Source organism: Podarcis raffonei, chromosome Z, assembly GCF_027172205.1.
Source record: "Podarcis raffonei isolate rPodRaf1 chromosome Z, rPodRaf1.pri, whole genome shotgun sequence".
Lineage (NCBI taxonomy): Eukaryota > Metazoa > Chordata > Lepidosauria > Squamata > Lacertidae > Podarcis > Podarcis raffonei.
Genome location: NC_070621.1, coordinates 34,004,739 through 34,293,096, shown reverse-complemented (window position 1 = coordinate 34,293,096; position 288,358 = coordinate 34,004,739). Strand labels below are relative to the sequence as shown.

At 44.5% G+C, this 288,358-nt stretch overlaps 2 protein-coding genes across 5 annotated transcripts in view; both read right to left on the bottom strand.

Moving 5' to 3' along the window:
• Window positions 1–104,056: 104,056 nt before the first annotated feature.
• PCDH19 (protocadherin 19) lies at window positions 104,057–241,680 on the bottom strand. 2 transcript variants are annotated; one of them, XM_053375019.1, is made up of 6 exons: window positions 241,603–241,680; window positions 238,420–240,633; window positions 233,889–234,216; window positions 168,017–168,075; window positions 161,320–161,492; window positions 104,057–106,601 (listed from the first exon to the last, which is right to left on the bottom strand). In XM_053375019.1, the coding sequence occupies exons 2-6, from the start codon at window positions 240,564–240,566 to the stop codon at window positions 106,009–106,011; spliced, it is 3,300 nt and encodes a 1,099-aa protein (XP_053230994.1). In that variant the 5' UTR covers window positions 240,567–240,633; window positions 241,603–241,680; the 3' UTR covers window positions 104,057–106,008. The 2 variants fall into 2 exon arrangements, with proteins under 2 accessions (XP_053230994.1, XP_053230995.1); XM_053375020.1 differs by lacking the exon at window positions 241,603–241,680 and having other exon boundaries at window positions 161,320–161,489; window positions 238,420–241,588.
• Window positions 241,681–287,033: 45,353 nt separating this feature from the next.
• Window positions 287,034–288,358, bottom strand: part of RAB9B (RAB9B, member RAS oncogene family) — a 5,506-nt gene continuing 4,181 nt past the window's right edge. For all 3 annotated transcript variants that reach the window (XM_053374106.1, XM_053374104.1, XM_053374103.1), the window contains one exon: window positions 287,034–288,358. This exon is cut by the window's right edge and continues 952 nt beyond it. The gene's annotated coding sequence lies outside the window, so the exon portion shown is untranslated.

Below are 288,358 nucleotides of genomic sequence, written 5' to 3'. Positions count from 1 at the left end.
CTCCCCATCCCTCCCTATGGGCAGTTCGCACCACCCCAGGTGCTGGGGAGGCTTCCTTGGAGACTGCTACCACTTCCTAAGGAGTCCTGAGCTTCACTCTAAGAAAGGACCCAAGGAGGCTTTGCCCACAGTGAGACATCATGGGAGAGGCAGCCTATGCTGCAGCAGCTCAAAGAGCTGTTCAAATGTACAATGGTACCTCGGGTTAAGAACTTAATTCATTCTGGAGGTCCGTTCTTAACCTGAAACTGTTCTTAACCTGAGGTACCACTTTAGCTAATGGGGCCTCCCGTTGAAGCAAAGTTCTTAACCCAAGGCACTATTTCTGGGTTAGCAGAGTCTGTAACCTGAAGCGTCTGTAGCCCAAGGTACCACTGTAGAAGGGAATTGAAGCTACAAGTATTTTTCCATTTAAGTTGTCTTTTTAGTTGCCATGGCAAAACTAAGGCAGTGGCACAGGCACTTTCTGGGCCACCTTCCCCAGCCTACCTCACTATAGCAATGTACCTCACTTTCCTTTTCTTGGAGCAAGGCTCAGCCAGGGAGAAGAAGGAGATGGGGCAGCAGCATGCTAACAGTGGCAATTAAAAAAATTTTTTAAAAAAGCATAAGGAGGAATGCGTTGGAATCTTGAAAGTCAAGACCCACGTTTGGGGCAAGTACTCTTTGGTGGGAGAACCCTAGCAGAGATTTAACATCACAAAACAAGCAGAAAAGTAAAGTACTGGAAAAATAGGCTGTGATACCTTTAAAATGTGCCTTTTTAGTGATCCCCAAAATGTCCTCTTTTACTTACAAACTATCCCACATCGCTAGCACAGAGATAGACCACATACTTGGTAAGTCATAAAATTGTTTACTTACAAAACTTTTCAAAGGTCAGATTCATGTGTGATTCCATATAGCAGTCAGAAAAGATGCCCAGGCAGTCAAAATGTTGCAAAGCGGTAAAAGTTCTGAAACCATTGGTATTAGGGAAAATGCTAGTTTCAGGCTCCATTATTGCTGGCTGGCCTGTTTTGCAGATTTTTCTTGATTTTCTTGTTTTATGTTTTTGTAAACCACTTTGAGAGGGGTTTGGTTTTTTTTACAATCAAATTGTATATAAATTTTATGAAATAAATGAATGTATGAAATAATAAATATGCTATTAAGGTGCAACTCTTCTTTCTTACTACTCTGTTAGGTGGCCCTGGGAACATAAATTTGTGTTGTGTACATAAGTATGTGGTGCAAATTAACTGAGTAATGCATTAATTGACACTAAGTCTATTTCTTTATCTTCATTTACTCAAATTCATTCCTTCTTACCATTACAATAATTCACATATATATAGTAGAGTACATGCTCCATTTATTCAGGTTGCAGAATCTGCCTTTTCTGAATGCAAGATTTGGATAACGCTTGGTAGAGAATGGGAAAGTGGTTAGCTGCTAGTCATCTGCTGCTAGTGGCTTGCAACAGATTACGGTATACATTTGCAATCCAGAGCAACCTTTTATTCATTCATCTATCCATCTAGGCAGCTGTTTTCCCAACTGGGAACAGACAACTTGCCCAGCTGTTAAGCTGGACTCTTCCAGCTGTACTGTAAAACAACCAGCCAGCAATAGCCACACCATATTTCTGAGCTCTCTAGTGTGTGGTGGAAGGATCTGGGATCTACAATATTTAGGCACATAAAGGATTCTTGAGAAGAGAGTATGCATTTGGAGATCAGGGTGGCTGATCCAGCTTCCCCGAACAGTGAGTAGTGGCTGTAGTTCAGTGGTAGAGCATCTGCTTTACATACAGAGGGTCCCAGGTTCAATCCCCCAGCATCTCCAGGAAGGCCTGGAAGAGATGACTGTGCCTCAAATCCTGAAGGATTGCTGCTAGTCAGTGTAGACAATACTGAGCTAGATGGAGCAAAATACTGTCTGACTTGGTATAAGGTAGGTTCCTATGTTCTCATCTATTGCTAGGGCATTAAGATTTCTTAGTAGTTTTTAGCAACTCATAGTACCAATATTTTAATAAGTCATCCCCAAGTGGTAAAAATATGGGGCCTGTGGTTAAAACTACTATTTTGTTGTTTAGTCGTTTAGTCGTGTCCAACTCTTCGTGACCCCACGGACCAGAGCATGCCAGGCACTCCTGTCTTCCACTGCCTCCCGCAGTTTGGTCAAACTCATGTTCGTAGCTTTGAGAACACTGTCCAACCATCTCGTCCTCTGTCGTCCCCTTCTCCTTGTGCCTTCCATCTTTCCCAACATCAGGGTCTTTTCCAGGGAGTCTTCTCTTCTCATGAGGTGGCCAAAGTATTGGAGCCTCAGCTTTGGACGCCTTCCGACCTGAGGGGCTCATCTTCCAGCGTCATAACTTTTATATGCCTGTTGTCTTTGTCCATGGAGTTTTCTTGGCAGGGATACTGGAGTGGCTTGCCAGTTCCTCCTCCAGGTGGATCACATTTGGTCAAAACTCTCCACTATGACCTGTTCATCTTGGGTGCCCTGCTTGGCATAGTTCATAGCTTCTCTGAGTTATTCAAGCCCCTTCGCCACGGCAAGACAGTGATCCGTGAAGGCGTAAACTACTCACTCTCTCTCTCTCTCTCTATATATATATATATATATATAGATACCCTTTATTTGTATTAAAGATCATACATTTTGATTTACATGTTTCAATTGTAGTTGCACTGCATTTTGAGTTTTGTAGTTTTAACCACAGGCCCCATATTTTTACCACTTGGGGATGACTTATTAAAATATTTGTACTGTGAGTTGCTAAAAACTACTAAGAAATTGTGTGTGTGTGTATACACATTCATTACCTTACTTCAGGTTTGGTACAAATTTAAATTACTGGGGTGGTATCTAATGTAAGTCATAACCCATATGGCTGTAGCTGATGCAAATCCTACTCAAAATAGACCCACTGAAATTTATGGCTATGACTCTCTTAGGTCCTCTGAGTATGACTTTGTTGGGTATCATCAGGCTATGCAGGAGTAGGGGATTTAAAAGCATAATTGAATTCAAGCTTTCCATATAGGCCTCCCCCTGCCCCATTTAAAGCTCATTACAAAACTGACTCTGTTCCATTTCTAATGCCAACATTTCCTCTAACACCTTAGGCTTATTAGAAAGCTGTTTTGATACCAACAGTAAATGTAATTTGTATACAAAATTGGAAGTAAACCTAAACATAAGAATTCAGTGTGTTGTTTTTAAGAAGGAGAAAAAAAGAGGGAGAAGGAGTGAAGGAAAAGGTCTGCTACAGAAGAACTGAACAAAGTGATGTTATCGTTCTGAACAGATTCTTGTGGGTGTGAACATGCCAAGACTTATGCAAATAAAAAAAAATTGTTCTTGTCTTGTCATACTAACTGAGATTCTTGCAAAGCTTATGACTGTCAGTTTTAAACACAATGGAACTCAATGCTCTTCTGTCAACAGATTGGGCCTGATGGTCCTCTCCCAGGATAATAAGACCATGTGACATGAGCACATAAATAAACAACATGTTCCCAGAACTTCGATTCTCCAGAAGTAGCCAGCCTCACTTATGACTTGCCATCATATTTTCCCCCAACACACACAAGTACATTAACCAGATAAGGCAGGGGCGGGGAACCTTTTTTGAGTCTGAAAGCCACATTGCCTTCTGGGCAACCTTCTGAGAGCCATGTGCCAGTGGTGGATGGAGCCAGAGACAAAGTGGTTGCAGGAATGAATGAACCTTTCACACAGCAGGGTAATTTCTATATCCATGCACACAACCCTTTCCATCCTTCATCCAGGCTACTAAAAGCCATTATCAGATTTCAAAGACATATTCTCAAGGACAACACAGAGAGGTTTTGAGGACTGCATTTGGCTCACAGGCCTGTGACTACCAATCGCTGAGGTAAGAGAAGAAGAACCAAATGCGAAACCCATTTGCTCAAGTGTGGAACCTAGAAGAATTGGGTCAGAAGCCAGCCTGGATAGAACAGAACCAGCAATCATGTCTTTCTATATTTTGCACATTCCAATATGTAATAAATTGTGGCCACTTCTGCAGAGCAATCATTTATCCATTACTGTCAACTTGTCCATTGGGGCAATTCCAAGTATCTTTAACAAACTGCTCCATCACTGTAAATTTCTGTCATCAAGTCACTAACTACAATGTTTGCTGCACTCAGGAGATTCACAAACAGCACTGGAACACAGAAAATAAGAAGTTGCCTTATAACGAGTCAGACCATTGGTCAATCTAGCTCAGTATTGGCCACACTGACTTGCAGTGGCTCTCTAGGGTTTTAAGCAGGTGTCCTTCCCAACGCTACTTACTTCTGCAGGCCAAGCAGCTGCTCTACCACTGACACATGTCTCTTTTCAGTTACCTTCTGATTTGAAACAAAGTGTTAACACTTCCAATCTCCAATAGAGCTTAACGAGGAAGACTTAACGAGGTAGGCTGAAGTCCTGACAACATGGGCATATTTCAAGGATTAGATGTTATCATACTGTATACTCCTTGTATACTAGGATATATCTGCAAAGGCTTCATGCTCCACTAAGTAGATAGAACTGGACTTCCCTTATTTGTTGTTGCTTTCATCTTATCTACACCCCTGTTGCCTTCTCAGTGTCAGATTTTAGTTTGTGTGCTCCTCCAGGCAGATGTCTTTTTGTTGCTACTCTGAAAGAAAAACACCATCACTCTTGCTTTGCATTGCAGTAGTCACATCTCTCTGTCTCAAACCACTGTACTATGCCAAAGAAATCACAGCCTTTGTAGAGAAACCTCTCATGCCTTTCCATAATTTTTTGCACAGTCTCTCCTGGGGTATTTCAGACCACTTGGCATAGCTGCTGAATTCTTAAGATAGAGAGGAGGATGAAGCAGCACCATATCCAAAGGATTACGTCACAATCCTAGTGATCAATGATTGAAAAGATAAAAGGATTCATGTTATAGTTCCTAAAGGCATAGTTCTTAGCAGCCTCTAAGATACTTTAAGAAAGTAGGTCTGTATTAAGTTATCCTCATTTTCAAGAGTGGGAAGATAGCCTTTGGATAGTATTATAGCCAATTCCGTGGCCATCTGGATTTTGTCTCGAATCATCTATAATGATTTGGAGGCATTTTAAAATTGCTTAAGTGACTAGAGCAGATTTAAATTTTGATTCAGTGTCAGCTTTGGAGAACTCCAGGAGCTTATGTAGCGTGGCTGAAAAGACTGTCATGCAAAAGCAGCTGAAGAAACCACCAGCCCAATCAGAACCAACAGCTCAGAAGTGGAGCAGACTTGATGTAACTAGCTATTGACAGTTCCCTCACGGAGCTTGTTTCATTCATTTTGCTTGCAACCATTAACGTCTCCGATGCTTTTTTTATAGCCCAAGTTCTTTGAACGTTAAATTTTTCCCAGATAGCAACACCGAAGACAGCTCCATTTATGCCCGTGGTGGGAACTTATTAAATGAACTGCTGTAGCTCACCTGCAGATTTATGAGTGCCTGAGACACTTTAGCTTATCCATCTGCACCAATTAAGACCAGGAACTTGGTATGCACACCTGGGATTGGGGTCTTTCAAAGAACTACTGATTGGAGACAGAGCTGAAGCCATTCTTTGTTTGGCAATGTTTAACAGTTTAGTTCACTTTCCTCTATGATCATGTTGTCTCCTAAACTTCTTATGCTAAAAACTAGAAGTGATAAGCTGAAGCCTGACCTGTATTTCAGCTTTGTTGCATTAGATTAGGGGTGGAAACCTTTGTTTAGCCTTAGAGCCACATTTGCTCCTGGCCAACTTTCCAAGGTCCAAATACTCTGGTGGGTGGGACTAGAGGCAGAAGTTTGTGGAGGCAACAAATGTAAATTTTGCCTTTAGAAAGTAAACTGGTTTCTTCACACACCCCTCTTTGCACCTTCATCCAGACAAGAAAGAAGCATTGTCAGAGTTCAAGAACACGGTTCAGCCAAGCAAAATTATTTGGGATGTGAAACAGTGCTGATGTGGGGTGTGGTCTGGGGAGAGTTATGCGAACCAGACAGAGAAGCCTGAAAGCTGCATCTGACCACAAGGCCTTAGAATTCCTAGCAATGCATTAGACAGTTAGAGCTAAGGTGACATATCTCAATGGTGGAGCGCATACCAAGGAGGCAGGTGGTGTCTGAAACCCTCTGTCTGAAACCCTGGAAGGGCACTGCCAGTCAGAGTACACAAAACTGAGTTAGATTGGCCAATGATCTGACCTGGTATATAAGGCAGCTTCCACATCACTAGCCTGTGCCATTTGAAATTGCTAGTGTAGGGGGTTGGATGGGTGTAAATGCTTGAATGCTACAATAATGCTGTAAATGGACAGTGTAGATGGATGGGATCTAAGTGAAGTAGCACACATTGTCATCCAACAAGCCCCCTTCCTATAAGGCCATTAAATCCAGTGTCTAAAATGACCTGACTGCCTGCCAGCACCCCTCTGCTCAAAAGCTGTCCACGAACCTAGCAAATAGATAAAATACCATTATTTAAAATAAAAAGAATAAAAAATAAACAAAAGCTCAAGGCAGATAACAGAATATTAACAGAATTTGACACGTAATCTTCTTCTCTTGCATTTTGCAGCACCTGTTTTGCAGGTGCTGATATATCAACCCCCTTCCTCGAGCACCAGAGGCATTTTTTTTCTCTACATTTGATTATGTGGATGATCAAACACATCAATAACCCTTGTAACAGCCACAGCTCTGCAATTATTAAACCAGAGTTACAATCCTGGGGGCTTTGTCAGAAATAACTGCACTTTACTTTATAAGCTAAGAGACAATTATTGAGTGAGGAGACAAGTCTGAAAACCAGCTGGCCATGTGTTTGTTTCAGTGAAACCATCAGAACAGGACTTTTGGGCAAAAGTCCAGAGCTCCATTCAAAAGAGTAATCAGGAGGACCCTCTAATGCAACAAAGAGTAGCTTATCCACAATTTTGAAGCAAGTGAATACATACTATCATCTAAAGAGGGGACTCCCATAAAGCCATTACAGGTTGGGAAGCTCCAGTCAGTTGGCTAAATTTGACCTAGTGGACTCCCCCATTTAGCCTGTGAGGTCATTTTCTCTAATGCATGCCCATCTGCCCCATACCCGACATCATACATGGCATCAGGTGTGGCACAGGTAGAGATATGGCTGTTTCCCCTGCAACAACCAGGACTGAATTCATGTTGCATGCATTCTGGGGTGCATTACCAGTTTTCACATGGAGAGACCCAACCGGTGCACAATTTAAGATGCTCCCCCAAATCCTCTTCAGAATGCGGTGGTTCCTAGGGAGAATGTTGGGATATGGGAAGCTGTCTGGTACCAAGTTAGAGCATTGGTGCACCTTACTCAGTATTAACTGTCTTGAACAGCAGCTCTGCGGGGTTTCAGACAAGAGACATTCCCAGCCCAATTTGGAGGTGCCAAGGATTGAACATGCAGCCCTTTGCATGCAAAGCATGAGCTCTACCCATGCACTTTTGAAAACCACTTTGAAAGCTGAAGACCAGTTTTGTAAAGAAGCCCGTGGGTCTAAATACACTACGTATGTAAGCCACATGTGCAAATCCTGTTGCTTTAAAAAAAAAAAAAGGTAGGGATTTGATTGACCTTTGTTGATTACATTGCTGAAATTATTAGACATAAAATGGAGGCCTTTTCCTTAATGGCATCTTGGTGACAAAATTCCCTCTGTTTGTATTTTAGGTAGCAGGTTAAGATGATAGTATTATTGTCATCATCATCATCTTCATCTTCATCCTCACCATCACCATCATCATTATCATTATCACCTCAGGCTTTTTAAATGAATAAGGTTTTTTTAAAAAAAATCTGATGGGAAAGGAATAAATATTTAAAATACTACAGAGCAATCCAACTTTGTTGTTTTTTGGTTTTTTAGTTTTGATGTTGGGGTGAATTTGGAAAGTGTTTTTTTTCTAATTGTGTGTATGTATTCTAATTATGTAATTGGTTTTATTGTGATGTGTTTTGCATACAGGGTGGAATGCAAATTCCTTTCATAAATAAATTAATAAAAATATTTTTTTAATATTATTACCACCTATGTGGGTGCAGATTTTATCCTGATAATATCTAGGAATGGGTCTTAGATGTTTGCTACAATTCATCACACAAAAGAAATCTCTTGACCTTCCTTGCACTCCCCCCCCCAATCTAAAAGTGTCTCATATAGTTGCCATTCCCATGGTGTTTGATACCAAATAATGTCTTGCATATTCAAATATACATTTCTTTATTACCTCTCCCAAAAAGCAATTTTTCACATTTAAGTGCAAAAAACTGGCCTGGTTTTACAACCAGTGCACATCTCATTTCCCAACTACTAAAATGTTCAAAATTGCCCATTACCTTGACCCGAAGGGCTTGACATGAAACAGGTGGGCCATTTTTCCCCTCTGTCAAATATTGAGAGGTAGGTATTAGGTCCAAAAGACTTCAATGTCAATACCTCCTACCTATTTTACATTTTAATTAGAGCAGTGAGATTGCTGCTGCCACAATTGTTATTGTCACCATGCCACAAATGTTCACATCATATGATTACATGGAAGGGCAAATTGTGAGTTGTGAGGCATACCAACACAGTGAGTTATCACCGACTGCAGAATGGGGTGTCATTTCTAAAAACAGGTGAGTTCAGTAGGAATTACTCCCAGGTAAGTGAGTATATGAATGCAGCCACTGATGGGATACAATTAAGGTGCACAAAAATATAGATTTATGTGGCAAATAGAAAGAAATGGTTTTCCCTCTCCAAACAACAGCATTCAGGATCATTCAGTGAAAAGTATAAGGGAAGGAATAATTTATTCAGATATTGTATAAGGGGATTTTTTTTCATTTTCTTTCTCTTCATCTTTCTTCTAATGAGCTCAGGATGGTCCACAATGCTCTCTATCTGTCCCATGTCAGCATCCTTATAAGACCAGTTAGGCCAAGAGATCATTACTGGTCCAAGATGTGCTGTGGTTGAGTGGGATAGGATCCGTAGTCTCCCCAGCCCTACTCCCATTATTCTAACCCTTGGACTACATTGGCATTGAGATATTGAGCTGATATAGATGGCTTAAACTTAGCATATTCTTGGAGGATCAACAACCATAGTCACTAGAGAAATCTCTCAGTTGAGCGTTATGATATACCAGTTGTCAGAAATGAACAATGGACTTTTCTAACTTCTTCGGTGTCTTCTCTGTCAGCTACCATAGCCATCCTATTGGACAGTGACCTGGGCTAGGTTGTAGGAAGCAAGCTGAAATGACTCAGAAGTCATGGGAGAAAGTTAGTAGACAGGACTGAAGAGTAAATCAGAACTATAAGATGAATCAAGAGGTAGAGTTGAGAGGCAAGCCAGAAATCAGGACTTCAGAACAACCAAAGTATCAGGAACAGCCAAAACTCAGGAGGACTTTATTGCCCAAAAAGACACAACCGGAGCAGGAAGCCCTCTTTTTCTGCTTCCAGTCCAGAAAGATCCCATGGCTATTCTGGGTGGCCAGAGTCAGTCTAGGGCCTGAGGATATTTAGCTGAGAAGCTTCCCCCTTGCAGTTTGGTGGTTTACTACATGGGGCAGCTGGCCACAGCTTCCAGCAGCTACAGAAATATGATCTTCCTATATGATATTTGATACTATACCTTTGCTAAAGCAATTCTGAGCCACAGGCCTTACATGCTGGTGATGTGAGAAAAGTGTTCCCCAGGCTCTAATCCTGTGTACACTTATTAAAGAATAAGCTTAGACATTTCTCCAAAGTGGAAAAGTGGGATATGCCTTCTTTTTTCCATCAGTGTTCTTAATCACTGCAGAGTGAGGTTGTAGCTGTAAATGGAGAGATAGATATATTTGCACTCTCTCGCACGCTCTCTCTCTTATGCTCACACATTTCAATGACTTTTAACTGCCATACACAGTCAAATGCCATATTATGTATTCTTGTAGTGACAAAGTGGTGGGTTGGTTTCTTTTGTTTTTGGTAATGCACAGCACAGCTTTTGTTTATATTTCCATGTGATATATTTCTCCTTTAAGAGAAATTTGGGGCTTTTTGCCATTCAGAAATAAATAACTCAAGGACTCTAGTGACTGACAGCATGAGCTGTGTTGTGCTTTGAATCAGAAAATGTTATTGCAAATCTTTTAAGAATGAGTACTGAATACCCTTTGGATACATCTAGCAGCTGAATCCTTTTGTTTGCTGTGCAGGGCAGAAAGGTGGGTTGTACACAGTGCAAGGGCTTCAAATAGAAGTTGCACCACTGTACTCATACAACTCCCACAATGCTAGGAATAATCAAATCAACCCAAGCCTATCCCATTTGTGTTTCACTGGCATTAAAATCATAGGTCCACCCTATCCTGCTTTTGTTTAAAGGAAGCATGAAAAGTTAACATTTAAATTTAATTTATGTGTTAGAGTATGCATTTTCTCTATAATACATTTTAATGTATTCCCCCTCAAAATATGAATTTAATATGTTTGCTGGCAGAGGAAACAGTTTATAGCATCTGTAAGGCAAATGACCCACATTCCCGCTTATTGTGCTCATTTCCAGTAGCCACAGACTGCGCTGCGTACTGATACTACAGTGGTACCTCGGATTAAGTACTTAATTCATTCCGGAGGTCCGTTCTTAACCTGAAACTGTTCTTAACCTGAAGCACCACTTTAGCTAATGGGGCTTCCCACTGCCGCCGCGCTAGCAGAGCGCGATTTCTGTTCTCATCCTGAAGCAAAGTTCTTAACCCGAGGTACTATTTCTGGGTTAGTGGAGTCTGTAACCTGAAGTGTATGTAACCTGAAGCGTATGTAACCCGAGGTACCACTGTATTGCAGAGTGGCCCAGCCAGTGCAATGAAGATCAATGAAGATCTTTCTGCTGGGCTGGAGAGGAAGCTGCAATCAGCACCATGGACAGTGATTCTGACAACCTGGAAAGCAGCAAGGGTGAAAAGTTCTTGGGTGTGAACTCTGCCAAGATCTGGCTATATATGTGATTAATTCCCATTCATACAGTCTGTCCACTGCAAAAGGGGAGGGGAGCTATATATCTAGATCATGTGGATGTGGCCTGTTTTCATACACATGGAGACCTGTAGACCTCAAGTCAGACTAAAAATTCTACACATTTTTAGGGACCAATGACCTAAAATCTCACTCCCATGTGCCACCACAAGTAGGACATACACACTGTGCCAGGCCCAAAGCATCTACAGGCAATGTATACTATCCCAAAGCAAACAAGAAGATTGGAGAACCCACTTTCATTGGTGGAATAGTGCACATGCAGCCACGAGTTTCAGCTCAAAATACAAAGCACCAAGGTACTTGCAAAAGCAGGCATATGAACACATGCATGCATGCACACATGAGCATAAGAATAACCTGCTGGATCAGGCCAGTGGTCCATCTAGTACAGCATTCTGTTCTCACTGTGGCCAACCAGATACCTGTGGCAATTCCATAAGCAGGACCCACGTGCAACAGCACTCTGTTGTTTAGTCGTTTAGTCGTGTCCGACTCTTCGTGACCCCATGGACCAGAGCATGCCAGGCACCTCTGTCCTCCACTACCTCCCGCAGTTTGGTCAAACTCATGCTGGTAACTCGAAAACACTATCCAACCATCTCGTCCTCTGTCGCCCCCTTCTCCTTGTGCCCTCCATCTTTCCCAGCATCAGTGTCTTCTCCAGGGAGTCTTCTCTTCTCATGAGGTGGCCAAAGTACTGGAGCCTCAGCTTCACGATCTGTCCTTCCAGTGAGCACTCAGGGCTGATTTCCTTAAGAATGGATGCGTTTGATCTTCTTGCAGTCCATGGGACTCTCAAGAGTCTTCTCCAGCACCAGCACTCACACCAGCAACAGCACTCTACCCTCCTGTGATTCCAGCAGCTGGCATTCAAGAGCATACTGTCTTAGACAGTGGAAGTAGAGCATAGCCATCAGATTTGGTAGCCACTGATAGTCTTATCCTCCATAAATTTGTATAATCCTCTTTTAAAGCATTTGATTCTTAAGGGTTTGGTTCTGTATGCAGGAAGGTAGTAGGCAAGCAAGGGAGTTTTAGAATCTTCAGACTATAACCAGAGAGCTAAAAGAGAACTGAAGCAAGGCAAAATAGGGGGGCAAAATTCTTCTGACAGATATCGAATGAATCTAGAAAACAGAGGAATATATAGTAAAATTTGTGTAGATTGGAAACCAAAATAACAAAAATGAAATGCGTATAGACCACCAAATTGTAAAATAGCACAATGAGAATAGTTGGAAGTCAAACACTTAGGGGTATTGACATTGGGTATGTATGTAGGTGATGTAGGTAATGTATGTATTGTATTGTATGTAATGTATTGGATTGTCTAATTTTAAGTTTAATAAAATTAAATTTTTAAAAAATAGGGGGGCAAACTTAGAATTTGGGTGTTGGTTTAAAATGTGTGTAGCCAATATGGTGCCCCACAGATGTTAGGAACTACAATTCCCATTATCTCTGACTATTGGCTATGGGGGCTGAAGTTGTTGGGAGCTCTTGTCAAAAACATCATCAGAGCGCCTCATTGGCAAGCACTGGTTTCAATTAACTAGGAAGAACTTTCAACACAGATATACTGAAAATTCTGATTTATTTTCATCAATGCAGGGTGAAGTAGACTCTCAAATCATTCACCCTATTATAAATAATTATAATACATGATCTATCAACATTGCAGGAAATGCTAAGCACTTATTCTCACATTTTCTTTATTACAGCATGATCCAATTTCATTTCACACTGGTGACACCAGAACTTTATTGAATAGCACAGGATCCTCTCAGTTAGAGAGAACTTCACAGCATCCAACACAAATTATTTTTTGCATCCCAAAACTATAGCATTCCATCTCAGCATATGACGACTTAGGCATAGTCTGCTTTCTGCCGGCAGATGGTACTCCATATGGGCAGAACTGAAAATGACACACACTAGTACTGCATCACCAGTGGCAATTGAGTCTCCTCCTCATCCCTATGTTCTTTCTGAAGATTGCACATGGCACTGGGAATTGCAACCCTCCAAGTTCTCTTAATGTTTTCTTTTTGAACATTATGTAGACATCAAAATACGGCACAGGCTGCCCAGACTCACTTGGTTGGACAGGTGTTGGGGAGGCTTCAGTTGTATTTTCCTACAGCCATTAACACATGTTGCTGTTGTAGAAGCTGAGGAGGAGACATGCTCTAATCACTTGTGCTGACAGAGGTATGTGGTCAGTGTTCTTAGAGGGTGACCTCAGCAAGAAGGGGAACACAGCATTTCAAACAGCACTGACCGACCTGCAAGAATAATGTAAGTTTCTCTGCTGGATCAGAACAAAGGCGCATCCAGTCTAGCATCCAATTTCTCACAGTGGTGAAGCAGATTATTATTATTATTATTAAGAATAATTCATTCATCTCACTTATGAATTACTTCTTATGAAGCATCTCAAAGCAATTCCACAATGCAATAAAAACATATAGAAAACAATTGCATATAGAAAAATAGTTTCAATACAGATGCTGAATTGGGTTTGAAACATCCACTTCAAAGGCTCACTGAAGGAAGAAAGTCTTCAAAAGATGCTCAAAAGACAATGCAGATGGCACTTGTCTGATATGCAATGGGAGGGAGTAACTGCCACTACACTAAATGTCTGATTCCAAGATTGGGTGAAACACACCTCCTGATAATATGGAATCTGCAGAATGCCTATTCCTACAGAACACAGTGATTGGTTGCAGTGGTGGACCTTGGTGTCTCAAATTTCAGTGGTGCCCTGTGCGATGCCAAAATCTGGCAAACCCCACCAGCACCACTTCTTGCCTTCCAATGGGTGTAATAGTGATGGCACCTGCTGTGTTGCACCAGCCACACTTCCCAAGAGCTGCCTCTATTGAAAGGATATATACAGGATGAGACAATCTTTTAGGTAAGTAAAGGTAAAGGGACCCCTGACCATTAGGTCCAGTCGTGACCGACTCTGGGGTTGCGGCGCTCATCTCGCTTTATTGGCCAAGGGAGCTGGCATACAGCTTCCAGGTCATGTGGCCAGCATGACTAAGCCAGAGCAGCATGGCGAACCAGAAACGCCGTTTACCTTCCCGCCAGAGCGGTACCTATTTATCTACTTGCACTTTGACGTGCTTTCAAACTGCTAGGTTGGCAGGAGCAGGGACCGAGCAACAGGAGCTCACCCTGTTGTGGGGATTCGAACCGCCGACCTTCTGATCGGCAAGTCCTAGGCTCTGTGATTTAACCCACAGCGCCACCCGCGTCCCAATCTTTTAGGTATGCACCCACAAATAGTTGTGAGCAGAGCCGTAAGAGAGAGAGAAAATAGGCAACCAGTGTAGTAACCTAACAGCCAGTTTTCTCCCACAAGAGGCAGTGATAACCACCAACTCGAATGGCTTAAAAAAGAAATGGACAGTTCCACAGAGGATAAAGTCTTCAGTCACTACCAACCATGATGACTATGTACTGCCTCCAGCATCAGAGGTGGGTGCGCCTCTGAATACCAGCTACTGGGGAAGACAATTGGGAAGAGTACTATTGCCCCCAGGTCCTGCTTGTGGGATTCCCATAGACATCTGGCTTGTCACTGTAGGATAGGGATGCTATATTAGATGGGGCTTTGACCAGGTCTAGCATGTTCCATTCATGACAAAGTATTGCTTGCAACGACTCTTGCAAAAAGCAACAAGGGTAATAATTTCAAAAAGAGAGAAAGGTGCTGACTTATTTCAACCACCCTTCCTCAGTGAACAGCACAACACCTTCTGAATGGGGAAGTCTCACCAAATTCAGTCAGGCTTACTCCCAGGTAAGTGGCTGTAGGATTGTAGCCAAAATGAGCCAATTTCCCCAACAACAGCAAGAAGAAAGGCAGACTGAGAATCTGACAGAATCAAAGAGTCTGCATAGTGCATAATTGCAAACTCCTGCCAAAAGAGAAAGAAAATGTTCCTTTCTTTCTTTCTTGATACGGCAAAAAGCAACACTATTTTCTTTCTGTTTTTCTGGAGAGGGAGCGAGGGAGAGAGGGAGAAGCCTGCCTGCTCTATTTCCCCCCTAACCATTAAAATAGTGCTTTTTAATGTCTCTTTATGACAACTCCATCGGCAGACACAACATAATTATTGCAAATTGCTTTGTCTTTTAATTGTTACTGCAAGGCAGTGAAACAATTGTTATGTTGACTATTCAAGAGTGGATTGTTAATGGCTCTAATCATTTGATAATCTGGTGATAACAATCAATAAAAATAGTGTGCCTTGGCTGAAGAAGGTTCCTGGAGAAGCAGGTGAGATTTGCTTGCTTCACCCTAACATTGTTTTAGCATTCTTTATTAGCCTGGTTTTATCAGCTATGGAAGAAATTGTTTATTTAAACTAAAGGATTATTAATTATTATTATTATTATTATTATTATTATTATTATTATTATTATTTATACCCCGCCCATCTGGCTGGGCTTCCCCAGCCACTCTGGGCAGCTTCCAACAAAACATTAAAATACAGTAATTCTCTAGTCTATTGACTTGGCCAGTCCATTGAGAGTGTTTTGGTTGTCATTCCACAGATGCTCAACCTGTATCTTTGTGAACAAACTCAAATTATTATAACATGCCAAAAAGCTCCCAGGGAGTTCCTTCCAAAAGGAACCTAACTAGGGGGTAGCACTGCCCATTGAACCTGGCCACTACTCAGAGAAGCAGGGGTGCATATAGCAATGTTAACAACCCAAATATTACAATAAATACTCATCATTTGGTGCTACCCTGTTGAGGTCAGGGCAGGATCCTCAGAGGTGGCTTTTCCAAAAGGAATAGAAATTCACCAGATATATGATTTAGCAGGCCTTTTCAGCTGGATTTACTATCCACAAATAGGTGAAGGGGGGGTGGAATGTCACTGCCAAGCAGACAATAGCTAGAGTCGGGGAAGATACAAGAAATAGTTACTTGGCTGAATGGGAAAAAAGAATAGGAGGCGGGTGCTTAATGCAATTATAGGTAATGAGACCACTGAAGGAAGAGGCAATACCCGAATCAAGATAAACGGAATATATTCATATCTGTGGAGCTCAATGAAATTCACCCCAGAGGCTTCAGAGAGAGAAGCAGAGGTGGTGAAAAGAAGCATTTGCAATCACTTTTGAGAGTTTGTAGAGGAGAGAGATGAGCAGGAAAGGGTAAATATCCTATTTTCCAGAAGATTAAAGGGGGGGGGAGTCCTAGAGAATTACACTACAGCTGAAGTTTCCCTTTAGCATCTGATCAAATGAAAAGCTTTGAAGGCACCCTGAGAGTGTGCTGGGGAGATGGGAGGAGAAGAGGAAGATGTATTGAAGGGAATGGTGGAGCAACTTTCATTGAAATCTTCCTGCTGGAGGGGGAGATACAGCAGGGACTATTCAAGCAAGAGGAGTCAAGACTAAGCTTCCAAAAATTGAAACATCCCAGCTAAGTGAAAGCAGCAACCCAAGCTGCATCCTAAGCCACAGGGGAAAACACACAGAAAAATCAAATGCAGATAACAAAAACAATCAGTTTTTGGTGCCATAGGTAGAAATTCAATTGGCCTGGCCTGCACGTTAAAGTCAGCTTAGGGAGAGAAACAGGGGGAGTGTGCCCCTGTTAATTCTCCTTGGTCTTTTAGTGACTTTCAGTACCATTGACCATGGTATGTCTGAGTTGGGAGCAGGTGGCACTCCTTTGCAGTGGTTCCAGTCCTACTGGGATGGGTCAATTTCAGAGGGTGGTGTTGTTCAGCCCCATGGAGCCTTCAGAGTGGGCTTCCATGGGGGTTCAATTTTATCTCCTATGCTGTTTAACATCTACACAGAACCGCTGAGTGGGGTCACCTGGAGTCTTGGCATACGTTGTCAGCAACATGGTGATAACACAGAGCTCTGCTTCTTTCCGTCTGCAGGTATGGCAGTGAATGTGTTGGACCATTGTCTTGCCTCGGTGATAGGCTGGATAAGAGCCAACAAACTGAAGCTCAATCCTGATAAGACTGGGTAGTTCTCTAGACCTGATACTTGGGAGGTTGCCTGCTCTTGACGAAGTTACACTCCCTCTGAAGGGACATAGCTTGTGGGGACTTCTGGAGCCATCAGTGTTGCTTGAAATTCATATGGCCTCAGGAGCACAGAAGACTTTCCATCTGCTTTAGCTGGTGACCCAGCAATACCACCATCTGGACAGGGATAGTCTAACTTACGTTGCTTATGCTCCAGTAACCTCTCGATTAGATTACTGCAATATGTTATACACAGGGCTGCCTTTGAAGATGGTTCAGAAAATGTAGCTCATACAGAATTCAGTGGCCAGATTGCTCATTGGACCAAGATGGTCTGAGCACATAATACCAATCATGGCCCGACTGCACTGTCCAACTCCCCCCCACAAGAAAGCTAAGTGTCCAGGTCTCCTGCTTTGGGAGGTGCAAGGATGAGTGTGAAGATAAACTACCAATTGTTCAAAGTTTCACACACAAACCAACTTAATTCACCTTTAGTTCACCCTGCAATTATGGGAACTACTTTCAGGTATAGCTCTGTCCAGTCTTAAAAGAAGCAAGCTGCATTGCAATGCACTGGTTAATTAATGGAAGAGACATGCTATCTTGTGAAGTGCCCCCAAGTGCAATGGTGCACTTCCACACCAATGCAATGGTTTTTCCACACCAAAAAGATTCATTAAATATATGACTGACTCAGTGTAAGGGAACTATCATTGTTTGCTGGACCTCAGCGAGGACCACCAAGAGAACATATGGCATCCAATAATCCCATTCACTAGCTGAAGGATGTTGGGGCAAGAGACAGAGAGCTCATTTCTCAAATCTGTAGGCTATGTGATGGGAGAGTGACAACCAGTAGCTCTGGCTTGCCCCCGCTTTTGAGGGGGCCGACATCTGATGTGCCACATCACACAACACACTGCCATGGCATGCCACGTCAACCGGTCAAGATTGAGGGGTCCTGGCATCCTCCTTAAGAACTTCAGGGGACCTTGCCCCCCCCAAGCTGGTGTGCCTAGTGATAACAATTTGTGCCAAATAAGGATAAACTAATTTATGACCTTCATGAATTTGAGCAATGGCTTGAGATCAATAAAATGAGAATCTGTAGGACAGAGGAAGGCGTCTACATGGTTTAATCTTCTTTTCCAGAAGATTGAAGGGAAGATTTGGGAATAGGCATGCCCCCCACCCCCCAAAAAAATTCCAAAGCTAGGGATGCTCTTGTATATAACATCTCTGAAGTCTCTTAGCTGCCTGCTGTAAATTCCAAAATGCCAATTGTTTACTCAAAAAAAATAATGCACGAGAATATTGTAATTGAAGGTTTAATCTCGCCATGCATCTGGTTATATGGAACAGCTGCAACTTCCAAAGACATTCAGCAATACTTATTTTCAAGATAGTTGATTAGGGCTAGGTGAGAGGTAGAGAAGCAGCGGGTGGGCATTTTTGGAAAGGCAGAGTTGAGAAGTGGTGTGGATTCTGAGCAAGCGGTAATCCTACAGGAACAGAGCCAATTCAGTAATGTGATGCTGTTGTCAATGGCATGATAATTGTTTCTCTCCACGCAGTAGGAGTTGGGTCCCCATTTGATTTCTTGTGTTTGGATTGAGCATCTTATCTTAATGAAGATAGACAAGCTGGAGAGAGTTCAAAGAACATGCAAAGCAAGGCAGGCAGACTCACAAGAGGAAACAAAAATGCAAAAACCTTTGCAGTTAAGGTGAAAAGAGGAACTAAGCAGTGGATTTTTCTTCTCTCCTGCTGCAGCTTAAGATAGTCTGGAGGCACCACAACTGGCAGAGGCTCACACAGAGAGACTAGGAGCCATCTGGAGGCTTCAGCCAGGGCAAAAAACCCAGCTAGTCCCCAGCTATGGCTCTGCAGGGAGTAGAATTGAATTGGAAGGGGCTCCAAGGGCCAACTAGACCAACTCTCTGCAATGTAGGAATCCTACCCACAGCCATCCTTGGGTGGGCTTGAACAACCAACCTTTTGGTTAACAGCCAGTGACCCTTTGTGCCACAGGAGGGTCTTTCCTAGCTTTTTCTAGAGATTCAAGGAATTCAACCTGAGGCCTTTTGCATGCAGAACAGATACTGGAATTATTTTTAGGTGTTTTAATTGTTCTATTGTGACTTCTCTCTCTCTCTCTCTCTCTCTCTCTCTGTGTGTGTGTGTGTGTGTGTGTGTGTGTAATTGAAAGAAAGATACTGAATGTTGGATATAAATTTAAGAAACTAAGCCTGAAAAACCACTAGGTTCTACCGCAGTAATATGACAAGCATCCCCTCCCTTGCAAAGTGCTTAACAATTAGCAAACCCTTTTTTAGCAAACCCGAGTGTTCCATGATGATGTATGCAGGATAGGCCCAGATGACCGACCCCAGGTCCCTTCAGATCTGAACAATTCTGCCAAGGCTCACTAAGTGAAACAAGAGCAAGAAAGCCTAAGGAAAATGCTGGCTGGCTGGCTGGCTGGCTAACAGCCAGGATGTAGCTCTGTGTGCTAGAGCTAGAGACGAGGGTCAGAGACTCTGCAGAGTTTCACAGCCTCCTGCCCAAAGCCCAAGCGGAACCATCTGCCAAATTAATATTCCCCGCTATTTTTAATATCTTGTTTCAGAAAAGATCGGAGGTGGAGGGGCAGGGGGTGGGGAAGCTGGCAAGGGGAGAGGAATCAGAAGGCCTGCGATTTTGAAGTCCTTTCAAGAGCCTCATTGGCTGGTTCTTTATTTCAGATTAGTGATCAGTTCTCAATTTCCCCACACTTTTTCAATGAGATCCAAAACACAGCTAGCCTTTGAAATTCGCATGTCTCTGAATTTTGCAATGTACTTCGCTGACCAATGTTTACAAATATGCATATATTATTGGGAGGAGGTGTTATGAAAAAGGCTATATTAATGAAAATCACATACAAAAATACAGTATATTAGAGGTAATTGCTTGCAAACAAACGTCTGTTACTCAAAAACTGCATTAAAATGTGTTTATTAGGAGATTGCACCTAAATACTGGTGCATTTTCATTAAGGTTTGTTTGTTTGTTTGTTTGTTTGTTTGTTTGCTGCAGAAATATGGAGAACTTAATTTAAGACTGGAAACATGAGAAATGGAGCACTGGAATTGACCGATCATGCCATCCATAAAAGCAGGCACACAAAGCAGATCAGGTCACAATCAAATCATACATTTAAAGCACTCTTGCAGCACTTTAGCAGTCATGAACAATCCTGGGAAATGTAGTTTCTTAAGAGTACTGGGAATTGTAGGTCTGTGAGGGTCAGCATCTTTAACAAACTACAGCTGTAAGGATTCTTTGTGGGAAGCCATGGCTGCTAAAGTAGTATGGAAGTGATTTAAATGTATGGTGTGGATGTGACCCCAGTCCGCTAGGCTAAGAGCTTCAAAGAACAGCACTGAGCCCACTGCAATACCATGGACCTATCATTTTGCAAAACAAGTCTGAAGATTCCTTGAATATACTCATTCCATATTACTATTTTGGATGAATGAGAAGATGTATGTGCATTTGAAAGAAAGGTGACCACTGCAGGGAATGTTATCATCACTGACAGTGATCTTAAATAAACAGGACTTAAAATATCAGAGTAAGTAAGAAAACATTCCTTGGAAGAAATGTCACATTCTAGGACAGTTGTGCCCATTTGCTTAGAGGCACTCTGATAAGACCCAAGGATGATGACAGGCTGTACAACCCAGGGAGTGTGTGTGACTGACATGTCAGGTTTACTCACCACATCGTCCTTGCAGTCCCAAAGGAACATCTCCAATCAATCTAAAAGACTGTGCAGGGAGTATAAGAACTTTAGAGACATAGCCAATTGGGGCAAGCACTTCTGCAAGATCTCAAGGAGCAATGTGAAGCTCCACATCACCTTGTTCCTCCCTTTGTGCTACTAAACTGGCCAACTAGTTAGACAGAATAACTTCCTCCCTCCAGAGCTCATGTGAATGGGTCTCACAACTGAGAGCTCTTGAGCAGAGGAAATTAATGAATCATTTCTAAAAACTTAGTTAAGAAACTTCGAAAGCATAGTAAGAATCTATGATTGGAGATGGGGAAGAAAGGTAGAAATGGACTGGACCACATGGCAATGAAGAACTGGTTTAGAATGGGGGGTGGCAACATTGGAAGCTGCCTTTTACAGAGTCAGACCACTGGCCCATCCAGCTCATCACTTTGTAGACTGACTGGTAGCAGTTCTCTGCAGCTGCAGGGAGGGATCTCACTCAGTGGAGATGGCAGGGGGTGTTAGAACTGTGACCTTCAGATTGTAAAATAGATGTTGTTCCAGTGCACCGCAGTCCTTCTCAGCATTAATTCCCTGGACCTTCTCCTCCCAACATTTCACAATGAATGGCTGGTGCTCCCTCCCATTGGGAAAACTAGAGACGGTTGCATATGGTAGAGGGGTCTTATTTCATCAGTCTGTCTACTCCAGTGTTACTTACTCTGATGGGAGAGACAGAAACGGGAGAAGCTGTCAACACAGGAACTCCTCCTTCCAAAAGGTGAAGAATTGTGAAGGAGCGGATTAAAAATAATATGCCAAAAACCAGCTGGTGAATACCTTGTTCAAGGGTACACAGAGAACATGCACCACATAATTAAAGCATAATACAGGCTCCATATAATATACATAGAGGTTCTGTCCAATGCTGGTTCTATTCAGGGCTCATCCACACTCCTACTTGCCCTGCTGCTTTCACTTGAGAAAACCCACTGTTTACCGCTGAATCAGAACAAAGTCAAACATTTCCCTCCTCAGACTGACGTTTGCTCCAATTCAGCAGTATAATCAGTGGGTTTCTCTGGGGAAAGCAGTTGGACAAACAAAAAACTATTTGGGGCCATATTTAGACAGCATGGGACAAACAGGAAACCCCTTGGATCCATGCACTTAGGGAAGTGTGGATGGGCCCTTAGAGTAGGCCCATTGAAATAAATGGACATAACAAACAAAGGTCCATTAATTTCAATGGATCTCCTCTGCAGGGAATTAACATTGGGATTAACATTAACAAGCTGTCAGTTAGCCAAGTTTCTTACAGCACTATCACATCATAACCCTTTATAGACACGTAGAAGGGCCCATCCCTGATTTTGTGGGCCCAGCCTGCAATATTCCATGAGTTATTTTTAAATAACTCCTCCTATCATTAGCAGTTGGACTTCATGTCAACGTTCTCCTTGAGAATAAGATTGACACTATTACACTGGGCTGTAGCAAAATTCCTCTCGGAGGGAGGCAGTAAAAATCAGAAATCAGTATGTACAGGCTAAAGTCCCTCTGTTGGCTAGCAAGGATGATCTTACACCTTAATAACTGTTGATATATACTATTGTTGTATTGTGTATTTTGGGCCTATGGACCTCAATGAAATTTTGTTTGTGCGAATTAACATTGGACACAACCCATGTGAATACGCACACAAGCAAAAGTCCAAATATCTGGAGGGCACCAGGTTAAAGAAGGCTGCTCACTTAGAAAACCTGAGCTTCAACTAGTCATAACACAAGCCAACTTCAATCACATCCAATATACTTGTTTTTCATTACAGAGCTAAAATTTCTCATTACAAAACCACCAATGTTATAATTAGAAATCCCTTCATACACACAAATCCCTAAAAGAAATTATAGTTGATAGCAAATAAAAATCTATTGACCCCCTTGGCACAGGAAAAGAAATGAACAAGAATTAGAAAGATGAGAGAATTAAAGATTGTTTTACTACAAACCTCTTTTAATGAACATAAAACAACGACTCACAGGAACACACACACACAAGTCTTCTATGCTTACCAAGAATTCGTTTTTTCATAATAAAAACAACATCACTCAACGGTGCCTATTCTTATCTAAGGCTTTACATCAGGGGTTGTCAATGCAGCACCCACCTTCCCTCCACAGAAATTAGGCTTCAAAGAACCATTTTATTGTAGCTGATTTAATAAGTCACCGTCTGCGCTTGATAGTGAGAGGGGAGTCCACAACAGGTTTGCAGTTTTGCAAATATGCCCACCACCTCAAAAAGGTACACCACCCCTGCTTCATATATGTATTCAAATACAACTCATCTGTAAACCAAAGGCTCACTGGGCTAAAAGGAATACCTTAATTAAAGTGAAAGCAAACCTATTATATTAACCCTTGAAATACTGAACTTCAACCATGACATTATCAGAATCCAAGGACACAAGCCAGCGAGGCAAAAACACTCAAGGAAAGTGTGAGGGATGTGATCTGGAGACAGTCCCCCAGGCCAGACAGGGGAGACAACTGCATTTGGCGCCTAGGCCTGAGGTGCCCCACAGCTTGCATACACTTGCAGGCAGCAGCTCTCAAGCAGGGGCCTTTCCAGCCCTACCTAGAGACTCCAGGGATTATTCCTTGTGCCTTGCACGTTCTGCAGGCAAAACATGCGCTGAGATAGGGTTCTTCCCCTTTCCCAAAAGTTCTTCCAGTATTCAACATCTCCATTCTGCTCTTCATAAATGGCAGAGAACGAAGTAGCAGAATGGGTTATACAACTTCAGCATGACCAGGGATGATGGGAGTTGTAGTGACCAACAACATCTGGAGGCTGCCATGCTGGCTGCTCCTGCTGTAAGCCCAATAGATACTGTGGACCTTAGCTCCTTTTGGCGCATCCAGGTGGCCAAGAGTCAGGTATGGTGAGAGTTGTAGTTCACGGTATCTGGAAGGCACCATGTTGGCTACTCCTGCGTTACCCCAGCAGCTCCTTCGGGGCAGCAGTCGAGAATAAAGGATGTCCGCTGATCTAATTCACACATAATGATTTCACTGCTAACAAGATACAAATTGCACGTTCTGTCCTGAAGCACTTCCTTGCTTAAAGTTGCATTAACACAAAACAGCCTTCTTCTTTTTGGTCTCATTTTTTTTTTGCTGGCTGGCTGATCCCTGGCTCAGTTCCCTCCAGAGGGCAGTTTGTCACCTCTGTAGCTCTCTTACCATCACATATTCAACCCCAGAAGGGAAATAAATTTCTCTGCCTTCAGCATGCTTCACAGCAAAAGGCCCAGAATCATGACACAGCCAACAACATATCAAGGGACAGCCACCTGAGAAGATGTCAAACAAGCTGAGTTAGGGCTGGTGCAAGCAAACATCAGCCCATCCCAGTGAATTGTGACATGGGAGTGCCAATATTCAAACAGTCAGGACTGGCTATAGACATTTTGATGTCTGCAGTGAAAAATCTAAACAGAGCTCATTCCTACAGCAAACATCTCTATCCATGCAATATATTAAATGTGTCCCTGCTGCAGCCATGGTGTATAGCATCAGTCATCACAGCATTTGGAGGCACTTGATATGATGGGCTCATGAAGTGCTTTTTTTGAGGGGGTACTCAGGGGTATGCAGTACCAGCACCCCAAATGTTAAAAGTATGACACTTACTGTACCAACTTCATAGTAAGTACTGACACCTCCCCCCCGAAAAAAAGCACTTAGCTCATGTACCAGTACATGAACTTATGGGAAACAGCCATCAGCTTATGGGAAACTTACAGGAATTTTCCATACCAGTTGAAGGAAGGCAAACAAGACAGACAATGAACACACTGACAGCCACAGTAAGCATAAGTCAGCATACAAAAGCCATTTCTAAAAGTCATAGAACCAAGTGCTGCCTCTGCCATTGGCAGCATATCCATGCATTGTCAATGCCAGGCTGTTTTGCACCCTAGGCAAGGCAAACTACCTGCACACACCATCACAACACACAAATGTTTAACTTCAATTTTCAAAACATATGACTTGTAGAAAAAATGAAAATCAGAAAACTTGAAACTGCTGAATTTATTTTAAATTGCAAGAATAAATGATAAAGCAATCTTTGATTATATTTCTTACATTAAAAAGAAAATGTTTTAGCACACAAACCTTTTGGAATAATCTGTTAGAATTTAACTTTCAACTTCAGACATATCAAAATCTCACTTTGCATGCCTTTTTCTTTGCAAATGTTGTCATCATTTCCTTCGGGTCAAGTGCCAATGCTTGGGCATGCTCAACTGATATAGTTGCCAAGCCAACTAGTCTCTTTTGCAACATTGTTGAGCATATGTGTGTTTTCATAAGTTTTCGCTTTGAGAAACTGTGCTCACCACTTGCCACTGACACTGAAAGTGTGAGAAGGATCCTTAGAGCAACAGAAACATTAGGCACATTATCCAGGAGTTTTTTGTTGTAGTATGAAGAGAAGTACTCCTTGAAGAAGCATAGACTTTGGAAGTCTTCAAGCTATTGCTGTAAGTTCACAGAACAGATCTTCAGTATCAATTATGTTTGTTGCCATTGTGCATCAACTGTTTTGCCAAATTCTTGCAAGCCTTAAGTACATCTTCAGTAGATTTCTTGTTGATATTGTATATATCATACAGGAAGCCAAATGGGGAATTATATTGCTGTAGCTGTTAGAATCTCTCCTCAACAGATTATTTGGCCGTGTCTAAGACAGCATAGTAGAAACCTATTTGAAATTTCTGCTTTGGCTCTTGGAGCACCCCTTCTTGGGCCTCAAACTGCTATTCCTTTCTCCTTTTTCTAACTTGTTGTGTCTCAAAGTTTGGTAGTATTTCTGGCTCCTTTGCAATCTCAGTTGTATCCATCAAAACTTGTTGACAAACCTCATCTCACCTGCAACTCACAAAGTAATTCTTGGTCACTTACAATTGGCTTGTAGCTGAATGTAAATCACCTCCCTTATTTTGTAGTAGCTTGCTTGCAAGATTGACTTCAAAAAGGTTGTGTACCATGTAAGGAGGGATACCACAAACTTGAACTTACAAATTGCATAAACAAGGGCCTTAGCTTCAATTTGGGAAGTATTTCCAAATAAACCTTTTAGGTTTGTGTTATCAAATATCTCTTATTAATGCATCATAAACTACCAAGATGATATCTCAGTGGTTTTGCTCTATGTCTTAACAGTTACGCCCAAGTCTGCTACATGGCTAGTTAGAATTTGCCAACACTGTCAATGCAGATAAATTATTATAGATCTGTTGAACCAAAATGAACCAAAATTATCACTGCAATAGTTAGCCACTTAGCTGGGTCACTGTAATTCAAGTCAGGATGAATGCAATCTTCTTTTGCAGACATTGCAGTACTCTCACCTTTTTTTTCCTTGTTCCTCTGTGTGTTTTCCAAAAATATCTTCAATTTGTGAAACTTCTGTCTAGAGTTTATATCATATGTGGTAGGAGCACCACATTCAGCTCCCTCAGTGCTAGTTTCAACAAGAGTATAGTCATATTCTTGTTCTTCAGTTGCTTTCTGTGTACAAAGTATTTCAGGAACAGCATCACTTGCTTTGCTTGTTCCTTAGATTTTTATGCCTTTCGTTTGCAATACTGAACTCCATATGGTCATATTTTAATCAGCCATAGCTCCCTGGGAAAAAAATGAATACATTTCCTAAATAAGATTAAGGTGTGACTGTAAGATTTAAAATCAATTGCATTTTCACTTTATTTCATATAATTTATACACCATTTGATTGTTTAAAAAAAATCCTCAAAGCAGTTTGCAAACACACACACACACACACAAAACATCCTATCAACTCTACAGTCTATTTCATATATATATATATATATATTCTAATCTGTGAATTACTTCAAAAATGATATAAAAAAATTCAAAATATACAATAAAAGCTAAATATCAGGAAATTTATAAGATAACAAAAGCTTATCTGTACAAAACTGCACCCTTTTGAAATCTAGGTGGCTGCCTAGTTGTCCTAGTGATAGCACAGCCCTGGACCCACGGCCCTCAAAGAAGCATGCACCTTCAAGCACACCTACTCATAGGGGGAATTCCATCAGCCTTTAAAAGCTGAAGAGAGAGGCATAACCATTTGCTGAGACATCTCCAGAGCTTCATCCAGTCTTGGACACCTCACTATTGCTCGAGTGGCGGTTAGGCATTGGTAAGGGTATTGTTATGCAGATGAATGGGGGGGAGGAAGCGCCATCACCTTCCCCCATATCGAAGGGTAGTCCGGTAAAGGATTCCGGGGGGCGTTGCCCTGTCCGAAGCCTAAGGCACGCCCCCGAGCGGTGACCCTGGGGGAGCTCCTAGTTGACGTGCCTCGGCAGGACTCCCCCTACTGGTGGTTAACCCATGCCAGTCTTCAAGCAATTGGGATGAAGCCGGTTAGTCGACAGGACCAATGCCTAAGCCAATACCGCTCAAATTCCTGTAATCAATAAAGTTGTGGCCTATTTTCGCCCATTAACCTAAAATACCGATGTCCTGTGTCTTTATTTCCGAGGGGGAGGCGGGAACTTGCCATGCAATCTGTCATAGTGCTTGGGACACAAGCCTGGACAGAACCTCTAGATTATCCAGCCCTTCCCATTTTACATGTAAGGCTATTGGCCAAGCCACACTCACCTGTCTTATACCTGATATCATATAAAACATCAGGTGTGGGGTAAGTAAAGATGTGGCTGGGCTTATAAAGAGTTAGCAGGCACCAACAACCAGATGATTGGCAGCAGCTGTGATGGGCGCTGGACTTTGCAAGTGTTGACAATCAGCTGGTCACTGGGGTAAGCAAAGCCCTGCTATTTTGCCCGCATGGTTTGATTTCAATGGGCAAAATGGGTCACATGATATCGTTGTGACAACAGGTAGCTTACTGGAGAACAGCCGTGCCTACCTGTCAAATATGGCCTCCATGGCATGGGGGACATAAAGATATGGCCCACCTACCAGATCCAGTTCCCCACCCTGGACCTCACTATTTTCCAACATGTGGATTTCAGAACTGCGCAACTGGAAAGATCATGTGCAGAAGGTCTTACATGTATACAACATGCATAGGTTCTCTGCTGATCTTCGGATCAACATGCCGCAATCTTAAGCACTGCCTTGGCTCCCACTCATGAACACAGTTCTCAGACACTTGGCACAATTATTTCCAAAAACTTCATTCCAGAATTCACTTCAGTACCCAAACATAGATCAAGTTGCAAGATACACAGCTCATAAAACAGAGTTCATTGCATAAGTTAAAATGTCATCCCCACACTTGTGAAGACCAAGAAGGGAACACCCTGAGTCAATGGACAAGCGAGTGAGCCCTTCTACAAATAGGCCGGGTTTACTCAAGCTGTTGCAACTGAAATTACCTCCTTGGAGAAGGAGGTAGGGTTAACAATGTCTGTTCCCTATTCAGCCTAGGCTCTGGTACGTCCTGAGGACCAGGGACCAGGAAGTGCTTTCTGGCAAGAGGCATCACCAAGGCCAAGTTGAGCAGCTCTCCCTTGATGCTTTCTCCTAGCAACCCCCTCAGCCCCTCTATAGTCCTGATCAACACTTTCCAATCCACTGGGCCCCTCCCCAGTTTCAGCCTGCACCCTGTTATCCCACTCCTTCTCCCTCTCCTCCCAGCTCTGCCAAGTGTCTCCACAGGGTTTGGCATTCAATGTGGCTTACTTCCAGCCAGCTAAATGGGATTAGGATTGCAGGCTAAATTACTTGTGCCTAGTCCCATTAAGGTCTGTGTGGGAAATTAGTCATGATGTTAGCTGAGTCCCATTGATTTCACTGGGAACGAAGTCTTGATTCCAACCACTGAGTTTTGTAGTGGGTTCAGAAGGCAGAATCCTGCTTCATGTAGTGATTCTATGTGAGATGGTTGTGTGAAATAAAAGCAAAATAAATATTTTGTGATGCCTTCACTGGAGTGCATTTTCTAAATCTTAGATTGGTATTAGAGACATGGGAGCTTGCAAGTGTCACCAATTGCTTCATCAGGCAGAAAACATTTTGGGGCTTCATTTGGAACCCCCAGACTTTCCATACTCCATTGCCTTATCTAGATGGGCCAAATGGAAAGATATAAAGGGTTGTTGTTTTTTGCTACTCTTGATGTGCAGACTTGATGAAGGTGACAGGCAGTGAAGACAGAGAAATCAAGAGGCTTAGTCTTAAGAGAATCCAAACCAGCATTAAATGAATCCTGACGAGATCCAGGCACTCATCTTCCCTGGATTAGCTCCACTTGCTGAAGCCATTTACAGCAGTGGTAAGAAGCAATTGGGTCTGCAGAGTTCTTACCGCTGGTTGTAATAACCTGCAAGGATTGCTATTTTGCCACCGCAACAGCTTTCAACTGTCACAGCTGGAAATAAAACACTTAGGAGTGGTAGGTAGTCTCCAGTGAAACTTTTCTTTTGGATAGGCTGCAGAGAACTCTAGAGCTGCTCTTGCAAAGGGCTCCCACTGCTTTTCATTGTCCATTTTAATGGTCTTCTTGTTCTGGGGATGATCCTTTGCAAACTGATTCTTAGGATGCCCATTGTCTTAAAAACAGTTCTCCTATCCAAGCGGATTTTATAGTGGTTTTCAGCTGAAGTCCATCTAGCTTATTTTTCCTAGAAGCAGCTCAGGGCTTATGGGAGCTGTATCTCAGCAACATCTGGTCAGTCTGAACACCTAAGTTGGGTTTCGTTTCCTAGGAATGAAGGTCAGCAGAGGCTTGTAGTGTCTGTGAAAAATGGCTTTCTTTACACATATAAACCAGCAAAACCTAAGATGGAAGGGCTCACAGTATTAACACTCCAAAAGTGTTTGCTCCCTCCATTACATTTCTAGGAGGGAAACAAATCCAAAGCTTTGGATTCTCACAGAGATCAAATTTAGCCTTACATTCATATCTACCCATTCCTTCAGAGAGCTCAATGTGGCATTCATGGTTCTCCCCTGCCCCCATTTTATCCCATGGACAATGGCCTTCATTGATGAGTGGGGATTTGAACCCTGGCCTCCCAGACCCTGGTCCAACATTATAATCACTACACCACAGTTGCCCCCTCTCTTAAGCCTTAAGAAAGGAATGGCTGACTATTCAACTTCCACACTACCACCCAGCTAGGAGAAGCGAAGGAGGTCAATCTCTGATTCCCAAATGGTTCTCTTTTCAGAAACATCTCCTTAACAAAGATAGGATCACTAACAACCCTATCAGAGCCATCACGATAATCTCCAGAAATCTTGTTTCCTTTCATTAACACTCTCCTGATCAAGCCTCAATTTTATAACTAATTACCCCAAGCTCCGAAGGATCCCTTAGATGTCATCTTCAATATCCCAAAACGCACACACATGCGCACACACACACAATTTACATTGCCTTGTTACTTGGAAGGCTGTGACACTTCCATTTCCTAAACTACGTATTGATCCCAATGATATACCATATTGTCTGACTGCAATGACAAAGCAGAATGTTTAAGAAGCCACAGCATCAACATTATGTGACAGAGAGTTCCTGTTCAGGCCAGACTTTGAGAGGGGGGGTGAACATTGTGCAGAGGGTGGGGTTGTAATAAACATTCCGCTTTAAACCACTACATCTCGTAGATAAACTGGACTCTGGACATCCAGATCTTTTGGATGATAAGGCCTACCAGTGAGAAGATGTGAAAGAATTTCCCTGCTTTGTGCCGGATCCTTCAAATAACACACACACTATTTTAATTAATCACACTACGTAGTGAACACCTGCATTCATCAGAAGATCACTAGAGGAGGAGGGCCTAGGAGAAATCTCAGCAATAATTACCCCCCCCCCCAAAAAAAAAACTACCTAAGGATTCTACAGTGGTACCTCTGGTTACAAACGCTTTTGGCTACAAACACTTCAGGTTACAAGCTCTGCTAACCCGGAAGTAGCTGCTCCTGGTTATGAACTTTGCCCCAGGATGTAAACAAAAATCACACGTCAGAGGTGCTAATGGGAGACCCCATTAGTGAAAGTGCGCGTCAGGATAAGAATGGTTTCAGCTTAAGAACGGACCCCCGGAATGAATTACCGTATTTTTCGCTCTATAAGACACACTTTTTCCCTCCTAAAAAGTAAGGCGAAACGTGTGTGCGTCTTATGGAGCGAATGCAGGCTGCACAGCAGAATTTTTTTTTCTTGTTTTCCTCCTCTGAAAACTAGGTGCGTCTTATGGTCTGATGCGTCTTACAGAGGGAAAAATATGGTACGTTCGTAACCAGAGGTACCACTGTACTTGCTGATGCCAGGCCGATTGCTAACTCAGTGCTTAATTACCCAGTAGGCAGACCAAGTATGCGCTTAGGGAACTAGCAATGCAGAAGAACCAAAAAGAAAAAAAAGTTTTTTAAAAGAATTTGACATTTGATATATATGTTTTTATGCCATCAAAGTAGTCATCATGGGAAAAATCAGAACTTTGTTAGACTTCCTTAAGTTCCACTACACACTCTTCCCTCCCTTTGTTCTCTTTTTATTACTTATCCGCACCTTAGCCAGGAGGCATCCTACTAACATAGATCAAAATAATGTGACGAAATCAGATTCTGTCATGTGTTGCAATAAATCTTTGTTTCGTTTCGCTTATAAGATTTTATTTTACGGTTTAGTGTTGCTTTATTTTGAATTGCATTTGGGAGGCACCATATCCCCCCCCCCAGTGCTTAGGGCCTCTAAAAGTCTTCATCCAACCCTGCACTTGCCTTCTCCCCCTCCCTAAACTTCCCCTACAGCATCCTTCTTGACCCCACAGACCTTTTCCGTTCTCTTTCCCCCTCCTGTCTGTCATCCCCTCTATTGCTCCTGACTCTCCTTCACTTGGAATGTATTGCAGATGGCTCTGAATGCCAAGAGATAGCCCCTCTTGTTTCCTCTGATGTGGTAATGGCAGGGGTGGATTTAGGGCTATGCGAGTGGTGCACAAGCCCTGGGCACTGAACCAAAGGGGCACCATCTCAAAGCCTAGTATTCGAGGAACTGGGCTTTGGGAAGGAGGCATGAGGCTCTGATAGGGTCCCACAGTCCTCTTGCTAACCTCCCAAAGCCTAGTTAGCACTTTCTCAGCAGTGGGAAGTGGGTGGGAGGGACCCTGGCAGAGCCTCATGTCTCCTTCCCAAAGTCTGGCACCTCGCTTAGCTGGCTTCCCAAAGCTGGGTGCCTCTTTACCCACCTTTGGGAATGCAGTGCAGGGACTGGATTGGCACCAAATTTTGGCCTAGCACAGGGCACCATAGTACCCACGTCCACCATCGACAATGGCCTCTTGCTTCCTCACAACCATTTTTAGAGAGTAGCATTTCTGTCCTCTTGATGTTATGCTCTAAAGCAGAGGTGTAGAAGCTGCAGTGCTGGAGCCCACCAAAATCTGGAAAGCCATAGCTTCGCTACACCTTGCTGTAAAATACCATGTGCATTGATAGTGCTGCATAAATATGTAATAACCATTTCTTAGGAGGGAGGGTGGCTTTTTCTTGTCTTGAACATTTGCACAGGAGTCGGAAGTTTAACAACAGAAGCCTTTTCCTTCATTGAACATTCCGGCTGGTTGAATGTCTAAACACACCGGTTGAATGTCTGGTCACAATGAAGCTGCTCAGACAAAAGGTGTCCCGCCCTAGATTCCAGAGTTCTGAGTTGCCCTTTGACACCAACATTGAGCAAATGAAGGGGGATGCGTTTAATGCTGCTGGAAAAGGGAGGCCTCAAAAAGAAATGACAGTGGGCACCCATTTCATCCTGCAAGCAATACAATGAAAGACAGAAAGCAAAGAAAGGATTCCGTCTCACGCGTTTCCAAGCTGCCAGAAATCCAAAGGCTTGCGCAGAAAGATCCGAGAGGGGAAAGATATATGTTTGAAAGAACTCATGACTCGCTCCTCCCTTAAGCAGGCTTTGATTACTAAGGACATTTGCCTGAATGGTGTGCGACTCCCCCCTCCTTTACACAGTGACCTTTAAAACTACCGGCTAAGCTATTTGCACTGCTTAGCCTAGAAGCTTCACAAGGCGGCAGAGAAAGATGGAGCATTAAAGTTAATGGCTAAATCACCGCATGTCACTCTGGAGAGCCACCTCCCCCCACATAGATGGAAAGCAGCAGTCGTCAAAAAATAGAATAAAAAGTCTTCCAGTGAGAGCCTACATCTGAGACAGAGTTCAGCACCGAAAACCCAGTTTTCTCTGTCGTTTCTTCGACATCTGCTGGAATAAGGAGGTAGTGATTGCTTAACCACATAAGAATAAGCACCTTTTGTTCCTAACAAGGCTTCTTTGCCTATTATCACACCATCATAATGACCACCATCACCATTTTGTTGATGTAACTTAACAGCAAAATGACTTTTGTCATCTATGGGCTCATCCACCCTTGCCTTTTGCCCCACGCTTTTTAGGCATAGGTCCCACAACTGCAGTCCACAGCAGCCATTCCACTAGGGCATAGGAGGAGGACAGAGATGGGACTAAACTAAGAATCTCTCCATCTGCTCCATGGGAAGAGTAGCTACCTTTTGACTCATTCTCTCCTTGAAAAAATTCTGTTCCAGCTGGTCTTTATGAAAACTAAGAAATAGCTACTGGGTCTTTTTCTTCTCCTCCCTCCCTCTCTCCCAGTCCATTCCCCCTTTTTGTCAGGCCTGAGGGCAGGGACTAGGTTTGGAAGAATCTGTCACTTTCAGTTACCCTCCTTTCTCATTTGATCAAACTTAATTCAGTTCTCCAGATTTATGTGATTTAAAACACACACACACACACACACCAAAATTCATCAGCAGTATAGTGCAAATTTCTCCAAATAAACACATCATCATCATCATCACTTTTCATTTTTGTATGCTACTTCCACTAACAACACTGATTTTTATGCACACCTCACCCCAATATATGCACTGTTGTAATCATTATTTGATTGGAGAACTGTGTCACGGAATTCAGATGAGTGCAAATTTCAAAGGCTGGCTATGTTTGCGTCCTCACATTGTTTTGGAAATGCAGATTTGATAGAGTTGCTGGATCAAATTTCCCACCCCACCCCTAGCTAGGAATGACTTTTTTTCTAAAGTGATATGCAGACTGCTGGCAGTAGGTGGGGGTGGGTCTTTTATTTCTCTTTTTGAGTGGGCTCAAAATGCTTTTCATAAATACATGAATATTCTACCTGCCGAACTGCAACCAGCCTTGCCAAGAACACCACCGCCTTTGTATGTTCCATCCATGCTACTTACTGTGTGATGTAGCCACATGTGTGGACAACTGATAATACAAAGAAGCATGGAATTTTTTTGAATATTTTTTCTCATTTATGCTAAAATGCCTTTTCATTTAAGCACCATTGCATGAATATTTAATTTGCCTTTTAATGCATTTTAGCACAAGATTAAAAGCAGATTCTTTAAAACAAATAATAATAATAATAATAATAATAATAATAATAATCCTAAAGTAGTATTGACCACTGCCTAGTACAAGAAAAGTGCTAAAGAAAGGAGACCTGGTAGTAAAGCAGCTTAGCAGACTTAGGGGGAAATAGGTATTTTTGGCAATGCTTTAGGAACATTATAAAACTAGTTAACGGTCATGTCCAACTTTATGCTGCTTCCAACCTGCTGTAAAATTCCAAGTGTTTTTGTATGCTGTTTATCTTTGATTTATTTTGTGTATTAATCAATAAATTTGAGTGGGGTGCACTTGAATTTATATCTCACCTTTCCTCCAAGAAGCTCAAGGTAACGTACATAGTTCTCCTCCTCATTTTATTCTCACAACAACCATGTGAGAAAGGTTAACCTGAGAGTCAGTGACTGGCTCAAGGTTACCAAATGAGTTTAATGGCTAGGCAGGGATTTGAACTTAGGATTCCCAGGTCCTAGCCTGATACGCTAGCCACTACACCACCCTGGCACTGGACATATCAAGATAACAAAAGCAGACTATTTGCCTTGTATGTTTATAATTAGTGATGAGGTATATAATGCATAACCTACATTATGGCATTTTCATGGAATGCATCTTAGTATAGCATTCTTCAACATGGTAGCTTCCATATGTTTTTAACTCCAGCTCACATCATCCCTACCCATTGGTCTTGCCAGATGTGTCCGATGGCTGTTACCAACCAGAAAGCACTAAGTTCGTTATCCTGGCCTACATCGCAATTGGCTTCTCTACTCTCAAGTTTGCTTCAAAACATAAACTCTAAAGTGTTTGGTAGCGAACCACTACCTAGACCTTGTTCTGAGCCTCATCAAAAGCCTTGCTAGAATTCAAAGTTTCAGGTCTATTTGCCCTTCTTTTCACTTTTCAGTATACACAGAAACGCACACACACACTCCCCCCAGCAAACAGTTTCTTTACAGCGGAAATCAGTGCAGCCTCCAACTATCTATTATTCATGTCAGAAAACAAATTCTCTTCCCTCCCAGATCCCCAAATACAAAGTCTTAGTCTCCATTGTGCAGCTTAAGACAAATGGAGGACTCCTTCACTCTCCCCTAATAAGACTCTAATAAAACAGCTCTATAAAAAAGGGCACACATTTTAGTATCTCCAGAGAATGACCCTTATTCCAGGAGTCAGCAATAATTCTCCCACAACCTGAAACATCAGCGGCCTTCTTACAGAATGCTGTGAACTGAGAGAAAGAAGGGTCTTGAGGTAATTTGTTGGGCCTCTTTGGCCTACAGTTGAAAACCCATTGTATGCCTCCCCGCCAAAACAAAAAACCGGGGTAAGGGAATGAATGCAAAGGGCAGGGAGGAGAAATGAGGTCATGTTGATTATTTTCCTCACTTCTACAGAATCTTCCGGCACTTTTACAAATTCTCTTTGAGGTTGGATAGGATGACAGACAGCAGTTTGCCTGAGGCCACAAAGCAGCACCTCATCCTTCAACGGACAACATTCTCACTAGTTCCTGTAGCTATTTATTTATTTAAAATATTATTGCATTGCCTTTCAACCCCAGGGTCCGGAGGGTGGATTAAAACTCATCGTTTAAAAGAACAATACTGTACAACAACCACAAACAATCCCAAAAGAAAAGGAAATAAAAGCATCCACCCTCAAAGAAAAACCAGGCTGTGTACGCACCACACATTAAAAGCACATGTGTTCCCCCAAAGAATCATGGGAACTGTAGTTTGCTAAGGGTTCTGGGAATTGTGGCTCTGTAAACTACAGTTTGCATGATTCTTTGGGGGCGGGAAGTCATGTGCTTTCAACATATGGTGTGTATGCAGCTGCAGCACAGCCAAAATCTGTTGTTGTTCTTTTTTAAAACGAGCACTCACACACTCACACAAACAAACTCAGAATCCAGGGGCGTGCAGCATGTTCAGTTGATCAAGGGTCACTAAGGAAGTGTTTAGACAAACCCATACATAATGTGGGTGCAGCTGACTCCACAAGTGCTGGGCAATGAATGAGAGCGGTCACAAGACCACACAGTTACTCACACATCTGGTCAGTAACTGGAAGTGTGCATGTACAGCTCTTACATACTGAGAGCCAGGGTGGTGTAGTGGTTAACAGCGGTAGACTCGTAATCTGGGGAACCGGGTTCGCGTCTCCACTCCTCCACTTGCAGCTGCTGGGTGACCTTGGGCTAGTCACACTTCTCTGAAATCTCTCAGCCCCACTCACCTCACAGAGTGTTTGTTGTGGGGGAGGAGGGGAAAGGAGAATGTTAGCCGCTTTGAGACTCCTTCGGGTAGTGATAAAGTGGGATATCAAATCCAAACTCTTCTTCTTCTTTCACATGCCACCCAAACACTCCAAACAGGTTAAAAACCAGCCAGTTAAAAACAGGCAAGGAGGGTGCAATGCACGTCCAGTGAGGAATGTGGCTTTCAGAGAAGGGTGTGGCTGGGAAGAGTCCTGAGGGCCAGATAGAGAGGGCTGTTGAGCGCCATTAGGCCATGGGGTCTGAGATTCTCTGTAATGACAAAAAAGTGCAGGAATTGCTATTGAATGAGTTTCCATTTAATTCCATGCACAAACCGTGGCCGCTGAAGTGAAACTGGAGGGTCGGTCTTTTGTCTGAACCGATTTTGACCTGACTCCTTTGCTCTCACCACCATTCAGTCTAATTCTTGTGCCAGAATGGGAATTACCATTCTCGCAGGAAGCAGTAATATGTTCCCCAAATGCACCTCTAACACACAACTCTCTGTCTCTCTCTTTTCCCTGTTGGGTCTCCCTGTTCTGATCAAAAGTAATAAGCCATCAGGGTTGTCTTAGACTCGGGGAGGCCCACCTGCTGCCTTCAGAGAGGCCAGACGTCTGTTCTCTGTCTGCAGCACACTTGAAGGGGAAGAGAAGACTCTTTGCAAAATAAGACATGGACCTCAATTAAGTACAAAAAGAATCAAATGCAGGGGGAGGGGGAGCACTGCCAGTATTTGATACAGAAACAAAGGAGGATTACCTCTCTAAAGGAAGTTTATTTATTTGCATGTATTAAATTTCTATACTGCCCTTCATCTGAGGATTACAAGGTAGTTTACAATATAAAAACACAAAAATGTATAGCAATTTTAAAAAGCAATTCCACCCCCCCTCCATCCCGATTTACAAGGCCACCAATTGCTTTGTCAGTCAAAGACCTGGGAGAAGAGGAATGTCTTTACCTGGCAATTAAGATATGCAATGAAGACATGTCAGACAAGCCTCCCTGGAGAGCAGTTCCCCGCCTCTGCAAAGTGGAGAAATTCCTGAGAGCCTTAATCTCAACAGGAAGTGATCTGACCATGACAAGGGCTGATATCAATATCAATAGCAGCCTGGACCCTGCGATCATCATCTGAGGCCCTTTCTCATGTGTCTCCTCCCAGAGAGGTCAGAAAGGCAGCAACACAAGAACAGGCCTTTTTGGTGGTGGCTCCCCATGTGTGGAATGCTCTTCCCCAGAGAGGATCGCCTGGCACCATCATTACATATCTTTAAAAGGTAAAGGGACCCCTGACCCTTGGCCGACTCTTGGTCATGGCCGACTCTGGGGTTGCAGCGCTCATCTCGCTTTATTGGCCGAGGTAGCCAGCTTACAGCTTCCGGGTCATGTGGCCAGCATGACTAAGCCGCTTCTGGCGAACCAGAGCAGCGCACGGAAACGCCGTTTACCTTCCCGCTGGAGTGGTACCTATTTATCTACTTGCACTTTGACATGCTTTCGAACTGCTAGGTTGGCAGGAGCAGGGACCGAGCAACGGGAGCTCACCCTGTCGCGGAGATTCAAACCACTAACCTTCTGATCGGCAGGTCCTAGGCTCTGTGGTTTAACCCACAGCGCCACCCGCGTCCCTACATATCTTTAGGCACCTGACAAAAAGCATTCCTCTTTACCTAGGCCTTTGGCCATTAAATAATCTATGGCCTGTTACAGCTGGTGTGGGAGGGGCTGTTATTATGATTATTTTATTATTTTGCTGTCTATTATCATGCTTCTTATTACCCAGAGTCATACTGGCATTCAGCAACAGCAGCCCCAGCCCCAAGGTCTGGCTGATAGGACAACCACAATTCCTCAGGTGGGAGGAGGGGTTGGCAGGCAGCACAGTTACTTACCCACCCCCTTATCCACCCCACCCCACCTCCCACACCATACCTCCCCCTCACCCTGAACCACTGTGATTGCCCCCCAGATTGCTCTCCCCTCCTCTCCTCTCAGACACATCTCCCCATGCAAATCAAAAAGAGTTAAGACAAAATAATTTAAAACAGATAAAATACAAAGAGCTAAAAACATATTTTAAAAAATCATCAAAAGGCCATTAAACGCCAACAGAATTGAAACAATATAAAAAACAAGTCTATTAAAGCACTGATAACAAGAATAAGAATAACATTGTTAAAACATTTTCCTTTAAAATCAGTCAGTTCTCCAAATAAAAGAGTCTTCACCTGCAGGCAGAAGGACAAAAAGGAGGGAGCCAGTCTAGTACAACATGAAAGGGAGTTCCAAAGTCCGGGAGCAGCAACTGAGAAGGCCCTTTCTGGTGTCCCCACCAAGTGTGCCTGTGAGAACAGAAGGACTATGAGAAGGGCCTCCCAAGACCATTGAAGCTACAATGTAATTCTGCAATTCAATTTTTGGATTATGAAGATCTCATAATTCAGGAAATGAATTTCAGAATCAGAACTCCATCTTGGAACTCTTTTGATTGACTAAATTAATAGAGCTAGGATAGAATTTGTTCAATTCTGCTGCTGTGTCAGCTGTCATGTTCTGATTGCTGACGTATGCCAGCTGCCAGTTGCTGTCAAACAATGATAGCAGCTGTCAGATACTGTCACATTTTCACCACTATGTGTCAGAGACTCTCAAATACTGACTGGTACTGCATGTCAGTGAACAAACATTGTCAAAACCTCATAACTACTCATACTGACTGCCAGACACTCTCCAAATGCAAGACTCACAGGGCAAAAAGGGCAGGTGTCAAATGCCATTGTTAAAGATAAAATACTCACTGAATGTGTGCAAACATAGACATATTTGACAACTGTTTGCCATTAAAATTAATAATCCACAAAGGACATTTGGGGGTAGTTGCTTTGATTCAGCTCAAGAGGTAGGTGACAAAGATGGTAATTTGCATGGATATCAGTTGCCATGAAGAAACATTGCAGCAGTTGGGAATGTTTAGCCTGGAGAAGATGAAGAGGTGATCTGATGACTCCTATGTTCAAATATTTTGAGGGCCATCCCATCAAATAGGGGTAGATACCCTTCTTTTCCTCAGCTCATTAGTCACATTGCCTCATGGGCATACTTTCAGCAAGTGCACTCCAGAGATGCGCAAAGATTTTATTATTATTATTATTTTAAGTGGGTAGTTCAATGGAAGTAGCTCTTCACTTTGTACAATAGGTTACATTCCAGCCATGCAGAAGTAAGAAGTTCCTGCACACCATTTTCTCCATCCAAACAAGCAAAATGTGGTGTGTGTCATCCCCCACCCCCCACCCTGGTGATGGTGTTCAGATTTAATGCCCACCCTTCACAAGAAGGTCCCAGGGCAGGTTACAGCAATATAAAATACAGCATTAGGTAAAGGGTTAGGGTTACTTTAAGTAGAAGGTGGATTGCCAACCTTTTAGGGATCCTGGATTTCCAGCATCAGAAGAGTTTTGCACTTGGTGACAAAATTAAAAAGCCCCAAATCCAGGACATTTGCTTTAAAATGTAAAGTCCTTCCCCTGAATGGGCATGTAAGACCTACCCCCCAAAAGAGGACATGTCCAGAAATCCCCAGGTGTATGGCAACCCTACTATGTATCTATGGTTCTAGATTGCTCAGTGCTTCCTAAATAAGCCACTGCTGTTCATTGTTGTTTCTGTAAAAACTTTACCCTGTTATTGTTGTTGTTGTTCCCCTTCTTCATCTTTTCCTTGATGTAAAGCATCGTCTGAGCAAGTTCACCATCAGGTGGATGCATTTCTGCCTAGAAAGGAAACAGAAATGGGACTTGTTTTCCCAGAGTCAGAGGAAAGATGCAAAGAACGCTTAGGCAGCCAGCATTATTAATAGGCAGAAATGCAACAGAAATATCCCTCTCATCGTCCCAAGTCTCCTAACATGCTCTCTTTGTCCCACTTAATAAATCCTTGCAGTGTTCACTTGCCGGGTGGGTCAAGATCATTTTCCTATCAGAGCAATCAGGGAGAAGGCTGGACAATGGAGACCAGTTTCCATTGTATATTGACAGTCCAACTGCATTAATCTCATACTGACAGATGAGCCTAAGGGACCATTCTCTCCTCCACCCGCCCTCGCCTACATGTAGTTTAAATGCGGATCCCTCCAGCTCCTGTGTCAAGGCATTTTTTCCTTGAGATCCAGACTCTGAGGCAATGCCGTTGGTCTGCATTTACATTACACATTGGTCTGAAATTCCATTCCAGACTCTTTTTTTTTTAAGGATTTTTGTAAGAAAGGTTTGCATGGAAAAGGAAACTCAAGTTTCTCCTCTTCTTCAAAGCCAGAGGTCAACTTGGTTGGAAATTCAGAATGCCAAGTTAGTAACTTGCTAAGAGCCTCCAGGCTGCCCTTCATTTGCATCTAAAGTTACATACATTTTTAATCCAAAACTCTCCAATCTGCTGGCACGGCACCTTCTTTAATAAATAGAAGCTACTCATTCGAATTTGTTAGATATGTATGTACACACACACACACAGAGAGACGTTTATCAGGTCTGCCCCAGCCAGGCAATTACTGGCAACAGGTGGCCGGTGGCAGCATTTTATTTCTCTGGGGGAGGCAGCCTGGGTCCCTCTGTTTAATAAAGTACATTAAGATTGAGAAGCCTGGAGGATTCCGGGGGAAAAAAACAGTATGCCAGAGGCAAAACACGCAGCCACTCTTGCTCAAAGCAGCGTTGACAAGGGGAAGGGAAGGACCATTTTGAGCCTCTCTCTTGAAATCCATTAGGACCTTTTAATTAACTGCTATTACTTTAATGAGATAAAAACAACGGAGGCAGGAGAAAAACACAGAATTGACTGCATAGAATCCAATTCACCGGCAGACTGACTGCCTGTGTACTGATGGCCATTTCAGCCCTAGACTTTCTCTCCGGGTTTAATGTGCACCAAAGACCTTCTGCCATTTGGCACGTTACTGCGGTTAATCTTTTTAATATTATTATTATTACTGAAGCACAAGGCAGAAGGGTATCCCAAAAGGACATCTAATTCAACCCATTCTAGAGAATCGGTGTTTGCAGTGGTGTAATAGTGGCACTGTGGGCCTAGGGCTTGCCGATAAGACTGGACCGAATAGTCAGGGGTCGCTTTACCTTTAATGGTAAAGTCTGGAAGTGGGGAGCTCATCACAGCTGCCTCCATTATCACGCTTCCAAGGAGAGTCCCAAAAATGCATGCAGCTGTGTTGGTCCATGAGAGATAGGCAGACCTGGTGGTACATGGAGGTATTAGTAGTGGCTTTCCCTGTGGTGATCTTCTTTCACAACAGCCATGAAGGTCACTCGCTGACTTGGGCCAACCACTGTCTAAGCCAAGGCTGGGGTACCTTAGGCCCCTCAGCCATGCTTCCTCTCCCCAAGCCATACTCTCTTCTCAGCCACGCCTAATCCTCCTCCCTAGGCCACGTCCCTTCCTCAGCCATGCTTCTTCTCCCCAGGCCATTCCACTCACTGACCCTGCTTTTTACCCACAATGAGTGTTTTTGCCTGGCTAGAATTCAAACCCTCAAACTCTGATACTGCTTCTTGCTTGTCTGGATGGAGACTAGAGAGTTGTGTGTATAAACTAGCCAACTGTACAAAGATAAAATCCATAGTTGTTGTTCTAACCACTTTTGCCTCTGGCTCTGCCCACCTCTCTGAAGGTGGCCCAGAAGGGAATATAACCCCAAACTGAAAAGCGTTCCTGCACCCTAGCCTACTTAAGCAAAGAGTCCATGTGTGAAGCCACTCCAGCAAAGCTTACAACACCACTCCAACACATGTCATCTCTCCTGCTGTGAGAAAAGGGGAGGGGAGCAATTCTTCCTTCCCTCCCTCGATTATGCCACTGACCATTTTTCACATCAGCCCCCACACTCTGAAGCACCCATGGCACAAACCAACAACAGTTCCCATGCCCCCTAACATGCTTTGGCATCTTTTGTGAAAGTGCCCTTGGCCTGGAACTTCAACACAGTGCAAGAATTGTCTACAGCCTTGTCAGTGTCACAGTGCTGGAAGGTGCTTTTTAAGAGGTGACATATAGCTGCAGCTTCCTTCTTTCTTTCTTTCCCTAAGTGGGAGGGTTGTAATTTGAAATAAGCATTTGCAAGCAGGATTTCCCAGTGTAGCACATGAGTATGTGATAATGGGATTCGGTGCAGTAAGATAGCTCTCTCACTCTAAAGGTAATGATTCTTGGGGGACACCTGCACAGGTGCTAGAGAAATTCTGTTCTTTCATGTTCTGGGAAATTTCACAATTTTTTTTTTAAGTCAAGAGCTGGAGCTGAATGCCACATTAAGCGGAGGAAGACATTATTGCCTTTGTGATGCAGTCTCAAGCTGCTGTTCATCAGTCCTGGATGCTTGGCTGGAAGTTTTTTTTATATATTAAAAAATGCTTAAGCCAACACATGATACAATAGGGAAGTGGGAGCAGGGAGAAGGAGATATTTCTCCTATGCCCCACACTGTTGCTGATATTACTTGTGCTCTCATGCAGAAGTGAAACTAATCCTTTTAATGTGATCCCCGCAAGAGGAACTGCCGAGCCTGTTCTTATCCCGCCTCGTGTCTAATCCTTTATTGGATCTTGCTAAGCCATTTGCTTCAATAATATCTTGTGGCAGCAGGTTCCACAGCTTAATTACAGGGTGCAAAGGAACACCTTGCCTCCCTTTTGGGTTAAAAATAGCACTTGCTTGAATAAGGCTGATCTCTTGTTCCAGTGATGGTGAGAAGGGCGGGGTGGTCTCAGACAGGCAACCGTCATTATAAACCTAGCTATTTTACTGTTCCAGTTGGTTCATATGCATGGACGACAATGCAGGCAACCTGAATTCTAATCCTCAAAAATCATAGGGTTGGAAGGCACCTTGGAGTGTGTGTGGGAGGGGTATCTAGTCAGATTCCCAATGCTGGTTCTGCAATACAAGATGCAACAACAGGATCCCTTCAAGATGACCATACACCCTTCAGTGAAGGAGAGCCAATTATCTCCTAAGACAGTATACTGTTAAGCATTGCTTAACTGACATCTGCTTCCCTACAGCTTTTGACTTTTGGTTCTAGACCTGAAATGACAGAGAAGTCTGCACCATCTCCATGATGGTTGCCAGTTTTCTCCTATTGCAGAAGGTGCAAAGGTTTGCAGCGGTACAATGCATACTCTGCATGCATGAAATTCCAGTGCAGGATCTCAGGTACCAGGTCAGGAAAATACCTCAACTTGAGACCCTTTGGCAGCTTCACCTGCAAGGATCTCTGGTGTAGAAAGCCTGAGACCTTAGGAAGTCGGTGGCATTGAAAATACTGGAGATAAGTAGACTGATGTCCTGGCTAGTCCATGGTAGCTCCTTATTCTGTTATTCTTCTCCTTTCGTTGCTGGTCTATGAAAACGTTGCAGTGGCACAACAAGTGGCAACCCTAGGAGCACAGAACTGGTCAGGGTCATAGGAAGCTGTCTTAGGTGTCCAAAGAGCCCGGTATTCTCTCCCATGACTGGCAGAGCTCTCAGATGGGTGTTTTTCTCATCACCTGCTACCTGATCTTTTAAACTGGAGATGTCAGGGATTGAGCCTGGAACCTTCTTCATGCAAAAGTATGTACTCTACATCTGAGCTATGGCCAATACATAAAAATGCATGTTCTTCTATGGTTCAGGCAGTCTCAGCACAGATTTAAACACATGCATGGAGCAAATGGCTTTCCCAGCTGCAACCTTATAATTCAAGTTATCTGACTCTGCAATAATATCCAGTTTGCCTATGCAGCACAACTACCTAAAGTTCCACATTAAACAATAGGGACTTCTACTTACTGACATGCAACAGAAATGGCACTCTAAAAGGTAAAGGTAAGGTAAAGGACCCATGGTCCAATCAAAGGTGACTATGGAGTTGTGGTGCTCATCTCGCTTTTAGGCCGAGGGAGCCAGCATATGTCCACAGGCAGCTTTCCAAGTCATGTGGCCAGCATGACTAAACCACTTCTGGTACATAGGAACATAGTGATGGAAGCCAGAGCACACAGAAATGCCGTTTACCTTCCTGCCACAGTGGTACCTATTTATCTACTTGCACTGGCATGCTTTCAAACTGCTAGGTTGGCAGAAGCTGGGAGAAAGCAACAGGAGCTCACCCTGTCACAGGGATTCAAACCGCCGACCTTCTGATCAGCAAGCCCAAGAGGCTCAGTGGTTTAGACCACAGTGCCACTCTCTCCCTATAGATGGCACTCTAGATATTGTTCAACTCTCCCATCAGCCTCAGCCAGAATGGCCAGTAGAGGAATGATGGGAGCTGTTGTCCAACAGCATTTGGCAGGGCACCTGTTCCCCGTTTCTCCTTTGTAATGAAACTGTACATTCAGACAGGTCTTAAGCTAGGTATGATTGAATCTCTGGCCTGCAGGAATCCTATCCTTTTTTGCCTCTGGCCCTCTAATTTGGGCAAGGCCAATTCCCAAGATGTTGCTGAACCATAACTCACGTAATCCCTGACACACAGCCCATGCTTGTTGGGGCTGATGGGAATTGTAGTTCTGTAGCATTGGGGGGGCGGCAAAGGTTCCCCATGCCTGCTGTAGTTGAAGGAATGTTTGGCTTAACAAAAAGCAGTCTGAAGATCATTTCAACCTGAGAGAGTGCACAGGAATGACTAAGCTGACAACAGACTTCAATGTGGGCCCTGAAAAACAGCTTTTGTGAGTTTTATAGCAAAGAAAATATATGCCTTCATAAAAAGCCCTAACAGCAGGAAGGCACAAGGCCAGGGGAAACAGGCAGACCAGTAATGGTCTTTTGAAAGCATTTCTTTTCAAGCATAAAACCAAGTCTTGATGAAGAAGGTGATGCAACAGAGAGGCCTGGTAGGATATTAGCATAAATGCTTGGTGTAGCAGCAGCGGCTTTAGGAACCAGCTTGCACTTGGGAGAATAACAGTTGGGCTGTGGATGGCATGCAAAGTGCTGGTCACTCAAGGAAGGGTAGTTGCTGATTTTTTTAAAAAAACAGTTTGGGAGTGATTGGAAGCTAAGAGCAGCTCCACATGTAGAAGCAAAAAAAACTCTTGATAAGGCACCTTCATGTTTCATCTGCCTCCCAGGGAGCCAGTGAAGCAAAAATTGGTGGAAGGAAACACCAAGGCAAATGCATCAACACAGCATCTGCTGTACTTCTTAAAAAATGAGGAAGCATTCTTTTCTTTGACAGTTGTAAATGTAAGCTTCCAAGCGAGGGGGTAGAACTTCAGGATCTGATCTGGTTTGAGTCAACTAGCATCTTGACTGACAGATATGAATGTAAAAGGGTAGCCATTATAGGTTCACAGGAGCAGCTGGCTGTTGACCACCAATAACAGCCACGGGGGAATTCCAGCCCACCAGGTTCTTCCATTTGGCATGCAAAGCCATTTTGGTCAAGCTGCACCCACCTGCCCTACACCAGATGCCATATATGATGTCAGGTGTGGAGCAGGTAAAGACACAGTTGGGCCAAAAAGGAGGTTGCAGAGACTGCCAATCAGCTATGCCACTCAAAGCCCTATGCAAGCACTGCCAATCAGCAGAAGTCCCCTACTTCTGATCTGTAAGCAACAGTACTAGAGCAGAAGACAGAGCTGTGAAATGCAACCCTCTCATAAGTCCCTGCTCTGCCATGAATCCCACTGGGTGATCTTGGACCAGTCATTATCTTTTAGCTTAATCTGTCCCTCAGGGTTACTTTGAAGGTGAAATAGGGAGAAACGATGTATACCACCCTAAGGTCTTTGGAAGAAGGGTGGGCTATGAATGCAATTGATAATTATAGTGCAATTGGAAAACTCCCATTCATTCCTGTGAGATGTGCACAGAAAAAACTCTCAAATGACTGTGCCCCACATTTATTGATCAGAAATGGGGCTTTAAAGGTGATATCCAGCACTTTGAAATGGGCTTGGAAACAAAAGCCAATGGTGATCAAATAATACTCAATTCTGCAGAAGCAGAGCCTGTGGGAGCATCAAGAGAAGGCAGGTTTATCAAGTGATCTGGGACAGTGAGACAGGAGCAGCAGAAAATATACAGGCAGGCACCCCCCAAAATAAAAGCTGTTGAAGGCAAGCCTTCCAGGACCCTGGACAGAGAACAGGAACTTAGTGTTGGCATGGAACCAAGGGAACGGGGGCAATTGGCAGGCCCCCAGCTGGCTCCAGCCCACCAGCCGGTGTGCCGGGCGATCTCCAGTCCTTGGTGCAGCACCAGTGACCCTAGCTTCAGAAGCTAGAGCATGCTACTCAGCAGAGTAAACGCTACACAACAGAAGTGGCAGGAGAAGGCTGTGTGAGCATATTTACAAGCAGTTTATTCAGCATACATCAGGACAAAAGGAAAACATGTCCGATCTTCTCTGTGTCCAAGCAAGACAGCTAAAGCAAAAGCTATACACAAAACAGAAGTTCCCAGCAAGCTGTGCTGGAGTGTAAACAGACACGTGACATACAACAATTCCACACATCTCTTCTTAAGGTGGAACGGAGTATCCCAACACTTAGGTGCCTTCTTCAGGAAGAAGCCCATTCTCAAAGTATCCTTTTATACTCTTCAGGTTTCCTACTCATCTCAGTTTTCTATTCTCTTGCTTGGCTCAGAATCTTAGAGAGGGCACTGCTGGCTTGGAATCTAGCCTTATATTGTCTACCCATGATTTTCCACTGGATTCACCGCCTGCACTGGTGCATCAGATCAGTTGCCTATGCAGCTGTTGAGAAAGAGGATGCTGTCATCCAATTGAGATTAGAGCTGCTATCTCTAGGGTTTTCGGACATTGCTTGTTGGGCTTGTGAACTCAGCCCAGAACTTCTCAGTCTGCACCACTGACCTCTTGCCCTCAGACTCTATGTCACTACTGGATTTGCGATAAAACAAGTCCCAGTCAACAGTCTGGCAGCGGCAATCTCCACTAGTGGAATGAGGCAGCCCCTTGTGGGGGGCATTGCAGTGGATGCAACTAACCTGGATGCAACTAAAGCATGTGTGAAGTATTACCTATCTATTTTAGTTAGTGCTGAGACATAGATTTTGGCTCACTTAAATAGGATGCCGGTGGCACTGTGGTCTAAACCACTGAGCCTCTCACCGATCAGAAGGTTGGCGGTTCGAATCCACACAGCAGGGTGAGCTCCTGTTGCTCTGTCCCAGCTCTGGTGAGTTCATGACAGAGGAAATTGTTGATGTTGGGGTATGGGTTTGCTATCCTGACTTTCAGCTCAGCCACCATGCTACAATGGCACCAAAATGTCTTAGACCAGCCCACATGAGACTGGTCCACTTTTCATTTACAGTTTACAGTAGTACTTCGGGTTAAGAACTTAATTCGTTCTGGAAGTCCGTTCTTAACCTGAAACTGTTCTTAACCTGATGCACCACTTTAGCTAATGGGGCCTCCTGCTGCCGCCGCACCGCCAGAGCATGATTTCTGTTCTCATCCTGAAGCAAAGTTCATAACCTGGGGTACTATTTCTTGGTTAGCGGAGTCTGTAACCTGAAGCATCTGTAACCTGAAGCATCTGTAACCTGAGGTACCACTGTATAGCTATCCAAAGTGTGTACACACACACACACACACACACACACACACACACACACATCTACTCTTAATTAGTCCTCTCTCCTGCAGCAAAATGTTAAAGTAATTCTTACTCCCCCTTCTTCCGCAGCCCCGATATACAGTCCCCAGGGAAGCATTCATTAAATCATTAACATACACAGCAATACTTTTATTGTCCCCAATAGGTGACACCACCATGAGCTGGCATAGGAGACACTTGCTCATACAAATGGCTCATGAGTGCAAATCTCCAAGCAACACACCCAGTGTGGGAAGGCACTTGGGGGGGTGGGGGGAGAGAGACTCAACATTAATGGGGCCATTAGTTAGAAATACCAACTTCTGACAGATGAATTTGTAAAAAATTAAATGCCCTCCTAGAAAACTAATATTCCAGTTCACTGCCGTCTCCAACGAGAAAGATGCTATTTGCTTGCACATAGTCTATTATGCTCTGCTACATGAAAGGTCAGGTTTAAATGTGATTTCTTTTTAAACGAAACCCCCCCATTTTTGCTTTAGTCTAAAAGTCACCCACGTGAATGACACACTCTTAAGGCTGAGTGGTATTTGTTTTAAAGAACTCAAGATTACCTAGGAAGCATTTTCTTGTTGTTTTGGGAAGGGATGGTGCAAAAGAAATATTCACTCCTGGTGCTTGACTTTTGCATAAGGGCAACTCAGCACTACAAGCATTTTTCGGTTTTCATAGATGTTTTCTTGTCATTTCCTGTCATGTTTTCTCTCTCTCTCTCTCTCTCTCACACACACACACACACACACACACACAGCCTCGGGAAATGTTGAGTGGTGGGAAATCTTTCACCTACCTCACAAGTTATTGAGATATTTATGTTGGTTTAAATTTGGTGAAAGGAAAAAAAAGGTATATAAAAAGGAGGATTCCCTGGATGCCTGGATCCAGGTTTGGGGCAAGTACTCGTACTCTTTGGTGAGAGAGCCCCAGCAGAGATTTAAAACCACAAAGTGAAGTGTGAAAGAGACCACATCCTTGGTAAGTTATAAATGGTTTACTTACAATTTCTTTAAAGGTCAGATTCATATGCTTTTCCATATAGCAGTAAGAACACACAGGCAGTAAAACTGAGGTTCCAAAGTGGTGAATGTTTATAAATTATTTGTATAGACATCCTTACTAGCAGGAGTTCACGTGGTGGAATGGGAAGGCCAAAGACTTGATAACCCTTCTTCCTGAGGTGAAGGGAAGTGACCTAGTTAAGCCTGGCTGGACAGCTTAAGCCTGTCATGCATTAATTGGACCTAAGCATGTTGGTTATAGGAGGCTGGCTATCCCACAATTTTTGGTTCCCTTTATGTCTCACAATTACCCCACTCCAAATGGAGACTACAAGAAGAACAGAGAAGGTGGGGCAGAATTTAGGCAAGGTGACAGGACCATGGATGGCTCAATGTAGAGAAGAAACAGGTTTAATCTGTAGAATCATAGAGTTAGAAGGTACCCTGAGGATCATCCAGTCCAACCCCCTGCAATGCAGGAATATGCAGCTGTCCCTTACAGGAACCTGCAACCTTGGCATTATCAGCACCATGTTCTAGCCAACTACGTTTCTAGCTGAGTGTACATGGGCACAAAGGTAAATCAGAGAATGATGCTGTGCCAGCAAAGATATGTAGTCAACTGAATGCTTAAATAGACTATTGTTAGCTCAGGATATCTAGGTCCCACCCCAGGAAACTAAAAAGGTAAAAGGTAAAGGACCCCTGGATGGTTAAGTCCAGTCAAAGGCAACGATGGGGTTGTGATGCTCATCTCACTTCCATGCCAAGAGAGCCAGCGTTTGTCCTCAGACACCTTTCTGGGTCATGTAGCCAGTATGACTAAACCACTTCTGGTGCAAAGGAACATCGTGATGAAAGCCAGAGTGCATGGGAACGTTGTTTACCTTCCTGCTGCAGCGGTACCTATTTATCTACTTGCATTGGTGTGCTTTCAAACTTCTAGGTTGGCAGGAGCTGGGACAGAACAACAGGAGCTTACCCTGTTGCAGGGATTCGAACCACCGACCTTCTGATCAGCAGGCCCAAGAGGCTCAGTGGTTTAGACCACAGTGCCTAGGCCTAAAGCAGCCATGTTTGATTCCTCATGATTCTTTGGCATTGGCTCCATTGGTGCTAGCTGTGTCTGTGGTGAGAGGAGGATCTGTTTACCTGAGGGCTCAGTCTTAAGAGTCAAAGCCAAAGCAACTTTCTCAGACTATGGAAGTGGTAGCAGTGCTTAAGTCATAAGAACATTAGAATATCCCTGTTGTATCACACCAAAGGCCCATCTACTCCAGCATCCTGGTCTCACAGTGGCCAATAAAATGCCTATGGGAGACCTGTAAGTAGGATCTGAGTGCAATAGCACTTCCCTCATTTGTGATTCCCAGAAACTGTTACTGGAGGTGGAACATATCCTTCATGTTTTTGTCTAATTCCCATCTAAAGCCACCCAAGTGGGTGGTGATCGCTGCATATTGAAAAAGCAGATTCCATAGTTTAACTCTGCACTGTAGCTTCAGTCTTCCCTGCATCTCCTGTTCCCTGGTCTTATGGAAGTGTCTGCTTCCGGGTGCCTTCCAGGATGCATTTTTGGCCATTCTTGCACTCAGTCTTCCGGTGATCCTTCTTTTGTGCCAGGCCGCTGGGACATTACAGCTATAGTTTCACAAGGTGACTAATAATAGGGAGGAAATTATGCTCAAATCAGCATAAGAGTTTCTTTAGGTTGTGGTGACAGATGAAAACTCTGATGTAAAAACAGTTGTCTTTTTCTTTCCTTTTATGTAACCACTTCCACTCCAATTGCCGCTCCTTAAAGTTTCCACAGTGGTCATAGGGAATTAGCCCCCTCACTAACCTGGGATGAGAGCACCTAAGCAGAAAGAGGCATTTGATCTTGCAAGAAGATCAAAAGAAAATAGAAGATGTATCTGCAGAGAGACAGTCTTGCATTTCTTGCAAATATGCAAAGCATTTAGCATCTGCGAACATGCAATTTCTGGGATGCAATTGCATTTGGAAGTTAGAGGCTTGGAATAGCAGTGTGGCAAGGCATGCAGCTCAGGTGCACATTTACCTTTTTTGCATTTTCTGCTGAGATCACCGAGTTCTTTTTGCCTCTTGCAGAGTCAGGACAGATAAAAGTTCTTGGATGACTTACATTTTCTTTTTGTTCTTGGCAGACTTTGCAAAAGAAAGGTCTATTAGGAAAATGGAGCGTGAGCTTTAAAAGGAGTTACTAAGAATTAAATATATGCCTCTTTTTCCATGGAAAAAAGTCTGCTACGGTAGTCTTCCCTACTTTGAGGTTCACAGAAGCATCCGGTTGTTCGCTGTTGGAAAGAAGACAGTAGATTAGCTGGTCTGGTCCAACAGAGCTCTTCTTCTGTTCTTACTGTGTGCAATTATAAAAATAAAAGGAAAGGGGGGTATACAGTATTTATAAAGGCACTCTGCATTCAAACGGCACCACTGTGGAATAAATTTCCTTTTTAATACATGGAGCTATTGCGGGGGGCATCAAAAATCAACCTAGCATTGGCTTAACCCCCCACCCCCCGAGGCTGTATGCATTATAGATGGATACATCTTGATCTGAATAAATCTGCAGTGCTTTTTAGGCACCAGTCCGGTTAGGATCCATTACTCCTGCCAGGCAATGGTAAGATCTTTTGCACAATGCATAATTAACATATGGCATTCACTGCCATGTCAGTGACCCCTAGCTTAGATAGCTTCTATATGCAGCTAGACAAATTCACAGTGGTTAGATCTGTCACTGGGTATTTAACTATGGTAGCTAAATGGAACCTCTGTATTCAGAGAAAGTATACTCCAGAGTACCAGATGTTCAGGACATACATTGGAGAGGGCTGTGCTTTCATTACCTTGCTTTTAGGGATCTCATAAATAAGTTCTGATGTGTTCTAAGTTATAAGTTCTGATATGCAACCCACAGATTCAGAGACAGTATAAGTTGCTAGGAAGGGGTTTGGAATGGGCTAATGTCTTCCTATCATGACTGTGGGTATCTGATTTGCCACAGTGGGAAATGCTGGAGCAGGCAGACCTTTGTTCTGATCAAGCAAGGCTCTTCTTGTTTTCCTATGAAAATGGTAAGACAAAGATGTCTTTGACATGCACATTTCTTTAACCAGAGACTGCAAATGGGGCAAAACAGGGATTGTAGGCTTTTGAAACATGACAGAAACCTCAAAACCTCCTTTACCCAAGACAATAGTGGGATGAGTGCAGACATCAAGGGCAATGATGCTTCTTCAATAATACCTTTAAAATTTGCAGGCAGGCAAGAAGGGACGCGGGTGGCGCTGTGGGTAAAACCTCAGTGCCTAGGACTTGCTGATTGTAAGGTCGGTGGTTCGAATCCCTGCGGCGGGGTGAGCTCCCGTCGTTCGGTCTCAGCTCCTGCCCACCTAGCAGTTCGAAAGCACCCCTAAGTGCAAGTAGATAAATAGGTACCGCTTTATAGCGGGAAGGTAAACGGCATTTCCGTGTGCGGCACTGGTGCTGCCTCACCAGAGCAGCTTCGTCACACTGGCCACGTGACCCGGAAGTGTCTTCGGACGGCGCCAGCTCCCTGCCTCTTGAGTGAGATGAGCGCACAACCCTAGAGTCGGTCATGACTGGCCCGTACAGGCAGGGGTACCTTTACCTTTACCTTTAAGAGGGGACCTACCATCTTTCTCCAGCAAGGGAATTGTCACTATCCCATGGGGGGGGAATCATATGACCTTGAGGGGAGGACATTAGAGTGCCACAAAATAAAGGCATACTTTTCTAAAGCTGCATAGCTGCTGCTGCTGCTGCTGCTTCTTTTTAAAGCACAGACACGTTTAAACAATGAACAGGGCTAAAGGGTTAAAGAGCCTCATTCATCTTCCCTTTTACAACTCTGCTGACTCGGAACCTCGTTAAGCCAGTTTAATTCTTCTTTCTTTCTGTGAGAACACACACACACATATAGAATGGAAAGAAGCTGATCTGAATAGGGAGAAGAGAACACATCTACTTAAAGCAACTTGAAAAGGCAATTATATAAATTATCCCTCCTGACTCCCATATAACAGTAATTCCTAAATTAACAGCAATGCTGTATGAATTGTGCATGCATGCATGCATGCACACAAAAGTTCATACCTATAACAAACTTAGTTGGTCTCTAAGGTGCTACTGGAAGAAGATACACACACACACACACACATACACACACACACACACACACACACACACTGAGAGGGGGCAGAGAGGGAGGGAGAAAGAGTTTGGCAGCCATGCTGCTGTTCCTACAGTTGCCAATTCATTATCCTTTTATGGCTTTGGCTTCTACTTTTGCAAATAACACCAGGCAAGTTGCATATAGAGGCATCAGGTCTCCAGCATCCCCAAGATGCAAGACCTGTGAGACAGATCATAACAATCATGGGTTGGGGGCTAGAGATGCTTGAGGAATATGAACCGATCCAATCTCCAGCTTCTGGACTTTGCATCCAGAACAGAATGCTACCCTTCAGATTTTGCGCTTCTCCAAATGTTTCCCCAAAATGTGCATTTTAGGGTTAAACACATTTAGAAATCCATGATTTAAGTGAAAATAAGACATATTGCCCATGTAGTCCAGCATCCTGTTCTCAAAGTGGCCAACCAGTAGGACGTGAACAAAAGACCACTCTCTTCTCCTGCAGGTTCCAGCAACTGGTATTCAGAAGCTCTACAGCCTTCAATTGTGGAGGCAGAGTGTAGTAATCATGGCTAATAGCCATGATTCCTCCATGAAGTTGCCTAATCCTCTTTTGAAGCCATCCAGTTTGGTGGGCATTGCTGCCTCCTGCAGGAGTAGGTGCCTTAGTCAGAACACACTCGGAATACTGTGTCCAATTCTGGGCACCACAATTTAAGAAGGACGTTGACAAGCTGGAACGTGTGCAGAGGAGGGCAACCAAGATGATCAAGGGTCTGGAAACTAAGCCTTATGAGGAGCGCTTGAAGGAACTGGGTATGTTTAGCCTGGAAAAAAGGAGACTGAGAGGAGATATGAAAACCATCTTCAAATATCTGAAGGGCTGTCACATGGGAGATGGAGCAAGCTTGTTTTCTTCTGCTCTGGGTGATAGGACTTGAACCAATGGCTTCAAGTTTCAAGAAAAGAGATCCTGACTAAACATTCGGAAAAACTTTCTGACAGTAAGAGCTGTCCAGCAGTGGAACAGATTCCCATGAAACGTGGTAGACTCTCCTTCCTTGGAGGTTTTTAAGCGGAGGTTGGATGGCCATCTGTCATGGATGCTTTAGCAGGGGGCTGGACTAGATGACACTTCAGGTCCCTTCCAACTCTAAGATTCTATCATTCTATGATGTTTATGAGTTCTAGGGTTATCAGAGACTGAGAAAAAGTTTTCTCTATCCATTTCCTCCATGCTGTGCAGATTTTTATAAACTTCTGTTATGTTGCCACTTACTCACCTCCTCTCTAAACTAAAAAGACCTGATAAGTGACCAGAACTATACACCGTATTTCTAATGCAGTCATTATGATACTGCCAGTTTTACTTTTGATTCCTTACCCAGTGATGCTAGGCATGGAATTTGCCTTTTTCACTGATGCAACACACTATGTTTGGAAATTCATATTCTGTGAGAAAAGACATATTTAAATACTATATGAATTTCCATACTGGTTTTTGTTTTTTAAGCAGATTGATGTGGAAATGGGAGAGAGCAGGCTTCTGATAAATGATCATATGTGAAACTGGCACTGACCGGAAACAGAATGATCAATGCATCCCCAAATGTACCCACATGGATTTATAGAATGGGGTATGAGGATGTCATTGAGTGTGGACCTGTGGTGCCAGTCTCTTTTAAGGTCCACCCATTTTTTTCTGGAGTTTTTAATGGATGGTGTAAATTGGGTTTTGTTTGTAGTTCGCTTGGTTAGCCTGCCTGTTGTTCTCATGCTGCATTTTTGAAGAGTATTATGAGCTGAGATGCTCATAATAGGAATGCGGGTGGTGCTGTGGGTTAAACCACAGAGCCTAGGACTTGCAGATCAGAAGGTTCGAATCCCCGCGACAGGGTGAGCTCCCGTTGCTCGGCCCCTGCTCCTGCCAACCTAGCAGTTTGAAAGCATGTCAAAGTGCAAGTAGATAAATAGGTACCGCTCCGGCGGGAAGGTAAGCGTATCCATGCACTGCTCTGGTTTCGCCAGAAGCGGCTTAGTCATGCTGGCCACATGACCCAGAAGCTGTACGCCAGCTCCCTCAGCCAATAAAGCGAGATGAGTGCCGCAACCCCAGAGACATCCGTGAGTGGACCTAATGGTCAGGGGTACCTTTACCTTTATGAGCTTAGAACTGCTGTACAGTATTGGCTCATGGTATATTTGTTCATAATCAGTATTTGTATGCTGTGAACCTTAACAGGCACCCATTGATACCAGTCTCTGAAACCTGCCTGGAGATGAATACTGTACTATTGTGGGTTAATTGCTACTGGTCAAACTGCTAATAGAGCAGAGAGGGGAAACGCATGGCCCCCAATGCTCACTTTATGTGTCCTTTAATGTCACTTGAAGTTGCCCCATTCTTCCATCACAGAGTTCCTCCCTCCCTGCAATTTCTTCCTTATTTTTCAAGGCTTTTTGAATTTCTCCCCCCTTCTTTCTAGGTCGTTTCAAAACAATTGGAAAGGCCAGTATTTTAGCTGAAAACCCTCAATTTATTTTAAACTTTTTTTTTCCTGGTTAGAGAGAGAGAGGGAACAAATTGGTCTGTTTCTGCTCTCACTTTCTCTTACCACACTAAAGTCAGCCCAGTATACCTGAAGGAGTGTTTCCACCCCCCATCATTCAGCCTAGACACTAAGGTCCAGCTCTGAGGGCCTTCTGGCGGTTCCCTCGCTGCGAGAAGTGAGGTTACAAGGAACTAGGCAGAGGGCCTTCTCAGTAGTGGCGCCTGCCCTGTGGAACGCCCTCCCACCAGATGTCAAGGGAATAAACAAGTACCTGACTTTTAGAAGACATCTGAAGGCAGAAGTTTTAATGCTTGATCTTTTAGTGTGTGTTTGTGTGTGTGTGTGTGTGTGTGTGTGTGTGTGTGTTTCCTGTTGGAAGCTGCCCAGAGTGGCTGGGGAGGCGCAGCCAGATGGGCGGGGAATAAGTAATAAATAGATCAGTCACTTATATTGGGCCTATTGTGCTAAAAAGCAATTCCATGGAGCCTGGAGAGATGGGGTGGCAGAGAAAGAGTGAGGGAGATCTATACAATCCTGACAGTTCCTCTATTTTGGCTCCAGCTCCTCATACCATCAAATTCAGCCCAATCTTTGGTGGGTCATGTTGCAAATAAAAAATATGCCCTTTTCCCTTATGGGGTATCCAAGAGCCCATATAGAGTCCTTACATAGGTTCCCTATTGGTAGGAGAAAATAACAGAGGCCAACCAGAGAATATTGAGAAGCAAAGCAGCTAGTAAGCCTGATCTTTATTGATCTGTTGCAACAGGGTGCTCCCCTCAAATGCAGGAAAGGAGGAGGACCCAGAACCAAGGTGTGCAAGACCTTATAAAGACTCTTGAAATTCCCATTCTCTAGATCAAGACCACCCCCAGAAATATTACACATACATCACAGAAGGGGTGTAACCTAAGACCACCCCTCAGATACATCCCACCTACATCACAGAAATTTAAATGTTGTTTTTCTCCTGTCACAGTTTATCTCCTGTCTGGCAAGTTACTTGATTGGATTGCCTGGGGAGCCTGGCCATTCTTTTGTAGTGGTAAAATACTTATTTCCTGGGCCAGGTCACAGGCTCACACCTTATTCAAACAGACATAGCCTTGAGATAGGATTTGTGAGGAAAGAGACAATGGGGAGGCTTTTCCAGTTTAACCTTGCAGAGAAAGGATTTGGTCAGTTTAGGAATCAAAATGGTTCCAGGTTGGTCTTCCTGTGTTGATCTATGTATGTGCAGTTATGAACATTACCATATATCTAAGACCATAAAATTCCTATCACAGTCAACAACCTTTCACTGGAAAAAAGTTTTCCCATCCCTTTCGTAAAGATTACAGAGATCATTTATGTACGAAGGACTTTGAGAACACATGAACATTCTGCAAATGCACTAAGTATCACCTGTACTTCCTTCCATCTCTGGTTTTAAAAAGCACAGACACAAAACCATAGGGAAGCCGGCCTCAAATCGTACGCCGAAGGTTTTACAGCTGTGCGTAACAACACCTTTTCCCTCTCCATCCTGGAGAACATCAATGAACATGCGTGACTGTAGCCTTCTAATCTGCTAACAGGCCTATTAGCCGGTGAAAAAGTCCTTTAAGCGAAAGCAGTTGAAGCTTCATCAGTCACTGTGAAGGTACTAAAAGCGGGAAAAAAAATAAATCCCACACTGTATGAAATAATCCTCCGTACTGGCAGGCAGATGAGCAAATAGCCCTTTTTTCCACCTCTAATTTCGGAAATCCCCAGTAATGCTGAGATGGATATGTCCTGATTTATAAGGCTGTAGCTAGCAATTATTTCCAGAATCCCTTCATCTCGGTTGTAAAAAATTCACTCCGGGCTGATAATTAAAGAGCAATTCCTTCACCTTGGCATCGGTTTTGTAAAAACAGAAGAAGAAGCAATTCTCCCAGTATTAAACTCCGCAAATATGAAATGAGAGTTTGATTCCCTAAGTGAAGATAATTATTCAGGTCTAGGTTTTTTAAAAATAATAATAATAAAAAAATCTGCACTACAAATTTTCAGTGTAACTTTCTAGACCAAAATAGAAACAAAGATATCTGGTGCTGTTTTGGCCATATCCACCTCGCTTTCACAACTAAATGTTAAAATATCTATGCTACTGTTGTTAACTCCATGATGCACTATTGTTCTATTATGTTTAGATTCACACCTGAAATCCATAAATGGCCACACAAACATGTTGCTGCTCTGGCAACAGCGATCAAAACAAATCCTAGCAACTTGGGTGTTGAAATGAATTTTATATTCAGAGAGCTGATTCCAAAACCGATAGCAGTAATGGCAAACTCTCTCTCTCTATATATATATATGTGTGTGTGTGTGTGTGTGTGTGCGCGCGCGCGCGTGTGTGTGTGTGTAATCTAAACTTAATTTGGGCATTCAGAACAAACAATTAACAACTGAGCCAAGAAAACTGAACTGAGCTCACTTGTTTTGCACCCCACAACCTGACCCTTCTTGATACCACCCATGCATTTGAGAAGGCTTCCTGAAGCTCAGCAACCTTCCAAGCATGAAGGCTGTCACCATGAGATGCCACCCTCAAGGTTCCAGCTCAAAGACACGGTTTACTCTCATCCAGCAGGCTGCTCCACTGCAGACCTCTTCCCAAACATAGGGACAGTGTTGGGGAGCAGATAGCATGGAGTACAGGCATAGGCACAGACTGTGCTTATTTTTTCCCCAGTGGGTACTCAAGGGTACACAGTACTGGCAGCTCTTTTTCATTGTTGTTAGAAAGTGTAACACTTACTATAACAACTCCATGGGGAGTACCAGCACCGATTTTTCTAGGGGGGGAGCACTGGGCACAGTACAAACACATGCTGTCCCCCATCCGAAGGCAACATCCTTCTTTGGCTTTTGTTGCACCTTCCTTGAATGTTTTTGCCCGGCTAGAATGTCTCCTTGAACTACTGATAATGCTTCTTGATTGTCTGGCTGGGGATACAGAGGAATGTGCAAGTTAGCCTACTGTACAATGGGAAAATTTGTATTCGTTGCTCCACCCACTTTTACCTCTGGCTCTGCTAACCACTGGCATGTGGCTCTCAGAAGGTAGCTCAGAAGTCAATGTGGCCCTTGGTCTAAACAAAGGTTATCGGTCACTGCCCTAAGGTGTTAATGTATTAATTAAGCATTGATGTATGAACTGGCCGTTATTCTCATAGTCCATATATAATTTCCTTTCTGTAGGTCAATTGGCCCAGGGATGGCTTGTCAGCATCAAATTACCAGCACAAAATTTACAAAATGATTTTTGCACATATGCCTTTGTAACTGTCGACACGCTGTGCCAGTTCAGACAGTCAGGATGGTGAGGCGTGGACTTCCAATCACAAGGTTTTGATGCATTTTATCACCACAGGAAGGCATAAACAGAGACCTAACACTCCCTTTGCTCAACAGGAGCATTCCAGGAAATGGAGACAGAGTTGAGGGTGGAAAATACTTGCAGATGGCTATTCAAAAGCAACAGGTATGGAAAAACCCCAGGAATGAATGTCCCAGGTGCAGATACCAGGCAATGTTTAAAAATCCAATGAAGAAAGACAGGCAGCTTTAACTTCAGTGTGGCTTGATTCCAAGCACATATTCTTAACACTGCAGCAATTAAGATTGCCAGTGAAGCACTGTAGCTAAGAGGCAGAGCTGTGAATCAGAAAGTCCCTGGTTCAAATCTTTCCTTTGCCATGAATATACTAAGTAAAGGTAAAGGACCCCTGGACGGTTAAGTCCATTCAAAGGCGACTATGGGGTTGCGTTGCTCATCTCGCTTTCAGGCCGAGAGAACCGGCGTTTGTCCACAGACACCTTTCCAAGTCATGTAGCCGGCATGACTAAACCGCTTCTGGTGCAACGGAACACCGTGATGGAAACCAGAGTGCACGGAAACGCCATTTACCTTCCTGCCACAGTGGTACCTATTTATCTACTTGCAGTGGTGTGCTTTCAAACTTCTAGGTTGGCAGGAGCTCTCTTCATCTTCAGCATGAAGAATAAAAATACTACTGACTCTTCCTACAGTATTGTAAGGATTACAACTAGATACCACATGCAAAGGACCTTGACCACTTAGAAATGCTACACAAATGTTAAACAACATTGTGTAAACATCTCTCAAAAACCCCACCCTTGTGTCCCAAGTTCCTCACCCCAATGGAAACGGAACTAAGAAAACCAGGAGCGCTATTTACTATTTGTAGTCATTCCAATGGCATCCCTTAGTGTGTTGCAAGCAAAGCCATTGATGATCTCTGATGCAGGGGATCTGTCAGCTGCCAATCAGAGTAGATCAGAGTGGGGAACCTTAACCCCAGTGGCCAATTGTAGCCATTCCAAAGCTCCTCCACCTGGCTCTTGAAACTCCCAGACTGGTGCTTTTCTGCAAGTGTATTCTGCAACAAATCAGAATAGTGGTGGGTTTATACTGGACCCATCATTCTGCTTTATTAGTTGTTCTGTGAAGCAAGTTATTGCATTATTATTTTCTGGAGGGGCACCCATGAACTATGGTGCAACGAAAAATAAACTAGGACATTTGTGGCATGAAAAGTTACAGGATTTCAGCAGGATGTTATGGGACATGCACTAGCTAGAAACACAGCAGTGTGTCCACCCCTAAACTTTTGCAGGCGCTAACAGTATTGGAAACAGGAAAGACATGTAAATGCCCACATACCATTAGGAACACAAATAATCATGAATGCACAATGAAAAGGAGGGCAGAAGGGGGGCCATAGTAGTTAGCTGAATGAATGTTATCTGAACAACAGCAGGAGAGCTGGGCTGTATTTTATTTTTATTCTTATTATTTTATTTTCCCTTCAACCCAGCCAGAGATCAAAACCATAGCTTAGGAAACTGGAGTGAAGGTGAAAATGCCAAAGAATCACGTGAGCCAAAGTCAGGCAGTCACTTTTGAAAGCAGGAGGGAGGGCAAGGTTATCCTGATTTCACTGATTTTTTCCAGGATAAAAACGACAAAGCTTTTTAACTTGGTGCAGAAGGCTTCTTCATATACGTATAAGCACACTTTGTACACATAGCATCCATGTGCGATGCATGAGACATTATCACAGCTCAAGGAAACATTCCTTTGTATGCAAAAGCACTTGAGGAAGTGGCTGAGTGGAGCTTGGTCTGGGAAGAGTCCCAAGGGACAGATAGGCAGGCCTGGATTGGGGCACGTTCAGTCTCTGGGCCTGAGGTGGCCCACTGTTTGAGCAGAGGTTGTGATGTGCTGCACAGAACCCAAAGGCTCCCAGTTCAAGTCCTGGCAGCTCCTCATGGTTATCCTGTGTTTGACCCAGATTGCAGAGCTGCATAGATAAAGATCACATAAAATATAATAACAGTTCTTAACATCATCATATCTGGCCATGTCTCCAATGGGGAGCAATGGACATGTTTTTAAAGATGGTAAAAGAAAAGTCAGGCCACTTGCTCAGAATAAGCTGTTACAAATTAAGAGTCCAAGGCTGGGGTGACCTGAGCAAGTGAACACATCCAGGGTGCAGTAAGAAGGCATAGGGGGATGGAATCCAAAGCCTGCACACCTCCTGGGTGACCAAGAAATGTTTTAATACATCAAGCCACCAAGAGGGTGTACCCTGTTATGTGCTGATTGGTTACAAAGTGTTGGTGTATATCTTGCCTTGGGATCAAGGTATTTGCACACTATTCAACTTTTTCTACTTGTTCTTCATTTCTGTGGTGTATTACTTCCTTACCTTCACCTTTGTTATAGGAGGGGGTGTTCTCCTTGCTGTTCCTCAACAGTACGTTCCAAAGGGAGGGGTAGCGATTGCAAAAAGCAGAGCAAACAATACACAACACACTCGCCTCAGGGTGGTGGCTGCTGTTGGCCTAAAATGGTGTTTGGCTGGTTCTGATCCTCTACAAAGCACTATGGCACAAATATAGCTTTGGACTGGTCCTGCACCTGCAGCCAAACACAACATTGGCTACAACCTACATTGGCTCCCAGTACGTTTCCGAGCACAATTCAAAGTGTTGGTGCTGACCTTTAAAGCCCTAAACGGCCTCGGTCCTGTATACCTGAAGGAGCGTCTCCACCCCCATCATTCTGCCCGGACGCTGAGGTCCAGCGCCGAGGGCCTTCTGGCGGTTCCCTCATTGCGAGAAGCAAAGCTACAGGGAACCAGGCAGAGGGCCTTCTCGGTAGTGGCGCCCGCCCTGTGGAACGCCCTCCCGTCAGATGTCAAAGCGATAAACAACTACCTGACATTCAGAAGACATCTTAAGGCAGCCCTGTTCAGGGAAGTTTTTAACGTGTGATATTTTACTGTATTTTTGGTTTTTATGGAAGCCGCCCAGAGTGGCTGGGAAGGCCCAGCCAGATGGGCGGGGTATAAATAATAAATTATTATTATTATTATAACAGAGCACATTAAGCCACTGAGGACCATAGCAGGGGTGCGCAAATATCAAAGACAATCAACGCTGGGCAGCAGCGATCCATTTATTCTGCACAATGGCATCTACTTAGTAAGAGCAGATAGTCATGACAACAAGGAATTGCATCAGCTTTAATAGTCTCTACACCAGAGTCCCATGGACTGCAAGAAGATCAAACCTCTCCATTCTTAAGGAAATCAGCCCTGAGTGCTCACTGGAAGGACAGATCCTGAAGCTGAGACGCCAATACTTTGGCCACTTCATGAGAAGAGAAGACTCCCTGGAAAAGACCCTGATGTTGGGAAAGATGGAGGGCACAAGGAGAAGGGGACGACAGAGGACGAGATGGTTGGATAGAGTTCTCGAAGCTACCAGCATGAATTTGACCAAACTGCGGGAGGCAGTGGAAGACAGGAGTGCCTGGCGTGCTCCGGTCCATGGGGTCACGAAGAGTCGGACACAACTAAACGACTAAACAACAACAACACCAGTGGTGGGGAACCTTTTTCAGTCTGAGAGCTGCACTCCCTTCAGGGAGACTCTCCAAGGGCCCCATGACAGTGTAGGGTAGGGCCTGTGGCAAATTTTACCAGGCAAGTGAGAGGCCTTATGAGGACACCTTCGAGCTAAGCAAAACACATTCAGGGTAGAAAGCAGGGCCATTAATGCATGTGGCCCAGGGACAGTTCTGAGGGCCAGACAGGCAGGGCCACATTTGGCCCCTGGCCTGAGATTCCTCACCACTGGTCCTCACCTATTCTGAACTCACCCAGATGCTGGTTCCAGGATGGGGCAATGGAATTCATACTAGGCTGTCCCAAGCACAGAAATGACTGCTTAAAACACCTACCTGCCATTCTGGAAACAATCGTTTTGGACTTCTATCAGTGGTCGCTGTGTGCACCCCATGCCTGGGGGGAGGGGGAACCTTCAAAGATGCAGGTATTCTTTTATGAAAGAAGAGAGATGGTAGTAGCAAAGGTAGATTTGGGGAGAGGAGGGCGGGCCAGGAAAGCCTTTTGATGTCTTGTTTCAGAGAACAAAGAAGCAGAAAGGTGGAACTTCTGCAAGATGAATTCTTTGGAGGAGAAAAAGAACTTGCCACTCACACTCATAAATTCTTGCTTAACAATTTGAGAAAGAGAGAGAGAGAGAGAGAGATTCTTTCATAAATGAAATACATCTTACAACTTGCTTGGGGAGCAGCAATACCCAGAGCAAAAAGCAACATGAGAAGCAACACTTAGGAGCCAGCAGTACTTCAAGTGCTAAATGGCGAGAGAGAGAGAATTATAGAATTATGGAGCTGGAAGGGACTTTAATCAGCTGACTTCTGGTGCCACAGCTTCAAGAGGAGGGATGGTGGTTAGGGGAGGGATGGTGGTTCAGCAGCAGAAGACTTATTTTGTATAGGCCCCAATCTGCACTATACATTTAAAACCTCATCATACCACTTTAAACATTAGCCATGGCTTCCCCCAAAGAATCCTGGGAAGGGTATGTTAAGGCTGCTGACAGCTGCTAGGAGACCTCTACTCCTCTCGCAGAGCCACAATTCCCAGAGCAGATACTGTGGGAACTGGAACTCAGTGAGGGGATTAGGAGTCTTCTATCAATTCTCAGTACCCTTAACAAACTACAGCTCCCAGGATGCACTGGGGGGGCAACCATGATTTTTAAAGTGGCATGATGATGCTTTAGATGTATCGTGAAGATGGGATACAAAGAGCGCTAGTTTCAGGACCAGAGAGATCCCTGCTGCCAATCAGTGTAGATAGTTCCAAGTTGGATGGACCAGTGATAGAAGGCAGGTTTCTGTTCAGAGGAATATTATAGAATTACCTCAGTGGGGCAATGAAGGATAGAGGAGAAATCCAACTCAGTTCACATTTAAAGATGAACCCACCTAGTTTGCACTTTTGGGAACACTATGGAAACCAAAGCACAGCTGTCTTTCAAAATCCGCACCTCTCTGAATTTTGCAGTGCAATTCTCCATCCAAGTGCTGCTTATAAAAAGGCATGTACTTGGGTAAAATGTACACTAAAATGCAGGGCCAGGCCATTGATGAGACAAGGTGAGGCAGTGGCCTCAGGGCAGCAGGCTTATGACAGGTGTGAGGGGCAGCAGATCGTGCCTCCAAGGAGTGCACCGCTTGCCACCTCCTGCATCTGTTGGCTGCTGCCACCTCTGCTACACACCCACCACCCACCTGCCACAGCATGCAAGCCCACTGCCTCCTCTGCTGTGTGCCCATGTGCTGCTGCCAGCTGGCATGTGGTTGGGTGCACAACAGAGGAGGAGGCAGCAAAGTGGGACACCACATTTGCTGTTTTGCCTCTGGTGGCAAAATGTCCTGTGCCAGCCCTGTTAAAATGCACACATGAATGAAAATAGCATTTAAAAATGCATTATATAAGGAAAAATTGCTTTGCCAAAATGTGTTCATTAGGCAAAATCATGTACAAAAATGTGTATATTAATTTGCACTGGAATCCTGGTGCATTTTCACAAGGCCTTTTTTAAGAAGAAAGAATGCATCTCAAGCTAATGTTGAAATGTGGAGAGCTGAACTCAGGAGCTCAGGAAAACGAGAAATGGAGAGAAACAAAACCTGACGGATCCATCCATCCCTAGCTACAATACATGTTTTCATGCAGGAGGTCTCAGGTCCATTTTCTGGGATTTCCACACAGGACTAGGAAATACTTCCTGTCTTAAGCCCTGGACAGCCAATTAAACTAGATGCACCAACATCCTGACTTGGAGTAAGGCTTCTTCTATACGGCTATGTGCCTCTCTCTGATCAGATGCTGAAAACAAGGGACTTAGATATGAGAGCATGGTTGGTGATGCAGGTATATAATCCTTGCTACAGTCACATGGGCATCAGAAAACCCTGCAGCATACAAGGGGAAAGTAATGCAGTTGTCACAGAGCTAGAAGCAGCGGGAAGGTGGTGAGACAGCATGTCTCCTTGTCAAGGCTCAGAGCAAAATTTGTAGTCACTGTGAGTGACAAGGTGCAGCTACAGAAATCTCTGACCTAGATTCCATGGGGTTTCTTGTTCACGGTGACTTGGTTAGCAACAAGCGCATGGCGGTGGGTGACTCCAGTTGCCCACTGCTCGCTCCTCATGGAGTCCTTGCTACATTACTATGTAAATGCTGGGCTGTTGAGTGCCAGGCACAATTTCGCCATTTCACAGAAAACTCATGTGCTTATTGGGAGGCATAATTCCATTTCCTGAAGGTCTCAGCTGCTGCTTCTTCTTTTTTTAAAGCAACTTCATTCCTAGCCCTTATGCACATCAGAAGCTATCTTATACTGAGCAAGATCATGGGTGCTTTAGTTGAGATTCCTGCACTGCAGGGGGTTGGACTAATTAACCCCATGGGTCCCCTTTCAACTCTACAGTTCTGTGATTCTATGATGCTTTTATCTGTAGGTTTGCCACCAAACGTCAGGAAAATTCCTGACATGTCCTGGGTTTTGGGTGTAAAAATGGTGTCAGGGAGCTCCACAATTTTGGTGGTTTCCTTAAAAAATATCTCAACTCCTGCCCCTCTGCAGGGAGTCCATCTAAGGGTAAACCACCAATAGGGGACCCTATGACTTACATCAAATAGGGGCACCCCGAGGGGTCCCCACTGGGGTCATGGCATGGCTGAAGCCCACGTCTAGGCATCAGGCAGAATCCACACCCCTTTAACAGGATACCCTTAATGAGGAGGAGCAGATGAAGGCTACAACCTCCCCTACATCCAAACAAAGGCTTACCCTATGCGTAACTTCTGGCAAAGGGTGAGAGAGGAGGGCCCTCCAGCTGCACCAGGGTTTAAATTCCCCTCCATGCTCCCTACCAGCGCTGATTGGACAGTGGGGCCACCCCTGGGCGAGGCCCTGCCCAGCGCTGCTGACGCAGTCTCTGCTGGACCACTGCAGGGGCCCGGATGCCTGGCCACAACACTGCCCACCAGAAAAGGTGAGTGGACTTCTTAGTCAGTCACTACAGTGTGAACTATTTGCCATCACCATACAGTAATCACAGCAGTTGAGAAAAGCCCAAGAGCGTTTGACAGGAAACTCCCCTCTCTCTCCCTCCCCCCACCCTCGGTGAACAACTGTAGAGCAGAGCTAAGCAATGGCAGCCATGTGAATCTGCTTCCCAAGTAGTTAAGGCATGTAAAGAGCAGAGCAAAATTGGAGATCACTGAAGTGAAGCCATGGGCTTTTTCAGTCCAGTGAGTTGGAACATAGTTAGCATGAATATATTTTCTATTTTTAAAAAGTAGCATGAAAGCAATCTTCATTTGCTAGTAGTACTCTAATTGCAATCAATTCTGGGAGGAAAAAAATTGCACCAAAGAATGGGGGTGAAAAACATGTACACAGATATTCTGCATCAAGGCTTCCAAAAGCTTACAAAGTACAAAGAGCAATAGTGAATGAGGTGCACCACTCACCTGGCATTGGTCAGTTGTGCTGCTGCTTACCTAGAGTAGAGTGCCAGGGGAAAACGAGGTCAGTGTGCTGCAAATGCATCAGTGGTGCCAGTCCAGTGCTCCTGCCAGTGTGTTTGCACTGTGCTGGCCTCACCGCCACCGCATCCCTCCCTATCTCCCAATATATGGCAGAGACACAACCAACCAGAGCTATGGTGACCAGTGCCGCCCTACCATGCCATCTGCTACTGAGCATATGCTTTTAAGCAAACTACAGTTTCTCATGGTGTCAGAACTCAGAACAGTGGTGTGTTTGAACTCTGATCAGTGAAAGGCATCAAGATCCAATTTCCAGATCCTCACTTGTTCTGAAACTGGAGTTAAAACAAAGCATATTTACTCCAGTCTTCCAGATTTATCTCAGATTTTGTTTATCTCAATAGTCAGTAGCACCAAAACAGCTCTGGGAACATTTGCTAATTTTATCTACATATGCAACAGAGTAGGGTAGGAAAATGCTTGGTCCCATTTCGGATAGCAGGTGGGAGATGTCTTTTCAGAAAACTCCCATCAGGTAAAACCAAAATGATCAAGAGGATGACGTGACCCCCACATGAGTAAAGTTAACAGCATTTGAAGCATTTTAGTTTAAATAAAGGTTCAGTAAGAGGGGACACAATGGAGTTGTATAAAACACTGCATGGCGTGGGGGAAATTGCGTAGAGAAGTTTCTCTCTCTCCCCCACCCCACCCCACCCCATAATACTAGAACTCAGGGACATTAAATGAAGCTCTCGGCTCAGTCATTAGAGCATGATTCTTTTTAATCTCAGGGTCATGGGTTTGAGCCCCACGTTAGGCAAAAGATTCCTGCATTGTAGGCAGTTGAACTAGATGACTCTTGTGGTCCCTTCCAACTCTACGATTCTAAGATTCAAGACAGACAAAGGGAAGTGCCATTTTGCACAGTGCACAGTACAGTGGAATTTGCTCCCCAAAGATGTAGTGATGACCACCAACTTGGATGGCTTTAAAGGGGGATTAGATAAATTTATGGAGAATGTGGCTGCCAGTCATAATGGCTATGTTCTACTTTCACTGTTGGAGGCAGTATGCCTCTTGAGTACCAGTCGCTGGGAACTGCAGGAGGGGAGAGTACTGTTGCTTCCCATGGGCATGTGTTTGGTCACTGTAAGAAGAGAAGGCTGGGATACATGGGTCTTGCTTCGTTGGTTGAGGATGGGAGTGGGTCTGTGTATATCTCAGGCTTTTGCATGGTAATAACGTCTCTTACTTTGGCCTGGCCCACCAATGGCTCACCACTCTCAGAAGGTTCTCCACAAGGGAATGTGCCTTTCGGGTGGAAATAAAGGTTCCCTGTCCCTGATTTTACTGGGAAGACCTGGCTCAAGACCCCATATATATCACCCCATATATGCTCCCCTGAGCTCCTTAGAGGAAGGGTGGGATGGCAATAGGGTGGGTTTTTTTAACCTTCAGATCCTTTCACCCCGTTTGGATAGCATCCTCAGGCTTAATCACCACAACACCATCCTGCCTCACAAGGCCTGCTGACAGAGCCACGGTACACCAAACAAATGTTAGCCCTACAGTTCAAAGCCATTCCTGCTGAGGTGTCAGATCGATGCTCGAACGATGCTGTGGAGCACAGAAGCCGGAGGCAGGGAGGAAGAGGTCAAGGAGAACATGCTAACATTCAGCTCACAGAGCAGGAACCACTAAATCAAAGACTAATATTCCTGTATGATAGAGAAGCAAGGAATTTGTCCCTGGTCTGCCACAATATCCATTCCCTATTCATTTCTGACAGGCATAAGGGCCAAACTGTGCAGCAGAAAAATGAAGCCTGCAGTGACCCATTATATTTTGCTAGCAGAAACTCTATCAGAAACTCCTCACTTTCGCTTGCATTCTTATCTAAGTGGCAAGAGCACTTAGGCTTGGATTAAAGAGGGACTAGTTGCCTTCAGCAAAGGATTTTGGGGCAGATGTTTGGAGGCCCACTCAGTGGAATGAGCAGGAGGGCTGCCAAGCACAACAAGACTAGCTGACCCTATGTTAAAGAAACACTCATTGCCATTTAAAGATCATGCATGATCATGTAAATGCCATTAAGTCCAGAGTCTAGAATTACCTGATGTATTATTGAGTAGGGATGCTTTAGAAATGGTTAGAATTCCTCCCTAGTTTGGATTAATAAACTCTGGGTTCCAAAGCAGAATCAATGGATTAAGTATCTTCAGTGTTTTCCCCCTTTCATTTCCAAATTTTGTATAGAGGTTGCCAGAGTTTTCTGTTCTTTCTAATCTCTTGCATTATTCTGCTCGTCTGTATTACCAGTACACACATAAGCATTGGTAAAACTTCAAAAAAAGAAAAGAAAATATGTGATTGCATGTATAGTTGTATCACAATCCTTTTTGGTGTGCTGTTTTATTAGTGCTCAGGGGCATACGTTTGTGCATCACTCAAACAACATACAAAAATAATCTTGATACAGTGGTATGTAGAATCATGTCAAAAGCTCTTTTTTCGTGGTGTTTTACAGTGCACTCTTGCACATCAGTATTGCTGAAGGGGAAAAGATACAAATAAACTGAAGCAATCTATGCACACTCCAATTCCAGAAGCAGTTTTTGAAATTATTCTAGTTATGCCAGAATCTAGGAATGCAAAACAGAGGGAATCTATGGAATTACAGAGTTGGAATGTTTCTTGGGGGTCATTTAATCCAACCCCAGGGCAATAAGGAATCGTGAAATTACATCATCTCTTACAAATGGCCATGCAGCCTCTGCTTAAATATCTCCAGTAAAGGAGAGCCCACCAATTTCCTAGGAAGCCAGCTCCACTATGTAATAGCTCTTACAGTTAGAAAGTTTCTCCTAATTATTAGCTACAATACGCTTCCCTGCAATTTCCACCCATTAACTTTAGTCCAAGTCTGTTCTGTCTTCTGCATGGTAGCACTTATGATATTTGAAGACTACTATTACCTGTCCCCTTAATCTTCTTTTTTCTGGATAAGCAGCTTTTTTCAATCATTCATGATAGGACTTGTGCCCCATCTGCACTATGCAGAGGAGTCTTTTAAATACATCCCTCTACCCAGGGAACTCTGGGAATTGTAGCTCTGTAGGGGGAATAGGGGTATCCTAACAACTCTTAGCACTCTTAACAAACTGTAGCTCCCAGGATTCTTTGGGCGAAGCCACAACTGTTTAAAGTGGTGTGATATTGCTTTAAATATATAGTGCAGATGCAGCATTAGTTTCTGGGTCCCTCATTATCCTGGTCACCTTCTTCTGGAATGATAAAGGAACCAAAAGGGGGAAATCCATTCACCTCTAGAGTTAAGTGACTTGCAAAATTCCCAAGAAAATTTCTATCTCACAGTTGTTTTCTTGGCTCAGAACAATAGATGACAGTTTGTGCACTAATGGCCAAGAGCACGTGCTATGAGAGACCCTAAACAAAGGATTACTATAAATCTAACTGTGCTATGAATTCACTCAATGCCTTTATGCAAGCCACTACCTCCCAGCTTCATTCCTTCTTCTGTGAAATGGTGATAACAATATTGGGCAACTTTATATGGATGTCATTGAGCTAATACATGAAAAGTCCTTTGGATGCCTTGGAAACTCAAAAGATTGAAAGAACAAGAAACTGAGAGCAATGGCGTAGCATCATTTCCCAACACCTGGGGTAGGCATGTGTGTGCCAGGCAGGGGGGGCATGTGCCAGGTGTATGCACCAGCCCAACCCTCACCATCACCAACACCAGAGCAAACCCACATGCACCAAAGCAGGGCCACACTGAACCATCTGCCCACCCACCCATACAGGGGGGAGCCCAGCTAACCACTGCAGCCCTTGGAGAAGGGATGGGGAACTCCAGGCCGTGCTGCACTGGGGTCTCCTGTGTGGGGGCACCTGGTTTGCACCCCCTCAAAAACTGTGTGCCCGGGGCCACGACACCCCTGGCACCCCCCACGCTACGTACCTGACTGAGAGAAACCAACATTGGCTGATTTGCCTGTCTCTATCTGCCACCTGAGATGGTTGCCTCACTCTGCCCAATGAAAGGGGACGCCTTAAAAAATGCATGTATCAATATTACTTGTGTGTGTGTGTGTTTAAAGAGTCAGAGGGCTCATCCATGCTTGCCTTTTGCCCTGTGCTTTCTGGGCACTTAAAAGCTTCATGTCTGAGCACTTCCCTTCTTCCCCACCAGCTCTTTCCCCAGGAAAACCCACCCACTCATTAACACTGAATCAGAACAAACCATTTGGGTTTTCAGCGAGTTGCCATTTGCTCCAATTCAGTGGCAAAGAGCAGGTTTTCACAGACCTGTGCCTAGAAACACAGCACAAAAAAAGAAGTCTGGCTGAGCCTGGAATCTTATCTCCCATGAGAGCACGCCTTCCCTGGCCCATACTGAATGCAGTTGACCAGAAAGAGCATCTATGATTTGCAAATTAATCACTCTTCCCCATGGGTAAGGAACAGCACAACTATATGCCAGCCCAGCATGGTGCAGGCAACAGGCTTGATCACCTATAAAATACATTTCAAAGATATTTAACAAGCCGAACATCAAAACATACACAAAGGGCATCTGTCTCCCTCTCCCTCTCTCTGACAGAAAGAAAGGTTCAGAGATGTTGGAGATAACAAAATAATATTAATTTTTCTTCCTGGACACGCTCAACTTTTAAGCGGGGTGCTCTCCTTTTGGAGTTGCTGAATCCCCTAAAAATTCACTTCCTCCCTGGACAATAGCAGCATTATCCAGCAGGTCATGTTGTTCGGATGCCTGATTATCCTCTTCCAAAGGTACTACTCTATTCCAAACTTAAAAATGGAAAGCATAATGCTGGTGGTCAACAAAAGAGGTTTAAAGACTCTCTCAAGGCAAATTTTAAAAAAATGAAGTATAAACACCAACAACTGGGAAACACTGGCCTGCAAGCACTCCAACTGGAGAACAGTCTTTACCAAAAGTGTAATGGGCTTTGAAGACACTCAAACTCAGGACGAAAAGGAGAAACGTGCTAAGAGGAAGGCACACTTGGTAAACCCTCACCATGATCTGGAAACCTATGTCCCCACTGTGGAAGGATGTGTGGATCCAGAACTGGCCTCCAGTCACTGACGGACTCACTGTTAAAACTGTATTTATGGAAGACAATCTTACTCCGCTACGAGTGATCACCAAAGAAGAAGACAAATATCCAGCAGGAAATAGAGAGACTGAGAATAGGAGAAAAGTTATCCATGTTCTATTTACAGACCACAAAAAGGACCCAAAGGGAGAGATCAAAATTGAGCATTTGCTTTTGATCTCTCCCTCCCCCCTCCACCATCCACTCTCTCAAATTAATTTAATATGTTAATTAATAAAGTTCCTTTGCACTTCTGAAGTGCCTTTAATCCAAAGGTCTCAAGGCACTCCTGAAAACATTTCCTTCCTATAACACACATAAACAGGCAGAGTGTTCCCCCCACCTCCCAAAAAGCATGTCAAGTGAGGTCACCACCACCCATAGCTAGAATACTTACGCAAGACCACAAAAGGAGTGAGGTTGAGGCAAAATGTGTCCCTAACCAAAGGATTAGTATAAGGTTGAACTCCCCACTTCCCTCCCAGGAATAGCACCATTGTAAGGAAAAGGTCATCCCTGTCTAGTTTTTGAGCAGAAAAATTCTAGGTAGAGGTGGCATGGATTGAACCAGGGATCTCTGTCCAAAACAGATGCTTTACCACCAAGCTGAAGTGCTTCCCCCATAATGACAAGTGAGAAGAATGCTGTTGCACACAGATTCTGCTTGTGAGTTTCCACTAGGCATCTGGTTGTGTCATGAATGAGCCAGTCCCCAAGGGAAGTTTGCAGCCAGCTCCCAGTGAAGAAAGGAGCCAGGAAGAAGAAGAGGAGGAGGAGCAGGAGGAGGAGGAGGAGTTTGGATTTGATATCCCACTTTATCACTGCCCTAAGGAGTCTCAAAGCGGCTAACAAGAAGAGAGAGGGTTAACTGCAAGACAGGAGGATTATAGCCGAGAGCCAACTCCCCCACCCTTAGGAATGCCAAGTGATAACAGAGTTTCGGGAGTCAGCCAGCAGCTTGCCAGCCTGCTAGTGAAGGGCAAAATGCAGAGGCTAGAAACAAAAGCAGCTCAGAGAGCGGGAAAGACCACGGAAGTACACTCTCAGAGAATGAGGAAAGGGTGGGAGCTGACCCCCTTAGCCCAAGGTCTAGGTGTATGGGGGAATCTTCAAGACAGAATACGTCACAAGAGGAAGTTCGGCTGTTTCTGGTCTCGCTGGAAACACCCTCCTTGGAAGGGACATCTTTGATTTATGGACGGATGGTTGTGATCGCCGCTCCGGTAAACTCTATTTTTTGCAAAAAAATCTTCCCTTTAATTAACTACACTTGTTTGTTATCAAGACTCCCTGACTGGTTGGCTACTGGTTGGAAATAAGTCGCTGTACAGCTTAGCTAGAGCGGATCTAAAGAGAGGTATCCGTGTAGCAAAGGAGGCGTATAAACAGCGGCTGGAGAATCATCTACAAAGTAACAACACCAGGCAGGTGTGGCAAGGTGTACAAGAATTAACAGGGTATAAATCCAAGGATTCCCTGGCAGACGAGGGAGGGGCATCCCTCGCAGAGGATTTGAATGCCTTTTTTGCCCGTTTTGAAGTAACATCTGCAGCAACACCTGCTGAGGCTTTACCACCACCACCACCACTCCCTGGGAAGGCTTTGCCATCATCACTACCATCACCACCATCAGTACAAAGGAATGTAGCAGTCTCTGTGGAAAAAGAAGAGATGAGGAAGGTGTTGAAGGCAATCAACCCAAGGAAGGCCACAGGGCCAGATGGGGTAGCTGGAAGGGTATTGAGAGACTGTGCAGATCAACTAGCAGGAGTTTTCACTGGGATTTTAAATCGATCCCTAGCCCAGGCTATTGTTCCATCCTGCCTAAAGTCCTCTATTATCGTTCCAATAGTAAAAAAACCTAACCCGGAAGATCTGAATGACTTTCGTCCAGTAGCACTCACACCTATAATCATGAAGTGCTTTGAAAAGCTGGTACGAAATCATGTCATTGCCTGCCTACCAGAGAGACTGGACACATTCCAATTTGCTTATAAAACAAAAAGATTGATAGAGGACGCTGTGGCGATTGCCCTCCATGCCGTCCTTGCACATTTGGAGCAGCAGGGGGGTTATGCCAGACTGCTTTTTTTAGATTTCAGCTCGGCATTTAATACCATTCTACCACAACGTCTGATGTCTAAACTGGAAGATCTGGGGCTTCCGTTATCACTTTGTGGGTGGATACTGGACTTTTTGTCAGACCGCCCCCAGAGGGTTTGGTTGGGCCCTTATACCTCTAATATGCTTAAGACTAACATAGGAACACCACAGGGATGCGTACTCAGTCCGCTCCTTTATATTCTCTACACGTACGATTGTGTCACTGCTCACCCTAGTAATAGGGTTGTCAAATTTGCAGATGACACAACCGTGATTGGGCTCATCCCTGAAAGGGAGGGTGAAACGGATTATAGAGATGAGGTGGAGCGGCTGACAGAGTGGTGCAGAGCTAACAACTTGCTCATAAACACAAGGAAGACAAAGGAGCTTGTGGTGGACTTCAGGAGACAGAAGAGCAATCTCCAGCCACTTTTGATTGATGGGGTCTGTGTGGAGAGGGTAACAACGTTCAGATTTTTGGGCATTGAATTACAAGAGGATCTGTCCTGGAGTGTCAACACAAGGGGGCTTGTGAAGAAGGCGCAGCAGAGACTGTACTTTTTGAGAATTCTAAGGAAAAACCATCTTCCGCAGAAACTGCTGCTTGCCTTCTATCACTGTGCCATTGAGAGCATGCTCACTTATGGCTTATGTGTGTGGTACGGAAGCTGTACTACCCAGGACAGGATGGGGTTGTGCAGAGTTGTTAAGGCAGCAGAGAGCATTGTTGGCTGCCCACTCTCCACCTTAGAGCAGATTTATGCCACAAGGTGCCATAGGAAGGCACTGGACATAGTAAAAGATCCATCGCATCCTGGTCACTGTCTCTTCGAGCTCCTGCCGTCGGGGCGGAGATACAGGACGATGAAGACAAGAACGAGCTGTCTTAAGAACAGCTTCTTCTCCAGAGCGATCTCGGCCCTGAATGGGAAGCCTGGACTTTGAAAGTCATCTAATCTTCCTTGCTGTACTATACTGTATTGTTTTAATTAGTGTTTTTATGGAGCAGTCAAGTAATTTTGTTGTCCCTGAGAGGGGGCAATGACAATAAAGATATTATTATTATTATATTATTATTACCGTGAGAACAAGATGTTGGATTAGATGGGCACCCTTTGGCCAGATCCAGCAGAGCTCTTCCTATGCCAGGAACAACCACAGAGGAGGGTGAATGCCCACATACCAAGTGTCCCTATTTTCCACGGACATCCCAAACTTAGAGAAGTCATCCCAGTTTTTTATTTGATACCAGAAGGTCCTGCTTTTCCTTAGGATGTCCATATTTTCATCAGATAAATGTTGGAGGGTATGGAGTTATGGGAACCCAGAGCCAATGAGATAAGTAACTATACATCTGAAGGCAGTCCTATATAGCTTTACTGTATTACGTTTTTTATATGTGTTGGAAGCTACCCAGAGTATTATTTTTATTAACATTATAGAATAGGATGTCTCTATTTTCACTGGGGACGCAGGTGGTGCTGTGGTCTAAACCACTGAGCCTCTTGGGCTTGCCGATCAGAAGGTCAGTGGTTTGAATCCCTGCATCGGGGTGGGCTCCCGTTGCTTGGTCCCTGCTCCTGCCAATGTAGCAGTTCGAAAGCATGCCAAAAAGTGCAAGTAGATAAATAGGTACTACTCCGGCTGGAAGGTAAACAGCATTTCCATGTGTTGCTCTGGTTTCGCCAGAATCAGCTTAGTCATGCTGGCCACATGACCCGGAAAAACTGTCTGTGGACAAACGCTGGCTCCCTCGGCCTGTAAAGCAAGATGAGCACTGCAACCCCAGAGTCATCTGCAACTGGACTTAACTGTCAGGGGTCCTTTTACTTTACCTTTATTTTCATTGGAGAAAATGCCACACATAGCTCTGTCCTACAACACCTCTTTATAGCATCCAGCATCTGTTGCCTGAGGCCACCGCATCACTCTGCTTAATGGTAGGGCCATCCCCAAATGATGATAAAAAATCTTCCTTGCTGCTCTACCTGAATTTCCCTATTTGGTTTTTAGCTTAATTTTATGTGTTTGTTTGAAACATTTGTAAAATGCTTATACAGTGGTACCTCGGAAGACGAATGCCTCGTAAGATGAAAAACTCGCAAGACGAAAGAGTTTTTTGTTTTTTGAGTTGCTTCGCAAGACGAATTTCCCTATGGGCTTGCTTCACAAGATGAAAACGTCTTGCGAGTTTGTTTCCTTTTTCTTAAAACCGTTAATACCCAGGGAATCCGTGCTTCGCAAGATGAAAAATTCGCAAGGCGAAAAAACTCGCAGAACGAATTAATTTCGTCTTGCGAGGTACCACTGTAGGTGCATGGGTTGCTACCTCCATCTTCAAGGTCTGCTTATAGGCTTGAGATCCAAGACTGGTTTAATTCACATAGCAGATGAAGCTGACCAGGATGCGGAATGAGAAAAGAGGGAGAGAATGATTTTATGTTGTGATCTTCTGCTGTAGCACTAAAGCACCTTGTGGACACAGGGCAAACAAACACCAACACAGAGATATGTCACATCTAGCAAGGCCTTCCCAAAAGTTCTGCCAGTATTGCTGGTTTACTATTTAACGTGTTCACATGAATATTTATTAGTAGATGTTTTGCAATTGTGGAGATCTTCGTGTATAAAGTGTTTTGTGTCTCACGCTCTGTCAGCAGGGAAAGTGTAACCAAGCTTGGACAAGCTTCTGGACTCTAATGCAATGTGATGAGTTCCCTGCTTTGGAAGGAAAGTCTATTTCTTCCACCCTGAGCATCTGCTCTAAGCAAAGAAATAAGGAAGTCGGCAAAGCCTGCTAGCAGATGGAAGGAAGAAAGCATTTTACTTGCTTCAGCGTCACTCCAGAGCCCATGAACACTTCACTGCCCATGGAATAGCCCCGAAGTGTGGCTCAAACCAGAGGGATGTGTGGGTTCTAGCCCAACACAGTTTTAACTGGTCTTCAGTGGTCAGAATTAAAAAAAAGAATTCATTTTTAAATGAAGCATATCAGCTTGATTTCTAAGAACATTGGCTAATCCTGCAAATGCTAACTGGGAGTAAATCTCACTGAAATCAATGATACTTCCAGTGCTTTTTTTCTAAAAAAAAATGTTTGGGGTTGTCAGCGCTGCCCAAGGTCCCAGCTCACACAAGACCAACGCTGCTTCTTGCTCAAGTTCAAAAGTCTTTATTGAAGTTCAGTCTCATTTCCAGACGTGCAGCGCGCAACGCTACATCTATCCGTCAGATCATAGAAGTCCCATCTGAATCTCCGCCCCCCTGACACCAGCTTAAGATTCTAGCTTTACTCCACCTCTTCCTCTGTTCCTTCTTTCTCTGGGTCCTTCTGCTAGTCGGAGTCTCTGCCCTCCGAGATTCTTCTGACGCTGATTCTCCCGACTCCTCCTCCCCCCTCTTTCGGGCTTTAGGACCTGGCTCCCAATCCGGGTTTTCTGCTGTCCCGCGCTCCTCCACATTTGAACTTGGCGCGCGCGCGCAGCCTCCCACTTTCCTTCTGACCGTTACACTTGTGTCACTGCTCCCCCTTTCGGGGAGGCTAGCTGGACCTGCCCTTCCCTCCGTCTCCCCACTCCCCGATGGAGGAGACGCTGGTCCTGACTCCCATGCCTCTTCTCCCCCACTGTGCTCTGGTGGGGGAACTGGCCCTACTTCTCCGCTACTCCTTTGGGACTCCCCTCTGGTTCCCTGTTTATGGATCGTCCCCTCTGGGATTCGCCTCGCCCTTACCATAGGCGCCCCCTCCTGGGAATCTTCTGATTCGCTAGAGAAACTCATGGAATCTCTCGGTCCACTGTCATATTCCCCTACGCTCCCCTCTGATTCCTCTCCTCCGCTCTCTATTTGCTCTCTCCCCTGCTCTTCTGCTCCTGAGCCTCTGACAGGGGTACTCTCATTTTAACTCAAAAAATACCATTTTATAGTTCAAATGGGGGGGAATAAATACAATAAATGGACAAAAGTACAAAGAACATGCAGTACCTCATATTACACAGCTGACAGCTCACAGTAACTCACTTCCGTCTGAGACTCAAGAAACACCGGGAAAGGAAATAAAGCCATCATCAGAGGTGGTAACAATGAAACTGACCAATCACCATGCTAGATTCCAACTCCTACGTCATACATTAAACGCTCACTTCCATCTGAGACTCAGGAAACACCGTGACAGGAAATGAGGCCACCATGGGGGGGTAGAAATGGAACTGATGATTCACCGTGCTAGAGAAGAAACTAACAATTTTTAAAAAGTGAGTTTCTTTTCCCATTAGATTCACAAAATGTTTAGGGGTATGCATACCCCTGCGTCACTCCAGAAAAAAAGCACTGCTTACTTCTGAGTAGACATGGATTGCGCTAGTATGGAAGTTCACTGAAGGAATGTTTCTGGTCTCCTCTTCCCCCTTGAAGCCACCTGTACCCTCTCTGGGGGTGGGAGGGGAGGGGCTACTGTGGTGGCCCCACTATTGGACTCAACTGCTCAATCCACCAGAGCCTGTCTTCACATGCAAGGAAAGTCCCTAACTCACTGAGGGTTTGAGACCCATTGGCTACTTTCACCTGGTTTAGCCAACCAGTCAAAGCCATTGCCAAGTTTTGGTTGCCATCACAAGCTGACAGCTTCTAGGAGCCACAGGTGAGAGCTGAGTGCAGGGTGGGGACAAAAGGTGAACAAACTACCCCAGAAGGAGCACAATGTGTTCCCCACCAGAGGTACTATCACTTAAAACAAATGCACAACTTTCCACCCACTATGTAAACAAGAAAAGTTGCTAAGAAGTGACATAAAGTGAAACATGCACCAATTTGTTTTCAAAGGTTGAGCTTTCGTAATAGATGGTGGCAGAGAAAGGAGAGAATAGGCTCTTTTTGTACAAGGTGTCTAGACAAATGGGAGCCACATATTTTGGGGTATTTAGAAGTGGACTGGAGAAAAAGGACTGAAAAATAACGCAATCTTAGATAACAGGACCTAGGTGATTTCTCCCCCTCTGCCTTTTATGAGCGTATGAATAAAGTTACCAAGAGGACTTTGTCTCTGCCCTGTTTAAAATGAAAAGAAATGCCTGTGCTATTATGCTTCAGACTGCAATGTGCTGCTTTTTTATGAATAATAAAAGCCTTTCTGAGCTAAATTGTTACCTTTTTTAAAAAAGGGGGGGAGAGATCTAAAAGTCGACTCTCATTCTCATATGACATAGAAATGCTGGTACAGAAGTAGGATTGCATTAGTGATTCGTGGCTGCATTGTATTAACATTGTATTTTACGGAGAAAGGCTGCTTCCGAGTTATCTGGGGATTCTTCCGAATGCTCTCAGTATGTGGATTTCTAGCAGTGGAGTAACCCACTTTGGAAGGAAACATCTTTACCAAAATTCCATTTCCGCATTAATCTGCATTTAAGAAGAAGAAGAAAAGAACATGCAAAAAATACATATCTGAATGTGCCTTTTAATACTTCTGGATAATTTGTGGGATCCTGTGGATAGCTAACTTCTAGTTCAAACATTAGCCTGATTCACACACATTATCAGGTCATTTAGGCTAGGAATTTGCAAAGATCAAACTCCTCAAGCACCCTGAATGTAAGGAAGACCAGTATTATCATTACAGTGGTACCTTGGGCTACAGGACACTTCAGGTTATAGACACTGCTAACCCAGAAATAGTACCTTGGGTTAAGAACTTTGCTTCAGGATGAGAACAGAAATCATGCTCCGGCAGCGCGGCGGCAGCAGGAGGCCCCATTAGCTAAAGTGGTGCTTCAGGTTAAGAGCAGTTTCAGGTTAAGAACAGACCTCCAGAATGGATTAAGTTCTTAACTTTAGGTACCACTGTATCACACACACATCCCACCCCATATTGCAGTTGAGGCTGAGTGCTGACTGCAACCTGTATAAAACCCACAGGCCAAACTAGATGTCATCTGGGTAATCCATAACTAGAAAATTCAATAAACCCAAAAGTACGGTGAAGTTCAACACTTGGAGATTGTTTAGTTGTTGTTGTTGTTTTAAAAAACAGTCTTTGGACCTGGGTGGGCAGAAAATAGAGCTCTACAACAAGATCCCAAACTAAACATTTTGAAGTAGATCAGCAAGGATTTCTGACTCACTTTTTTTAAAAAAAAGACAATAGAATGACCCCCTCAAATCAGTGATGGGACCTGAAGATCACGTACCTGATCAAGCTGCTAGGCGCCACCTCATACCTCTCCAACTGTCCCAATTAAATCGGGACATCCATTGTTTGGCATGCTCTCGCTATGGGACGTAATCCACTGGGAGGAGTCAAATACAACATTCCTTGTTTCGCTAGTGGATATGCAAGGGAATGTTTGGTCCAGCCAATCAAAACTTTCTGTTCCTCCTGGCCTGGAGCATCCTTCCTTGCATGTGACTAGTGGGCATAGCTGTCAACATTTCCCTTTTTTTAAGGGAAATTCCCTTATTCCAAATAGGATTCCTCGCAAGAAAAGGGAAAAGTTGACAGCTATGCTAGTGGTAAAAGACCTGGTAAAAGACCTGGTAGAGCTCTCTCTCTTCCATCTTTCTTTCGTCCTGTGAACTTCCCGGACTGCTAACTGCAGTTGCTAGGTCAACCCACATATGGGGTAAACCTGTTTTTATATGTTTGTAACTTTAAGCCTTAAGCCTTCCTTCGGGGATCACACTGTGCTCTGCCTGATCATGTGTAAACTTTCTTTTTATTGCTTATGAATAAGACTGTGGTGTCTTTATTCTTTTAGGCGGGATTTAAAAGGGGATCTTACCAGGAACATACAATTCAATCTGAGGGAGACTGAACTGCATAATAGTAAGAAGTTCTAACGAGCCTGCAACAAGCTTTCTGCTGTGTAAAGGGGAATGCACTCTGCTAAGTAAAGGAACTTGCTAGTGAATGTTAGGAAGGATATTAATAAACAATATATCCTCTTCTGTCATCTTGAACAGTCCCACATTCGCATGAGAGCACATGGCCCAAAAACGTTATGCTCTCGCATGGATCACATGACTCACATGGGAGTGCAGCCCCAGAAGGTGTGCATCCTGGTTTTCTGCAGGGACGTGTTGGAGGGTGATGGGCAGAGAACCATGTACACTATCCACAGCTCCTTGGTGGATGAATAGAGTTGCAAACATAATACAATAATTATGATATTTGTTTGCTTGGTTTAAAGGGCACAATTTCAACTGTAATTGCAACGTAAAAAGTATTTAATTTGCACTCTCCCTACAGCTGCTACAAACTCTTATTTTTAAAAGGCAGGAGACCCTATTCAAATATAGCTCTGAGTCCTCAGCATGTGTAGGATTTGAACCAGGCACTCATCACTCAACTACTTAGCCCCTATATTCTACCATCAGTGCCGGCGTACAGGCCTTTAATAATAATAATAATAAACACCATGAGGTAAAGATTCTCTTCACTCCCCTCTGGTCAAGACGCTGACATTTTAGGTGTGAAAAGCAATATGTATCTCTCACTCCTGGAGGTTTCCGCCAAAATTAAATCAAGGAACTAATAACAAGCCTGTTTTTTCCCTAGCTGGCATAATGGTAACAAATATAGAGGCATGTTAAAGCCAGCCTGAATCCCCACTCTCTAAGATGTGAAAAATTTTGCAATAAAAGCTGCTTAGAGGCCTTTGATGAAATCAACACTCAAGGTGCTCACGGAAGAACCTGGCCAGGGGAGGAGGACAGGCAATGAGAAGCAAAACACAGGATTTAAAAAACACTGCCCAGCCTGCCAAGTGATTTTCTTTCAAATGCAATACCTCAAGGATGTGAAGTTACAGCTTCAGTCTTCACCAAAGCATGAAATCACTTGTTCAAATCACAAGCATGAGAGAAATGTAGCCAGGAGTAACGTAGCTATCCAGGCATCAGGGTTTGAACTTTGAACCCAGAGAGATTCTAATTCAGCCCCCACCATAATAGCCTTAAAAATGAATGGCAATATGTATTAAAGCATGCATTCAGTGTTAGCCGTCACTCAGAGCAGCCCAACCAACATCAATGCGCAGGGCTAACTTAGATGCATAAATTCAGTGGGTATATTGTTCTGAACAGAATTTATTTATATCCTGCCCCTCCTTGTCTTAACTTCAACACACTAGGAGGGCCACTTACACATTGCCCCCACAAATACATAGATTTCCATACATGTTCCTGTACAAATGTATAGATGAAAATTTAGGAATTGAATTTCATTCTGGAACTTCAGGTTTGTGCAATTAGTGGATGAATGTGCTCTGTAGCGCTAACACAAATTATCCAATCTCTCTCTCTCCCTCCATATATATATATAATATATATATATATATATATATATATATATATATATATATATATGCAGTTCTCATCAAGTGCGTATACCACAATAGTGATTCCTTCAAACAATTGGAACAGCTTCCTCTTCTTTTCCAGCCTTGAACTTGTCACATTTACACAGGGAACCGCTTTGTTGCAGGAAGACTCCCTCCATCCCTGAAATCTCTCATTCTTTACCTGGAAGGAAGTTAAACCAGCCAGCAGATTATACTAGCTGGAGGCAGCCTTTATTAAAGAAACAGGAGAAGGGCAGGTAGGCAGCAAACATGGTAGGATTGGAAAAGTGAAGATTTCAGACAGTGAATGCATCTGCAAGGCTGGAGAGGAAGACTTGGCGATTTGAAGTGGCTGTGCTCCTCCTGTTTCTCATAGCACTCCTCCTAGGGTAGCCCACATGCTCTGCTTTTCAGAGGAAAGGAGCCCTCTATTTAAAGGGCTGTCCAGTTTAAAGATACAGAACACAATATGATGGGAGAGCAGCATGGGCTTTGAAGTCGCCCATAACATGGGTCACTTGGCACAGCCTCCCACATTATGGGGAGATCATAGAATCATAGAATCATAGAGATACATTGCATATCTATTTAAATTGTGGTAATTCTAAATTTGTATACAAGCTAACCTGTCCAAATTTTAAGCAAAGACATGCCCTTTTTGATGGCGCATTTCTTCTTTTCTAACGTAGTGCAAGTGACCACTCTAACATCTCTTCCTCTCTTTTGTTTATTATTATGGTCATTATTAATTCAATTTCTTACCCGCCCTTGAACATAATTTGTTCCAAACTATTTTTAATGTTGCATTTTTAAGTTGCTGTGATCTACCCTGGCACAGCATGGTGAAGGGCCAATAATATAATAAAAAAATATTCCAGGGCAAGCTATAGCAGTGTGAAAAAGGGTATTAAAATTAGTTCAAACATTTTCTAGTGGCTCAGTTGTCAATATTTTGGATTTTAAGATAATCAAGAACTGCACCCCTGTCTGAAGAATGAAAAAGCAGAACAGCCAATGGGATTGGGAAGCAGAGAGAGACTGTAATTTCTTTGCACCATGCCAATCAGGTCTGTGGCGTTACCATTTTCTTCTTGCTTTTTGTCCCCCTCGCAGGGCTTCAGATCTCTGAGAAGGGAAAGGAGAACAAGCTCTGTGGCCACACATTGCCTAGGCATTGCATCCTGCAAAGCAGATTTTCCGTTAGCTGCTTTAGTAAGCCTCTGCTATTCTTCCTAAACTGGACGCACAACACGTCTCGGTTATAAAATCTCAATCCGTTGCTTTCATTGAGTTGCATAGCAGGGTGCCCGTTATATTTTAACAGAGGTGGGAGCTAGTGCTGACTCCGTGTAAAAACTCGTAAATGCAGATAGGCCCAGAATCGTTTTTAGGAGGAAAAAATGCCTTTGGTGGCTCCTTCTGTCTTGCTGATCTATGGTTCGAATGCCATTCTGCAAACAGCATGATGACTTCATCCCTGGAAACATCACCAGTTCCGGTTCCTCATCCACACCCTAGATCAGGCAGAAGCAAACTCCAGCCCTCCAGATGTTTGGGACTACAACTCCCATCATCCCTGACCACTGGTCCTGTTAGCTAGGGATCATGGGAGTTGTAGGCCAAAACATCTGGAGATTTGCATATGCCTGCCCTAGATAGTGATATTACAGAGGCAGGCTAACACCCACCAGGATAGGGCTTAAGAATAAACACTGTGCAGCCATTTCAGAACGCCCACAATTTATGCACATTTAACTTGTGTGCATTTAGCTTTGCATACTTGGAAAATAACAACAACAACAAGAAGAAGAACAAGTAGTTAAATTTAAAAAGGGAGTGGGAAAGGGGTGGGCATCTAAGCGGGAAATACTTTGGCAACCCCAACCACCATTGCACATTGTGCGCACAATGCTGTGAGGAGCCAGGAGGCAGAGCCGAACACTCTCTGAATATTGAGGGGGCTCAGCACTGCCTTGGCCCCTAGGAGTTGGCGCACCTGCCTCCAGCTGCCTTTGAGGTGAGGCATCATCTTTGCCCATCACCATAGTAATGGGTGGGTGTCATTTTCCCATAGAACAAAGATAAGATTTAAGCCTTTGGTTCTCTGTACAAGATGCCTTCCTATGGTTAATGCCAGCAAACAGCAGTCATGATGACTTATTTAAGAGGAGATTGAAATATACTTCTGCGCTTTTTGATATTTCAAAAGGGCGGAAAGTCATCTAGGCACCCCTCAATAATGCTACAGTTTATGACGCATCCCTCCCTCCGAAAGCACTCAATCCCACACACCTGCCAGTGCTTCCAGGTACAAGTTCTCAGGGTTTTCATGTGTTATTACATCTTCCACCACTTTACGGGAAGTCATTCTCTACATGCTATACACTAAGGGCTCCTTCTCACATTCAGGGCAAAGGCAGGTTCCTGCATTTCCAGGGCACATTTTCTGCAACATTTGTTTTCTTACATTTAGGGATAGGCGGATCTTTCCATTGCAGATCTCTCAATTTATCACTCTTCTAATCTTAAATCTAAATCTTTACATTTCCTCAGCAATCTGTTATTATTCTTTCTAAATCCCCATGAAACTTTATCAGCCAGTCAGTGCCAATTTCTTCCATCGCACACATTTTTGTGTGCAGTTTTTACTAATGTACATGTTTTTTTGCAAGCTATTTCTCCTAGAATTGTAGAGTTGGAAGGTACCCCATCTAAACCAACCTCCCTGCAATGCAGGAAATCACAGCTAAAGAATCCCTAACAGATGGCCACACAACCTCTATTTAAAAAGTCCACCACCTTCCGATGTCATCCATTCCACTGTCAAGCAACTCTTTTCCTGTAATATAGAGCATTTTTGCATTATATTTTCAGTAATATATTCAATTCTAGTCACATTCTCTTCTTATATATGCATTTTGTAAACACTGTTTGGTTGGGGAACTGCATCATAAAATTTAGAAAAATGCAAAAAGAGTATCTTTAGACCCTTAAGAAGAGCTGGTCACTGCTGGCTAGTGTGCTGGCTCACACTGATGAAATCCAAAAAGGAAGTCGAAATTGCTGCAGTTTGCATATTCATCTGTGGTCATGAAAAGAAATCAGCCATGCAAATGTTATTCATATTTGTCCAGATCGTTGTTTTTAATTCCACAAATAGTGTATATTAATGTGGGATTTTTTAAAAATATTTCTCTGCCCTTTCCTTTGCACTGTGAGTTCTATTATGTAAGCCACATAATTCTACATTGAATAGCGGACAACGAGACAAATAACATTGTATTTGGCAGAAACAGAAATGCAGGACAAAGGAAACAGTGCTGATTGTGACAAATACAAGTGTAGACAGAAGTCAGAAACATCCTATTCTAGAGTGCAGAAGGTAACGTTATACCTTCCAGATGATGGACTCCAAACTCCCATCACTCCCAGCCAGCATGGCCAATAATCAAGGATGATGGGAATGGTAGTTTAACAACATGTGGAGGGTACAACATTGCCTACCCGTGCCCTAGAGCAAGGCAATAGTTTCATTCCACTCTGAAGCTTGAACCAGGTGATCAGTTTCCTCCACAGGAAACCTGAACAAATTAAATTTGGGTTGCCATATTTCAATAAGTGAAAATCCAGACACAAAAGTTGTTGAATGAAGTTTTTGAGCTACTTTTAAGGAAATTCACCCAAATCCACACTTCCGACATAGGTTGCCATACATCTGGATTTTCCAGGATGTTTCAGCGATTTCCACCCAGACACTGTTTTCAAAGGCCAAATCCTGGTTGTGTTTGCATACAGGACGTATGGCAGTCCTAATTAAATACTGACATATGGCATTGTTTCTAAGAAAGGTATAATACCAGATAACTATGAAGTGCATGGTGCAGCATGGCTAAGGTCTGTATGTGTTGTGGGTGGCAGCTAGTCCTTCAAGAGAGCATTAAAGAGCTACTGTTGGGATGTGTTGGTGCATTCAGTCGTTTAAAAGCTGCATTTTCATTGCACAGTCACAGGAAGCCCCTCTTCTGGTGCATTCTATGAATGCAGATTTGGAACCATATAGAGACACATAGCAAACAATATTAACCCCATCACCAATCAAGCTTAAAAGCTTTTCCTCAAGAAAAACACAAGGAGATTGCTGTTAAATAATTGCCGCGTGGGTTCAGAGCTCCTGAGGGCAACGGTGAGATAGTTTCGGCAACAGCAAAATGCCGTCTGCCAAAAGGGAGGAAAAAAGCTTGGCTCCTACATTCTGCTCAGTGCCTGGTGCTACCAATAAAACCTTCTCCAGTCTCCAGGGGAGAACTGAGCCATATGGCAAGGGAAGGTCAAAGCTGTGCACTCGACCTATTCCTTGCAAAGCCTTATGAGAGTCAATAGAATAATTTTCAACACAGAATCTCTGAAAGTCAGATTTTAAAATAAAGGAATAGAAGCAGCAGCTCTGGCAGGGCCTGTTGCCCTAGCCAAAGGTTTTCAGGGCCCCAATTTTATTCTATTTTTAAAGAGCTGTGATAATGAAACTTAGAAGAAACCAAAGCTGCAGGATTTCGGGGTTTTTGTGGGGGGAGGTAAAAGAGTTGCCTGGCAACATGACAGGTAAGCTGTGAGGAAAAAGCAGCAATCACAAACATAAGGCCTACTTGACAGTGGAAACACTTTTAGCAGTATGGGCCTAACATGCAATTTCTATTTAAAAAAGGGGGGGATGTCAATGCTCGAGAAGTCTGCTTGGAAATGACATCCTTTACTCCTGTGTAAGGCAGCTTCCTGAGTTGTGCACTGCCTCCTGTTCCTGTAGACTAGGCATGGCCAAACTTCACCCTCCAGCTGTTTTGGGACTACAACTCCCATCATCCCTAGCTAACAGAACCAGTGGTCAGGGATGGTGGTAATTGTAGTCCCAAAACAGCTGGTGGGCTAAGTTTAGCTGTGCCAGCTGTAGGAGAAGATACAAAGCAGCCTTATACTGAGTGACACCACAGGTCCATCTAGCTAAGCATTTTATGCACTGACCCCCATCAGCTCTCCACAATTTCAGACTCAGGAGTCTCTTGCAACCTTACCTGGGCATACCATGAATTGAACCTGGGACTGTCTACATGCAGAGCAAATGCTCTCCCCCTGAACTACAGTCCTGAGAAGCACAAGTGTGAGAAATCCTGAACAGAGCAGCTTCCCAACTTCTGTATGCAGCTGATTCTGCACTCGGATTGGTATATCCATTTCTACATGTATCTTCTCAGGTCCATCTTCTCTAAGAAGAGTGTGGAGTGATGCATACACAATCACAGAGTTGGAAGAGCCCTTGTTGGCCATAAAATCCAGTCCCTTGCTTGGTGTAGGAGAGCCTGACCTAGAGTATCCCCAAGAGACAGCCAGGGAGAGTCCATAACCCCTCTAGGCAATTGGTTTCATTCTCAAACTACAAGGACTGGGGTGGCAGTTATTGGAGAGACAAGCCTTCACCAAAGTACTCAGGGTTGCAGATGCAGCACAATCCAAACAAGCCAAGGTCAAGCATGGAGAATCAGTCTAGGGCCAAACATGTCCCCAAAACAAAGTCAAGGCAACAGGCCAAAGTCAACATCACTTGAAGTTTCAACAAGGTGGGAGGAAGAAGGAGCCACAGGTCTGTGTCACTCCCAGCAATTGGAAGGCTCAAAGGGGAATCCTTATATACTCTTGCCTTCTTAATCACAACATCTGGCAGTTAAGGAATTATCATGGATTGCTTACTTAAGACTTTTTTGTGTCAGTGCCCTTGAGCATGGGAGGGCTGCTCCACCTCCAGCATTTCCAGGGGTTCTTCATCACGTAACAATTGGTGAATCCTGCTAGTGGATCCTCAGCATTGGATTCGGGGGTTCTGCTTGCTCCTCAAGGTCCCTGTAGGGTGTATGGTTTGTCTTCTGAGGACTCCATGACTGGTACCAGGTCAGTGCTAGGCATGGCATGCTCCTCCTGTTAAGAGGTTTCTCGTAATATTAACCCAAATCTACCCTCCATAAATTTAAGCCACATAGAACTGCTCCTATCCTCTGGGGCAACAAAGAACTAGACTTTGCCCTCTTTTGTGTGACAATGTTTCAGGTATTTGAAGAAAACTACTAGGCTGAAGTCTTAAATCGCTAAGTTGCTTGTTATTTCTGTTCCTTGGGTCAATTGGCAAGTCAATCTTTCTTCCATGGCAGCTCTTGACTCTCTCTCCTCTCACAACTCTGGGCTTCCAGCTAGTATCAAATATTGGCTTTGCATCTTCACCATCAAAAGCTCTGCAGATCTTCTCTCCACTCACCTTGGCAATATGACCTGCATGTGCTTGTTCTATCTGATGTGCAGGGTTGGTGGTCTCCTCCTCTTGAAACAGGGTCTAGCATAGAGGATCTGTGGGCTTGAGGTGAAGTTCCACTGCTGGCTGGTGTAAATTCTCCTAAAATGTAGCTCCACAGGCAGCTACACTTTGCTCTCTTTGTCAACTTCAAGGCACAAAGGAAGGCCAAAACCCAGGCAAACTTCCATCTCAAACAACTCCAGCTCAACAGGAAAACGAACCCAGTTCCAGCCCAGGGCTGGCCCAGTGCAATAGGCAGCACAGCCCTTTTTCTGGAACAATAGAATTCCAGAAATATCCAACTGATTGGGAACTTTTTTCAACTATGGCGTTCATCTTGCAAGATCAGCATACTTTAGAGTGGGGGGGGGATGCAACAGTTTGAACATTCAAGACAAAGCTGCATCTTCAATTTCTCAAGCATTTATACAGTGCATAGTTAAACAATTGAATTTGCTCCTACAAGAGGCAGTGATGGCCAACAACTTGGGTGGCTTTAAAGAGGATTAGACAAATTCATGAAGGATAAGGCTGTCAATGGCTACTAGACATAATGGCACTGTTTTCCACCTCCACAGTCAGTGACAGTATTGTCTCTGAATACCAGTTGCTGGCATAATGCTGTTGCACTCAGATTCTGCTTGTGGGCTTCTCAACATACAGCCATGCAATTATATTAGGGAAGTTGTTTGCAAAATGTGCACATTATAAATATGCACTAAAATGCTGGCGAATTTTCATGAAGACTATATAAAAATCACAAACTGATGGGGAAGTCAGTAGGAGAAATAAGAATCTGTGGTAGTGAACAACTTGATTCAACCTTACATCAAACCAGGAACAGGCCCTAGTAGGAACAGTGTCCCTATTTTCCAGGGACATCCCTGATTTAGAGAAACTGTTCCTGTTTCTGATTTGAACCCAGAATGTCCTGCTTTTCCTTCAAAAGGTAAAGGTACCCCTGCCTATATGGGCCAGTCGTGACCGACTCTGGGGTTGCGTGCTTATCTTGCTTAAGAGGCAGGGAGCCAGCGCTGTCTGAAGACACTTCCGGGTCACGTGGCCAGCGTGACGAAGCTGCTCTGGCGAGCCAGCACCAGCGCAGTGCACGGAAACGCTGTTTACCTTCTCGCTATAAAGCGGTACCTATTTATCTACTTGCACTTAAGAGTGTTTTCGAACTGCTAGGTGGGCAGGAGCTGGGACCGAACGACGGGAGCTCACCCCGCCGCGGGGATTCAAACCACCGACCATGCGATCGGCAAGTCCTAGGCACTGAGGTTTTACCCACAGTGCCACCCGCGTCCCACGATGCTTTTCCTTAGGATGTCCCTATTTTCATTGGAGAAATGTTGGCGGGTGTGGAGTTATTCTGATCCCCGAGCTGCCTGAAGGCAATCCTGTATAGGGAAGTTGTTGTTTTTTTAATGTTTTTATTTGTTTTTATATGTGTTGGAAGCATCTCAGAGTGGCTAGGGCAACTCAATAAGATGTGTAGTGTATAAATAGTAAAATTATCATTATGGAATGGGACGTCCCTATTTTCATCGGAGAAATGTTGGAAGGTATGCTAGAAATCCATGGCAGCTGCATCCTTCATTGATGGCCTTCCAGCTTCTGCTTAAAAACCTTTACCAAAGCAGAACCAGCCATCTTCCAAAGCATTCTGCTCTACTATAAACAAAGTGTGTCATCAGGAAGCTTTTTGCAATATTCAGTCCAAAAAGATATTAAAACACATATGAACTTCCTATATGTCTGGATAGGCTCGCCTAAACAAAAACATTGTTAAGCAGGCACCAAAAGGAGTATGGCAAAGGTGCCTACCTGGTGCAGGGAGTTCCAAAGTTAGGGAGATTGGTTTTGTATGCATGCAGAATGAATATCATATGACATCTGCAGCCATGCAAGTTCTGCAAATCAAAGCACTTGAATGGGCATGTATGGGGTAAGGAGATACTGGAAGATGATGGTGATGATGATGATGATGATGATGATAAAATCAACAGTCTTCTCTGCTGCCTCTGACAAGGCTCCCTGTACAATGCCTGAGGCTGAACAGGCAATGATAACTGCCTTCCACGCATAATAGAAGCTTGACTTACTGGGAACATACTTTTTTGACTTACTGGGAACATACTTTTTTGCATTCAGGACTGCTGAGGGGCAGATTTCAATGCATTGAAATGTATGAGCCTTTGTCGCTGCATGTCACAAGGTTGCCATTGTTTCCACATTTTTAAGCTACAAAATGCCCCTGACTTAGGGGGCTGCATAAATATCCTTTTGATTGAAACCTGGCCATTATCCCAAACTTTCCACTTTGGAGAGGGCAGGGGGTGCCTGTTCCTCAGCCTGGTTTATTTTCCAATTAAGCCCCATGACCCTTTCCCCTCCCTAGGCTCCAGCCCAGCTGCTTAGGAATGTGGGGCATCAGAGCAGGTTGTCACTCGGTCCCACAGGCCAACGGCTGAGTGGAATCTGATTATAACAAGCCATTTGCCCTCTGCACTGTAAGTCTCACCTGGAAAAGAAGAAAGGGGGAGAGGGAATAAATAAAGGCCGTTTGGGTCCAGAGCATTTTGCTGACACCTTTGGTTTGCTGGAAAGAAGAAAAGCAAGCAGGCAGGCAAACACACTCACTCCAAAAGTGCAAGGTGTCCAGAGTTTTTCTAACTCATGATTGGTAACTCGTAGGGATGCTGTGCATTTAAATGAATCCAGTGTAAGCACATTTGCAATTCCCCGCGATCATCAGATAGGGTTGGGTTTTTTTGTATGTGTATGGGGTTTTTTGTGCTGCCCTGGAGAAGGGTTTAGATTTTAGAAATAAGCACAAACTTTTTTCAGGTGTTTCTGGAAAAGCAGGAAAACTCTGCTTTTCCTTCACTTGCAGGTTTTCCATCTATCCTGTCATCCTCAGAATGAGGCATAGAATTTCAGGAAAACCTGGATCAGGCTACAAGACCAGTTGTAGGTTTTTTCAGATGAAGGTTTTTCCAGTATAGAGACAAAATTCCAACATTTCACATTAGAACATAAGAAGAGCCCTGCTGGATCACCCAAAGACCACCTATTCCAGCATCCTGTTGTCAAAGTGGCCTACCAGATGCCTATAGGAACCCAGCAAGCAAGACAGGAGTGCAGTGGAATTTCCCCAACCTGTACTCTTCAACAGCTGATATTCAGAAACATACCACCTCTGGTAGTGGAGGTAACCAGGGCCGTCTTTACCTAGGGATGCAAGGGATACCAAATTCTGGGGTTATCGCTGCCGCTTTTTATTTTTTCAAGTTAACTGTTTTCGCTGATTCCCCTCCTTAAAAGGTCAACAAGTTTGACCTGCCCGCCCAAAAAAATTTGGGGGCACTGGGCAGATCTTTGCACCCCGGAGCCACATATGCTAAAGACGGCCCTGAAGGGAACACACAGCCATAATTGCTATTAGCCTTTGATAACCTTCTCTGTTAATTTGTCTAGCCCCCCCTTTCTAAATTCAAGTAAGTTGGGGGCCATTACTAAATCTTATGGTAGTGAATTTCATATAACTATTCTTCTTGCCCCAAATCTCCCAACATTCAACTTCATTGCATTCCCCTGGGCTCTAATCTTATAAGAGAGGGAGAAAAACTTTTGTTCCCTGTTAGAATTCACTGCTATACATGTTCTCCACAGGCCTCTCCACCTCCATCATATCCCACCTTACTAGCATTTTTTTATAAATGAAAAAGCCCAAAACGTAACATTTTCTCATAGAGAATTTGCTCCAGTCCCTTGATCATTTTTGTTGCTCTCTTCTGAAACTTTTCCTGCTCTACAATATCCATTTTGAAGTAACCTGACCAAAACTCTACCTGCTATAGTATTCCTTGCATGTTCACACCATAGATTTGGATAATGGGATTTTGATAATTGGCAGTTTTATTTTCCATTCCTTTCCTAATGGTTCCTAACATGGAATCCCCTCTTTCACAGCTGCTGCACACTGAAGTCAATGTTTTCATCAAACAATCCACTATGATCCCAATATTTTTTCATTGCAGGTCTTATTGTTTTTACTGATGTGCTCCTTGATTTGGGGGTGTCTGCTTACATTTCTTCTGCCAAAGTTTTGCTTCTCATTTGAACAAAACTTTCATTTTCTGAATGAAGCCTTTTTGCCTCTTATAAGCTCCTCAACTCGGCTTGTTAACCCAGCTGGCCTCTGTGGAACCTTCCTTGATTTTCACTACACATTCTACTGGAGCTCCTGTTATTGTGGGTTTGAATAACCCTCAAGAATTCTGGAGAGATTTGACCCTCTTGACATCTGCTTTCAGCTTCCTTTTGAGTAGTTTCTTCTTGCAAAGTCAAATGTGACTACGTTGGATTTCCTTGGCAATTGTCCACTTAAAAATACACTGTATTTGATAGTGTTGTGTTGTGGCCACTTTTTCAATTAATTCAACAACACATACCTCACCAGGTCCTGAAAGATAAAGTCTAGGGTCACCTTCCCTCTGGTCAGTTCCATGACTAGGGCACAATCGTTTAGGATATCTAGAAATGTTACCTCTTTGTCATGGCTGGAGCATGCATTCACTCGGTCTATGAGATGGCAATTCAAATATACTACATTTATTGTTTGACTCCCTCCTTGGTTTCATTCTCCATCTCATCATTGCCCTGGACATTTTTGGTCAGGAAGGCAGTATTATGTCCCTGGTACTAAATTACTCTTTGAACCCAGTATTGCCACCCATAGTAATTTTGTGGAAGGCTGTCCTCCTTGGGATTTCTCAGTGTGCTCTTTGACATAGACAGTGACACCACCTCCAATACATCCTTCTTTGTTCTTCCTAAACAGTTTGTATCCAGAGATAGCTGTGTCTCACTGGTTATCTCCATTCCACCAGTTCTCCTTTATGCATGCTGTGTTTGTGCTTGCTTTAAATACCAAGCACTCCAGCTTGCAAATCTTGGCTCAGAGACATTCACCTATTCTTACTCAGTGTCCAAGAGTCTCTGGAATGTGCAGGTTCTCCTACAGTGCTTTGGCCTCTGGATTTGCTATCATTTCCCTTGCACTTTCATTGCCTAATTTTACCCTTCTTCCATTTGGAAGTTTTCACAAACATTTTCACTTTCACCCTGGTCAGTATTTTCAGGATGGATTCAAGTGCATCACCAACCTTCCTAGCTCCCACATTATTGGAACATCATGGGCTACCAAACACTCCTTTGCCAAGTCCAGGTATTACCTGAGGGCAACACATGGATAGCCCTTCTCCCAGAAATATTGTGGGAGTCTCGTTGCTTCAACATGTGGCAGTGATGAGTGAGGTAACTTAGATGGCTTTAAAAGAGAACTGAACAAATTCATGGAGGATAAGGTAATAAATGGCTACTAATCCTGATGGCTGTGTTCTGCCTCCACTTGTTGGACACAGTAATGCTTTTGACTGCAAGTTGCTGGAAACCACAGGTATGGAAGAGTGCTGTTGGGCTCAAGTCTTACTTACCAGCTTCCCATAGACATCTAGTTGGTCACTGTGAGAACAAGATGGTGGACTAGATGGGCCATAACATTGATCTGTTGTTCATTGCTTTGGTGGCTTTTATCTCCGAAAATGGCTATGTGCAGAAGATTGTTGATATCAAGGAGACAGTTTCCGGCATTGATTGAGATGGTTGTTTATAATCTTCCACCCAATGGCCACCAGTGCTTGTAGAATTTGATGGCTTCAAAAGGGGATTAGATAAATTCCTGGAGGATAAGGCTGCTAGCCATTTCTGCCTCCACTGTTGGAGGAATTATTGTCTCTGAATACCAGCTGCTGGGAATAATCAATGGGGAGAGTACTGTTGTGCTCAGGCTCAACAACAAACTACATATCTATCTGCGCTGCATATTTAAGGCACTATTTTACCTTCCTAAAAAGTCATAGCTTCCCTCATGGCATCTAGGGATCTGTAGTTTGTTACAGGTGCTGAGAGTTGTCAAAAGACCTCTATTCCTCTCACAGAGCTACAGTCCCCAGGGTGGTTTAATGAGAAAACCCTCTTCCCAGGAAACTCTAGGAATTGTAGCTCTGTGAGTGTTTAATGTGATATAATAGTGCTTTCAGTGTTTAATGCAGATGGGATCTCAGTGTGTGCCTGTCCCTTTAAAATACAAGTGATTGGGAAGAGGCTGCTTCATATACATTTTATTTAATGGGCAAGTTGATTTGTTTGTTTATTTTTTGCCTTTTACTTCTGAAGATTTTTGCCCTGGGCTGTTGTCATAGCACATGAGTAAAAAAAAAAAATCAGCAGCCCTTTCAACCAGTGGTACCTCCTTATTAAAAATCCATCCCTAGAATTCAAATCTAAAACACTACATTCATAGCTTCTTTCTGCAGCACACTGTTTGGCTTTTGCATAAGTGCAGGCACCTTGTAGAATCTTGATGTATTTGAGGATGTAATTGAAAATATGAAATCTAAAGATTTTACAGTAAACATCGACTGTGTTTCTACACGCTAGTGAGCTGTGGATGTGCTTTGTACACAAGGTATAGATCATGAGCCCATTAGAAGCCATGGGTTACAATCCTTGTCTGGCACAAATCAGCATGGTGCTCTCAGCTATAGTGGAGTCTAGCTGCCTTAACTCCAGCATCAGGCTCACACCCTTGTTGTTTATGTGACTGCTGTCCTTGAAAGGAATAACATTTAGCACATTACTCCTGGCTGGAGCGTGACTCTTGAATCCTTTTGTTTTGTGGAGGTCTATAAATCACCTGCCTCACCTAAGCTGTGCCCCACAGGCCTGTTATTTATGCAAACTTCAATACCAACATGATTATCATCTAAGCACGCTGCGGTTTTAAGACACAGTGAGCTCCCAAAATGTACCCGGAAGAGGCACAAGCTGTTGACAGCTGGCCAGGAAGCTGGGAGGGGGGAAGATATCATAGCGCTGGCATTTCAGACAGCTCAGCCCTGGCTGCAAGCAGGAGCTTTGTAGAATGCATAGTGTAATGATTCTGGGCTAACAAGTGTTTGAAGATCATCGGCCTGATCCATCTCTATTATGTCGCTCTCATTCAGCATCCGTGAAATCCAAAGGGAACATGGTGCTATTGTGCTTGTAGGCTTCTTTCATCCCTCTCCTTTCTCCCCAAAAATCCACAATCTACCACTGGGCAATACCTATATCTGGACCAAGCAAAAGGTCACGAAATAATGAGCAAGATTTTGAGTTGTCCAGAATTCTTATCCAGGCAGGTTGTTACATGGAACAGGAGGATGAGGAAAAGTTTCAGAAGCAGACAAATTAGGCTGGATGTTGAAGTCAACATGGAGATTGGAGCAGATGGAACAAATCTCTGCTAGGCACTGAATGAAACAGGTTACACATCTAGGGTTCAGGGGAAATGAACCAGTGGCCACTCCCCATTTTGAAAGCTCAAAGGTCAACTGTTAGAGACCCAAGATGGCTGAAAAATGAAATAGAATTGGTCAGGGTTACCTGCCATCCCACACTGACCTTAAAAGGCCAGGGAGCAGCAATGCAGGGGCAAGCTCCTTGCCAAGAATCAATATGTTCACATGGTCATAGTAAGCCATATCCTGGTTTACCAGGCTAACTGCATTTGCAGAAAAACATCAGTGCATGATGAATTCCAGTGATGTGATTAGGGATAGAGGATAAATTTGGTTCATTTCCCATTCAAAGTCAAACCAACCTAATTTACACTATCTGAAGCGATATGTGAACTGAGACACAGGCACTCTTCACTGGTAGGCACTCTTTCAAATCTGCACTTCTCTGAATTTTGCAATGCAGTTCTCCGGTACATTTTTATAGAAAAATGCTTATAGAAAGTTAAATTGTGCACAAAATTGCATTTACTGGTAGAAAGATGCATTATACTAGGGGAAAATTGCTTTACAAAAATTTGTATAATGGGCAAAATTACATACAAAAATTGAGTATATTAAGAGAATTTGACACTAAATTGCTGTTGAATTTTCATGAGAACATTTTTTTTTTTTAAGCAAGCTGATGTGGAAATGTGGAGAACTGAACTTAAGATTGGAAATTCAAGAAATGGAACTAAAACTGAGTGATTCATCCGTCTCTGGATATCACGAGGTTGACATGAGAAACCGCCTGGTGCACAGAAGAGTCCATCCAAAGTTGGCTTTTGTCTTGGCATTTCAGATAATTGAAAACTGTATTTGACTAACTGAAAGCTGCCCCAGGCTGGAATTTGAACACACTAGCATGATTCATCTGGAACAACTAGAATGGGCCACTTTTTTCTGTGGATATGAAGGGTGGTTATATGAAGATGCCTTTATTGGCCGATTTCCCCCTTACAGTGTGATATTTCTTCCTTCTTTCCCTATGACTTTTGATAGCAGATATTGTGAATATTCAACATCACTCTGTTTTACATTCAGGATTTTGACATCCAAAGATTTTGTGCTGCAGCAGTCAATGTATGACAGCAACTGCCATCCAGCATTTTACTAAATCCTACTGCAAGTCATCTATCAGATACTGTCAAATACCTACTGCAGTATTTGACAGTGTCTGATAGATGGCTTGCTATAGAATTTAGCAAATGGTAAGACAACCCCACCATGAGCAGCCAGTTTCTAAGCTCTATGGCAAGTTCTGATTTTCCCATTTAAGGCTGTATTTTGAATTTTCTGACTTTTGCAAAATTTCAACATTTTACATTGTCTTGTTGGAGTTTTACCTCTAGCTCACCACAGCTACTTCCGTAACACCCTCTCCAACCCAACTGCTCATTGCTTTCTTTGGTGTTGCTGCTACATATCTTCCTCATCTTTCTCATCCTATCACAGTGGTGGGGAACCTTTTTGGCTCAGTGGGCCAGATCTTTAGCTCCTTCCATTCCTGTGGAGCCATCTGGCATCATGGTGATTTCATGGTGACTGACAGCTGGTGGGGTCCCACCTAGTGTGTTTTCCATAGAGAATGTGCTGGCGAAACATCAACCAGCAGGATTGAACCCTGCCCCCATCTAGTCACTTAAGTGAGCTAATGACATCCCGTGAGCATGATTGGGGTGAAATGGCCACTCAGGTCAACTTGGACCCCCTGGTGGGCCAAGGTCAGCCTGCAGAACAGAGTTTCCTCATCCCTGCCTTCAGGTGTTCTAAGTCTGCAATCTTAACCATGTTAAGTCCTATTTAATTCAGTGGAACCTATTTCCATGAAGTGGGGTTGGGATTGTAGCCCAAACTCTTGAGGGTATGATTCCATCACTCTTGAGTACCACACTGAATCTGCTAAATAAAACTAGATCAAACCAACCATACGTGATGTTGTTAGTTTTGAACTATAAAATCCAATGAATTCACAAACCTTAAAAAATGACACTACCTATATATAAACCTTCTAGCCACCATCCTTGCATGTCTTCCTGTTGGCTTCCTAGATCTTAGTGGTCAAGTTAGGTCATGTTAGACTTTGTGGGGCTCTCCCTGTTTAGAAGGTAATGTGTGTTGCTTCACTTGGTTGAAAATCCAGAAAGCCAACAAAGCTTCATTTTAGGGGGATCTGTCCACTATTCTGAATGGGGCCTGAAGTTCTGCCTTAATGGCATCACTGCCCAAAAATATCTATTTCACCACTGTTAGGAGGATGCTGGAATGAATGGGCCCTTGATCTAGCCAAACAGGCTTCTTGTTAGCCCCCTCTGTTATGTTCTTCATTCATCAAAGCAGTCCTTGCACCAGTTAGCATCCATCCTTGCAATTCAAGCACCTATCTTTTCTGTGGTGGCTCCTCATTTGTGGAATTCTCTCCTCATGGAGGCTCACCTGGCGCCTTCACTACATATCTTTAGACACGAGGCAAAAATGTTTCTCTATAACCAGAACTTTGGCTGATTCAACAATCAATGGCCTTTTAAATGTGCTTGTGGGAGGGAGTTATTGGGTTTTGGTTTTTGTTGTTCCTATCACAATATGTATTTTGTGATTTCAGTTTGTACCTGCGATATTTGAATGAGGCATAGTATGAGGAAGGACCACCTGTTTTTGAAACTGTTCTTCTTTCTTGTCTTTTTCAGAAGGACTACAAACCTCATTGCTACTCAGAGGGATATTATCATAGTTGTCAACTTTTCCCTTTTCTTGCGAGGAATCCTATCCAGAATAAGGGAATTTCCCTTTAAAAAAGGGAAACATTGACAGCTATGGATATTATTAATATGCTGATATATCTAGATGGAGTCTGATATGTGTTGGGTATTCCCTAAGGCCTAAGCAATTTAGCCTAGGACTATTAGATCAATCAACCATGTGTCCTTCCTTCAGTTCCCACTCTCTGACATCCTGCCTGTTATGCTTCATTGAAAAACTATCCAGAAGCAGTGGCAACCACCGAGTGCATGAAACTGCAATATGTTGGGCCAAGTCATTGCTTCAATTAATCCAGTACTGTCGCCTTTCGTTGGCAGCAACTATCCAGAATCTCAGACAATGTCCTATCCTAGGTCTGCTACCAAAGATCCTTTTAACTGGAGATGTTGGGGATTTAACCAAAGACCTTCCACACACAATATGGATGTGCTCTCCTCCATCTAAGCACTTGGTGGATGGTAACCAGGAATGAAGAGAAACAGAAGAAACAAGAGGTATTGCTTCTGTAATGGGCAGTCAACAAAAGCCTCTTGGAAGGCCTCTTCCTCTCTCCTGCAAGAGTGGCCACATTTGTTTTTGGTGAAGTAGATTTGCAAGAATATTCACAGCAGGGAAGGTCTCTTGTGCAGTGGTAGAATGCACACAGAAAATCCCAGGAATCTCCAAGTAGGACTGGGCAGAACTCCTGAGCGAAACTCTGGGGAGCCACTGCCAATAAGTGTAGACAATACTGAACTAGATGGACCAATGGCCTGACTTGGTATAAAGTCTTAAGTTCCAAAGCAGGCTATGCATGCAAGGGCTCCGCTAGGATTGCCATACATCCAGAAATTCCTGGACCTAGACAGGATTTGGTCTTCGGAAACAAGTGTCTGGGTGAAAATGGCTGAAATGTCCAGAAAAATCCAGGTGTATAGCAATCCTTGTCGGGACTCTAGATTTTTGGCAAATTTCCTTAAAAATATCTCAAAAACCTCTCTTTTTTGAGATTTTGCAAATAAAGTTCAACAACTTTTGTGTCTGGATTTTCACTTTTTGAAAGATGGCTCAGCACAAAATATGTGGGACAGGGAAGGAATACACCAACGTGTCTAGATAAAGGAATAGAGAAGGATGTGCAGCAAGAGTGATTCTGCTTCTCTGGGCACTTCTTGCTGGACTGATTTTTTTTAAAAAAAAAAACCCTACAAACACAAATCTACTTCAGTTGACAAGCAAACCCACACAGGCAGATTTAACCAAACACTTATTTTCCATTTTTATTCAATAATTGCCTTTAATACTAAAATGCATTAGATTCTTGAAGCAGAGAAATAAAAATCACATCAAAGTGGGGAAAACAGTTTGCATCAGGTTTTTTTAAGAAAGAAAAAAACAATGTGGCAGGTACACCATTCTTTTCAAACAGAGTTGTAATAATTTAATAAAGCTGCTTTATCATCTTCATAAAATAGACAGCATGGTGATTATTTCCCCCACCCTACCCCATTTCTCCCTGTTTACAATGATTCAATCACTGTGAAAATGTACATAACATACATATCAGCATATACAACAAGTTTTGTTCTTCATATTATCAGCAGCAGAGACACGTGAGAAAGCAGGAGAAAACTCAAGTCCCACCAAAATCTTTCCACTGCAAAGCGGGCAACACAAGTGTCTTTAGCATCGCGACGCGTCTCTTTTTCTCCTTTGCTGCTGCTGCAGGACTTCAAACATTTCTGCAACTTTAGACCTTGGCATTTGATTAGCGCCAGGTGGCATCCGTTGCTGAAAAACACAAGCTTCTGCCAGGTCAGCTCTTTGTCATAAAGATTACAAGATCCCAGCTTGAATCAGCTGAACGTCAGCTGATGCCAGTAACAAATCCATCTTCACCGATGCCACGGTGAAAATCTTGCCAGGTTCCTCCACTAAAGTGAATACAACTTCTATGCCGGGTCAACGATTCTCTAAAGCTGCAAAGGCAGCTGTATCAACACGATAATCAATTTCCCCCATTGATCGACAAATGAAGTTTCCATTTGTGATTAGTTTCTCTCTTTTTTTCTCTTTCCTGCCCTCCCTCTCCAAGAGTAATTTCAACATATTAATTGGATAACATGTTCTTTACAACTTGTTTCCTATTTGGGAAAAAAAAAGGAAAACATAGTTCACTTCTGCACAATGTGTGTGATCCACAAGCCATCTCCAGCTTCACAATAAAACAAGGGAAATGGCAACAGCCTCATCTTGACAATACAGTTAAATGCTCATGTTCATTCCAGCCATGAATCATATTTTACCAGCCCTTCCCACACTACTGCCTTTGTAAATTTCATTCAAACAACAACAAAATGGATGTTCCTGGGAGGAAAAAGTATAATTTGACTTCTGAGAGGAACTGCCTGACGGCTAGTCTAGCAAGTAGGCAGAGGGTGTTTCCCCCCTTCTAAAATGAACTACCCATAAATCCACTCATGTCATGGTATCTTTGGAGCTAGATACTCAGAGAACAAGCACTGATTAAATTACAACTGTGAATAAAAAGCATTGCTGCAAATCAAAATCCATATTATACCTGACCGGGGGCGGGGGGAATGCTACACTGATTCAACAGGTAAGCAAAGCAAGTTTGACAGTGGGGAACGTTTTGCAGGGTGCTAATATGATTTTCCATGAATTGAAAATAACAGTGAAATGGTGGCAGCGAAAAATATTTGCAATCCTATGTTTGATAAAGGCAATGAGGGATGGCTCAAGCGCAACAGTGATCCCCCTATCTGGAGCTTTGCATGCTCTACAACAAGCACGGGCAGCCCTTGCATCTGTATAGTGGCCCATTCATTTCAAAGGATAAATGGCCCACAAATCCTTCATTGAAATGAATGGCCCTTCATTGAATTGAATGAAGAAGTCCTTGCTGCTGGGGAGCTTTCATAGGAAGGCCTGCAGCTTAGTTGTAGAGCACATAATTCATATGCAAAGGGTTCCAGATTCAATCACAGTAATCTTCTGTCAGAAACCCCGGAAATTTCCTGTCTGAAACCCCAGTGTAGGCAGTATTGACAAAGTTGGGCCCACGGCCTGCCTTCTATGAGATGACACAACAGCGCACATGCACCCGCTGAGCCATTTGCTTTTGCATGTGCCAACACTTGCACACTACAGAATTTTCTTCCAGAGCAACCTATGGACAGAGGGCATTGATTTCTTGATGTGCTTTTTCTCCCTACACACAGAACAGCTGCTATACTTGGACAAGGATACAACACTAGTGAAGCATGAAAGTGGCTAATGTCAGTAAGCGCAATGTTTTCGCCTATGAATCTACAAATTACAAAATGCCACAAATCTCATACAATGAGTCCTGTGAAATCAGTGCTGGTTGGAGGTGGGAACTGTGAAAGGGGTGTGTGTGTCATGCTGGGATATTAAGCAGAATCTTGTGAGTCAGGCGACCCAGGAGCCAAACTCTTACCACTGTTGGCATTATAGCTCCAACTACCTCTTGCACTCCCATGGTCTTGACAGTTTGCTAAAGCAGGGCACTGGGCCATCCCTTCTATTCTTTCCCAGCTGCTGGCTGGAATCCTTCTCCTATGGATCAGGTCCTATCAAAGGATCATGTTTCCAAGAGTTAGGAATAAGTGAACAGCAATTAAGTGGGCGTGATTTCATTAAATTTTCTTTTTTTTAAAAAAAAAAAGGCAACTTTCAACTTATTGGGCAAAAAAAGCACACTGACAGTCTATAAATTAGATAACTGCATGAAAAAGCAGAACACCAAGCCCTATCCATTTTCTCTACCTTTTTCTAAAGAAAAGAAATTACTCCAGCTTATTTGATCTGCAGTCCGATAAAGATTGGAGGCTGTTTTTCTGTAGCTATTTTTTAATTTAAATAAATCAAAAGTGACTAATTTTTTTTTTATCAAGATAGGTTAGAGCCAGGAAGATTGTTTCTCTAGAAACCATTATTTTCTGTTGATTGGCAGAGCAAGTGTTGAAACAGCAATATATTTCCTTCCCAGTGATCTCCAAGCTCTGAGGAGTATGTTGTAGAGCAGCAAATTCTATCAAATGTAGGGCTAATAGCAAGAACAATAGCCCTAACCTGTGTTCCCAACCATCACTGAAAAATTATCCAGTGGGAAATAAAAATAGTAATAATACTACTACTACTAATAATAAAACATTCCATTCAATTCAACTAAATTTGTCCCTCCTTTTTTACCAAATGTTTCTTATGGGGATGGGACGGACGTCACTTCACAATTTCACACGTGCAAATTTTGTAGCCACGCAAAATAGTTTGCCGTGGGTGGGAATGATTATTCACCAATGTTCTTGCTTCAAATGAAAGGGATATATCCATAGTGCTGCGATTCCAAAACATACTCACTAAACTGAATACAATAACTTCTGAGTAGGCTTGTGTAATGACTGCTCTGCCAGTCTGTCTGTTCTTTGATGCACGTTTTCTATTGCCTAGTTTCACTACTTCCATGGTGCACAAAGAAAACCGAATTAACCCCAGCATTCAAAAGAGAATCCCGTGAGGATGTGCAAACACACATTCACACTAGCACTCAAATGTACCCACATTTTTGCACTCTGTTTGATAAACTTTGATAAACAGAGTAAGTCACACAGCTTATCTGCTTCTGGATGGCTGCCCCCCCTACACCCCCACCCCTGGCTCATGATGAATGGATGAATCAATTCTGAAAAGTTTGGAAAATCCAAGCCAATCTGCTAAACACACTGTAATGTGCTGTGAAGGGTACCCATCCAGACATGCTGGGCCTCTACCGGATCGACTACGCTAACTTCCTCCAACCTCCTTCTGATCAGTTTCTGCTAAGGGCAGATAATTATACCATGTCTTTGCCACAGGCATGATTAGATCAATCAGTTACTGCCAAAGCAGGCACAAAACTTCATTTTCTGAAGTTTCTCCATGTGTCCCTGGGGGACTCTTTGCTCAGTGCTTCCCTGATTCCAATCAGGAGGCACACCAAGAGGAGTTTTTACTAATGCTAATTAACATGGGTGGCATCCTCCCCCTCCCCCAATTTTACACACACTAAAAAGTTTCTTGGGGGCCTAAGAGTAAAAGTGCAAGCCCTATTTAGTTCCCAAGGAAGGAGGGAAGACGAGTACTCTACACTGTACGGTATTTCAGAATTTTAGGGGGTGGGGAAATGGAATAGCCATGAACAAGGACCACTGTTTCTGGAGCCACCACAAATGTCCCAAATGAAATTACAGTTTAGGATTGCAATAAAACAATTTGGACTTCATCCACCTGAAGTATGGAACACCCCCAGAAAGTGGGAGGTCTACCGAGCTGTGCCCATGTGATTGTGATTTTGAAACAGTGGACAATGTAGTTAAGCAAAATACTAACTTGAATATACATAATGGCAAGGCCATTATTCATGTAAGCATTCCATGCCGCTACATATAAATGGGCGTAAACATTTGCTGGCCTGTTCTCATGAGGTGTTAGGATGTCAACAGCACAGTTGCCTAGACCAGCCATATGGAAAATGGGATGATGCATGTGGTAAGTACATTTAAGCAAGTCAGGAATGTGCTTGAAATGTTTACACGAGTAATGATTTAACCTCTGGCCTACAACATACATAAATTAGGCCTTTAAAGCATCCTATTCTTCTGGTTCCTAGATAGGTAAAATAAAAATGGGAGATTTGCAGCAGGAAACCAGCATGTCGTTTTGGAGAAATAATGCCATATTCTTCCTTGAAAATGCAAGGAAAAGGAAAAGGGTGGGAGGGGGGAGAAATTGATCTCATAAAAATTTCAAGACAGTGCATCTAACAACTGCAAATGAGATGCTAGATAACCCCTAAAAGACCTGGGGAAGAAACATCGCACAGTGGTGGAGATAGTATGTGGTACAATCATCTGGCAAAATGACAAAGAGCTATGACAAGATTGGCTCTAAATTTTGCAATTTCTCCAGGTCTTAAGATTGTTTGTTTGTTTGAAGAAAAGGAACGGGAAAAAAGAAAACGAACTTGAAAGCATTTCCCATCACTAGACATACAGGAATTTGCAATATCAAATACGATAATAGTACAGAGGAGCATGTGGCAGCAAAAGGTTTCCAAAGGCAGGGGTGTCCACAGCAAAAGAGCAACATCTTAAAAAGTACAAATTAGGCTCTGGGTGTGGGATGAGACAGAAAATTCACCGGCCACAGTCCATAACTCCATGGGGTGCTAATGTACATTTGGAGATGTTGAGCATAGAGCCCCTTCCAGCATGGAACACATTGAAGTGGCCCCATCTTGCACATCAGAGCTCCCACAAGTGCACCAAAACTGCCGATCAGGGCAACCCAATCTCCAGTTTGCCATGGCAAACGAGCACCCCATTGCTGAAGTTTGGAGGCATGACAAGGGGAGTACTAAGGGGAAGAGCCATCTCAGTGGTTCAGCATCTCCAGGTAGGGTTAGGAAAGACTCCTGGTCTGAAACCCTGGAGAGCCACTGCCAATCAGAGTAGAAGACAATACTAAACTAGATGGACCAATGGTCTGATTCAGTAGGAGGCAGCTGATTATGTTCCTAGAGATTACTTGAAATTGAGGTGTGTGGTGTGGTTTTTCCTTTAGTGATTTTTGTTTTGTTGGGTCTTTTTTAGATTCAATTCTTCATACAGAATGCCATTTCATAATAAGAGTTTTTGAGCTACAAAAATATATAAATTCAAAATACTTCATAGATAATACTTCCAACCACTGAAATGTCACCACTTCTACCATAGCGGGGAGAAGCTGAAGAATGGTGCTACTTTTACTTAGACCAACACCCCTGCTGCCTGTTGAACCAAGTGGGATTGTCACATTAATGATAGCTTCATTTTTTTTTATAAACAATACATTTAGGGAAAGCTTTTAAATACAGCGAATTTGTGAACCATCAGTAAGCCATTAGAAACAATACACACATCCAGTACTGTTGTTTCCTTTCCTTTACAGTGCAACTTAGAGTACTATGTCCTTTAGCCTCTTCACACCAGGTGAGTCCTTCTCTCTACATTCTTGCAGAAGAGGGTTAATCTCATGCATGATATTTTCACTGTCTGCACCCCTCGGCTCCGCCTCAATGGGCCGAGAAGGGCCATTGTTTACAAACGGCTCCAGGTCGCGACTTCCTGGGCAGTGCATTACGTTGTAGGACACTGATGGTTTGCCAGACAAGGGGCTCTTCAGGTGGATAGGCGACATGATGGGGCTGACAGCTTCACAACCATTCCCTGCCTCCCGGACGGCACCGTTTACCTTCGGGCTACAGATGGGCGGATCCACTGTTCTTTTACCTTTCGAGTTGACTGGGCCCCGCTCCTCGGAGACAGGTTCACTCCCCTCTTTGCCAAATGTTGCAAAAGTTCTCTTTGTGCTACAGTCTTCGTAAAGCTCTGTATCCACAGTGGTAGCTTCTATGGAGAGGGACACGACATTCCTTCCATGCTCGGGGGATTTTGCTCGGCTGGGCACAGGGTTCCGGGGCATCCAGCATCGGTCAGAATGGCCAAGGATCCGGCACTCTTCCCGGCAATGAAATCCCTCACTCTGATCTGTAGAGAGAAAGACAAAGAAGGGCAGGTGATCTATCATGAGCTGCTACACCCAATCCGAAATGTTCACTTGCTGAGGCTTAGCTCCAAGACCTATTGATAAACGACACTACAAGGAAGAATGCAGAGAAGAAACTTGTTCTCAAAATTGCCAGCTTGGAAGATTTATTGCATTTCATCACATTTCAGAAGGCAGGTTCCTTCTTCTGGGGAACAATCTACAAATAATTAAAAATATAAAAGCCAACTATTGGTGCACAGGCACAATCATACACAATTCTATTAAAAACATTTGAACCATTTGGAATATATGTAGTATGTAAGAGAGAGAGAAATTATTATTATTATTATTATTATTATTATTATTATTATTACTACTACTACTACAGTACTTCCCAATACCCTTACCAGGTTGAGTTCACTACAAAATTATATACAGTTATAAAACAAACAAAACCACTATAAAACAAAAGAATTGTAAGTACAATTACAAACTGTTCCATATATAAAAACACTTAAAAACAGGGCCAGTACAGATGCAGACTGGGTTATAAAAAATTAAGACCATTATATCATCAGTAGTATGAGTGGTTGGGACAATGTACAGTACAGTACATCATATCGTATCATATCAAAAACACACTTACATCTAGTCACCAGACCCAGAAACTGCTTAGTTTCAGCAAGATTGTCTTGTGTGCCTTCAGACAATGCCCTGGGAACAGGCGTATCTACACCACAGCTCTCAAATGGCTCAAGAGTCATGCTCTCTGCACAGAGAATCCTGGGAACTTGATTTCTTATTAGTAGTAATTGGTTGAATATGACCGCTTGGCGCAGACAGCTAAGTATACCTGAATACTTTTGGTCAGATACATATGCCTCAAGAAAACCAATTAGTGTTTGAGGGTATAACTACACCACAGATAAAGTAGTTCAGCAATCATTTCTTCTCCCAGGGAAATTGTTGGAATTGTGATTATGTAAGCCACAGACAGGCAACTTCAGCCCTGTGGGCTGAATGTGGCCCCCAAGTGCTCTTTATGAGGCCCTTAGGACTCTCTCCAGAACTGCTCCACACACTTCTCAAGGGCTCCTGCCTGGAGGAATGTCTTGTGACAGTGCCTCCTGCTTGCTTGAATGCAAGTGGTGGGGTTTTATAAGAATCTCTGACTTTTGCATGGCTAGAATACAGTCTTCTTGCCATACAAAGGGAAGAGTTGTGTCCATTGCTCTTTTGCCTTTGGCCCCAACTGCCACTGGCATGTGGCCCCCAGGAAGTTGCATATGCAGGAATGCAGCCCTTGAAAAAGGCTCCCCCACCCCTACTATAAGGCATGTAGAAAAGGAATTACCTGCAAGGACACTAGGGAATCCATTAACAGCTAAATTGGCATAAAACCTACTACCTACGTTTGTAGGGTAGATTTCCAGGAGAACTGCGATTCTGCCTATTTTTAATCCCATATACACACCTCTCGTTTCTATAACAAGTAGTAGACATTGGCAAAGTGACATTTTAAAGGGCTGTTTTTATCGCAGTGGGTTTCTCTCCCCTGCCCCCACTTCTATTATTATTTTAACAGGTTGAAGTTCAGCCTCCAACAGGCTAGGTGTCGTTCAGAATTTCTGCTGCTGCTGTCAGAACAAAAAGCTGAAGGGAAACACATTACGATGGGAAATAAATTAAACCACGTTCAGCCTGCGTGGCTGGCTGCGTAGGAGTCAGCATTTTCTTCTTCCTATTGCCAGCGCTAAAAGGCATTGTGCTTTAAACCTTGCTCGACATGAGATATCCAAGTATAAACTCCACACCAGGCAATGAATTTTGCTGGCTCCTCTTTTTATACTTTAGTTGATTTGTACTTGATTTCCAACAGAACTGCAGTGGTGTTTGTAGGCACCTACCAGTCTGAGAGGGGCTATAAACAAGTATTCTGCTCAGATTCACCATGTAGCCAGATATTTACTCATGCCAGGTGATGTGCCACAGTTACTTAGGGGCGACTAAATGATGCTTGTTTTACTACTTGGCCACAGTATGAGGATTAACAACAGAATAACAAAAGTTAACTTTGTGAGCTCTTATGATTGCTAAAGGACTTATACAGTACTTTGAGCCTGGAAGGATAAATATTCACTGTCCATGCATTAGTTTGAGGACCTCAGGGCCCTGACGGCATTTGAACATATTGCATATAGATATCAATCTCACATGGAAACCTATTTGGCCATCTGGAGACTTTATATTAACTTATCTATTTAATTTAAGTTGCGTGTACTGACAGTTATTGTTTCCATAATGTGAACTTTCCATAATGTATATTATTAGTAGTAGTGGTAGCTGTATCTATATTTTATTTATATTAATTCTTTTTTCCCCTTCCCCCTTTCTTTTACCTTTTAAATTTGCAAATAAAAAAATGATTTGGGGTTTTTTTTCTAAGACAAAGGAACAGGGCAAAAGAGGGTATGAATGTCTAATTATCCATCAGCCCAAATGCCCCCTGAAAGCTAGTTGTTATATTTAACATGCTCTATACTAGGAAGGACAGCAAAGGGTACATTGGAAGTGATATCACTCCACATGACAAAGCAGCTATAGACCCCCTCCCCCCCAAAAACCATAGGAAGTAATTTAGTAGTGTGAATGTATTGTCCGTCCCCCCCCCGGACCAAAATGCTGTGTTCTGAACAATAAAGCAACAACCGTAACCCAAATATGGATCTTGGATTCACATAGTCTCACAATGTTTTAGTGAACATACAAGAGAACATTAAATAGTTTATGCATGGCACTTATCAAAGAGAGCCAATCACATTTTTTTTTAAAGGACTTACATGTCCCTAGAGGGTGAATGCCTGATAAAACTTCATGAACATAGGTTAAAGGTGAACATCACAGCTCTGTAAGCCTACTGAGTTTCCTGACCCTCTAAATAATCTATTATGCATTTCATTTTCTACTAATGAAGTGCTAATAATATCTCTATCAAACTCTTGGAGATTTCCATCCTAGATGCAACCAAAAGGAGCACCAACAATTGTCTATATGTATTATCCTGTCGTTACTTGGTATTAACAATAAAGAGCACATACCTAAATAAAGGAGGCATCCAAGGGAGGAAATGTTGTAGTAAAGGGTGACTTGAATTACCCTCACATTGACTGGGTAAAAGCATGCGACAGTCACAAAAAGGGGCGGAATTATCAAGCTACCCTAAATGGCTGTGCCCTAGAACAGCCAGTCATAGAACTGGTAAAAGGAGGGGGACCCTGAACTTCATTACACATATTAGGGTTAGCCTCTTGCCACCTCTTGCCACCACAAGATGCAGTACCAGGAGAGCTTGAAAAAAAGGGGTTTAAAATAAATCCGTAGAGGATAAGGCTAACGACAGCTAATGGCCAGGATGGCCTATTACAACCTCTAGTACTGGGGTAGGCAAACTAAGGCCCATGGGCCAGATGCGGCCCAATCGCCTTCTCAATCTGGCCCACAGATGGTCCAGGAATCAGCGTGTTTTTACATGTGTAGAATGTGTGCTTTTATTTAAAATGCATCTCTGGGTCATTTGTGGGGCATAGGAATTCATTCATTTCCCCCCCAAAAATATAGTCCGGCCACCCACAAGGTCTGAGGCATGGTGGACTGGCCCATGACTGTTGCTGACCCCTGCTAGTATCAGAGGCAGGCATGGCTGTGAATACCAACTGCTGGAGAACATGAGTGGCAAGAGCACTGTTGTACTCTTGTCCTGCTTGTGGGCTTCCCATAAACATCTGGGTGGTCATTTTGAATGCCATGATACAGCAAGGCTCTTTGTACATTCTTACAACCTGGACCTATCTCAGTAATAAAGCATGAGCCCAATCCCTAGTATCTCTGGTGAAAATGATCTTGGGTAGCACAGAACAGGTGAAACCATTGTCTGAGCATCTGGAAAGCTACTGTCAGTGGGGGGACAATACTGTATTGACAGTCTGACTTGGTATACAGGCAACTTCCAACTGAAGCGGGAGTTACGTACCAAGGCACCACACATTTAAGTGAAATTGCATATATTTGCAACACCATTGACAAAGCCTGCAAACACCCCCCCTTCTGTGACATTTTCAGGTCACTTCCAGGTTCAGCACAATGCGCTTGTGCGTAGACATGCACCTATTAGATGTGCCTAAACCAGTCACAGCCTGTACGCTCTTTCCTATGTTCCTAACATGGCTGAGACAGAACCCGTTTGATTTGACCATACCAATTCTTGACTAAATTATTATTCTTTGGAATTCAGTAGTATCTTTTAGCAAACACTCCCATCTTTAATTAGCCACCTTCTAGCTCCATCTCACTTTCCTTATTTTCCATAACATTAGCCAAAGCCACAACTGAATCACACCTTCAGAGTTTGATGTATTGAACCTCACTCGCACAGACCTTGGTATCCATTCAGCCACAGTGGTGGATCCCAACTGTCTGAGGGGATAGTTCATTTGGATGCTTTGTTCATCTGTGTATGTAACTTCTGCTTTTCAGCTCCATTTGTATTTCCACCACATTCTAGCACAAAAAAGGGGGCTAATAAAAATTCTTGGCACATAACACAATGCAGCAAAAAAAGAGAAAGGGGGGGAGAAAGAGCAGCTTTAGCACTTACAGGGAATCGGCTTGTAGAAAAGAAAACCTTAAGGAACTTGCGGAAGGCAAAAGAGGAAGAAACCAAGTGGATGGAATCTTGAGTCTTTAAGGCTCCTTTCTCCTTCACAGCAGCCACCACATCGTTCAAGTAGCAGCAGCAAGTGACTGCGGTCTGGGCGCTGATGACCCTTCTCATTCTCAGCAAATGAAGCTGCCAGACATGCAAACACACTGCTTAGAAGTGTTTAAATACTGGTGCCCAGTAAAATGTTGGCTTTGCTGTTTTCAGTTCTTGAGCAAAAACAAAGGATTAAATGTCTCTATCTTCCTGTTCATCCCCAAATGAACAGCTGAAGTCAAGACCATTATATTCTAGTATTTTGCACAAGCGTGGGATTGGGTATTGCATGCCTCAATCAGCATCCTAGTGATCGTTATGTATCAATGCATGCACCTAGTACTTATGACTGTGAAGACCTGTGAGTATTCTAGCATTCAGCATAAGCATGGGACTTGGCACTGTATGCAAAAATCTGCATACTGATAAACTTTATTTGTTTGCTTTTAAAGAAAGCTCCCAGTCCAACTGCAAATGTGGGGGTTAATAATCAAAGTTAAGGGGTACAGTGGTACCTCGGGTTAAGAACTTAATTCGTTCTGGAGGTCTGTTCTTAACCTGAAGCTGTTCTTAACCTGAAGCACCACTTTAGCTAATGGGGCCTCCTGCTGCCGCCACCGCACGATTTCTGTTCTCATCCTGAAGCAAATTCTTAACCCGAGATACTATTTCTGGGTTAGCAGAGTCAGTAACCTGAAGCGTCTGTAACCTGAAGTGTATGTAATCTACAGTGTAATCACTGTAGATGGTTTCTACCAGTTAGGAAGTTGTTCTGTGATACCCCTCACAATAATTAGGAAATTGACGGTTAATGCTCCATTCAGGCTTCTTTGTATAATCTATGCAGGAGGCAGAATTCTTCTCCCCTTTCCTGATGTTTTGTTTATTTTTTGTTGGAAGCGCTGCCCAGAGTGGCTGGGGTAACTCAGTCAGATGGGTGGAGTATAATATATTATTATTATTATTATTATTATTATTATTATTATTATTATTATTATTAGCAGCAGCAGCAGCAGCAGCAGCAGCAGCAGCATCCCTCAATAATATTCTCCCTCAATGCAGAATAGGCAGGGCAGCAGATCTAAAGAGTGGCAACAACAGAGCTATTAGCTATATCCAGTTGTACCCAAAAGGAGACAAAAGGCTTGGGACATGAAGGAATACTACCATATGCCCATGCTTTCAATCACACAAGAGAGAGCAGCTAAATACAGGCAACTCTCAACTTACACAAAGGTTACGTCCTGGGGATAGAGCCTAAAGCCAAAATCACATTTAGTCAAAACGCATTGGGTTCGATGGTGGCTGGGATTGCCAAAATCCCAGATTGTCTTTTCCCCCAGACAGCTTCCCCCTTTCCTCCCCCATTTTATTATATTATTTGCCAAGTGCGTAAAGCTGAATATACACAAGTTAAATGTCCATAAGTTTCGAGTTATCTGTACTCCATTGATGTTGCCAAGCTGCCATTAGGCATCCTTCAACCACTTTCTGTTTTTGCAGCCCAGGTTGGGAATTGCCTCAAAGTGACAGATCCTAGCCTTAAACAATGTGTGAGAGCAGCAGACCAACTGGTTTAAGCCCAGAGCTCTGTGCTGAGGACGGCAGAAGGCAGGTGACTGCCTACTGGTGGGCCACTGGTTAGTTTATGCTGGACCACGTAGTTCTGGAATTTGCACAAAAATAAATAAATGCTGTACTAGGTGGTACTTGGTCTGATCCTGCAGAGTTCAGAATATACCACAGCAACTGCACTGTTTGAGATTGGAGGGTGTGCACTGCATAACACCTTAGTTTTCATGTGTCAATGAATATGCATGCACATCAAAGATGAGACAAGTCCACTCTCCACTCCAAGGTTTAGAGACCCTGGAGAAGTGGTTGGACTGCAAAGAATGGCAATGCTTGCAACTCACGCTGACATTTTGACAAGACAGCCTGAAAAGTAAAAAATGGAGACTGAATTACCAGGGACAGGGATTAAGAAATGGGGATTGTCCTTGGAAAGTGATGGCAGTTGCAGCATCTGTAACACTAGTCCTAACCTTTTTGCAAAATCAGCATGCCAACACACACCACAATAGTGGGAAGCAGCTTGATTTCTGCCTGTATAACAGACGTACCACTGCTGAATACAACCATATAGGCATGCTCTCCTAGCAACTGTGAGGCTGTCAATCTCTCCCTGAGCTCCAGTTAGACATATGCAAGCTCTGGTACTCATCCTCTTCCCCCTTGATGGCTCACCCAGAGCCCTTGCAGAATTGTCAAATGCAACTTGTGAACAACCCTATGAAGTAAGCCAAGATCTTAAGAAACAGCAAATTTTACTCAATATATTATTGTACGTAATCAAAATGCAATTTTTAAATGCAAAACCTTTCAGCATATTACTAAAATTAAACCAATCTGGATTCCTCATCCACATTACAGGAGGCAAGCTATATCCTTCTCTGTCTTCTCACTGAAACATCACCTTATTGTGTTGAAAGATTTTGTATTTTATATCCTGCATTTTTAAGCAGTCTATGTATAATAATATATTGAGAAACATTTGCTGTTGCATGGGGTGCTGTTGTTCTTACGGTCATGACTTATAGATTGTATGTCTGCATAAATTCACACACACACCCCATACGGCCTTTAGATTCCCTCACCACAAAATTCGTGGCTTCAGGTCTGGCAGTTGTACATGACAACCCTGGGAATGCATATTTTAAAACATGGTCTGAAATGGTGGCATGGGTGTGTGGTTGTTGTTTTTTTTATATATATATATATATATATATATATATATATATATATATATATATATAAAGTTTTCAGTGAGAGTAATATGAAAGAGGAAGAAAAAAGAAAACAAATTATGATACAATAGACCATATGGGTATTTAAGTAATACAAGTATTCCAATAATTGTAAAATTATTAACAAAGCATTATATTTTTCAAAAATAGCATGGGTGTCTGTGTGTGTATTAGTAGGAAAGGGGGCACCCATCTGCACTATACACTTAAAGCAGTATTATGCCACTTTAAACAGCCTTGGCTTCCCCAAAAGAATAATGGGAAATGTGGTTTGTTAAGGGTGCTGAGAGGAGACCCCTATTCCCCATACAGAGCTACAGTTCCCAGAACGGTTTAACAACCAATCCTTCTTCCCATGGTCAAAGTTTAAAGCAATTCCCATCCTGTATGAAAAGACCTCAGTTCAGCCAACTGTGGCAGAAATATCATTCTCTCGGAGAAGTACAGCTAACAACCCCAAGTGAGCCCGGTTTTTCCAACCACCTCTGTTCCAACCTCAAGGGACTGTCACACAAAGCAGCTAATAATGATCCCCAACCACAGACATGTTGTGTCTGTATTGATTCGAGAAGGTCTGAGCCGTGAGGCTTTCTGAGATGTGGGCTGGCTGCAGAGCTGCCAAATTGCTTCACAGATGTCTTAGGTAAAAAGAAGTAGCGAGGAACTCTGGCGCTTCCCCCGCCGCTCACCTAAAGACAGAACGAAGCCCATATCGTTAAAATAAAGAAGCCGGAAGGGGCAGGAAGGCACAGAGGGAGGCAGAAGGCCCAGCTCAGAGGTGCCCCAGAGATGAAATGGTGGTTATTTTCTGGGAAGATGTTGGAGCAGTGCTGATAGGAAGCTGCAAACAAATAGGGCCTTGCAGGAGCAAAAAAAATCATGTCGGAATTGCCCGCCGTTAGGCCCACAGTGTGTGCTAAGCTCGGCTGCCTGACGACTGCGGCTCCCCCTCGGTTTCACTGCATTTACAGAAGTCTATTACAGAAACACATTACTAGCTCCCTGGGTAAGCTGTGGAATGGGGTGGGGGGAGTGAACAAGCCTCCTCCGACAACTGAACACAACACCAGGCCTGGCTTTAGGTTTTTTTAAAGCCTCTTATTCACCCAAACAGATATGGATTTAAACTGGAGTCAAGACTGAAAACCCAGAACTAGGTTTCAAGACCAGGCTGCACTTTTCCTGGATCATGTTAACAGAAAAATGTGAGGTGGGTTCAATAAGGAGAAGATGCAAGTGCAGGGTGCTCTTTTAAAAGCAAAACAAACAAACAAAATCTAGCTGTCTATTGCATTTTCATCACCAAAGAGCCTGATCCTATGTGCATTTGCTTAGAAGTAAGCAAGCGGGAAGGGACAAGGGTGGCGCTGTGGGTTAAACCACAGAGCCTAGGACTTGCCGATCAGAAGGTCGGCGGTTCGAATCCCCACAATAGAGTGAGTTCCCGTTGCTCGGTCCCTGCTCTTGCCCACCTAGCAGTTCGAAAGCATGTCCAAGTGCAAGTAGATAAATAGGTACCACTTCGGCAGGAAGGCAAATGGTGTTTCCGTGTGCTGCTCTGGTTCGCCAGATGCTGGCCACATGACCCGGAATCTGTACGCCGGCTCCCTTGGCCAGTAAAGCGAGATGAGCGCCACAACCCCAGAGTCGGTCATGACTGGACCTAATGGTCAGGGGTCCCTTTACCTTTACCTTTTAAGCAAGTGGGACATGCTCCCAAATGGGACTTGAATAGGACTTGCTTCCAAGAAAATGTGCACAGGGTTGCTTTCTTAAGAGTGGCATAGGTAGCTCCCCACACACCTTTTTATCAGCTCCTCAAATTTGTGAGGTAGGCTGCTACTAGTTTAATAAGATCTGGAAAACTTGACTGTGACTCTAATATCTAAGAGAGTTTTCACTTTCAGAAGGCTTCAAGCAATATGCTACTCAAAATCTGGTTTCAAAGAGCAGCTTGAAATAGAGAGAACCTGAAATTACAGTTTGGAGGCAGGGAGATGGTATGCAAATGATTTCATATCAGCGCAGCAAAATGTAAGCAAACTGCAACCGCTAGAAACAGTGGGTGTTAAGGCTGCGAGAAGATGTAGACACCATACATTGGAAGTACATGATTCCCAACAAAGAATCCTGGGAACTGTAGTTTGTTAAGGGCCTTTGGGGACTGTAGCTCTGTGTGGAATAAACAATGGTTTCCATGATTATCTGGGGGGGAGTCATGTTCCTTAGATGCACCACTTCCATTTCCAAAATGTCAGCTTTCCCTGCCAGTATCTTCGTATGGAAAAGGGGGATTAAGACGGCCAAAATATTCTCACTTGTTGAAAATGAGCCCATGTTAGATTTGATCTGACCTGTTGGATTCAGGTTGAATCAAAACCGATTGCCTCACATAAAATTATTCGTTTTGCAAAAGTAAATTGTTGCTATTTCCAGCCCTGTTCCAAGGTTCGCCTTCTCACGATCACTACTGTTACCAGGAGAACAATGAGGCCTGGAGGCGTTCCTCCCACCTATGCAAGCTACACTACTACAATCCAGAAGACTCTCTCCAGTTTCTCCAGTTACAAGAGGAGGCAGTTTCAGTGGCTCATGGGGGGATTAGACCCTTGGTAGTTCCCACTGATCCTTGCAATCAAGGCCATATCGCTGCCGTGTTGGAGAGCCACTGGGCAGCCTTTAGTAAAGACTCTCCTAACCAGTGGCGTCGCGTGGGTTGTCAGCACCCGGGGCAAGGCAAGTAATTTGCGCCCCCTAACCCGTGGATTTGCGCCCCCTAACCCGTGGATTTGCGCCTCCTAACCCTAACCCCCAGATGTTGCGCCCGGTGCGGCCGGCTCCCCCCGCACCCCCCACGCTACGCCACTGCTCCTAACTACTGCAGCTGCTGTTTTTGGATGGAAAGGGGAAGAACAGTAGAGAGGGAAGGACAGCTCTGTTTGAACCCATTCTGCCCAAAGTTTAGGAAGCCTGACCTGATTCACAAGTGGGCTTGGGGTAGAGGGGACATGCATAAAATTAACATTCCAAGCCTTCCCCCACACCATTCTAAAAATTGGCACCATCACTTGTTTTTAGAGCATTGAGACCAATATGGCCTTCCTCTCCGAATTCAGCCTAAATGTACCTTACCTTTCTACGGTCACACTTAGAAGAAAACAGTTCTGAGTAGGCATGGTTAGAACTGCACTATGGCAATGTAAGTAAATAAATAAATATGCCTGCCAAACAAAATTGAAAATGCAGTAGGAATCACTAGCTCGACTTATGCATTCTGCTTGAAGGACACACCGCTGTGAATTCTCATTTTATATTACATCCGACTCTGCTCTGGAATAGAAAGGGAGAACAAAAGTACCCAGTGCATGCAATTAAAATATGCATCAGCTGGCATTTGGGTGCTATATGACCACATATACTTCCATATATTTCAAATCCAAATTCACTGTAGCCGAGCACACAACAAGATTGAAAGACTGACCTGCTCAGCTCTCCTAAGCAATTGAATTATTGGTGATGGAATCTCCAGCACCAGACACAGAGGCAAAGTTGAAACGTACTGAGGTACAAGTGCTTAGGGATTTAATATCACTGATAAATGCTCTGATGGCATGTATGGTTATGCAGCCTGGGCAATCACAATAGACCCCAGAGCTTCTATTTTGTGGAGAGAAGCACAATTCATTCCAATCTATGTCAGAGGGATTTTGAAGAGGCATATAAGTAGAAGCCATTTGGACTATTTCATACTGAGAGGGAACTGAAGCAGCTGGGTCTCTTAAAAATGGAAGAGAGAGAGAGCATGCAGAGAAGGCACAGGTGTCTGCCTACTTTTGAGCATCATTGAAGAAAACCAATACAGACAAAACTGTTTCTTACTAAAAGTTTTGCTTAAGACAAAACAGGCTTCAAGGGGAATTCTGGATGTCATGTGCTTACATTCAAGATAGTTGGCACGCTAACGATACAAGTATTTATGCAGGAGTTGCCAAGTGTTTTGAGCACGTGGGCACATTTGAAACGATGAGAAAATGCTGCAGGTGCCACAAAATGGCTACCATGGGGCGACAGGAGTGCTGTAACACAAAATGGCATCCGCATCTGAAAGAGCAGGCTAAGAGTCAGGACCACAAAGTGGTGCAAGCGTGCCTTCCCCCACCCCTAGTAAAACAGCTGTGACTGCACTCCCAAATTTCTACCAGAATTAATCTACTTTTCACCACTGCCCCCCTGGAAGTGGTCAAAGAAAGCAACAATACTGCTGTAACTATTCAGTGACCATAAGCATCAACCCCTCTCCAAGTTCTGAAATTTCATCAGCCATGGTTCACCTGATTCCAAACTTGCTTCAGCAGCCATAAGGAATTCGCCTTGTTATGAGGTCAGACTGCTGGTTCATCTGGCCTGCTACTATTTACCCTGGCACAGTTCAATGTAATGCTAAAATAAACATTGGCTTAATGTAAGTGCCCAAGTGTGCAGGCTGCCGGAGAAGAGATTGCCACTGCTTTGCTCCTCCTTTGCCCCTGCTGCTCCTCTTTGAAGTTTCAAAATAGATATAGTGGTACCTTGGGTTAGATACGCTTCAGGTTGCAGACACTTCAGGTTTCAGACTCCACTAACCCAGAAATAGTACCTTGGGTTAAGAACTTTGCTTCAGGATGAGAACAGAAATCGTGCTCCAGTGGCGCAGAAGCAGTGGGAGGCCCCATTAGCTAAAGTGGTGCTTCAGGTTAAGAACAGTTTCAGGTTAAGAACGGAACTCCGGAACGAATTAAGTACTTAACCCGAGGTACCACTGTAAAAGAAAGTACTTCTACATACAGCACACAATTAAACTGTACAACTTGTTCCCATAGGAGGCAGTGATGGCAGTCTACTTGGATGGCTTTTAAAAAAAGCACTGGGCAAATTCATGGAGGGGAGGGCTTTTGAGAGCTACTGGAAGTGTTGGCTGTGTTCTGCCTCCCCAGCTGGAGGCAGGGATGCTTCTGAATGTCAATGGCTGGAAACCACAGGAGCTGAGAGTTCCCACAGGCATCTGGTTGGCCACTATGAGAACAGGATGCTGGACTAGATAGGCCATTTGGCACGATACAGAAAATTTTTCTTACGTTCTTACATTCACTGCTTTGCAGTGAGCAATGGTTTGCCTTAGCATCTCATCCAAATCCAGGCTTATGGTTTGTTTCCTTCAGCCTGTGTTTAGATGACATGCTAAGCCAAATCATGGCTTAACACACAGCAGCAGCAGAGGACCAAAGCAGAAATTATCTTCTTCCCAGGAGCCTGCACACATTCACAGAAAGCCATGGTTTGGCATAGTGTTATGTGTGAAATGAGTCTCTGAGTGACTGCGGCTCTCCATGTCCAAGAAAGATGTTTATTGCCTGATTCATGTTCCTTGTAACTGGAGATACCAGGGATTGAATCTTGGGCTCTCTACATATAAGGCATGTAGAATCTACCGCCAAGAATTCCACTTAAAAAGAAATAGATTCTCAAGGCACTGGAATACTGGATAAAATTATAGAGCAAGATTCTTGCTGACTCCAGTTATAAAGGCTGCTCCTGACGTTTCAGGTGTCTATTGTCTGGGGATGGGGGGGATGGGACAGGGCTCAGACTTAAGCGGTGTTAATATATAGTTTTGGGTTGATATATGGGTCTATATATATGGATCAATATATAGATTTGAATAAGATGTACTGGTTCTGCAGCTATTTGGACTAATATTACTGTCTTCATTTGTATTGTCAGGCCTCATTACAGGGATGGGGAACTTGTGGCCCCTCCAGAGATTGCTGGAGACTGTAGCTCTCACCATCCTTAACCATTTTACATGTTGCTAGGGCTGAGAAAAGTTAATCTGCATGGACATATGTTTCCTGTCCCTTTCTTAATATGAATTATTAGCAGCTTGTTTCATCTTAGAATATATTTAGCAACATAAAATGTCTGGCCTATTAATATTTGCACAACTATTTAAAGTGGCTGATACTTCATAACTACTTGTGAATTGCCTTGAAATATTGCATTATTATTATTATTATTATTATTAATTATTATTATTATTAGCATTTCTATAGCATACCCTTCACCCAAAGATCACAGGGCAGTTTACAATATTAAAATGCGAAAAATAATAATGCTTACAATAATAATGAAAACGATAATCCCACACTCTGTTTAAAAGGCTGTGCATTGTTTACTAAGAGTTAGCAAGCAAACAGCAATCTGGGGGTCTGTGTGCAAGTGCAAAATCACAAAAAGTCAGGGAAATGCAGAAACGCCCCCCCCCCAAAAAAAAAACCAGTGAGGAAGCCCTAAGACCTTTCCAGATGCTCTTAAGCAAAGCAGCACCTTGCTTACCAGCCTCTGGGGTACTCCCAGAGCCCTCCCAGCTCCTTCCCAGAGGATGGGAAGGAAGGCATCGCCATGCAAGGGCAGAGCCCTCCTGCCTCCTTCCCAAAGTCCTGTAAACGCTGGGTGCAAGTGGGGAAAATAAATAAATGGAGAGAGGAGAATGGTGGGTTTCCCCAGTTCTCCATTCATTTATTTATTTCCCTAACACCATCCGCATAAAGTTGAGATAAAGTGAGCCCAACTTTCGGGCTTACTGTATTTGGTTACGTACTTTTTTTCCTGAGTTTGTGATCCACTTTCGGCATGCAAATAAAACAATGACAATGAAGGAGCGTACCGGAAAATGGCTAGCTAGGTTTTGTCGCCTCTAATTAGGAATGCCTACCAACAAGAGCACAATGCCACAGTGAAAATTTGGTGCATTTTTTTGGCACCCCCGTGGTGCTACTGCAATCAGTACAACACCATGCCTGGGTACGAGCAAACAGCACGACTGTTAAAAAATTCATTTCAAAATCTTCCTGGAAGCTAATAAATTTTACAGCAGTTTCAATCCTTTCTCATTGCAACAAAGGAAAGCTTAGTTCCAGACAAATTAAAAGTAAATTGATTGCCTTAGGGGAATGTATTCAAATATCACTTTTCCATGTTAGAAATCTCTTTCCCTAAAAATGCCGAGGAAGGGAAAAGAGAGAGAACAAACCACAGCAATGGTTTGGAAACAGTAAATCATTAAATCCCTGTTTGCAAAAATGGATAGCAAGGGGCGGGGTGGTGGGGGCCATCAAACTTAAAATAAAATGCAAATATGTCACTGGGGTGCAGGCCTAACATTTGTGCCTGAATTTATGAATAATAAATATGAATAAATAGTAAACATGAAGGGATCAAACATTGCATTCAGTGTTCACCCACATTTATCCATCTCTCCCAGACAGCATCTGGAAAGCAACTTTAAATTTTATTGTGTTGGGGGCCTCGGGGAAAGGAAAGCAAAGAGACCATTCTGCAGCAACTCTGTACGGTGGTACCTCGGGTTACAAACACCTCGGGTTACAGACTCCGCTAACCCGGAAGTAGTACCTCGGGTTAAGAACTTTACCTCAGGATGAGAACAGAAATTGCGCAGTGGCAGTGGGAGACCCCATTAGCCAAAGTGGTACCTCAGGTTAAGAACGGTTTCAGGTTAAGAATGGACCTCTGGAACAAATTAAGTCCGTAACCAGAGGTACCACTGTATTTAAACTTAGAGACAGTTTACACAGTCTTACCTTTTTCTTTTTCTTTTCTAAGAAGCCTCTGACCCCATCCATCCATTGTCTACACTCAAGTTGGGAAAATGTAAATGATCACAGTTATAGAGAATTGTTCAGATACCAGCACTATTGCATCCCAGCAGTTATTGTAAGAACTTTAGGAATTGGTGCCCAAGTATGGTCCCCGCCTTCCCTTCGCATCCCTCTTTTTGTGTGTTTCACGACTTTTAGATAGTAAGCCTAAATCAGGGCCTGAATCCCTTCTCTAGCAGCCTTTTTAGCAAGGTAATAAATCCCGCTGAATTCCATGAGACTTACTCCCAGGTAAGTAAGCACAGGACCACCACAAATCAAGCTACTACATTGAAATGAAATGGAAGCATCAGAGGGGGCGTCTTGTTTGCTTTCTTTTCTCCCTGCCTGTACTTTTTAAACATTGAATCATACAATACATAAAGCTGGCAAACAATGACAAAAGGAGAGAGAGAGATACATACATCATCCTTGATCGATAAGCAATGTTCATAATTCACAATCTGTAGCTCTGTTCGCATCGCTGCATTCATGTGACAATTTGGTCTGCTCTAACAAATCATACCAAATTTGAACTATATTTTGTAAAAATTGCAGCTTACTTTAATTGTTTGAGAAGTTCCAGGTCCTAGAAAGCCATAAATCAATGCCAGGAGCTTCTAGCTGAAGCTAATACTTGACAACCAACAGCTTAGCAGATTCTAGAATGCTTGGGAAATTCGATCATCTTGAATTCCGGGTACAAAACGACTCAATCCACACTGCTCTGACTAAACGTACAGACAGCAGCTTAGCTATCCCTTAGGTTCTGCATTTATGAATGTTGTGTCACAGAGCTCAAAAAGGTATCACTATGTCTTTCCAAAATGTGCATTTTGACAAAGAAAAACCATTTAGAAATGAAATGAGCATCCTGAGAATAGTATATATTATCAAGAAAACCCCTTCGCTATGTTGTTTTTGGTGCTTAAAAAAAGCAAGCCTACCCACACATGTAATTTTATTATGTATATTTGGGGGGGGGGACTTCTGGATTTATTCATATTTTTACAAATTTTATGTAAGTTTGATTTTCTTTGTATTTTTGTGTGAATGTTTTTCATTGTTTTATGTCTATATTTTGTTGATTGTGCAGTATATAAAGCTTGTACACTTAGAAAAATGCATACCTAGAAAAAAATACATATTTATGTGTGTGTGTTTTTATTCAAAAAATGCAGATTAATGTGGAAACATGGCAGAACGGACTAGTGAATTAAAAAACACACGTGGCACAGATGAGAAATAAAATGATTCTACATCCCTCGTTTGATCTAATAAACAGGATACTGCTTATGTTTGTTGAGAGAAATAGATTGAGACAGAGAGACATATGTAATGCAAATGAGCATTTCGGACCAATCTACTTTTTACATCTGCATAACAAATCGATTGAAGCAGGAATGCCTTTAAGCAGTCGGAAGTTTTTGTTTCATTTTACTTTCTGTGGAAGGTTCTTGGCTACTGTATTTATTTATTTATCAATCACAGGATGGAACGAAGTCAGTGTACAGTGGTACCTCTGGTTAAGTACTTAATTCGTTCCGGAGGTCCGTTCTTAACCTGAAACTGTTCTTAACCTGAGGTACCACTTTAGCTAATGAGGCCTCCCGCTGCCACCACGCCGCCACAGCGCAATTTCTGTTCTCATCCTGAGGTAAATTTCTTAACATGAGGTACTACTTCTGGGTTAGCAGAGTCTGTAACCTGAAGTGTTTGTAACCTGAGGTGTTTGTAACCCAAGGTACCACTGTCCTTTGTTAGTGAACAACCCACTTGCTTAGCCATCCATAGTGAAAAGCAAGTCACCCTCTGTGGATAGATCACTGCTCGCTCATAAATTAAGAGGCTGCCTCTCTTCCTTATCTCTCCACATGGTTTAATGTCAGGAGACAAGATGGGAAAGAATTACTGCATAATATTTCTCACCTCTTAGCCTTCTCCATTTGCTAATCAGAGAACCTCAGGAATATAATCCAGGCATGGCTTCCCTTTGGATAATGCTTAGAAGATGCTAATAGCAGGGGAAAGTGGCAAATACATCTTACAGCAACTCAGGACATCTTTCTCTTTCTCTCTCTATATATATAAAATTAAAAAAAAAATCAGACACACAATTTGAACTGTTCCACCATTTCAAGAAATGGACAGAATTTGGGCAAAAGAAGCAGTGGTTCAAAAAGAAATTCTTTTAATGGGGAAGGAGGGAGAGAATTTGAATTGCACCAATTTATCAAGCAACCATCAAACAGGCCCAAGGTCTGAGAATCCAGCTTGGTGGTAGAATATGGAAGAAATATTTTTTTCTTTTTCTCTTGTTTTAATAAGGTTTAAGCTACAATAATTTAAGAAGCTGAAAAGAAAATAAAGGGTTAATTAATTGTGAAGTTAGGAGATCAGGATTTGCTGGATAAATAATTTGATCTAGAAAACAAGAAGGGGAGGTTCGAGGAAGTCAAAGGACGATGGTTTGGAAACTAGGTTTTGAAAACTATGTGTTTTTAATATTGTCTTTTTTCTTTGTGCTTTTTTTCTCTTTTTTTTGTTTGTATAAAATGGAAAACCTTAATAAATATTCATTAAAAAAAAGAGAATCCAGCTTGGTGGGAGTGGCGGTGGTGGTGGGGATTTCCACTGTGACCACCCTGCTAAAGAGGTTAGATCCACAGCCTGCAGAAATCGCTGTAGCCCTGTAAAAAGCAGTGGAATTGTGCACATTTGCACCAGGCAAAACTGTCACTGGCCTTTTCTTTATCCCAGCCTATAATGCCATTAATAATTTATTTCCTTCTTGTTTACTGTACTCATGTAGCACATGAAGTGTGACACCTTCGGTTATTTACATCCGAGATAATTTCCTCATGACATAGTGGGCAGATAAATAGAAAACAAGAGGAAACAGCAGCTACTCAGGCTGCAAAAATAACAAGAAAGGTGGTTTATTTCAACAGACAGGATGCTAAATTTGAACATGAGTCCTCAGCTATGGACTTCAGCAACTCACTGGGTGGCTATGCACAAGTCATTCTTGTTCAGCCTCAGGTACCTGTTTCTAACAAGGGAAGCACAACTGGCTTCCTCAATGAGTAAATACAATCTTATACTATAAGGGGTTTGCTGCTGGTGACACCTCCAGCAGCCTTTGGGTGTCCTGCTGTGATGTCAGAGATATGAGTTGGCCCCTCTGCTCCCAGCAACTGAGGATCTAAAGAGAAACCAGAGCTCAGTGGTTTGTACATTAAGTGTCCTAAATACAATCCATGGCATCTCCAGTTTTAAAATTGATCGATTAGCCCATTATGGGAAAGACCTCTGTCAGGGATTTCAGAGAGCCGCTGACAGTCAACACTAAAAAGCTGGATGGAGAAATAGTCTGACCTGGTATATGGCAGGAGGAGGAAAGAGGAGGAACTGGTGAGAAATGAGGAAGGGCAGGAGAAGGGTGACAGCACTAGGAAAGCAGCACCCATCTAAAACAAGGATGGGAAACCTATGGCCATCTGGTGGTTGTTGTTGGGCTACAGCTCCCATCAGCTCCAGCTGCCATGGCCATGGTCAGGGTTGATGGAAACTGTAGACCCACAACACATGGAGGTGTGAAATTCTGGAAAGCCACTGGCAGTCAGCATGTAGACAATACATAGTTAGGTGAATCAATGGCAAAAGGCAGCTTCCTATGTTCTCCTAAAACCGCCCCTGCGTTGTCATGGGAATCCCATGCTCCTTCATATTTGAAGCAAAGAGAAAAGTTCATAAAGAAAACAGCAGAAAGGTTCAAGTCTAGCTTTCTTCCTGAAACAATACTCTTATGTGTATGGATGTTTCTCTTCTTGGGACAATATTTAATCAAACAATGTTTACATGCACACTTGAAGTCCGGTGGTATATTATAGAAACAGTCTTGCCATGCGGTGAGCTGTTTGCCTAGACAAGATCTAGGGCTCATATACACTATATATTTAAAGCAGTACTACACCACTTGAAATAGTAATGGCTTCCCTCCCAAAGTATCCTGGGAACTGTACTTTGTTAAGGATGCTGTGAGTTGTCAGGAGACCCCTATTCACCTCACGTAGCCACAGTTCCCATAGTTCCTTGAGAAGAGGGTTTGACTGTGAATTGTAGCTCCATAAGTTGGGTTGGAGGTCTCCTAGCAACTCAGCACCCTTAATTACAATTCTCAGGATTCTTTGGGGGAAACCATGACTTCCCCCAAAAGCACCATATTGCTTCAGATCTATAGTGCAGATGGGTCCTCGGACACATTGTTGAGGTAACTGAATTGTTGTTCCCAGCAATGCTAGGAACATGAGCCTGAAACAGCCAGTGCCAGTATCAAATTTTGGAGGGTCCATGGGCTGTGCTTTTGCTCACACAGCTTGGTTTCAAGCCATGTGGGCAAAACAGGGGCGCCTGATGTCATTCAGACATCTGGTGATAGGCAGTTGGGAAGCCCTACCCTCCTGTCAAACATGGACCACAGTGGGTGGAGGAGATAGCAATCTGGCCTGCTGACCAGACCCAGTTTCCCACTGTCTGTGACACTGGTCTTCAGCTGGTGTGTAACTACTGGGTTATGGCCTGTTTTTTTTTAAATAATATATATTTGTATAGAGCAAAGGCTGCTGTGACAGTGCATCTTAGATCAGTGGGGGAGGGGGTCACAACAGCATTCAAATATATTGATTTTTTAAAAAAATAGGAAATGGGTCCCCAAGTGCATGTTTGAATTAAAGGGTTTGAAAAAGTTGAAGTCTACTAGTCTACTCTAGTCTAGTCTATTGCATACCCACAAATCTGGTGGGTCCCACTGGCACATTCCTAAGCTTGTTGTAGACAGTAGGCCCAACACCAGCTTGCTCTTCATCCTTGCATCATACCCAAAGCAAGACTGCTAAATCATCAACGTAGCTAATAGGGTATTCTGTACTAAAGCCATTGTCACCAAGACCGCTTGCATTAATAAGGTGAGCCTTAAGAAGGGGGATGAACTCAATAATCTGATAGGGCTTTTTCATCTCTATCCATTATGATTCTATAGTTTGCATACCCAATTCCCATTAATGCTAATGGGAGTTACTGTACTGCGTTCCGTGAGAGAAGAATACAGGCCTTTTGACTTCATTACGGAAATTTAAAATTCATTACCACAGGATACTGAGGGATTGCCCTAAATACTCTCTCTTTGTTATATATTTCCTAGTTAATGCGACCATTTGAGTGTACTGTACCCTGCTGAGTAGGAAACATTTTCTAGGCTGTTTAAAACACATTCTCCACAATTGGAAGCAAGTCTTTTGTCTCCATTTATGCCTTTGACACTGGCTGCCTTCAGCTTAATGGGACCAGAGTAGATAAAAGCAAATTAATCCAAAAGGTGACTTTTTCTATCCTATTGTCAAATCTCACAGATACAAATTCAAGTATTCCTCGTCTTCCTGCGATTCAACACAAGCCATGCATTCAAATCTGAGCTGCAACAATGAATCCAATTATTAGAACATCCTATTCAAAATTATGCGTCAATCAGAAAATGACCGCTTGACTATGCTCATATAAAAAAATACAAAACACTGAAATTGCCAGTGGGGGGTGGGGAAGAGGGGGAATAAGAGGAGAGATTCCAAGGTGCAGCAATGGGGCACACCTTAAACTGGAAAGAACTGGAATTAACCTGCAGAAAATTTGTTCAGAACACTTTTTCTCCAAAGACCTTGGTGCTCTCCAACTAGAAGCTGGAACCTGACTAGCTTTTCAATTGACTTGAAAGGTAGTGTAAGACACATACATCCTAAAAGCTGATGGTGTAAATGAGAGCAGTGAGGTAGCAGTGACTAGTAAGGAGCAAGTAAGACCTGGGTTCAAATCCCTGATCAGCCATAAAGCTCCCTGGGTGATCCTGGGCCACTCAATTATTCTCACAGCCCAACCTAGGGGCGGCCAAGTGTCCTCCTTAACAGAGGGCAGTCCTTCATTTGACAAGCTGGCTTGTCAAGGTTCAGTTTAAAGATAAAGAACCATAACACGGGAGAGCACAGGGGCCTTGAAGTTGCCCATCAACAGTTAGCACCCAGGCAGGATACAGAACAGGGACACCGGTCACAGTATCCCCTGCTTTGTGTGTGGGGGGGGGGGGTGCACTGTACTTCTATTGAAATTATAGTATTTTATTTATTTATTTTTTAAAAATGCTTCTTAATTAGCACACATAATTCTTTTTTCTTTTCTTTTTGCAGGTCAGTGTACTTTTTGGTGATCCATTTGTGGAGATGAGCAAGTAACCTAATCAACCTTACTGAGTAATTCCGAGGGAAAAGATCTTCCATTTAAGCTTCTTGGAATAGGGCACATTGCAGAATAGATAAAGCAAACAGTGAGAACTGCAGGCAGGGGTATGCTGACAGCATCTCACTCCTGTTAGCAACTGGGCTGCAGTTTCCTGCTCTAGCTGCAATTTCTTGACCAAGTGCAATACCTGAGCGGCTGTGGTCAAGCTATCCGAGTCCAGGAACAGCCATGGTTTCCATGCCAGCTGAAAATTGATAAAAGGTCTCCTAACCTACTGCGATAGCCTAATGTGAATTCCTCACCTTAGCAAGAGTCAGACCAGGGAATTCCTCACTGTTCATGCTCTTAGGACACAGGAAGTGACCTTATTCGAAGTCAAACTACTGGTCTATTTAGCCCAGAATAGTATTACTCTGACTTTGAATGGCTCTCTTATCAGCAGCTTTTTTAAACTGGAGCTGCCAGGATCCGAACCTGGAACCCTCAGCATGCAACACATGTGTTCTTCCCCTGAGCTATGGCTGTTGCTTCCTAACTCTTAGTAATGACACACCACCAGCCCTTTATTTACTCACCCAGCCCAGTAGTAAATATAATGGTTATATTTCATGCTTGAGGAAACAAACCTACCATTTCCCACGTCTCTCAAAGGCAAGAATATCAACTTCGGGATGGACCGGGCAGTCAAAAGTGTATTCATGGCACCCTTCAATAGCCTGCCTGTAAAGGGAATTGGGGTTGCTCGTGCGTAAGGGGGCTGCTGCTCTAGGCAACGTTGTCTGGCTAAACCTTTCCCTGGCTGGACAGCCCTTTCTCCGTGGCTGTCTCAGTCACTGGCAGAATCCGTCAGTGGGCGTTTCCTGAACTTCTTCCAACATAAAAGCTCTTTGACGCCAAGTCTCCGCCTAGCCTCCCTGCGCGGAAGCCTTCTGCGCAGAGTGGGCGTGGCCAGCGGAGGTCCTGGGCTCTCCCCGCTGGTCTCTGTGGAAGAGTCTTGGAGCCATCTCTCCGAAGTCCTTCCCTGTTCCCCTTTCTTCCTGGTGACACGCCGATTTCCTTCCCCAAAGGAAGTGTTCTCTCTCTCCCTGCTGGTCCCTTCTCCTGCATCGTTGGGGAGCCTTACCTCCACTCTTGGCTCCGATGGCAGTTCCCTGACACTGCCTATTGGGACCTGGCAGCCTCCACCTAACACTGGCCCTCTGTTGTCCTTCATGTAAATATTGTTGGGACGACAGCCAAGGCAGAGGGAAGGGAGTGCCTCTTCAAGCAAGATGGGAATCTCTAGTGTCAGATACAGCCAGCCTGACTAATGAGACCTCCTGCTTGCCAAATCCTCTGTCTATTCTAGCCATTGAATATGCTCAGAAGCTCCATGGCACCAGCCCAACAGTCTACAGATCCCAATCAAGTATCAATAGCTTAAGTGTAAGTGATGGCAAAGGGGGAAAGTGCCAAGTGTTCCTTTTCTTTTCTTTTAGTTTCAGGAACTTCAGTTGCTGTTATGGCACTAGTGGGAACGTAAGCAAGGACTTAATTAATCCTATCACAGAATGGATCCACCACAGGGCAAAGAAAAGCAGGGGTGGGGAATCAAAAGGAGCTATTTTGGAGTCTTTACAAAGAGAGAGTGCCAGGGTGAGAGAGTTGGCACAGTTTTCAGCTGCGTGAGGGTAGCTCTCATTAATGAGGGGAAGTCCGGGATCCTCTTTCAAGCAATGTTCATGGGAAGAAAGGTGAACAGTGTTAGTTTCTTCTGAAGTGGCACACATCACTTAGGGCAGGGGGACACAGCCCAGTGCAAAGCCTCTTCTATGTTGTGCAGAAGGTTTTAGATTCAATCCTCAGCATCTCTGGTTAAAAAGGACCTTAGGCCTGCAGGGCAAGAAATACCCTCTGTCTGAGTCCTTGGCAATCTGCTGCCACTCAAAGGAGGCAGCACTGATCTGGATTGACATAAAGTTCTGACACTGTGTAAAGAAACTTCATACACAGTGGTGCCATCAGGGCAGGACTTTGGGGGCAGGAGTCTAGGGCCCAGCCCAGCATATTGAGCAGAATGGCCTCCTCAAACACAGCAGGGGTAGCTTACCACATTCTGAAGTGATTTAGATGTAATGTGTTGCTAAAGAGGGAGGCCCCCGCAAGACCATTAAATGCAGAGTCTAAAATTACCTGATTATACCATACTCAGACAGGAACATTTTAATGGGGCTTTGAATACCAGGTAGGTAAGAGAGAAGGATGTAAGGGGCAGGATGACACATAAGACCTTCGGAAATTGCCATATACCAGGGAGGTTTTTTTAGGTTATCTGCCCATCTACTCTCACTGGCAGTAGGTTTTTGAAGGAAGACTAAGCCTGAAGAAGAGATGATTAAGAGGTGAAATGATGACAGCCATCTTCAAATATTCAATGGGCTGTTGTCAGAGCCGGATTTAGGTTTGATGAGGCCCTAAGCTGCTGAAGGTAAGGGGGCCCTTTATATGTCCAGATGTCCTTTGTCAACAACAAATTTGTCATTGTTTTTTGTGTTGAATATATGCCATGCAACCAGTCCATGCAGAATGTAGGCACCCTATATATAGAAATGAGAAAACCCAGTGATATTTTAGGGAGCAGGCTAGTAGGGGGGCCCCATTACTTACATCATAGGAGCCTACACAAAACACTGTTGCTGTATGTAGGTTTTATTTTATTTGTTTTTTATCTTATATTTTGGAAATGTACAACTAGGGGTTTTTTCTTTGTTGTTTTTTTTGGGGGGGGCCAAGAGAGTGGGGCCCTAAGCTATAGCTTCTTTAGCTTATATGTAAATCCGGCACTGGCTGTTGTATGAACGATGAATTCTATCGCAACCTTCAACCCTTGGCCTAATTGCAAAAGGCCTCTGCAAGCAATCAGTTCAAAACTCTGGCAAAAGCAGTTTGTCCCTCCTATGCAGGGGCAAAGTGTGTGGGGGGAGGAGTGGGTTGCAGAAAAAGAAAAGGTGGCCATCGCTATTTTTGGCTTTGGCCCCACCCACATTTGGATTTGCCTTGCCCACCTCTGGTACATGATGCTACCATGGAATGCAGCCAGTACTCTGCATATATTCTGGACCTTTTCCTTCAGCTTTGTTCAACTGGTGACCATGCAATGGGTGCAGAAGCATTCCAAACCCAGAGAGGAACCAACCTTGGCACAGCCCTAACTGAAAAGAGATTATTTGCATTCATGGGATTGAGTGGTGCAAGATAGTATTGCCTAATAAGATGGCACATCATTTGTCAGCTGCCAATACATGCACAAACCTCTATTGGGTCTTCATTAGCCCTGCCAAGAACAAAATGCTTCCTTCCAACTGGTGCTGGCTGACCCATCCACTACTTAATTGTCATTTGCATTTCCTAAAAATAAGCCCTAGTTTCCACAGGGAACACTTCTGCCACTCAAGTGCAACTATGGTATGGACTTGAAACAATATCCCCAATTCATTGTTGCCCCCTAGAATTGCACATTCAGCCCACGAAAGACTTGTACTGTTGTGCTTACAGTGACTCAAGAAAATTTGCACATTGTTTCAGAGCATCCCCTTCCACCTATACCTGACTGTAGCCAACCTTATTTTAGGGTATCCCTCTGCCCAGGAAGCAAGACATTTAATTAGTCCTCCTTGCAAACCAATGTGCAGTCTGCCAGGTTCTCCCAACCAATGCTGTCCCACAGTGGAAGTCTTCACAACCTCATGATCCTTCAACAATACGTGATTACTCCAGCCCCAGCTGGACCCCACTCTTGATTCTTCGATACCATTCTCTTGCCTTCTTCCATGCTTGCTGTTTTCCTTGGATTAGTTAAGGACCTCAAACAGATGCCAGCCTCAGGTTCCCCATGTTCATCTATTCCTAAAACATGTTGGAAGTCTTCTGAGAATGCAGGCTACTATTAGAAATATAATTTTACAGCACAATATATTTGCTAAACTGGTGAAATCCAGAATGAAGCACAAGAGTGAATCACAGTCTGCAGGCATAGAGAAGGGGGCAGTGACATATGCCCATAAGGAAGATTTGTGCTTAAATTAAATTCCTGGTTGTTTCCTTGTGCGTGTGGATCTCAGTGCCAATCAGTATACTGGTGCCAACAGCAAAACCCAACAGTGTCATCTGAACTAAGTAGTTCAACTTGCTGTCAGTGCCAGTCAAGGAAACTTTGTCTATTCATAGCATGGTTTGGATTCCAACTGCACCTGCAAACCAACGGGCTTGGTATAGCTGCCAATCAGTTGGGCAGTGGAGCAGATGGCCTCAGAAGGTGGTGGTCTCTCCTTCATTGGAAATCTTCAAGCAGATGGAGTGACCTTTGAGGTGCCTTCCAATTCTATGGTTTTAAAGAAATGTAGTTGTGCAAACAGAGGAGGGCATCAATTGGACACACACAAAATGGTTTCTGCCTTTATTGTAATAGTTTATAAATGTGTTTCTATGCATATTAATCAGTGCATGACTTTTTTTGGTGGCACATTTCCACTTTTTTGGTGATGCGTGAATGAGCTCCCTATGCCTTAAAAATGCAGCAGCATCTTTGGAACTTTACTCTTCACTGATCTGCTGAATGGGAGAGACCTGGGCTGATGCTGTACAGAGGAAATCCTGCCATTATAACACTAGCAGTGGCAGCCAGAGGTTGTGCCTTTGGGGTGATGAGCAGGCAAAGAGTGTGATGTCATCCTTGAAAATAAAGCTGGGGGCAAGTTAGAATGCTCTCTGTTGCCTGAAGGGAGACTGCAGTGACCAGGAGACAAAGGAGGCTGAGTATTAGGACATAGGGTGGGACAATAAGGCCAGAAGGAAGACCTTTGCAAGGCTTTAACAGGATTAGCACATTATTTAAACTGTTTTGTGCTGAATTTAGCTTTTGCTTGTCTAAAATGTTGATATATGCTATGGTTTGTTGCACTAACTTGCATTCTGATAATTTGTGCTAATTGGGTTGCTGTTCTGTTTTGGTGTTAGCTCCTTTGGGCTTCCTTTAGGCAGGAAACACTGGATATAAGCATGATATGAAATGGAAATGGAATTCAAGAGTCACGCTACCTCTGCCTATGGAGGTTCCATTTAACCATCAGGACCAACAGTGATGGGTATGGAATGAGCGTGATGCTTAGGGGTCCTGAAATAGATCCCCAACCTTAGCTATGACTAGCAAAAAATATGAAAAAGACAGACATCCAAAATAAATGATTAAATACCAGCTGCAATGTATGCACACAGAGAGAAAGAGAGAGACAGAGACACCCAGAGTCAGAGAGAAAATGCAGAACCCAGCTTTCCTTATTGCAAAAATCAGATTGCTTTTAAAGAACAACTTATTACAGAGCATATGAAATTCTGGTTAATGGTCTGTAACTGGTCAGATAATTCATTGAATCATTGAATTGGAAAGGACCACCAGGAGTATCTAGTCCAGGGGTAGGCAACGTAAGGCCCATGGGCCACAAGTGGCCCATGGGGGTCGTTTAACCGGCCCACAAGCCACCCCCAAACCGAGCCGCCCGCTTGGTGAGTCTCCCTGCGCTGCACTAAAGCAGCGCAGCCTGGCACGGGGACTCGCTTCTGCAGCGCCGGAAGTCGCGTCTGCGCATGCGCAGATGCTGGAAATCGCGGGCGCATGTGCAATGTGGCCCACGAAGGGATCTCTGCTGGAGTGAACTGGTCCAGGCGAGGTAAACCTTGCTGACCCCTGATCCCTGCAATGCAGGAATTTTTCACCCAACATGGGGCTTGAACCCACAACCCAGAGATTAAGAGTCTCATGTTCTTCTATAGTGGAGCTATGCATCAGGGAACTTTCTTATGTGATCTTGACTCCACACCCCAAAGTGCTTAAACTACTCACTCAGCCTCAGTCTGGACTCTAGAAAAGAGGGCTTCCATAATAGAAGCAACTTTGGAACTTCTAAGGTACACTCATTTAAATGGAATGCAGGGTGGGGCAGAAGGCTGTTCCATCTGAGTTTGCAATAAGCCTCCCTGATCTCCCCACAAGGAATCAACAGGGTTTTTAATACTAGGGAGTGATGAAACTCTCACATTCTGGGAACAGCAGGAATTCAGTCCCAGAAAGGAGCCTGGTTGGAGCTGGTGAATATTTAAAGTTTGATTCTAGTTCCTCCGTATACGACACCAACCAGAGTCTCCATTTGAACTTTGAGAGTAACTTTCCTCTTCTGAAAGGGCAAATGTAGCCCTATAGAAATCCTGCCGAACCATCTCCTTGGGGAGTCTTCCTGACGCCTCCTCCATGTCTGGTGCACAGATGCAACCCCCGCCTCTTGTCACTATGCAGTCTAGTCATTTAGAAAACACTTAGCCATGCAGCAGGCAATAGAATTAAAAAAACATTAAACTTCAGAAGGGGGCTGGGGAGGGGTGCTCAAACTTTGACAAGCTGCATCTAATGCTAAGTATAATTAATTAAATTGGATGAGGCACAAGGGGAAGAAGGCAGAAGAGGATGGCAAGCTGGAATCAGGATGGTAATGCACTGATATTTTGCGCGTCATCTGGTAAAGGAAATAAGCAGGGCTGTAGTGGTGTAAGAGAGTTGGGGAAGATGTGGCTTTCAAAAGGATGCATACCAGGGAAAGGGGGCAAAAGAAGTAATAACAATGCAAGAGAAGATAATTAAAAGAAAGCCAGGTAACTAAGAATATTATCTTACAAAAACTCCAATGAAGGCTGCAGGGGTAAACAGCTCAGTGGCAGAGCATCTACTCTGCATGCACAAGATCCCAGGTTCAATGCCAGGTATCTTCAGGTGGGGCTGGGAATGCCCCCTGCCTGAAACCCCGGAGAGCAGCTGCTGGCAATAATAAACTAGATGGCCTAATGATCCAACTCAATATAAGACAGATTCCTATGAATAAAATAAGGAGGTCAACATTTCAATGTTGTGAGGTCTGAGAATGTAGATGCACACCCAAAATGAAGAAACACAAAGCCACATACAGATGGAAGACTGAGCTACATGCCACCCTCTCAATCTTTTGCTGTTGAAGCCATTATAGCAGCACCAGTTTCCCAGAGACAGAACTGTATATCCCCCACAATATTCCAAGGGGCAAAGTTTTAACAAGCTTGATGACTCCATCAGCACAGATAATTAAGCAATTAGAACAGTCAGAAGTTGACAAAGCACCAGCTGAATGATGCCCATGAAGCTACAAAAGAGAAGAGGGGTTCTCCCAGTGGAAAAAGCTTTTGTCAATGGTTCTCCTGATTGCTTGCCAAGGGCAGGGGGAGCTGCAAGGCACACAGGCAAGGCTGATTTCCATGCTGCCATGAGAGGAAGGGCAAAAGGGAAAGGCTGGAAAAATGAGAGGGACCCATCATTTTATTTTATGTGGTGTTTATAAGCCCTCATCCATTGCAAAGGGGTGGTGTAGGAAAAAGCTAATTCCTAGTGATATTACTAAATGTTTTTGGAATGTGTGCTTCACAAAGAGCCTTCCTTTATGAGCTCAGAGAGGAAAAGCACATTTGAGTCACAATATTTAATCTAGGGACGTTTATGAACAATTTCAGGCAAGGATACTGAGACATGCTGCCAATCCCAGCACTCATCATTCACAGAGATACATAGTTCCACACCCTAATGTATCAGCGCTATGCAAAAGCCTTCATATTAATAATCTCAGATGGCTCTTACATGCATTTATAACTTACTCCTGAGGAAAAGGAATATTGCTGAGGACGTTGTATTAGCAGTCCTTGCAGCTTGGGTGAATTAGATTGAAGCAATCGTTTACAGTTTCTGGAGTTCAAAGGCTTTATTAATGCAGAAACTATTTAGAGAATGATTGGAAAGGAGAGAGAGAAAATGACTGACATCTTGGCGCAACATTTGGAAAGAAAAATAAACTAAAATGGCCCAGCTTTTTAGGGGTGGAATTAATTTAGAGAGAGAGACTACAAGCAGGGAGTAGCTGGATCACTAATGCCCTCTTGGAGTTTAAAGTAACACATGCATTAACTATAAATTCAAGAGAAGAAAATGTGTTTGCTTTTCTCCAACACTGTGCATCCAGGAAACTGTCATGATCCCCAAGGCACCACAAAATACCCAAAAGATATCTTTAAAGATATCTCATAAACTAAAAGTATGTAAAGGGCAGAGCTCAAATGATGGCAGGGTTTTTAGTGTTTTTTGTTTTGTGGCATGGTTTTACTTCTTATATGCAAATACTGAAGCACATGGCTACTCAGAGTAACCAGTATATGCAAACATCTGGCACATCTAAGACTTTATAGAACTTTTATTCTCAATGGTGATGGAACTCAGAGGTGGAAAATACTTTTTATTTTTACAAATCTTTATTATTTGTAAAGGGGATCTTTGTACTAGTCAATACTTTACTATCCCTTTGGAGCCCTTCGGAATTCTTTTATCCTTCCAAGCAGTGACACTTTATGGCTTACATTTTTTATTCTTTTTTATGTTCGCACTTTGTTTTAACAAAATCTACAAAATATTAAATGGGGGGGGAGAAATGTGTATGTTTTGCAACAGCAAGACACACTGCAATGGTCTAAGATCAGGGGGTCCCTAACATTTCTGGACCCAGGGACACATCTAAGAAACTCTAAGAAAATTTAAGAAACTGTCATAAGCACCACAAAATGCCCATTTCACAGAAAAGCAACAGGCAATGCTCAGAACCTGTCTAAGATTCTCAGGAGCCACTCCTTCTCCCAAAACAGGCGGCTAACCAACTACAAACACCCCAAAACAAATAAAACACAGACATATAAAGCAGGCAACTCCTTATAAACCTGATACCCCGCCCCCAGCAACTATGACAACAAAACCACCTCATTTAAAAAATATTAGGAGGGGCAGGGGACCTTGATGGGCACCAAAGATGATTTCTGAGGTGCCACATTGAGGATCCCATATCTAGATAATTTTTTGGTCTGATCCAACATTACTCTTTTACATTCTTATTCTGAATCAACAGGTGTGCATATCTTGAAAAGAAGATGCACTGCACCCATCTGCAGGCCCCAGATATCCCTCACCTGCTGCCACAACAGATATGGAAAGCCAATAGTGTAAATGAGCCTCAAGGTTCACACAAAGAAAAGGAGATCTGCTGAACTGAAAACAGTAGAAACTTGCATGCAATTATTTCATACATTCCAGAAAGCTGTGGAATGGGCTCCCAATCTTCAAGGTAACTGGAAAGCAGGACCATGTAAAACTAAACTGTGCTCACCTAAACACCAAAGGTTTCTTGCAGCAATCTCCTTCCCTGGGCTGGAGACAGTAGCAGTGGGCATTTTCAACAGAAGGGGGGCATATTCACACCATACATTTAAAACACATCCAATGCACATTTAAAGCACATGGCTTCCCCCAAAAGAATCCTGGGAATTGTAGTTTAAGAGCGCTGGGAATCATAGCTCTATGAGGGGGAAACTGCAGTTCCCAGGTTTCTTTGGGGTATGTCAAGGGTTTTAGAAATATGTTGAATGTGCTTTAAATGCATGGTGTAGATGCACCCCAAGTGTTCTTTCTCCCCATAATTTGCCAGATACAGAGTTTAGTAGCCTGAGGGGCACAAGAGAAGGAGGGAGCACTTCAGACACATTTTCCAACACTGCAGGAGAAGGAGTCTACTACCCTTGCATTTAAGCACTAGCCTGGCAGCCACAGGCAACAAAGAACTACATGCAGAAGAGTGCTTAGAATCCCATGCAAGTGAATGAGTAGGCTGGCAGGGGAGGGACTGTTCTCTCCTCTTCTGCACTCAGCATAGACAACAACTGAGCTGCCAGAGAAGGGCAGTCACCTCTTCTATCCAGCACAGAAATGCAGAAAGCCCCCCACCCATTCTCTGCCAGCATCTAGCAGGCTAGTTTTAAAAAAGCAAGTTAGCAACTTTTTGGGGGTTATTAGACAATCCTGGTCTTCCGAATAACCAATGTGAAATGTTTAAGATGCAAGAAGCAGAGGTTGTTTTTTATGACCTTGGATGGTGAAAACTGTTCATGATAATTGCATGATTCTAACTAACAGAAGGTCCCCAGGTGCTGCGAGTTTTGGAAAAACTTACATGAATGAATACATTTCCTACAACGGAGAGGGCTCAGGTGGAAGATGGATGGCGACACAACATTTCTACTGGATCCCAGAGAAGGACTAAGTACAGCTTTCAGCTGCAACACAGTCCAGTGGCACATTGATGGGGAACCAATATGGACTCTGAAGATGCAATTTCCATGGGGCTGATGAAGAATAATTCATTTACTTCAAGGGAGGGAGACAAGGGGAATCAACAACCTTTAGCATCAGAAGCATGAGCGCCAAGATTGCTTTCATTTCCCTTGTACATAAAATGAGTTTGAGGCAAGCTCCATTTCCAACATGGCTACACATGCTAATGGCAAGATTAGAAAGGTGGCAAGACTGAGCAGCACAGCAAGCAAAATTCAATTGACACAAGTAGCAGGAGCTTCTGGGTTACGCATGTGGCTTGGTGTGAGTTTGGGGGAAAGGAGTGTGCTCATTTCCCAAGGGAAGCAATGGTAAATGAAGAAGCGAGGAGCCCAAGAAACAGTGGAGAAAAGCCTGCTGGGGCACAAACCTAGGCCTGACCTCTAACTTACAACCAGTCCAAGGGTGACATGGGCTATCAATGTCTTCCTCCTTAGTCTCGCATTTTGCCCTTGTGGAACAGGGAGGAGGATGGGGGACAAAATTAGAATTAGTTGACTCTGCCCATGGTCAACAGTTTCCTTGTCACACAGGTGGAAGCATCTGTGGAAAAAAGGAATAATTTCCACTATCAGAGGGACACCGCTGGATAGAACTTGGGAGGCTTTAAAAAATATTTTTTAAATCTCCTAGACCTTTTAATTCAAAACCACTTTGAATGCTGCATTTTCCTGAGGGTTTCTAGTGGAAATGCTAGGAAGTGAACCCAGCGCCTTGGCCATGCACCTGATGCATGCACAGAATATTTGCTCACCCACTGAACAATGGCTGAGTGGCTTGTATTGGCTGCACTCTGGGTCTTGGGCCAGTGGAGACAAACCTATAGGTTTACCTGGCATAATCAAATGTTTTTATAGGCTCTAGTACTTATCAAGCCTGTTGTCTTTGTCCATGGACCAGAGCATGCATGCCTGGCGTGCTCTGGTCCATGGGGTCATGAAGAGTTGGACACGACTAAATGACTAAACAACAACAACACTTATCAAGCACTAAGATGAAGCCCAACCCACAAACCACACATTGTGGCCTGCCAGTTACTGGACACCCTTCCTAGTTGTTGCAGTCCCTCGCAATACATGCAACCTCTTGTAGGTCAACATACGAGAGAGGTGAGCTGTGTTGCCTTGATGTGAGATATGTTGTGCAGCCTGACCTACTTTAATAGGTAGCCTAGAAATTTCAGAGAATGAGGTGAGACAGCAAGACCACTAGCCTGGTCTTTCCACTTGGCTACATCTGAGGGAGATGTGAAACAGCAACAGCTCCTCCATGGGCCTGGCTGGGAACAACTATGCTTGATCTCCTCTCTTCCCCTCCCAGAATGATCTCCTGGTAAGTGTTTTCTTCACTCGCTATCCATTTCTCCTCTTGTATCATGTCTATTAGATTGGTAGCTTTTTTTAAAAAAAAAGTTTGAGCCAGCTTGAATGCAGCTCTTTGACCTGGCCTTTTGATGCCTGAAATGTGTGTTTTCAGGACCCACCCTATCCCTGTGGTGTAAATTGCTTTATTTGTTTTTTTAATATTGAATTTTTGATTGTTGTAACCTGCCCTGGTACGTGCTGAAGAGTGGGTGATAAATGCAATCATCATCAAAAAAGTCGTATACAAATGTAGTAAATCTCTCTCCCGCCCCTCACAAACACTTTCCTTCTAAACCAGAAATGTCCCCGATGCGGCTTCATTTAGTGTTGTGACTTGCTGACCCAATGGCAGCTAATGTGAACTGTGAAAGCCATCACTTTCCCGTTAGGAACTTCAGGAGCCGTGGCTGCTAGTTCTGCATTTAAATGACTAATTGGTGGGAGCAGAGAGGTGAACGAGCAACCCTTCCATTCTATTAGTGCTGGGCTGCATCATTCATTTCCTTTATTTTCACAAAGGTCAGAAGCAAGCAAAGCAGAAACAGATAATTAAACAGTTCTCCAGCCATCACCAATGCACATATTTCAATGAACTTAGAGGCAGCTAGCCAGTGGGAACAGGATTCAAACTCGGTCCTTTCCATCGAGGCAGAATTACATCATCCTGATGCACATGGGTTTGCTGAACGCATGGGCAGAAGGGGTCATTTCAAGGGGAGAAGAGGTGGACAGAAAGGTCTGCTTAAGCCTTTTCAACCTGTTGATGCACATATTTCAATGAGGTTACAGGCAGGATGCCTTCATGGTTGTCATACCACACCACCCCCAACCACGCCCTACTAAGTTTGTACAATAAAAATGGGCTTTCCGTATCTTTGTTTGTGGTTTGGTTGAGCAATGAATGCAGGATGAGGTGTGGGGGGGGTTTTGAGGTCCCGTAAGAAGACAAATGATAGAGACAGCAGAAGGTTTCGTTGCTGTTGCTGTGAATAAATTACAGCTCACAGAAAGCAAATCACACACTCAGAGCAAAATGGTGGTTTTGTTTTTGTTTTGCGAAGAAAAGCAGCTTTCAAAAGTTTCAATAATTCAGCCCACAAGTAGGGGGTGGGAGGTGTTAAGTTACAGGGTAGAGGCAGAAATGAAATGAAGTTTCAAGATATCATGGCCCTTACCAAAGTAATAGCTATTTGCCTTCAAATGAAGCTTGTTTCAAGTGTTTCTCCAGAGAATAGGGGGGAAAGGGAAGGAATAAGCAGAAGCAATGACCTTAACAACAGACATTCGGGTACAAAATTGCCAAACTGCCTGAAGGGAAAATATTTGGTGCTGCAGATAATGGCCTATTAGGCTCAATCTTTAGCCACTTAGAGGGCAATTAACACCAGAAGTTTGTGAAGACAAGACACAAGCCACTGCAAATCACCACTTTTGGGGGATCTGGGTTTGTAGGACTATTACATAGGGAACCTGCTGGAACCCTGCTCCTCAAAAAGTAAAGGGTATAGGACCCCGACATCATAACCCTCAATGACTTCACCCCTGATCCTCTACACTGGCATTATGAGGCAAACACAGGTTTTAGAGGCTCAGTCTCTGGCCCAGAACATATGTGTCTATCCTGAAAGGAGAAATATTTGAGCTCAACAATAGCTTTGAAACCAAGCTGCACATATTCAATTATACATTCAGCTATACAGCCTTCACCAAACTGGTGTCTTCCAGATGTTCTGAATTACAATTCCCATCAGCACTAAGCAAGCAGGGGCTGATGGGCTTTATAGTCCAAAGCATCTGGAAGGCACCATGCTAGTGAAGGCTGCATTTCAAGTCGTGCATCTGTTGGACTAAGAGCCCCAAAAAGTACACTATTATTTACTAAAAACATTTTTCATTCCACTGCTCCCACTATCTGAGGGGGCTTTCAAAAATTTAAATTTAAATCAACAATAAAAATATATCAATCTTGTTTTAAAAAACAAAACCAAAAGACTATGCAGCTCTACAATGGTACAAGCCAAAGACTGCAGTGGCAGAAAACCATGTTGTTCTTGTTTAGTCGTTTCGTCGTGTCTGACTCTTCGTGACCCCATGGACCAGAGCACGCCAGGCACTTCTGTCCTCCACTGCCTCCCACAGTTTGATCAAAGGCAGAAAACCATAGGCAAAAGCTATGTTGACCTTTGCTTCTTCTATAACCAGATGTTCACAGCATAAGATGCATAAAGCTAAAAATGTATGGTTTTAAAGGGGGATTGGACAAGTTATGGAGGGGAGGTGTATTAATGGCTGTAAGCCACCACATGTAGGGCCTGCAACAAGCTGTTGCATTGTGTGTTCCTTCCTAACAACAAATCCTGTTCAGGATTTCAGACAGCCTAGGCAAGGCATTCAATTCTCTTTCCTCCTCCCCTGGTCTGGTTTTCTTTCCCAACCTCCAACAATGCTTGACTATCATGCATGTTCCATTCTCATTGGGCTTGTAGAAGGAAATGCCCCTTCAGTTTTTAAGAGGGGGGGGGATTTTGTCAAACCTCAGGCTTTCACCCAAAATGATATATTCCTGTTGTTTCTCAGTGGGTTTCTTTTGGCTGCATAGCTATTGGCATTCACTAGCTGAGTTAGCTTTAAGAAGGAACAATGGTTCCAAGTTCAGAGGCAATGTGAAACAGCATATCAGTTGCTAGAGGGCTTCCTAGCAACATCTGTCTGGACAATGTTGGAAAGAGGATGGTGGGTGGAGGTGCTCCCTCTGAGAGAGGCATTGCTGAGTCGGAAAATCATATACTTATAGAATTGTAGAGTTGAAAGTGGGAACTTGCAAAGGAAGCAATGATAGCAAGAGCTAGTGTGCTGTGATAACTAGAGTGTTATACTTCAACTGCAGAAACCAAGATTCAGTCTTGCTTGGCTACTGAGTGGCTATGGGCCAATCATTGCAACCACTGCTGCAAGGGGAAAAATGGAGTGAAACATGTCTACAGCTGGCCACTGTAGTCCATGCATTGATAACCCTGAGGCTGGATTACTGCAATGCACTCTATGCGCGGCTGCTCTTGGGCCTGATCCAGAAGTGCCAGCTGATGCAGAATGAGGCAGCCAGACTGCTACCACCAACATTCAATATCACTGTTAGAACATCCCTACTGCCTTCCCATCTACTACTGAGCCATGTTCAAGGTACTTGCATTAATTTACAAAGCCCTGAACAATTTAGACCCACAGTGCCTGATGGGCGACCTGAACTCTTATAGCTGGATCACCTGAACTCCCAGCTAGATCACTGAGAACATCTGCAGGACTGTCACCGGTAGTCCCGAGTTGGTGAGGCTCATCAGGGAACAGCAAAAAACTGAGCCTTTAGTTTAATCGTCTCGATGCTGCAGAATGATCTGCCAATAGAGGTTCAGCAGGCACCTTCTGTTTCAACCTTTAAACATCTGCTGAAAACTTTTCTGTGTTGCTAAGCTGATGCTAAGCTTATGCAGACAATTATGAAAACATCTTTCTGTAATAGCTGGTTGATGATCTCCGATTTCAAATTTTCATGTGGTTTTTTTATTATTGTACTGTATATATGTATGGTTGGTTGTTGCAAATGGCTTTGATGTTTTTATGCAGTAGTGGTATGCACACTCCCAGGGTTATCTGTGTCCTAGCTGTTGAGCTGGTGGACTGGTGAGTTTCACTGTTGTGCAACAGTCGCACTAGCAGAAACAAATTGGAATCAGATTGTGCAAGTAAATTACCAGCAACTTGCTTATGCTCTTGCACAATAACACTTCATTGGTACAAAACGCAAATCTTACAGAGCAGACAGGATGGTATAGAAGGAAGCAATTCCCAGGGTATACTGGTCCTAAGCCATTTAGGGCTTTACAAAATATATTTGCCAATCAATCCCAACTCCATCTTATGTAGAGTCTCATTATTTTATGCAGAGATGCAGAAGAACACCCCCCATTGTCTTCAATATTCTTTTAAGCAACTCTTTGATCGGTATCAACGTGTGTCTCACCCCCACTGCCTCTTCCTTCACACACATACAGGTATGTCTGGAGATGGTCCAGTGTTTATAATGTTTCTTTAATAAAAGTGTCCTGGATTTAAGGGAAGCAGCAAGACTGATGCAGGTTGCTATGGCAAATACACATTTTCCTATTTAGTAGCATAATCAACAGCCTTGTACAATTTTCTGATTTCAGATTCTCATTCCAAATTGTGCAGCTTGGGTTATCCAAGTCACCCTGTTATTAAGTTATTCAAACCATTTTAATTGGAAATATTATTATTATTGTTATTTTTAACAGCTCTGCAAATGCAACACTTTTAAGCCATGCTCTATGCCTTTCTCAAAAGCAGAAATGCCAATAAATTACATTCAGGTTAGGTATCTTTTTTCTGCCGTTTTAAGCACAGTTCCATTGCAGCATTAATCATCTGCGCCTCTGCTGAAGAGGAACATGGACATTCAAGATCAGAATTAAAAGGTAAATGTTCCATGCAAAGGTGGTCTAGGGAGTTGGTCCATTTTTGTAAAAAAATAAAAAAAAATACCATTGCTATTTCAAGCTTAGAGATCCATATACTGTAGTTTTATTTTGGCTCTAATTAGTGTCATGAAGGAAACACCAAAAGGTTAACAAGAGACTGTTAGTTTATAATGCACGCTTCCTAGTGCCAACTCTGGCGGTTCAGTCTGTTTTCAGACTCATTAGCTATGTAGACTGATTACAGTTTCAGATCAGGAACTGCTCGCTTGCTGTGTTAGCAGAAGGTTCCTTTTTATTCATACACCTACCCTACTGCTAAATATGAAATGGATGGCTTTAACTCTTTGTGGGACTCAAAACTGCAGATGAAAGAGGGAAAGAAGTTAAGTTCCTTCCTCAAGAAGTAACAACTTACTGGGGCCAATCTTGGGAACAAGAATCAACACAAGAGGCCTCCCCTCTGTAGTGCTATTAGGTAATTTTATATTATGGACTTATAGGTCTTGGGGGGGGGTGTCTTCTTTAGAGTGTTAGTATATATTAATTCAATGACTTCAACATGTGTTTAAGCCTGCCCTGTTACCATTTCCATCACTTCATTCTGCTGAGCAGAGTCTCAGACATCTGTCCCAAGATCATGCCCTGACAAGCTGCATTACCTGGCTGAGTACACATCATGCATTTAAAGCACGCCCCCCCCCCCAAAAAAAAGAATACTGGGGACTGTAGTTTTTAAGGTTGCTAGGAAGTTTAGCTCCCAGGATTCTCTGGGGGACAAAATGTGCTTTAAGTTTGTTTTTAATGTAAGGCTAGTGGAAGCCAACAGATTTCTTAAAGCTTGGATGCATCAAGACATCTTTCTTTTGGGTAACAGGGTGCATTCACAGAATGGTTTCATAGCATCTCATCTTTCAACTGGACAGCCAGAGATGGAATTTAAAGAGGGCAGGATGGGTTGCTTTTGCTGGCAAAGTTCAGGAGTGTAGATAGAGTGATAAGCTCAGTTTCTGCAGAGTGAAGTCTTTAACAGTGGTGAAATTTAACTGCCTTAGGATTTCTTGTTAGTTTCACCTTGCACTTAGAATCATAGAACTGTAGAGTGGAAGGGACCCTGTGGGTCATCTAGTCCAGCCCCTGCAATGCAGGAAGCTCCCCACATGGTCCCCCATCCAATTTGAAACCATCCTGGATCCCGCTTAGCTTTGCAAAGGTGCTAGCAGTTTTATTGCTGAACCATACACCCGTAATAACAACTCTTCTGGTTCCTTTGCAAAATTGAAAAAATGCTTTGAAAAAAAATAAATATTTGAGAACTGGCTCTCAGTCTCACAGGCACTTAAATGTTCAAATTCTGGAGTATTTCAGTCTCATCTAAAAATGGGAGATGCTGCCTGTGTGGCAGGAAATTGCATTTTTCAAGGATTAAATGTTCTTTGGCAAAGAACCTCACCAAACTCCAAGGCTTATTCATTATTCTTGTCCTCTGCTAAGATGTAAACCCCCTTTCTCTTAATAGCACACAGAATAACTGGGGTTTTTTTTATTTCTTTGCAGGCCCCAAATCAATTCTACACATGGGACATAAAGAGATCTTAAAGAACCTGGAGACATGATGCCAAATTACATGTTATACATGCCTACATCAATGTGTAGCCTTAATTTTGAGGGAAGAGGGTGCTTAACCCTTTATGGTATCTGCTTTATCCACTCCCCCTCAAAATCACAAATCACCCTGTACTTCCTCCCTGCTCCAAAGGGTTCCTGATTTGTGTTTATCCCCATTTAAAAAGGAATGATGGAGCTTTGATACACAAATCTATGTGAAATGTGTAGCTTGCCCCCTCCAATAATCACTGTTTAGATGGTGGTGGTGCTATGTAGTTGTTGGCAAAAACAAGAACATAAAAGAAAACATGAGATTTTAAACAAAACCCGCTTTGTCTTTCTGTTAATTAGCTGCTTTTCACTCAATACCTCCACTTTCAAAGACTGATTTGTATTTTTCCAGTTGCCAAGAGAGCTAGCAGAAAAAAGCGCAAAGGCTGAGCATCAAGGCAATTTTTTTATTATTTTCTTTTTTTCATTAAAAAAAATCAAAAAGCAGGGAAAAAACCATATATTAAAACTGAAAACACCTTCCAGGTCTCAGCCAGAAAGGCCACATGCTCAACCCTCATTTTCCTTTCCAGGTGGCCTTTAAGCAGAGGGGAAATCAGCAGCACACTCCCATCTGGGATGCCATTTCCTGCAGTTGCACAGAGACACAATTATAGCTGCAATCTCTATCTAACTCCTGTGACCTTGGATTCATTAACTCCAGTGAAAGACACATTCCAACATTATATTATTTCATGTGACAAGGTGTGGGGTTGGGCGGTGGGGCGGGGGAGGTAAGCAAATTAGAGAAAGTCTTTCAAATGCCTGTGATATTTAATAAACCTTGATGTGCAAACAAAGGAGATTACAAGCCTGTTTACTAAAGGTAAAGGTACCCCTGCCCGTACGGGCCAGTCTTGCTAGACTCTAGGGTTGTGCGCTCATCTCACTCTATAGGCCGGGAGCCAGCACTGTCTGGAGACACTTCCGGGTCACGTGGCCAGTGTGACAAAGCTGCATCTGGCAAGCCAGCACAGCACACGGAACGCCGTTTACCTTCCCGCTGGTAAGCGGTCCCTATTTATCTACTTGCACCCGGAGGTGCTTTCGAACTGCTAGGTTGTCAGGCGCTGGGACCGAGCAGCGGGAGCGCACCCCGCCGCGGGGATTCGAACCGCCGACCATGCGATCGGCAAGTCCTAGGCGCTGAGGTTTTACCCACAGCGCCACCCGCGTCCCTAGCATTAGAATATGTTTCTAGTCATAATTTTAATCTCTCTCTCTCTTTCCTCACCATCATCACCCTCCAATGAGTGTTTAGTTTTTGCTTAAAAAAAACAACAACACAGGATCTCCACAATGGCACCTGAACTATATGAAGCATTGTTATACCGTATTAATCGCTCTATAAGATGTTCCAGACCACAAGACACATCTAGTTTTTGGAGGAGGAAAACAAGAAAAAAAATATTCTGAATCTCAGAAGCCAGAACAGCAAGAGGGATCGCTACACAGTGAAAGCAGCAATCCCTCTTGCTGTTCGGGCTTCTGGGATAGCTGCGCAGCCTGCATTCGCTCCATAAGATGCACACACATTTTCCCTTACTTTTTAGGAGGGGGAAAGTGACTCTTATAGAGCAAAAAATACGGTACCTCTTTGGACAGTTGTGGCTTTCTGCACAGACTACTGGGAACTGCGGTTTGTAAAGGATGCTGGGTGTAGTTTGGAGACCCCTATTCACCTCAGTGAGCTACCATTCCCAGACTTCACTGGGAATAAGGATTGACTGTTAAACCACTGTTAAATCCCCAGGCCACTGGACCATATCCCTGGGCTTTGCCTAAGTATCAGATTCTTATTTTTTTTTCTAACACTTTGTTAGAAACTGTGGTTTCATAAGTCCCCATGCCACAAACCTCAGGCTTCGTAACTTAGTTTGCAACTCTATCTACTTCTAGGAGAAAATTTAGACACAGCGAAACATGTAGCAAGCTCATTCAAATTCTCTCTCACACACACACCACATTAAAACACGCATTTCCCAACCAAATTGAGTTTCTAGTCTCCAAGGCAGAACATGAAAAAGGCAGCAGAAAAAATAAAATAATCCCTCTCCCCCTCTCCACTGGGCTGAAATGAAGTAGCTAAACTTTGGGAACCGACAGGTTTGCAAGAGGGCAGAGACATGTGTTGTCTTCTGTCTATTTTTTTAAAAGCACTCAGTGTGAGCAAAACCAAAGGAGAAATAACTCCATGAATTGCAAAAGAGGGTATCCAGCCTCAAAGATGCTAATTCGGGCCCTGAGGGATCTAATCAACCTCTTTGTTAAAGTAAAGATAAAACTTTCTGACAGCAAATGCTATTCTGATAAAATGGAATTTTCAATTATGCTATGAGCATCTGGTCCATGCCATCGTTTATGGAGCAAGGCGCCGTGCAGCTTTGCAATGTCAGAAGCTATTCCGCACAGACAGCTTCTCCCACTGCTGAGAGAGGTTGCGAACGAGACCTATACTGACCAGTATGTTTTGTGCAAAGTAAATTCTGTGCCTTTTCATTTGTGAGGCCTTACAAGATTTGTGCTTAAACCAGTTTGTAATGTAAACATAAACACTGTCGCTGTAGCTGAAAAGAAAACAACTGATCCAGGAGTGAAGAACCTGCAGTCCTGCAGATGTCCCTGAACTAAAACTCCCATCATGCTTGATCATTGGTCTGTGCTGGCTGAGGCTGATGGGAGCTGTACTGTCAACACATCTCAGGCCACTTCTAGGTTTTAGAACATGCTTGAGCAACAGCCAATCAATGGGCCATCTAACCTACTCAAGTCTAGAAAAGCTGCATATATATCATGCTGAACAATGGCCCATATCCAAGTTAAAATCCCTGCTCAATTACAGGGCTTACTGGGTGACCTTGAGCCAGAACCCGCTCTCAACCTAACATACAGTGGTACCTCAGGTTACATACGCTTCAGGTTACAGACTCCGCTAACCCAGAAATAGTACTTCAGGTTAAGAACTTTGCTTCAGGATGAGAACAGAAATCGTGCTCCAGCGGCGCAGCAGCAGCGGGAGGCCCCATAGGCTAAAGTGGTGCTTCAGGTTAAGAACAGTTTCAGATTAAGCACAGACGTCCGGAATGAATTAAGTACTTAACCTGAGGTACCGCTGTACTTCAAAGGTGTGGAGGGGAACCCTATGTTTATGTCACAACATTTATATACTGCTTGACTGTAGAAAAAAAACTCCAAGTGGTTTACAAATACACCCCCCCCCAAGCTCCTTGTACAAAGGGTAGGGTGACAATGATAGTGACCATCACTTAAGAAGTCCAAAGTATTTTTTGGCACAGACATGATGCCCTGCTAACCTGTGTCGACCTAGGGCCAGACCACACACACATGAGAGGGGAGGAGACAGAACTATCCATGTCATGCTGGCATTCCTAGTATGGCAAGCTACAGTAAAATTTGATAAATAATTCATTTCGATTTTAAAAACAATGGAACAGATTTCTAGCCCTTATGCACAACAATAAGCTTGAATGAATGTCATGGGTGTCCTCTGGAGGGTGGAGACAAGGGGAACACTCCCCCTCCTCAGAATCCTAAATGTATTTATTTATTCTGAAGTACACAGACACATGCACATCTAGCTAGCCAACAAGAGGCTTAGCATGATCTCTTAGAACAGAGCTTTTCAACCTTTTTGAGTCCACAGTTCCCTTGACCAACTACATTCTTTCTGCGGCATTCCTGTGGGGCACAGGAGCCCAGTGGGGTGCAGGAGCCCCTGCCTGCAGAGCTGGCAGACTCTCGCCCTTTTTTGAACATCCTCCCTTGTGGGGTGTTCCCTCATCCTCTTCTTCTCTCCCCTCTCCTTGGAAGTCCTCCAAGCAGCCACTGCTGCAAACCCTGTTCTCTGAGCTGCCCCAGAGAGAGGTACCTCCTCACACTGCCCCACAGGGACTTGTCTGTCCATTCCCAACAGCAAGGGCCGGTGGGCAGGCTGGCTGGGCTTCCTCACCCACTTGCTTACTCTGAGGCCACCTCAGTTCCTGGCAACCAGCACCCCCTGGCCAGCCCCAGAGGCACCATTCACCTCTGAAGCTTATAGCCAGGGCTGCTGCAACAAACAGCTGTGCAAGTCTTTGGGAGGCAGGCAAGTGGGCATCAGAGGAGGGAGCAAAGGAAAGAGGGAGAGAGGCCAGTATTGCCCGTGGCACCCCTAACCACCATTCAACTACCCCAGGGTGGCATGGCACATTGAAAACCACTTTCTTAGACAATTCCTATTCAGCTGCTGAAATTACATCTACCTCAGATTTTCAAGCCCATGCAGATTCCACTCAGGATGTTTACAAATTTAAAAACTTTAGGAGTGTATATGTTATTTGGTGTGAGTTATGAGCAAAAGGACATGCCCCCCTCAAAAAATACACACATCATTAAACCTCACTGAACTACTGGACCACACCAAATTGTTTCCTGCTATTAAAATGGTGTTTTTTTACCGCAGTTTCCCTCCCAGTTACAACATGTACAACTGAACAATCCTTTTAACACTTTGCACAGGGTGAAGACATGACTACGTTCAACAATGTGTGATTATTTGCCTTGTGTTTGCTGAGTGTCAATAAAGCTGAAGAGCTATCTCAAGGAGAAATTTGTAAAACTTATTGACCGTTTGGGCCAAGACCCTTGAGGACGCCTGTTTTAGTTTAAGGAATGACCCACTTTGTACTCAATTTTCCTCTGTGTTATGGGCAGAGAAGCTTTAACAAAGAAGTCTGTCTGGTTTCAGGCCTTATGCCTGGCATAATTCTTTGTAAAAAGCGTGAAATTCAGCCTTAGGGGTTTTTAATATGGTTTAGAGACCTCCATTACAGTTGTTCAATGGGCAAATTGATTCTGTATGTTTTTCTACTAGTGCCTTACTCTTTTGTTGTTAAATTGGTTGCTTCTTTTTAGCACCATGCAATGGTGTGTGGGGTACAGTCATATAAAGGCTACAAATAGCCAACAACCTGTAGTTGCAAGTCATGGGTCTCCCCCGCCTACCCACCCAAAAACAAGTATTTGAGTGGACAATGAAGCCTGCCACGATCCCAGAGACCATAGAGAGAGGAGCTGAACTATCAGTACTCAAACGGCATCGCTACAGCCCACCAAATAGATGTTTACCTATCCTTAATGTGTGTGGAGGATGGTGTGCCTTACACAAACACACATACCAGTGACCCTCCCTTGGTCCCACCCTAGCTAGTTTTATCCATGTCTCCGGAAGGCAGAGAGACACTGGCATTCAGTCTTTTCCTTATCCCTAAACTTGCTTTGTTAGCATCAAATATGCGAACCCCATCAACAAGTTGCACCCATTTCCTGTACCATTTTCCATCTCCCTAGTTATGCTCCCGTCCAGGGGGCAGGGGGGTGGAGATCAGTCCCTATGAGGGAGTAGTGTTGAAAGAGGTAGGAAGGAGTATTTTGGCACACCATCAGTGGCATCTTCCTCTGCCCTTCTGGGTTAGCAGCTGGAAAGCACCCAGCTGTCTATCACTATCATGGCAATTGCCATTCCTTGAATAGGAATGAATCTTCTACCTTCTACAAACACCCCCCACCCCGATTCCCATTCCCTCTGACTTCAGTACTGTAGGGGTATCTCCAACTCTTTCCCCATATGACTAGCAGAGCAGACTAAATTATGCAAAACAAAATATGTACAAAGGTGCATAGGAAGCTGCCTTATACAAAGTCAGACTATTGGTCCATCTAGCTCAGTACTTTCTACTCTGAATAACAATAGCTCTCCTGGGTTTCGGACAGGGGTCATTCCCAATTGCTACCCTACCAGGAAATGCCAGGGATTTAACCTTTGCATTTAAAGCAGTTGCTTATGTCAGTGAGCTATGGCCATTTCCCCATATGAATTTTCCTAGCACAGAATCCAGGTAACCTTAGCATAGAAATTTGGGTTGTTTGCTTTTTACAAAAAGCACAGAGTATGCATAGCTGGAAAGAGCTTTAAATCCTACATTACACATTTTAAAGAGCAAATTCCTAGCAGACTGTTGGGTTTTAGAAAGGCACCGGGTTTCTCTGGAGCCTTGTTTTCTCCCAAACAAACCAGCTACGTGAAAGTTCAGCTGACAAAAAGAACCAGTAAATAAATATGTTGAGTGCATTCCAAGCGATAGCTCTGCACCCTCAGAAATAAACAGATTATTAACTTGTAGGCAGGTACACCAAAGGAACAGCACATTAGTGCAGGTTCCGGTGGGTTCCATTTGGTATCAATTAGCAGGGGAAGGAAAACAATTCAGTGCGGTAATGAACTCCAAATTGGGTGCATATTAGAGCAATTAAAAGCAATCTTTCCAACTGATGAAATCATTCTAATCAATCATTAAGACCATCAAAAAGTTTAAAAGGACTGGGCACAATTCCGACTGCTAAAATAAGATGAGCGGCAGAAGTCAGGAGGATGCTTCTGAGCCCCTCCCTTCCCCACTCCAACCCTCCCCCCACCCCTTTGTGATGCCACACTGACAGACTTTGCCTCGGAAGAGACTCCACCGAGGAGGGGAAGCCTCAATAATTCAATAGGAGAAAAAGGAAGAGCCATAGACTTCCTGTAAAGGCAGACACAAGTGCTTGGGGTCAGGGCCGAGAGTTGCTCCATTAAGGCACAGACAATGGCACATTAATTCCAGTCACAAAATTTACCGCAACGGGAAAATGCTTGACTGGACCTGTCATTTTGAGTGGGAGATTCTAAACCCTACCTTGAAAGCTGACCCTCGGACTCCCCCTCCCCTTCTCATCCTTTTGATACTATTGGTTAATCCTAACTAAGGGGACGACCAATGAAGCTGTCCAACAGCATATCTGAGACAGCTGGGGGATCGATCCCCTGAAGATTGTGGTCGCAATGTAAACTGATATCATGTCAAAGGTCATGGATTTGGAATTGGGGAGGAGGGATATGCACTCAAAACCAGCCAGGGATGTCCTTGCTGACCCAGAAGCATCTCCTGAACTCTAGCCCAAAAGCCAGCATTGTAGCAAGGTCTTTCCTACACCACAGCCAATGACTATTCAAGGAAGGAAGGCTCCTTTAACTGAAGAGGCTGCTGTCCAAGTGGATAAGCCCTGTGTATGGAGCTTTCCAGGGTGTGGCCTGCTTTGCCTTGACTTTGCCTTATCAAAACCAGAACCTTGCCTTAATTGCTATTGCCTTATTGGCGCTTTGGATTTGCTTGACAGTGTGCTGCTTCTCTTTTTAAAAAAATACCTAAAATCATGCTACTTTTGCTACAAACCCATCTAAATTGAGTCCATTGCCTGGAGAAGAACATGTACATGGCTACTTTTTCTCTTTTTCATGGACATGTTTACTTTCATTCACACTGAACCATGGATGTTGAAGTCTTACATTTGTGTATATGACTCTTAAGACCAGCTACTCTAAATGCAGAAAAACTGTAAGTAAAACTGCAGTGGGAGAGAAGATTCTAGCAAGTGTGTCTCCATGGCAGAAATGACCAACTTCAATATAATCTTGTGGGACACTGACTGTCCAGACAGTATGTCCAGGAGCTTCAAATGATCAGCTCTGTAATAAAATTGGCACCATTTAATAGTATGGACTTAACCTTTATGGAGCATGTGCACTCAGGCATATAATTGCGTTGCATCCAGATACAGACATTAATTATATTACATATAAAGAGAGCTCTAGCATTGAAGTGCTGGAAGCGCTCTCTCTCTCTGTCTTACAGCTTGAAAACATGTTTACTATAGCAGTAAGAAGCCTGATAACATTGTTCAGGAGGCGCATACAAACCAAAGGCTGACAATTGGGCACACCTGGGCTGGGGGGAGGGTTGCCAATTCCCTGCCACCAGCACCAGATTCCAATCCAATTTCTCTTTAACCCTTTTTGAGGTGCCATCATTTTATGCCACTACACGCCCCTCCATCCCTGAGATTAATAACTTTCCAGCTCCAAGCAGTCATGTTATTCCCCACACTGGCCCACCTGACTCCACAGTCAACTTGCATCATACACACATTTAGCTTATGCAAATTCAACTATACGTGCTCAGCTGCAGCACCTGTTTTGTAGACAGAAATCACTCTCGGCACTTAAAATATTAACAAGACAGCCTCTTTTTCAAATTCACTCTCCCCTGGTTCCCAGATGACAGGATTTAAACCCAACACTGCATTATGACATTGCCCCATAAATGCTCAACCCCAATAAACCAGCCACCAACATCCTTCAAAATGCAACCTTTTACCAGCACAAACAATGAGTAATGTAATGCAGCTTAGCAAAACGAAACAGGAGTAGTGAGGAATAAGGAATGCTGAAGCTTTAAAAAAGGAAGAAGTTAAGAACCCACCATCAACTCCAGTCCTTTTCTTCTTTTTGCCTCCCTCTTCCTCACTTCTGCTAGTCACTTGCATGTGGAGGAGTGAAGGGAGGCAAGCAGAGACATAGGGAAGGCCCTACCCACAGGACATCCCACTGCCTTGTCTGCCAGCACTGGGACCAAGGAAGGTGCTGCAAATGATGTAATTTTGAAAATCTGGTAAGATACTTTTGGCTACATGTAATTTCTGCCTTACCTGCTGGCCTTGGAACTTAACCTCCACTGAAGATGTGACTCTACTGTATTGTGAACACACCTGTGTTTGGCAATAAAAAAGTACTTTATGCAAATCTTCTGGATTCAGAGTCATGAGAGCAGCAGTTAGATGAAAGGAGGTGAGGGCAATGGGGATCACCACCCAGGTCCCCGTTAGAAAGCTGTAAGAGTCTGCAGAAGCACAGTGTATTTGCATATCTCATTCACACCTAAATGTAATTTACATAATATTTGCACGGAATACATTAAAGTGTTTTGCACCTCCTCTATGCAATATTAGCTGAGAGACAGCAGCAGTAGCAGTTCTTATGAGAAAGCTTTTGAGACCTGTCAGCAGCTTCAATTTACAGGTGCTTTCGCTTCATGATGAAATATTTGTTCACAAGCACAAAAAGGCACAGCACAGAAGGAATTAGTTCTGGAAGCAACTCATGGCATGTTGGAGGAAAGTCCAAAGCCCTTCTGGATTGGTGGAATTAATTTGCACAGTTCTCTTTGGGTTCTTTGTCCTGCAATGTTCCAGATGGCCATACAATCAAACCTGCTTCCCCAAGCCTTGTGTCCTCCAGATGCAATGGATTACAACTCCCATGAGCCCTAGGCATCAGGGACAATGGTCAGGGATGATGGGAAATGTAATCCAAAACACCTGGAGGTTAGGGGAGACTGCCACAAACGATGCTTCCATTGATGTAAATGCATTTCCAATGTCCAGGGAGGTAGCAACAGACTCAAGAGAACTAAAAGGCTTTCAGAATTACAAAATAGCTTTAGAGTGGAGGGGGAAATATGAGCAGTGGAATCTCAAAAACAGCCCAATGAGACCTGAGCATGCTCAATGGCCATGAAATGCTGATTGATTGGGAGAGAGTGAAAATCAGGTGAGAGGTTCAATGTAATGGAGTACTGTGAAGAAGGTAATGGCTGGTGGTGAACTGCAACCTTTTATTGCAGGTCTCACTTGTAAAATTAGTATGCACATAAACGGACAATTTGCTCCATGCTCATGAAGAAACTCTTAAAAATACAAAACAGGTTTCCCCAGATATGCAACTCCAGTTTCTAACCCAGTAGCTCTACAATAATCTCACAAGTGTTTCATTAAAAAAAAAACTACTACCAAAGTATCAGTGGCAGAAACCAATCCTGAAACATGAGGTGTGGGGTTGGGAGACAGAGGTGAGGAGGAAGAGGAGATACAACAAGAGTGTTTCTGAGCATGGAAAAGAAATACCTTCCCACCAGTCAATAGCTACAGTCAGCTCATATATCTCGGTCAGAAGCGGGTCATCGGCAGTCATATTTGTGACGCTTTTTGAAAACTCATTAAAGGCCCATCCAAATCCTTCATAGTTTTAATGTTAATTTCTCTATTGCCTTCTGCAAACTCCCTAGATAGTTTACAAATTCCTTGCTGTTCAACACAATTTGCAACAGCAAAGGAAGTTTGCAAAAACTAACAGAAGCGAGAAGCAGCCGTCTCCGCTCCCCTTGAGGTGAGTTTAAACCTAGAGGAAAAGCCCAAGAGGCAAGAATGACAATACCAAGGAGGTGAGCCCACTCAGGGAGAAGTTTCCCCTCTGAGCGCGCCTTGCTCAAAATCATGAACCAGCTTGGGTCTAGAGGTCTGATAGCACTGACCCAATCTCCCTGCTCCCTCCCCCTCCCACCAACTTTTCTTTTTTTAAAAGACTTTTCCTTCCTTTCTTAGAGGAGAATAATAAATGCTAAGTTATTTCAGAAATAGTCTAGGTCTGGAAAGAATTTAAACTTCCATAGCACAAATCTATAAATGTTTAATTTTCTCATCTCTGCCCATAAGAAGGCTGTCCAGAAAATACATTATTACAGGAGATCTTGCAGCTTGCCCATTAAGCATGGCTGGTGGTGGTAAATTGGAAAGTAATGGCCATGGACTCCCATTTAGAAAGTTTTACAGGGTCAACTGAAGTCATGTTACCAAAATACCCCAGGAATGGAGGTTTCAGGCACCTTTCCTCTCGTCCAGGCAAGGAGCATTCTGCTGTTTGGACAGTGTGGGAAAGAAGCCCTTTGATTCCCTAGGTGACAGCCAGCTTTTCTTCCTTGGTGGGGCTGTCATATTTCCCAGGGCGGGCGTTGAAGAAATTATCAGGAGAGGAGGGTTCTCCGAAGAGACAATGGAAACTTAAGAACAGTTGTGGTGGATCTAACCTAATCCAGCTGCCATTTAGCTACCATGCTACGCCCACAGCCATAAGGGATGTTCAGAGAAATATCCTCCTGTGTTCAATGATCAGTATTTATCTATTATTATTATTATTATTATTATTATTATTATTATTATTATATTAATTAACTTTATATACCGCCTTTCAACTGAAGACATCAGGGTGGTTCACAAGCTAAGCATACAGGATAAATGCACATAAAAAATAATTATTATCAGCCAAAGGCCTGGTTGAAGAGGAATACTTTTGCCTTGCGCCTAAAGACATATAATGAAAGCACCAGGGGAAATTCCCCAGGGTGAGAATTCCACAAACATGGAGCTGTCACAGAAAAAGGCCCATTCTTATGTTGCCACCTTCCTGACCGCTTGTGGAGGAGGCACATGAAGAAGGGCCTCAGAGGATGACTGCAGAGTCTGGATCGGTTTATATGGGGAGAGGCAGACCTCGAGGTGGGCTCACACTCACAAGCCACACACCAATGTATTCCCTGGCCACATCTTCCCAGAGGTCATGCATTCCACAGCCAAATGAAAGGCTACAAACCTATTTGTGCTTCCCTGGGAGTAAGCATGAGTGAACACCGCTGGAACATTCTTCCAAGTAGACCAGTGGAGGCTGCTCTATAAGGACAAATGGGGGCACTGCTCCATCAACCTCACTCTGCTCTCAGGTAGCTCCCATTCATCTGCCTTCTTACTTACAACCCAGTCTAAGGACAGCACTGCCTGTCAGATTCCTCCTCTTTAAGCTTAGTGTGGATGGTGGAGGATGGGAATAAAGCTATAATCAGTACTATTTTTCTAGAAAAAGAGGCACCAGAACTTACCATGAACACCTCCCTTGTTCTCTTATGATGGCAATGGCACCCAGCTGAGAGGTGCTGGAATTGAGTTCCGGGCAGTTGGGGGAAAAGCCCTGGCTATAATTAATTGGCTTGGCCTGTCATTAGCTCTGTCTCTACCTACTGCTAGGATTCCTGCCTGCTGCCCTAACAGCCCCAATGGGCACCAGCCACAACTGAAGTAGACATGCCTTGTATTGTGCTGAAAGGAAGGGGCAGGGCCCTGGTAATTACAAATATTGGCTTGACAATCCTGCAAGACACTTAATGTTTGCAGGCCCTGGATAATTCCTCCTCCATTCCCCCCGCCCCCAGCCCCCATCTTCTTGCTTCAGATTGAATTATTCCTCGAGGGCACATATAACTGGTTATTATATGGTATGAACAATAACTACAACAAATCTCTTAAAATGCATCACTTCCTTTGTAATTTAATCTTGAGTTGATCTAAGAGTAGGCCTTTGAGCCTTGCAGTTAATCTTATCCCCCAACCCCATGAGAAACTCAAAATGGTTCTGGGAGCTTAATCTTGTTGACTGAAAGCTCTTCATTATAGTTTCAAATAAAGACAGGAAATCACAAAAGAAGTGGCACTCCCACAGACAGGAAAGGCAAACTCATTGGTGATGGGGGGAGTCCTCTTTTTAAAGAAATCTTTCTTGGAGGGAGTTAGCTGATCTGAGGTAGTTCTTTAACTCGTACATGCACTCACATATCTGCTTCCCTCCATTTTATACAAGAGGTGTTGTTTTTTAATGCTTAGGTTTTGTTTTGTTTATGGGTTTTCTTTAAAAAAAAAAAGAAAGATGACCAACTTCCAATTTCTGGGGAGAACTTCATCTTTTTGTAGATTCCTATTGTAGATGCTTTTCTAATAAAATGGTGAAAGCCTATTTTATAACAATCCCTGTTTTGTAAAACCAGTGGTTTCCTCCAGTCTTCTAAATGTTCAGTTTCCGTGGAGTTAATTCTTACACGGAAATACTGAAGCTTTGAAACAGAAGGGAATTGCGTGTCCCTCACCCCTACTGTCAAAATGTATGTGCTCCACCGCACAAATTACGTGGGGTTGGAATGTGTATGCCTAGTGCCTGGGTTACAAATTGACTGCAGATCAGAACTGTTAAGGCATGTCTGGATGAGGTGGAAAACAGGATCTTAGTACGTATGAAGTTCAAGCTATGCAGATTGCTAGAAAAAGAAAAATATGGAGATGGCATATTTTTTCACTTCTCATTCAAAACCTGAGACGTAGAATCCATTTCATAACTGGGATCTGCAACTAAAAGTTGCAGTGTGTAATGATCCCAATTTAGCAAGCCACACCTTCTTTCAGGACACTATTCAATTCTCTCCTCTACCCCCACTTCACCAGACACCCAATATTCTGTGGTCACTGAACATCGCTCACTCTTCAATGGGGTGGTTTTCTGTGGGGCACTCCTTAGATTCCTCACACACAAACATTTTTTGGTACTTCTGCAAACCTGCTCTCATGCCAATGCTTCCTTCTTGTTTCTCACTACACCTGTTCTGGCTACATAGCCATCATAATTCAGCAGCTAAGTTTGCTGTTTCTGTATATTGGGGTGGGAAACTCAGGCTTAGGAGCCAAACACGATTGTCCAGGTCACTCCATCCAGGACCCTCCCAGCCCACACTAGCACTTCCAAGGCCACACCCCCTCCCTAGAGGCCACACCCCTTCACTGGCTCTGCTCCACATTTGAGTGCCCTTGGGCTGTGTTAATTTATTTTGCTTGCTTGGATGGAAGATGGAGAGGGGGCATGTGCAAAGCACAATGCAGTTCACATATTCCCCTAAAACGCATGTTTATAAATCACTTCCTCATCTTCTCTGAACCTCTTCCAGCAAGATCTAAAGTTGCAACAGCCAAGGGAGGAAACCAGATTCAGAAAAGGTCCTGAGCTGAGCTGTATAACTCCTCTGCAGCAGGCAAAATTGATCACTTGGGACTTCCAGTTACAAGAAGAACATTTTGCAACAGGTCAAACCAACATCATTTGTCAAGCGGCATGAAGAACAGTTTCAAAACATCATGTCAGGATGAGAAACAGATGCTTTACACTTCTAAAGCATCTCTTTTTATGAATGGATGTGCATTTTCAGTCTCTGACAGCATTCTTGCTCATATAGACACAGTCTGGAAGAACTGGATCCCAGCCATCAATGCCTGAGGGACATCAAAGGAAAGGACAGAGAGGCCCCGAAGGACAAACAGAATACAGGCAAGCAGAGATTCATGCCAGAAACAGTCTGAGTGTCAGGATTCACACTCGGGGTGCACAAAAATAAAGAGGAAAGTGCCTCTGAGCATGCACTGAGTAGATCTCTTTCAGTCCTAGGTATAATAATAATAATAATAATAATAATAATAATAATAATAATAATAAATTTATTATTTGTACCCCACCCATCTGGCTGGGTTTCCCCAGCCACTCTGGGCGGCTTCCAACAAAGATGAAAGATACACTAAAATGTCACATATTAAAAACTTCCCTGAACAGGGCTGCCTTCAGATGTCTTCTGAATGTCAGGTAGATGTTTATCGCTTTGACATCTGATGGGAGGGCGTTCCACAGGGTGGGTGCCACTACCGAGAAGGCCCTCTGCCTGGTTCCCTGTAACTTGGCCTCTCGCAGTGAGGGAACCGCCAGAAGGCCCTCAGAGCTGGACCTCAGTGTCCAGGTAAGAGGTGGAACAGTTTCCAGAGCAGATAGAACATTTTTGAGAAACAAAGGACTCCTGGCAGCTAGGGTGACAATGTATCCTAGTTTGCAGATGACAGTTGTCCGTTTAAGGAATGGTCCAGTCCAAGTTCAGTTTAAAGTTAAGAAGGAGGCAGGGGGGGGCTTGACGTTTCCCATTAACAGTCTGCAGGTCTGTTACTGTATTCCCCACTGCAATGAAATGTGTTATATTCCTATTTAAATTACAGCAGCTATGTCTAAATTTGCATCCAGGGATATAAATCAGCATATGCGCAAAACATTTGTTCCTCCCCCCCCCCCCCGCACACCTTTTTTGTGATGTGGTTTTGTTGTTGTTTTGGTCATGCTTCTCCCAGCATGACTCCTCCTGGATGCCACCACTGCCATAGTTGTAAAAAAGTAGTGAGCTTTTTAAAAGACATCACACATACTGCCCATAAATGTTTGTTAAGTAAACACAAATATCTCCTGGAACAGCAAGTTCGTGTGGCATAGACAACTGACCGACAATTTTAGTTCATCACATTATTCTTAAGCTACAGGGTCAAATCACAAACAGGCCAGAATCTGCAGGCAGATGTGGGTTAGCTTAATGATCAATTGTGATATTCAGAAGACATATTTTTCTAACAGTCCTTTCTCCTTTTGGTTTTGATTTACTCGTTTCCATGTCTTCTGCTTCACACCTCCTGAATGTCACTCTCTTCCCCACTAACCTACCTGCCAACAACCCTTGCTGCCTGCAGGTCTGTCATGAGCCTTTTCCACAGGCCTTTCCCTTCCTTCCTTAGAACAGCATTGTTTTCATTAATGGTCTGCAGGCACCTTGCAGGCACCCTCTCCCTGAGCAGTCAGAATGTTCACAAACATTCCATAGCAGCGCCATCAATGGGCTCAGGGCAAAGGAGAGGCAAAACAGCTCACAAGCAACAGCAGGCTATCTGTATGGGTCCTGTGTGCTCTAAAAAAAAAAAAACTAATCACAAGTAGCATTTGTAAAATAACTGACACAACAAACCTTGTTCAGGCACCTGAGACCCCATGGAGGTGACGCTGGTATTCAAAACATCGTTGACAGCTGTGTCACAGTACAGCCCACGCTGGACATCATGTTCACTGTCTGTCTGGTCACTCTCCTCATGCCCGCTGTCCTTCAGGCTGTTCCCCTCCAGATCTTTGAATGTCGAACTGCTGGGTGGAAGAAAGAAGAGTGATTTACTCTGCAGAGCTGTGTCTGAAAACACAAAGCACCCCCATGGCTCAGAGGGTGTCAAAAGCCTCAGGCAGGATCTGCAGCATTCCCACCATCCCGTAGGGAGCAAGGTAAGCTTTCTCCACCAGGATGTCACAAGGGGGCTATTTCCAGTACAAGAGAGCAGCCACTCCAACTCATTGATCTTGGCGCTTGGCATTCAACGAGGCAGTCAGAACTGGAGGCAGCCCCCAAGGTGTGCAGAAAATTAGAGAAGATTCTTGCTCTTATCCTCCTGCGAGCCTAAGCTGCGTTGTAGCTTGCAGAACAAAGTGAGGACAAGGGGGGAAGCTTGAGCAGATCACAGCCAGAGCTCCACTAGAGGCAATATTGGGGTGGGAGGAAAGGCACAGGAGCACCTTCTCTGTGAGAGCAGAGTAATCGGAAGAGACAAAGTACAACAACAATCCAACCTATTCAGCTCAGCACAAGATGTACATCTCTGAACTCCTGCAATGGCACAGAAATAGAGGTCTCCTGTGATTGCTAGTGAAGTGCAGCTGAACATTACAAGGTATGCTTAAGTAGAACTCCCGGGCTAGGTTACTAAATGCACAGGAAACACCTAACAGGACACGGCAGCTGAGCAAGGAACCCACGGAACAGATGCAATATTTAAATGTTCACATCCTTGTAAGACTATCTTTCGCAACAGGCAATTTGCAAGGAACATGGTGTTGCATGCACCTGCCATGGGCTTTGTGCTTGTGGCCTGAGAAATGCGAGTCAGGAATTCAACCAAAGGGCTGAGAAAGAAGAAACCAGCCAAAAACTCCTGTGTCAGGCATGCAGAGCTGCTGCAAGATGACTGGTTTCAAACCTGCTTTGCCTTATTCCCTTCCACACACACACACCTTTCCTTTGCCACACTCTCTATTGCGGGGGATCCCATGTCTGATGGCATAAGAGGCCCAGTCAACCAATCAGCTGAGATTTTCCTGCTCTTCCCTCCCTCTCCCATCACCATGGCATCCAGCACTGTCACCTTTGATGGCTGCCAGAGCTTCAGTCCCTGGTGCCATAAGAATATAAGGAAAGCCCAAAGACAGTGATAGAGCATCTGGTTTGCATGCTAGAAGGTCCCAGGTCCAAATCCTGGAATCTCCCAAGGAGGGCTGAGAAAGGCCCGTGTCTGAAACCCCTTGGATTGCTGCTGCCAGTCAATGTATGCATTGCCAAGCTCAATGGACCAATGCAATAATAATAAAACATCTGAAGGGAGGTTTGGAATAAACCATGAAAATTAGAAGACCCTGTGTTGAACGCAGCTAGACACTGGAAGCCAGTGAAACAGTTTCTTAGTAGGAGCAACAAGACCCTTCCTGCAGGATGACTTAGGAGGAACAGAAGTTTTGAGTCTTGCTATTAAGAGAGATCAGGTATTGGTGAACACAATGGGCTCCTCAGTCAGCGACCAAGCAAGTGTAATGTTCCTGACTGGTCAGCAGATTGCTAAATGTCTAGCTGTCCTCCCCACATGGTCCCAGCTAACCAGTCACCAATCCTATGCTTGCATGATGGTGACTGAAATCCCCCCTGCCTCCAATGTCGCCTCCTGTCATATTGAAATATGTTTGGAAATTCCCTTCCTAACCTGATCAAACAGGTTAGCAAAAAAAACCAGCAGCCAGCAATTCTTCCCGGCAAATTTCTTTGCTGGCCACCAGGACAAGAGGGCCATGGAAATGGCTCACACTTCAAAGCCTTGGGGAATTACGCATGCATCTGTTTGCAAAGACCTTTTCAGGTCTCCATGGAAACCAAGTGGACCACCGACCATGGGATGTTGTGCGGAACCAAGAACAGCATGCAGGAAAGAGGAGAGAGAAAAGCCTGGACTGAGACACACTAAAACTGGAACACCTTCAAATGCAGCCTTTTAAAATAAAGACATCCCTGCAGAAGCCCTTTAAACCTAGGATTTAGCCAGCATGCACAGGAGGCAGGAGGCGAGGGAGAAATCAATTCAGAAAGACCAGATTAATTAAAAAGTAAGGATTTTGAGATTCACACCACAAAGTTAAGGCAGCAATCACACTTCTCCAAACAGCGACGTTTTGCTGGATTAAAAACACACCGGAGGATTAATAGTTGACATTTCAGCTCTCTGATGAATACATCATGCTCATGACATTCATTAGGGCAAGACTTTCAGCAGCACCCCTTGGATGCAGTTCTTTTTTCTTTTTTCCTCGGCTTTATCCCTTGACATATCAGGAATTCTCTTTGCAGATCAAGCATATGGAGCCATCTCTATCTATTATTGCATTTATATACCTTCTTTCCTCCAAGCTGCTCAAGGTGAGCTATACAGCTCTTCCCCTCTCTATATTATCCTCACACTACCCTATGAGTAGGTTGGGCTAAGAGGTGGTGACTGGCCCAAGGCCCATCTGCAATATCATACCACTTTAAATAATCATGGTTTTCCCCAAAGCATCCTGGGACCCATGGATTGTTAAGGGTGCTGAGAGTTGTTAGGGTACTCCCACATTCCCCTCATAGACCTGCAATTCCCAGAGTTGCCTGTGAAGAACTGACTGCTAAACTGTTAAACCACTCTGGGAATTGTAGGTCTGTGAAGGGAACAGGGGTCTGTTTTAGCATACCTTGCTCCAGCAAAGGAACAATCACACCAGCAGCTTCAAGTGTTTCTTTGAAGGCTCATTGGTAACCTGTCCCGGTTAGACATCACACATGACATCAGGTATGGGGCAGATGGGTATAATTTGTCAGGAATAGCTTGGCAGACCAAACTGGGATAGCTTCTGGGACAGACTTGGTCCACAGGCAGACAACATCAGAGAAACACGTAAGGATCCCTGCTTGCTGGCTGTAGCCATAGAGCTCCCCTGTACTCTGTCCATGGTCCTGGTGCCTTTGTCGCAGGTCTTGATTTCTGGCTCCCGAATTTCTGCTTACTCTCACTTCCAAGGCTATGAAGCAGGGATGGAGGGAGGCAGGGAGAAAGAGCTGCATACACCAAGTTCCATATAATCAAACATCTGGGCAATCTGTACTTTATATATATATATACATTTGCCTTTTTAGTAGAAGCAAAGCCCATGATGCAAGAGGTCAACCTACAACACCAGACTCTCTCTTTAGTCCCTTTCCCAAAGTGTGGAAAGCTTTTTCTGCAGTTAAATAATTCTTCCACCGAATCACAGTAAACTACCACCAAACTGTCAGTTTAGTTTAATGGTAGGTGCAAAGCAAAAGACATGAATAGATTTCTTCTACGGAAAGGACAAACTCCATATTGGACTGCAATGAACAATACGATGCAGGCCGCAATTTTCTCTACCACAGCAATTAGAAGATTGTGGTTGAATATCATGAGCAATGCAGACAAAAAAATATTCATTTCCTTGTCTGAATGGAAGCTGTCTACATGACATGCTCATAATTGCCATACTCCTTATATCTCTTTTACAAAATGGGAGCTTTGGGGCAAGGGGATAATCAGATCCTCTGAAAGGATGTAACAAAATGCACAGAACCCATTGTGCGATCCGTCAAGTCCTCATGGGTGCACTGATTCAAGCAAGCTAATAGAATCATAGAATTGGGAAAGGGACCAAAAGGTTCCTGAGTGGGTTTCCCCTCAACAATTCAATGCTTAAAACGGGAGTTGTAATTAAGGCTGCAGTGTTTAACCAATTGATCAATGGAAACAATCAATTTAAAAACAATTTTGATAGACAAAAAGCGGCTTCCAGTTAATTAGGCAGAATTTTTTTTTGTTACTATATTTAATGCAAGCATATCTATTGATCTATCAATCTATTGGTTGATCTACCTATATAATGCAAGCACACACACACAGAGAGAGAGAGACAGACAGAGAGAGAGAGATGCATGCTTTGTGCATGGCTGGCATCAACAAGAGGCAATTGCCAGGGCCCCAGCAGCACAGCACAGTTCACTGATGCCTGCCATAGTTTACTTCATTAAAATGAGAATGCCCAGTCCAGTTTTCCAGGCAGCACCAGCCAGCTTGTTGTAGCTACCCTATTAACTTCTCATGGAATGGATCCATAAAGTCCTTTAGGGAGGAACCATAGCACAATATTAGAGCAACTGCTTTGCATGCAAAAGGTTCCTGGTTCAATCTCCAGGTAGGACGAGGGGTTGGGAGAGACTCTGAAATCCTAGCGAGCTGCTGCTGGCAGCCACTGTAGACGATACTGAGGTTGATGGACCTATAGTTTGGACTAAAAGCAAGGCAGCTTCCTTTGCTCCAGAGAGCACTTTGCGCAGGAGCTGGCCCTGGTAAAAACAGCAGGTGGCAAGCACCATCTTCAAAAAACAGAGCTCCTTTCCATGCGGGAAGCTACAAGAAATTCCCCTTCTAAGATGATGAGCAGGATCTAACTAACAAGCACTGCTAGTGGAAGCTGGCATAAGGGCACCCACTAGTGCAATGGGGCTTTTTTCTTTCACAAGCAAAGTCTGCACTGTAGGGGCTCATCCACACCTTTGTTCCACATTTTCTAGGCACAGGTCTGGGCTTTCCAAGCCCAAATCCAAGCAGTAGGTATTTATGCCCCAGCACTTTTCCTGGGAAAACCTGTGTTTTACCACTGAATTGGAGCAAACATAAATTGGGTTTTCTGCAGATTGCCATTTTCTCTGAATCAGCAGTGAAATGGGGTTTTTGCATCTTGCGACTGGCATTCGGAAGCATAACAACTGCAGAGAAATGGGTTCCGAAGTCTTATGGTAATGCTAACCAAAACAACAGCAGGGTTCGGCTGCATATGAATGACACCAATGCACAGAATTATATTTTAAAACTAAAAATGAAGTTAACATAGTGAAATTAGAGCTTGCATGGTACAGCAAGGAAGAGAAAGAAGAAAAAACATGAAACACTGTTATCCTCCTAAACTGCCTTGATGTTCTCTGATCACATGGGTTACTAACATACCTTTGTCGACAGCCACAAGGAATAGATTGGAAGCCTTCCTTCCTGATTTAGATTAACCATAGTTTAGCATGTCATCTGAATTGTAAACTGTGATCAGTATTAACTGTGGTTTGTTTAAACAACCACAAACCATGTTTTGAAGGTGACTTGTTTCAAATACCCATAGATCAGGGGTGGGCAATGTGCTGCCCTCCATATGTTGCTGCATTACAGCTCGCATTATCCCTGACCCCTAATGGGAGCTGGAGTCCACAAATTCTGAAGGACACCATATTAGCTACCCCAAATTTACATTAACAATAGTTCTGATAAAACCGTAGGCAAGCTGTGATTAATCTCAACTGGAAGCAAACCCTTCTAAACTCCTTCTTTTCAGCATACTGGAGAAAGAGTGGGGATCACACAAACCTATGGAAGGAATTCAACATAGTGCTATGACAAAAGTGCTTTTCAGCTTGAAGATTCCATATGTTGTTCTGGATTCTTTTTTTCCCAGGGGCTGCAGTGGGCCCACAGGGGAGAAGAGCTGAAGGAACCCACTGCTGTAGAGAAAGTCCTTGCATGGCTTTCCACTAACAGGACTAACTAGTTGAACACACACCCCCCACCAAAGGGTTCACTGATGCTTCTTATCAGCACACTAAGCAACCATTTAGCAAAACATCTATGCCAGGCCAATAAGCTCTTGCTGGCAGAAACGGAATCAAAACCAAAACCAACTATTTACCAGTTTTATTCCGGTGCACATGACTTACGCCACAAGCATTGTAGCGAAGGTAAAGGTAGGGAGAATTAGAATGCATTTTTGTCCGCTGTGAAGTGCTTCTGAAATGTTAGTAATTATTGTCAACACGTTCACTGGGGACCAAATTCATTCCTGAGTTTATGCTTGGATGAAGCCAGGGCAAGGATAGATTTATTTTAATAAAGAGGGCGAGGGGAGGGGAGCATGGGGGATGGGAATGAACTGCAATACAAATGTGTGTATTTTTATTTGCAATTCAAACTTCAAGCGAGGAAAGAGTGGTTGCGGGGGGGGGGGGAGGAAAAAGGATCCCAAGCTCAGCTGCCTTACCCCCCCCCCGACAAGTTCCTTTTCTCTCCTGATATGCCAGGGAGCTCTCTTCATCCACATCTATCATTTTATTCTTGTGCATTGAAAGAGAACAAACTCTATGAATTATAAGTTGTCAGGGTAACAGGGTTCTGCCTAACTGTATGCTCACTTTCCTATATGAATGAGGCACAGCTCATTGGAGAAGGGTGTGTGTGTGTGTGTGTAAACTAAAGGCCAAAGCAGTGAGAATTTAATGGGATGCAAATGCTGGTGTGTGTGTGTGTGAGAGAGAGAGAGAGAGAGAGAGAGAGAGAGAGAGTTTCAAATGAACAGATTCTGTATACACTAAATGAGTAGAAAATAATGGGGGAAGTAAAGAGTTAGACAATGTGAATTCAGTTTAAAACTAAGCACTTCTCCCCACCCTGCCCCCCACTGCCACCCCATAGAAAGCAAACAAACACCCTACATACCTTTTTATTAAATGAGCTCTGCTGTTCACATAGTTGGAATCAAAAGAGTAGTTTTCAGTCTGAAAGGAGAGGGGGAGGGGAAATAGAGATGGTTACATGCACAATCCATTGGCAGTTTGAAAGAGCCAGGCAAGCTGGGACAAAAGCCACAAGTTAGGGGTAGGGGGTAGATTAATCTGCCCCACCTCAGTTCCTCACTTCTCCATCCTCGTGATTCAGTTCTCCACATTTCTGCAGCAATTCGTGAATCCTCATGAAAATTCATCAGCATTTTAGTACAAACTTCTCCTAGCAAACACATTTTTGTATGCAGTATTGCCAGGTGTACACCTTTTTGCAAAGCCATTTCCCCAACAGAATCATATAATTTTAGAGTTGGAAGGGATTGTGAGAGTCACAACACCCACTCTACCCCCCCCCCCGGAGTGCAGGAAACTTTTGCCCAGTGTAGGGCCTGAACCCATGGCCCTTGGGATTAAGAATCTCATACTCTACTGAGTGAGCTATTTCAGCATTTTAAGTTTTATTTTCACTACTACAGACACACTCTGCCCTAAGAAACACATTTCCCTACACATTACCTGGCTTGATAACTGCACTGTAAAAGTCAGAAAACAGCAAATTTTGAAGGATGGCTGGGTTCCAGTTCACATACTGTTTGGAAAACCTCTTTAAATGTGAACTAAATCAAATTTCTCCCCCATCCCTAAGTTGGTGAATAATGTAGATCTGAGCCACACCATCACCTCTCGCCAGCATGCAGGTGTGCCAGCACCTTCACATGAAACAGCTTACTGCACATAATTGCAAAGCTTTAAAAAACACCCCACTTGCAGTGGCATGCAAGAAAGCCAACCCGCACAGCAGTCTTGTGAAAGCGAATGCCATATATTTCATCAGAGCACATAATTTAAACGGCTGCCGCACAGTGGGATGCTGGCCACGAGCTTTGAATGTTTAGCCTGGAGATTATTAAAAGGCAATATGATAGCCATCTTCAAATATTTGAAGGGCTGTCACAAAGTTGATGGATGAAATTTATTTTATTTATTTTTTTTGCTCTTCCACAGCAGCAATTGCCAACTTTTCCGAGGGCTCGAGGGCACATTTGGAATTTGGTAGGAGTGCTATGGGCATCACCCCTTTGGTTGCTTATCTCACACTCAGCCACCGCAGACAGAGATGAGAAAGCCCGTGCACACACGCACACATACCAACACACAAAACACACACACATGCATACACACACTTTGCTTTTCCAGGGGGTCTGGGTGAAAGCTGGATCCAGGAGAATTAAAACAGATCCTTTTAAATTTGCACAAGGTGCAAATGTTACACAAGGTGCAAAAAAGACTCACTATCGAATTAAAGCTTAACAGTGCAAGACTTCACGACAAAAAAAAATAATCACAGATCCAGTGCCTGCCAAGCTCACAATAATACTAGTTTGTATCCAACTGAATCACACCCAGAGTAGAGACACACTGAGATCAATGGATATAGGTTATACGCTTTCAAAATGGTTATAAAGGCTGGAACCTTGATTTTAGTTTTAATTCAACTTAAGAGATTCTCAGGATGCTTATAGGCCAAATTGTGCAGAGTGATGACAAGGAAACCTCTGGATGGTAAAAGACAGATACAAGGACCTGCAAAGGTTGGATTACCGAGAGGGCTTGAATTACCTTCCTTTTAGCTGCTGTTTCTAGAAGGCTACTGGGACCATGATCTGGCAAATCTGATACCATGCACAGAGTAGTGACTGCAGTTACTACATACTTGAATTTACATCCTATTCCCTCCCCCCCCCCCAGGTAATGCACTTTACTCTGATCCCCAACAGCCCTGCAAGGTACGCCAGGCTGAGAAAGAATAACTGATTCAGTGAGCTTCATGGCTGAGTCATGGGGATTCGAAGACATCTTAACCCAGCATTTTCCAACTGGGTGGCCCTAAAAAGATGTCTTAGGCCTGTGCATCACATCCTGTGGAATCAAACACACAGTTCTTTAAGGCATGGTATTGCTTTCTGTCTGTTCCTTCCTGGCTATACCAACTGTGGCAGTTGTGCTATGCATTAAGTAAAGCTTCTGAGATATATTCTAGGGAGCACCATGTATACTGCATTACAATAATCCAAACAGGAGACAGACCACTGTGACCAGACCAGACCTGTCCAGGAATGGTACGAGTTGGTAGGTTACCAATTTTATTATAAACAACAACATCACGTCTCTAAAATAAAAAAATAAAAAAATGCTTTTTTGTCCAACGTCTAAACAATGAGCATGCATATTTTAGATCAGAAACTTATGCACTTGAGTGTCTTTTGGAACACTGCCTTTACAGAGCAGTCTGCAATGGCACAGACTAATTCAGAGGAGACCTAGAGTGCATAGAATTACCATTGCCTTGAAATAGCCTCACAGAGCATATTTTTAAGTGCTCAGTTTTATTCTGCCAATTGCTGTTGCTTGTTATTAAAACATTTTTTCTAAAATGCTTACATTTTTTTGGAAAACTAGTTTCGTTGTGGGGTTTTTTTAAAAAATAAACACCTCAAAATGTCTGTAAGGCACTCTGGGCACCTTCTAAAAGAAAAGTGGGACACAAATAAATAATTATGAGCCATATCGTGTGTGTGTGTGTGTGTGTGTGTGTGTGTGTGTGTTGACACCTCTTAACCAAATTTTGCAAGATGGTTCCCGAGACCACAGAGCAGGTTTTTGTCTATGTCTGGATATGATTGGATGTCATTTTAAATCAAGATGGCAGACTGAACCTTTCAAACTGCACTGGTTTTTATCACTGATTTCAGAACTGTACTGATTGCTTGGTTTTAGGATTTCCAAGCAACACTGCTACTACACATATAAGCATTTTTAAAAACAAAACAAAACCGACAATCACAACAGGAGGATTCAGGTTTAAGTGCAGGCACGCTAGTATTCTTGAACCCTTTCCACTCTGGATGATTTTCTACTCATAAAACTTCCCCTCCACCTGTTTTCCCACCCCCGGGGGGCGGGGAGTTATGCGGCAGAAGAACTGAGAGTGGGAAATGACAGGTCAAGGGGTAAATAGTTGCTCCTTTCCCACTATTCCTCGATCAAACTCCCAGCCCCCAAGGCAACATTTGGAGAGTGGCTTTACAACAATTCTAGGCCAGAGAAGTTGTGGTGATGAGCAGCATTTGGGCCATCACAGGCCACTAGTTCTCCTTGTGAGAGTTGCTTGTGAGAGTTACCTGACTAATATACCACCACATTTAGCAGGCCCAGGGGCGAAGAGCAGGTGGCCCATCCTCAGGGCTTCAGGTCAGCAACTGTAAATCACAGGGCCATCAGCTTCCCTCAAATTGTGACCAATGAAACTGGGAGTTCCTACAATACCCAGAATTCTCTGGGAGGAGGGAATGATTGTTAAACAGCTCTGATAAGCGGAGCTTCTGAGGGGAACAGGAGTCTCCTAACAATTCTCAGCAAGACAACAGTTCCCAGGATTAATTGGGAGAAGCCATGCTTGTTTCAGGTGGTATGATACAGCTTTAATCATACAGTACAGGTGGGCCCTGAGAATGTGGGGGTTCCACACAATGACCTGTACATGCAGCTTTCCTCTTGCAGTGACATTTAGCATTGTGTATTTTCCCTGCCCCATTCAAAAATCCCATTATTTCCGCTTCTCATGCAACAGGTATGAAGAGGGGAACAAAAGGAAAGAGAAAAGCTTTAGTGTCACAGTCTATTAGGTAATGGAAATTGCTCCCAAGGGAAAGCAACAGCCATTCTGCATCGCTTGGCAAAATAGAGCTGGACAAAGTGCTAAGGAATATTCAGCACCGAACGACATGTGTTGGCTAAGGAGATTTGACAGCTGCTCCGACTCAAAATCTGTAGTTTTATTAGTAATAAGATCTCTTCCATATTTCACAATCCCACCACGCCAGTCTGGTGTAAAGAAAGTCATGTCTCTTTTATCTTATATGGCTGCTGCCTGTCTATGGGCTGCTAGGATGTCAAGGAATGTTCACAAACATTTAAACCGCTCAGGGTGAAGGGACCCATAACATGATGTGACCAAACAGTTCAGCATACAGAAAAAAGAAGCAGAGAAAACACAGGGCCCATAGGTGGCAGGAACAGAGAAGCAGAGAGAGTCTGAGAGAAAGGGAGGAAGGCAGGGTAGAAAAAACCTGAAGAAAAACTCACAAAGTCGAGAGAGAGGAAACGCTGTGTACCCAAGACAGAGAGAGAATAAGAAATACCTTGGAAGTTCAGGGAGCAGGTTTGGGAGCTGAGCCTAGAGAGAGAGGACTGTTTAGTCATGGGAGAAGCTATATAGAGTATTGATGCCCCAGTTCCTGGTCATCTGTCACTCTGCTCAGATTCCACATACAGCGTAACAAGCACTGATTTCCTGAGATTTCCCCCAGGCAAACTTACAGGCCTAGTTTCTACTTCTCATTTCAAAAAATGAAAGGTGATGCTTCCACTGAATTGTGTCTCACACACCAAGCATGGTGGATTCCAAGCAGTGAAGAGAGTGCCCAACCAAGACTCTCATATGAATGTGCATTGCGTGTCTTCTCTTATCTGGCCTGATTCCCCTTTACACAGCCCAAGGTTATCACAGCACTGGGCTTCACAGAACTCATCCCAATCACCAGCCACTCAGCTGCAGGTGGCATGGTAGGGTGGTGACCCTTACGTGGCCTCCCGTTAGTCCCACTGTTGCTGCTTACCAGGAAGTAGGGAGGCCTGGCAGTGTTGAAGTTGGCATTCTGCAAACGCACTGGTAGAGTCAACGAGAGCTCCTGCTGGTACGTTTGCACCACACTGACCTTGCTGCCCCCTCACCTCCCTGCTCTACCTCCTGGTAAGCAGCAGCGGCACAACCAACCAGAAGTCACCACTATTCCACCACACTGCCCACTACTGCAGCCCAAAATCACACCAATCTACCCAACATTTGATGCCATATGTGACATGAGGTATGGGACGGGCTGGGTTGGGTGCAGTAGGAAGTTCCCCATCTGAAATTCCCTAGTACAGCTGCTTTCAGTGCCTATCAACTGATGTGCATGGAGGGCACACCTTTGAAGGAGCTCCTATTCAAGTGGTGGTTAGCTGATGGTCACTGAGATGGACCCCATCTGTCTGTAAATGGGACTCAAGGCAACTCCCATTAGCTGATAGGTGCTGAGAAGGAGCTCCTTTGATGACCCGATGTCATAATGTTACAAAGCTGGCCTGCAAATGAGATGGTGGGGAGGGAGAGGTAGAAGGTAGGAATGCAACCTGCAGTCCTGCACCCCTCCTTTGCACCCTCAGATGCTCCCGTTTCTCCAAGAGCTCCTTTTTAATCTTTCCCTGTGGCAATTACAAAGAAAGCCTAAAAAAGAAAGAGAAAAAAAGAGAGGGAGAGATAAACATATGCAACTTTAATGGTGCAATAAATAAGGGACGAGGGCTGCGTCGCCTGCTAGAACAATCACAGCGGCAGGACGTGCAAGATTGGAACCGCAGAGGGTGTGCCAGTAGAGGCTACGCTTCGGTTCCAAGATAATAAAGCTTAAAGGCGTGCTGGCTAACTGTGACCTTTTTCAAAAATACAAACACAATATCTAATTTAAGAAAAACAGGCGCCTCCCAGGGAGAAACATGTTATCTGGAGAAAGCTAGGGGGGGAGTCGGCCTTACAGACAGCACGGCTCAGTTATTGCGTCCGCTTTGTAATTACTGCTGTACAGTCAAGCTGCAGATTTAGTGCACAAAACACTCAGTCCCTGAGATTCTTTCCTCCTTGTTCCTGCAAAGATGACTTTGAATATCAAAGCGCCCGGGGTCTCAGCAGGAAAAACACATGCACACTTTTTTGTAAAATTACACGGCCTCCAATTTCTGACACGGGGTTGTCGGGAGCGTAGCCAAGCGGGCTGGGATGACGCTTTCGCCACGGCTGTGCCGACATGAGGAAGAGAGCACAGAATGACATGCTTGGCAGCAAACACAGCATTCTGAACTGCATGCCTGCTGCCAATCTGCAAAACCGGAGGAGGGGGGATTTGCCAGGGAAAGCAGCAAGTGGGAGGGGTGCTTAACCCTCCTCCCACCCGCTACTTTTTCCTTTACTGCACTCCCTTCTCAGCTGTCTTCACCCCAAGCAGGGAAGTTCTGAAACAGACCTGCCTGCCTAGGGAGAGAAATGAGGCAAAGTAATATGTTCCAGAGGAAAGGCAGGAAGGGAGAGTGTTAACACATGTTCAGAATCCATGTTCAGAGTCTACATGAGTACCTCTCTGAGTACCACTTGCTCGGGAACAACAATGTCCTGCTCGGCAGTATGACAAGGCTCAACCAGGGTGTAGGTGCAGTTTGGGAAGGATGCAGGGCTGGGCTCTGGGGAACACAGCATTCTGGAGCTTCACCCGGTGGCACCTAATTGTTAGCACCACCTGTGCTACAAGGTGCTCCTCTACTTAAGGGGTCCATCCTGCTCTACTGCACCTGAGTGGGGATAGCCTCAGGTTTTCCAGGGTCTTCTACCTTTAAGTCCAAGGATGGCAGTGCCATATCCTCAGGTTCTTGTGGTGGCAGCACTCCTGTGGCTGGCCCTGTGTGACCTTTCCCTTCAGGTCCAGGGTCCTTGCCCACCCCCTTAACCTGATGAACCAGAATCTCACTCCTGGTCCCTGGCAAACAACAGGAAAGATATTTTGACTTCGTGTTCTGTTTCGGGCTACCCAGAGGTATCCAATTGACCCCTGTGGGAAACAGCATGCCCACTACTTTGGCCCCTGTCCACCACCACCCCTACTTCCCCTGCTGCTTGGTGCATCATCAAAGTAAAACCCACACATACACAATGTACTTCAGATGTCACCTCTTTCCCCTTCTGGGGCAAGAAGTTAAAACTAAAGCACCAAAACCCTAACTCTGACGGTTTTCCAGTAAGGCTGTGGCTCAAACTATGCAACCATTATGAAACCAGGAGGAGATGAGAGCTGACCATATGAGGTTTGTACACAATGGCTAGATAATGGATCACACATATGCCTAGGTCTTGGTTTTTCATGTGCACAACCACATTTTGACCTGCTGACCCAACCACCTGGAGCAGTGGTACAACAACCAACCTGGGGAAAGGAAACGGGATGTTGATTAGCTCCACATATTCATTCGGGAGAAAAAGAATCAAAATGACATGATCTCAGTCCACGTTTCACTGCTTCAAAATGGCAATGTGCAACCAATTCACACCACCCTATGCATGTTGCTGGTTGCGGGGGTTTGTTTGCCTACGAAAAAAATAAAAATCACTACTTTATTGGAAAATAAATATCACCAGATACATCTTGACCTGCTCTCTAAGGCATTGTTCTTACTGAGGTAATAAAGCAGTGTGTGGGCATAAGCAGCATAAGACTGTGTGTGAATGAATGCTCCTCTATTTAAAAATAATATTAATATGCACAGAGAAAACCAGCATGTCAAGATGAGCCTTTTCCCCTGACTTCCTATTCATCTATTTGCAAGATGAATCTATTGGCGGGCGGGCGGGGGGGGGGTCCCTGCACAGAAAAGCAATCAATCATTTGAAAGCATTCTGGGATCAAAAGGAATGGTGAGCTTCATGCTCCAAGTTCATGTGAATTCACCCCCAGGTTCGGCTCGACCATTAGGGAGAGTGGGGCAGCTGCCTCAGGTAGCACGTGCTGTTTGGCAAGGAGAAGCAGCGAGGTGTTGGATGACACAGCTGACCCCCTTCTGCTAGCTGCTCTGTTGCCAATTTTGAAGTAAGATTCAACTGTCAGTCCAGCTGGCCTCTGTACATGGATAGAGAGGGCATCATCTTCTCCTTTGCCTCAGGCAGCAAAAGGTCTTAGGCTGGCCCCAATCGACCTCAGTTTGCTCCTGCATTTTTCCATGAACGTTTATGAACATGGAAGGCAGTAGAAAAAGGAATCGTTTAAGCGCAAGGCCGACATCTCTGCTTATAAATCCCTGTGGGTCTTTCCCTCCAACCCAGCTGGCTATCCATGCTTCCTCAGGACACTGAAGAATCCACTGTGGCGTTTTCATCCACCCAACAGCCCCATTAAGAGGGTTCCTGAAAAGCAGATGGCTTTGTTTTAAAATAAATAAATGAATAAAGGGGAGGAAAGGGCAGACATATAGTCCGTAAACAGGCTGTGAAAAAGGAGGTAAGCTGTGGAGGCAAGGATGAACTGCAGTGAAGGCTTTTATGCCCCTGCTCCTCTTGTGGGATTCTATTGAATGATCTCGTGCTGTCAGATGGAGAGCTGGCTCCGAAGAAAGCTGGCCTCATCTCCACCTCCCCATGCCAGCTGCTAATGCCCAGACCATTCTGCTCCCACCTGTGCAAAACCGCTCTGAGTGCCAGCTCTGCACGCATGTGTTGAGCATGTGTGCCTATATCTGTCCCATGGGGTGGGGTGTGCGGAAGGGACAGGGAAGAGGTCCAGAGCTCTTCTCTCTTGCTGTGTGTGTGTGTGTGTGTGTGTGTGTGTGCCTGGAGTTAAAGAGTGAGCAGATGGGAAGCTTCCTGCTAGACGGGAGAAAATGTGACATACCCAGCAAGGGCTATAAATAAAGGCCACAATCTTGGGAGGGAGGCAGGGAGATGCAGAAACATAAAAAGCAACAGCATTCACATGATCAAAGGCTAATGGCCTTATGTACTTTTAAAAATGTACTTTTAATGCACTTCCTTTTTACATACTTCTTTTTTGTTTTTGTATGTGCAATTGTAGCTCAGCTGTCAAGCGCCTGCTCTGAATGCAGAAGGTCCCAGGTTCAACAGGGGACATCTCCAGGTAGCTCTGGGAATCTCCCCTGCCTGAAGAGCTGCTGCCAGTCAGTGTAGACTTATGTAGACAAGTCAGTGTAGACAGTACTGAGAGTGATGGACCAGAGTCTGATTCAGAACAAGGCTATGACCCTATGTATATATGCAGTTGTGCTATGTATATATCCTGAAATTGCTTCGAGGTGATTCATAGGAAGCAATTTTTTACTGAGATTAATAATAACAATATTGATGGATTTCAGAAGGGACTAACTGGGAGGATGAGACTTATTTCTGCACTCCCCAGACCTCCTTTTAAAAAAATGGAAGGGGGAAACAGATCTCCCCCAAATAATCACAAAATTGCCATCCAACCCCAGTGAACAGAAATGCACATTTATATCCACATGAAGTTTGTGTGAGAGAGAGATAGAGAAAAACTAAGCTTGGCCCCATCACTCCTCTAGACATATAATTATTACCTATCAACTCTGCAAATTCTTATCAAAAAGAAACCAAAATCTAATATTAATATGAATGCAATCTTTTATGAAAGTGCAGTACTGTGTGTAATGATTGTGTAGATCCCACTTATTTAATAATAAAAGTCCATCATTCCTTCAAGAAAATTGTCCTTTTATTTCCTTCCTACTGCATTTAACCCAGACCTGTTGAATGAGTTTATCCCGTCATTATGAAGTCTCCCATAATGTTTGGATCCAATCATCTATTCTATAGCATGTCATTTAGGCACAGGACTCTATGTCCACCATTACTTCCCTGCAAGAAAGACTGCATTCAATGAAGTCATGGAAGGATATCAGTTCTGCTTCTCTCCAGAATAAAAGATCACATAAAAAGCCATGATTCTGTCAGTGGCGTAGCGTGGGGGGTGCAGGGGGGGCCGGCCGCACCAGGCGCAACATCTGGGGGGGCGCACTCACAGCTCTCTGCCCCCTGCTAAAATCCACGGGTTAGGGGGCACAAATTACTTGCCTTGCCACGGGTGCTGACAACCCATGCTACGCCACTGGATTTTGTTGCCAGCATGCAAGAAAAACTAAGGAAGCGTAGCACGCTAACAAGCAATAGCATCAAAACTGTCCAGATCGACCTCTCCACTGCACATGCATACTTATCCCCAATCTGCAGCACCAGACTTAGCTTTAATTTTGCTAAAAGATTCAAGTCCCACCTTCTTTCTCTTTCTAGACCTCTTTCACTTTTCTCCAACAACGTGTGCATGTAAAACACAATAGCCAACCAGATGCCTTTGGTAACCACATCCTTCTCACTGGCTATTCCCAGCAACTGGCATTTAGAGGAATACAGCCTCCAGCAGTGGGCTAGAATATAGCTGTTGTGGCTACTAGTCAATGATAACCTTCATTGCTGCATTTTGTAGTGAGCCTGCTGACCCCTGACTCATGGCTTCTAGTACTTCCCCACCATTGGGCACAATGTGCTGTGCATGTCCACAACTATGTATCTGTGATCTACACACCAACAGGAAACCGTGGTTCCTGATGGGGCACAATGCTGGCCCGGTGTAAGCATGCTGGCAGGGCCACCAAGACTAATAATGCTCTGCCTGACGCTCACAGGCACACCAATACCCATGTCCACTACCACTTAGGTCACCTGGCGGCAGCACTGCTCTACTTCCTCTTGTGCGCTTGTTCACTCACAAGCATATTCAGAGGTGCCCGTGCTGCAAGCAGGTCAAGAGATAAACATTACTGTGCTACTGCTTCGGCCCCATAAGCCTGCAAGTGAGGGGGAGGCTGGGTGGCTGCCCCTTAAACCTTTGCAGAGCACGGAGAGAGCACGGAGTTGGAGGAGAGCTGCTGTAGAGGACCCCAAGAAGCAACAGGTATAGGGGGAAATCCCTAGTGGCAAACTGGCCAGGGCCCCCCAAATTTTGGAATTGGGTCAGTCCAAGCTTGGATGTTGCAGGGGCAACAGTCACACGGAGGTCAGTGGAAGTCCAGCCAATGCAGCCCTCCTCACATGTGTGTGTTGCTTGAATGTACAGAAGGAGCATGGGGAAAGACCTTCTCTTTCTTGCACACACACAGTTTTTCCTCATTCTCTTATCTTTCTCAAGTAATATCTAAATGGCAGGCCTTCAAGTTTTAACAGTTATACATTCCCCCTGGGAAATGTAGCTTTTGGAAAGAAAGACAACTCAAACACAAAAAATTTTTATCACTCACACTAAACTACAAGTCTCAGGCTTTGGGGCCCAATCATGATAGTTAACACTGTTGGTGGCAAGGAGATACACACAAAGGAGACTTCTTGGATGTAAAGATCCAGGTTTGGGGCAAATACTCTTTGGTGAGAGAACCCATCTGAGATTTTGAACTTACAAAATATGCAGGAAAGTAAATATACACTGTCAGACCTTTAAAATATGCCCGTGTTGAGTTCCAAAATGAACCTCTTCCCTTAGCATAGAGAAAGGCCACACATTTGGGAAGTTTAAAATGGTTTCCTTACAAATTCTCCAAAGGTCAGATTCATTTGCTTTTCCATAAAGCATTCAGAAAAAGTTGCACAGGTAGTAAAACTTGGCTTAGTTACAGTGGTTCCTAAATTATTTGTATGGCTTGTGAAAGCCATGAAGCCAAGCTGAAGCAACTAGCTTAGCTTCTTCACATGCTGAGCTTCTCAGGCAGATTGGAGAGGGGGAAAAGCTTGATTACCTAGTTCCTCCCAAGGTTCACACATGGCTTAGGCCAGGGTAAATGTGTGGTGGGAAGAGGAAATCATGGCCACTTTACTCCTCCTCTGGTCCTGCTTCTGCTGTGAACTAAGCCCTAGGTTGACTTAGCATGTTGTCGTTTATCTTGCTCTAAACACACTGTGATCTGAAACTAAGGTTTGTTTTCAAGTTTACAACTCATGGTTTGTCTGGAGTGAGACAAACCATGAACCTGGATTCAGATGACCTGCTTAGCCAAACCATGGCTTAGCTCACAGAAGTGCAGCAGGAGGAGGACTGGGGAGAATCACCGCAGGTACAATCTCCTATCTGAGAGCTCACACACTCATATGTTCTCACTTAGCCCCTGATTCTCTCAGCAATACATATGAAACTGTTCTGATTCATTCTCTTCTCGAATCCCCACCTCGGCCACCCCAAACTCATATTTCTTTTAAAGGACACACATCTTTTGCCACCATTGGTGCAGCACATGTGGCTGCAACCCACATGTAGAACCTAACCCAGTAACTGAAAGTCCCAGCAGATTTGCTTAAAATGTTCATATGCTGATTTATTGCTATATTTAACTAGAAATACAATATCGCTCTCCCCACAGTCTGGAAGACTGCGACCAGGTGACCTTTGTTCCTGTTCAACCCACAGTCTGGGAGCTAACTGCTGATGGATGAACAACATCAAGGCCCTAGCACTGAGCCTTTTTATATTCAAATTAGCTTTGCACCAGTTTAAATGCCAGCGGAGCCCCAATGACTACAGCAGCACAGTCATCAGGGGGCCCAAGTGGTTGTGGGCACAGTGGAAGGAGACAAGACGTCAACCCTGGCAGCACTTCCAGGGCACCAAGGCTCTTGGAATCATGCCTAGGCTCTGACTATCATCCTGGGTGTTGATTCTAGGCCTCCATTGTGGGCAGACCATGTAGACACTATCACGCCGGTACAAAGGTATGTGCATAGTGCCTGTAGGAACTATCAAATACAAGATGCCTTCAAACGGAGGTCAGCTGTCGTTTGTAAAGTGGGGCACATGACCACCCTGCCAGAGAGTCAATAGCCTGAGGACTATGAGAGAGGGGCCCGCACTACCCTAAAAATATTACCTGTACCTTTTTCTCAGTCGGAGCACACTGGGGCATAATTCCAGCATCTCTCAGGTGGGAGCCATTGCTGACCATTGTTCTCCCCACCTGTTTCTTGCCTTTACATACTTCTGAGAAGCCCCAAACGAACATTTCAAGTCAAAACAGAAGCTGGCCAGTTAAAAAAGTCTATGACTCCATCTATCTGCTAACTGCTGCTAGCCACAATTGGTCAAGCTATTCGTATTTCCTTTTCTTCAATCCATTTCCCATGTAGCGGCAGTGGGCTTTAAGTCTTCCAGCCCATGCCCTTACCGTTGCACATGCGTTTTTGCGCAAGATTCCTTCTGAGCTGCCCTAGCCATCCTTCTGAATCCAAGAGAACAAGAGAGGCAGGGGTGCATTCATTTGACCTGCACCAGAAGCAGGGGCACTGGTATCTGTTCAGGGCTGCCCCCGAGTTACCCAGTGACCTACTCTAACAACTTCATTGTGAGTTCTGGGACCCATTTTTCTTGGGGGGTGGGGGGAAAAGCACTGCCTGTGCCTTTGGTTTTTGTAAACAAGAGTAAAATTACTCCAGAAAGGAGCAGGGGGGATTTTGAATGCCTCTCTCTGCTTAAACGCAAAGAAGGTACATTCTTCTTGCAAGGGAATGTTAGAAAATGCATGAACACACAACCACACATACACGGGGGGGGGGGGTAGGAAAGAAACTTTGGGATTTGATTTCTACAGACAGGCATTTTAACAGCCGTTCCATCAACGAAAAAGCCTCGAGCCCCCATGCAGCTTACTAATATATAATTTCTCGAAGTGCTCTTAGCTGTTGTCTTAGCAACACAAAACACAAATATATCAACAGAAACCCACTGAAACAGGCATCCAGCAGGGACGTTTTAGACATATTAATCTCTTTTGTTTATTTATTTTTAACCCGTTACTACTTTCTGGGGAGAACAATGATGTTCATTAGCAACAAAAGCCTCATTAGGCAGTCCAAGAAAGGCTCTTTTGGAATCAGATGCTGTTAGGTGCCCTCACCATAACCAAGTGACCCGAAAGCTGCAAGATACCAACTAGAAAATGCTTACAGCTTCTCTTTCATGTTGAGTAGTGGGGGGAGAGAGTTATGCAGGGGGAGATGCAACTATATAAGGGAGGAAATCTGTATTAATAAAATCAAGCACTGTGAAAAGGGCGAAGCCAACTGCTAATATTTTCTGCACCAGCACAGTGAATTCTCTTACTTCATGCCAGGGATGTTTTTAAGGGATAGCCAAAGAAGCAACAAGTCTTTGTGTTGGGTCTCAGATCTGTTGCCATACCTCCCTTTATTAATTTAAAAAAAAAAAAAAACAGCAGGGAGGGGGAACATTTTTCAGCCCAATGTTCATATTCCCTTCTGAGAAACCGTATAGGTAAAGGTAAAGGGACCCCTGACCAGTTGTGACCGACTCTGGGGTTGCGGTGCTCATCTTGCTTTATTGGCCGAGGGAGCCGGCGTACAGCTTCCAGGTCATGTGGCCAGCTTGACTAAGCCGCTTCTGGCGAACCAGAGCAGTGCACGGAAAGCCGTTTACCTTCCCGCCGGGGCGGTACCTATTTATCTACTTGCACTTTGACGTGCTTTCAAACTGCTAGGTGGGCAGGAACAGGGACCGAGCAACGGGAGCTCACCCCATTGCGGGGATTTGAACTGCCAACCTTCTGATCGGCAAGTTCTAGGCTCTGTGGTTTAACCCACAGTGCCACTAGGAGCTACTAAATGCCAGCGGTGGTCGGGGCCAGCAGCAAAAATGGGTGGAGCCATGGCTGGAACTTTTAGCTTTGTATAATAGGCTAGTTTCTACACCAATTCACATACCCCTCTCCATCCTCCATTGAAGGAAAGAGGAGGGAACGTTCTTGCCATGCAAAAACAGTCAAGATTGGTACAGGGTGTCATTGCCAGCAGTGAGTGTCATAACCGGAGAGCAAATGTGGCCAGGAGAGAGTGCTAGGGGCCATGGAGGGCTTGGAGGGCCACATTTGCCCCTGAGCCTAAGGTCTCCCACTCCAGGCTTGCAGGGCTGCTGGGCAAAATGCAAAACACAGTGTCAGTGAGACCCCCAACCACGCACCTTATTAAATTGCTTGGAAACCTAATTCTGCACCTATACTGTACAACCAAATGACCATGGCTGGAGCTCAGTGGTAGAGTACCTGCTTTGCATGCAGAAGTTCCCAGGTTCAACCCCCAAGTGGGGCTGGGGATGCCCCTGCCTGAAACCCTGGAGAGTAGCTGCCAGTCAGTGCTTCCAGTACTGAGCAAGGTGGACCAATGACCTGGCTCAGCATAAGGCAGCTTCCTATGTCCTTGTTAGTATAGGCACATCTGTGCCACAGACCTGTGTGAGTCTTTTAAGCAGTGTACCACTGCAAAATCACAACCAGATGTATTGGGTCTGGCTCCAGGTCTGAGCAAGGCCTCAGCAAAGTGCTCACCACAGCACCCCTGCCAATTGTGAGGTTGCCTACAGGCAGTGCCAAGTAGCTACAAGCCACTATTTTAAATTTTCCACAGTGCCTTGGAGCATCTGATGCAGTTGTTGCTTCAGAGCACTGTGGCTTGGAGTTGCCAAGTGCCAGGAGTACCTTTCGCTGAGTCAGACACTTGGTCTATCTGGCTCAGCATGGTATACCCAGCAGCAGCTCTCCAGAGCAGGGTTCTCTTCCCCACCCTACCTGGAGATGCTGGAGACCTTCTGCATGCAAAGCAGGTGTTCTACTTCTCAGCCACTACCACCCCCATCCCTCTTTAATGCAAGGATGAGGAACCTTTACCTTGCAGGGCAAATCCAGCCCTTTGCCCTTCTGAACTTCAGTTCCCAAAATGCCACAGAATGGTGCAACTTCAAATGTCCTGGGGCAGGGGCCTCCAACACAGTGCCCATGTGTACCTTCTATGGTGCTCACAAAAGGTTGCAACAAATATCTCCTCAAAGATTAGCAATGGCCAGGAGATGGTTTGCTCTTCCTACTCTGTTTCTGTTTGAATTGGTGCATTCCCTTCTACACTGAACATGCCTCCTTAAACATGCCCACATTTCAGTGGATGCCAGAAGTCAATTACACACACTCCCATCCATTTTGAAAAGAGGAGAGGAGAGTGGTAGGTGCCTTTTTCCCATTCCGTGGGGCTTTTAAAATGTGACAGCCATTTTGTGTTAAGCCACACACCCCACAGCAGCCATTTTGTGACTGGAGCCAAAGAAATTTTCTCAAAATTCCACACGCGCTCATTGGCTCCCAAAATTTGGCAACCCATGCTCTGAGACCAGGGACGGCCCAGCCGTAAAGCAAGGTGTGGCAACTGTCTCAGATGGCAGGATCCACAGGGGCAGGAGATCCCAATGTAGATCTTTATCCACCCCACCCCACTTGGTTCCTGATTTAGATCTTCACTCACCACTTCTTCCCTGGTGGGGAGGAGCGCCCCATTTTATGGTTTGCCTCAGATCCCTTGGGCCAGCTATGTCTGAGACATTGCTGAAAAAAATTACATGGCAACATGTGGTGGGGAGAGAGTTCTGTGTCCATGGCAGCTGTCTAGCAGCTCCATCTGGTACGCAGGCTGAGACTGTCTCGCCAGAGTGGTGCATGCTCTAGTTATCTCCCGCTTGGACTACTGCAACGCACTCTATGTGGGGCTATGTTTGAAGGTGACTCTAAAAACTACAATTAATCCAGAATGCGGCAGCTAGACTGGTGACTGGCAGTGGCCGCCGGGACCATATAACACCAGTCCTGAGAGATCTGCATTGGCTCCCAGTATGTTTCCAAGCCCAATTCAAAGTGTTGTTGCTGACCTTTAAAGCCCTAAACGGCCTCAGTCCTGTATACCTGAAGGAGCGTCTCCACCCCCATCGTTCAGCCCGGACACTGAGATCCAGTGCCGAGGGCCTTCTGGCAGTACCCTCCCTGCAAGAAGTGAGGTTACAGGGAACCAGACAGAGGGCCTCTCAGTAGTGGCACCCGCCCTGTGGAACACCTTCCCATCAGATGTCAAGGAAATAAGCAGCTATCCTATTTTTAAAAGACATCTGAAGGCAGCCCTGTTTAGGGAAGTTTTTAATATTTAATGCTGTATTGTTTTTAACACTCAATTGGGAGCCACCCATAGTGGGTGGGGTAAAGGTAAAGGTACCCCTGCCCGTACGGGCCAGTCTTGACAGACTCTAGGGTTGTGCGCTCATCTCACTCTAGAGGCCGGGAGCCAGCGCCGTCCGCAGACACTTCCGGGTCACGTGGCCAGCGTGACGAAGCTGCTCTGGCGAACCGGCACCAGAGCAGCACACGGAAACGCCGTTTACCTTCCCGCTATAAAGCGGTACCTATTTATCTACTTGCACTTAAGGGTGCTTTCGAACTGCTAGATGGGCAGGAGCTGGGACGAAACGGCGGGAGCTCACCCCGCCGCGGGGATTTGAACCGCCGACCATGCGATCGGCAAGTCCTAGGCGCTGAGGTTTTACCCACAGCGCCACCCGCGTCCCTTTAGTGGGTGGGGTATAAATAATAAATTGTTGTTGTTGTTGTTGTTGTTGTTATAGTTAGGCCAGGCATCAATGCCAGTGACTCCAAAAAGGACACTGTAGCCCAGGCAGACACCTCTCAATGCTAGATGTTGCAGCTGGCTCTGTATATTTTCTACACATTGCACATTTTCTTCAAGTAACCACAGTGTACATGCAGTGTTCACATTTGCTGTGTAACACGCTGAGCTGCCCTCCTATATAAAGTTGTAAAAAACCAGACTGCATAAAAATTAGATATATTGCAGTACCCTCCCTCACCAATACCTTTTGTCTGCATGCTTGACAAATAAAGCCTGCATGTCGCTCTTTATTACCAAACAACAGAGACCTTTACCCGGCACCAAATCCCAGATCCATCTCGCACATATTAGTGCAAATCCCACAGAATACCAAGCAACAAGCCACTGTTTTCATCTTGGCATTCCCTGTATTGAGTTGCATGTATTCATCTTGAGAACAGGTGTTCTGAACTTACGTCAGGCCTGCGGACATACTCGGAGACTGCAATGGGAGGGAGGGGGTTGTCAAATCGTTCAGTGAAAGCACACACAAGCCTTCCCAGTGGGGAAAAGCCAAGCTTGTAACATCACTTCAGTCCTTTTCTCCCTTTCTCTCCCTCTGTCTCTTTCTTTCCTTAGTCCATCCGCCGAATTCTCTGAGGGACAATCATTCATGAAACTGCAAAGCCTCACAGACATTTGCTCCAAACTATTGGGATAATCATGCCAACACTTAATTGCTATGATTACATGTAATGCAGAGTACATGCATTAAATCAAAACAGCTGGCCTTATTTGGAAAACATGGTAATTTCTGAATGCAGTTCAGGCCAGCTGTGGTCCTACTCCCTGACTGTCAATGGTCTTCATGTAAGCTAGAACTGGCAAATGGACCTGCCATTTGAGGGCAGGGCTACAAGCTGAACTTCCAACATTGTGTCTTCAAAGTCTGGCTCAGAAACATAAGATGTTGGAAATGGTCCATGGACCAGGGAGCCCAACTTCCTGTCACCAGGAGTGTCCAGTCCCTTTCGGAAGACCTCCTTTGCTGTTTGACACATTCACAGACACCAGTAACAACAAGATGAGCCTGGAGTATACATTTAAAGCAGTACCATACCACTTTAAACAGTCACAAAGGATCCAGGGGACTGTATTTTGCTGAGCGCTCTTAAGAGCGCCCCATTCCCCTCACACAGCTACAGTTCCCAGAGTTCCGTGGGAAGAAGGATTGCTCGCGAAACCACTCTGAGAATTGCAGATCAGCTGCGATGTTCAGTCTAGTTGTTTTGGAAATAATGAGTAAGCCAATGAAAACTATCAAGAGGCCCAAAGGAAACGGCACAAAAGCCAAATATCTGTACACTCGGGCAGGAGCCAGCACAAATTCATTGATTTAAAGGCGTTCCTTGTTTTAATCCTTGGGAGAATAAAAAGGCCTGGACTGCAAATTCTTATCACAAGACACACCCACTGGTTCATTCTCTCTAACATGACTCATCATTTACCAGGACAAACAGAAATAGGGTACCTCATACTAGTGGAAATATGTATGTATATATATGTCTTATGTTATTTGTTACATTTTTATTCCACCCTTCCTCCAAGGAGGAGTTTTAGATTCACAGCAAGTTAGGCTGAGTCACTTGCCCTGAGGCTACCTGGGAGATTGTAAGCCAAATGGGAACTTGAACCCAGGTTTTCTTTTATGCAAAACCAACTTCCTTATCTCTCCATTAAACTGGGTTTTACACTCCTCAAGTCACCTGATGGAGAAAACTATTCCATGGCCACATGTTTTACATCTTTAAAATGAGTTCACATTCTAGGCCAGCCTTTGTCAAGCTTGGGTCCCCCAGATGTTGTTGGACTACAACTCCCACCATCCCTAGCTAGCAGGACCAGTGGTCAGGGATGATGGGACTTGTAGTCCAGCAGTTTTAGGCCACGCTGAATTTTGGTAGGCTTCGGTTTTTGCAGTGAAACTAACTTTTCGGGGAGAGCAACATTCCCCCCCCCTGCAAAGCACCAATAGCATGCTGCCATCCTCCTCCTTTAAAGTGGTTGCTGCATCCATTTCAAAATAGATGGTCTACAGTAGGGATGGGAGAGAAAACTGGCTTGCATTTAAAGCCAGGTCTATCAAATTCACGCTTTCTGAAACAATATGAAAACTGAAGCACAGCTAGCCTTCAAAATTCACACATCTCCAAATTTTGCAATGTAATTCTCAATGTCACCAAAAACGTATACAATGGTACCTCGGGTTACATACGCTTCAGGTTATATACGCTTCAGGTTACATACTCCGCTAACCCAGAAACAGTACCTCGGGTTAAGAACTTTGCTTCAGGATGAGAACAGAAATCGTGCTCCAGTGGCGCGGCAGCAGCGGGAGGCCCCATTAGCTAAAGTGGTGCTTCAGGTTAAGAACAGTTTCAGGTTAAGAACGGACCTCCGGAACGAATTAAGTACGTAACCAGAGGTACCACTGTATATTGTATTAGGGGGAAGTGTGCATAAAATGAATATATTAGTAAAAATATATTAGTAAAAATAACATATAGATCTGCATTACAGGAAGGGGAATTGTATGAGAAAATGTGTCTATTAGGAGAAATTCACCTTAAGATGTTGAGGATTGTGCAGATTGCTGCAGAAATGTGGAGAACCCATTTTAAGACTGGAAAAAAATAGAAAATGAGAGAACAAGATCCATGCATCCCTAGTCTGCACAGCGACCTGCACGTTCTGATCTTCTGCTGCTCACTTGCCAAGAGAAGAGAAGGATACCACTGGAGGTTTTTCAATCATGGGTGAGGGTGTCTTTTAAATCAGTAGAAGCTGGCACTTTCAAAGGATGTAAAGATGTTCAGTTCACATTCAGCTTCTTCAAAGGGACACCAAAATGTGAAGTTCCACCATTTTAGCTGCCCTATACTTTCCTGAGCTGCTGAGGGATCACATACACAAAAAGCCATTGTCACAGTTCATTTTAGCCGAGAAAAATGGACTCAAAGGAGGATGGCAAGAGCAGGACTGCTAAGAGGCCTCAGAGTGTGTGACCTGGAGACAGTCTTGTGAGCCAGACAGATCTGAAGAGCCACATTCAGTCAACCGATTCTCCATGCCTGCTCTAACCACTACACATTACAGCACTGTTTCACCATCAGAATACCATTCTGGATTAAATAGATAGCATGTGAGGCAGAGAAAGAGAGAGAAATGTGAAGGAGCAACAGGCAAATTCCTCTTGCTCCTTATGGACCATATCAACTCCCTCTTTTTGGAGTTATTTTAGCCCAGCAGAACCCAGTCTCTCTAAAACAAGCAATTTCGGCCACTGAAATCAGAACTGGATCGTCCTTCAGATTCCTTTCCTGTACATTTTCAGTGCCAAGTTGTTAATCCTGAACAAAGAGAAGTCTCTAATTATCCTGCAGAGCAGACAGGGAAACTGCAAGCTCTCCCAACGAACCTCAACCTTGACCAGAGAGAAAGGATGTTCCCCCTGCCGTGACCGCTTTGGACCCTGGGCCTCTTTGTCGAGACTGCCAACAAGGGAGCCAATTAGTGCCAGTCACGGTTTCGACTCACCATCACCAGGTATTCACTGGGGACCTCTACCCCATTAAGCAACAGGTGCTACGGCGGAAGTACCAGCAAGTGACTTTCTGCCAGCATCAAAGGTAGTGGAATCTGCAACCTATGATCTTATCACAAAATCTCCCCACACAGAATTTCAAAATCTGAGTAGGGAAAGCAAAGCATGGCGCTGAGGCTCCTGCTCTGGAGTCACTTGCAAAGGCACAGACAGGAGTTGTGCTGCCCTGGCCTCACAGACTCTAGAATCCCAGAAGCTGCCTGGTTGTTATCTTGAGTGGCAAGTGGGGGGGGCAGAATCTAAATTACGCAGATGGTCCTATCCCTGCTCTGCCTACCTGTAAACCTATTGGGCCAATTCAAATTATTTGTATTAATTTATAAAGTCCTACACAATTAGGGATCCAACTGCCTGAGAAAGCGCCTGCTCTAGTACAGCCCTAACCGACTATTCAAAGCTTATCCAGGGATGCCCTGCTTGCCATCCCAGATTTAGTGTCAGCTGTGTGGGTAGAAACGTGTGACAGGGTCTTCTCGATCATGGCCCCCAGTTATGGAACTCCCTTCCAAAAGACATTCAGCTCCACCCCTCAGCTGTCAGCAGCTGCTGGCAGAGTAGAACCAGGGAGGAGGCCACAGCTCAGCAGTTTTGCATGTAGAAGGTCCCAGGTTCTATTCGTAGCAATTCCAGTTTAACAATTATGTAGTAAGCAGAGTCTCTGCAAAGAAGCTAAGAATCACAGAATTGTAGTATTGGAAGGGATCTTGAGAGTCACCCAGGCCAACCCCCTGCAATGCAGGAATCTCAACTAGATCATACATCAAGAGTGTGCAACATCATTGACCCAATGCTCTGACTCAGTGCAAAGCAGCTTCATGTGTCCAAGCACAGTCTCAGGAGTAAAAAACAAATAACTTTGTTTCATGGGCTGGCTGGATGCGCAGGAGTGGTGGGAGGAACCAGCTGGCGGACCCCCAAGGGAACCCCTAGGGAAAGAAGGCTCAGAGCCAGGGGGTTGGTGGTGGGATGGTGCCAAGTAGCCAGAGGGAGAAGAGGGAGCAGACCTTTGCCTGATTTCTGTTCCCATACCCATCCACATCCATTCTTCTACTATCTTTTTTGCCTCCTGTTTAGACCTAGCTACACTGTCTATTTGACCCAACAAAGCTTCTACAACAGAAGCAAAAATCCTATCTCAGCCACTCTGGAATCACCTCACGTAGAATGCAGTGAAAGGCCCAGTCTTGTCCTGTCCATCCTTCACGGGCGGCATTGCATATCTACACTAGCTCAAAGTCCCAAAACGAGACAACAAAGCAGACTGGAGGCGGGTCGACCGACTATCTATTATTAAATAGCATTTAAGTGCCAGTCACCCGAACAAGTTCAATAATGGTTAAAAGGGTTCTGATCTCTCCCATCTCCCTTGGAAACCATTTTCCTACCTCCCAGCTTACTGCTATCCCCAATAATACCCAAGATTGGAAACCGAACAGTAGCAATCAAGAGTCTCTCGCTCTCTCTGAAACAGTAAGTGCATTCAGCTTTTTGATATCGATGTTTTATAATTACAGGGAATACAGGAGATCATCTCCCTGCCTCTGATCAATGCAATGGTCCCCATTTTTGTTTCCAGCAGACATTGCGATGGCTGCTCAACTGAAGCGGATCGGCGGTACAAGAGAGGCAGAGGCGTGTGCAAAATGCGGTGTCCATTTAGATTTACTGTCCAGAAATATAAACAGAATACTTATTCCTGACCTTTTAAGTCCTAATTCCAAATTTAATGAGCCACAATGAATGTTTCTCAGAGTCAGCCTCCGTGCCTGCTTAACTCCCGCAACCCTCTAATTATTGCCGGAGCTTACATAAAGGGCAGCAGATTCTGATGGAGATTATTAAAGAGAGTGAGAGAACTCAAGTTGAGCTTCCATTTCCACCCAATAAAATAAAAAGCGTGGCAGGAAGCAGGGGAGGAGAAGCACTATTCAAGGCAAAGCAGAGCTGATCCCTCCACATCGCTCAGTGTACCGTAATGAGAAAAAAGTATCACAACAGATTATATATTACAGCACAAGCATATTCGTTAATCCATTCTGAATCCCCCTTCCCAAATACACACGCACACACGCATCTTTGCTCATTTTTTAAAATCTGAAAACGGATTTTTTAAGAGGCAAAGGAAGGAGCAGCTGTGACTGGATTTCTAAAAAGAAGCTTGGATTGGAAACCTAGATTCTCAGAGCTACTGCTCACAATGAAGATGTAATTATGCTACCCAAAAGCGACTAATAATATCAGCTATTTGTCGGGCTGGCATATTGGAAATCTGTAACAGCATTAGGGGAGAGTACAAGCGCAGTCATTGCTATAGCCCTGCGCTGACATTCTGGTTGGGGAATAAGGGCCCTGCCAGCTGGCCTCACTCCCTCAGCACACCCAAACTGCAGATGTTGGCTATCACATCTGCATAGGGGCCTATGCAAATAGCCTCCAACTGTGTATTCTGCAGGCAGCAAAAGCCAGAGTTATATGGTGGATAATGTGGGGACAGGAAACCTACAGCTCTCCAGGTGTTGGTGGACTACAACACCCATACCATCCCTAACTATCAGCCATGCTGACGGGCTGATGGCAGTTGGAGTCCAGTAACCCCTGGAGCGCTGCTGGTTCCCCACACCTTGGTTAGAGTGCTTAGACTGAGGCAAGAGAGCTCCCAGAATCAAACTTCCACTGGGACACAAAGCTTACCAGGCAACAATGGGCTGCCCAATCTAACCTACCTTCATATGGTCACTGTGAAAATGCAGGGGTGGGTGGGGTTGTTGACTATGCATGCCATCCTACTGTCCTTGGAGGGAGGGGAGGATAAAAATGCAATTAATACATAATTTAAAATTACAGCGCAGAGATTGTACTATTCAACCGTGCATGTATTGGGTCTAAAGTAAAGGGACCCCTGACCATTAGGTCCAGTCGTGGCCGACTCTGGGGTTGTGGCACTCATCTTGCTTTATTGGCCGAGGGAGCCGGCGTACAGCTTCTGGGTCATGTGGCCAGCATGACTAAGCCGCTTCTGGCGAACCAGAGCAGCACATGGAAACGCCGTTTACCTTCCCGCTGGAGCGGTACCTATTTATCTACTTGAACTTTGACGTGCTTTCGAACTGCTAGGTTGGCAGGAACAGGGACTGAGCAATGGGAGCTCACCCCGTTGCAGGGATTCAAACCACCGACCTTCTGATCGGCAAGTCCTAGGCTCTGTGGTTTAACCCACAGGGCCACCCGCGTCCCTGTATTGGGGTCTATGTGTGCATTATTATTGTTGTTTTAATACAGTAAGAAAGCATCTTTTGCTTATTTTACTTATGTGATTGCAGCTTTGCACAGGAAATAAACAGAGAGCAGAGGAAACCCACGCTCTGTTTATTTATTTCCCCCACATAAATGCAGTTGTGGGCTTACCCAACTTTGGGAAGGCAGTAGGAGGACTCTAGGACCCTGTCAGAGCTCTCGCACCACCAGGCAAGCAGCCCTCCACATTACAGGGAGTCTGGTTCCGAGGGTTCCTCATTTTACGCATTTTTGCGCTTATGCATGGATCCCCAGAACCAAACCTTCACATGAGATGCAGGCTTACTGTATAATAATTATTCACATACCAGCGTTCATCTCAAGAAGAAATACCAAGGCAGTTCACAAACCAATAAAAGCAAAATAAGGAAAATAAAACCAATTATAAAAATCTACTTGTAATTAAAAATACATAGCAAAACAACTACATCAAAACCACCATAATTAAAATATATAATAAGCAAGTCTATTAAAACAGTGTAGCAGTTAAAACAACAGTTGAAGTAGGAGATTAAATCAGGAAGTCAGTGAAACGTTTGTGTGTACCACCAATGAAGAGCCCACCTCCAAATTACCACAAGCCAATATTTATCAGGCTGTGGCAAAACTAACTGAGTGCCATTTGCATCCAATACATGAATAGGGTAGGGGCTCCAGCTAGGACCAACATGCTCCCCCGGATCCACTCTCAGCATACAGAAAAATGCTAGCCTCCAGTTCCCTGAATTAGAATAAAATGTTCCAATGCTTTTTCTTGGCTCGTGGCCCCTAGATATGCACAAGACCACACCCTCCAAAACTTTGAAGCCAAAATGCAGGACATCATCTTCCTGGACACAATTTTCCTTTTTTTATTACAAGAGCATAGTGGCTATTTTGATTGTCGTGATCTCACACAATTTTGCACCACAGTTCTTCTCCCCTCCCCTCAAAAAAAACCCCAACTTTTTCAGGCACGGCACCCAAAAACATTTTTCCAGGAGTATGCAAAACTCTTCATCAACCCAGCACTGGTGAGAGCAAAGAGGGGCCCAAAAATGCATATTTTTAAACCCTACCTGCTTATACACCATACCTGACTTCTCCCAAGGAATCTCAGGAACTACAGTTTTTGAAGGATTCTGTGAATTATAACTCCAGGAAGGGTAAACTCTATTTCCCAGGCTTTTTGAGAGGAAGCCATGTGCTTTAAATGTGCTTTAAATGTGTGGCATGGATGCAGCCTAAGTCTCTGAATTTTCATCTGTGAAAAATAATCATCACCATGTAGCTCTTTGACCTACAGAAACTTGTTTTCTCAATGGCTGCATTCACACATAATATGCCACCATGGTTTCTGGCTTATGGATGTTGTCCCTCAGCTCTGTCAACATCCTTCCTACAGAAAGCAATGCTGTCACTACTACCCAGACAACCCAGATTTAAAATCAACAAGCTTAGGAGAGTAATGGGGATGAGCCAAGGATCCGTTCAAATCCATCTCGGCTCAGGGCTGTTCTCTTCCCTGCCTCTTCATGTTATGAATGAATGCTTGCTTGCTCTATCTATCTATCTATCTATCCATCTATCTATTGTCCATAAATTCTCTGCTCTTTAAAGGTTCATTTCTCCAGGTTTAAATAAGTCTCACCATCATCCACTCTTAAGGCTGAGGATTAGAAATGATGCGTTTGTTTCATGGTGCACACTACATGTAGAGTAGATTTTGCCATAACAAAGAAATGCCTAGAATGAGTACAACAATGCCATATAGCAAGACTTCACCTTCATAAAACAAGCAGTATTCAGTTGCAGGGCAAGCTAATCCAGTGCAGGTTCTACCCTTCACTACAATTTTCGACATGGAGTACTGTATCCAGTTCTGGGCACCACAATTTAATGAGGATATTGGCAAACTGGAATGTGTGCAGAGGGCAACAAAGAGGATGTTAGAAACTCATGTTAAGGCTGCAGTCTTATGCACACTTACATGAGAGCAAGTTCCACCATGGAGCATAACCTCTGAGTAGATATGCAGAGGATTGCACCATATGTACAAGGCTGGCTTCAGATGTCTTCAAAAAATCATACAATTGTGTAACTGTTTGACAGCTGATGGTAGGGCATTTGACAGTGCCTGACATCTTTAGACAGAACTGGGTAAGAGTCCTGTCCCAAACCCTTCAGAGCCGCTGCCAGTCAGGGTAGACCAGGTAAATAACTGTACATGGTAAGCCATGTAAAACTGGTGGCTCTCCAAAAAGTTCTTGGACTCCATCTCCCATCAGCCCATCAGAATACAGAGTGTTTAGGGATGATGAATGTTGTAGTCCAGCAGCATCTGGAGGGATACAAAATCCCCACCTTGCATGTGGAGACAATTCTGTGTCAGAGGGACTAATGTTCTGTGTCAGCACAAGGCAGCTTGCAAGGCAATGACCACTCCTGGTACATGAGAAGAATTGGAGAACAAGGTTCAAAACCTATTCTCTATCACCAGGTTCTCTTCCATCTTTGCCTCTCCCTTATATCATCTTTGAAAATCACATTCCCTGCATCCCATTTCTAAAAACAAGTGAGGAACCCTGCAGGGTCAGAACAAAGGCCCACCTAGTCCAGCCTGCTGTTCTCACAGCACCCAACCAGATGCCATGGGAAGCCCGCCAGCAGAACCTGAGTGCAACAACTTCCCACCTGTGATTCTAGCAACTGGCAGAGGCAAACTGCCTCCAACCATAGTGGGGAGAACCTAGCCATTGTGAGTAGTAGCCATTTGGTAAACAGCCTAGTTTTTTAGCAGTTTTCTTTCTTTCTTTTTACCATCTCTGTATTGCCAATGATAAGGAATTTATTTCTTTATTTAAAAATGGCTTGCCTGGTTGGGCTTTTTAAGGAACCAGGATACAAGTTCCAAGATATCAGCTCTCAGGTTACTGGACAATAATGATCCCCCCCCCCTTAATTTAAAAAAGCTCTATAGAGTCCTCTGTCTGTCTGTCTGTCTGTCTGTCTTTGTCTCTCTCCTTTTTCCCCTCCCTTCATTTTCTGAGCATCATCTTAAAAGAGGTTTGTTTTCAAACAAGCTGTAGCCTAAAAGAGGTCTTGGAAAGCCTTAGAGATGATTAAAACTAGACATGGCTTGAAGGTGATGTGGGGATTAACTCAGCTATTGTCTTGAATAATATTTTTGTGTTGTTTGCTCTCCAACACTTACATCATTGCAATTCAGTAACAGCTTTTGTCTTGGCCATGTTTTTTAAAGGCTCTTAAGTTCCCAATCAGATCCTCTGTGTGTCTGTGTCCTTTTTTGCTTTTCAGAGAAGGGGCAACATCTAACAAGCGCAAAATGCCAAGTGAGCACTACAGACAAAGGTGAGAATTCTGACAAAAATGGAAAACGAAGCAGAAATTGCAGCAGTTCAGGCATTCATCTGTGGTCATGAATGGAAATCTCTCTAGGGCATATGAGTGGTATCCATTCAGCTTGCTTGTTCTTCTTAACTCAGCAAAATATATGCTGAATCATAGAATCACAGAACTGTAGTGTTAGAAGGGACCACACAATTAATAAGTTGTGGGGTGTTTTTACATTGTCTTAATGTTTCCTTACATTGAAATGAATGTAGCAGCACTTAACATTGTGGCAAATAGAGGCCAGTGTGGAAATGACTGCCTTCCGACATCAATCCCCAGTATCTCCAATTAGAAGGACCAGGGAGCAAATGACGTGAAGGACCTCTACCTGGTGAGGACCTGGATAACAACTGCTTGTCAGAGCAGACAGTACTTGGCTTGATGGACTTGGTGATATGCGGTTGCTTCCTATGTTCCTATTAATGTGTTTGTTCCCCAGCAGTGGGGGAAACATCCCAACAGAATTTAGGCAGATGTGAACCCTGGACTAGCACAGCTCCCAGGAGGAGCTTCTGAAAGTGACCTATAAGCATTTAATGATGATAACTCTCTTTCTTTTGTTGTTGAATGTTGTTCAAATATGTGCTCTTTAAACAATCTGAAAAATGTTTCACAGCCTTCAACACTATTATTTAACCCCGAACAAAGGCAGGAGCAGGTGCCCACTGGAATCAGAAACAAGAAAAGCACTTAGGCAGACATAAAGATCTGTACAGGAGTGGACTGGGGTGAAGAGAATAGAGAAGCGTGGATGCTTTGAGAAACTAAAAGCAAAAGTGAACCTTGTTTTTCATTGTTTGCTGGTGACCTGTTGGTGCCTTTGGTGTCGGCATGTTCACACCCCTTCTTGTTCTTAAGACTCAAAGGGCTGGATTCTGAATAATAACTTAACATTGCAACCCTGTACATGTAAGTGCAGAGGAACACCTTGCCAAGGTCAACAGCACTTACCCCTGAAATTTCAGCCTTATGTGTATTCAGCACATATTGGAATCAACATGAATAGTTTGTTATGATTAGCTTAAACTGCAGGGATTCCAACGGGACCTAAATGCAACTGACTTAATCTGGATCAAACCCATTATCTACCCAGGCGGCTTTGAAGGGAAAGGGAGTAAACACCATAAAAGACCCACCGCCCACCGCCCCTGTTACCCTTACTTCTTTCTTCTCTTAAGATCAAAAGAAGAACTCTGCTGGATCAGATTAATCACCCCTTGTCCAATGGCCCATCCGATGCCTATGGGAAGTCCATAAGCAGGGTGGGAAGGATTTAGCCCACTCCTGCTGTTGCTCAACCAGAAGTTGGTGCTCAGCTTCGCTGCACATAGCCATCGTGGGTGATTTCTCCTCCATGCGTTTGTTTAATCCGCTTTCAAAGCCATTAAAGCTAGTGCCCACCAAGAGTGAATTCCATCAATGAAGTACACACGGTGGGAGGAAATGTTTCCTTTTGCCCATCCTGAATCAATCCTCCTGCATCAGTAATATAGGCTGGCCCTGAGTTCTTCTATCATGAGGAAGCCACATTTCAGGCTTATCCAAAGTTCCTCTTGTGCCCTCGCTTTCCTCCAGAGAAAACCGGTTGTTAGCACTCATTCGGAACAAACAGCAATTCGAGTTTTCTCCGGATTGAAGTTTGCTCCAATTTAGCACTAAAGAGTGAGTTTGCCCTAGAAAAGGAGCAGGTCAAGCAGAAAACCACTCAGACCCCATGCTTTCTAGGCATTCTTGCTCCATCTTCACTTTCTACAATGCCACACATAATTTTATAACCTTCTATCCTAACCTTTGTAGCTGCCTTTTTCTAAATTAAAAAGGCCTCAAAAGATGTGGCTTCTCCCTTCCTTCCCCTCTTTCAGTTGTCTGCCTCCTGCTGAAATTTAGATTGTAAGCACCTCAAGGCAGAGCCTTGTTTTTTTCATTCCTGTTGTTGTTCATGCCACTCTCTAAAGCAGGGGATGGCACTGTGACCACTAGACATGCTGGAAGCTGGACAACATCTGGAGATCCACAGGTTTCACACCCCCTGCTGTAAAGCATCGTGCATAAAGGCTGCGGAAGGACTTCTGTTGGCAGTGCAGAAAACTGCATTTGACAGATCCAATTTTTCCCTCTTTATCACGCCCTGGAAATATCTTATTTACTTTTTTAAAGAACAACAACAATGAGGGCAAAACAGCAGTTATTAATTACCCTTAATTAACCCGATTCATAGTATTCGTTTATGCAGCTGTCATGACAACTGTGTAGTCTAACCTGCCAAGAATAGCTTTGCTGTCCATTCAAATCAATCCCTGATAATTACCAGCCTAGTTTACGGGGCTCGTGAGATAATAATGAGTGCCACTATACGAAAGGTCGGTGCTAAATAGTTTCTGAACAGCACGTTTTCATGCGGTCAGTGGGCGAGCCTCAAAAAAAACAAAACCACACCATGCTCAACAGAGACAAAGTTTTCTGCCTTTATAAGAAGTCACTGGCCCACACTCAGGGACCATCTCATTCTGAGATGCCTCTTTGATCTGAATCTGAGCGGCAGGGCCAGGGCAGAGAGGAAAATTATCCATGTTAAACATTAGAGGGAAATCGCAAGCCAATTAAAACTCGGGTGCATTACTGTTGACCGCTGTTCTCTGTGTCTTTGCAATTACTGCACACAGCATCAAAGGGGTCCTTGCACAGGTGAGCATGAAATGAATGAAAGAAAGAAAGAGAAATGGGGGGGGGGAGTGCTAAGTAGAAACATATGGAAGGCAGGGGAGAAGGCAGCTGTGGGAAGAGGCTTTGATTAAATCCCAAGTAGGGTCCTGTTGGTCAGCTGCATCTAGTGGTTAAAGGAAGCATGGATGGTCTGAAGTCAACACGTGATACCTAGCCTTGGTAGCTAGCCAAAATTTGTTATTACCAGAGGGAAGAGACAGGAGTCTTTTGACAGGACTAGAACCCCATACTCTGCCTTAACCTGAAAATTGGGCATTTTCAGATGTGTTGCGTTCCAGAATAGAACAAAATTTATCTAACCGCAGTGTTACATGCTTTGCTGTCCCAACCACCTCACATCATGCCCCAGCTATTCTTGCAGCGAAAATAATATTTCCCCCACATTTATTCTAAATCTGCCCCGTTTCTATGACTTAAGCTTGTGGTTTATCCTATGCTTCGTGGGCATTAACAGTAATGTAATAAGGCTTTCCCACCATAAAATCAAGAATCCTCACTGACACAACTAGACTAATGCCCAAAAGAAATTTTAAAAATCCAGTTCAGATCCACTATGCTTATACATTTCTGATGCCTTCCAAATGGGAAGATAATAGATTAAATTCTTTTGCCTAGCCCCTGAAAATCATAGCATTGCATTTCTCCTGGAGGGGGATTCCTCATTTCCCCGCTCTGCTACTAATCACTAAATAGCCATTTTAATTTTCCAAGTGCTTTGCTAATCTCGGTTAGCATGCAGCAAGCTCCACGCTGTGCGGAAATAATCCTCATCTTAAGGATGGGAAAGATGGCCAAGGCTTCACGGTGAATCTGTGGTTAGGGAGGTACATAAATGCAGGTCTCTCAAATCCAGTTTCTACTCTGTGCCCAAAGCAAAACAATTTCCATCTCTGTGACTTGAGTGCTCTGGGTACATTTAGCTATGTAAACAGCAGGCTCCTATCAGATATACCTTGCAGGGCCACAGTCCCACCACATATTTGAAGCACTGCGATGCCATTTTGATACAGTCGTGGCCTCCCACTCAGTAGTTCAAGGGTACTGAGAGTTGTTAGGAAACTCCCTCCCATTCCCACCCCTTCCCAAGCTACAATTCCCATAGTTCTAAGAGGCTTCCTAACAACCCTACAATTCCCAGAGTTCTATAGAGGCTTCCTAACAACCCTCAGCACCCTTAATGAATGACAGCTCCCATAATCCCTAGGGGAAAGCCATGACTGCTTAAAGTGATATCATAGAGCCTTAGGATATGGCCATACACAAGTTCCATGGCGGGGCCAGGGAAGAAAGAGAAAACTTTTCGAGGCGGGAATTGGAAGCTTTTTTGGGAACGAAGGGCCACATTTCTTTCTGGCCAACCTTCCAGGGGCCACCTACCAGTGGTGGGTGGGGCCAGAGGCAAAGGTGGGCAGAGGAATGAATGCAAAATTTGCCTTTGTTACAGTTTCTAGTTTCTATAAACACACACGCCGTCTCTAGGCAAGCAGGTGGCATTGCCAGGGTTCAAGCGCACATAACAGACAGGTGAACATTCTCAATGGTGGAATGAAGCTGGGATGGTGAGTAGTGTGGCTGGGGAGAGATTGAGGGACCAGATAAGGAGGACAGCAGTTTCCCCTGCCCAGATGATGGAGTGTGATGGGGTGAGGTAGGGACAGAGCTTGCATGCTTGTCCCCACTCACCCTCATTGCATGAGGGCTTGGAAGAGCTAAACTTGGTCCTCTGGGGCAGCAGGCAGCTGACAAGCTCTTCAAGTCTAGGAGGCACGAAAGCCTGCCTCTATATTAGCTTTGTTACAGTGGCACTGAGGGGTGCAGGGGTCACCTGTAACAGCAAAACGGACTTTTAAAAAAGTGGGCTATGGATATATATTTTTTTCTTCCTCTTCATTTTTATGTGCCAGCAAATCCCCTTTGAGCATGGAATTAGATTAGGCTAGGCCAGGAAGCACTATGGGCGGCTCAGGCACAGTGTAACAGTGCTTATAGCAGGAGAATGGATGGAGGACGCCGAGTGAATTTCACAAGTACCAGGCATGTCAATTACTTCCAATTCAGAGCAGTTTCAGCTCAAACTGTTTGTGAGTCCTTTCACTTTGATAGGAAGGGTGGGGAGGGGGAGAAAGATACATATTTCCTTACTGGTTCCTTCTTCTTCTTTAAGCAACAACCCCAAAATCTTCCATTTGATGCCATTTAAAAAGAAACAACTTTAATAGCAAAGTCATTTTCAGAAATATACCTCTTGCGAAACAGCGTTTTTTGTGTGCACGCATTGTTTAGAGTAGGGTTTAAATGCAGGAATTGGAGCTAGCGTCAAATGAAATGCAAATTCCATTAATGCCAAAGTGCTGCTGTGCCTGAAAAGATTAAACATTATAGGTTGCACCCAATGTTGGTCCTCCTCAGGGTAGACCCCTTGGAATTAGGCTCATTACTTCAAGGGGCTTACTCAGTGTAAGACTTGGCAGGATACAACCCTATTTGTCTCCAGGCCACAGGTACAGCCAAACTGCAGTATGGGTAGAGTGCATGGCACCATCAGAGGAAGTCTGTGGAATACCTGGGCATGAACAGGACAGCCCAAAGGTCTGGCTGTAGCCCAGGTCAAGCCAGACCTACACCCCAGTCTGCATCTTACTTTGCTGCTGCCATCTTCCTTGCTCAACTGACTACAATCACTGTAGCAAGGCAAAAGCAGATGCATGTGTGCTGTGTAGCATCTGCTTGAGTGGCCATAGCTCAGGTAGGGCTGCATCTCAGTGGTAGAGCATCTGTATTGCATGCAGAAGATCCCAAGGTCAACTCCCTGCATTTCAAGGTAGGGCTGGGATATACTCCTGCCTGATTGTCCCTGTCTGGAGAGCCACTGCCAGTCAATGTTGATAATCCTGAGCTAGATGGACTTGATATACGGTATATTGTGTTCCTGTGTGGCATCCTAGCATGCTTTTCATGGGTGCCACTCTTTCATAAAGGGACCCCTGACCGTTAGGTCCAGTCACGGATGACTCTGGGGTTGCGGTGCTCATCTTGCTCTAGAGGCGTTTGTCCGCAGACAGCTTCTGAGTCACGTGGCCAGCATGACTAAGCCACTTCTGGCGAACCAGAGCAGCGCAGGGAAATGCCGTTTACCTTCCCGCCGGAGTGGTACCTATTTATCTACTTGCACTTGATGTGCTTTTGAACTGCTAGGTGGGCTACTGCTAATCTAGGCAGAGCATGGCCCCTAACAGGAGCGAGGGACCTGTAGCCTTCCAGATGCTGCTGGATTCCACCTCCCTTCATCCTTGGCCAAAATCCATGCTTTACCTGTGCAAAGTCCATGCTTTACCTGCACTTGGGAGTCCAACCACTCCTGGAGGGAGACAGGTTCCCCCCACTCACACACACACACATACCCTTGGCGTGTTTCTCAAACTTAGGTCTCCAGCTATTGTTGGACTACAACTCCCATTTTAATTTTTTATTTTGTGACGCCATAGCCCAGGAGAAAATGCTGCTAGATGTCTTTTGAGTTGTAGTAGCTATGCTTCAATAAATGCAAGCAGTTCAAACAGTGGAATATTTAAACACGCTATTGCATATATTTATGCTGGGTTGTGTGTTGTTTTTTTAAAGGAAACTATTACAGTCCATTTTGTAATATGCCTACTTCAGAAACCAGCATAGGACAAAGCTGTTTTGGGGAAAAAATAAATGCAGCAAAGTGGGACTTAACTTCTGAGGAAACATGCACTAAAGATGTCAAAAGCATAGAAATGCAGTGTCCCCAATTCCATCTGTCAAAATGGTGAAAGGTGAGTTATCTGTCGACAGCAGGGGAGGGGTCAATTTTGGCCATTGTCTGGACCATGGAATTCTCCCCAAGCTACATCCCCTCTTTATCCACACCCACTTTCCACAGACCATACCCCTCACCCACCCTATTTTACACCCTGTTTTGTTCTTTCCTGGCTAGAATGTGTCTCTGCACTCAGATAATGATTCTTACTTGGCTAGACGGAAGCTAGAGAGGGTGCGTATCTGTAACTATCCCACTGCACAAAGGTAAAACATAAATCCCTTTGCTTCAGCCACTTTTGCCTCTGCTTCTGTCCACCACTGAAATGCAGCCTCCGAAAGATCGCCAAGGGAGGAATGTGGCCCTGAAGCTGAAAAAAATGTTCTACACCCTGGTGTATAGGATGGTTATGTGCCCTACTTTGCAGAGAACAGTCCTCTGCTGGAAGGCATCCTCTATCTGAAGGAATGTCTGCCTCAAGTCTAGATGCAAGGAGGAAGAATAAGATGGCTCTTGAAGTTGCCTATCAACCATTGAAACTGGGCAGCAATCTCAACAGACTCACATGGTCACAGTCTTCCTACTTTGATAAGCTGTACTGCATTTCTATTTAAAATAAAGTACTTATTTCTAAATTTGCATCTATACATACAAATCAGCACATCAAACTGCAGGCAAATGCAGTCTTCTTTTACCCTCTTCTCAGTGGCAAATTTCCTCTCTCTTTTTTTTGTAATCTCCAAAGGGGCACCTTAAAGTAAAGTTAAAAGGACCCCTGACCATTAGATCCAGTCACGGATGACTATGAGGTTGCGGCACTCATCTTGCTTTATTGGCTGAGGGAGCCGGCTTACAGCTTCCGGGTCATGTGGCCAGCATGACTAAGCCGCTTCTGGCGAACCAGAGCAGCGCACGGAAACACCATTTACCTTCCCGCCAGAGTGGTACCTATTTATCTACTTGCACTTTATGTGTTATCAAATCCTAAGCAAACTTCTGCTCTGACCCACCACCACCTCTATCCCTCATCTGGTAAATCCTCTCTCATACTCACAGAAAAAAGTTCATTCATAGAATCTGGAAATCTAAGCATGTTGTAAAAACATTGCAAGTCACACTGATATCAGACCAAACACAAGCTGTCCCTCAAGTACATGGAAAAGAGATGGCATGGTCAGCACTAGCAATTGCCATAGCCAAGCATGTGCCAAGGACCAGATGCCACTAAGATACCCACTGATCCTGACAGCACTACTGTCCTCAATCATGTAGGGGGGTCCTGAGAAGGTGAAGTCGGTGAACAGTCTCTCTGGCACAGCTTTCAACCATTTTGGGCATTCATCGTTCTGCAACATATTGCACTCCTCTGGAGTCTTCTGGACTCCAGGACACTCTACTCAAAATAGAAACTGCCCCAGAGAAATCAGAGCTGCTGAGATCTCATTTATAAATCAGGTAAAGTGTGCATCTCTCTGTTGCTCTTTTTTTATTTTTAAAAACCTGAGTCGCCTGGACACCTCAATTTTACCAAGCAAAGCACAGCAACCAGATTCCCAAAGTCGGTGGCTGCAGAAAAGTCATGTTTTCCCCCTGCCCCCCAACTGACTTTGCCGTATCTCCACCTGGGGATGGGTGAATCTGTCAATTTTGGCTTCTCTCAGTTTCCCATTTTTTTCCAATTTTAAGTTAAGCTAAGCACATTTCTGCATTGGTTTGCAATTTTTTTAAAAGTCCTCACGAAAATGCATTTTTACAGGGGATGCGGGTGGCACTGTGGTCTAACCACAGTGCCTAGGTCTTGCCAATCAGAAGGTCGGCAGTTCGAATCCGCACGACGGGGTGAGCTCCCGTTGCTCGGTCCCTGCTCCTGCCCACGTAGCAGTTCAAAAGCATGTCAAAGTGCAAGTAGATAAATAAGTACCACTCCAGTGGGAAGGTAAATGGTGTTTCCATGTGCTGCTCTAGTTCGGCAGAAGCGGCTTAGTCATGCTGGCCACATGACCCGGAAGCTGTCTGCGGACAAACGCCGGCTCCCTCGGCCAATAGAGGAAGATGAGCGCCTCAACCCCAGAGTCGTCCGCGACTGGACCTAACAGTCAGGGGTACCTTGACCTTTTACACATTTTTACAGCTTCCCTTAGAAAATGCATTTTTCCATGTTACTTTCACAAATATTTTTCATGCTTATGCAAGAGTGACTAGTGGGGTGCCACAGGGTTCTGTCTTGGGCCCGGTCTTATTTAACATCTTTATCAACGACTTGGATGATGGACTCAAGGGCATCCTGATCAAATTTGCAGATGACACCAAACTGGGAGGGGTGGCTAACACCCCAGAGGACAGGATCACACTTCAAAACAACCTTGACAGATTAGAGAACTGGGCCAAAACAAACAAGATGAATTTTAACAGGGAGAAATGTAAAGTATTGCACTTGGGCAAAAAAAAATGAGAGGCACAAATACAAGATGGGTGACACCTGGCTTGAGAGCAGTACATGTGAAAAGGATCTAGGAGTCTTGGTTGACCACAAACTTGACATGAGCCAACAGTGTGACGCGGCAGCTAAAAAAGCCAATGCAATTCTGGGCTGCATCAATAGGAGTATAGCATCTAGATCAAGGGAAGTAATAGTGCCACTGTATTCTGCTCTGGTCAGACCTCACCTGGAGTACTGTGTCCAGTTCTGGGCACCACAGTTCAAGAAGGACACTGACAAACTGGAACGTGTCCAGAGGAGGGCAACCAAAATGGTCAAAGGCCTGGAAACGATGCCTTATGAGGAACGGCTAAGGGAGCTGGGCATGTTTAGCCTGGAGAAGAGGAGGCTAAGGGGTGATATGATAGCCATGTTCAAATATATAAAAGGATGTCACATAGAGGAGGGAGAAAGGTTGTTTTCTGCTGCTCCAGAGAAGCGGACATGGAGCAATGGATCCAAACTACAAGAAAGAAGATTCCACCTAAACATTAGGAAGAACTTCCTGACAGTAAGAGCTGTTCGACAGTGGAATTTGCTGCCAAGGAGTGTGGTGGAGTCTCCTCCTTTGGAGGTCTTTAAGCAGAGGCTTGACAACCATATGTCAGGAGTGCTCTGATGGTGTTTCCTGCTTGGTAGGGGGTTGGACTCGATGGCCCTTGTGGTCTCTTCCAACTCTATGATTCTATGATTCTATGATTCTATTCACACTTTCCTCAAACATATGCATTCTTTTCTACACATTTCTGGGGTTGGAGAACCGTATCTCAAAATTTAAATGATGTGCAAATGTCAAAGGATGGCTGTGTTCCAGTGCATGTATTGTTTCAAGAAGTGTGCAAACTAACTTCTCCCCCCACCCCAGGATAGATCGGTGCAATCTGTCAGGAATGATTTAGAAAATGTTGCTTTTGATCTATCAAGCCAATCTATATCTTTAAATGACTGCACCTGAAATTCAAGCATTAATGACAGCACTGTTTTGACAATTGGAAGAAACCTGACACATCCCTTCCTATTCAAATGAAAAGTCATCCCATATCTCTGCAAACATGTCTGAATCAAGAAAGCAAGCGGCTGCTGTCACTGGTTTGCATAGTGTTTACTATGCTTCTAGGCTCCCTCTGCTGGATCTGCAGCAAGTAACATTTCATATAGGTCCACTCCCAAAAATTGCAATGAACCTCTTGCACAATACATCATGTAGGGAGAGCAAAAGTCACAGCAACCTTTCTCCTCTCTTTTGTCGACCCCACTGCTCTCATCATCAACAACTGAATGCAATCTTTTCAGAGGGAAACAAGCTATTAAACGTAGAGGCAAACCATCAAAAATAAGGCTGGTTAGTCTCATCAAAATGCATAATTCAGCCCCACACCACTATCTCTGCTCTTTAATCCTTGCCCCCTTCCTGCCAACACCACGCAGCTCGCCCCCACCCCACCCAAATCCCTGACCAGCTTAACTCTCATGGAAAATATCTTTCTGATTTCTTCACAAAAACACCAGTGCTTCTCAAAATACAGCTGCTGGCACTTTGAGATGTTATATTTGCAAACATTCCATGACATCACAGCAGCTCACTAGTGGCTCACCTAATAGCCAAGAAGGGGAACTTCTGGGTGAGAGGTTTTAGAGAACAATATAGATATATGAGGATTTTAAGAAGATGATAAACCGAAAGAATGATAGTACACCTAACTAAATATCATCTCATGACAAAATAGTCTGGCAACCCAATCATAAACATGTTTACTCAGAGTTTACTCAGTCCCATTGAAGAGTTCCCCCAGCCCAGCCCAATCACATAGAAATGTTTGCAGTTACCAATGGAGGTCCCATGTGAAACTAGCTTGTCAGGAGAGTTCTAGAGTCCATCACCACCTCTCCAGGAGAAAAGAAGGATTTTCCACTTGAGAAGTGGCAGCATCTAAATGGTGGAAATATTTCACTCTGCATGTATAAGTTTGTGTTCCACCAACATGGACACTTAAGAAGTGCATTTATATATGTCTCTTGCTCAACCATTAGACAAAAAGTTTGGGGTTTTTTCCTGGAAAAACACCAGTGCTCTCTTACCCAGTGATCGTACTGCATGGGTCATCAGTGTGGTACCCATGGACCAAGGCTTTCACTGATGCATGCTGGGTTCCACCCCCAACCCTCACCCTGCTTACAGAAGACTTGAAAGAAGCCTTCCATTGTAGCCAACAAGAGGCCTTTTTCCAGGTCTAATTGCAGTGCTAGAGGATCTTCAGGTTCAGAACCCTTCCCTTTACAGCTGACCCCCACAAAAAAATCCCACTGCAATTGAGCTTGAAAAAACCCTTCTGTTGGCTCCAATGGAAGCCCTGATTGTTATGGAAGAGGGGTGATCTTCTTGAAGATTGCAGCTAGAGAGGAAGGTTAATTATTGCCACCCACCCAGCTCCACTCTCCAGGAAGATCTGAATGCAGCTCATTCACAATAAACCACAGTAAACCAGAAAGTCTTTTAATACAAACCAGAATACCACATGCCATACTAAATGATCAATTTCTTACAACTGCAGAATGATTTTTGTGTGGCACCTGTATCAGTGCAAGTTCTGCAGATTGAAGTAGTCAAATGAGCACATATAGGGTATGGACTTAATGGTGTCTCAGAAAGCTCCTAATTGGCCTCTGTGGGAAGCAGAATGCTAGACTGGTAGGACTTTTGGTAAAATCTGCAGGATTTTTATTATGCACTTAAAAACTGCCATGCTTCCCGATAGTTCAGCTGTTGAACCTAGGCTTGATTGACATGATTATGGCGGCTGCACATAAGCTGAATTGCATTGCACCATGTCATTTTTGTTCCTTCCTGTTGATGGCTTGACACAGAAAATAATTTATTTGGGAAAGGGGGCAAGGGATGTTTTGCAGTGAAGAATCTTTGTGTGGCAATGGCTGCCTCATAGAATGAATTGAAGTGGCCTTTATGTGGCATGCAAACTGCTCTTAGATAGGCTAGAGCTAGACAAACATTGGAAGGTCCCACAACTCATTTGCTTTGCATTCTGCAGACACTTCACTTGTTTCAGTGCTGATCCCCAGCAGTGGAAGGAAACAGACACTGGGGGTGATCCCAAATGTAGCGCTACTCAGAACTGTCTGGAACTGCTAAGCACCTATCTGAATGCTGCATTTGAACATCCAATCATTGGTTGTGTTTTCCTAATGATTGAATCCCACAAGAAAACAGTAAGAGGCTAATTCATTAATTGTTTGCTCTGAGTCAACACATTAGAGTACATTGCTCCTTTGCAAACCAATAATCAATTGGGTAATCAATGGCAAAGAATTCAAGATTTGTTTTTCTCCTTGCTCATTCATTGAAATGTGTTAATGTTCAGAGGTCCAGTTCTCAAATACAATAAATATCAATAAAAATATATGCTAGAGTATTCAGTCTGCATATGTTATTTTCCCATTCACATAGGTTATTTGTTTCCAGTCAAATAGTCTAAAATTCTACACCAGCTTCTGTATTCTTAGGGAGTCACTGTAATCTCCAGATAGTGGTCCGAGGTTCAGAAATATATATTGTAGCACAAACTCACACAAATGCGCGCGCGCGCGCGCACACACACACACACACACACAAATGGGTCAGACACTGCATAACACCATTGGCACCACCTGCCAGCAACTGTACTAGGTGTGGACTAGGTGGACTAGGTGTGTACATTTTACAGGCTACACATCAAAACACAGAGCTTTGACACTGAAGTGTAGAATCTTGCTCTTTCTTAAAACCCAGATCCCAAGCACATGCAACCAAAATAAATGTGTTGAATTGTAGCCAACATTAGTCCTACTCAAGAGTAGAAACCTTTAAAGCATTATCATGTCGTTTCCAACTGTCACAGCTTCTCCCAAAGAGTCCTAGGAACAGTAGTTAGCTGTTAGAATTCCCCTCAGACAGGTACAGTTCCCAGAGTTCCCTAGGAAGAGGAACTGGCTGTTAAAGCACTCTGATAATTCCAACTCCCATCAGCCCCAACCAGCAGGGGCTGTTGTGAGGGGTGATGTAGTCCAACTCCCAAGAGACTGCGATCTACTCACAGAATTAAAAACTGCCAGTGATCTACTCCCTTTTTGGGGGTTCTGGTCAAAGTTGTTGATGAGCTTTTTTAGGGAGGAGGAAAGCCCTGTTTGGGGGGGGTCAGGTCAAAGTTGCTGAGCTTTTTTGGGGGGAGCCAAAGCTTTTTCAGGGGGAGGGAGAGAGCTACCGTGATCTACCACAGACACCCAGTGATCTACCACAGATGTCCAGTGATCTACCGGTAGTAATAATAATAATAAATTTTATTTATATCCCGCCCTCCCCAGCCGAAGCCGGGCTCAGGGCGGCTAACAACACTAAAGCAGTGCAACATTATAAAAACATTATAAAAATTAATTAAAATAAAAATTGATGGCAATCATAAACTAAAGTTTTGTAAAGATTGCCAAAGGAGGGAGTCAGGCTGCACCCTGACCAAAGGCCTGGTGGAACAGCTCTGTCTTGCAGGCCCTGCAGAAAGATGTCAAGTCCCGCAGGGCCCTAGTCTCTTGTGACAGAGTGTTCCACCAGGTCGGAGCCACAGCCGAAAAAGCCCTGGCTCTAGTTGAGGCCAGCCTAACCTCTCTGTGGCCTGGGACCTTCAAGATGTTTTTATTTGAAGACCGTAAGTTCCTCTGTGGGGCATACCAGGAGAGGCGGTCCCGTAGGTACGAGGGTCCTAGGCTGTATAGGGCTTTGAAGGTTAAAACCAGCACCTTAAACCTGATCCTGTACTCCACCGGGAGCCAGTGCAGCTGGTATAGCACCGGATGAATGTGATCTCGCAGCGAAGACCCCGTAAGGAGTCTCGCTGCAGCATTCTGCACCCGCTGGAGTTTCTGGGTCAGTCTCAAGGGCAGCCCCACGTAGAGCGAGTTACAATAATCCAGTCTGGAGGTGACCGTCGCGTGGATCACAGTGGCTAGGTCAGGGCGAGAGAGGTAAGGAGCGAACTGCTTAGCTTGGCGGAGATGAAAAAATGCCGCCTTTGTTATAGCTGCAATCTGCGCCTCCATGGAGAGGGAGGTATCGAAGATTACACCCAAACTCTTAATGGACGGTGCTGGCACTAATTGCACCCCTGCAAGAGATGGGAGTTGCCCCCTCAATCTCATATCGTCCCGTCCCAGCCAGAGGACCTCTGTCTTCGAAGGATTTAACTTCAACCGGCTCCCACGTAACCATCCAGCCACAGCTTCCAAGCATCTGATCAGTGTGTCTGGGGCTGAGTCAGGATGGCCATCCATCAACAGATAGAGTTGGGTGTCATCAGCATACTGGTGGCAGCCCAGCCCAAAACTCCGGACAAGCTGGGCGAGGGGGCGCATAAAGATGTTAAAAAGCATTGGGGAGAGTATTGCACCCTGGGGCACTCCACACACCAAGGAGTGGCGCGATGACAATTCCCCCCCAAGCGCCACCCTCTGTCCCCGACCAGAGAGAAACGAGCGCAGCCATTGAAGGACTGTGCCCTGGATCCCCACGTCGGCAAGGCGGTGGTCCAGGAGTTCGTGATCGACCATGTCGAAGGCTGCTGACAGGTCTAGAAGAATCAGCAGCCCCAACCCGCCTCGATCCAGCTGCCTGCGGAGATCATCTGTTAGGGCGACCAGAGCCGTCTCGGTCCCATGACCAGCGCGGAAGCCGGACTGGAATGGATCCAGAGCCGATAACGATCTGGAATGGATCCAGAGCCGATAACGATCTACCTGTTGGACGTGCCTGATGTAGTCCAAAGGGGAATCTGGAGAGCCACAAGATCTCCCTCCTTGGTGCTGCATTTGCTGGCCAGGGGGAGGAATTATTTCCAGTGATTCGGACCGCCATCTGCCCAACGGCCTCACAGATGGCAAGCAATTCAAAGTACTTTCTTCAAAACAGGCAGAAAGGTAGCCCAATGTTTATATTACCCTAACTCATTCCTTTAGACTGGTTATGGAGAGAGCCATTTCTCCAAGAACATTATGTATCTGTAAAAAGGTAGAGAGAGTCATTTGATCTCTCTATCTAGCACTCGTGCTTGCCGGCAATCTTGTTCTCCCCTCTTGACCTACATTGAAGCACCATTTGCAAAGCCTTTTGCAAAAGAAGTGGGGGGGGGGGGGAACTATCCTTGATACCAAACAACTGCAGGTTCATAGGCCAAAGACAAACATTATTATTTTAAAACCATCATTTCCCTAATAGACCCACCATCCTGCTGACAATTCTCTTAGCCTTCAGCTCTGGGGGACGAAAGGGAGGGAAGGAAATGCCAGAGGGGTTTAGCTTAATGGAATTTCATATATACCTGATCTGGGGTGGGCTTATGCAATCCACCAACAAAGGGATTCTAAAGTTTGCCCTGTGGCGGACACCTGCCACTGCAAAAGATAGTATAATCCAACACATCCACAGCTCCCACGAGAACATGAAGGATTAATGTGCATATCTCCCATGGCTGATGTATGAAGCGGGCTAGTGTTTGGCTTCTCCGGTGCTGTTGAAAGGCTATGATCAACTCCAATTTCCATCGAGTCTGCCTTTAATGAGGGTGCTCTCCTCCCAAGTCAGGTTTTTTATTTACAGCAGACTGAGCATCCTCCAATCTGGGCTATGCTGCATGGGGGAACGCGGAGCCCGTTTCACTTTTAACCGCTGCCTCATTAACAATCATTGCCCTAAACACAGTTGCTTTAGCGGGGACCGAAGAGTTCCACGTTAGACAGAGAATCACTTTCAGGCCAAGTAATAATCACTTGTCTGGCTGACATAAGCTATTAGTTCGCTCCAAATCTTCAGCTATTTAAAATGCTGCCAGGCCAATGCTGCAACTCCCCACCCCCAAACTCATTTTTAAAAGCAGTTTTCCCATTTCAGTGGTGATTTTGCCCAAATATATGCTGACACTCTCCCTCTCTCTCCACAGATGCAGAAGGAGCAGGGGGTAATAGGGCGGTGGAATGCTGAGGTGTTAAAGCAGTCCGTATACCTTTGAACACAGAGCTGAGGCGTGTAGCTGTTGAATGCCTCTGCCGTGTTTAAAAAATCCCTGACAGCAGAAAACTAGCAAATCAGCGTGAAATGTTCAAGCTTATCCATTTTCCTGCTATGCTGGTTTTCTATCAGCGAGCAGTACTCTTTTCTTTAAATTCCATTTAAAAACTGAAATATAACAATACAATGAAATAATATGCATGCCAAAGTGTTGCCTCAGAATGAATTCGGTTTTCCCCCTTTTCATAGCCTTTCCAGCCCCTGTTCACCAAACTGCACAGCCCTTTCAAATGTATTTGCACCCTCCCAGAAATCCAGAGATGGGATCGGGGAGAGGGAAAGCTAGCGGTATTGCCAACTTACTTGCTTTAAAGCAGGGTCCACAGACCTCTTCATTCATTCAGGTAGCGTGTCTGTGGATTTGTGGCTGAAGACTGGAGGTGGCAGATCCATCGTATTAAATATTCATATTGATTTTTTAAATGGTATTTTATTGTGTTAATTCTATGAGATTCAAATTGTAACACAATAAAATTATACATACATAAAAGGTAAAGGTAAAGGGACCCCTGACCATTAGGTCCAGTCGTGGCCGACTCTGGGGTTGCGGCGCTCATCTTGCTTTACTGGCCGAGGGAGCTGGCATACAGCTCCCAGGTCATGTGGCCAGCATGACTAAGCCACTTCTGGCGAACCAGAGCAGCGCATGGAAACGCCTTTTACCTTCCCGCCGGAGCGGTACCTATTTATCTACTTGCACTTTGACGTGCTTTTGAACTGCTAGGTTGGCAGGAGCAGGGACCGAGCAACGGGAGCTCACCCCGTTGCAGGGATTCGAACCGCCGAACTTCTCATCGGCAAGTCCTAGGCTCTGTAGTTTAACCCACAGTGCCACCTGCGTCCCTATAGATACATATAAGACACAATAAAATAAAATTTAAAATCATACAATGAAATGGTCCACCAGGACCCTCAGCGATTTCCAAGTGGTCAGGTGGGCAAGGGGCAGTTTGGGAACCACTACTTTAAAGTGTTCAAAGCAGCTGCTGATAATCTTGTTATATGATCTTGTTAATCACTCTTCCCCAGCAGGTCCCAGGGTGGGTTGCAACAACTTAAAAGTTCAGAATTAAAAACAGTAATAATCAGATTACAGTCAAAGGAACAGAGTGGGTCCTGAAAACACACATCTCAAAGACCAGGGTAAAGAAGTGTGTATTCAAAATTCACCCAAAGCTACCAGATGCAGATCTGTGGGGAAGGATTTTACCACTTGTGGGCTGCCCCGATGATGAATTCTCTAGGGTCACCCCCCTGGCGCCAAATCTCCACAACCAACAGTCAGGGACAATGGGAGTTGTAATTGAACAATATCTGGAGGGTTACAGGTTCTGCAGTTTTATTATATGCATCAGAAAGCAAAGCAAATTCCAGAGTGATGAGGTTCAAAACTCTTTATTGAGGTGTGCCAGCCACAGGGCAGCAGAGAAGCTGACAGAGAAATCATAGTTCCTTTGCAATAGACTAACAAGTATATTAATTTTCTACTGGTGGACATTCAGAGTATATGAGGCAGAACCATCAGGAACTGAAATCCTGAGAAGTGAGCATCTATGCATGTAAGGAATGCAGGTGTCACAAAATGAGCCAAAGACAAATGCGAATGTCAGCCACTGTCCCAGAGCTCTGCCCAAATTACCAATTACTGGTGTCATCATCATCTGCCAGGAGGCAGACCTCAAGGACGGTGGAGGCCCCCCAAACCTGAAGACAGGCAATACAAATGAAATCTTGCTTTCTTAAAAGCAAAATTCAGTGTATGGACCTTGGCTTGTTAGCCACCTTGACCTTTATCCAACAATTACCTAGGCCAGCCTTCATCAATTGGAGCCCTCCGTTTGTTTTGGACTACAGTTCCCATCAGCCCTAGCGAACCCAACGATGCTAGCTGGAGCTGATGGAGGCTGTAATTCAAAGCATCAAGACATCTCGTACACCAAATGAAGACAATTTGGAGGATGCAGGAAAGGACAAAAATTAATGTAAAGAACCACAGAATGAGGGGGAAGGGAATCAGAAATGTTAAAATTATGGTTGAATAATTGTTGTAATGAAAATTATAAACACTTGCACTCTCAACACCACCCTCTGTTTCTTCAGAGTAGAAGAATGTGAGGTCACAGACTACCTAGATACCACACCTGTAGCAAAGAAACCTGCCCCTGGATCAAAGATATGTGCGGATTTAGCTGCGGTTACCTAAACAGAAGGTGTGAAGTGAATGTCAATGAAATGAACTACTAAACAAGCACGCAACAGTGTTGTTTTCTCCCTGAAGTGAGATGTGCACTACCAAGAAATTCAGCATGAAGAGTGATTACCTTAAGAGTTCCCTAATTTGTTCAGGCTGACCTTAGAATGGAATCAACAAAATATCCTAATTTCCATAAGCACTGGTCTCCAACACACATAGAAAAAAGTCAATGTTTTTACAATGATGTAAAAAGCCACTAGCAGGCTGTTAAGCAATAAGAGGGAGGGCTCATCAGCTTACATTTACATGGTGCTCCACCTCCCTGGGGCAAGCCAGTCAGATGGGTGGGGTAAAAATAAATTATTATTATTATTATTATTATTATTATTATTATTATTATTATTATTATTTTAGTGTGCCTCTGAACACCAGTTGCTGGGTATCACCAGTGGGTAGATTACTGTAGCATTCAGGTCCTCTTTCCTGTATTCATTTGGTTGGCTACTGTGACAATAGGATGTTGGTCACAATGGGCCTTTGACCTCATCCAGCAGGGAGCTTCTAGTCTTACAAGTTAGTCTGGCCCATGATCTGGACTAGGAATGGGCAAATGTCTCAATTACCATTTCTCTGTTTCTGATTTTTCCAGTCTTAGATTCAGTTCTCCACATTTCTACATTAGTTTGCATTTAAAAAACAAAACAAAACACACACAAAATCCTCATGAAAATGCAGGGTATAATGCTATTTTCTGCTAACATGCATATGTTTGTATGCCATTTTGCCTAATATACCTCCCCAAAAAATTGCAAAGCCACTTTCCATAATAAAACACAGCTTTGTGTGTTATTTTCACTAACATATACTTTTAATGCACACTGTACCCTAATATATATCTATTGTTGTGCACATTTCTTGGCTGGAGAACTGTGCTGCAAAAGGGGAAGAAGTGTGAATTTTGAAGAATGAATGAGTTTCAGTTCATGCGTTGTTTTGAAAAGTGGGGATTCAGTAGGTTTGCCCGATGTGAACTGAATGTCTTCCCTGCTTCTAATCTGAACTGCCAACCAGAGGAGCAGTGAAGACCAAATGGAGCACTGTCCCACCAAATTGGGTGCTGTCACACCAACCTCAGTCTGCCCTCAGCCTGCCCCCACCTGCCTGCCATATTTCTTAAAATCAGCCCAAGGAGTGAGACTGCCCTTGTAAAATTAGGCATGGAGGAGCATGGGGAGAAAATTGGAATTAGTTGACTCTGCCTGTTGTTAGCTCTGCCTCCATCTACTCTTGGGCTTCCTGCCTTCTAGCCCCAGTGGGGAACACCACTGCCACTCTGCCCCCCTTGCAACTAACTAATCAGTGGGTACATAAGTATTGGGCTGCAAAAAAATAATCCCCACCCCATAAGGAAGCAGAAGGCTCAAGGCAGATCCCTGATTCCTCAACAGCCTATATACCAGTCAGTTTTACACAGTGCTGTAGGAGGATGTGATGTTATCCCAGTCAAGCAAAAGATTTTCTGTCATTTAAGCATGAAGAGGAAGAAAGAAAGTGGGGGGGATCAAACACACCTCCTGGATATTTTTAAAAACATCACTTGTCTTTTTGAGGTTTTCAAAAGCACACACAGACATTTGCGCACTACATAGCATCACGGCAGCCGCTTGAAGCAAACAAAGACTCGCTAATTAGAGAAGTGACCTGTGGACACAGGTCTTGCTTGCTGTAAATCTTGAGAAACAGTGATGAGATACAGTGACCTCCCAAGGAGAAAACAGGCTTTGCCAAGATTTTTGTGCAAAATAAGCCTTCCAACAAGATGAGCTGTGCTACTTACAATGATTTAATTACTAAATGCCGAGTGAGAAAGCAAGCTAGCAGTACAGTCAGCCGTTCGCCTCCCATTTCTGCTCCTGCCCACCCTAGAAGGTAGGATCTAGATCAGGAGGAAAGCCACATTTAGTTGTCTACTCAAAAGGGTAGGAATGGCTGTGACTCAGTGGTAGAGCACCTGTTTTGCATGGTTCAATCCCCTGTATCTCTGGGAGAGACTCCAAAGTGGAGCATTCTACTGAAGATGAGTTCCTAGCTCTGAGCCTGGTGCTAGTTGTTAAAGGTCCACCAAACCAGAGTCTGGCAGGCAGGAGCCTTCTGTATCAGATCCCACAGCACCAGAGTAGACCTAGGACTCTCACAGTCCCCTTCTCATGTGCCCAGGGAGTCTCTCACACTACATCCTCAGTCCAACTTCATAGAGAGCACACCAGACAGGAGGCATGGAGCACAAGGTAAGTGCCCTTCTTAAGGCCAGAGGGTCGAAGGGACCCTAGTTCTCCAAAAGGGGGGCAGAGCACAGGGGAAAGAGGACTGGAGGCAGATGCTTGAATGGCCTCCATTCTCTTCCATCCCCTGTCAGAGCAAAGTTGCGCACTGGAATCTCTGCTTCATGCTGAAACAGCCAACCTGGCCTTGCTCTGTGAGACCAGAGCATTACACTGGGCAAGGCTCTGAGTGCAGAAACAGGAGCCAGGAAATTGTATCTGCAAGCTAAGCTAGAGAAGCCATGTTTTACATGCACTTCATAGATTTAAACTTTTCCATCCAGCTTGAATGATCCATTCTTAAGATAACATCTGTTTCAACAACACAGTACACTGAAAAATGTCTGTTCAGAAGGGACAAGGACAGGGTGGTAAACACTATAAAACAGCATTACTCATCCCCAATCCCCTTCCAATTATTCTCATGATAATTGCCTGGCATTTTACTCACTTGGCCCCTCCTAAGCTTTTATAAATGGCACCGTTTGTTGTTGTTTTTCAATGTCTCCATGCCAGACACAAGTTGATTTCCACAAACTGAGCATATTAGAGGAAGCACACTCACTCAAGTTGCAGTATGCAAACAAACAAAAAATGTGATTAGAGAAGACACTTTTGACATTTTTTTAAAAAAAAGACAGGCACAGAATGGGAGGACAAGCTGCGGGAGCGGGAGGGAGAGCTGACAAGCACGGAAAAGACAAACAAGCAAATGCACGGAGGTTGATCTTGCTTCCAACCACATAACATTTCTGTAGCTCGCAAATAACTGCTAACTTTGGCAGGCCCAGTGAGATAATGGGAAGAAGGGAGATGGTGGAGCATTCCCTAAATGAAAATGCCATTCGCTCAGTGGTACCATAGCTCAGTGGTACAGCATCTGCAAGCGGAAGATCCCGGGTTCAAACCCCAGCATTTTTAGACTCTGTGTCTAAAGCTCTGCAGAGCTGCTGCCAAACGGTGTGGACAACACTGAACTAGATGAACCAGTGGTCTGGCTCAGAATAAGGCAGCTTTCCTATGCTCCTATGCTGAGAAAGACAGGCTGAAATTTCCTAAGATAAGAAAGCTCCTCGTCCACAGAGGTAACGGGTGAATAGCTGGGGAAATAATGGGATTTTAAAAGATTTGGTGAGCCATGACAATGACATGCTCAACACCCCAACAGCAAGGAGACATTCCAGTTTGGTGAAACATTGAAGGGATATTCTAAAGAGTCCCAAACACCATTATCAACAAGGTAAGGCCTTGAAACAAACTTGCTAATAAACCTACAGCAGTTTTTATTGGTTTGCTTGCCTGCATAAGTGTGTAAGAAACTGCCTTATACCAAGTCAAGCCATTAGTTCTCCCTGGTTCCCTCTTGTCTACACTGGCAGGCAGCTGCTCTCCAGTCTTTCAGGGCTTTGTTCCACACAGATGCTTCCTGGGGTGAATAGCATATTGGTGGTTAGGGACAAGCAAATTGGTCAATTTCCCCCTTTTCCGGTCTTAAATTCAATTCTCCACATCAGGCTGAGAAAAATTATGAGCATTTTGCTGTGAATTTCTCTTCCTGTACACTTCTTTGTATGCAAATTCACTCAACGTACACATTTTTGCAAAGCTACTTTCACTAAAATAGTGTGCTTTTGTACACTGCTTTTACTAATATACGGATTTTTATGTACACTTTATACTCCGGTACATGCGCTGTCGTACACATTGCTTGACTGGAGAATTGCATTGCAAAATTCGGAGAAGTGCACGTTTCAAAGGATGGCTGGGATTTGATTCACATATTATTTCCAAGAACACAGACCTGGCAGAATCAACTTTAAATGTGAACTAATCTGAATTCCCACCCACCCCCACTCCATCCCTATAGGTAGAGGGAAGAAGTCACTGGAACCAGAGAATTAGAAGAAAAATAATCCTTCCCAGTGAGCAATGCCATGTTCCTGATTCTGCTCACACACCTATATCAGCTTCTCCACCCAGACACAGACACACACAACTGCTGTTTAAAACACACATACGCATTCTGTGCAGGCACACATTTAACGTATTGCCGGTTTGGCGTTACAGAGCCCATACCAGAAGCCAATCCATTCTCTCCACGCTACGTAAAAACACTATGCCTTTGTTTATTCTGTTGAACACTTTGACTGGCGGTCTGCGGAGAACAGAGAATTCATCTAAATTCAAATGTGAACAATGCAGTACCCTTTAATTTATTGCTCTTAATTATCACAACTCACCTTTAAATTTTAATTAAAGGTGCAATCAATTTTTGTTGATTCATTTTTATTAGGCTTTTACAATGGTCGTGTTACAAATTGGATCAACGCAGTGGAAAAGGTCCTCTCCCCCCCCCTCCATTCAAAGGAACTTAATGAAATCTTCCTGAGAATTGAAATCTCGGGCTTTGACAGTCTGAAGACAGTCCCTTATTCCAATTAACACCACTGTCATACCTTGTGGTTATGAACATAGGAAGCTATCTTATCCGACTCAGACTACTGAGCTCAGTGTTCCCTACACTGGCTGGCAGCAGCTGCCCAGGGTCTCAGATAGGACGGTTCCCAGCCCTATATAGAGATGCTGGTGTTGTTTCTCCCCTCAAGGCTCATAGCAGTTACAAATGGATTACTAGGACTGGGGAAATGGCAAGGGGAAAAAATTTTCCTCCTTCAGTGCAATGGTCCCAGTCTGAATTGGGCACAGTCACAGCTGCATTTATCATTTCAAATAAGAGAAGAAAAGAAGATCAAGAAATTCAGCAACTGATCTGTCATCTCATCTAATTTAGCTTTCAGATAACTAAGTTTTTTTAAAAAAAACCAAGAAGAAACACGGGTGCAGTCATTCTAGGAGACTGCCTAAATGAAAGAGATAGAAAGCAATACACGTTTTTTTCATCAGCTGTGTTGAAAGGCCAGCACCATCATGCACTTCCTGCCTCTTACTGTTCACGTTCCACCTGATGATTATACAAACTCGTATAATAATCAGCACTTCAAATTGTTTTCCTCTTCCTTCCCAGTTCCTTTTTCCTTTTGTGTTGTGACTTTCAAACTGCAAGCCTGTGGGCACCGACTGCCTTGTTTTAACCAAGTGTACGTAAGTGGCTCTGGGCACAGTATTCTGCTTCCTTGGGCTTCCAGCTCCCTTTGATTTTTTTTTTTTTTTTAGAATCAAGTCTCTAGCCTGTATGAATGAGAAGGCATACCCTTTGAAAGGCTGTAGGAGAAGCCGGAGAAGAGCCTTGATAAGATTTATTTGGCATTGGCTGAAGGAGGAACTGCAGTGTGCTGCATAGGTATGACTACTGGGGAGAAACTGGAGAAAATAAGAAGAACAAGTAGAGAGAAAGAAATCCGAATTTGTTTCATTTGCATAATTTATTCTGGCCACAGAATCCCAGTTTTCTTCAGCGCAGAATTTGGGGCTATAGTCAGGGAGAATTGAGGGTATTTGACAATGACAGATACCCCATCTATACTTGCACTGACATTCTTAGCATCTGAAATTCTACTCCATTCAAAGGAAGAAGGGGAGGGTGGGAAAGGTCTGTTTTGCAGAGCAGGAAGCAATCTTTACAAACATCTAATCCTCGGGGACTTTTTTATTTCAAGATTCTTAACTGTTAAAATAAAAAGGAGCCTAGAGATTTAAAAAGACCATCCCGGTCTCAATTCAATCCCAAGCCTTTCTCCTGCTATAAAGACAGATAGCTGTTATTTTATTTTTTTTCCCCTCTCTCCCCTTTTCATTTCTTTATAGACACCCACTCGCTACTCAGACACAAAACATCTAACGCTAAGTGGCATATAAAGCTTACCATGTTTACCCTTGTATCGTATCTCACATCAAACAATGTTTTGCCTTCGCGTCATGGCAATAAGGGGAAAGTCACACGTTCAACGGGAACATTAGGAAAATCTTCCTGACACTCAGATCTATAAGTCTGTTGTTCAACAGCCTCCCCAGGGAAGCTGCAATGCTCGGCTGCTACAGTCGTTTAAAACAAGAACGGACAGAGTCCTAGAAAAAACACTGTGGGGAGACTGGCTGGATGAACCCAAACTGCTCTCCCTTTCTCACTCATTCTTTCTCTGCCTCTCCCCCTTATCCTTAGCTGTTCTAGTTCTATTAGCTGAATTCTAGCTGGGAAGTGGTGGTAATTACAAAAACCATCTCCACCTGGCGGGCCTCATAATGATCTGCTTTGTAAACAGATAATTGCTAATGAACAATAATCATTATTATTAATGAGATAAAGTGCTGCGATTCAGGTGAAAGGCAGTTCTCCACCATATCAGATGCATGGAAGAGGGGAAGCGAGACCCAGGCAGGAAGGGCTATGATTTGGAAACATCGGTGCGACACACAGGTACTGTATATGCTTGCCACTCCGAAGGCTGCATTGAGGCAGTACTTCATTCCATTTCACAAATGCTTCCCCGCATTCGGCATTTTGCATGATCTTTCGCACAACATAAAAGACACTTCCGGGAATCTAGCAGAATCCAATGGAATTTTAGTGCTCGTTTCCGTGTTAACCAGATCCAGTGAAAATCTGTGGTCTAAACCACTGAGCCTAGGGCTTGCTGATCGGAAGGTCAGCTGTTTGAATCCCCGCAACGGGGTGAGCTCCCGTTGCTCGGTCCCTGCTCCTGCCAACCTAGCAGTTCGAAAGCACATCAAAGTGCAAGTAGATAAATAGGTACCGCTCCAGTGGGAAGGTAAACGGCGTTTCCGTGCGCTGCTCTGGTTTCGCCAGAAGCGGCTTAGTCATGCTGGCTACATGACCCGGAAAAGCTGTCCGCGTACAAATGCTGGCTCCCTCGACCAGTAAAGCGAGATGAGCGCCGCAACCCCAGAGTCATTCGTGACTGGACTTAACTGTCAGGGGTCCTTTACCTTTACCTTTAACCTGGAAAATCCCAGGAGTTCAGCAACACCTTTTTCCCGCCATTTTCATGTGTCATGCCATATGATGAAATCTGGGGCTGTATTTTGGCATGAAGTTCTTTCCTGACATTTTTCATGGGTGAAACAGATGTGCACATGCACATACGGAGTGGTGGCATGTCCACTGACGCCTGCTGTTGTGTCACACCTTGCCCACTGGTGTGAATGAACAACAGCACAACAGCCCCATAGCACAGCAAGCAATGCAGTGTCAAGGCAATGCAGCAAACCAGGTCAGATGCACTAGCATTATAACTAGGAAGAGCAACACAATAATCTCCACGTCTAAGTGCACCCTAAATTTTCAGAACCAGAGACTAGAGCAGGGCCCAGGAATCTTTTCCAACCCAAGGGTCACATTCCCTTGTAGTGGGCGGAGCAAGAGGCAAAAGTGGGTGGAGCAACAGATGAGATTCTTACCTTTGTGCAATAGGCGACATGCACCCACCCAAAAATCTGAAGTTCCTACAAGCAAACACTCCTGGCTGTCCAGGCAAGCAAAAGGTGTTATACTACTCAAGGACACCATCCTGCCAGGCAAGGGCACTTGAGGAGGGCATAGAGCAGCAGAGGGCACACTCAGAGGTGTGGTCTGGGGAGAAGGGAAGAAGCCTACACCAAAAGAGACCAGAACCAGTGACTTCAATATTCTTAGAGACTAGGGTGGAATCTACACACATACAAAAAATAATGCTGTGAATATGCTTAAAAAAAAAAAGTTTTGAAAAATATATTGAATTTGGCATAGCTCCCTGTCGCCATCTAGTGTCACATTTGTACACTGCACTTTGCAACACATTTAAAGCGTTTTATTTGCAGCTGTGTAGCTGAGTCCTAAAATCCAGGAGATGCCATTTTATGTTACTTTTGACAGCATTCATGCAAACAGTTACTTGAACATGCTTAAAACCCCAATGAGAGTGACCACTTCCCAGTGTTATCAATCAATTACAGATTTTGAATCAATTTGGGAATCAACTTCTGGTTTTTAAACAACTCAGGCTGTGGTCCTAAACATGCTAGCATGTGCAAAGCATGTCATCTACACATGCAAGAGAACCGCGCAATCCCACTCTGCCTGGTCTATGCCACAACAGGCTGCAGGCAGATGACGTCGCACCTCTAAATGCTCTCCCATGGAAGAAGAAGAAGAAAAAGGTCCTTATGCCAATGGAAAAGTTGTATGTATAAGAGAAAGCTGGCTTAGAACTCTTCTCACGACGTTATAATTTGCAAAGGCGCAGGGAGCATTTTTGACAGAAAATCAGAAATACATTTAATCGTGTGCTCCCAAGAACATGTTGACTTCTGGCATACAGGCCTTGTGCTGTGTGACCCTGCTGCATACGCAGGTCATCTCTAAATGATCCAAACCCTGTTAAAACTGAGGGGACACACTTCCAAGGAAAAACAGTTGGATTGGGTGTTGAATCCATTAGATTTACACATCACAAAACCACTCAGTATTGGTGGTAGTGCCTTGAAGTTCTGCAGTTAGAACACACGCATAAGCTTCTCCTGTTTTATTTATACACAGTTTGGTTTTCCTCTTCTTAATCCCACCTGAAGGATTCTGTGCAACTCAAAAGCTTGCTGTGTTTTTCCCCCAATACAGTTGTGAAGTATATATAATCTGAATCCAGGACTGACACAACAACTAATATAATAGCAACCAATATTATTCACAGGTCAATGCCATTCATGTGTAGTTGGAAAAACCACATTATGGTTTTCATATCAACACCGGCAGCGAAACGGAGCTTTAATTCTCTGGAACAGTGCTATATTACATCTGCTGTACTCTGTTAATTGCATTTTAGACACTCCCTCACTCCCAGCAGCTACAGGCTGTTGCACTCACTATTGGCTCTGGGCATTTGTGCAATGATGCAGAAGTTGCCTTGGCACCAACTCGGAGTAGGTAACCTTGAAAAGGCCAAGACTGTGCGAGTTTGGAGCTTTCTAGGGTGGAACTTGGCACAACATAATCGAAACAGAGAAAGCTATGGAAAATGTAGTCAGAGTAGGGAAAGGGGCAGAAATCTCAACTCAGCATGAGCACTCAGTGCCTCCTTTCATCTCGGCTGTTCTTCAAAAACTCCTGTACAGGTGTGGGTGGTGATATCTTCCCATGTTGCTGGGGAATGAGTTCGAAGGGGCCTCCAGCAAAGTGCCCAGTGGTAGACTCATTCCTGTCTCCCATCCCATCTCTGCCCGCTCGGTCTCCTCGTCAACTACTCCCCACCCCAGTCATGGGCATCCCCAGATGCTACAGAGCCATATTAAAGTGAGTATTATTTTCAAGGTATTGTAGGAGAATCACAAAGGTAAGCTACTTCCCACCACAGCAGTCAGATAAGCCTATAGAAAGGCACATAGAGTGGCAACTCCAGTGGGCCCTGGCAGTTGCCCATGGGTGCCCGGTGACATACCGGCTGGCATAAAACCCCCTAATGATTTCAACCCAATTCAGGTGAGATTTCAACCAAAGCCCCTCAACTTACTCTGTTGGTGAGCCTAACCATACCTACCCAGAAGTAAGTCCTATTGAATTCAATGGGGCTTGCTGGCATGCAAGAAGGGTCAGGACAACAGCCTTAAACTGGTTTGATCATCATCTCCACTGTCCTGGGAGCACTGGGAACTGGGGCTTTTCTGAAGAGCCCAGGGATCCTTAACAGAATTCTCAGAACTGCTCATCAAACTATGATCCGGTGCAGCACTGGAAAACCATGACACTTAAGCCAGTAGAAAGCAGGCAGAAAGTATGCACTGCAGATAATTCTCTTACAGTGCAGTCCTAACCATGCTCACTCGGGAGAACATTATATTGAAGCTTACTCCCAAGTAAGTGGAGTTGGTTCCTATGCCACTCTGCTATGCTAGCTCTATAACCACGCAACAGTGCTTACTTTAACGCTGCTTACTTTAACGCTCAGATGAGCATGCTCACACCTGCCTTTTAATACCAGTCTACTCCCACATTAACTTCAACTGAGAGACCACCTCAGTGGGGATTAAACTACCGCTGTTCCTCTTTGTTTTGCAGACCCACCAAGCAGAAAAACAGCAATTATCACAAATTGCATTAAGTAATGAAGGATAGAGGACATTGCTTTTTGAAAAAAAGGACATTCTACCCTACCGTTTCTGCCCAGGAGTATTACACTTGACGCCGATGCCACTACCATCGCCACCTCCTGCGTTTTTAACAGCTGTATGCCCAGCTACCTCCACCACCCTTTGCTTGAAACAACAAGAAGGAAGAGTAATGCTCTTGCATTCAAGTCCTGCTTATGGGCTTCCTACAGGCATCTGGTTGCCCACTGCGAGAGCAGAACACTGGAGTAAATGGGCTCCTGGCGTGATCCATCAGGGCTCTTATTGTGGTCTTATTTATATGCCGCAGTTCCCAAAACAAAGATGCAGAGCTAGGGAAAAATTCATAAGCCAGAGGAAATAGTGGGGAAAGTAATGGCAACAGGTACTGGGGAATGATTGCCAGGGAGGAGAAGGTAGTTCTTAGGGGGAGAGGTGAGGAAAGAACCAAGCAGAAAGGGACACATTTTCCCCTCTCCCTCTGAAGTAGGTGCACAAACAGCTTAGGGACATAGAAAATGCCTCACACTGACTCTGGCCACTGGTTCATCCAGCTCATTACAGTCCACACTGGCTGGTTATGACTGTCTAGGATTCCAGACAGGGGACCCTTTCAGCCCAACCTGGACATGCCAGGGATAGCATCTGAGACTTTCTGCATGCAGAGCAGGTGCTCCATCACCAAGCTTCTTAGACCCCATGGTTACAGATCCTCCCTGCTAAGAACACAGAAAGTTACCTCGAACCACGTCTGACCACTAGGTCCATCAAGCTCAGTGCTGTCTACACAGACTGGCAGCAGCTCTCCGGGATTTCAGATGGGGCATTTCCAGCCCTTCCCTGGAGATGCCAGGAATTGAACCCGGGACCTTCTGCATGTTAACCAGATGCCCTACCACCTAGTTACATCCCTTCCCACCAACCTGGGTTCCAAACCTTCCTGATCATTCCAGAACATAACACCTATGTGGGACAGATGGGAGCTTTCTAAGAGCCCGTCACAGCCTGCAGTTGAGGTCTACTGCCATCTTACCTGAGGGACTGTGCACACCTAGCCACAGAAAGAGAGGCAAAGGAGGGAAGTGAAGGGTTTACGGGAAATTCATAGCTGTTGGGTTTTGTTTTTTTAAAACAAGGTAAAACCTTGCTGATTTATCCCGGTGTTTATCTGGAAGCTTTAATCTCCATCTCCAATCCATATGCAAACAAACCTGTGGTCACATATGCAACCAGCGAAAGCATAAAAGCTCTGTTGGAGTGGAGGGATGGAAAACAGCATTCCTCTCAAGGTATCAGCGCTGTTTCTCCTAAGCCTCCCAGGGAACAGAAAACAGCAGCAGAGGATGGTGCCCATTGGGACAGGCAGGGCAGGAGGCCAACAGCAGGTGGAGCCAGAGCCAATGACAGGCACAGCCAACTCATTCTAAGTTTGTTCCCATTTTCTGCCTGAGTTCTACAAAGGCAACTGTGGGAAGCTGGCAGGCAATGCCACCCCTAGGGTTGTATGTGAGGAAGAAGGCAAGCAGCTGGGAGTGGGGTGGCTGAGGGCAGGCTGGGGTTGGCGGGGCAGTGCCCCATTTGCCCTGACGGATGCTGGAAAACAACATGTTACTTTGGCTCTTCTAGAAATAGCACGGTTTGTGAAAGCACGGTTTGTGAATGTCCACACTGCAGTGCAGACCCAGAAAAAGATATGTGTGTTGTGTTGTAGTAGTGCTCTTCAAATCATATCAGGGCAACTTTTTATATGGTGGTGGTGATGGTACCCACCCTTCACCAGCAGGTCCCAGGCAGGAAACAAACAATTCAAAATGCAGTATTAAAAAACTAAAACTAAATCAGTCACAGCCATAGGGTGGGTCTTCAAAACATGCATCTCAGCCATCAATAGCAAGGGCAAAGAAGCGTGTCCCTTGCATTTGCAAAAAGCTGCGTAGAGAAGGTGTCAGACTCCCATCAGTCCCAACCAGAATGGCCAATGGTTGGGAATGATGGCAGCCGCAGTCCAACAACATATGGAGGGCACTGTATTTGCTGCTCCTGTTCCATGCAAAATACTAAGACAAAAGAACTTTGTCTTCTTTGGCAGCTGGTTCTCATAAATACACACATTCTCTCTCTCCTTTTCTTTAAACCCCCACAAAAATAATGATGGTTACCACCAGGGCAACCCCCCATAGTGCCACTGGGTCAACCAGTCAGCAGAGGGAACAAATCCAGGCCATCCTAGCAGAGTGAGTGCTACAGCATCCCTTGACATCCCCTGCCCTAACCTGGGAGATCCTAGAACTGTAGAGTTGGAAGGGACCTTGAAGACCATCTAGTCTAACACTGCAATGCAGGAAAGTAAGGTGATGTCCAAGGGCTAATCTGTTAATCCCAATGGACTGCAAGACCAGCAACCTAGCAACTTGCAGCTGCTGGGAGAGCTTGGCTTTCTTTCTGTGCTGAGACAGACTGCCTGACACCTGGCCTGACTTCGGCCTGCACCTGCATGCAATCCATCTGCCTCTGATATATCAGATGTTCAGAGCCTGAGTCACTGGTCTGATATACCTGGTGCCAGGAGGCTGAACAATTGGGGGAAAAACAGCCTATGCAAGTTAGGTTTGCATAGGTTAATTTGCATTGGAAAATTTTTCTGATGCCTTAGGGAGTGCTCTAATTTAGCACATCTATTTTATTTACTAAACAAAGCTAAAAATGTTTGAAACTGCAAAGCCTGCCTAATATGCCCCATGCCTGAATTAAAGGATTTATGGCCACATTCACACCATAAAGCACTTTGATACTATATTAAACAGGCATAGCATCTCACAAAGAATCCTGAGATTTGTTAAGGGTGCTGAGAATTATGAGACCTCTATGACCCTCATGCACAGTGTTCCCTAGGAAGGGGGATTTATTGTTAAACTACTTTGGGAATTGTAGCTCTGTGAGGGGAACAGGGGTCTCCTGGCAACTCTCAGCATCCTTATCAAACTCCAGCTCTCAGAATTCCTTGGGGGAAGCCATGACTGTTTAAGGGCTGACGGGCCAACAGCAGAAAAAGCAGACATGTTGACCTTCAAAAGTACTACAGCTTCCATCATCCCTGACTAGTGGGAATTGTGGTCCCAACAATATCTTGAAGTCACCACATGGGCAGCCCTTGGCCAACAACATTTGCTCCATCATCTGACTCAACCTCATGTGAGACAAAACACAGGCAAGGGGCTCCTTGGACAACAGCAGAAGCTTTATCAGACCTGTCCTTAGGCATCTATGTAGAGGAGACAGCAGTTAAAGGGCATAAAGGGGAGTGATTTTGCTGCTGTTGGTGCCAGAGTGAAGGGGTGAAAGAACTACTGTATCTGCCTTTACAGAGGAATTATGCAAGGACCAAGAGTTGTGTCATCAGTGTAGTGGGACCAACTCTATGGAACTTCTTCCCACTAGAAATTGGGCAGACATTGCCTGTGATAAATCTCTGGATTGGGCTCATCACCCCCAAAAAACTAAAGTCATCATCAGTGTACCTGCTTACAAAGATGTAAATCCATAGTCACCTGCATTTACCAAAAAAGACAAAAAACAAAGAGCGGAGCGGAGCAGGTCATAAATATTTCAACAGCTTCTCAGCTTTGTTATTCTGTTTAAAGCAGGAAACATGACAAAACCTTTGATTGTTTTACTTAATACCAAATAATAATTCAAAGAGCAACAAACCAGCGTTAGTCAAGGATGCCCAACAGAAGGGTTGTGAGCACAAATCCATGTGCATTTCGTTCTCCTAGCAGCGAAGAAAATGGCTTATCTCATGATAAAAGCTTCACTGTTTCACAGCATGTGGGTGTTTTCTCCCCTCCCAAGAAGGGGGGAAGCAAGGAAAATAATAATAAGACATTTCATCGTTCAAATATAAAAAGGACAGATGTAGGAAAATCACCCTCGGGAAAATTGGCTTCATTTCACTGAAATCCGCAACGGCTTTCATACTTTTCTTCCTTTTTTATGTGATGTGTTAGAGACACCTGATACACCAATGGTGACTGGTCCATTATTCCACCAACCTCAGTCCAGCTAGCCCTCATTTGCCTGCCTCCTTACCTACAACCAGTCAAGGGTGTGGCAGCACAACCTGTCAGCTCCCCCCCCCCCCTTAGTCTCAGTGTAAGATCCAGCAGGGAAGAAGATGGGGGTCACAACTACAATTAGCTGGATCTGCTTGTCATTGACTGCTCGGGCTCCCTGCCTTCCTCCCCACCAGTACCAATGGACACCAGCCACCAATGACGTAATCATCATGGTGGAACGTAGGGAGCTGCCTGATCCAAGAGAGGACTATTTTTCCACCTAGCCCAAAGTTTTCTACTCTGACTGACAGCAGCTCTCCAGGACCCTCAAGCAAAAGAGCATCTCTCCGATTCTCTCCTGTCTGATCATTTTAAGTGGAGGTGGCACAGGTTGAACCTGGAGCCTGCTACGTACAAATCTGTGTGATCCACTCACTAGAGCAATGGTCCTTCCATCTGGAAGCAAGCCATTATATAAAGGGAAAGAAGCTCCCTCGGCTGCTCAACAGGGCACGACAAGAACCAAGAGCTGGAGATTGCAGAGAAACAGGCTTCATAATAATTTTATTATTTATACCCCACCCATCTGGCTGGGTTTCCCCAGCTACTCTGGGTGGCTTCAGCTCATCGGGAGAAGAAATTTCCTAATGCAAAGAGCTGCCTCAGGAAGTGATAGGTTCTCCTATGCTGAAAGAGCATTCAAATGGCCAGGCAGCCATTTGCCAGGGATGATTTGAGCTGCAGCCTGCATTGCAGGTCCTAGGAACATAAGAAGCTCATCTAGTCCAGCATCCTGTTAACACTTTGGCCAGCCCTTGGGGAAGCCCATGGGCAGGATGTGAGCCCAAGAGTACTATCCTCTCCTGTGGTTTCCAACAACTGGCATTCAGAAGCACTACTGCCCTCTGAAAGTGGAGGCAGAACACAGCTATCAGGATCAGTAGCCACTGGTAGCTTTATCCTCCACAAATTTATCTAGCCCTCTTTGAAAGCCACCCAAGTTGGTGGTTGTCACTGCCCTTTGTGGGAGCAAATTCCACTGCTTAACTATGCAATGTGAAAAGAAGTTTCTTTTCTCATTTCAGAATCTTCCATTATTCAGCTTCAACTGGAAGCTGTCCACAAGTTTACATCGAGCAAGGGACTAGGTTGATGACCTTCATGATGCCCCTTCCGACTTTGTGATTTGAAAAAGCTCTGCCCGTTCCGTCAAGTAGTGCTGATGCTCACCTAAGTAACCCTGTAATCAAACCACGAGGCTCTTGAATTTCATTTGGATTTTATAATACCTTATTTATAGCAGCTTTAAGTATTGAAATTTGCATCCCAACTCCTCCCAAGGTGTTTGAGACACTGCACATGTAGTCACATCCTTTCTTAATAATATTAATAATAATAATAATAATAATAATAATAATAATAATAATTTATTTCTACCCCACCCACCTAGCTGGGTTTCCCCAGACACGCTATGTGGGTAGCACCATGGCTCAGTGGCAGAACATCTGCTTTGCATACAGAAGGTCCTCAATTCAGTCTCCAGGTAAGGCTGGGAGAGACACCTGCAAGAAACCCTGGAAAGCTACGGCTGCCAGTCAGTGTGGACAATACCGAGCTAGATGAAGCAATGTCCTCAGTAGAAGGCAGCTTGCTATGCCCCTGTGTGAGATAGGCCAGCCTGAAAGAGCGTGATTGGCCTGGGGTCATCCAAGGCTGAGAAAGGACTCAAACCCAGGACTCCTGAGTAGTCCAACCACTATACAGGTGATTCACATTTTACCTGAGAGTTTGGTTCTGTGGGTCCACATATATACACAAAAATGTGTAGAACCAGCAACTACCGGAACTGGGCCACACATAAGAAGGCTGCTTACTCAACTTTGGAAAGGAGGTGTGAGGGCATCCCATAGCCCTCTTGCCACCTTCCCAAAGCCTGCTGAGCACTTTCCTAGCTTTGAAATGGTGGTATAAGGGCTCTGCCAGCTTCCCAGAGCTTGCTGCCTTCTTAAAGCCCAGTGCCACCTTATCAAAAACTGCTGAGAGCTTGCCTGGCTTTTGGAAGGCAGCACAAGAGTTCTGGTCTAAGAGCTCTAGCAGAGTCCCAAAACCCTCCCACCATCTTCCCAAACCCTGCGGAGCGCTTGCTTGGCTTTGGGAAGGCAGAACTTCCCAAAGTCCAATGAGTGCAAAGCCTCATGAGTGTGAGAACTTTGCCCGCATCCAAGAGCCTTTCTGCCAGCTTTCCCAATGCCCGCTGAGTGCTTGCCCCATTTTGGAAAGGAGGTCCGAAAGCTCTAGTTGCCTGGCTTTGAAATGGCAGCATGGGAGCTCACGCCAGAGCCCTCCTGCTGACTTCCCAAAAGCCAGTGAGTGCTTGCAGCTAATACGTGCAGGAGCTCTGGCAAGCCCAGGAGTGCTTGACTTCCCATAGTCCAGTAAGTGCTTGGCTGTGGCGAAAGGGTTCTGGCATTGTCCAAGAATCTCTGGACCACCCAATTTGGTACCGCCTCCCCAAATTCTGCAGAGCGCTTGCCTGGCTTTCGGAAGGCAATGCTTCCCCAAGCCCGGAGAATGCAAAGCCCCATGAGTGTGAGAACTCTGCCAGCACCAAATGCCTTTCTGCCGCCCTCCAAAGCCCACTAAATATTTGCCTGGCTTTGAAATGGTAGGGCGAGGGCTCTGGCCATGTCCCTGAGCCCTCCCACAATCAAAGTCCGGGGAGCACAGCCCGCATCCTTCGCAAAGCCCAGATCCGCCTTCCCAAACCCTACTGAGCACTAGCGTGGCTTTGGGGGGGGTGGCACCAGGGCTCTTTCAGTGTCCAACAGCAGTCGTGGACTTCAAGCTCTCAAATTTCAGCAGCGCCCTGTGCAACGCTTCTCATGCTCTGTTCTACTGCGTTGTTGAGGCACCCCCTGCAGTGTGGCACCAAGTGCAGGCAAACCCAAAGTGTGTCACCTCAAAACTGCCTCTGCCATGAGACCTGCCGCTGCCTTCCCAAAGCCTGGAGAGAGTGACAGCTCAGGGTGCTTGCTAGGGAAGAAGGTGTAATGTCCCAGAGCCCTCCCCAAAGTCTGGTTTAACCTTCCCAAAATCTGCTTGCCTACATTTGGCAAGGCAGTGAGAGCTCTAGCAGTAGGGCATGTTGAGTTTTTAGCTTTCAAATTCCAAAGATGAGAGATGCTGAAAATGACTTGGGAATTCAAGATATTTTGGTTAAATTAATACAAATTTGTTCTGCCTGGTAAGTAACACGTTTGTAAGATTGCACAGAAATCATTAAAAATGTTTGCCAAGTACTCGTGGTTATGATACATATTAATATTATCATTATTATTTCACATTATCTGACATTTTCAGAAGGTAAAATTAAAATTCTTTGGTTTTCTGAAAACAGTTTGTGTGCTCCTCCATCAAACGTAGACTGATCAAGGCTAATAATTTCCAATCACAAAAACAATGGCAGATTTGAATTCATCACACCCTAAAAACTTATTTTTAAGACCCTTCACTAAATAAATTTGCAAAAGTTGAGTTTCCCTCCTAAAATGGCATGCCTTACTCTGGCAGTGCCCATGCGCCCTTCTGCTCCCTTCCCAAAACCCAGTGCCAACTTTACAAAGGCCATGCTTGTTTTGCCTTGAGAAGGCAGCTTGAAGGCTCTGGTCCCAAAGTCCTCTCACCACCTTCCCAAAGCCTGGTGCTGCCTTCTCAAAACCCGCTGAGTGCTTGCTCAGCTTTGGGAAGGAGGCGCTCCCACTGCCTTCTGAGAACTCTGGCAGTTTCCCATCAGTGGTGGACCTTGCGCAAAGCTGCAATTGCATAAGTTAAATAAGCGTAAGATGCGAGTTACTTGTACCATCCTGGCTCAAATCAATCAAAGGATGTTTAGCTGAGCAACTGTGTTTCTTGCACAGCCCAGACAGTGCCTTTTAGCTCAGAGCTAAATCCCATTTAGTTCATCAAGGTTTTTCCCAAGCCAGTATGCTCAGGATTGCAACCTTAATCAGTTAACAGGATGAATTTCTGATCAAATCTCAATAAACTTGCAGTTCAGTAGCCTGAATTAGTGAAAGAAAACAGAGATAGCTTAACATGTACAAAATAGAAGCGATCACCCATCGCTGGGCTGTTTGAAGGGAGGGTGTCCCCCACTTAGATATTTTCCCTAAGTGTTTTGGTTTTGTATGTTTTTTTACTTCTGCAAACCTTGGGGTTCTCCCCCCACCCCAAGCTTGTCTTTCCATTTATAAAAATTAAAATAAATAAATACAGTGGAGCAATGGACTTATTTTTAAACCCATGCTTCTTAAGTTGAGACACTTCTCCTTTACCATGCATTTGTAACTAACATAGTCAGAATTAACATCCTGTTCATAAACAGAGTCAGAGGATGAGGACAGGATGATGATGATGTCACTAGCAGGGACAGCCATGTTTCATGAAGACAGAAGAAAGGAAGAGAAGCCCGAAGAAAATCCATGCCTATCTGTGTCTTACGTGGTGACATCTGGCCACCAACTATACAATATCAATATGCAATATCAACATTCAATCACTACTTAAATTAAGAAAGCTTAATCTGCATTCACAACCTGTGGTAAATGCTCTTGTTTAAATTGCAGGGTGACACCTGAAAAGATCCAGATCAGCCACAGTAAGACAATGATGATGGGTCACATAAAAAACCCCAAACTATATAGCCAAAATTAATTCTTTAGACATTATTTTTACATGCACACATGCACATTGTTGGGTCAACATAATGTAGGGGTGGGAAGCCTGTGGAACCGTGGCTGCTGCTGGACTACAACTCCCATCAGTCCAGATTATTCCTGGGACTGATGGGAGCTGGTGTCCAACAATATCTGGGTGGCCATTGGTTCTCCAAACCTGGTTTAATGGAAGGAACCAATGCCAACAGTTCCACTTAAGACAAGTACAGTGGTACCTTGGTTTCCATACGACTTGGTTTGCATATGTTTTGGATTACAAACACATCAAACCTGGAAGTGCGTGTCCCGGTCTGCAACCTTTTTTTAAATTACAACCCTTTTTTTTTTATTACGAACAAAAAAAAATTGGAGGCCCCATTTGGCAAAAGCGTGCCTTGTGTTACAACCTGTTTTGGTTCACAAACGGACCTCCGGAACAGATTAGGGTTGTAAACCAAGGTATCACTGTACTCCTAAAGTATGTCATAGAGTGAGAACCTAAGGACTACTTTCTGCCTCAGATCAAGGACTTCTGAGTCTTCAGATGGCCTGGGAAGCCCACAATCATGGCATGGAGCCAACAGCACTCCCTTGTTATCCATTCCCAAGAGCTATTACTCAAGTGATCTATGAGGACCATGAATATGGAAGTCCTGTATTGCCATCAGGACCACTAGCCACCATTGGCAGACTTCCTCGTCCTCCATGAATATGTCAAAACATTTCTTAAAGCCATCTAAACCTAGGTCCAGCTAACCCAGCATTCAACTTCCAACCAAAGTCAAGACACATGATGCTGGGCATTCACAAGCAGACCATGAAAGCAATGCCCACCACCCCTTATGAGGGAAAGCTCAACATTTCTCAAGTCCCGCCCCCTCCACACTCACCTCCGGAAGTGGCATCCCATTGATGATGAGATCTGGCTGCTGAGGGCTCTGGCCGGTGAAGGTGTGGTGGTAGATATGGTTGGACCCCGTGTTCCTGTTGTTTTGGTTTTCTACGTTGAGGAAAGTGCTTTCAGATCGGCGGCAACCCAGAGGCAAGGTCTGCTGGTGGTAGTCAAAGTAGTTGAGAGATGACGTGAGGGAGGAGCAACTCACAACATTCATTTTATCGGTCTCCTCTACATCCCGTGGCACCAGGCGGATGTCATTCTTGCTGATTTTTTTCTTCTTGTTCGATTTCTTTTGGTGCCCATAGGAGTACTCTGCAATTCTGCAGGACACAAGAAAGCAAAGTGAGTATCTTACTTCATCCTCAAAAAAAGACTGTATACTAGTCAACAGAGAATCCCAAAGGACTGGTTGCCCATCCACCTGCAGGGTCATCGACTTGGCTCTTGTGATAACGGAGGGTCTTTATTTTTTCACAGGCATAAAGTTTGTTGGTCAGACACATAAAGACAACAAGTGAGGAATAAGGACACACACACAAAAAGTTCCCTTGGCTTTGTCTGCTGCTTAGAATTGTTGATATCTAGTTACCAGAGATATAGTTCAGCCTGCAGAAAAGGGAAGAAAATAATTTATGTAAAAATCCATGAAGTGAAAAGTGAATGCATTTCCATTGGTAATAAGGATCTGAAAAGTTATTTAAACGGATTAATATAAAACGTAAAAAGCAGGGAGAGAGAAAAAAACCAGCAGAGAAAGGAGCAGTTCTATTTGCGGTTTCCAATAGCAATAAACCTGACACAAACATTTTGCCCGACCTCCCCTGTAGGTGTGTTGCAAAACTATCAAATGCAAACTTGTGAACAGCCACTTGTCTGGTCACCTGCGGTGAGTAAAACAGTGGCCACAAAGTCGGGTGACCTTTTAAAGCAGTTTGGTGGGCCAGTAAGCATTTCTGTGGGCAAGTCGTTTTTGTGAACTTGTGGACCAGGATGCAACATCCGTCTTGAAAATGTTATTGCATCTGTAGACTGCCTTTTCTTTTCAGTTTCGTTTCTCCTCATCGCATCTGGCCAGTCAGAACCTTTCCCTCAATGCCAGCTCTTTCCTGCTCCCTTCAAACTTAACATTCCTGTTGGCTACTGTTTTTGTTTTGTTTGTTTTTTGGCAGACAAAGGTGTTGCGCTTCAGAAGGAGAAAATTATCTTTTTGACCTTCAATCAGTTTACAGAATGTAGGTCTGCTTTGTCTCTTGTACACAAGGAAAGAAGGTAAAGAGTGGGGGAGACAGAGGAGTGGAGTTATCAGTAAACAAGGACCAGAAAAATAATTAAAAACATGACCGCATTCAGCGTTATCTCAGTAAGTCTAGATTGAAGTAACCGTAGCTTGGTATTACCGTTGGGGACTGTGTATCGTTATCAGTGCCACACAGATGTAGATATGCAGAGAAGATGCCAGGCACTGCAGTCTTCCGAAAGAAATCAGTTCAACTTTAAGCAAGGCCTGAAAATACTTGTTTCCAAAAGAGGGGTCCACTTAACTTTCAGAATTGCCTGGCTTGAAAATCCAGGAACTGTAATGATGAAACCACAAGAGGAAGTAACCTGAGAGGATCTTTCCACCTTACATAAGGATGTTGCTTATATTCTTACTTAATTGATAGCAGGGGAGTTTGACCAGGGTGGCGAACGACACTAAGCCAGAAAAAGTATCTTTACCTCTCATCACATGCATTGAGTGAAAGAGCACTTTTTATTACACCCCCCTGGCACATTTGTGTTTATATAGCTTCACTGAAATATAGGACACTTTAAAGAGCAATGCAACCCAGGATGGAAGCGAGGAAGGAAGGAAGGAAGGAAGGAAGGAAGGAAGGAAGGAAGGAAGGAAAGTTTGCCTGTTCCCAAGGTAAATTTCCTGATAGTAGTGGAAAGATAGCAAAAGAAAGGGACATATAGTTCTGCATTCCAAGTCAGACCAGTGGGCCAGCTAGCCCAGGATGAGCTATTCCGCTTGGCAGCAGCTTTTTAATATGTCAGGCAAAGAGAAGTCTTTTCCCCATCACCTGCTACCTGAAATCGCTTGACTGGGGATACCAAGGATTAAACCTCAGGCCTTTTACATGTTGCAAAAGCTTCCATTCTACCACTGAACTAAAGAACCCTCCCCCAGAGGCAAGGTTAATGGATTACTGAGAGAACAGTGGACTGGAAAAGGAAAGGGTAATAGGAGATGAATGTCAGAAGATGTTGATTTAAAAAAAAGGAGTGGAAGAGAGAGATAGGAATCCAAATTGAACACACTGGAGGTCTGAAAATCAGACACAGCAGGCTGATGTGCAGCCATCAGAACCGAGCCAGTGGGACTAAAGAACACTGCCCAGCTCCTGACACTCGTCATCTCCTTCCACCCCTCCCTCCGCTCTTTTCCACGGAAAATATACGTTGCACCAAGAATGCTTCTCTCCATTCACTTTCAAAGCTCTTCTGGTGTGGCTATATAAAGAGCTGGTTTGTTCCTCACTCCGGTCAAGAAATGTTCCTCCCAGTGTACATCTCTATACATTTTCGAAAACCCCAAGTGTGGGGGATCCAGACTCATAAAAATGCCTTAACTGTGTTTGCCTAAATCTTTCAAGTTTGAAAATGCAGAATCTAAAATTCTGCCTACGCGCATTTGTTCTGCTGTCTTATTGGAGGGTGGTGATGGTGCAGTTTCCTCCTATTGACCAATGATTTAATTAACACACACTTCATTAATCCCTGAGCCATCACACTAAACCAACTGGTTATACAGAAGTGCAAATCTGTTAGTGGCGTTGACACAACTGTAAATTCTTTTTTCCTGCTTATGTTCAGTGCCTGCCCTTGCTTAATGGACCAAGATGGAAAAGAAATTCAGCATATTAGCTCTCATTTAAAAGCCAAGTAGCTCCCTAGAAGAGTACATCTAATGGTTTATTTTTGCAGCTGATTTTCCCTATGTGCACACACTAACACACATGTACACACACAGGTATGTATGCATCTGTGTGCGCGCACACACAAAACCCTGGTGCCCATTGTAAAAATGAATGAAAGAGAAACTCCAAGCTCTCAGTCATCATTATATCGGTATAAATAAAACTTTAAAAGGCTGCACATTCTCCCAGATTCTCCAAATTGCCTGAGGCATTTGTATGTTTCAATAGAGAGGGCAAAATTAATTTCCATCCCTTCCATCAGAAATGACTTAGGACTGAAGGAAGGGAGAAGTCACGGCTATTTCGCTCGTAACAGGATTAAACCATTTATGAGCCGCCGCAGCTGCTCCTTTATGGCGCCCAATTGATATTCATGTGCGGTTAGCGTTTGTCTACTAACTTGTGCAACACAGAGAATAGCAAGAGACAGACAATAATCGCCTGGCTGTTACATATTCAGGGGACTTCAATCCACATCTTAAGCTTTCAAATACAGGCGGGGGGGGGGGGTTCATGCAGAGCCCCGCATCTCGGCCTTAAAAAGATCACCGAACAAAAGTGTAACAAAAATAAGACAGCCTTATTTTAAGTGTCAGGAAAGAGCTATGGACAACCTTTTGACTTAGCAATCAATTGGGCTTAAAGTTGTGGGGTTTTTTGCCGGGGTGATGAGTAGAACAGATGGCTTAGCTGTTGTTTTCTCTTTGCAAAACCTGCAGCACAATTTCCTAGTGTAAGGAAGCACTTGCCTTCCCTCTCTCTCTTTCTCGAAAAGACAATTTTAAAAAAGGCTTCCGTGGTACATTTCTAGCTGAACCTTGCTTTCTTTCATCTCCTGTTCTGCCAGCTCCCTGTTCCTTACCTCCCAGAGAAAACAAGTGCAGCTCTAAAAAGCACCCACAGTGACCTCATCTGGTGGGGACAGGCTATTGACAGGACTGAGGAGGCCCTTAAAAAGCAAGGTCCACCTGTGGCAAGTGCCGTGAGTATGGGTTTATTCATCACTACAGCACCTATTCCCAAACTTCCCCCATGGAGAATCACTCCAGTGATTCTCAAAAAAAAAACCCTAACAAAACACCCCAGCAATTTGTCACATCCAAGCCTGAACAGAGCTCCATAGAAGCATATATCCACACCTACATGCCAAAAGGCAGCTGCAACCCTTCCCTTGTTCTTTTTCTTGTACTAACATTTTATGTACTTTGCGGGGGGGGGACGTGTGTGGGACTTCTACACACACACACACACTTTCCAAAGATAGGCAAAGTACAGATTTAAGACTGATCCCAGCTGGCCTGTTTTAGATTAAGGATAATTTGTGCCAAGCCATCGTATTAGATCCATTTCACTAACTGGGATTTGGGTGTGTGTGTGAACACATTTTTTTAAAAAAAAAGTCGGCCAGGAATTGGCCGTGGGTATTTTATGTGGAGCGACTTGATGCCTTCCTTTGGTTTGCAGTAAATTTTATTTTGTTTTAAATGGCACGCTATAAAGGCCAAGCACTAAATTCTTTTTTTTTTTTTTTGCTGGTACCAAGAAACAGACAGACTTTACCTGCAATTGTAGGTCCTGATTTCTTTGTTATCCCGTTTGCACTTTACTGCTACAAAGATCATGGTGACAAACAGAATGGCAGCAATGGAACCCAGGGCGATAATAAAAATCAGGGACAGGTTAACAGATCCTATGGATTCCTGGGCATCCAAGGATGGAGAAAGATATATCAAAATCAAGGCAGAAGCTGAAAGAGATGTTTTCCCATGGTCGTGGGCGACCACAATCAGCTCATAGGCAGTCTTTGAATTTTCCCCAAATGCTCTGGTGGTTCTTATTTCACCATTGACCTGGTCTATCTCGAAAAATCCTCTATCTCCTTCTGCCATCTCATAGGAAAGTCTGCCATTCTCCCCTTCATCATAATCATCTGCCTTGACCACCGTCACCAAGTAGCCAACCCCAGCATTCCTGGGGATGTAAACTTCTGCAGTCCCATTGACTAGAGTAGGAGCGGTTATCACAGGGGTGTTGTCATTGACATCCAGGACAATAACTCGGATAGTGGCATTGCTTTGCAAGGAGGGGTTGCCTCCGTCTTTGGCCAAGACCTTGAACTCAAAAGACTTGGTTTGCTCGTGGTTGAAGGATCTCAAGGCATAGATGTCTCCTGAGTTTGGGTTGATGGAGACATAGGTGAAGACAGGCATGTCCCTGACTTGGGATGGCACAATCTGATAGGAGACGCTGCCGTTAAGGCCTAGATCAGGATCCCTTGCAGAAACTGAAAGGAGGTAGGCCCCAGGGGTGTTGTTCTCCTGCACAATGACCTGGTAGTAAGGTTTGGAGAAATGAGGGTGGTTGTCGTTCTCATCTGTGATCTTGACAGTGAAGGATTTGGTGGCCTGCAAAGTTGGGATCCCATTGTCCTTAGCCTGGATGGTGAGGTTGTACTGGTCCCTCTGCTCCCTGTCCAAACGCCCATCCACCAGGATAGTGGAGAAGCTCTCGTACTCTTGCAGGCGGAAGGGCACACTGCCCAACAGTTTGCACTGCACCCGGCCATTGGCACCAGAGTCCCGGTCAGATACTCTCACCAAGGCAATAACGTAGCCTGGAGGCGCATTCTCACTGACCTCAACCAACTCGCTGTTGACAGAGAGCAAGTTAATGAGAGGGGGGTTGTCGTTAGCATCCTGCACAGTGACAGTCACCTTGCAATGCGCAGGAATGGAACTGGGGCCAAGATCTTTGGCCTGCACATCCAGTTCGTAGGCATGGCCTTCCTCATAGTCAATTGCACCACTGACCGTGATCAGGCCCGTCTGGGGGTTGATTTGAAAGAGGTCCCTGGCCTTCTCAGACACAAAGCTGTGAATGGAATACAACACTTGCCCATTGGTGCCCTCATCAGGGTCTGTGGCATTGAGGCGGATGACAGGCGTGCCAGGGGGAGCGTTCTCTGGCACGCTCACTGTGTAGGCGGGCTCTTCAAAGAGAGGGTTGTTGTCATTTGAGTCAAGGACCCTGATGTTCAACTCCACAGTGCCAAAGTTGGGTGGGTCACCCCCATCCAAAGCTGTGATCATGTAACTGTAATGAGACTGAGTCTCACGATCCAGGCTCTTCTCGACAACCAGCTCAGCAAAGCGGGAACCATCTCCACGCACCTTGGTCTCCAAGCCGAAGAGGTCATTGGGTGTGATCTCATAGCTCTGCACCCCAAAGCTGCCCGAGTCCGGATCGTAGGCACTCTCCAATGGTACCCTGGTCCCCGGGCTGGCAGCCTCAGAGATCTCCAGTGCGATTTGATCTGTGGGGAAGCTGGGCGCGTTGTCGTTTAGGTCTTTGATCTCCAGCTTGATCACACAGATCTCCATGGAGCTGGACATGACCTCCAATGAGATCACGCACTTTAGACTCTGCCTGCAAAGTAGGTCCCGGTCAATCTTCTGTTTGGTGACCAGTAACCCCGAGCCAGGGTTGATGTCCACCAGGTGTGGTGCAGAGTTGGAGACCACGCGGAAAGCAGTGGGCTGCCGGGGATCCAGCACAAAGCCTGCGTCTCGGGCATCTTTGGCGATGTTGGCGATGACGGTGCCGGCTCTCTGCTCCTCCTCCACTGAGTACTTCAGGTTGATCAGGGCTCCAGCCCGAGTCCACAAGAGAAGGAGCAGCAAACGGAGCAGTGGGCACAGAATATCCATAGCTCACGGCTCAGTGCACCCACTGCCTCCTCCTCCCCTTCCCTCTTGTTGCCTGTTGATTTTGCGGCTGGAGGAGAGAGGGAGGGATTTGGGCTTACTAGTTTGGGGTTTGTTTCAGCGATAGATAGAAAGAAAGGAGCGAATCAGAAGGAGAGGCAGGGGAGCTGGACAGGGTGGGTGGCTGGGGGTTAATCAGGAGAAGGAAGGGGAGACTTTGGATGTGGTTACTTTAAGAGCTAATTGCTTTTTGCTTCCCTGCCACAAATCTTTCAGCCTCAGTCCCTAGAATAAGCAACACCACCTAAAGAGGGGAGAGAAACACTGAATCCTTATCTTCCACTCAGCCAGGTCAAGGAGAGTTCTAAGTTACAGCACAGCTATATTCAATTTTTTTTGGGGGGGGGAATCACAGACACACACACATCCTAAGTGCAGTCTGTATATTGGAGAGGCGCCTCAATTTACTTGCACCTGGCATGCGCAAATCTCTTTCTCTTCTTGCCCCCCTTTCCTTCACTTCCACTCCCTTCCCCCCCAAAATTGTACAGACCTTTATGCAAAACGCGGACTCTCTGGGGAAGCCTCCGCTTGGCGAAGGTGTTCAGATATCCGGAGATTATTATTTTAGAAAAATGACAGTAATAAAGAGCGGCTGAAATCGGGATGTAGAGAGGGAGGCTAGGCGGAAAGTAAGGCTAGGGCATGCGGAGGAGGGGCCGTAAGGAAGGGGCCACTAGCAGAGGCAAAAATCCTTGTCCGGTCATGTCACACGAGCGAAACTGGCCCTGGGTGGGAAAGGAAGATCGGGCGGATGGGGTGGCCTGGGAGGCGCGGGTGGGGAAGGAGTCAGCTCGGCAAAATCAGAAGGCAGAGAGAGCGTCTTCTTAGAGAACTGCCGCCGAAGCACCTCCGTGCACTAGATGAGAAAGCGGAGGCAATGTCATCCCCAAATTACAGGCTAAACTAAAGGGGGGGGGAGAGGAAACACAGGCAAGGGGGGGGAGGGCACCCTGGATCACAGTACCCACCTCCTCACCTCGGTGTGCAAAACGAGGAACTGCTGGATGGTATTCCGTGGTTTAAACGGGGGTGGGGTAGAAAGGAAGAAGGAACCACCGCTGACGGCTCTGCGCTGGGCGGGAGGCACGAAGCAGGGCGGGGGGGGAGGGAGAAAGAATCAAAGGCGCCGCTGTTGCAATCCTTCGCCGGGGAGACTCTCCTTTCTCCTCTTCTCTCTCCCCATGATTATTTCGCATTCGGCATCCTCCGGGCCGCTAGTCGCCAACGGGAACAAAGCGCAGGCGAGGAAAGTTTGGTTGCAAACCTCATCGTCCTTTTGCAAACTGTGGAGGGAGGAGGGGGAGGAGGAGCGGGGGGACAACTCTGAAGCTCCGGTGGAGCAGGAAGCCAGGTGGAAGAATAAATATAAGAATCCCTTGCAAAGAAGAGCTAAATTGGTGGATGCTGCCCCCCTCTCTCTCTCTGTCTCTCTTTAATGTTAAGTTCTCTGGAAGCCAATCCGCGGCTCCACCAGGCGGGCTGCGGGCGCCTTTGCAGAGGCCAGCCAGACCGCAGTGGCTTGCATCGCTCTCCAGCGGGTCAGCTCCTCGGTCCGCCGCTTCTCCCCCTTTTTTTTTTCTTTCCTTTTCCCTTCCTTCTCTGTTTCCAAATTTTAAATTTCACTACCCGCTCCCCCTGCCCGACTTTTGCAAGCGCCGGCTTCTGCCTTCCTCCACCACCTCCTCCTTCCCCCCCACCAACCCGGCGCGCACTGCTGCTGCTGCTTCTGCTGCTGCTGCTATTATTGCTGCTGCCGCTGCTGCTGCAAACTGCTGGCCGCACGCGAGCTAGAGACACAGCGGCTCCGGTCCCGAGCTACGGCAGGGCTTCAGCCAATCGGAGCCCGGGGAAGCGCGTTCCAAGCCGAAGGGGCGGGGCCCGGCGAGGAGGAAAGGGGCGGGGCCCAGCGGGCGAAATGTACAAGAGTGGTACCCAAGGGAGCGAGAGATAAGAGTACCCTTTTCGTGTGTGGGCGCGCGCACGCCGAGGATGCAGAGAAGAGGAGTCACTCTGCAGGGTTCTCCAGGGAGGCAACTGGCTTCCCCTCTCTGCTGTCATTCCCCACCCCCCACCCCTTTAGAAATATGATGGGGCAAATCTAAGATTTGGATATTTCATTTCGTTTCGTGATTTCCCACCCCCTCCTGTAGGTTTGACTAACGTTTGTAGCGATCAGTGTTTGTTGCTTTGTTTTTCTAAGGCTGTTTTGTGAAAAGCACTTGTTCAAATATCATGAGACGGCTGGGAGTTTGCTCGGGGCAAAAATCCTGCAACGTTTTCCTTCCCTTTAAAACTTGCGAGGGCACGGAAACTGCTTGATGATTAACCTGCTTCCACACGCACAAACAGCCTTCTTTTCAGCGCAGAAAGAGAGGAGAAGGAGATCGGCAAAAGCAGACAGTACTAAGGGCGGCTGGCGGGGGAGGGGGGTCGGTTGCTAAAGAAGTGCTCGCTCGGCTCAAACCCCGTGCGTTTTTACTCAGAAGTAAATTTCACTGTGTTCGGTAGGGTTTTTCAGCAGGAGTTAATATTAAGCACACGACGACCTTGTAAGGTAGGCTATTCTAGGAATGGTTTCCCAACACCTGTGAGCTCCGTTGCTTAGCTGAGATTTGAACCTGTTTCCATGCAAACACCTTTAGCCCCCCGACACTATACTGGCTCTCGGAGGCAGATTTAGGGGAGCGCAATCAGTTCGGGTGCACTGGGCGCAGAGCCTCGGGGGCAGCGCAACTATTATTAAGAATGGAGCGCAAGAGGGGGGGGGGATGGATTTGGGCGTCGCACAGGGCGCCGCTGAAATCAGAGACCCCAAGGTCCGCCACTGCGACTCTTCTATTTGCTGTTTGAAGCCGGCTACCTGAAAGATAAGGTGGTGATTTGGAGAATGATAAGTACCGGTAGATACTTCTAAGGATGCGGATTCCTGCCTGCAACAAGTAATGCTTATTCTATCGCAACGCACTTCGAGAAAAAAATAAACAGGCAAACCTTTTATTTTGCAAAAACCATTATGGATGCAAATATCCAAATAGAGATGTCCTCTGAATAGCATTTCTCCCCCACCTGATTTGAGGTTCACTGTAACTTAGAAGTTTGCATCTTTTGAACTACTGTTGGGTCCAATAAAACCTCACCATCCCACCAATTCCGAGACCACCCCTGGCTTTATTTGCAGTGGGCAGAATGCTAGTGGCTTTAGTTTAAACTCAAATATTTCTGTTGTCCAAATCTGTCTTAATCCCAAACATGGGAATGTGCCTTGAATGAGGTCAGCTCTCCTTAATGAATTTAGCACTATAAAAAGAAGAGAGGACACCTCCTCCAGCCCCCCTCCTCCTCATTGTCTGTGCTTGTTAATTACGGTCACCGATGAATAGAAAGCCAGGGTTGTAAGAGCTCTTCCATGACTTGCTTTCAAACAAGCTGAATCCTTAAATCAATGAAACCGAAAAGTATGCTTATAAATCAATCAGACTGCCTTGGGAATTGATTTCACTGAACAAGGGCCTTGTCTGGGCTTCTTTCTGTTTGATTTTAGTTTAGTTAGGCTCAGTATATTGCTTTCTGTGGTTTGTATATTTCAATTCTGGCCCTTTCTTTAAGAATGAAAGAGAATGCAGGCATTTAAAGGGAACAAATGGGAGGGTTAATTGCTAGCCATCTGCCCCACAGTGCAGGTATTTTTTCCACACTAGAACAAACAAGAGTTTTGAAGCTCTTGAGGACTCTAAACATATAAAGATATTTTTTGTCCTTCTTTGCATCTTAGCTTATACGATCAAAATTTTCTCTTGGAAATAGCAGAGAGTGATTAGTCTACCACTGTAAAAAGGAAAAAAGGAAATGCATGATTAAAGTGTAAAAGGACATTATACCGTGTGTTTCTATAACTGCAACAATAATGTGGCCAAGTAAACTAATAATCAGACACTAGGACAATTCTGGTGAGCTGTTAGATTGATAGTTCTGGCACCATGAGATGAGTGAAAAATAAAATGGATTCATAACTTTTTATGTATATATAACCATCCAAACCACCTTCCACTTATGTAAGGATGCATCATAAGAGAATAAATAAACCTCAAAGGAAACCAATTCACCAGACTTCCAGTGGGCTTCAGGGATCGCTTGTGTATAGAACGCAACCATAATACAAGAATGAACAATCCTTCATCCTGCTTTCATAGAACAAGCAGCAAGAGGTTTAAAGACAAAGATGGAACATATTTTCGGAGGGAGGGAGGACTCCTTACCTCAGTGGCCGCAATGCAATGTAAATTAAGCGTGCATTGATTTTAATGCACTTTGCTATGCACAGAGTTGCAGCCTAAAGTTCTGTTAATTTTATCAGCCGCCTTCCCAACATCTCAAAGCATCTCACAGTAGCAACAACACAAGGTGTCACGAGCACAGTAAAACCACAAGACAAGTACACATCCTGGCTCATAAAAATAGAGTACAAAGTGACAACAATAACATTCACGCTGCAGGTGGCTCCAGAAGAGCGTCATTGATGTGCTTAAAATATGTAGCACTTATATGGTGCTCTCAAGTGTTCAAAGCACTTCTTATCTTCTTATAACACTTAAGAAGCCTGTAGGGCAGGTAAGTTGCATTATCTTCTCTATAGTGCTCCAAGGATAAGCAGTTGAGATGGTTTGCCCAAAATCACCCAGAGAAGTTCACCCAGGGGATAAGATTCAAACAAGGGATTTCCTGATTTGTCGTGCATGCTGCAACTCTATGCACATTTACCTGGGAGTAAGTCCCATTGAATGCATAGGTTATCACTGCTCATCTGTTAGCCGCTACACAACGCCAGCTAACCTTGATCCGCTTGAATTGCCTTTGGGGGTTTCAACTTCTACACCTCTTACCCTGGTTACCTTAGATCCCACCTCTTCATTTGAGAGCAATGGTTCTCTTACAGCATTTCTCTCAAATATTATTTGCATGGCAAGCTCCATGTAAAGCAGGGATGGGGAACATTTGACCCTCAAGATGTTGCTGAACTACATCAGCCCAACAAGCATGGCTGAGCACACAGAAGGTTGTTGTTTGAAAGTACCTCTCCCCATTGTAATCTCTCTACCTCTGGACAACCACAACATACTAGAGGGAAAATGTAAGCCAAGAGCTTTTCCCTGACCTGCTAACTTTCCATATGCTGGGATATTTTGACACAAGGGCTCCTCCTCCTCCTCCTCCATGAATCCATACAGAGATTTTTGCAGACCTGCCTGTCTATTTAAATTAAACAGAACTGGTGTAACAAAGGGGCTTGGAACATTTAAGACAGGTTCTTTCTCTGTCTTTCTTTACAACATCTCACAACCATCTTTGGATATACATCTCTTCAAAGTCTCCCCATCACTTTCTGTTGTTTGCTTCCTTTATCCACATAAGCTATGCGGTTAGTTTTAGATCATCCACCCATCGCATAGGTGCCCTTTTAAAATGGTAGGGGCTCCACATTAGGCACAAGGTTCAAATGTAATATCAGCCACAAAATCGCCAACAGTGCAATCCTATGCAGATCTGCTCAGCAGCCAACCCTACTGAATTCAATAACTTACTCCTGGATTGGTGTGTGCATAGGATTTGCCACTTAAGTGGCCTTAGCTATATATATTCTGTTGGAAGCTGCCCAGAGGAGCTAGGGCAACCCAGTCAGATGAGCAGGGTACAAACAATATTTATTATTATTATTATTATTATTATTATTACCAAGTCATAGTACTTTCAACACCCGATCTGAAGTATGATGACAGTAAATGAGAGAGAGAACTCAGTTGATAGAGCAGACTTGTGGGTTCGAGCCCCACACTGGGCAAAAGATTCTTGCATTGCAGGGGGTTGGACTAGATGACCCTCAGGGTCCCTTCCAACTCTACAATTCTGTGATTCTGTCATGTCGACCTAACTTGCAAGGTTATGGCATAATTCAGATTTTGCAGCATGACTAGCTCAGCAAAGCCTGAGAACATCCTATGCAGTGCCTCCCCTGTTCTCTTATAATGGCAGTGACGCCCATTTGAGAGACGCCAGAACTGAGTTCTGGCTGGAAAAAGCTCTGATCCTATGCATGTTTACTAGGGAAGTAAGTCCCCACACAGTGAGGCTCACACTCTGGTAAGTTGTGCTTTTAGGACTGCAGTGTCTGAACATGCTGTCTGTGGAAGGTTTTCCTGCACAATAAGGCTTGTTAAGGTGCCGTAAGTCACATTCACGCCATCCTTTAAAAGTACACCCTGAGAACCGCAGTTTGTTATGGGTGCTGGGAATTGCAGCTCTGTGAGAGGTGAACTAAAGCTCCCTGGATTCTTTGTGGGAGAGTCACAAGCTTTAAATGTATGGTGTGGATGTGACTAGTCGGTAAGGAAGGATCTGTCAATCTCACTTGTCCCACCAGTTTCTCATTTTTCCAATCTTATATTCAGTTCTCCATATTTCTGAAGCAATTTGTTATATATATATATGTATTTCTTAATAAACACAATTTTGAATGCAGTGCTGACTAATGGACACATTTTTAAAGCAATTTTGAGTATGTTTTGTACATTATTTTTTATGAATATATTCAGTGCTTTTTTCAGGGGGCACTCGAGGGAACACAGTACTGGCACCTCTTTTTCATTGTTTAAAAATATGGCACATACTGTAACGACTTCATGGTGAGTACTGGCACCTATTTTTCAGGGGGGGGCAATGAATATATTCATTTTACTGCATATTTTCCCCTAATACATGCGTTTTTGTAAACAATATTTGGATGGAGAACGGCATTACAAAATTAACAGAAGTGTGAATCTGGAAGGATGACTCTGTTCTCATATTGTTTCAGGAAATGCATATTTGATAGATTTGGCTTCAGATGAGAACAGAATAGAATTTCTCCTCCATCCCTACTGACCATTCTCCTGTTCAGAATGGGGCCTGGGGAAGTGGAGAGAGGGAGAGCCTGCTAGGCCTCATAATAAAGACAGCATTATTTTACATAGCATGTTAAGTGATGCTTTTCAAATGCCTGTCTGAGGAATGCAGACAGAATAGCTGAACACCTTAAGACAGAGCCAAAAACCCAACCCCCTCGCCCCATTAGAACTTCCCCCGACTTATTTACCTTTGATCGGAGTGTGCGGCAATTAAGTGCATTTAGATCTAATTAAAAAGGCCTTGGAAGGGCATTAAGAGAGATTTTTACGACTGGAGCACAGGCTGCTTGTTTTGTGTGTCTGGCAGCCATCTAAAATACTGCTTGGATCGCTTTAGCACGACAATTAGCAACCCACTTCAGTGTTTGCAGGGATTCTGTTTGGAAGCTTTTAGAAGCAACACTATTTTTTTTTATTTTTTTTTAAAAGAAAGCCTCTCTCTCACTCACTCACTCACTCTCTCTCTCACTTTCAAGTATTTAATATAAAAACACACACATACAAAGGAGATTATCTTGCTGCTATATTCTTGTGGCAAACGTTGTCAGGAACCCACTGATCAATAAAAGTAACCTGGCGCCTTCAAGATTTGATTGAGCTGGAGAAAGAGTCTGAATAGACCTTCTCAACCATTAGCAGGTTATGAGAAATGGAAAGGACTGCACAGGTAAAAAAAGAAAAAGAATATATTATTAATGATGTGGTGGCCTTTACAAAGATGAGCAACATGAGCCAAGAGGCAGCCACCCTGATGTCCAGAAATCCTGAAGTCAGAAACCATGTGTAGACGAAGGCTAGTTACCTAAGGGGGAGGGTGGGAATCCACCCTTTGCACCAACGAGTTGCCGATGATTTCCTCTACCCTCTGATCAACCACAAAATGTTGATCCAGACCCCTTGTTGTTGGCATCCTGCCAGCCTCAGGAGACAATAGAGGAGTGAGCCTTTGTGGGCAAAGTCAAACTGTTGGAAGGTTACAGCACCTGCTGTGGCTGTAGAGACCATTACAGAAGAGAGATGTTTTGTTGTAGCAGGGGCAAATGAAGGCATCCGGTTGTGCTGATGCAAATGCACCATGACATTGCTTCTCTCTGCACTTCTCCTGCTCCAGCCCCCTAAAGGTATTAAAACTCTCTCTCTCTTTTAGCAATCTCTTGTGGCTTTGGAGTTTATTTTATTTTCTTATTTTACTTTATTTTATTTCTATATTGCCCTTCATCCGAATATCACAGGGTAGCTTAAAATATAAAAACCCTATTTATTTCTATGGCAAAAACTCTTTGCAAGCCCAACAGAGCAAAGCAAGAATTCAAAAGGATACGGCTGTTCACCAAAAGTTCACAAAGACAGAAAAAGCCAAATGAAAGTTGAAATACATGTAGTTAGCATGTTCAATTGGTTGAACTAGGCATGCACAAAGTTATCAACACCCTACAACAGAAGAAGTGGTGATATGCGCAGCAATGTCCATACAGAGACGCAAGAGGACAGAATCCCTCTTGCTTTAATATTTGCATCAAAGAGAGAATTTCAGCAAGTTCAGCTTTTCTGTGTGATATACTGGACCTGCTGAGATTCCCCTTTCTACTTAATTCGTTAAAAAAAAAGTGCAGCAGTCTTTGCTGCAAGTGCACATTGGGCTGCGGCTTAAGACAGAGGAGCACAGCAAGGAGGAAACGTTGGCAATCCAAGTGGTGGTGGGGTGGGGGGGGCGGGTTTCCATGCACAGTACCTTTTCGAATGCTAACTTTTAAAGTTCCAATCAGTGCTCCAGAGGCGCCTTCAGCTTGAAGGCCTAGTTTAATCAGGAGAATATTGTTTACAACAACAAAGAAAGAAATCCTCTTAAAAATAAAACCAGCCCAGGATGTTCCATCCTTTGTCGCCAGCTTTCCGAACTCAGCCGCGTGCGTGCGCGAGCGCGCGTGCACACACACACACACCAGCCACTGAATATGAAGTGGGTAAAAAAAAAAAAAGAATCCCATGAAGGCAACTACTAACACAAAGTCACTATTATCACCCCACATGGAGCTGCAGAGGCTAAGGCAGATTCTCTCTTCGTTATCTCTTGGTAATTACAGCCCTACCCTGTCATCTGTTTATATTATAATCATCATTTTAATAATTATATCGACAAAACGGTCACTGAAAGCATATCCTTGGAGCTGGAATTTATTATGAGTGAATAAAACCTATTATGCATTTAAGGCGCTGGAACACAAATGAAGTCCTCTCTTTCTCTCTCCCTCTCCGGCGTCTCTTTCACGAGAAGCTGAGAAGCGGGAGGAGGAGGAGGAGGGGAAGAGAAACAGGCTACCAGTTTCTTCTTTAAAGACGCAAGAGGGCCATCTAGCAGCAGCTGGTGGCATTGCTTGGGTTTTTTAAAATTTGTCTCCAGCTTTGCTGAGAAGAAATCGGCGGTGCACTTGGAAAGAGTTGGGGGCAGAAGTGCGGGGGGCGGGGGCCCACACAGCATTTCGCCAGACAGATAATTTCAGAGAAGTGTGAATTTCAGGGGATGGCTGTGTTTTGGTTCGTGAAATTGCAAATTTGCTAGGTTCACCTTTAACTGCGTAGCGAAATGAATCCCCTCCCTGCACACATCCTTGCCTCCAACAATTGTAAACAAGTGTGTGTACATGAGGAGAAACTTGCAGTAACATGCTGAATTTTCAGGACTTAGAAAAGGGAAAGAAAAAACACCAGCAAACTGATGTGAAAATGTAGAGTACAGAGGTACCTCGGGTTAAGTGCTTAATTCGTTCCGGAGGTCTGTTCTTAACCTGAAACTGTTCTTACCCTGAAGCACCACTTTAGCTAATGGGGCCTCCCGCTGCTGGAGCACAATTTCTGTTCTCATCCTGAAGCAAAGTTCTTAACCCGAGGTACTATTTCTGGGTTAGCGGAGTCTGTAACCTGAAGCGTATGTAACCCGAGGTACCACTGTACTAAAAAATGGGAAAACGAGGAACTGGTTGAGCCCTAGGTGGAGTCTTAAGGAACCTTAATACAGTGCTGGTTTTATTGAGATGGGTGGTGAAATTTATGCTTGGAAATAATGATCAACATAAATAGAAGCCAAGTTGGAGTGGGGAGTGGGGAGTGGATGCATAGTCTCTAGAGCAGGAAGCGGGGAATCGGTGGCCTTCCAGATGTTGCTGGACTCCAACACACACCAGCCCCAGCCAGAATGGCCAATAGCTGGAAATGATGGTAGCTGGAGTCCAACAACTGCTGCAGGGACACACCCACCCCAGTCCTTACTTGAAAGTTGACAAACTCACATGAACACCAAGACACCTTGCAGCTTGCAGAATGTTATTTCATAGACTGCAGAACTGAAAGTATATCGCTAATAAACTATTTTAGGATTATTATGCAAGGTGGGGCGGCGCTCATCTCGCTTTATTGGCCGAGGGAGCTGCCATACAGCTTCTGGGTCGTGTGGCCAGCATGACTAAGCCGCTTCTGGTGAACCAGAGCAGCGCGTGGAAATGCCATTTACCTTCCCACCAGAGTGGTACCTATTTATCTACTTGCACTTTGACGTCCTTTCGAACTGCTAGGTTGGCAGGAACAATGACCGAGCAATGGCAGCTCACCCTGTCACGGGGATTTGAACCGCTGACCTTCTGATCGGCAAGTCTTAGGCTCTGTGGTTTAACCCACAGCACCACCCATGTCTCTCTTTAATCACCCCACCCTACATCTCTTTAATCAAAGACCCAATCCCCTCATGACATTTAAGCCTGTGGAAGACAGCTGATTGCAGAGGAAAGGAATGTTGCATGCTTGGTAAAGGCCTTCAGCAACATGAGAGCAGCATGTGCAGGAGTCATCCCTGTTCTGATAATTGGTGTGTTATGAGGCTGCTCCTATTTTTGTTAGGGCAATATCATACTCTCTGACATTGCACAAACAGCCTATAGTGCTTTATTTAGCCCGTTCAAAGCACTACACACACACACATACATATATATATATACAATCTCAGCAATCTTTACGAAAGAGCTGAGGCTAATATTCTTCCCCTCAAATTGCAACCAAGGCTCATGGAACAGCCAAAATGGATTTAAGGTTAATTGCATGAGTGTGATTAATGGGCATTGCTTTTGTTATGTAGACAGCAGCTGTAGGGAAACCGGGGAAACCTCATGGCCACAATCCTAATGAAAATAACCTCTCCGAAAATGGCCACTTGCATTTTGACGGAGGTCTCTAGTGGCACCAATAGTAACCTCCCTCAAAATGAAAGCAGAAGCTTCGAAGAGGCAGTTTTTGTCAGAACCACAGCAGGAGGAGAAATAGTTAGGACCCCTCCAGACTAGTGTTATATTGCAGGAGTATTCTGTGACATGTTCTTGACACAATAATAGTGCATTAGATGTGGATTTGTTTTGTTTACTTTGTTCTGTGATGCTTTCTCAGAGCTACCACATTATTGCTTGTCCAGAGGAACTATAGCAGAACAAAATGGGGGGGGGGGACACAGAAAATTTGTGGTATAAAAAGTTACAGGATGCGCACTGGTTGGAAATGAAACAGTGTGACCACCCCAAAACCTTTGCAGGCACGAACAGTATTGAAAGTGAGAGTGCATGTAACTGTCTCAATAGCATCATGAGCACAAATAATCATACATTCACAATAAAATGCACACGAAAGCTTATACCAAGAACAAACTTAGTGGTCTCTAAGGTGCTACTGGAAATTTTTTTAAATTTATTTTTATATTTCACAATAAAAAGGACACCTAAAGGGGCCCTCAAACCACCACCCCTCTACATACTTCCCCACACTGCCTGGGTTTCCCCACTGTGTGTGTGTGTGTGTGTGTGTGTGGTCTGCAAAAGTTTTAGAGTGGGCATATTGCTTTGTTTCCAATCACTGTGTGTCCCATACCTTCCTGCTGAAATCTTGTAACTTTTGCAGGGATGTATTGCCCATAGAGGCAAGTGGCACAGGGCAGCAGGGTGCCAAGTTCTGGAGGGTGCCAGGGAAGAGGTGGAGGCTGGATGTGGCACCTCCCGGCATCAGCTCGCTGCCCTCACCCGCCTCTGCCAGGCGGTGCCAAAGCAGCGCCGTGCCTGGAGTCTCCGCCTGCCGTGGCCACTGTGGCATGGGTGCCAGGGAAGATGCAGAGGCTAGGCGCAGCGTCTCCTGGCATCAGCTCGCCACCCTCGCCTGCCTTGCTGAAGCAGCGCTGCGCCCGAAGCCTCCGCCTCTTCTCCACCGGATGAGCCACCCTCCAGCTGCTATCTGCCTCCTCCAGCCCCGCAAAGCTGCCAGCAGCACCCTAACAAGTTCGGCAACTCTGGGGGGACAGGACTGGAGGGATCTTTGCACCACGGCGCCGGATATACTTAAGATGGCCCTGAACTTTTGTACCATAAATGTTCCAGGGAGAGGGAGCTGCCCTGTTTTTATTGAGCTATAGTACAAGAATGTCTCTCTATCAGGGGTGCCAACTTGAATAACATATTGGGGAGGGCAGGCATGCCCTGCCCCACAATCATTCACAAGACACGGTGCACACACACCATTTGAATGGCAATGCCCATAAACTTTGGGGAGTCCTGAAGGGACCTGGGCCCCTAGGAGCTGACCCCATGGCCCTCCATATTCACTCCCACAAGGTCTAGTGATGACCATGAACTTGCCCTACTTTAAAAGGGAATTAGACAGTTTCTTGGAAGATAAGGCTATCAACAGCTACAAGCCACATGGCTGTGTTCTTCCTGTACTGTCATTTTCCTAAGTTCCCATTGCTGGGAATCGCAGGTGGGGAGAGCACTGTTCTGCTCATGTCCTGCTTTAGGGCTTCCTACAGGTATGTGATGGGACACGGGTGGCGTGTGGTGATCAGAAGGTTGTGGTTCGAATCTCCGCGACAGGGTGAGCTCCAGTTGCTCGGTCCCTGCCAACCTAGCAGTTCGAAAGCACGTCAAAGTGCAAGTAGATCAATAGGTACCACTCCAGCGGGAAGGTAAATGGCGTTTCCGTGCACTGCTCTGGTTCGCTAGAAGTGGCCTAGTCATGCTGGCCACATGACCCAGAAGCTGTACACCGGCTCCCTCGGCCAATAAAGCGAGATGAGCGCCACAACCCCAGAGTCAGTCACGACTTGACCTAATGGTCAGGAGTCCCTTTACCTTACAGGTATCTGGCTGGCACTTGTGCCAACAACATGTTGGACTAAATGGGCTTTTGGCCTGATACAGCAGGACTGCTCTCCTGTTCTTGTATATATTTGTTCATGGTGCTAAGCTAGTGGTGACTTCTGCCCATTGAGACTGGAAGGGCTTAAAGAAGGCAGAGCAGCAGCAGCAGTAGGTGAAGCCAGAACCAATGACAGATGCGGACCGATCCAATGATAAGCTGAGCCAACTGATACTAGCTTGGTCCTCTTTCTCTTCCCTGTTGAGTTCTACAAGTGCAACACTGAGACTTGAAGAGAAGGAAGCTGGCAGGCCATGCCACCCCCTGGATGGGCAGTAAGTAAGAAGGTGGACAGGTGGTGCGCTGGCTGAAAGCAGACTGAAGTTATTGGGGCAGTGCCCCACTTGTCCTGATAGACCAACGAACACTGGGCTAGAACTAAATGTACAGAAACAAGGCAGTTCAGGACTCTGTTCACTTCATCATTTCTGGGTTTGGGCTTGTACTTGAAGCGTACATGTTTGTGATGTTGTTGTTTTTCAAACACTGGCATTGAACCACTGTCTAGTACAAAGCAGCGTCTGCTATATTGTGTCTCTGGGAAGTAAACAGCTGGCAAGTCACAAGAAAGGGGGGTGAGGGAGTGGAAGGCAGCTTAAATTAGATGTAGAACAGGAATCAGCAACTTAACTGCTCACAACTGTGTCCTGCAAAACCTTCCTGGAAAAATTAATTCCAATCATTTGAGGAGCACCATGTGGATTGAGAACTAACCATCTGAAGGGCCATAAACAAAATGTAATTAGAAACAGGGGGAGAGGTGTTTATGGGGTGTTGTGGGGAACTGGGTTAGGCCTGCTCTTCACTAATACCTTCATTAATGACCTGGTAGAGGGAGTAAACAACACGATAATGAATTTGGCAGATGATAATAAGCTGGGAGGGGTTTTAGAGCAGTGGAGAGCAGAAGAAAATGAATATGAAGAGGCCAAGAGAGGTCAGAAAGAAGGGCAGCAAAAAGGAAAGGAAAGGAAAGAAAGAAGAGCAGTAACTAAGTTGCATCTCTGGGAAAGGTACAACAGCCACCAAGCATCGTTAATTGAAAGAAAACTGTGGTGATGTGTTCAAAAGCATGTGCCAAATAATGCTCAGAGAAACTGGCAGAGATTACAGGATGTGCAACTAGCCCTGAGATAAATATTATGAACTATCAGAAAGCTGTCCAGGCTAGAAATCCAGAGGACACATATAAACAACAAAAATATAAGAGAAATGTACAATGGAACCTCGGGTTGTGGACATAATGAGTGACGGAGGCACGTCCGCAACCCGCAGTATTCGTAATCTGCAGCGCCGCGCCTGCGCACGCACGTGACGCAATTTAGCACTTCTGTGCATGTGAAAGCTGCAAAACCCGGAAGTAACCCTTTCCGGTACTTCCGGGTTTCCCGCGGTCCACAACCTGAAAACGCGTAACCCGAAGTGTCTGTAAGCCGAGGTACCACTGTACAGTGTGTTGGATCTTGCAAATTAGAGACACGTGAAGCTGCTTTATATGAAAGAGCACGGGTCCATGTAGCTAAGTGTTGGCTACTCTGGTTGAAATCTTACTCATGGCTGCATACACATAATGCATTTAAAGAACAGGACTTCCAGCAAAGTATCCTGGGAACCAGGGCTGGCTCACCCACAAGGAGGTGGGCTGAGGCAGCTGCCTCAGGCGACAGAATGCTGAAGGGCAGCTCCCCCACAGGTGCCCTGCTCACCCCTGCCACTGCTACTAGAGAAGCAAGGAGAAGCGGTGGCTTCTGGCGAGATCATGCAAAACTCGCACAACATCTTGCTGCTTCTCCTTACTTCTCCACCAGAACCTGCAGCCATGTGACCCTGGTAAGTGAGGCTGGTGCAGGAGCAGAACACCTTCCCATTTTGCCTCAGGAGGCAAAATAGGATGGACTGCCCCTTCTGGGAACTGTTTTTTGTTAAGGGTGCTGGGAGTTGTATGTAGTTGTGTGAGAGGGGCGAACTACAGTTCCAATTATTCTTTGCAAGGAAATAATGTGCTTCAAATGCATGGTGTGCATGCAACACTAGTCTTGCTAGCCATTATTAGCTTTTGGAATCTGTGTGCAGCCACCTCATTCGGTGAACTATTGAACTGCAGGTTGCAAGCTTCTTAGTGAAGAATATTCTGTTGCTAGACTGACTTTGCCCATTGGACCGGGAACAGTACTATAAAGGGCTTCCTCAAGCAACAAGGTGTTTCTGAAATTCCAGCATTTTCCTTTCTGCTTTTTTAGTCTTTGCTCCTGATATTAATTTTTGGAGCATGGAAAATTGCCTTATACTGAGTCAGATTACTGGGTCCAACTAGCTCAGGGTTGTCTACAGTAACGGACCGTGGTTCTCCAGGATTTCAGACCAGGGTCTTATATTGAGATGCCAGGAATTTAACCTTTGACCTTTTGCATGCAAGGCAGATGATCTACCACTGAGCTATGACCCTTCCACCTTGGACTTGCCTCCTGACCTCACCCTCTGGCTTTGAGTTGCTCATCAGTCCTGGTTTGCTGCTGCCTCCTAGTTACAGTCACCACCCCTCTAAAAGGTTACTGTAGAGCTGAAAAATGGGGCAGAAAGGGGGCAGCCAGGCTGGAGTCACTACTACTCTATGAGGAAAGGCTATAACATTTGGGGCTATATAGTTTGGGGGAAGGAAGTGCAGAGAGACGTGATAGTGGTGCATGGTTTGCAGAAAATGGATAGGGACATATTTTTCTTCCCCTCCTAAAATACTAGAACAATGAAGCTGAATGTAGAAAGTTCAGGACCAACAAAAGGAAATGTAACGATGGCCAAGAGCCTAGATGTCTTCGAAAGGGAATTAGACAAATTCACAGAGAATAATGCTATCAATGGCTGCTACCTACCTCACGGATCAGAGGCAGCAAGCACCTCTGTGTAACCAGAGTGGGGAACCTCAGGCCCTCCAGATGTTGCTGGACTCGAACTCCCATCGGCCCAAGGCAGCATTACCAATGATGGGGGCTGTAGTGCAACTAGAAGATCAAAGATCCCTCAACTCCTGCTTTACAGTGAAAGTAAGAAGTGCCGATTTGTGGACAGTGTTTGGAGCACATGAACAGCGTCGCAGAAAATTGTACACTGGAGTCCTGGTACAAATCCTGTATAATACAAACATCTCATTTGTTCAACCTACATTCTATAGAGACTCCAGTTGTACACTGGTTTGAAGATTATAGAATTATATCAATGACATTTCCTATTTTTGGGATATGTGCTCTGTGTGCACCTAAAAATTTTAAGTGAGCGTGATTGCAGCAAACGTGTGCAATCATAGGTACACCAAGTAGGGAACTGTGATTGCAGCTGCATCTCACTGCACCCCCAGTCACATGTCAGAATGTGTGAAAGGCAGAAAGTGGCACCACGCAGGCCCCGAACCTAGAGACTCTGGATGGAGAAATTAAATAATTCCCGCCCCATGTATTCAATAGCCTCCCTACCTGATTGTGTGAACAGGACTTCCTCGAGAATGTACAGCAGCAGCAACCCTGGGTTTGTCTCTGTGCAAGGGGGAAATGGACCTCTACATAGAGAGGACAGTGATATAATTGCCAGGCTCAAAAGTTTTCAGTGCAAAAGAATCTGCCGCTATGAGGCTCCCATAAAAATCACAATGGCGATCCTATAAGACCTTGGTTAATCCCAGTACATTGGCACTATGAGCTGCTAGCTGAGGAGCAATACAAGAGAGGATTGTCAGCAAGTTCATTATTTGATATTTCCACCTCTAATAGGGATGGGTTTAGCTGGAGCCATTAATACCACATCCACTTTGCTACTCAAAGTAGATTTAGCAGCTCCCGCGTTAAGCTCACCCCCATTACACATCGTGCCTCATTGGATGTATGCAAACACTCCCAGCAAAATGGATTAATAATCCTATTACCAGTCCAGATAATCTCAAGGCGAGGGGCGGGGGGTGGGGTGGGAACAAACATGTAAAAGCCAAAGGAAGGCGGCACATAAATAAAGATAACCACACATTGGGGTTTGATCTCTGCATGCCCCTTCCTTTCCCCTTGACATGTAATTAGCTCTGCTAAAGCCAGTCAAGGCGATCCCTCTGCAAAGCCAGACTACCACCATAGGGGCACTGTTCATAGTGCCCTTCGTTTGGCTCTTCCCCGGTTCTTTTTGCATTTGAGTCCCAGGAAAGTAATGCCAGGCGAAAGGAAACTTGCATCTTCTCCTTCTCCTTTTAACCCAGCAGGAGCATTTTGTTCCCTAGCAACCTCACAAGGCTGTTAGGTCAGCAGCCAAGAAACTGGGGCTGATGTACAGTCAAGTTGCCTTGTCAGCTGGGATGCCGAAGAGATTTATCTTAACTATGAGGCTAAAATTTGTAGTGTTGGCCCAGGCAATCCTAGCTGGGCAATTCACAAATGCTGTGTGTGTGTGTGTGTGCGCGCGCGCGCACGCGCGATTGGCTCATAAAATGAAAATCTGGTTGGATTCTAAGAGGCTTCAAGACGGTAGTTCAACAACTTTTCTGTCTGGATTTTCACTTTTTGAAATATGGCACCACAGTTTAGGAAGGATCCACTAGCCTGCTCGTCCTCTCTCTCTGGGCCGCAGGTGCAATCTGGGAGGGGGGGACAGCAAGTCCCCCCTGAAAATTTCAAGGAGGGAGCCAAGCCCCCTCAATATTCCACATGGATGTGTCCACACAGTGCACAAAGCGCAACATGCTCACATCACTTGCATGTGCTGCGCAATGTGCTTGTGTCACACACGTAAGCTGTGCAAAGTGCGCATGATGTGTCAGCACTTAGCGCAGCGTGCTAAGTGCCTTCAGTCGTGGGGGCAAGCCGGAGTGCCTGCTCTGGTCTCGTTTTGTAGACTAGGCCTCAAGTCAGACACAGCTAGTCAGTGTCTCCTGGTTTCATACATTAGTAGTCAACCTGCCATCAGAGATAAAACATGTATGCACACACAGTTGACCTACTCAAGGGATCTGGGTAGAAGGCAGATCCAGTCAAATCAATGTGAACCCTGAAAAACACATCAAGCTGAAAGAGAGAGTGAGAGGCACTCTTCCAACCTCCTTCTCTATGTACTTTTCTAGGGAGCAAACAGTAACCACCCTCACCAGCTCATGACGAAGGGGGCAGTGAGTGGACAAGGGCTCAGAGGATTTTTTTAGGCACCGGAGGAAGATCTCAAGGGACCTTTTTGCCCAGGGGCAGCACACTGTCAGCCTCCAGAATGCCATATCTATGGCTAGTCAGCCAGACATTTTATTGAATCCACCACAGGTCATCACAAGACAGAGATGGAGGCAGAAATGTACCTACAGAAATAAAATACATTTAAAAGGGCTATAATTATATATGCATCGATTGCCCTAACAAGAACAGCAATCTCCCTCATCATCTTGGTTCAAAGTTTCTTAGCAGCTTTACAGACACATTTCTGTAGTGTGTGTTATGTGTTTCTGTGCAAAAAGATAATGAATTTTCAAAACCTCTATGCAATATAATAATTTGGTTGTAATATCATACATAAACCTCTCTCATCTCTACATGGCAGATAATGTACCTGATCTTTTCTTTTCTTTTCTCTTCTCCACTAAAGGAAGGAAGCTCATTCCACAAAATCACCCCCTTAGGTGATGAGAGCCGACGGGAATCGAGCCAAAACAGGGCCAAAGAGGAGCAACAGGGAATTGTCAGATTGTGCAGGCGGATCTCTGGGGTTTGCATAAGTAAAAAAAAAGGGGGGAGACCTTTTAAAGCCCAAGCCTGACATTCCCTTATGGGCAGCCTTCCAGGGGCAGAATGCCAGAAGCAAAAGTGAGTGCAGCAACAAATAAGAACAGTTCACTTTGTATACTGGGCTACACTTGAATCTTTGTGAAATTCGAAGGTTTACACTTACACACACACACACACACACACGCGCGCACACACACACACACACACACACACCCTTCTATCCAGGCAAGTAAGTAAAAGGCCTTTTCACAGTTTAAGGGCACTTTCCAGCCTGGCAAAAGTTCTCGATACAGTGGTGGAACAGGGCCAAAAAGTTGTGTCACATGGGCATGGCACAGAGAGATTCTAAAGACCAGTTGAAGAGGCCTGGAGAGCTGCATTTTGCCCCTAAGGGACAAAAACTCCGCACTGAACAAGCTCAGCGGCCATGGAATATTGAGCGTCAGTTGGGAGAGAGGAGAGAAAAAACAGGAGGGGAATGGAGTGGAGGAGGTCCTGACTGACTGAATTCCCTGAACAGGAGTGCTCTTGTAAGACATTTTGCTACATGTCCAGCTTGTATTTGTATACTTCCCATCTAGGAATGTCAAGGCAGAAATTTAGGACAGACCAGTACTCAAATGAGACAATGCCTTGGAACACCTTCTTTACTACTCTGAGCACCTAAGAGTGGTTTGACCTGCACCACTGAAGGTGTTAAATGTTTGGCTTCAGTGTTTTTCTGCCCATGCAATCAGTCATTTATTTCTTTGCTGCTATCTGGCCAAAAGCCCCCAAGCATTTTACAGCAGTTTAAAAAAAAACAACTCACCATAAAGCAACATATTTTGTTTCAAAAATCAAACGTAATCAATTCATGATAAACTACAGCAATTGCTATTATTAATAAACATACTCAAGTATAGCAATGACCAGCACATAACTCTAGTGCATATAAGCTTGCTTTGACTGCCCATGTGCTACCAGGTCAGGTTCAAGATTCTTGTATCAATTTACAAGGACTAATCAACATTGACTGGTTATAACGTTAAAATGCGTTATACAAATATGACACCAGAGGGTGTTGTAGAGCAGTGATCCGTCGACAATGGGAATTTGCATTGAGAGGTATATCACAGGGTTTTTAAAAGCATTTTGCAGACCACTGTAGATCCAGCCTTGGATACTTAAGGACTGCCTGGTTCCTTATATCGCTGCACAGCCAACAAGGTATTGGGGGGAGATTATGGCCAGTGGTCCCCCATGGCTCAGTGTCCAGCTCATATCTACCAGAGCTGTGTTTTCAGTGTTGTAGACTTAGGGGGATCGACAGGCACCCTCCCTGTTAAACTTCTAGTGCAGGGGTCAGCAACCTTTTTCAGCCGTGGGCCAGTCTACCATCCCTCAGAGCATATGGTGGGCCGGACTATATGGGGAATGAACGAATTCCTATGCCCCACAAATAACCCAGAGATGCATTTTAAACAAAAGCACACTTTCTACTCATGTAAAAACACCAGGCAACCCCACAAATAACCCAGAGGTGCATTTTAAATAAAAGGACACATTCTACTCATGTAAAAACACACTGATTCCTGGACTGTCCCTGGCCGGATTGAGAAGGCGAATGGGCCACATCTGGCCTACAGGCCTTAGGTTGCCTACCCCTGTTCTAGTCCCTGGTGAATGCCATTTTTATTTCAGCAGACATTTAAAGCACATTTTCTGATGTTACAGTTAAGGGTATTTGGGGAGGATCTTTTAAACCTTCCTGCACACCACTTGGAGGCCATAGTGCCAAGCGGTATAGGAATGGTTCAAATTTAAATAACATTAGTAATCATCAAAGCAGATAGAATGAATGATGCAAAGAACAAGAAAGGGGTGGGGGTGGGGAGACCAGAATAATGTCTGTAAGCTCAACAAAAAAGAACGGCCTTTACTGTTTGTTTGGGAAGGAAAGGAGGGAGCCGGGTGCTTCTGACTAGGGAGATTGTTCCAAACCCCAGGTTCCACCATCCCTTTTATTACCAACAAACCTCTCATCAGAAAACGGTGGGGCAAAGGACAAGCACAGGGGTTCCTCCACAGACGCTTGGCAGACAAATCAAGGCAGAAAGTTTGAACGCCACGTTGCCCTAAAAGCAGATTTGGCCAACCACAAAGCTTCTTACCAGCACTTGGTGGCCAACTCCAAACCTCAAACACTCTTTCTTTCTTTCTTTCTTTCTTTCTTTCTTTCTTTCTCCTCCCACACTTTCTCTACTCACATTCAAAGCTGGAAAAACAAATACCTGCTTATTTTAGCCCTCATACAGGCAAGTAAAATAGAGTATGACACACATTTCAGTGGCCCGGAATAGCCACAAGTCAAGCATCATTCATCTAGTGTCAGACTATACAAAAGGCTAGGGAGGATTTATGTATATTAATATTTGTTTGTTTGTCTGTTTTATTTAAAAGTGTTTCTGAACCACTTATTAGCAAAAAAAAAAAAAATCTCTTAAGCAGTGTACATTATGCATGCTACAGAAACAATATCCATTTAAACAGAAATGCAACCTGAAACCAATAAAATAATATAAAACCCATAAAAAAATATACCAACAAGTAAAACAAAGATTCATGGGATTCATAGGCATAAATCAGGGTTCAATCTCTTGAGTCAGGGTAGGCCTCAGCAAAACATTTAGGCATTACAGGACATGTGAAGCAACTGGTGGTTGCTGCTTCATGTATTGCAGGGGAATGGCATTCCATAGTACAGGGGAGCAACAGAAAATGACCACCCTATAATATTCTGTAGGGTGCAGTGCCACAAGTAGAATTTCCTGAAATGATCTAAGTGATTTTGTAAGTCTGTACAAGGGCAGATGGTCTTTTAGGTCAACTAGTCCTGATGAAATCCACAGTTTCTACACAATTTGATATCCTGACACACAAACAGCCTCAGAATTTGTTAATGAAACCACGATTTTCGCCAGGGCCGGCCCTACCATTAAGCAGAATGAATCAACTGCCTCAGGCAACAAATACTGGGAGACGGCACCAGCAGCTCTCTAGCTGTTCCACTTTCTCAGAGCTATATATCCTGCACCTGCTGCATTCAGAAGCTGATAAAGGCAACAACCATTTTGCATGGAGGTTACGTTCCTGACCCCTGTGTGCATTAGCAGAGCATCCACAAGCCCACTCTGCCCCATTACACCCATGCCCCATCCCCTTTCCCGGCCACATCCAGGCTGCAGCGATGCATGTGTGCATGGTTACATGCATATTGGACAAATGTAAAACGGTAGTTGCCTGTACTGCCTCATTCCACATATGGAAATCAACTTTATGGAACAGCATTCTCCCACTGCACCTGATTGCAGCAGGGTTAGTTGGGTAGGGGGCTCTGTCCCCTGGGCCAAATTGGGGCCCAGCACACCCATGGTGTTGTTTCCCCTAAACCATGCACACCTGCCCCACACCTGACATCAGGGGAACTCGATCACACAGCTAATCCCTGGAGAAAGCAGTGCTGAAGTTCAAGCTTGCTAGACTGGCTGCACAACTGAGTTCCCATGAAAAGGTTTAATGTTGGAAAGGCAATGTCAGATGCACTCTTCCAAAGCTTTGATGGGCTTTTTTGGATTCTTGGAGGTTAGGGACCAGGACTTCAGTGCCCTGTATAATTCCTTGCTTCTTGTCCTCATTAAGAGAAGCAAAACCAAACTATACAAACACACCCACCTGCAAATGTGATGTATTTCTTCATACTGTTACTTTGCCGACCTTATTCCAAAAACCACAATGCGGTTGGGGAAAGGTCACACCTCCTTCGTGTTAGCTGGTCCAAATAATCTCCTGTGGGATTACTCTAGCTTTGCACTCATTTTCACTCCATCGAAGGTGACTAATAGCCCTGGAGATGTACCTGCTTTGTGCAAGTGGGAAGGGAAAACAGCACAAGTTGCATTTGGGGGACGTTGCATCAGTTCTAAGAGGCAGAGAATCAGTGGCCGACAGCTCAAAATTGGAACTATCAGCCATCACACGCTGCTTTTAGCAAATGATCAAAAGGTAAAGCTGTGAAGTCCACTTATAAAGCTTTTCGAAATGGGAAAGCTAAGCAGGTCAGTCAGGAAGAGACTGGGGGAGGGGAGCAGAAACAACTTCCTTCCATATAACTGAATGGTCACCACCTGCTCCATTCATGCTACATTTGGGGATACAGTTGCTGCAAGCATAAAGTCAGTCTTTGGCTTCTAGTAATAATATATGCTCCAGCTCTTCAAGACAGGAATCCTCCAGGCCCTTTTGTTTGCTGATGAAATGCAATAAATTGGTATGTTTCACATTGCAATTTCTGGCTGGTTTTTGTTTTTATTTCCTCCCTCACTTTACTTTTCACCTTTGGAATGAAAAGTAAGGGATCTGTGTATCTTTCTCTGTAAGGGTGAATTAAGCAGCTTGGGGAGCGAACTTTTTTCTGAGCTGGAAAAAGACTAAGGGGGAAATGGTGAAGCAGGGTTTTCATAACATACAGGTATGGGGGTAGTACTGTGGTTGGAACCCTGTAGGGCAGGGTTGGGAACACTTTTTCAGACCAGTGGCCTCATTCAGGGCCAGATCTAGGTTTGATGGGGCCCTTAATATGTCCAGCTGTCCTTTGTCAACATCAAATTGTCACTGTTTTTTGTGTTGAATAAATGCTATATGGTAATTTATGGACCTGACAGTTATCTAAAGCCATTTGCACATAACAAATAGGAGCCTACACAACAGAAAACACTGTTGCTGTATGTAGGTTTTATTTTATTTGTTTTTTATCTTGTATTTTGGAAATGTACACCCAGGAGTTTTTTTCCTTTAATTTTTTTTGGGGGGGGCCCAAGAGAGTAGGACCCTAAGCTATAGCTTGTTTAGCTTATACGTAAATCTGGCACTGGCCTCATTCCCTTCAGAGAAATCTTACAAGGGGCACATGCCAGGGATGAGCAGGGCCAGGGGCAAAAGGAGGCAGAGCAACAAATCTAGGGTTGCCATGTGAGCTTTTTTTCCCCCCCAGAGGTCCGTTCTTAACCTGAAACCGTTCTTAACCTGAGGTACCACTTTAACTAATGGGGCTGCCGCGCTGCTGCCGCACGATTTCTGTTCTCATCCTGAGGTAAAGTTCTTAACCCGAAGTACTACTTCCGGGTTAGCGGAGTCTGTAACCCGAAGTGTTTGTAACCCAAGGTGTTTGCAACCCGAGGTACCACTGTAATGTATTTCACCACATACTGGTCGCCACCGTGTAATAGTCACGACCCCCTAAAATTGGTCCCAGAGTATTCCTTGAATAATAGTCGCAGGGGTAATTCTGAGGTGAGCTGGGGGTCAAAATAGGGGCTCCTGGCAGCACCCAAGGTGGCAAGGGCAGGAGTCTGGGCCCTCAGTTGGCTTGCCAGCCATGAGCAGACGTATAGTAGGTGGAGGAAGCAAGGCAAAGCCAGGCCCCGGCTATTGCCGCTGTTGTAACTTGGGCTCATGCACCAGGACCCAGCCAAGAAGATGCTGCAGTAGGAGCACCTCCTCCACCCCGTAAATTTACCGCATAATAGTCACACACCCCTTTTCAGAAAGAGAAAATTGGCACAGAAAATGTGACCATTACGCAGTGAAATACGGGACCCCTCTCTATCCTCCAGCCAGACAAGCAAGAAGCATCCTCAGAGCTCATGGGCATATAGCCCAACTGGGTCACATCCACACACTGCATTTCAAGCATTTGGATTCCCCCAAAGAATCCTGGGAACTGTAGTTTGTTAAGGGCTCTGGGAATTGCAGCACTCTGAGGAGTGAACTACAGTTCCCATGATTCTTTGGGAGAAGCCAAGTGCTTGAAATGTATGGTGTGAGTGGGCCATATTTGGTTTCGGCGGTGAGAAAGGTTTTCCCCATCTTTGCAGGAATGGGTCCTCTCCCATAGTTGAAGAGACGCGAAAAACAGAGATCCATTGGAAAATCGCCAGAGGACTGAAAAACAAATGTTTCTCTGACAGGGAAAAGCAGAAAGCTCAACCAAGAGCTGCCATCGTAGCTAATCCACAGGACTATGAAATATCAGCCAATTCCACAGGGAAGCAGGGCTGGCATAAGCTTCGAATAGCAGACCCCAAGGTGGATTCCGTTCCAAGCCAATGATTCATTGTCTGCCAGGGTTTACTTTGGCTCCATGACAAGTGTACATACTGCATTTCTGGGTGATGCCAGGTGGACAGGACTCCTCTGCAGGAGCAGGCCAGCCTTGGTACTGGCAAGGAGCTACTCCAGGCCTGGCTGCCGACCATGCAACAACAGGTGTTTGCCTGGAGCAGTAAAATGCTTGGATGATTTGTGTTGGGGGTTTGTTTGGGGTGGTTTTTTAATGGGTGACTGCAAGCTGCCTGGGAGCTGCCAGCTTCCCTGGGGGCACTGTAGCTTCCAGAGCTACGCGAGTAAAACAATCAAGGGGAGAGGGGAAGAATGACTCCTAGGGGGTTATTCATGAAGTACGCTATGCATCAAGTGGGGAAAGGAGATGTAGCAAAGCTGTGACAAGAGAAGGAAGAAATCTGGGTAGGAATTAAAGGTTGCATTTCTGAGTTTGCTTCCCTAGTAAAATATTGTTCGGCGGCAGTGACATCATTGGGCATCTGCCAAGCTTTGCGAATGAAAACAGCCATTTCCGAGGACAGAAATATTTGCCGCAAGTACTTTTTTGTTGAAACATTCAGTTCCCCACAATCCTCTTCAATGTCACTCTTTCCCACCCTGCCAGCTGCTGAGTCTTCAGCGCCATCCAATTCTACCTTTCCCTACTTCTCTGTGTATTAGTCACATGGGGCAATCACAGCGGATCCCTAATTGTCTATTACAATTGGGGTCACAGTGCAATGGCTATGTAAAAGCTTCATTGGTGGAAATGCAATGAACCGAGAGTGAGGGCAATGCTTGATGGCTTATCCCAGCCAAGCAGGGTTTACTTTGTGAATAGGGCTTACTAGTTTCAGCTGCAAGAGAAGCTTCAGCCACCTTTGGCCAAAGAAGTGAACACAGGAGGTACCCCTTGTGGCTTTTCACAATTCCTACTTGTAATTCCATAAGTTTTCACCATGTTCCTCCTCCATGTGGACTTCATTCTAAAGCTCCCACCCTCTTGCCCACCGGCACAAATGATCACCCCAGATGGGGATCTTGTATGTTTCTGGCTTTTCCCCATGACTCAGTCCCATGGTGTTCAAAACTTTGAAATTTCAACACAGCATCCACTTTGCAGACTTTTGACCTAATAAAAGATTGGGAGTTCATCTCCGCTGCCCATCCAAAATCCATTCAACTTCCATTGCTGCTGAACAAACAAAGTTCTGCCTCTATCTGATTCTACAACCCACACCTAAGCCAATGTTTCTCCCTCCATCAGCACTTAGCCTCTTGACACAGCCATGTTGGGTTTTATTTTTTTCTCTTTTAATGGGATGATGGAAACTACATTAGCAAAAGCAGAGAGCATCCCTGGCTATGCAGATGGAGTCAAGGTTAATGTTTCCTTTCAGAAACTCTCCAGCAAACTGCTTATTTGAGCGTAGAGGTGAGATGGGCAGATTCATGTTTCTGCACCTCAATAATGGGTATGAAATGTATTCAACTTCTACAGCCTGGCATAGACTGAGCACAGGTGCTGAATTTTGAGACATTCGGGACAAATTAAAGGAAGTCCTTCTCACAATGCATTGTTGAACCTATAGAAAGTGGCAATGGAGAAGGCGGCTGTTGAACCCATTAAAGTCACAATGCCGCCTCCAGGATCAGAGGCAGTTTTGTTATTTATGGATTTATATGCTGCCTAATGCTAAGATAGGCTTCTAAGCAATTTAACAAAGGGGGTGGGGAACTGTTATACAAAAATTAAAATATAAAAATCCATAATTAAAAAACACAGTAAAACAACCCCATTAAAACAGAATGATATCGTTAAAATGTTAAAATATAAGCACTCATAATTAAAATGTGCAATAAAACAATCCCATTAGAACATCACAGCAATTAAAACAGGAGCCTTGGTTCAAGAGATCAAGAGGATGCTTGTGTAAACAGCTGCATCTTCAAAAGTCAGCAGACTGGCACTACAAAAGGGGCCTCTTGTATTTCAGCAGGGAGGGCATTGCATAGAACCAGTGCAACCAGTGTAAAAGCCCATCTCTGCATTGCACAAACCAATAACCATCTCACAGTGGAGGAAACTAACCAGGTTCCATTTCTTGAGCTCGGTGCCTGTTACGAAGCTTCTGAATACCTATCACTGGGGAGCAACAGCAGGAGAGGGCTTTTGCCGTGCATTAGTTACCATCCTGATCTGGGCCCAGGGATGGTTCTTGTGCACAAGTAAGAGGGGGAGGAGGTTTACTGAGCACAGCCCTGACCCCTTTGTTTCAACACAGATGATGCATGTAAACCGGGCAATTGCTTATGACCAAACCTCTCTGTACCAAACACAGCATGTTTCAAAACAGTATCAAGCTAGTATGGACATGGGTTAAAAGGAACTACAGTGTGTGCTGTTGAGGTATTTGTGGTCTCCTTAGAGCCTCTTTTCTTTTCTTTTCTTCTTACAAAATAATAAAACAGTGGTCATCAAGCAGCTAAATGACAATGCATGAACTGCACGCCACATTTTATGCAGACGTAGGCGATAAAAAAAACATTTGCCTTCCTGATCACAGTCCCTTAACAAAGCTGGAAACCATTGCTTCTGTGTTTGCAAATAGCCTGTTATCAACCAGGCAGCTATTTCCAGGGGTAATCTAGCTTTACAGTGAGAGCGTGGCTCCATTTTCATTAAATCTGATAAAGAATTCAGTGATGCTCCTACGCCGTAGGTCACATCAAAAATATTACTTGGTGCCTCCCAAAACAACAGAGCAGCTGAAGGGGGAGAACAGGGAATGGCGATTTCAGGATGCCTGCTGGGGTCTAAAGACTGGACCCTTTTAAAGAAAATGCCTGCGAAGCTCATTTCTTTCCACTCAGTCCCCCACCTCCCCAACTTCTCTCTTCCCCACATTCTCTCCACTCCAGGCTGGGGCAAGGCTGCAAGAGCCACTGTTTGATCTCAGCGAATTTGAGCTTAGACAGCTACCCGGCCTTCAGTAAACAGAAATAAACAAGCTCAAATTTTGCCATAAATATGTATCTTGCAATACACACAAATGCCAGAGGGGCTTTCTTCTTTGACGCCTGCTGGTTTATTCTCCCCCCGCCCCCCCCCACTGGGATCACTACTCATGCAAGCCTCTTTGAACTCTCTTTGCTTATAAGTCCATGAAGGAGGCTGCATTCCCATGCCTTTCCTTTGCCACCACCCGAACCCAAAATCGCATCTTTGTTGTTTCGCTTGCTTCTCCACCCACCCACCCGTCACTAATTTTCTTACTTTCAAGTGCAAATGCTTCTTTGAGTGTGAAGGAGACTGGGCTCTCAAGAAAGCCTAGTCCAGGGGCTGCAAACATGGTGCCCGTAGTGACGTCAGTGTGCCCACCACCAGGACCTCCAAGGTTTCCAAAAAATCCACATCACCTGTGTGATGGCCTTTATGCTATATGCTCCAACCTCAGTCTGCAGAATTGGCAATGGAACAGGTGCCACATAATACCCGTTCTGCAGTTGTAAGAAATCTAACTTTTGATGTGGTAGGATCTACACTTTGGAATTCCCTGCCTATTGACCTACCCTTCTGTTCTGAGCATTTATACTGATTGGCTTGCAGGGAGATTCAACGATTAAGTTAGCTATTTAATCATCCTTCATTTGGATTTGTTTGTGGGGAGGACAGATGACAAAGCAAGTGTGGTCCCACATAGTCCAGCACATTTTCCTGTCATATTCCTTATTGCAGGAAGTGTGGTATTGTTGGGGAGGTGGGTTTGTTGTGCAAGCCCTCCCAATCAACTATGATTGTGCAACCTGAATTTCCCTGTATGTGACCAAGTCCTATCCGAAAACAAAGCCCATACACTCCAACTGTCCCTATTTACTAGAGAAATGCCTTCTTTTCTGGTGCCTTTCACCAGTAAACCACTGTCCCTGTTTTTGCCCTTGGTGCAAAACCAGGACCATTCCAATATATTTTTGCTGTTTGGGGTGGAGTGGAAAATGTCCTCTGGGCTCCCATCAAGTCAAGGCAAGGTGCACAGTACCCAACACCGATCAAATCATTTTGACAGCCAAGACAGAAAATCTCACAGGCTTCATCCCCGTCTCTAGCAGCAAAAGTACAGTAAGAAGTGAAAATACAAATTAAATAGCTGACACCCAAAATCAGCTGCTGGTGATAGTAGGGCCAATAATAACATGTTATGGGTGTGAGTTCCTAGAGATGTCATTCTTCAGGGTTCAACTCCCTCCAAGCTCCTTCTTCACTGTACATTTAAAGCAATCTCAAGCCACTTTAAATAGCCATTGCTTTCCCCCAAGAATTCTGGGAACTGAAGTTAGTTAAGGGTGTTTGGAGCTGTTAGGACACCCCAATTCTCCTACCAGGACTACAATTCTCTTCCCTGGGAAGAGAGATGTATTGCTACACCATTCTGGGAATTCATGCTCTATGAGAGGAAATGGGGAGTCTCCTTACAACTATGAGAACCCTTAACAAATTACAGTCCCAAGATTTTTTGCAGAAAGCCATGGCTGTTGTGGTATGATACTGCTTTAAATGTATATTGCAGATGGTGCCAAAGCCTTTAGAGATTAACCTGGTGGGTGGGTGTTATGTACTGAGTTGAATAGGATCCAAACTGCAGCAGTCTGATTGGTCCTAGAACAATAGGATCCAAACTGCAGCAGTCTGATTGGTCCTAGAACAATAGGATTCAGAATGCAGCAGTCTGATTGGTCCTAGAACAATGCAGCAGTATGATTGGTTGGCAGGAACTACCCAATCATGCTCCAGATAGAAGTGAATCCACAACCTGATTGGCTTACAGTAGAATTCCGGAATTAGCCAATCATGTGCAGCCCATTGTGTAAATAATGTATATAAAGCAGATACTTTGAGGGGACATTCATTCATTCCTCCTCACCACTATGAGCTGAATAAAGAGCATGAAATCACTTTGCGACTCTGAGTATATTTCAGTGGGGCTCTGGTGCATTTCATTTCTTGCAGGCAGCCATATATATACATGCCCATGCCCACAAAGGCACCATGCCCCATGACATAACGCACCCTAGAGTTGCTGAACCAAAATGGAGAGGAGCACTTAATTTCTAAGATGGTCCTTAAGCCTTTCTTCCTTCTTCTAAGACTACAGAGAAGACATTTAAGCTTAAATAACTCCTTGGCTGACATAATAAAACATGACCTATTATACGATGAGCTGGATATTTCTCATGGATGTTAACGAGCCTGTAAGATGAGAGCAGAGGAGCTAAAGTCATTAAAAAAGGAGGACTCTTTGGGTTTACTGCTCTGTTCCCATCCCCAACCTTTTATCGCTGCAGGGTGTTTTTGTGTGTGTGTGTGTGTGTGTTTTTGCCTCTGCTGCTTCTGGGACATTTACAATTTTGACATTTGAATCCCACCTCCAGCAACATTGTTGAACTGTCTTGCACTGAACACTCCTTTTTTAAAAAAACATGTTATTTATGAGGTGTGCATTGTGAAACTGGAGATCTGCAGCCTGCATTCTGGCAGCTTTGCTGAAATCAGTGTGCTGATTTCGAGTGAGTGCACTCACACCACCTCTAGAGGTTCCCTTCATACATGGACCCCAGCTAGCCAGTGTGATGTAATGTTAAGACTATTCGACTAGACCCTAGAGCTGAGGGTTCGAATCCCCACTCAGCCATAAAGCTCATTGTTCGACCTTGGGCCAGTCACTACCTCTCAGTCTAACCTACAGCACCAGGTTGTTGTGGGGATCAAATAAGCAAGGGGGGGAGAACCATGTATGCCACCTTGAGCTCATTGGGAGCAGGGGGAGAGAAAGGTGGGGAATAATTGCAATAATACATAAAGAAACCCAGCATCTCTAGGTCTTCAAACGTCTTTTGCCTTCCCATGACCACCTTGCCCGCAAAACACAGCCCTTCCTGTGCCTATGTGATGTTTACTCCTAGCTTAGATGCGGAGAGCCTCTACAAACACCATAATTCGTGTTGCAGCAGAACACCACCAACTTGGAAAAGGAGGTGCCAACTTACAGAGGAAATCTTGATACTCCTTCCTCATCAGTAGGAGCCAAGGAGTACCTGAGGTGGACCTCTGGAGCACAGGAACCATTCACTGATGAGGGTAGAGGTCATCACTGACCCTACCATTAGGCAGAGTGAAGCTCCCACCTCGGTGGGAACACTCTGTCATTCATGCTGAGTGCTCTAATCATTCCCCTCTGTTGAAGGACAGAGCCTACTGTGCTCAGGTTTGTTGGTGCAAGGATGGAGCCCATCCAATTAGCTTTTGTACATGGGATGGAGGAGGGGGCATCATATTGTTTTCCTCCACAGACAGCAAAATGAATTGGGCTAGCCCTGGCAAATATTCTGAGACTGTATTCCATGGGCCACAGTTTTGTGCCATCTCCTACAACAATGCTTTGTTGTCAGCATGGTGGGATGTTAAAAATGGCTGCTAGACAAGCTGTCTGATGTTGTTAGGCCAACAATAACAAAATTAAAGGAGGAGCCTAGGAATCAGTGGTGGGCCCTGCCAGGGCTCTGGAATCTCAGAAGCTGCTCAAGAATTCCAAGCACTGGTGCCAGACTTGCCCAAGTGTGCAAACAGATGCGGTGGATCTACAGACCGGGGGGGAGGGACACACTATAAATAAGCCCGAAATTAGATCATTATAACAAAATAACGGTGTTCCGTTGGGCCAGAAGTGGTTTGGTCCTGCTGGCCACATGACCTAGAAAGCTGTCTGTGGACAAACACCGGCTCCCTCGGCCTAAAAACAGAGGTGAGCACCCCATAGTCAAATTTGACTGGACTTAACCCTCCAGGGGTCCTTTACCTTTACTTTACTGAATATTATATGAATAGGTACCTCTCAAGAAACCCAAAAATAACTCTCCTTTTGATACTTAATCCTGAAGTTATTAATACTGATTTACAACTGATTACTACGCGCACAACCCCAGAGTCTGTCAAGACTGGCCCGTACGGGCAGGGGTACCTTTACCTTTTTAACAACAGCAAAACAGTGTATTGTACAAAAATGCAAAAATAAAGATCATAACTGGTTGGTTTAGGAAAACTTGGCAAACTATCTTAAAGATAAAACTTACATACAAGGGAAACACAATATTTTATAATCAAGAATATAAATTTATTGAGAGATGGACCTTTTTTTTACATTTCTGGAATGATGAAGTAAATGATGGTGTTTTCCTTTTAATTTATGCATGTTATTATAGAGTTTGAGTTATGTTGCCCCTCTCTATTCATATGTCATTTCCTTCCTTGCTTCTTTCTTTTCTTCTTTCTTTGAATGAGAAGCAAGGATGTCTGATGTGCAATGGTTTTTGCTTTATATTGTTACAACGTAATTTTTTAAAAAATGATACCACTTTTAACAGTCGTAATCAACATAAAATAAAAAAGGGAGACCACTTTTAACAGTTATGGTTTTCGCCAACAACTGCTGGGAGTTGTCATATGTTTCAGGGCTGAGTTGTTAGGAGGTCCCTATTCCCCTCACAAAACCACAATTCCCATAGTTCCCTGGAAAGAGGGATTGGTTGCTGAACCGCTCTGAGATTTGTGAGCTTTCCCTAACTATGCTTTAAAAGGTCTTATTGTACCACTTCACCCATTCCCCTAAATTCTGTTGCCTGAAGCAGCCAGCTTCACCTCGCTGAATTGTGGTGTGTACAGGCAACCTTTCCCTTTCCATTGACTAATCGTCTACATCCATTCTTCTAGGATGGGGGTGAATTAATTTCTGAGGCCAAGGGGCCAATCTGCAGGGTGGCAGGCACTCTTATGCCATTCTCGTAATTTCAGAACTCAATCCTTCTGCTGGGTTCACTGTGAAAGCACTTCCATGGCATGCCAATTTGTTTCATTTTTCCTCCAAAGGCTAAGGCATGCACTTGCAAACTAGAAAAGTGCTCAAAACCTTTTTAAAGGGTTTTTCTAAAAAATTAAATTCTTAAAACGAGGTGCCCCAGAAAGAAATTCTGGACATCTGAAAAAACGTTCACACTGTGGTGAGTGCCATTTGCCCCACAGCCAGATCATTCAACATCAGAGGAATGAAACTGTGGCAAAGATGGTTAACAATTTTGCTTGGAGGCAATCAAAATCGCCTCACCCTGTACATCCATTTTTGCTTGGTTTTACTGTTGTTAAATCAAAGAAACAAACAAGCCCATTCCTGCAAATGAATAGCCCTTGTACAAAGTACCTTCACATGTTTTACTCATTTGTCTTGTTAGAGTTGTAATTACTGTGCAGAAAGGTGACTACATTATGAGAAATAGGTTTGCTCACACTAGGTTGGGTGAAATTCGAACTCAAGCCTTTTCTAGACATGGTTCTTATGCTGTTGCATAATCGCCTGCTGCACAACCACTACAGTCATATGCATCTATAACTTCCTGATTCTCACTAGCATACAAGTGAGCAAGAAAATGCACGTTTTCAAAGTAGTGTTATATCTGCCCCGAACATTTGGGGTACCAGGCATGGCATATCAATAAATGCAACTAGTTAGCTGGAGACCCCAGGAATCCTTACCAGTGGGACTAAGAACCAGAGAAGTGGAGCTTGTCACTGTCTTTTGAGTTCTTTCCCCCAGTGGACCTGTCATTTGCATGAGATATTTATTGCTCTTTCCGCATAACAGGGTACTTAAAATTCAGCAGCATCTTCAACCAGCATTAGAAAGCAAAGATTTACCTCTGGCCATACATTAAGCATCAAAAGAAAAAGTATCGTAAGGATGTAAAAGCGACTTCACATAACTCCTGTTATTATGACCCTTCTCATTTGCTGTGCTCAAAATGAGCCTCTGCACATCACAGACAAGGGGCAGGGGAATGAGACAAAGACAACGCACAGACAAACTTCTTATCTTGCCAGCAAAATCAGCAAGCACTTATGCACAATTTTGCCAGAAGGTGCAACTCACATAGCCTGCAATGTTTGAACTATTCCATCAGTGGCATACCTGTGTGATGCCAAATTTGGCACTCTCCCCTCCACACCTCTCACCTTCCGGTCTACTTCATAGTTGTGACATCCCCTGCAGTGCTCCGTAGCACTCCTCTAAATCAACCTCTGATTCTATTCCCACGCAAATGTCAGAAGACACTGAGGAGGGGGCAGGAAATTGCTCCAAGTTTTCTGAAGATGAACATGTTCCCAAAACAATTCTGCAGCCTCAAAGAGAATTGAAAAACAAACGAATCTGTGTCACTTGCTTGTCGATTCCAGTAGCCGTTGGCCAACACGATGCGGCATTTTGGCATCTGGTGTTAGGATGTGCACGTGCACACGCACACACTCTCACATGAGCATCGTCTTCGCTGACATCTCACTAAACTTTCCAGGGATTTGTGAAAGGTTCTGATAATAACAACAACTGGTTTTTGAAGTGAGGCAAAGCCAAGCCACCAGAACTGCTTCTCATGCATTCCTGATTGAAGCACTGAGATGAAATCAAACCGTTTAAGTCAGCTGTTTTGGCAGCTTTGGGGAACTCGGGCCAAATGCAATCAGGTAGAATATGGAAGCACTCAATCACAGCCTTGGACACTTGGCTTCATCCACTGAGGCCAATGGCAGGTGCAAAAACTTATTTCTTTAATACTACTGCAGCTCTAGTAAAGGAGCAGGTGATTAACACAAGCTAACAGGGCCGTGCTGGCACCCCTCCCCCCACTTGGCTGCAGGGCAGTGGGACATCTCACAAACATTAGGAGGCTGCCTTAGATTAGTAGTACAGTGGTACCTCGGGTTAAGTACTTAATTTGTTCTGGAGGTCCGTTCTTAACCTGAAACTGTTCTTAACCTGAAGCACCACTTTAGCTAATGGGGCCTCCTTCTGCTGCCACACTGCCAGAGCATGATTTCTGTTCTCATCCTGAAGCAAAGTTCTTAACCTGAAGCACTATTTATGGGTTAGCGGAGTCTGTAACCTGAAGCGTATGTAACCCAAGGTACCACTGTATTGTCTATTCTGGTTGGCAGCAGCTCTCCAGAATCTTTCCAGAGGTTTTTAAACTGCTTCCTTGTTTTTAAAAAACTGGAAATGCTGGGGATTTAACCCAGGGCCTTCTGCGCACAAGGCATTTGTTCTGCCACTGAGCTACAGTCCCTTCCAAAAAGAGGAGAGGAAGTTTTGGGGGGAAATCCTAGAAACCCAGTCCCAGTCTGCTGTATTTGCTGCGTGATATTGCACACAATAATGTGTGTACAACCTTCATCTTTCAACATGAGGCTCTCATTTTAACTGCAGGAATGTTTTAATGGGATGGGTTCATTGTGTATTTATGGATTTTTACATTCCAGTGTTCATTTAACTGGGTTTTTAAAAATACTTTTAAACTGCTTAGAAGCCTGTTTTATTATTTATGCATTTATTTTCTATTGACATTATGTGTTGTGTAAATCTATAATTAAATGTTCTGTACATACAGGTACATGCACAGAGAAAAGCACAGATGGATTCACATGGCTGGGTATCATAGCTCTAGGGAGCTAACTCCCCATACTTCAGGGGAAGGGGATGAGGCCAAGAATTCAGAGTGGGAGAAGGGTTTTCCCTCTGATGTCCCTCCTACACAAGAATGCTGGTGCAATACAGGCATGGTGTGCAAGGAACTATCCAACCCAAGACAGTCTCACCACTCCTCCTTAATTCCAAGTACTCCAGCCCAGATGCTCCTGTAGCACCATAACTTCCCCCATTCCGTCAGAAACACTGACTATTAAAGCAGGCCTGTCAAAGATCCGCCAGGGACACGGGTGGTGCTGTGGTCTAAACCACTGAGCCTCTTGGACTTGTTGATCGGAAGACCGGTGGTTTGAATACCCATGACGGGGTGAGCTCCCATTGCTCTGTCCCAGCTCCTGCCAACCTAGCAGTTCAAAAGCATACTGCTTCACATGTATTATTACATTGTCGTCTTTATGAGGATATACGTTTGACTTTTATTACACCTGTTTTGCATAAGTCCAGGAAAGAATCGGAATACCGTAGTTTAAAACTACTGCTAGAGGACAAGAATCCCAAGACTACATTAAATGTAGCTAAATTCTGTGCATCTGCAATCAATCGCAGGAAGCAAGTGGTATCCCATAATGACCAAACCCCTAAATGTTAATTACAGGGGGCACACTAACAATTAATTTTAATTTTTATATTTAAATCCTTGTTATATTCATATTGTTTCTTGTATTTCTGATATTTTTTATGATCTGTGATATTGTGTGTGTTGACGCTGGTCTGTGACCATATTAATAAATTCATTCATTCATTCATTCATTCATTCAAAAGCATGCCAGTGCCAGTAGATAAATAGGTACCGCTCTGGTGGGAAGGTAAACGGCATTTCCGTGAGCTCTGGCTTCCATCACGGTGTTCCGCTGCACCAGAAGCAGTTTAGTCATACTGGCCACATGACCCGGAAAGCTGTCTGTGGACAAACGCCAGCTCCCTCGGCCTGAAAGCGAGATGAGCGCCGCAACCCTAAGCCTTTGACTGGACTGAACCATCCAGGGGTCCTTTACCTTTTACCACCCTCTCATGGAAGACAGAGCTAGCCACTTAGATGGTGCTGCAGCTCTGCTTAAGATTGGGGGGGTAGCACAGGTAGCACATGGAAGGCAGCTAGGCAGCACATGCTACTTTGTACATTCCAGCCATGGAAAAGTCAAATGTTTTTTGCAATCCCCTGCTAACACATCTCTCTCCATCCAGGTGAGCAAAAGGTATAAATAACCATATTCGAGCCAGACAAACGCGCAAAGCATGGTCAGGGATGGGTGCAGCCTGGGGAGAGTTCTGATGCCCCAAATGGAGAGGCCCAGCCCTGATTTAAGTCTTAGGGCTTATCCACACTTACCTTTCCTCTGCACTTTCCAGGTATGGCCCATGCTTTAAAGCTCTGCGTCCAAGAAAAGTGTGCAATGCATGGAGAGAGGCGAAGAAAGGTAAACATGGATAAGCTCTTAATCTCATATTGCCTGGTGTTGAAGGGGCATTTGAGACCTGCTCATATGAAGCCTGAAGCCTCAGTGCCACAAGTAGCTATCCAGGGTTCTGTCCAAATGCTGAACCTTTGCCTCATCTCAGCCTACTTTGTCTTGCCTTGCTTTACTTGCAGGAACCAGCACTTCTGCTTGGGAAACTCCCAACACCACCCTCAGCTTAGACCACAATCCCCCATACATTGCCTGCTCTTGATGGGGTTACACTCCCTCTGAAGGAGAAGGGTATGTGGCTTGGTGGTACTTCTGGGTCCTTTGCTGTCTCTTGAAGCTCCTTCCATCAGCTTGAAGCTCTTTCCATCAGCTTCAGCTGGAGGCCCAAAAGAACCCTTATCAAGATGGGGATAGTCTAACAACTGTTGTCAATTCCAGATTCAGGTAGGTAGCCGTGTTGGTCTGCCGCAGTCGAAATAAATTAAAAAATTTTAAAAAATGTCCATTAGCACCTTAAAAAAGGTAAAGGACCCCTGACAGTTAAGTCCAGTTGCAGACGACTCTGGGGTTGTGGTGCTCATCTCGCTTTACAGGCCGAGGGAGCCGGTGTTTGTCCGCAGACAGTTTTACCGGATCATGTGGCCAGCATGACTAAGCCACTTCTGGCGAACCAGAGCAGTGCACGGAAACGCCATTTACCTTCCCACCAGAGCGGCACCTATTTATCTACTTGCACTTTTTGGCATGCTTTCAAACTGCTAGGTTGGCAGGGGCTGGGACCAAGCAACAGGAGCTCACCCCATCGCAGGGATTTGAACTGCTGACATCGGCAAGCCCAAGAGGCTCAGTGGTTTAGACCACAGTGCCACCCGCATGCACACAAAAGCTTATACCCAGAACAAACTTAGTTGGTCTCTAAGGTGCTACTGGACAATTTTTTAAAAAATTTTTACTGTTGTCAATGCTCTGGTAACCCCTAGGTTACATTACTGCACTGCATTGTAGGTGGGGCTGCCTCTGAAACTTCAGCTGGTGAAGAATTCGGCGGCCAGGTTGCTCATTGGGGCAAGGTGGTTCAAGCATATCCTTTAACATCTCACAGATCAAAACTGAGGTGCTTGTTTTGGGGCCCTGAGCTCTCACAGGAGCCAGCTGATTTGTGCAAGACCACCCAAAGGAGCATTTTTTTTAGGGGGGGAGTTCCCAATAACAATATTAAAATAATAATTTATTATTTATACCCTGCCCATCTGGCTGGGTTTCACCAGCCACTCTGGGCGGCTTCCAACAAAAGATTAAAAATACATTAAAACATCAGTCATTAAAAACTTCCCTAGTTCTCACAGGACTCAAGCAATTTGCTCAAGAGCGCAAGACCAAAAAAAAGGCGTCTTTTTGTCCAGTGCTCTGGCGCAAGCCAGCTCAGTTGCTCCGGAGTGCGAAACCAAAAAAACCCAGGACATTCCGGGTTCCAATCAGAAGCTGGTATGGCTTCTGTGAAGCTGGGATATCTTAAAAATGGGACAGTCGAAGGGTATTGGTTTCAACATATTACACCGATCCTGACCTGGCTGCACTGGCTAATAATAATAATAATAATAATAATAATAATAATACCTGGAGTCATTGCTTGGAACAGAACACCAGCCCTCTGATGCCCTTTACCTCAGCATGGTCTAATTAAAGTCAGTGTGTTGTGGTGCTTAGAGTGTTGGACTAGGACCTTGGCAGGCCAGAGTTTAAACATCCAGTCAGATGTGAAACTTTCCAGGTGTGATGGCCTGGGATTCAGAGTCGGATGCTGAACCTGAGGAATCCCAGCCTGCACAGGAGTCCCCGCCTCCAGAACCAGCTGAGCCGGGGCTGGGGCATGAGCCTGAAGGGTCCTCATCTGTGCTGAATCCTCAGGTGCAGGCATCAGCTGAGTCTGCTCTGGCTCCTGAGGTGATGAAGGACCCATTGCCTGCAGGTGCTCCACTCTCAGCCCCGTCAGAGGAAGCTGAGGTTGCCTCTGGGTCCGGTAACCCTCCAGCCTCTCCTGGGTTGCAGAGGCTTAGGGCAGAGAGGCGGAGGGAACCACGTTCCCGCAGGAGGAGTGCTCGCCTCCAGGCCAGGAGAGGCAAGTCACCTGAGGATCGTGGCTGCCCTATGCCTCGGGGCAGATAAAAGCCAGCCAGCCCCAGTCCCAAGTTGCGGAAGCAACATTGTTGGTCTCCAGTTCCTGCCTGAACCCTGCCCTGCACCCAGCCTCAGCTTTTACGGACTGTCTCCATATTGCTCCTTGGACCGGACTAGGACCTCGCCTCTCGACCTACCCACGGGACCAGCACACCAGGTGAGCTTGCAGCAGTAACTCTCTCTGAGCCTTGTCTAGAAGCTTGTACATCACCTTGAGCTCCTTGGAGGAAAAGTGGGGTATAATTAATAGTAGTAGGAGTAGCAGTAATAGTACAGGCAGGGACCATTTCGTGGGTCTATTTCATGGTCTATTTCCAGGGGCCCCACACATTAGTGGAGCCATAAGCACCCCTGCCCCATTCCACCCCCCATTCTGCCCCCTTCCGGGTCCAAAAGGACTCATGTGTCGGTTATTGTGCATCAATTGGGTGCGCCTAAAATGGTCGCCACCTGTACTGGAATTACCTTCCCTTCATCATAAGGTCCCAAGGCAGGTTGCAGCTATTTCGATATACAGTATAATGTTAAAATCTGTTTGAAACAAATTTCAGTAAAGGAAATAGGATGGGTCATATATATATATATATATATATATATATATATATATATATATATATATATATGGGTCATATATATTTGTAATGATTGCAACCACCACCATGTTCTGTGTGACAGGAGTTGGGTCCTAAGCTACCCAAGACAAGGTCATTTGGGAAGAAGGCTGGGATATAAATGTAATAAATAACAATAAATAAAATATGAAGTGCTCTGGACTCGCAGGAGGCAATGGATAAATGCTATGCATTAAATCTGCATATTTATGACTAGGAGTTTCATTCTGAACATCCTCTAGTAAGCATCTAGTGCATTACAAAAGAGATGGAGGGGGAAGAGAAAGAACGGAGGGTTAAAAGGGGACACATTTCCTGTTATATAAAGCAGGGGAACACTTGGGGAAGAATCTCCCACGGGAAGTATTGAACCTTTCTCCTTACATTATTGGCCGCCACTTGTGTGAATACATACCATCTGTGTCTCTGAAAAAAAGCAGTGGGTTTTGTTTGCCTTCTCCTCTGTAAAGGTGATCTAAGCTGCATTGTTGTGATAGCAACTGAGTGCTTCCCTCCCACCCCTTTACTGGGGGTGGGGGTGAATATAAGTATGTGTATGTGGGTGTACATGCACATGGGTGGGTGGGTGAGGGCATGCGATGTTCTGGTTGCGCTGGCTATGTTTTAACGCTGCGGAGATTGCGATGAAACCAGATTCAGTGAAGCATCTCCTTAAAATAGGGAAGAAGCAAATGAGGACAGTGTTTCATCAAAGGCTTGCACCTGGCTCAAAGTACAGTGGTACCTCGGGTTACATATGCTTCAGGTTACAGACGCTTCAGGTTACAGACTCCGCTAAACCCAGAAATAGTACCTCGGGTTAAGAACTTTACCTCAGGATGAGAACAGAAATCGTGCTCCGGCGGCGCGGCAACAGCAGGAGGCCCCATTAGCTAAAGTGGTCTTCAGGTTAAGAACAGTTTCAGGTGAAGAACAGACCTCCGGAACGAATTAAGTTCTTAACCCAAGGTACCACTGGACTGGACTGGGGGCCATTGAAGGATAGAAAGAGAGAGGCCATGTACTCGTATGAACTCGATAAATATTGGAGGGTATTCCTCTTCTGCAGTTATGTTGGTTAAGGCCAATAGCTCAGTGGTAAAAACATAAGGAGAGCCTTGCAGCATCAGAGCAAAGGCACCATCAAAGGCCAGGACTTCAGGGCAGACTTCCAGGGTCCGTCGCCCACTAGCAACTAGCATTAAGTGACATCCTGCTTCCCAATGCGAAGTGTCATTAAAATACCTTTACCATTTCTGCTCTGATAACACAGAATTACATTTTTTATATATATAGTATCAAACTGATGGTCTAGCATTATATTTTAAATAGTTTTAAATATTGCAAGCTGCCATGGGAAGATTTTGTTCTGAATGGTGATGAATGCATTCCTCAAACAAAACAAAAGACTAAAAACGAGTAGCGCAGGCTTTTGAGACTAGACAGAGGCGCCAGTAGAACCTATTGCCAATGCATTCCCATGTGTGGCCCCACGTTCTAGTATTATGGGAGATAGGGGGAAATATCTCTCTTTCCACAGTTTTACCACAGCATACATAATTTTATAAACCTCTTTTTATATTCCCTGCTCAGCCAGTTTCCTTTTTTTCCAAGCTTAAAAGCGAGGAGGGAAGCACAACCCACACTCAAAACCCTCACAAACAGAAAGATCCCTGAATGAGATTTTAGGTGGGCAAACAATGCAGCTTAGGATATAGCAGCTTCCTGTGTTCAGTTTCCAAAGCTTTGGGCACAACAGGTGAGAGCTAATCAGAGGTGCATCCAGCTTTTGTTTATGCTAAAGATAGACCCCTCCATCCTGGTTCTTGACAGCTACAATATTTTCTTGTTATTTTTAAGACCCACCACTTTTGCAGAATTCATATCATTCTGTTCCATTCTGGAACGGTTTTACATGCCTTATAATCGTGGTGGTTTCATCTGTTTTCATTGTTGTACATTCTACTGTTGCAAGCAACCCTGGGATCTTATCCTGAAGTGCAGGTAGGAAAAGTGACAAACAAACAAATAATCCTATTGCTCTTTGCGCCACTTCAGAAGATCTTGCGTGAGGCATGATCCCTCTGGACAACTTTCCTAAAATGAGCATCCCAACAGCTCTCTCAGAAGCCCCATAGGGAACACTGATGGTTTGCCATGTGGTAAACATGATGCTTGGAAACACCTTCAGAAATTATTTCTAGATCCACTGGGCCTAATTACTCTGTTTATTGTATTCCACCCACCTTTAAAAGTAATAATCCCTTTAAATCCCGGATACTTCTCATTTGGATGAGCCAACATAATCACACAATGACCCAGATTTTTGGGGGAGGGTGGGGAAACACATTTGCTGTTTTTCTCAAAACTAACACCATTGCCCTGAGTATATATACTTGGAAGTATAAGGTACCTTTCTAAATTGGGCATGTTTGTGTGTGCATATAGACATCGGTTTGCATCCAACATTAGTCCTGCTCAGAATAGATGCACATGACAGGCATAAATCTATGAATTTCAGTGAGGCTACCATGTGTCTAACTTAGTGGGATACAACCCTGTAGTCAATCCATGAAAACTACTTCCTGATAAGTGCACATAGGCTTGCATCCTCATGCTGCAATCCTACATGCACTTATCTAGGAGCAAAAGGCCAAAACTGGGTTTTGCTCTTGTAATATGTTTACCTCCATGGAATGTATTTACCTTCTTCAAAGAATGAGGAGAGTCGACCTATTTGCTCTTCTGCAGACTTAGGACTCTTTCTTCCCTGCAAAAGCTGGTTTTCCTTTATTGTCCTGAGCCTACAGTGATCCGAGCTTCTTTCTTTAAAAGCATCCTGCGCTCTGCATTAATACAGGAGCCTCTATTAGCGGCACTAAAGAGTGCTAGGCTGTCCCACTGATGGCCCATCAACACCCGGAATCTCTTCCAATAATTACAGCTTCACGACCTTGCAAAGTAAATACGATGCAAGCAGAGCCAAATAAATCATCCTGTCCTCTCCACTGCCACAAATAAAAGAGTCACAACTCCGTGATCCTTTCCATTTGCCAGCAAGCAATCCCTCACCGTAAAGGGTTCACTTCATATAAACAGACAAACAAACAAAAACATGCAGCTACTACAATTAGTTAGTCATCCAAGAACTGATAAGAGAGCCTTGCAGGGACTTCAGTGTCGCTCGCTCCTTAACACTTTCAGTGCCTGCTCACACTTTCTCATAGAAGATGAAAGGAAAGGTGAATGATGGGAGTTGTAGTCCAAAAACAGTTGGAGACCCAAGTTGGCCATTCGGCTGAAGGGCACTAACCAGTAAATTCTTTCTGCATATTGTCTCCAGAAAATCAAGGAAGCTCTCAGGTGATGAACCTGGATGTGAATATGTTGCTAGAAATAACTGGAAAAAAATAATTATAGAATCATAAATGGTAGAAATGGAAGGGATCCTGCGGGTCTTCTAGTCCAACCCACTGCAATGCAGGAATATTTTGCCCAACATGGGGCTTGGAAACTTTAAGTCATAGGGCATTTTTATTCACCCCAGTGACTTGGACAGGTGAGATAATCCAGGACAGTCATTTTAAATCAAAATATGAGTAGTAGGAGTTATTTTTTAAAAAACAAATGGGGTGATCTGCCATGGAACAACCCCATTGAAGAAGGTCACAGGGGTTACCAAGACTTCATTGCTGATTGCAAAGGGGGCCCCATAACAATTTGAGCTTCAGGGGCCCCCAAATGTAGGTCTGCCACTGAGCTAGTGAGCTACGCCATCCTGCAAACTCTACCCACTTTGGACTCTACCCACTTTGGCTCCCACCCATTGCAACCATCCAGCCCCCAACAGATCCCCACCCCATGGAACATGTCCAGAGATTCCACCCACCCTGCCATACCCTAGCTTAGTTGGACCCTGGAATGAAACTCTTCCCAGAAATAAAGACAGAATGGTGCAAACTAGCTGAGTAACAGAGTGACTGCAATGCCTTTTTTGCCTTTGGTTGCTGTGCAGAATGAAGAGGGTTTAGCCAGGAAAAGAGGGTGAGAAGGAGCAGCTGGATGTCACCTTCCAGAGGTGCATTTGCCCTTGAACTGTATTATAGAATCACAGAGGACTCGTATTGACCAAGAGTGCTCCCCTCAGGGCTTCAGGCAGCTAGTCCTCCTCCTTCTGGTTCCTCTCCCTGGGGGTGAAATCCCCCAGTGATTTCTCCTTGATCTTATTAAGGCACAAATGCACCTGGAAACTCTTTAGCCCCAAGAGGCAAGATGGGTGACATAAGGAAAGGTAGCAGAATCTTAGGTGTTGCCAGTAGGACCTGTGTGACTTCTGATGGTTCCATAGCCTGCATGGCTCCACAAGGTGGGTCTCAGTGAGCCAAGCCCCCTCCCCTGTTAGAGGTCTCCACGCAGGGTTTCTAAACACGCAGGGTTTCTAAACACCTGCTGGCAAATTCAAAGGCAGCCTTGCCGCATTGCTTGTTTGTGTTAGAGACAAAATGGAAATGATTGTTCCTTTTATTAATACATCCATGTTTTATTGGCGTAAATACATGACAGTTTGGCCTCTTTACATTTCCTGCTCCTTTGGAGTGCTGAAGGATCTGCACCAACAGAAGACTAAAGGATAACCAGTCAGGCAGTTGAAGCAAGCAGGTGGGAAGACTGCAAAGGGAAAACTCGCCCTTTGAGGAGGTAACCGGCTGCATTTTGAAATGAGTCTTTGCCAGAAGTCTCCTTTTCATTTTTTTAAAAAATGCAGGTCCAACAAACAAAACATTGGCCTGTAACATAAATGTAAGCATCTAGTTCACTACAGGTGCTGCAAGATACATTTCAGGCTTTAAGTGGTGTCATTCTTATGCACCATCCAATTCACTTGGCATGAAGCTAATCTGCCTACATGCATTGACTTTCCAGGGTCTTCCCTGTGAGACTCATCTTGTCCAATCCCCTGCAATGCAGGAATATGCAGCTGTCCAATACTGGAATTGAACCTGCAACCTTGGCGTTATTAGCACCACGCTCTGACCAACTGAGCAATCCAGGCTTGCGTCCTCCTTTTGCTGATGTAGCCTGGGGGCAGTGCATGTCAAGGGATAGCCCACACGGTCTATGCAAGAACATACCAGGGGTCCTTGCCGCTTCAGGTGGCAGTTTTGCTGGGCTGGCAGCTGTAAAACACCAACCGGTAGGAAAAGGCAGGCTACCAAGTAGAAAAGAAAGGCAGGTGGTCTTTTAGTGGCCTGCATTTCCCACTCACTACTGGAAGGCACCTGGGGGCTCAACGCTGCCAGCCAAACCCCACCCCAAAGTGGCAGCTTTGCCTTTGCAGGCATATTTTCATGTGGAATGAAGGGTTCCCCTTCCCAGGAGTCCCTGCAGAGGTCGCCCACCTAATGCTCCACATTTCATGGCAGAGTGGCATTAAGCATGGAGAACATCAGATTAACAGCTCTCAAGTGAGCACAGCTTATTAGCGCCTACTGTGAAGTGACCATAACAAGGCCCCTCATGGCCTTAACCCTCAGGACTGAGCTGGGAACTCTGGTGGGAAAATGCTCCCCCCCAGGACAGGAGCAGTGGGAAGACATGCTCTGCTCTGTGACAGCAGAATGGAGGAAATGGGAACTGACGGGAACCCAGCAATGTGCCAAGGGCAAAGTCTCAAGCTGGTTGATTTATGGGTCACAGTTTGGGTTTTGTGTGTGCGTGCACATGTGTGCATTTCTCCACCCTCTTCTACAACCTCACCAAGAGCAGCCCCCAGAAGTTCAAGTGTCGCAGCAGCAGGCATTGGAGATTGCTTGTCTGTGCTCAGGGCAGGGGTATCCCTGTCTCTGGGTGACACAGATCTTGAGCCTTGCTCCAGCCAGAGACATGATCAGCATTTCTGATGCCACACAGTGCAGAGAAACTTGTGGCACCCTCTAAGTGCTCTGAGGCAGCTATTCAATGTCTTTTCCATTTGTGCATTCATGATGATTTCGAAGAATTGTAGAATTGGAAGGGACCCTGAGGGTCATCAGGTCCAACACCCTGCCATGCAACTTGTGCTCATGATAGTATCAAGGCAGTTATACACAAGCCCACTTTCAATACCCTTTGCACCTACAAAGGTTTTGAAGTGGACACACTGATTTGTTTCCAGTTTGTGCGTGGTCTTGTAACTTTCTGTTGGAACTGTGTCACTTTTTATATCCTATTTTGTCCCACTTTGGCTGCACTATAGCCCCTCCAGCAACAATATTGCCATGGCATTGGGGAAGCATCGCAGAGGAGCTAATAAAGCAAGATTAGGTGTGGACACTCCAGAATATAGCCACCCCTAATGCACTATTATTGTGTCAAAAACATGTTGCAGAAGACAGTCCGGAGGTGCTGCAATTCCTCATTTGCCATCAACAGTTGACAGTCCACCTTGTGCAGGAAACGACAACAGCAGCTCCATCCAGTGTAGGGTTGCCATACGTCCGGATTTTCCCAGACATTACTGGGATTTCAAAGGCAGAATTGACATTGGTGGGGCGGTTCTGAAAGGTGGCGCTTTGGGGTCTTCCTCTAAAAAAAAGCCCAACAACTTTCAGGGTGTCCTGGTTTTTACTTTTTTGAAATATGGCAACCCTAATGCAGTCACAACACCTAGGCTAGACACATGGCGCAGCCGCAGCAAGAGATTGGAAGAGGCGCCTCTACATCTGGGAGCAACAGAGCAATCAAGCGAGGCTGCAGCATTTGCATTTGCACCTGCAGCTGCACACAGTCCCCCTTGGGCCTTCTTCCTCTTCACGTGACTGCAGCGTGGCCACTTGGGCGTGGCTTGGTGCAAGTGAGCTTCTGTCACAGATGTCTCGGGGAGGGTGAGACACAGTGCTACTTCCCACAACAGGATGGAGAGCAAAAGCAATGGGTTCTCATGGGGAGACAAGAATCCCTGTTTGTGCAGGCTGGACAGTTCTGTCTGCAAGCAACTCCCTGCTAACACTCACTTTGCTGCACTGCCAAGCAACGAGCAGGCGACCGTACTCACAACTGAGTGTCGCCCCTCCCAGGCACGGATTCCAGCCCATGAGATTCCCCTCGCAGACCTCCAGCATGTCTCCCCCCTCCGTCCCCCAAACCTTTGCAGCCTCCTCCCAATCAAGGTCAGGGAGGGTTCCTGCTCAGTAAACTTCCTACTCTCTTCTCAGCCCCACCACTTTGGCAGCTATATCCAGAAAGGGCAGCAAGAAGCCAATAGCTGCATTTCCCAGCTTACTGTGGACACCTTGCAACTTTTGCTGCAATCCTTCACTCTCCCTGGAAGCCCCAGCAACAAAGTGCTGAAATGAGGCTGCAGCTGCTTTGCAAGCAGAACTCTGCAGGGCAAAACGTCTGGCAGCGGCATCTCCAATTAAGCAGGTTCCAGGTAGCAATGGCCCCATCCTGGCCTGAGAACCAGGGAGAGCCAATATCGGGACAGACAGAGAAGTATGGGTGCCTACTTTCCTCTAAACAAGGCTTTTTGCTCATAGAACCATAGAGCTGGAAGGGACCCCATGGTTCATCTAGCCCAACCCCCTACAATGCAAGAATCTCAAATAAAGCACCCGTGACAGACAGACAGCCAATCTCTGCTTAAAACACATACAAGGAAGGAGAATCCACAACCTCCTGAGGGAGACCGTTCCACTATTGAACAGCTCTTACTGTCAGGAAGTCCTTCCTGATGTTTAGTCAGAATCTCCTTTCTTGTAACTTGAAACCAATGGTTTGAGTCCTGCTTGCAGGAGCTAGAAAAAGCAAGCTTGCTCCATCTTACATGTGTCAGCCCTTGGGATGTTTGAAGATGGTTATCATATCTCCTCTCAGTCTCCTCTTATCCAGGCTAAACATACCCAGTTCCCTCAACCGTTCCTCATAAGGC

What these genes read in the sequence shown, in the direction of transcription:
- PCDH19 (XM_053375019.1), bottom strand. Translation starts at nt 240,566, where the DNA reads ATGGATATTCTGTGCCCACTGCTCCGTTTGCTGCTCCTTCTCTTGTGG. An exon ending in ATCAGGACCTACAATTGCAG is followed by an intron (nt 234,217 to 238,419) that starts GTAAAGTCTGTC and finishes TGTGTCCTGCAG; the next exon opens with AATTGCAGAGTACTCCTATG. An exon ending in GTCTCAGGTGCCTGAACAAG is followed by an intron (nt 106,602 to 161,319) that starts GTTTGTTGTGTC and finishes TTCTCTCTACAG; the next exon opens with ATCAGAGTGAGGGATTTCAT.